Source organism: Nesoenas mayeri (assembly GCF_963082525.1).
Source record: "Nesoenas mayeri genome assembly, chromosome: W".
In the NCBI taxonomy this organism is placed as follows: domain Eukaryota; kingdom Metazoa; phylum Chordata; class Aves; order Columbiformes; family Columbidae; genus Nesoenas; species Nesoenas mayeri.
The window spans coordinates 10,934,538-11,222,895 of NC_137553.1; positions in this window are offsets into that span (position 1 = coordinate 10,934,538).

Genomic DNA, 288,358 nt, shown 5'->3' on the forward strand with positions numbered 1-288,358 from the left:
GTCTGGTTATTTTGAAACTATTAAAATAGTGTGTTAATAAGGTTGTCATAGTAGAATTAAGGTTTTAAGAATAGGCAGGTAGTTGTTTGATCTTATTAAGTAAGGTTTAACTGCATTATATGTAATTGTAATTATGTTGTTAATCACGTGTTCTATGTTGCAGTATATTTCAAAAATGATGCACCGTGCGGTTTAGGGGGCCTGACTAATTCAGGAAAAGAAAGGGGGAAGTGTGGATGGGTTTTGATAGATTAAGACCTGTTGCTGAATTAGTCAGGCTCAAAGGTATCTCAAGGCCACTTCGAGAACAGAGTCTGCTGTGAGAAAGAGGGGCGTTCCTCAATCACCAGGGTCCTGGCGTGGCGTGAATCATCGGACGTATCATCAGTGAGACTCCAGAGCACGGACAGCCCACGATACTCATTTAACGAATCCATGCTTGGAGCGTGGATGCGTGATTAGTATATAGTTACGTATATAAGGAGACTTGTTTCTGTAATAAATGGCTTAGCGTGATTCACATTGAATCGACTTGTTTTGCTTGGTCCTTATCTCGCTCTACACAAGCGCAATTACTTCTTACAACGATATGCATAATATGATTGAACCCTACTCGATTTGTTCAACAACCTTGACCATTATCTATTACAATTTCCCCCTTTCCTTTTGAGCATCTATTTGTTGATCAAATTGAGTTACCGCTTCTTGGGCTTGTAAGATCATTTCAGCTTCTTCATCAGTACCATATCTTTGTAGCAGCATAAGGTGTAAATGCTCTACATGGCTTTTAACTAGTCCAATAAGTCGATTTAGGATACAGGGTCCAAAGGTTAGGGTAAGTAATAATATTATCAAGGGTCCAGCTATTGTGGATAGCAATGTAGTTAGCCACGGGGACTGAGTAAACCAAGACTCGTACCACCCTTTTGCAGCTTCTCTTTCCCTTTTTCTCTGTTCCAGTCTCTCCCTTAATTTTGCCATCGAGTCTCGGACTACCCCTGTGTGATCTGCATAAAAACAACATTCTTCCTTCAAGGCTGCGCATAGTCCCCCTTGCTGTAAGAAAAGGAGATCCATCCCTCTCCTGTTTTGTAACACCACTTCAGATAGTGAGGTTAGAGATCTCTCTAAGGCGGTTATGGAGTTTTCAATTCTCTCTAGGTCCTCATCTATCGCAGTCTTCAAGGAATTGAATCCTTGATTTTGTTGAACAAGTGAAGCTATCCCTGTTCCTGCTCCAGCTACCCCTAACCCTAGCAACGTGGCTATAGTAATAACCGTAATGGGTTCTCGCTTGGTACGATGGAGCCCTGTATCCCAAATATCATACATCACATCTTCTTGATGATATAATATCCTTGGAATAATGGTAACTGACATGCAATACTCTCTGGAACTGTTAAACACCTTTAAAGACACACATGGAGTAAGTCCCGTCCTGGAACATATGCATTTTGTTCCATTTGGGGGAATAATATATCCTGTGGTTTCATTAAGGCTCGGTATGATCTTACCACAAAGTGACCTCTTGGAATTTGGTACTTTACCTATACAAGTCCCTATCCCAGTTACATGTTGCATAGTTATCCCTCTTTTCTGCTTTTCCCAAAGACACTGAATAGGCGCAGACTCCTTGCTTGTGGTATACAGACAATTATCCCCTATAGCTTCATAAAAGGGTGGATTAACATTATAACACAACCAGCAACCAGTGGTTAGGTTGGGTTGAGTATAGTTTAGGGTTTGATAAGTAGCCCGGATAATTTCCCATAGAGGATTCAAAGATTCTGAGGCTTCAGTATTCAGAGATTTCAAGGCTTCAGTGACAGTTTCCTCTCTTACTATTATATTCTCCTTCTCTACTGTCTTTGTCTCCTTACTCAGAGGGGGAGGAGATTTTACTACTGGATTGGGACCTATTGCTCGAAAGGTCGGTTTAACTTCTTCCTTCTTTATGATAAACATGCCTCCTCTGTCATTACCCGTCTCATAATACCGCATTCCCCAGGTTTTTCCAACAAGCCATCCATTATGTTCAGGATTTGTTATGTTCATGACTATGTATTTACAGTTGCCATCGGATTCTAGTTTCCCACGGCGAGCCAATTGCATCCCGCCCCCGAGTCACTTAGAGGAAATGCATCCTGGAGGTCTCCATTCAACCTTTAAAAACTTATCCACATTGGCCTGAGGAATCTGCCAATTTGAGGCAATTGTTTCACACCCCCAGTAAGCGCAATAATAGTGTCCTGGGGTATTACAAAATGAGGGCCCTGTGCTAGGGCACATATAAAACCCCATTTTGTTAAGGCATGGCTTAACCTGAACTAATTGGCATAAGGTTAGAGTAAAAGAGGGTGACCCTGATGTGGTTTGTTGTTGTATTATCGTTTGGTCCTCCCATCGATAGAGGGTCCATTTAAAAAGTTGATGGGAACTCCCTTGGTTTATTGCTATTATTACCGGTAAGGTAAGGAGGATTAGGGAGAGCGACTCAGACCCTGGTTGGCTGAAAATCAGCCAGTGGAGGTTCATTTTGTTGAGGGTTGTTCTGCTTAATGGAGCTGCTTTATTTTAGAAGTTTTCGGAGGCACTTGCCAATCCCCACAAGGATACCCCTCTGCCTTGCCCTGGGCCTACTCAGTTGCTTCAGAGTAGCCGGGTAAGTTATCTTCTCGGCAGCAGTTGTAGTCTTCAAGGAACTGCCTCCTGAATTCTCTTCTTGTTCTGCCACAACCCACTTTCTAATACTCAACCCAATAGGGCTATTTTCGAATACAAGGTTTTGGCCACTGTCCCGAATCCTCACAGGGTTTGGAACGCTTCCTGTATCTTTTCTTACCAAAACGCTTCTTACAATTCCTCTTGGTTATTTCCCAAATGTCTGGACTTACAGTCCAAACAGAGGGTACCTGAATAGTTTTATTACACCCTATATCCCTAAGTTCTTCCTCTAATTGTGCAACAGTTTTGTACCAATCTCTTCTACAGTATTTGTAACTAGGATCCGTGCTATGTTCTCGTCCAGTGATTATTAATATCCTAATGGTATCTAAGGTTTTTTCCCATCACACCATCGTTCAACATAAGGAAACTTTTTCCACTGCTGTATCCCGCACCCGTTACACACGCGACATACCCACGGATTGCATTGCTTACATACAGGACATGCGATGTGCGACTTCTATAATTCCTTACAATTGTCCATAAAAAGCCTGGTATCCAGGGCTATGCGTCACGTGTCTGTTTCCTCTTGAAGGTCAGCTTCAACTCATCCGGTTTCCCGGCGACTTCCCAGTCTGTGTGCAGGATAGGACCCTTTACTCGACTAGCATGTGTCCAACCTCTTTCCGCGGTGCGGACTGCGGTATCTGTGGTGAGTAAAACAAGGAAAGGTCCCTCCCAGCGAGGGGTTAACGATGATTCCTTCCATGTTTTTATGAGTACTTGATCTCCTGGTTTAATACTATGTATTGCTATATCTAAAGGTGGTCTTTGAACCACCAGGCCTCGCTTTAACAGTTCTTGCCTCCTTTTCATGAGCTCTATAAGGTATTCTTGTAACATCTTTTCTTCCACTTTAGGGTGTTCTATTGGTTTCTCCAAATCATAGGGCACTCCATATAACATTTCAAAGGAGGAAAGTCCTGTATCAGCCCTCGGTTGTGTCCTGATGTTCAAGAGGGCTAAGGGGAGGCACTTCACCCAGCTCATTTTGGTCTCTATCATTAATTTGGTTAGGTGCTTTTTAATTTCTCCGTTCATTCTTTCAACTTTCCCTGAACTCTGGGGGTGCCAAGGAGTGTGATACTCCCATTTGGTTCCCAGAGCTTCTAACGTTTCTCTAATTATTTTGGAAGTAAAATGGGGCCCTCTGTCCGAATCGATAACTGACATGATCCCATATCTAGGTATGATATGCTCTAATAATATTTTTACTACCGTCCTTGCAGTGGCCCGAGCTACCGGAAAGGCTTCGACAAAGTGAGTTAGGTGATCTACCAAAACTAGGAGATACTTATATCTGCCTACTTTCGGTAACTCCGTAAAGTCTACCTGAATCCTTTCGAATGGCTTCTTGGCTAGTTGCCTCCCCCCAGGGACTCTTTCCCTAAGGCGCTGTTTATTTATCTTTTGACATGTTAAACATTCTCCAACGATTCTTTTTGCTAGATCATACACTCCCAGGGCCATATATTTATTAGCGAATTGATCTACCAGAGCCTGTACTCCCCAATGGGTTTGTCTATGAAACTCTCTCAAGACTCGCCAAGCTACTCCTTTCGGGAGCATTTCCCTCTCGTCAGGTAGCCACCACTTTCCTTCTCATTCAGCTACTCCCATTTGCTCCAATTTTTCCTTTTCCTGATTTGTAAATCTCATAGCATACTTAGTTTGTACAGGATCCTGTTCGACTGCTTTTATTACCAGTAACGCAGCTTTCTTAGCTTCCTCGTCTGCTAAATTGTTCCCTCTTATTTGCGTGGAGGTTCCCTTTCGATGGCCCTTTACATAAACTACCGCAATTTGTTTGGGCCCTCTTAATGCCTCCAAAGTTTGCTTTATTAAGGTCTCATGTATTAATCCTTTACCTTGAGAATTCATTAGGCCCCTCTCTTCCCAAATTTTTCCGAACGTGTGAACTACCCCAAATGCATATTTAGAATCCGTAAATATTGTTCCTCTCTTATCTTTTAACAACTGTAATGCCCTCAATACTGCGAATAGTTCGCAGGCTTGTGCCGACCAACTTATGTTAAGGGGACCCGATTCTTTAATTGTCCAACTGTTCCCGTCTATTATCGCGTATCCTGACTTCCTCTTCCCGTCCACTACCCGCGATGATCCATCTACAAACAATTTTTCTCCACATAACAACTCCTCTTCCTCTAAATCCTCCCTTATCTTAGTTTGATATTCTATTACCCTGATACAATCATGGGAAGGAGATTCACTCGGTTCCCCATACAAAAATTGGGCTGGATTCTGTAAATTAGTGGTTTCAAGCTCTAACTTAGGAGAGTGCAATAGGATTCCTTCATATTTCAGTAACCTAGCATCCGTAATCCATTTGTCAGCTTTCTGCTGTAATACCCCTCGTATATTATGAGGTGTGTATACCTTTAATTCTCCTCCCATAGTTATTTTCCCGACTTCTTCGACTAAGAGAGCAGTAGCAACTATGGCCTGTAAACAGGTAGGCCAGCCGCGACTAACTGGATCTAATAATTTGGAATAATATCCTACGGGTTTCTTTTTACTTGCCAGTCTTCCAATTTTTCTAACTTCTTTCTAATATCCGGCCATGACTTCGCCACAAACTGAGTTTTTAAAAGAGCTTGCCCAACCGGTGTCGTAGGGTCTATCCCGGAGTAAAGCTGCAAGCTCTTTCTTAATCTTTCTAACCTTTCTGTGGGATTCTCATCTTTCTGTTGTTGTTCATTAAAGGCTTTATTTATGTTCTGCCCTCGAGGGACCGATTCCTTAATCCCTTGTACGATTATAGCGCGGAGATCTCCCATATGGCCCCTGTGTTCCGCGTTTTGATTATCCCAATTAGGGCGCTGCTGGTTTCCCCAGACATACATACAATAATATACCATTTTCTCTTTACTCTTGTTTCTCGTGCAAAATACACCTTCCCAATTTTTGCGCATAAGGCCCAATGGGGAATCTCGGGGAATATCCGGTGACCTCTCCTTGGGTCCCTTCCCCATGAGATCAGAGGGCTTGCTCTTCCTCTGTCCCATCTTCTGGAGTGCCTTCTTTCACACACACGCACCCCTCGTTCGTGGCTCACGCCCTCACGGGCAATGAGAACCGCACTACTAGAGACTCCCGCCCTGCCTTACGGCAGGGTCCACACTCGCTTCGCTTCCTCCCCAAAAAGGGGGGGGGGGGCGCATCTCGTTCAAGCACACTCCAGGAAACCCACCCCAACCGAACGGAATCGCTTTCTATACTTACCCTCCCTGGGGTCTTCATCCGGTTCTTCATGCATAAAGTTTTACGGGGCTTGATTCTTTTGCCTAATTACCTGAATTTAGGGTTCGGAGGTTAAGGTTTCGGGGCGATCCTTCGTCCACTCCAGGGCCGTCTGAAACTGGGACGGGACGCCTCCCTGAAGTTTAGAAGTTCCTCCGAGAAATCCTTAATCCGAGTCACGGCACCAAAATTTGTTATAAATGAAGACGAGTCTTTGAGCCAATTAATTAATTTTATTAAGCAAGCAAATTTAAAGCAAGCAGTAATTAGGCAAAACAGCGCTGGGTGACCGGGGGAAGCTCAGTTCCACCGACGGCACAAAACTCAACTTTTCGTATGTGCTTATATATGTTATACACTTGTTCACGTGCTGGGACACCCTGACGAGTTAGCTCCTGGTTGGCTAGTCGACAGTGAACAATGTTGCTGGGTGTCGCTTGGTGTTTCTGCCTCTGGAGTTCTGTTATCTGTTGCACCATCTGGGCGCTCTGTTATCTGTTGCACCATCCGGCCGCTCTGTTATCTGTTGCACCATCTGGCCATTGGCTTGGTTGGGGCCCGGCATCCGGCCATTGGCTTAACTACTATATTTTACAAAATATAATGAAACTTGCACAAACGCAATTACTTCTTACAACGATATGCATAATATGATTGAACCCTACTCGATTTGTTCAACAACCTTGACCATTATTTATTACACAAACACACCACACTCGTGTCTGTTTTCAGTCACATTCCCGTGCATATCTTGTGGGCTGTGTTCTGACTAACTCATTCACTTGCCCAGGCCCAACATTCACACATCATATGTATGGGGGTGGTTTTCTGACCCGAGATATTCTCACTGGCCTGGGATATCACTCCTTACACTCATAAAAACCATACTTCTGTATAACCTGTCCAAGGCCCTTCAGCTGGAACCACGCATCCTGCCATTCCCACATCTCCCACCTACTCTGGGCACCTCCTTTGTTAAGGACTCTGTCAACTGATTGAGGGTCCCACCCCTTCTGCCCCACCAGCAGTTAGAGGTGAAGTCACCCTGCCTCAGGCAGGGGAAGATGTGACTATCAGCACCTTGGTACCACCCTAGGTGTGTACATGGGGACAGGCACAGTGGGGTGCAAAGGGTGCTAAAGAGCCATCAACAGTCCCATTGAAGGTTCCAGATCTCAGGGGCATGTGCAACTGACCACAGTCGTGATCTGACAGGTTACTTTGGAGTAGTGCTGCAGTCACCTCTTGCCTCCATTCTGTTGCTGAGCTTTAATGCCCACTGTGGATCATCATACCTTATGTGTCATTTTCCTGTTATACATTATCATTACAAATCAACCTAGAATAGTGCAAATTACAACAATTACAGTTATTATCAAATATTGGAGGAGGCTGGTTAGCCATCCTGATAAGGAAAACAAATGCATCGAAAGTTTTTCCACCAGATAGTTCCCCAATCCAAATAACAGAAATCTGTACCATTCTGATATGCTGGTGCCTCTAATTTACAGGGGGCCCAGTAAAAGCTCGAAACATCTCCCGTGGTTACTTTAGATACCTTGCATGTTGGAACATCAGCAGGTGGTTTCAGAGCAGAATTGTGACTTATATCTTGGTGTTCAAAACCCAGAATGGAAATAAAAGTTAAATTGCCTCTATCCTCTCCTTGTTGATAAAACTTATCTGACGTCATTAAACAATTGTTAATTGGCTTGTTAGAAGCCCAATATACATGCTTTCCCTCTGCAGTTGGAATCATGCCAAAATTGATCATCGTGAAACAAAACCTTACTGCATTGTTGTGGGAGATGATAGCCAAATAGGCATTAATTGGAGTGAGGGGTTGCCTGTGGCTGCCATCGTAGTACTTGCATTTTGTTGTAACTTCTTCAGCTGCCCCAAGGGAACATCACTGGCTTCTTCCTTTGGTTTCTTCTGTTTCTTCATTGCCCTCTGATGCAGGGACAGATATTGCATCTCTGGCATTGGGTTCTGTGTCGCGTTTTTCCAACTTATAGTAAGGGTTAATGTATTTCGCAGGAAGCCACTTTGGTCCTGTTGAAAGAAGAACACACACATATCCCTTTCCCCAGGTGATTAATTCTACAGGCCCTTGCCATTGACTGTTGTGCAGGGTATCCTGATACAAAACCTTTGGTCTCTGAGACAGTGAATCTGGAGCACAGAAGTATTTTTCCACTTCTGTGATAGAGGAGGGAGGCATAGCACGATTCCGAAAGTTTAAAGTATGTGTTGCATTGTCTAATTGTTCCTGGAGCATCATATTCCCCCTTTTTTGTTTTAATAACATTTGTTTCAGTGTAGAATGTGCCTGTTCAATAATAGGCTGTCGAGTGGGAGAATGTGGAATACCTGTGTCATGCGAAACACCCCATCTATAAAAAATATAGTGTGGATCTGGCAGTGTAGCCAGGACCGTTGTCAGTTTAAATCTGTTGTGGCATGCCCATCATAGCAACGCAGCGAGTCCAGTGGCACTGAACATCCTTGCTTTTCTCACTAGTATAAACAGATGCACAAAGCATACCTGAAAACTTATATATAGAGATATGTACATATTTCAAATGACCAAAAGATGAGACATATGTAACATCAGCCTGCTAAATGGCATTAGCTGTGAGCCCGCCAGGGTTAACTCCAATGGAGCGTAAATTTGTAATAAGGCCTTGAGATTCCGAGCAAGAGCAAATTATGCATTGTTCGAGTGTCAGAGCAAACATCTTTTTTAAAGCAGCAGCATTTTGATGGAAGAAAGCGTGTGATGCCCTGGCAGACTGGAAGTGGACTGTAGCTACAGTGTAAGAGTCCACAACAGCATTTCCTTCTGTTATGGGATGTGGTAAAGTCATATGAGAGCATATACAAGTAACAAACCGTGGGTGTCTGCGATGCTGTAATGCCGTTTGCAATGATACAAACATTTCAAAGAGCTGCTCTTGTGAGATTTCTTTAAGAAAGGTGGAGGGGATGCTCTGTAGGACCTTGACTATGTACTCAGAATCACAAATCAAATTTAGAGGTTCCTCTTTAAAAAGCTCTAAGGCATGTGAAGCTGAGCCAAGTTCTACTATTTAGATTGAGCCATCAATAATTTTAACAGAATTTATGCCAATCATTATCTTCATGCCAGACCACTAAAGCTTTATAAGATTTCTCTGATTGTCACGGTTGAGACGAATAAACAACATAGACAAAGTTCTTAAGTACAAACAGCAGTCTACATTTATTGCCACAAACGCCTTTTTATATAGTCTTTACCAGTTCATGTGTCTTTTTGTTATTGGTTACAGGCTGCAATAGTAACATATCACTGGCTAATTTTGCTCTCATTAATGTTACTCTTTTACTCCCTTCTTTCTCACGGGTACACCTTAATATCTCCAGATACTCCTTTACTCCCATCTTTCTCAGGGGTAGCCCTTAATATCTTCAAGGCTAATTTCTGTTCCCATACCCTCTGTCAGGGAATCCACAGACCCACCGTAGTTTCCCACATCTGATCCATCAAAAAAACTGTGTGAGCATGTGGGATCGGATTAAATACAAGTATGGTCTGTGGCCTGATGTCAAAGACATGCAGATTCTACAGCAATTTACATTTAGGCATGTCAAAAGCTATGCTGTTCAGAAAACTGGCTAATGCAATTTGCAAGGATTGTGAAAAAAACTCAAAATCAGATTTCACAAATGGTACATATATGACAGATGGGCCATGGCCTCTTAAGACCTGAATCCGCTCTCTGCCTTTTTTTGATCAGAGTAACAATCAATTTTAGAAGCTGAGTAATAGGTTTATGGAAAGAACTGAACAAAAAATATCCATTCCAAGTATATCAGTCTGTTTGCTTTCTCATCATATTTTCCTACAATAGCCACAGGTTGTTTCTGTGTTGTAGCTATAAATAGACAAATCTGCAAGTTCAATCAAATGCACTCAGCCTGTAAGGTTGTCATAAACTTGTTCATCAAAGCCTCTAACCCCATTTTGGCTTTCATGTTTATTGGATATTGGTTTTCCTTATCAGATCCAAGTCTCCTGTTTCAGTTCTATCAGAGTAGTGTTGGCTTTACTGGTACTTTGGCTGCCCATACTAGTGGAAATACAGCATCCAAAATTTCCTTGGAGATTTCTTGCTTGCAGCAAACAGATCTGCACCTTCCAGGCACCTTCTTGTGGGACATGCAGCTGAACAGAATTCCCAGAAAACGTTATTTGAGCTTACAATTTCCTTAACAAATCTTGATCTAAGACAGGTATAGAGCTTTCTGGCAAATACAGGAATTCACGTGTTAAAACTTTGTTCCAAATTTGGCATTCCATTGGTTTCAAAAAATCGACCTTTCTTTCCCATGACCTCAGCAACTAGCACAGTGAATCTACTAAGAAGTCTCTTACAACTGGCTACCACAGAATATGTTTATTAAAAAAAAAATGGTTTAATTTCCCAGCTTCATTAGAATTGCGGATCCACTGGGGATGCCTTTAAATTTCACCCTCAGATTCCTTCATTCAGTATTACAGTTCTCCAGCAGCAACATCACTGTGTCGGGGGGGAATAAAGCCCCTCTTTTGCAGCTTTAGCAGCGGGCAGACAGGTTTTTGTATTTTTTTTTTTTTTCTTCTCACTGCAGTTTAGATACAGGCAAGGTCACACAGGTGGCATAATCACTGGTACCAAGTGGGAGCTGCCAGACTCTGGCAGACTCTTCGATTACAATGAGCTGAGTTTATCTTGTAGCTTGACACAGGCCTGAAATTTGTGCTCAAGTTGTACAGCACAGGCCTGGGATATTTTGCTTTTTTATTTTTCCATTTCATTCTAGCCATAATACACTTTATATGCAATTCCAATTAGCTGAGCAATAGTTACATTCCTCAGCCCCATTTACCTTTTGCAATTTCTTACAGATGTCAATAAACAGCATATTAACCATCAATCCATAGTTTTTATTTTTCTAGATCCAAATCAGGTCATATTCTAGCAACTTTTAAATACAACCTCTCCCAAGTTTACATCCATCATAGCATTTAGTTTTCTTTCCCATATCTCCAACTAGCACATAAATTCAATGCAAATCAGTTTAACAACTTAAATTCTTTTCTGGTCTCAAAATTATTAGGTAACAATAAGAGCTAATTAACTTACAGTACTGTACTTCATCCCATTTTTTTCAAAGTTCTGCAGAACAACATTAATTGCAATACAGCACTATAACCCAGAATCCCACATTCAAGCCACAATTGAATACAATATTGTTTCAAACTTTCTTTTATCAGAGGATTCCCCCACAAAGTTACACTAATGTGTAAGGATGCATTCTATGGGGGAGCAAGGTGGTACTTTAGTAGCAGAACTGGTTCCCATTTGGGATTTATCTCCCCAAACAAAATTCTTTTGGTACCAAATATATATATGTAAACTAAAATACAGAGCTCAGATATGCAAACCAAATACGAAGTTCAAATATGCAAATGAATCACAATTATTCTAGCGGCTTTTAAATACAACCTATCCCGAGTTCACATCCATCATAGCATTTAGCAAGTTAACATTTTAACAAGTTAACATACAGTACTGTACTTCACCTCATTTTCCAAAGTTCTGCAGAACAATATTAATTGCAATACAGCACTATAATCCAGAATCCTACATTCAAGCCACAATACTTTTATTAACAGTTCTCAATGTATAGGTTTACAGATATGGGCCTGGACCAAGAGGTTAGACAGGATGTTTTTTCAATAATTGCTATTCCAAACACACCACACTCATGTTGTGTCTGTTTTCAGTCACATTCCCATGCATATCTTGTGGGCTGCATTCTGACCCACTCATTCACACGCCCAGGCCCAACATTCACACAACATACATATGGGGGTGGTTTTCTGACCCGAGATATTCTCACTGGCCTGGGCTATCACTCCTTACACTCATAAAAACCATACTTCTGTATAACCTGTCCAAGACCCTTTAGCTGGAACCACACATCCTGCCGTTCCCACACTCAGGTGGCAGGTTTTGGTCCCAGTGGTGGATGGTGGAGTGGGTTCTCGAGTACCGCTAATCACTTCATTGGGGTTCCAGATGGCAAGTCCATAATACTGAATGATCCGTTGAGGGGTCCAGTCATCTTTCCCCACTTTTGGCTAGTGCGACCCCTTGACAACTATGGGAGCCCAGGGGTTTGAAAATAAGTGGTTACCTCTTCTTAGAGGATGATATGGCTCCCAGGTTTGGCATCTGTTGGGGTCTATAATGCTACAAAACTGGGCACCAGAGTTTCTTCTTTATGTACACAGAGTACTAATAGTGTACATCAAATTATAATTATCAATAAGATCTGATTTATGCCTAGAATGGAAGTTCCAACACAAAGATTCTCTGGTTGGTAGTTTGGAAATTGTCTCAGCACAATTGTTGGTACCTTTAGCAGGAACAATTCCCCTAGTTACCCATCCTCGCTGACAAAATACAAAAGATTAATTAGTGGAGTTGAACAATTCACAATATTTCCCTGGCTCTGATTGCAAAAGTAGCGGATTGTTTTAGGGTCATGAGCAATTAACAGGCTGGCAACTATCAGTGCCATATGTGTAGGACTAATTGCATTTACTAATTCCCATAAAGGCACCACCTTCTTGAGTTCTATTTAGACAATATTGACCTTGAGCTGGATATGCTGGTGGTGCACTTTTTGCAGTAGGTATCATTCTCAGCTTCACTGTAATTGCTCACTAGCCAGGAAAAATGGGGACAGAAGTCCATGGCCAGCTTTCCAAGTCAAATGGCCTTCCACACACCCAGCAATTGGTAAGATTAAATGTATGGGCCACAGAATAACTTAAAGTCACAAACTTGTTTGTTTGTTTCCCACCCTTGGCTAACACTTAGAGGGCTGAAGCCTCCCAAGGTACCAAGAGTGGAGAAAATGGTTGCCAGAAACAATGTTTGCGGTGATATATAATACATCTTTAAAATATTAGTAAAGCAATGAGTATCAATGCTGTACAGGGAATTTAAATTCACATGACGGTCCTCTGTTGTGACATTGTTTTCCATGGAGTTTACCAGCTCAGAGTTTTGTTTCAATTTTACCTTTTATTGGCCTAGTATTGGCTTTACCAGGTACTTCAGCTGCCTATACTAGTGGAAATACAGCATCAAAAATGTCCTTGGAGGTTTCTTGCTCACCTCGCTGTTCTGATCACAGCAACCAGATCTGCGTCTTCCAAGCATTTTCTTGTGGGATATGCAGCTGAACGGAGTTCTCAGAAGACATTATTTGAGTTTACAATTTACTGAACAAATCTCAACTTGAGAGAGGGACAGGGCATTCTGGCATATACAAGAAATCATGTGGTAAAGCTTCGTTTTTCATTTGGCATTCTGGCACAAGCAATTTATTAAGAGGCCTTTTGCAGCTAGTTATTTTAGAATAAGTTGCTGGAGTGGAAAGTCTCCACCCCCTCCCCCTGGTTACTGGTGTCTCCTTATCAACAGGCAGTGAGAAACTCCTGGCAGCTTTTCTGTTACAATGAGCTGCTGAGTTTATCTTCTGGCTGAGGAATTTATGCAGCACTACATAGGCTTGAAGTTTTAAGTTCCATCTATAGGCCTGGGCTTTTGATATCTAGACGTCTATTTTTCTTTTTTCTTTTTTTTTTTTTTTTTTGTTTTGTTTTGTTTTTGTTTTTGTTTTGGTTTGGGTTTTTTTCATTTAATTCTTGCTATTATACACTTTATATGCCAACTCAATTAATTGAGAAATAGTAATTTCTTTCGCTTTATTTACTTTTTGCAATATGACTGTCAATAAACAACACATTAAACATTAATTTATTGTCTTCATTTTCTGGATCTTAATTAGTCTATATTCTAGTAGCTTTTAATGCAACCTTACAAAACTTTTCCAATTTCACATCTATCACAGTATTTAGGGTTTTTTATATCTCTAGCTAGTGCATAAATTCCATGTGAATCAGAATTTAACAACTTACATTCTTTCCTGATCTCGAATTATCGTGTAAAAAAGAAGAACAAATTAACATACAGTACTGTACTTTACCCCATTTTTGCAGTGTAGTATTCTAATTTAGAATCCTGTATTCAGGTTATTCTTCATTATCTGATTTATACAAAGGCTACAATTGAGTACGATATTGTTTTATATTTTCTTTTATCGGGGATCCCCTCACAAATTTAATGTGTAAGGATACATCCTAAGGGAGGAACAAGGTGGTACTTTAGTAGAGGAACCGGTTCTCATTTTGTATTTATCTCCCCAAATGACTTTCTTTTGGTACCAAATTCAAATATGTGAATTAAATACTGAGCTCAAATATGCAAACTGATCACAATTACACTTATTCAAGACAATATCTCGATTTTAGCATTGCACCTTTGATCCGCTTACTGCTCAGCCAGGTAGAGGTACCACTGGATCTCTGACAAAATAGGTCAGTGTGCGCTGGAGCCCAAATCAGTACCCCTTATTCCCCACCGTTTTTTCAGTAAGCTAGACTGGGCAAGGATTTTATTAGTGTAAAAGAAAAGAAAAAAAATATTTCTCAGGAAAAAAAAAAAAAAAGTATTAGAAAATAACACTGCAGGGGAAGAGGACATTTTTCACTCACATACATACACACGTCCCCTAGCAGCATTACAAGATAAGATAGGTAGGGCAGGGGTATAGGGTGTTGCAGAGACTAGCTCTGCAGGAGCTTCAGTTGAATTTTTTTTATGGCTGCTGCAGCCACAATTCATTAATTAGGTAAAAAAGAACTTCTTCATGAGATCTTACTGATCTCTGTGGGTATTGTCTTTTTCAGTGTCCTTCTTTTTTACAAATTGCACACTGATTTGGTCTTAATTTTGCATGTGGTGTCTGCAGTGTCACGGGAGAGGGTGCATCTTGATTTAGTCTTTTTTTCCCTGTAACTTTTGTTATTGTTTTAGAATTACAGGAAGACATAAGGGCTTTGAAGGTCTTGCCTCTAAAATTTTTAATGGATTGTAATTCTTTTATCAGATTTTGTAAGGACTTAATTACTTCTTGCTTAATTTGTTTGTCTGAATACCTGGTCTTTTGAGCTGCCACTAAGGCTACTGCTAGCACAGCATACATGGACGCAGTGGCTTCTCCTGCATTCTTTTCCCTTTTCTCTTTAGTGAGTAATTTTTTTCTGCCACCACTTTTGGGTCATGCCATACCAATTATTATAAGCCCAAATTATGTCTGATAAGGAAGGAAGTGCATAGCACTCTTTGATTTTTTGATAAAGGGAGAACAGTCAAGCACTGGTGCCATGGTTCTCTGTTGGCTGGCTTAAAGCACTGATTCGGTCTGTCACACTCTGCAAATTATACCTATTTTTCTGTGCCCAGTCCATGTCTGGCACTGAGAGACAGGTATTGTTTTTTCAAAAGGTTGTTTAATGCATCTTTTCCCATAGGGCAGGTATGCTCATTGTTGTCACTCAATTAGTAGGGGCAACACAAAAAATATTACAAAGTATTACCCCTAAGTTCCACCTAAGCTCATACATACGAGCAAATGACAGGTAAGCATACAAGGGGCAATCATCTCAGGGAGGCAACATGTAAGTATTACAAAGTTTTGCCCCTGACTTCCCTGAGAGGCACACGCATACAAGCAAACTATGGGCTAAAAAGAACAGAAAAATGTGGCACTCTCACTTCAAGGAATCCTGTCCATGACACCAATAAAAATGTGGGATCCTGGTCCAATTTCAGACTCGGGAAGGTTCAATATGATCCCAAGAGTGAGATTAAGACACAAATGAGGTCAGATGCCAATAAACAATCTTATTTTATTTTCATGCCTAAAGTTAGAGCAACAGAGTAAAGGGGGAGAAATTAGGAGGAAAGTTAAGCAAGCATGCAAGAAGATAAGCAAGAGATAGTCACTGCCAGGAATCCATCCAAATGCCACCTTCTGTTGGGCAGCTTTCAGGTTTCAGGCCCCAGTAGTGCTGGCAGTCTGCAGGTCTCAGGTCCTGGTAACTGGCAGTTCACAGGTCTCAGGTCACGCCAGTATCAGAGTCCAGGTCCCGGTAGTGCTGGCAGCACTCGGGTCTCAGGTCCACTGGTCTCAGGTGACAGGTTTTGGTCCCAGTGGTGGATGGCCACCATCACAAGTCATAACCTGGGCATTTTATGGCAGTTGGTGGCGGGCATTGCCTGAGCAAACTGCAGGACTGGTTGCAGATGTTGGTGGCTGATATCGCTGGAGCTTCACTTGAACTTACATAAGCTTCAAGCATTTTTTGAGTTTTAGCAATTCACAGTGATCATGCATTTTTCACTTTAACTCACTATATTTAAGCATTTACAGCAGGCCTAATTAAGCAAGCAGTGTGAGCAAGCATTTTTCTGTAACAAGCAGGCCTTAAGCATATTATTTTAGCAAGCAAGCTGTGAGACAATAATTCACAATAACTCAGCCTTCCACACTTATGCCGTGTGTTAAGGACCACCATCTCTCATACACACTCAAACCATATGCTACCAATATGCTACCATATGCCACCATCTCTTACACTATGAAAAATAAAGTTTTCTAACTGCATGAAGAAAATTAACTCATTTTCAGCCAAACCAGTATGCTAATATTGCTTCAACATCTAATGGTTCTTAAATTCTCAGTATTTCTAGCAATAGGAAACACAAGTTGTAGTATGTGATCCAGGTTCTGAAAGTGACAGCATAGTCCTAGATACTATCATCACTCTCTGTCTCCATATAAATGTTTGCAGCATCATTTGTGATGTCATGGTATCAGTTTATCAGCTTACATCTCACTTTGCCTAAGAGTTTATATTCTGCTGTGCTGATAATCAAAGAAGAATGAAAAGTAGAAAATTGTACGTGGCAACCAAGTGGAAACCAGGCAGAAGCATTTCTAGGTTGGTGGGGGCTTAATAAAGAGTAGACCTGAACTGTTTTACATAGTGATATTCTTAAACACTCAAGAATTGCTTGCAAGTGTGTAATGTCTAGGTATATATCATTGTTAGAATGAAGGTGGGGGCAGATGGGGGTGTAGTGGCATTTTAGGTTATACTGTCCCTATATTTAAGTCCTCAAACTCTTCAGCCTCTAGTCATTTACGTCTCATGGTTTCTCATTAGATTAATTCTGAAAATGGGGTATTTGCTTTTGAAAGGAAACATGGCTCTGATAATTGCTTGATTTGGATATTAATGTGTGCCAATCAGTTAACATTGGCTTTTTTCTTAACTTACCTGAAGAGATGGTTGTCTCCATCATATGTAACTGCAGAATAAACATGGCTCTTTGGATAGACACCTCAGTACAGGTAGGATATTTTGAGAGGCAGAGGGTGGAAAGAAAATCTGATTTTTCATTTATGCGTGATGTGGTGAAGTAACTGTCATTTGAGGCTTTGATGCATTTATTCCTTTAAAATTAAAGTAGAGCTTTGTAACTTGCTTGGTCTCTGTACTCACGCTTGTTTGATGTCCCTGTGTAGAACTCGCTGCTGTGAGCTGGCCACAGTGCTGTGTTGGAAAGTCCTGATTTTAATCTTGCTGTTTCTGAGCCTGCCCTGGGACTGACTGGGGAATGAGATGCTGGGAAGCAGCTCCGTGGAGAAGGATCTGGGGGTTCTGGTCAACAGTAAGTTGAACATGAGTGTGTGCACAAGCACAGGCACGTCGCAAAAAGAGCCAGAGGCCACAAATGCAATTGCAAAGAGCAAGTTTTATTTTAGTTACCTCTCTACTGGGGGATCTCGGTAGCCTCACCTAAGCTCCCAGGCAGAGGCGGTGTAAGCAGGGACGCAGGCGCTGATAAGTTTAGCCCTGCTGGAAGATCGTTAGGCCGGCTACGCTCGCCTATATTTAAAGGCTTAGAGCAGATGCAGCCTCTTGCTGTGCTCTGCTCTTTCTCAAAACAAAGCAGGAATCTCAGACATATTAAGGTACTGGAGGGTTTCTCTCAGGCCTATGTTATCTCACACAGAGGTTCTACTTGTCAAGCACACAAGGTCAGTAAAACAATTAGTGTGATGTATGTGCTTTCTTTATACCCCAGCTGTGGGTCACTTGAGCGTGTTTACCTTTCTCCTCCTCGCTCAATCTTCCGCAAGTCCCAGACATTCCACTCCCTGGCCCAAGAGACCGTCTTTGCTGAGGCCAGAATAGCCATAGGTGTTCACGTGGGCGTGTAAAGTTCAGAATAGAGCAATTTACAGAGATACTCAACAAACACATAAAGAGAGAAAAGGAACAAATATATGTGTGCAATAATAGGTTGCATCTGGCATCCCGTCTATCTTCTGTCTATCTTCTCAGGGAATGAGATGAGTCTTTCAGCCAGGCACTGTCAGTGGATTGCTTCATTTGATGTGTCAGTCACACAAGTATTTAGATGTTATCTTCCATTCTGGCTAGTTCATTAGCTGCCTTGAAGTGGCACTTGCCTTAAAAAAGTCAGGGCAGCATCTTCAGCCACTACCTACCCAAGGGAATAAGAACAATGAGAAACATTAATGTTAAAAAACAAAAACAACCAAAAACCCTTGACATTATACATACCTGTAACAGGACTATTGCGTTAATAAATGACGGCAAGAGATCACAGTATCACAGTATCACAGTATGTTTGGGATTGGAAGGGACCTCAAAAGATCATCTAGTCCAATCCCCCTGCTGGAGCAGGAACGCCTAGGTGAGGTCGCACAGGAACATGTCCAGGTGGGTCTTGAATGTCTCCAGAGAAGGAGACTCCACAACCCCCCTGGGCAGCCTGTTCCAGTGCTCTGTCATCCTTACTGAGAAGAAGTTTTTTCTCAAATTTAAGTGGAACCTCTTGTGTTCCAGCTTGATCCCATTACCCCTTGTCCTATCATTGTTTGCCACCGAGAAGAGCCTGGCTCCATCCTCATGGCACTCACCCTTTATATATTTATAAACATTAATAAGGTCACCCCTCAGTCTCCTCTTCTCCAAACTAAAGAGACTCAGCTCCCTCAGCCTTTCCTCATAAGGGAGGTGCTCCACTCCCTTAATCATCTTTGTTGCCCTACGCTGGACCCTCTCCAGCAGTTCCCTGTCCTTCTTGAACTGAGGGGCCCAGAACTGGACACAATATTCCAGATGTGGTCTCACCAGGGCAGAGTAGAGGGGAAGGAGGACCTCTCTTGATCTACTAACCACCTCCCTTCTAATACACCCCAGGATGCCATTGGCCTTCCTGGCCACAAGGGCACAGTGCTGGCTCATGGTCATCCTGTTGTCCACCACGATCCCCAGGTCCCTTTCCCCTACACTGCTCTCTAATATGTAATTTCCCAACCTATACTGGAACCTGGGGTTGTTCCTGCCCAGATGCAGGACTCTACACTTTCCCTTGTTAAATTTCATTAGGTTATTCCCCGCCCAACTCTCCAGCCTGTCCAGGTCTCGCTGGATGGCAGCACAGCCTTCTGGCGTGTCAGCCACTCCTCCCAGCTTAGTGTCATCAGCAAACTTGCTGATAGTACACTCTATTCCCTTGTCTAAATCGTTAATGAATATATTGAATAATACTGGCCCCAGTACAGACCCCTGAGGTACTCCACTAGATACTGGCCTCCAACTAGACTCCGCACCATTGACTACCACTCTCTGGCTTCTCTCCTTAAGCCAGTTTGTAACCCACCTCACTACTCTATTGTCTAGAATCTAAATCTGCAGCTATTAGTCTTGTGAAGGTGTGTCCTGGATATTATACTTGTAACATATAATGTAGGGTTACAAGGCACGACGAGCCAATCTGTGATAAGGGAGGAAAACAGGGCCGTCTTCTCCTTCCAATAATACATACGCTGTTACTCCAGCTCCTTCAGCTAGTATTACTCCGGATTTGACAACCTGGTGTGGGGTAATTACCCATAAAGACTGGAAAGCCGTGGCCTGTGCTTTCTCAGATTGAACTTCAACACGATGTTGGGTCCGCGACACCAATAACACCATTCCAATGCTGTCTCCCCTAGACAAAGCACAAGTAGTCATTGAAGATGACTACATCTGAAATATAAGAACTCAAGAGTCCGCTATTAGCAAAGGATGCAACATAAGAGGAGAAGTTGGAGTACACAACCATATAGCATTCTCAGGAGTTATTATGTGGATTTTCACATCCAGATTAATAGGTTGCGGTCCCACTTCGCAATCCATTGGGGTGAATAATTCCATTTCCCCTGTAGTTAGCGTTTTGGGAGAAATACCATCTGGAAGGATTTCAATCCACACCATGTTTTGCACTGGGGGTGTTGTGATGCAATCATAGGGTGTTTGATTATGGATAATCCGAGTGTTAAGCAAAACAACTGCTTTAGTCAGATGTGGGTTCCAATGTTGCAAAGTTTTAGTACTGGTTAGTTTTTTCATTTGTTCCTTCAACATCCCATTCATCCTTTCAATTAAGCCATTGGCCTGGGGATGATATGCAATGTGAAACAACCAGTCTATCTCTAACCCTCAAGCCCAGTCTTGTACATTACGTCCACTAAAGTGTGTCCCTTGGTCACTCTGTATTTGATGGGGAGGTCCATAGTGATGGATGAGTTGTTCTAGCACCTCAATCGTATTATGCTGATTAGCATGTTTAGTGGACTTGGCAAATAATAGCCCTGACACTGTATCCACAGCAGTGAATACATATTGCCCTAGATGGGGGTAATGGGCCCACATAATCAACTTGCCAGGCATTCAAAGCCCACTGACCATGCTTTATCTGTCTCCACGGACTACATAGTGCTCTCAGGTGTAACCGTGTACAAGTAGCGCAATTACCCAACTATTAGTATATAAATAATATGCCTTCCCTTCCAGGATAGCAAGGGATGCTGCAATCAATTCAGCCCACTGACCAGAGGCCTGCACACCCGTTTGCCATAATATTATGCCTGGTAAAGGAGCATACGCAACTGCCGTCCATTGCCTTTGTCCAGTTGCAGTGTATGTTGCACTGCCATCAGTAAACCAGGCATCCTTCTTGTGCTCTTCTGTTAACTCATCGTAAGGGGGAGACTCCTCCACAGGAGAGGTAGGGATGTCTCCTAGAGGAAGAGTTTCCCCAAGTGCAGGCACATGATTAAATTATATTGTACCAAGAAGGGTGGCATGTGGGGTAGTCACGTGAGTTTCCTGGTAAAAATCGTTGCTGCAGATAGTGTTTCCACTTCAAGTGCGTAGCTGCCTGAGCTACTCCTGCATGGGCCCTAACAGAGTCATCTGCAACCCAGCCATGAATAGGTATGGGGGTGTGTACGGTTACACTATCTTGACCCATGATACGTTCAGTTTCCTGCAGTGCCCAAACAACAGCCAGAATCTGTTTTTCCATTGGGGTATAATGAGTAGCAGACCCTCGCAGTGCTTTAGACCAAAACCCTATGGGTTCCTTCTGATTTTTTGGTCCAGTCGTCTGCCACAATCCCCAAGAGACTACATCATCCAAAATTGTTACTTCTAGTTCAAAAGGATATCCTTGCCTGTGAGTATATAATCGTGCATGTTCAATCAAGGCACTTTGTTGGAGTGAATAAAGGACTCAGCATTCCGATTCAATGTGAATCACGCAAAGCCATTTAAAACCAGTATATTAAACATCAATCCATTATACCATTTTCCTAGATCCAAATCAGTTCATATTCTAGCATCTTTTAAATACAACCTCTTCCAAATTCGCATCTATCATTGCATTTAGTTTTAGTTCCCATACCTCCAACAAACACGTAAATTCAATGCGGATCAAAGTTTAACAACTTAAATTCTTTTCTAGTCTCAAAATTCTTAGATAACAATATAAACAATTACTCTAATGTGTAAGGATGCATCCTAAGGGGGAGTAAGGTGGTATTTTAGCAGTGGAACCGATTCCCATTTTGAAATTATCTCCCCAAACAAAATTGTTTTGGTACCAAATATATATATATGCAAACTAAAATACTAAGCTCAGATATGAAAACCAAATACCAAGTTCAAATATACAGATGGATCACAGTTACACTTATTCAAGACAGTATCTCAACTTTTGCATTGCACCTTTGAACCTCTTACTGCCCAGCCAGACAGAGGTACCGCTGGGTCTCCCTGACAAAACATGTCAGTGCGTGCTGGAGCCCAATCGGCACCCACCCCCCCGCCACCACAGTAAACTGGACTGGGCAAGGCTTTTATTAGTGTCTCATCTGGTGCGCTACAACTGTTATCCCAAAACCAGGATTCTTTACATGGTGTGCATACAAAAGAGCCAAATCAAGCACACTGAGATGAGACACAGCCTATCACAGAGTTGCGCAAGTCTGGATATTGGAATAAAGCTAGCACACTAGAAAGAAAAATAACAGCTACTATACACAAAAATTTTACCATCACATTCATGCAGTAAAGAACTAAATTACTCATGATCTTCTGTATTATCACAAAACGCACATTTTGAGGTAATGGATTCTCATGATTTAACAGTTTGTGAACTCATCGTACCATATAGCACAGACCTACCAAAACTGCAACATACTTAAACAGATACCCACAAAGAAAACAGGTTAATAAGGAAAGCATCTTGCAGACTTCAGCAAGTTTACTGTGACCTGTGTGTTATCAGTTAACTCTCTTTCAGCTTTTTTAAGTTCAAACCACCCCGCCTATAAAACTGTCTGAAACGATCTAATGATCTCTTGTAGAGTTTTATTTCTGTTCTGTTCTTCTCACCTTAAAAACAACATTAATTGCAACAAGGTGTTATACTTCAAGATTCTATTCTCCGGACACTTTTCCCAATCATTTAACTTATACAGCAGCCAACATTAATTTCAATATTTAACAAGATCGCATTTCCTCCTATTTCCAAGTGCTTTCCTATGTTCTAAAACACCTCCCAATACCAATTACTTAGGAACACGACTGAAAACAGTCATTTCTGACCCCATCTCATAAGTAAAAACCTTGAGAAGAGGGAGGGAGGGGGGGAAGCACAGGGCTGCTTGCAGCGTGAGTGGGAAAAATGGGGAGAAGGTTTTACAGCGCACTTAGTAACAACTAGTAAAACAATTAACTCACCTTCCTGACAAGCTGCTTGATTTTCAGAGAGGCAATACACAGGAGCATGTAACATGTACTGTAAAGCTCTCAGATAACACATTGATAGGAAACATTAGAATTCTCTACTGCTAATTTCAACACCAGTGCTTCCTTAGCTTCTAAGTTTTCAACCTGCTTATTGATAGCCTCTTGAAGGTGGTCAATAAATTGCTTGTAATTCTCACTGGGACCCTGATTAATAGTTGTAAATAATTTGGCTGCTTGGTTGTTTTCAGGCATCTCTATCATAGCTTGATATGCGAGGTCTGCTGACTGCCACAGGATTTCAGAAACTTATCGCGCCTGTAATTGTGATGTGCCAGTTAGTGTCTCTTCCAAGAGCTGGGGGATACCTGCCCCTTTCAACGAATCCCCATTGTTCTGTCCTAAATGATCTATAGCTGTTACATTGCATAGGTCAAATTTTGCTTGAGTGTTTCTTGGTTTTTATCTGATCTCAGGACAACATGTACACATACTCTTTTTTCCTGTTAACTTTTGAAGAAAATGCTGTAAACCCCCATCCTCATTCGAGTCATCAGATAACACGGACTTGAACGGTGCTGGTGAATCATTAGTAACAGGGGAGTTCGGAACAGTGCACATTCTCGCCAATATTTTCTATCATCATAATTATTTGTATAACCTGAGTCCCCAGGCACACCCTCTTTCCCGTCATGATCAGCATTGCTGAATGCTGGATTCACTCACTATTAGCTGATCTAATCCTTCACATAGTTTTTTTGCCTAGTTCTTATCCAACGACTCCTTCTGCTCTCTCGTGGAAGTTGAAGGGTTAAAAGGCGGTAAAGGCAGATACAAACTGGTGAAAGGACTAATAGTACACTTGTTTATGACTTTAGCATTCTCAGCTTTCACAGGTTCTTTAGGCAAGTTGTCTGACTCCAATCCTTTGGACTTGCTATTCTCATCAGGGTTGGGTAATAGTGTAGGAGGCCACCTGCTCGGCATTTTTCCTCCCCCCACCCCGGACTGCTGAACCATCGGGGGTGCCGAAGGCAGAGCAGGGGATGGAGTAGGGAGGGTATCAAAGACACGAACCAGGTAAGCTTCACAGTGACTTTCAGGTTTCTTATCAGGCTGCAAAGCTGCAAAAACTCCAGCAGCAGCAGATCGTTCAACCTTGAGATCTTTTAAGGTGGTAATTATAAGCTTCCATGTAGTTACTAACGATTTAGCTTCTTTATCTCCATTGCTGACCTTATCCCATAATTTCTGCCCTATATCGCCCCAAAGTTCACGTTTAAAAGCCTTCTCGGTTTCTGCTGGGTAGCCGTTAGTTCTACACCAAACTAACAGCCTATGTATGTTACTTTCTTCATATTTAAGATCTCTCACAGAGAGAATATCAGGAGGAGCATCACTCTTCCCTCCTCCTGCCCCAGCCGCTCACCTTTTCCGCTGATTTCTTTGACAAATTTGTCTGCGGAACGTCCGTATGCCTCCACCCGGTTCTCAGTCCAGCTGATCCTCCTCTGGCTGGGCCACTCCAGGCTTTTCCCAATCGTAGTATCATGTTGGGGTCACCATTTGTTGGACTGAATAAAGGACTCAGCATTCCGATTCAATGTGAATCACGCAAAGCCATTTATTACAGAAACAAGCCTCCTTATATATGCAACTAATCTCTGATCACGCGTCCATGCTCGAAGCATGCATTCACTAATTGGATATCATCTATGTTCACGAGCTGTCCACGTGCTGGAGTCTCACTGCTGAGAGGTCTGTTGATTTACATCATGTTGAGGCCTTGTTATTGTAGAAATGCCTCTCTCCCACAGCAGGTCCTGTTTTCAGCTTTCTAAGTTGTCCTTGAAATTCCTTTGAGCCTGACTGGTTCAACAACAAATCTCCATCTAACAGAAACCCATCCACAGCACTTTTACAGGCATCAAAAGCTTCTTGTTGTTGTTTGGTCCACTGCCAGATAGCTTTCTTTCTAGTTAGTTTCTGCAGAGGCCTCATTAAAATTGCCAAATGCGGGATAAAAGTCCTCCAATACCCCAGAAGTCCCAAAAAGGTCTGTAACTGCTTTACCGTGGTTGGTACAGGAGATTGCTGAACTGTCTGCTGCACTTTATTTGGTATTTCCTTAATCTGCCCAGATGACCCCCAAGAACTGTATAGTGGTACTAGGGCCTTGTATTTTCTTTGGATTGATTGTCCAGCCTCGGTTCTGCAAATGTGACTGCAATGACTCAGCAGCTGCTTCAATTTCTTGTTGTGACTCTGCCATAAACAAGAGATCATCAATATAATGGTATACAGTAAGAGTACCTGACCATGATGCTACATCAGCTGCTACCATTTGATGGCACATAGAGGGGCTGTGCTTCTATCCTTTGGGCAGTACCTGAAAGGTATATTGCTTTTGCTGCCAGGTAAAAGCAAACTGGTCTTGACTCTCTGGGGCAATGGCAATTGAAAAGAAAGCATTAGCAAGATCCAGTACCATTTTCCATGGCAATAAGTTCTTGCCAATTTTTCCTATGGATCCAGTACCATTTTCCATGGCAATAAGTTCTTGCCAATTTTTTCTATGAGTGTAACCATACCTGGCACCGTAACTGCAAGGGGGGGGGTGACTTTATTCAATTTTCTGTAGTCTACAGTCATTCTCCAAGTGCCACCTGTTTTTTGAACAGGCCAGATACGATTATTGAAAGCCGTCATGGTTTCTTTAATGATCCCCACTTGCTGGAGTGCCTGAATACTCTTGGTAATTTCTTCCTCCCCACCTGGGATGCGATATTGTTTTATAGTCACCACCTTGGCAGGTGCAGGCAGCACAACAGGATCCCATTTTGGGAATCCACGCAAGACAGTTACAGACCGGATAGCAAATCCAGTGCGCGGAGAGCCGAAAGAAAAACGACCATTTAAGGTTTCGACTGTCCGCCCTGCTAGGACATCAATACCCAGAATATATTCTTTAATTGGGGCAATCAACACTGTTGCAGTAAATGGCTTGGCATTTGCGATTGTGAGGGTAACAGTAGCTTGGCGAGCAGGGGTCGGATGTCCCCCCAAACCACAAATCTGTGATGTAGCATCTTTGTTCTTAATATCACTATGTAACACTGCGACCTCAGCCCCCATATCCACCAGAGCTAACACATTCAAAATCCCCCCAGACCGCCACTCTATGGTTAAAGGAACATAAGGGTGTCGGTCCCCCTCACGATAGGAAGCTACAGTGGCGGCAACCTCGGGGGACCTGCCAAACCTTCATTCCCGCTGTTTAGGCAACTGCCAAGCAGCGCCTTGCTTTGAAGCGGCAGGCGGGGTGGAGGGAGGGTGCGGGGGGGCCGACGGGGCTGGAGACATCTGGCTTTCTGACGTAGATATTAACTTTCGCCAGCGGCGAAACAGTTCTGCTGTTGACAGTCCACTTAGTTCCGATCGTGGGACGCCAGCCTGTAAAAGATGATGCCACATCTGTTTCCTCATCACCTGTGCTGTAGACCCTTTTGATTTTGCTGACTTTCCCTTGTTCACCATTCGGACAGAGGGTCCTGAGAGTATAGTCTCAAGATCTTTCATGGCAGTCACCAGAGCACCTACATTACCCGCGGCAGCTTGTGCTGTTGATATAAGGCAGGGTTTCACCGAGACAGGTGCTCCCTTCAACAACTCCATTCTGATACTTCTTGTGATCAGTATATCATCTGGACTAGTCCCTGTCAACAATGCATGAGCCATTCCTATTCGCCGTAGCAAAGTGGTACCATCTGATATTGTAGACCAGCTTCCGAGGGAAGACATTAACTCTCTAGGGTCTGTATGTGTTGCTAAAACTGCTGCACACAACCACTGATATACTGTAGGTGCAGTAATGTCTTGCCCATTTGCATTTCTAATATTCTGCAGCTGGACAAATTCTCTTCGTATCAAATCATTCTTAGATATAGGACATAACAGATCCTTTTCAGCCGCTAACAAGTGGATTGATGCAGCTCCATTATCCCAGCCTCGCAAAAGCCACTTGTCACAGAGGTTAGTTTAAGGGACAACAGGGTCCAAAACAACTTTTATTAAACCGGTGAGAAACAGGGTTTTAGCACTCCAAAAGTGACTTGAATACAGGTTTGGATATCAGTTGAGGAAAATTATTAAGGGGCAGCAACTAATAATTCAGGAGTTCCACAGTGTGCATACACGTGGCTTCACCAAAAACAATACCGGAGCCGTCCCTGAGTCCAGGAAGAGTACACACTTGCCTGAACACGGTGTGGGATTATTTTAAAGGGATACATGTATTCGTATTGAGTATGGAAAGTGTACACTCACGATTCTGCAAGGGTAAATTTATAATACACTCGCAATCCTGTGAGGAGAAATACACGTGCAAATGTGCATGGAAATTTACACATGCTTATGTGGAACCACGGGAGTAAAATACACTCGCAATTCTGTGAGGGTTAATTTTACTTACACACGTGGTGGCAAGGCGAGAGGAGTCTCCGTCCCGGGGAGAGGGGGGCAGTGGCTCCTGATGGCAGTGGCTAAGCTTGTAATTCCAAGAGATCGCGCGCAAGGCCGCACGTCTTGATGAGAATCCCGTTGAGAATCTTGTTTTTTATAGCCTGATCAGATCTGACTGTAGGCATTCCAGAAGCTTCTCTGCACCCCCACCCTGGCTTTGGGGTGCCCCTGAAACCTCCAAACATCCCCCATCCTCGGCAAACATCCTCGGCACTCCTTTCTCCTAAGGGCCCTGGCCAGGGTGCTCTGAGGCCAAACAAAAGAAGCTGTTAGCCTCAAACAGCAGAGAGAGGAGATGTGTCTACTCCTTCCATGATGAAGGAGGGAGGGGGAGAGAGGGGGGTTTTCATCCTGCCACAGATGATATCTTATGCCGCCCAATCAAATGGACTGCCATGGAGAAAGGTATTAGGTATCTGAAAGAAATGACTGTGCGAGAAATGACTGTGGGGGTTTGCATTCTGCCACACCACTCCAATATACCTTTCCCATTCTTTTGCTGCTAAAGCTCCAAAAATTCTCTTAACTCTTTTGGAGTATAAGTACGCATAAGCTGTACCCCCCCACCAGCCTGTTCCTGCTCTCCTGTCATCTGTAGGAGGGGTTGTGCCTGCATCACATCCCTTCAATTTGAATCTGAATCCAACTCAAATTCAACTTCAGAATCCAAGGATGCACTGCAAATATTTCCATCCCATTCGTTGGGATCCCAGGAATGTTTCATGGTGAGAGCATGAACCTCAGAAATCGAAACTCTACGTGACCCATGTTTATCTCGCAGTTTGTTAGCAATACATGCTACCAAATAGTCCACCTTGTCCTGCAACCCAGAGCAGCGCTCTGATTGAGATGCAATTACTTCATGTGCCATCACCTTTGCCTCTTGCAAAGTCTCAGTTGCCTCCTTTAAAGTCACAATTTCCTTCTCTAAATCCACGACTTTACTCCGTAATACAACAACTTCACGGTTAAGAGATCTAAGACCAGCAATAAATAGCCATCCCAATCTTCCCGCTAACTTGCAAGAAGCTTTACAAGCCGGTCTCCATGGAAACTTTAGTATGGCCACTTCAGTTCCCATGGGAGTAACCACCCCCCTTGCCTCAATCTCTGGCCATATCTCCGGTGGAGCCAATTCATATAGGAGAGCAGCCACGGGGGTACAGGGCTCCGTACTGGGCCATCCCGGAATATGGGGAGTCACCCGTCACGCCTCCCCTGTCCCCTGTGTTGTTTTTTTTTAAAAAGCCACGGCATGGCTGTTTCTAGCGACCACCAACTACGCCAAATGTGTGCACAAGCACAAGAGCCAGAGGCCATGAATGCAATTGCAAAGAGCAAGTTTTATTTTAGTTACCTCTCTACTGGGGGATCTCTGTAGCCTCACCTAAGCTCCCAGGCAGAGGCGGCGTAAGCAGGGACGCAGGCGCTGATAAGTTTAGCCCTGCTGGAAGATCGTTAGGCCGGCTACGCTCGCCTATATTTAAAGGCTTAGAGCAGATGCAGCCTCTTGCTGTGCTCTGCTCTTTCTCAAAACAAAGCAGGAATCTCAGACATGATAAGGTACTGGAGGGTTTCTCTCAGGCCTATGTTATCTCACACAGAGGTTCTACTTGTCAAGCACATAAGGTCAGTAAAACAATTAGTGTGATGTATGTGCTTTTTTTATACCCCAGCTGAGGGTCACTTGAGCGTGTTTACCTTTCTCCTCCTCGCCCAATCTTCCGCAATTCCCATACAATGAGGCAGTGTGCCCTGGCAGCCAAGAGGGCCAACCGTGTCCTGGGGTGCATCAAGCACAGTACTGACAGCCACTCGAAGGAGGTGATTGTCCCACTCTACTCTGCATAGGTGTGACCTCACCTGGAGTACTGTGTGCAGATCTGAGCGCCACAGTATAAAAATGATATTAAGCTGCTAGAGAGTGTCCAAAAGAGGGCTATGAAGTTGGTGAAGGATTTAGAGGGCAAGCCATATGAGGAGCGGCTAAAGTCAGTTGGTTTGTTCAGCCTGGAGAAGAGGAGACTAAGGGGAGACCTCATCATGGTCTACAGCTTCCTCACAAGGGGAGGAGGAAGGGTAGGAGCTGAACTCTTCTCTTTAGTGAACAATGACAGAACTCAAGGGAATGGCAGGAAGATGTGCCAGGGGAGGTTTAGATTGGATATTAGGAAAAAGTTATTTACCCAGAGGGTAGTGGAGCACTGGAACAGGCTCCCCAGGGAGGTAGTCACAGCCTCAAGCCTGAAAGTATTCAAGAAGAGACTGGACAACATGGTGTGAACTGTGGGGTTGTCCTGTGCAGGGACAAGAGTCGGACTCAGTGATCCTTGTGGGTCCCTGTGAGGGCGAAAAATCATGGACTCCACACAATCCAATATGAATTCAAGCGAAGCCGTTTATTACAGAAACAAGCCTCCTTATATATGCAGTTATTTCTTGATCACGCATCCACGCTCCAAGCATGCATTAGCTGATTGGATATTATCCAGGTTCACGAGCTGTCCACGCGCCCGAGTTTCATTGCTAATAGGTCTGTTGATTTACATCTTGTTGAGGCCCTCTTATTGTAGAACTGCCTCACTCCCACAGCAGGTCCTGTTTTCAGCTTTCAAGCTGGCCTTGAAATTCCTTTGGCTAGTTCAGAAATAAATCTCCATCTAAAAGAAACCCATCCACACAACAACCTCAAGAAAATCCCTCTAATCTCCCACATTTCCCCCTTTTTGTTTTTGAACCAGCCAGGCCTTGTTTACAACGCGCTGAATCATCTTTGAAATACACTGCAGTATACAACATATGATTAGTAACAGTGATTACAGTTACATATCATGCAGCTAAGCCTTACGTAATAAGATCAAACAACTGCCCACCTATTCCCAAGCTTTTAAACCATTTGTCAAAGCTTAATTCAACTATGACAATCTTATTAATGTGTTGATTTAGTTTGTCTAAAGTACTATGAATAAATTCAGAATGATTAAACAAGTTAATACAACATCTTTCTCTTAAATTCATCACAACCATGACCTTACAATAACAACAAAAATCTATAGCAACACGATTTTGAAGTGTAACATGCCTAATTAAATTTGTGTCTACTAAAAGCCCAAACAATGCTACAAAAAATAACGTTAGTCTATTTTACTAACCAGCGTCCTAATTTATTAAGCGTAGTCAAAGCCTGTGCTGCTGCAACTCCAGGTGCAAAAAATTCTGCGAAATTGTATATTATCCTTAGAGTTTTTGTTATAGGCATGGATGTTTTTCTTCTTCCTCTCTCCTTTTTTTTTTTTGACCAGGTATCTAATGAAACACCAACCAAACATGTTGAATAATAATAATAATAATAATAATAATAATAATAATAATAATAATAATAATAACAACAATAATAATTGCTTAGAGATGCAGTAGCTAAACAGATTGAGTGTTGACCTGTCATGTTGGCTAAAACTATTGAAATATTAGTCTTTGGCTGAGAAGGAAGCAAAAAAGCATTGCTTATGTTTAACACTATTAAACTAATGCCTACTACACATTGCAAACTCCAAAACCTTATTGAATTCTGTATGAATAATCAAAGTAGTTATATTATTCCAACAGGTTAGAACTGGTTAGTCTTTATTTTTCTCCTCTATATTATTGTCTAACTATATGTTAGGTATCTAATCAATTTCACCACTAGATGACACTGCTGCTGCTTCTCGAGTCTCGTTGCTGTTTCCAATTTCTGTACTTTGAGCAGTGTTTCCTAACCAGGGTTTGATCCACTTTGCCAGAACCCAGCGTGATCCTGATCCTGTAATGACACAGGCATATCCCTTTCCCCATGTTACCAGGTTCCATGGACCTTCCCATCGTCCTGTAACTCCATTTTTTACCAAAACTTTTGCTTGTCCCTTTTTGACTTATTCTAAACCTCCTGTTAAACCTGCACTGTGAGTCACCATGGGAGGAACCTTCTCTCCTTTGGGTAACCTAAGATAGTTCATAACATATATTGCTTTTTGTAATCGCTCTTGAGGTGCTAGACCAGTCTCCCCTTTTTTTTGTTTTTGTAAAAACAGTTTTAAGGTGTGATGTGTACGTTCCACCATAGCTTGCCCTGTTGGTTGATGCGGTGTCCCTGTTGTATGGATAACACCCCATAAGGATAAAAATTGATTGGTAGCCCGAGCAATATAGCCAAGACCATTATCTGTTTTGATTTCTTTTGGGATACCAAGAGCCGCAAAAGCTGCCCTCAAATGTTTTTGAACGTATTTGCTAGACTCTCCTGCCTGAGTAGTAGCCCAGACAACATGAGAAAAAGCATCAACCGAAACATGAACATACTTGAGATGTCTGAATTCTGCAAAATGTGTGACATCCATTTACCATACTTCTAAAGGCCCAAGACCTCGTGGGTTAACACCTCCTGAAAGCCCACCAGAGCAATTTTGACAATCAGCACAGGACAAAACAATGTTACATGCATCAATCTCAGAGATATGAAATTGTTTCTGTAAAACACTAGCTGATTGATGCAAAAAATCATGTGAGCGACGAGCTTGAGCAAACCTGTCAATAGAAGGACCTGTCCAAGCAGGTGCAACTAACTTATCTGCATGCTGATTACCTTCAGCTAAGCTACTAGTACTTCCTGTATGACTTCTGATATGAGTGATAAAGTAGCGATGTGTTTGCTGATTCAGTAAATCCCATAAAATTTTAAATAGTCTGTACTGTAATAAAGTGTCAACATTCTTCAAAGCTGCTCTTTCTAACCATAATACAGCCCCCACAACATACAGTGAATCGCATACTATGTTTACAGGTTGTTTGTTCCATATCTTAAAGACCTGAATTACTGCTTGTAGTTCTAAGAGTTAAACTGAGCCCTCTAGATCAGTTAGTACGAGATCCTTCCATTCTCCCTTTTCTTGCCATGTGCTTGCAGCTTTATGTGAACAACCTCCTGCATCTGTAGAAACAATGATACCCTTTACTGGAGTCAAAGATAAAAGAGGCATCTGTTCTATCTCAAATGTTGGTAACCACCCCATAAGCTTATGTGGAGGGTAATGCACTCTAATTGGTCCTGAATAATCTAATATTGCAGACTGTAGAGCCATAGAATTCTGTAGTGCCCATTGCAAATATTCAGCTGACAAAGGCATGACTACATAATCTGGTTCTTTTCCGCTTATTTCTACTATGCGGGACCGACCTTTTATTATTAATTGTGCAAATATTTCTATTCTGGTAACTACTGATCATTTGGGGTGAATTGAGAGAAACAGCCACTCCAAAATTCAAAGTGGGTCAGATTCTTTTGTCCACTGCATTATCAAAGCAAAAGGATGTGCAGAATTATTAATAATCATTAATCCAATTTCTTGTTCTGGATCCTATCTGTATGTATAGAGATTGGAAATTTTTTGCATAATGTTCACTAATGCTCGCTGTACTTCAGCATTTGTTGAGCGTGGAGCAATAATTTAGCAATTGGCAGTAAATCATCATTTGTAATACCACAACAGGTATGAATCCAATTCAAATCACCCATCATTTTTTGAACATCATTTAAGGTCTGAATGTCAGTCTTGATAGTCAGTTTTTGTGGATGAACTGTAGCCTTAGTAATTTCCCAGCCTAAGTATTTCCAAGGCTGTGTCTGTTGAATTTTTTCTGGTGCAATTTTTAAAGTCCTGGTCCCCAACTCTTTTTCTAGTTCTGCAACTATCAATTCTTTTTGTAACAATTTTCCAGCAATCAAAATATCATCCATATGATATATGATCAATTCTCTGTGTTTGTCACGGAGAGGTGCCAATGTCCAAGCGACATATAACTGACACACAGTAGGCGAATTTTTCATGCCCTGGGGTAAAAGAACCCAATGATATCTTTTCATAGGTTCTTGATTATTGACTGATGGTGCTAAGAAGGCAAATTTTTCGTAATCATCCTCATGTAATGGAATTGTAAAGAAACAATCCTTCAGGTCTATTACTAACACATCAAAGTTCTGTGGAATCATGTTAGGGGATGGTAAGCCAGGCTGTAGCATTCCCATGTTTTCCATTACTTCATTAACTTTTCTGAGGTCATGCAAAAGACGCCACTTTCCACTTTTTTTTTGAATTGTAAAAATCTGAGTGTTCCACAGACTCGTGGAAGGTTGAATGTGTCCTAACTGTAACTGTTCCAAAACTAAGTCATTAATTCGGACGATCTTTTCACTTGATAGTGGCCACTGATCAATCCACACTGGAGTCTCTATTTTCCATTTTAACTTTAGGATTGGTCACCTTTCAATGGCTGCTGTCAAAAATTTTTTGTCCCAGTTGTAATTATTGCTCCTGACTAAGAACATCCCTTCCTAACAGACAAATAGGAAGTGGCATGACATAGGGTCGCACATTGCAGTGACTGCCATCCTCTAACAACACCTGAATAGGCCTTGCACTCCTTTTTGTGGCTTGCACACCAGACACACCTGTGACTGGTAAGCTCGGAGTTTCTAACTGCCAGTTAGAAGGCCATTGTTCTAGGCTGACGATAGTAATATCTGCACCAGTATCTATAAGCATTGACAGACAAATTTTTCCTCCATCAGGATGTGACAATGTCACCTGTTGTGTAGGTTTTTTCTTTTGAATTTCTAATGCCAAATAAAGTTCAGGAGGTCCGGTAGAACCAAAACCTTCATCACCACGTTCCATGTGTTGAACCTTTGGAACTGCTGAATAGAAAGGAATTAACTTTCCAATTTTTGACCCTTTCAGAATATGAACTGGAGGAAAAAGTGTCCATACCATAATAGAAATCACACCAGTAAAATCAGCATCTATTATTCCCGGTAACACAAAAACTCCTTTTTCTGCATGTGGAAGATTTCCCAGTAGCAGCGCACTCAACCCCTGACCCAAAGGTCCGTGCATTTCCGTAGGTATGCAGCAAACCTCTGAGTCCACCAGGGTTGTCTCTACTGCTGTTGAGACATCCACTCCTGCACTCCCTGAGGTGGTGGCGGTGATGCTGTCCAAACAGCCTGCCTGCGAGGGTTGCTGTTTTGTGTCATCGCGCTGCCCCTCCCCATGCTCAGTGATTCGTTTCCCAAAGGCCTCCGATCTTTAGTAAACCTTGATTTGCAATCCACAGCCCTATGTCCAAAATTTTGACAATGAGTACAGACACCTGTGTTAGCACTACTTGATTTTCTTGTCAGTTGTCTCGGCTTTGCTTTACACTGCACCCTTACGTGACCTGATCTTCCACAATTATAACACAAAGGTCCTGATTCCTGTTTACCTTCTTGAATCAATGGCTTTATAGCTGCTGCAAAAGCACTAGCCATATAACTAACTTACTCTTCTGGTGTACCCACCCTTGAACATGCCTCCAGCATCTCAACTGAAGTCGAGTTCTTTGGCATCGCTTGTAAAATACGCTTACAAGCAGGATTAGCATTGTCCATGGCTAAAGTCATGAGCAGTGATTCACGAACTGGATCAGTTAACTGTGACCTTTCCAACACATCACACAAACGCTCTAAAAATGCCATGTAAGACTCATTTTGACCTTGTTTAACAGTAGTATATGGCGGTACAATTTTTCCATCCTCAGGCAGTGTTTTCAATGCTTCCCTAGCTAAGTGCATTGACTGATGCAATATCGGCGTAAGCAATCTAGCTTGTTTTTGTACATCAGCAAACTCTCCCTGACCTAAGAGCATATCAACTGTCGCTGTTCTTAAAGGATCTCCATTTTCCCTGTCTAGATTTTGTATTGCTGCTTGCTGTATCAAATCATACCAACGTATTCACCAGAGTAGCTGCTGAATTGGTGTTAGTATCATTTGCATCAACGTACGCGAATCTGAAGGAGTCATAAGATTAGTAGTAAAAATATTGTCAATAAATGCCTGAGTATAAGGTGACTGTAACCCATGTTCTTTTACTGATTTCCTCACCAATTATTTCTCAGGGAAAAGCAGCCCAGTGATTAGGTTTCTGTTTTCCGTCATTCCCTGTACCCCCCCAACATTACTGGATACAAAGATGGTAAAACTTCCTCCTCAAGCAATGGATTTTTTATAACACCCTGCCACCTCATGGTAGGATTGCCAACCGCAACACCTCCCGCAGCACCCCCCGAATGCTTATCAGAAATGTTCTGTTCCAGTCTCTGTATTATCACGTCTTCTCTGTTCATTTGATCTTCTAAACAAGCTTGTTGAATCTGTTGCTGTCTCTCCAAACCTTCTAGTTTCCGAATAAGCTCTTGGGCCCATTTAGGCTTATCCGGAAACCCAGGATAAGTCGGAGGTTCAGGAGTAGGCGCTGTAGATGGTGGCGAAGGAGGATAAAATAGTTTCTTCTTCCTTGAGTCAGTCGGTGCGTTTTGATCAATTTCCATATCCTCAGTGCACTGGCTCTGGTTTTTCGGTGATTCTTCTTCCAGGAGAGGTGCAGACGGTTCCACTATCAGCACTTCTTCTGGGAGTGAATACTTTGTTGGATCAGGAGCAAAAACTTGCAACTTAATTGGCATTTGAGCTGGAAATGCCTGTGTTGAGTCACTAATGCTCATAACAGTCTTTTGTTGGACTTAATGCCGCGAACACACCTTGTGTAAGAGTTTTTTGCAGCTTTTAATTGCTTCAGTGTAGTAATTATCAGTTGCCAGGCAGTTACAAGGCCAAGAATATCTTTTTCTTCGTGATTGATCGCCTCCCACAACAGAGTTCCTACTTTTTTCCAAGTCTCTATTTGAAAAGCTCCTGACGGATCGGCAGAAAACCCAAAGTCTCTGCACCGAATTAACAGTCTCCTGAGGTTACTCTCCTCATACTTCACTCCTTTCTTAGAGAGGATATGCGAGAGAAGATGCAGAATTGCCGCTGCTTCTTTAGATATATTCTGCCCCATCTCCTCTCGTCCCCAGCTGCTCACCTCTTTGGGTGTCCCTTGCAACGATATCGGATCCTCTGTTTCTCTTCCGTTGCTTCCGTAGTGATCAATCGGGAGATACTCAGCCCGCAGACCACGTCCTGGTCAGGGTCCAGCTGCGCTGCCTCCAGCTAGGGCTCGTTCCTCACCGCAGTCGTCCTCTCACCATAAATTCTCCTTGCGGATCACGTCAGAGTCACCACTTGCGAGGGCGAAAAATCTTGGACTCCATACAATCCAATAAGAATTCAAGCGAAACCATTTATTACAGAAACAAACCTCCTTATATATGCAGTTATTTCCTGATCATGCGTCCACGCTCCAAGCATGCATTAGCTGATTGGATATTGTCTATGTTCACAGGCTGTCCATGCGCCCGAGTCTCACTGCTAATAGGTCAGTTGATTAACGTTGTGTTGTTGTCTTGTAATTGCTGAACTGTTTTACTCCTACAGCAGATACTATTTTCAGCTTTCTGAGATGGCCTTGAAATTCCTTTGGGCCTGGCTAGTTCAATAATAAATCTCCATCTAATAGAAACCCATCCACATACCAACCTCAAGAAAATCCCTCAAATCTCCCACATTTTAGTATCAAATTTTAACATTTTCAAGCCCTATGTTGGGCACCACAAAAAGGCTGTCATGGTTTAACCCGAGCTAGCAGTATAACCACAATAGTTGCTTCCTCACCCCCTCCTCCACCCCCCCCCCCCCCCCCCAACAGGGGAGAGAATCAAAAGGGAAGGCAGAAACTCAATTTGAGATAAACACGGTTTAATAAAGTAACAAAATACTAATACACCACTAGTAAATATATATAACAGAAATAAAAGATACTTAAGGCAATTCCAACTGAACTCCGTCTACGACTGAGCAGCCAGTTCCAGCAAGCCACACCTGGTCCGAATGCCAACCCCAGAGAGAGAAAAAGAGAGGAAAAAGGCAGAAAAGCCCAGAGGCCTCTGCAGGATGGCAAAAGGCCAAGCTAAATGTCCTGACCTAATTCCCTCAGCTCATTAGCACGAGCAAGAGATAGCGAAGGAAGGGAGAAGGGACCAGAAAGTGGAAAGCCCCACTCTTAAATCTGAAGCATGTCTGGATATCAGTCAAGCTCTGCCTCCCTTCCTCACACCTGTGGGCAGAGCACTCAGAATGTCCTTGGCTCTCAGACCAGAGCAATTAAAAACATTATCTCTGTGCTGGTGTGTTATCTGCTTTTTCTCAAACTAAGTCAAAATAATGAGAATGCTAGCTATGAAAAATAAAGGTTTCTAACTGCATGAAGAAAATCAACCCATTTTCAGTCAAACCAGGACAAGTACTTAAAAGGGGCTTATAAGAAAGATGGGGACAGACTTTTTAGCAGGTCCTGTTGTGATAGGACAAGGGGTAATGGTTTTAAACTGAAGGAGGGAAGATTCAGGCTAGACATGAGGAAGAAATTTTTTGCAATGAGGGTGGTAAAATACTGGAACAGGTTGCCCAGAGAGTTGGTAGATGCCCCATCCCTGGAAACATTCAAGGCCAGGCTGGATGGGGCTCTGTGCAACCTGATCTAGTTGAAGATGTCCTTTTTCATTGCAGGGTGGTTGGGCTAGATGTCCTTTCCAACCCAAACTATTCATTGATTCTATGATTTTACCTATCTCTCCTTTTAGTTTTACCCTTCCAAATTTGTGCATGCAGTTGGAAAAACTTGTATCCTAGTTAGCTCAGCCATGCCATCTTCAGAGAACTTTACTGAGGATTTTACAAGATAAAGCTCTTCAAAAATGGTAGATGCAGCAGACAGCTGGTGTAACTCACCTAAGCACTGATAAGCTACCACCAGGTACCTAATTCTAGCAGGACTCAGAATTGCTAAGCAGGAGATTGCCATCTCCAAAAGGGTTCTAATGTTTCATGGAAAATGTGCCACTAATAGCCTCTTTTAGAGAGCAATCATCTAAATCTAGGTCTTGTTTTAAGAGAAATGCCTTTTTTTTAACTCAGCATATTTCTTGATTTCTTAGGGGAGTCAGCCCTCCTGCTTCTCTTTTTCTTGTGTTTCACTATATCAGTCAGCTTTACTCCAGTCTGCTTCCCACATTTCAAACATTGCTCTTAAAGTAAGAAGTCTTAGAAGAAAAAGCAAGGTGGCTGGTTATTCTAATGGAATTCAGTTAGGAATAAATAATGCAAAGGACTAAGTGAATATTCTAATATGTGTGCCTGAGGTTGCAAAAGGATCTGACTCGAGCAAGAAAGTTTGAGGCCACAGGTGTGGACTCCTTTAGACACACATACTCAACTTGTTTGGCTGCCATTCCCAAAACCTTGCAGGACAGTTTAGTTCTAAACTACTATGTTTAAAGACTGGGCTGTTTTTTGGGGGTTTTTTTGTTTGTTTGTTTTTTTTTTTCAAAATAGCTACAAGTTACATATCACCAAATTACATGCAGAAATTTAACATATACTGGGAGTCAATACTGCAGCCTCCCATGAAGCTAATAAAGACTAAGAACAAAGTTTCAGAGCCTATTGGAGTGTCAATGTGTTGGGTTGGCTGGAATAGGGTTAATTTTCATGGGAGGATGGGAGAGTACAGGGTCAGGACAGCTGACTCAAACTAGCCAAAGGGATATTCAATACCATATAAGGTCATGCTCAGTATAAGACTGGGAGGCTGGCCAGGAGGAGGAACTCTCTGCTGGGGGAGTGGCTGCTTTTTTTTTTTTTTTTTTTTTTTTTTTTTTTTTTTCCCCCTCCCCCCTTCTCTCTCCAAGATGGGCAGCCTGACATTGTGTTTGAGTGCAAGCTACTGTTCAGGTCTCTTTTGTTTTGTGATGGGGTTGTTTGTTCAGTGTGAGAGTGTTAGAGCATGAGCTGAGGACCAGTGTTGATGATCACTGCCAGGGAGTGTTGCTGTGTGGTGAGCGATTGCACTGTGTATCTCTCACTTTGTATATTCTTTCATTGTTATTATTTTTATTGTTTATCTTCTCTCTTTTGCTGTCCTGTTAAACTGGTTTTAGCTCAACCCACAGGTTTTGCCTTTTGTTTACCGATTCTCCTCTCTGTCCCACCAGGGAGAGGGGAACGGGTGAGTGAGTGGCATGTGGTTCTAGTTGCCAGCTGCAGCTAAACCACAATAGTCCTTTTTGGTGCCCAACATGAGGCAAGAAGGGTTGGGATAATGACAGATCTGACCTGAGCATGTTAAAACAAAATCAGTTGTATGCATTTATTGTATTAGTTAAGCAGTTGCTGGTCACAATGTTGTTTTGTTTGCCCACATGGCTGTGTTATGTAAATTCTTAAATGCCCTATGCATTCCCTGCAGTGCTGTTTATCACCTCAGGGAGAAGGATTAGTGTTATCGTATTGCTGTCCTGTGTAATATCTAAGTAATATAACTTATGACATAACAACACTGTCCACAATGCTAAGCTGGTATTTGTATGCAGCACTGTTGTCATTCCTGTACCTTGGATGCCATCTGATTAGTGTGGAATAATTACTGAGGGGGAAAATTATTGAAACTAATTATCAAGGATACACTTATCAAAAATAAAGCTATATCCACATCTTCAGCATATGAGGCAGCTGTGTGGCAGGAAGGAAATCTGCTCTATATGGTTTCGCCCCCCACACCTGTCCTGTATTCTTGGATGGTAGCACCTGGGGGAGCTCAGTGTAATACCAGTTAAGAAGATAGGGAGAGTGGAGTGATATGAAGATATTATGGCCAGGCCCTGTGTAACAAGGCAGGTACAGGAACCAGATGGTGTAGCTGCTGCCAATTTAAAAGATAAGGTATAGCTGCTGTCAATTAAAAAGGATAAACATTCACTTCCATCTGAAATGCTAGAAAAAAAGCCAGAAATTTGCCCGACGGATGAACTTGGCTCATTATAATACCAAAACATACCTCCATCTCAAAGGGTATACACCTCCAGCACACTTTCAAGCAAGTGCAGTGAAGCTTTTACCTTAAAAATCGAAGTGAGAATTTTTACACCAATCAATAACAAAGGTATGTATGACTAGAGCTCCACCTAAACATAGAAAATGGTATAAAATACCCTAACACTAGAGGAAGGGTGGGGGAAGACATCATCGCTGAGAAGGGAGCAGTATAAGACGACTTCTGGGACCAGTCAATGGACTGTGCCTATCTTCTTCCACTAAAGGGACACTTCTATGTAAGAGCTGCGCACTTAGTTATACCAAGTTTTCCCCAGGACCCTTAGACTTCAAGCTTGTATTTGTAATCACATTAATAGCACTATATAGTCATTTTGGAATTTTTATATATATATATATGGTACCCATACTTATTTCTTGCAACTAACATTAGTTTTACAACTAAAGCGTATTTTTGCAACTAAAGTGTGTTTTTGCAGACAGTGTATTTATCAACGGCATCTAAAAGAACTTGCACCCGTTGCTTTAATAAATCTCATTATTTGTGGATCTAGTCATGAGAATTTCTCATTGAATGCGCTCAGACTTACATATATATTATATTATTCGTGAATCTGTGCAAGTGCGTAAATTCAATGATTGTGACTGCCCCGCACTATTAGTGAATTTAGTTGTGCGAATTCAACGTTAATGCGCTCAGACTTCTAGTATATATTATACTATTTGTGAATCTGTGCCAGCGCGTATGCTGGACCGGCTGTTGAGTACAATCTGACTTATAGTGCTGACTTGAGGTTATTTGATGTAATTGGGCATCACTCAGAGGTTCACCTCAGCTGCACTGCAAGGGGGCTTAACTTATGCTAAATTAATCCTCTTAACGCAACATTTAGTAATCATGCCCAATCTATGGGGAAGATGGGGGGGATACTTTCCCCCACTCTTTCACCTCCCCTTTTCCCTTCAGGCTAGGTACAACAGTTTTTGAGAACTTTGAACACCCTGAGGATATTCAAGCTAGCATGTTCTTATTGCTATGCCTCCTGAATGTGGAGGAACACTTCTGGAACATTATCCTGAGCCTTGAAAAACAAGTCCTATGGCAACATGGCAGTCCAGAAAGAATTGAGTCTGACAACAGACTCATTTCCAAAACAGCCTCATAGACACTTGGGCCAAAGAGCATGGCATTGAGCGGGTATATCACATCCCCTATCATGCACCAGCCTTCAGGAAAATTGAAAGGTACAATGGTCTGTTAAAAACTACACTAAGGGCAATGGGTGATGGAACCTGCAGAAATTTGGGTTCACATTTAGCAAAGGCCACCTGGTTAGTTAACACTAGGGGATCTACCAGTCAAGTGTCCCTGCCCAATCAAAACTTCCTCATACTGTAGAAGGGGAATAAAGTCCCTGTAGTGTGCATGAAGAATGTGTTAGGGAAGACAGTCTAGGTTACTCCTGCCTCAGGCAAAGGCAAAAACCCATCCTTGGGATTGCTTTTGCTCAAGGACCTGGATGCACTTTGTGGGTAATGCGGAAGACTGGAGGAATCAGAAATTATTCTGGGTGAGAATACTCCATGATTTGAGCTGTGTGATGTTAATTGCTACTCTCAATTGCTACATAATACTGTATGCCATAGTAAAAGTGTTCATTAAGTACCTTTCAGATTAATGAAGAATGAACTTCAGGAAAACTGAATAAAGTGCAGCAGTGATGGAACCAGAGCTAACTTCAACAACTGGCATTCAGCAACCTCCTTGAGGTCAACATCTTTAATCTGCAGACCATGGGCGTGAACTGTACCAGATACACCAGCTACAAGTTCTGAATGCAGCATGCAACACTCTAATATCACACACCATCTTTCTTGACCGTTATGACAGATGGAACCCAAAGTCATGGACTAAATGGACTCAATGAACATTTTAGAGGGATGAGATTATGCCATGGACTAAGAGAATAATATTTGTGTGTATGTATGTATATAAAGACAGATAGGAAAAGTGGTAGCAATTCATTGGAATGCATTGGTAAGACCTGGGCATGACCTAAATGGTGTGGAATAAGGGGTGAAGCGTTAGGTTAATTTTCACAGTAGGCTGGGAGGGGACACAGCCAGGACAGCTAACCCAAGCTAGCCGAAGTGATATTCAATACAAGCATGTTCAAGCACAAGCTGCAGACCAATATTCATCATTGCTGCCAGGGGAATCACTACTCAGGAGCCATCTGTGCGTTGGTGGTGCCAGATGGTGAGCGACTGCATTGTGTATCCCTAGTTTTGTATATTCTTTCTTCGTTATTATTGTTATTGTTTATCTTCTCCCTTTTGCTGTTCTGTTAATTGTTTTTGTCCCAACCTACAAGTTTTGCCTTTTGTTTTTGGATTCTCCTCCCCATGTCGTTAAGGGTGGGGACAGGGGTGAGCAAGCGATACGTGGTTCTAGTTGGGCTAAACCACAACAGTCCATTTGTGCCACAGTCTGACAGTGCTATGTAAAGCTTCAAAGCAATCTGCCTTTTTTTTTGGTTTTTAATTTAATTTGAGATGTACAACAAAGCACCAAAATCTTGAAACTTTAAATTCTCAGAATCAGGAAACAAGTGAGACAACACTAAATTATGTCAATAGATCTGTTCAATCTGTGCATTCACATTTTAATAATTCTTTTGCTTTTGATGCTTATATTTGGATTCCAGCTGGCAAAGCTGGATGATGCAGGCAGAGGTATGCCAGGAAGATTTGTTCCACAAGGAATCATCTTGGACACCTGGTACTCAGTAACTGAAGCCAGCCATGCCGTAAGCAAATGGTACTCACTCTTTGTGGCAAATAAAACTTTACACTCTTGAACCTAACACAGTTCTGGTTCCTGGTTTTAGTTATCATCTCAATGAACATTTAAGTGTCAAATTAAGAGTTCTTTAAGATAAAAGTTCTGTCCCCAGATTCAGATTTTTTGAAATGTTTTTCCACATGACCCCCCTATTATGAAGAGATTAACCTTAAAACCTTAAACTATCTTAAAACGGTAGGTTGGGTGTTTTTAATTGTGTTTTGTGGCTACCTCGTTCCTCACAGGAATCATGATACTGCTTTTGATCACAACAGTGTCCTGAATATTACTTAATATTTGTGAAGCTCTATGAAGCTGTTATCAGGGTCACTGGATGAGCACAAGAGGCAATGAAGAAATCTGCTTCCAGAGTGGAGCCTGAATGCTGTGAAGAAAAGGTGGCTTAAGACCACAAACTAAACAACCAGAAAGAAGCAATTCTCATTCACTGAAGACCTCAACAATGAAAAAAGCAAGGATAAGCAGGAAAAATAGGACATGCAGCTATGTAATTAAAAACCATATCATACTGCATACACTAAAAGAAGGTATAACTACATGTATAAATACAAGTTTTAAATGCATAGTTTTGCAATCTTAATATTCTGATACTATATTATGTAATTCATTGTATATATGCAAATGGAAGGTAATAAAACTCTGTATTTATTGTTGTTACAATAACAGAATATACAGTTTAAACTGTCACCATATCATTTTCTCACATAAGAAAGTTACCCAAACAGGCAGCTCCAAGAAAAAAAAAGAAAACAGCCTTGACAAAGTATGTAGCAGCATGGAGAAAATTTTTCATGTGCATTAGTGAAGATGACAGAATACAATGGAAGAAAATAACTTGGTAAAAAAAATCTCTATATTGTAATCACCAAATACAATTAAATGTGTCCTCCCTCAAATTAAGACATTTCTACTACTAAATTTGAATTTCTTACTATGGCTAAAAAGTTAAATCATCTACATTAAGTATGTACTAAAGAGAGAAGTCTGGACTGATTAAAACATGCTTTAAATCATCTAGAAATTATGAGCTAGATATAGGAATTACCAAGTCAAATTCCATGTCCTGCTTTAGTGCAAGGGCTCAGACGAGATGATCGCAATGGTGTTTCCCTTCTGTGTTTTCAAAATCCATGAAAGGATGGTCAGATACCATTGTTCTTTACATCAGCGCTTATTGTGTAGTATTTCATGCACTCCATACTATATGCAGTTTGGTATACTGGAATCTCTTCAGAACAGAGCTAGCATAATTTTAGCATTTGTGCTCCAAACCCTAAAGGCAATGAGAGTTTTGCCTGAGAGAAATGAGAGTAAGAAATGTGAGATTTGTCCCAATGCTGCTAAACCTTGACTATAGGTCTGATCGTGTTCCTTCTGAAGTCAAAATGGCTTTTGCCACCAATTTATGAGAAAGTACAAAAGGAGCCTGCTGCTTCTTGTATGAACAAGTCTTTTAAGTAAAAAAGAAAAAACAAACACCTATGTATACATGTATAATATTTGCAAGAACATCCGTACTTTAAAATAATCTTATTTTTAGTTTGCATCCAAAGCTATAGTAAAGAAAACATTTTAATACCCTTTAGAAGAGAGAAGCTCACATTAACAAGCATGAGCATGTTCCATCTAAAGTAACGGTCAGTTTACCACAGTATTTGATTGACTGGTTATTTAGATCAAACAGACAACAAAAAGAAAAAAAACCAAACCAACAAACAAAAAACAAACAAAAAAAACCCCAACAACAACAACAAAAAAAAAAGCAAAAAAAAACCCCACACAACCCAATTTTCACCAGGGGCCACATCAGCCTCGCGGTTGCCTTCAAAGGGCCGAATGTAATTTTAGGACTGTATAAATAGAACTACTCCTACATTGTGTGGAGGGGTTTTGATAGATAAAGATCTGTTGCTGAATTAGTCAGGCTCAAAGGAATCTCAAGGCCGCTTCGAGAAGCTGAGAACAGAATCTGCTGTGAGAAAGAGGGGTGTTCCTCAATCAGCAGGGTCCTGGTGTGGCGTGAATCATCGGACATATCATCAGTGAGACTCCAGTGCATGGACAGCCCATGATACTCATTTAACGAATACATGCTTGTAGCGTGGATGCGTGATTAGAATATAGTTGCATATATAAGGAGACTTGTTTCTGTAATAAATGGCTCTGCGTGATTCACAATGAATCGGAATGCTGAGTCCTTTATCATTCCAACAACCAATGAGCATTAGATCCTTTAGCCCCAGGGTGAAACCTCTCAAGGGTCCCTCCGGAGTTTGCACCCAGGGGTGCCCTGTGGGGCTGCCAGCAGTGCTGCCCAGCACCCTCAGCCCCCAGCAGCTCACCCCACCCTGTACCCAACACCCTGAGCTTCTCTGTCGCCCAGAGGAGGATCCTGCCTAAGCCAATCAATCCAGCCCACTGTAAATCATATGCCAGCACTGATCAGCTGGCTGGTGAACAAGGGTGGTTTTGGCAGGCAGAGGTCGCTGTAGAGCAAACAGGCTGAGCAAGGGGACAGGCAGAGCCCAAGTGGGTGCCCACAGGCAGCTCTGCATGGACAAAGGCACCTCCACAGCTGCAGGTGGGAGCAGCCAAGAAAAAATAGCAGGGGTGAGGAGAGCCCTGTGGCACAGCCTTGCCGAGGCCCTGGACTGCCCCTTGCTGCCTGTAATGGCCTCCTGTGGAGACAGCCCTCCCTTACATCACAGGGAAGAGCTCCTCTTGTTTGCAGAGGTATTCAGAGGGACTATTTTGAGATGATTATGTTAGGATACACCTAACATTTACCCCAGGGGGTGGAAATTGAGGAAGTGGTAAATGATGAGGTCCTGACAGTGTCCCTGGCTGGAAATAAGGAAAAACTAAGCAGTTCTGCTTTCCCTGCATGGTCAGTACACAGGGGAGTGGGGTCAGACATGCTTCCAGTGAGATGTGGGTTGTACAAAGGGCACTAGGCTTTTCCTATTGCCTCTGAAACAGCAAAAAGCATTAACTGTGGGAGCTCTGCTCAAGACATGGTTCTGGTGTCTCTTTTTTATTTAATCCCTTTTATTTAATCCTCAAATACGCAGACTGCCCAAAATAGAAACTCCGTAGGGACTTTCTGGGTAAACAGATATCAATTAATCAGCCAGTATTCAAACTTTGGATAATCCTTGTGGGGACCAGCACTTTAACCTCTGAACAGCAATCAGATAACCAGAAACATCCTGACAATTCTTTGAAAAAGCAGGGGTTTAATCCATGGCTGTGCCAGACCATATTTCCTGCCAGAATGATATTACAAAAACACTTCTCTTTGCTCTGTTCTTTCCTGTATGAAGAAATTACCTTTGTATACCAAAAAAGGAGGAGTTTAGGCCACTGATTTAAACATGTGCAAATACTGGGAGAAGAAAAATTTAACAGGTAACACACAAAAGGATTTAAAATCTGCTGTCCTCAAATCTTTGAACAAACTATTGACAAAACCAGACATGAATATACTTAATTTAGATAATTATTTCATCATTTGTCTGGTATTTCAGACTTGTTAGAAGGCTGTAGCCTGTGAAGAAAGATAATGAATTCATACCTGAGAATATTTCTTCCTCTATAAGTGTTTATTTCCTACATGGTTTGCTTTCTTTTCCACAAATCTTGTGCTTGGTGTAAAACAAATGTTCTTTGAAGATTACTGGATTAATCCCTCTTCATTTTTTCTTTCACGTTGCAACCACCCATAGTACTTTGGTGGATTTGTCTATGGGGTGTTTAGGTGAAACAGCCATGCCAAGAGTCAACATTTAGTGACCTGCCTGCAGGGAAATGTGTGGTGGGTTTGTGTGACAGGGTGGTACATCACACCTGCATGTCCAGTACCCATGGCAGTGCTTCATACTGATGCTGGATTTCTTGCCTGTCACTGCACTCAGGGGAATAAGGCATAACCTTTACCTATCCAAAAGGTTGGAATAGCAACTCTTAGCAGCATGTATGTTGTGAGGCTGAATGGGAGTAAAGACCTGAAAGAACATGAAATGGAAATATGAGATGAATGCAAATCCAGCAGCTGTCAGAGCTGGAGCCAGCCATGCCATACCAGGGGGCAGAGGTGAAGGAAACAACCTCGCACCTCTCATTGCACCCTCTGGGCAGACTACACCATGCTGGGGCTGGAGTCACAAGGCTTTCACCTTCCGTGTGAAATCCATGCAGGATTATTATTCTGTAGGGTAAAGGCTGACACTTCAAAACAGCAACTGCTCACACAACTTGCAACTCTTCCCCGTTTCAGGAAGACAGTGAGGCTGAACGTTTTGAGGTGGGATTCATCTCACCTAATTTTGGGTCCAGCTGGATGTCATGTCCCACCCAGAGGTATGAGTGGGAGGAGAGGTGACTCAGGTTCTTGGGTCCCCTTGGTTGGAAAAGAGGATACAAGATACTTAAGGTCCTTAAACAAAAGACTTTTATTTTGCAGTTTGGCTCAATTGGCAAATGATTTGGTGGCAAAAGGAATTGCAATATTTAGGCTTGGTAAACATTAAAAGTTTGCAGCACATGTGGGGCTGTAAATCTTACGTTACTATATTACTTATAAGAAGGAAAGCAAAATAATATAAGTATAGGAAAGAAAGGGGAGAGAGAGAGATCACCATTCTTACGGCTCCGCTTTGTGTATTATGAGGTTCATAGTCTTGGATCCAGCGATGTGCAGCATCCTCTGGTGTCTTGTTCAGTTCCTGCAGTGAGACTGGTGGGCAGAGTGGTCCTCAGGATGGTGGGTGCACAATGCCAGTGCTTGTGCAGGTGGGTTCTTATACTCCTCTGGATTGCCTGCTTGCATAATCTTTGGTCCTTTGCACAGGTGTTACTGGGGGGTGATTGCAAAAGATGGAAACGTCACAAAGCCTCTTGGGCCACCTTAAAGGGTCTCGGCAGTCTTTTCCCTTAGTGCCATGCTGAGCCTATCAGGACACAGGGCTTCATGCCCTTCAACAAGTTCCCCACCTCCTGTATCTGCCAGCCAGCTTCTGTCTATGGCTTGTTGTTGATATGTAAATCGCAATTCACCTTATCATTAATGTCCCATCTCCTGCTACTAGAGATGTCCCATGTCTTACGGCTTGATGTTGTAGATCTGTTTTTGCCACAATGTTTTGAGACATTATCCTTTTCAGTCTCTGACACTGGGATGAAGTTAACTTTCCCAATAGCAGCCCTCATAGTGCTGTGCTTTGTATTGGTAGCTAGAAAAGTGTTGATAACACACCAGTGTTTTGACTACTACTGAGCAGTGCTGGCACATCATGGCTGTCTCTCCAAACCCCCACTCCAAAGGCCAGTAGGATGGTGGTGGGCAAGAGCTTGGGAGGGGACATAACCAGAACAGCTGACCCATACTGACCAAAGAGATCTTCCATACCATGACATTGTGCTCAGCAATAAAACATTAAGAGAAAGTAGGAGAGTGGGCATTCATTATTAGAACATTTGTCTTCTGGAACAATCACTACGCATACGGAAGCCCTACTCCCAGGGAGTGGCTGAACATTCCCTGCTGATAGGAAGCAGAGAATAAATATTTTTGTTTTCCTTTGCTTCCATGTGCGGCCTTTGCTTTTTCTCTATTAAACTGCCTTTATCTCAATTAATGAGGTTTTTTTCATCTTATTTTCTCCCCTCCTGTCCTGCTGAGAAGGGGGAGGGATAGAGCGGCTTGGTGGGCAAGCTGGCGGCCAGACAAGGTCAACCCATGACATCATTATGTCATCAAAGCCATCCGACAAAGCACTTTTCACAGAGAGAGACAGGCAATTCCCCAGGGTGATTCATCCTTCCTACCTCAGACACTATTCTTACCATGCCATGAATCATGCTCTAGAGTCACTCTATTGCCTGGAGTGGGGAGCCCAGGCAAATGGCTTATGCTAGATGACATGCAACTTTAAGTTGGCTAAGGTTAGATAAAATTAGTCTCTTCCCTGCTGATAGGCAGTTCAGTTTTAATCTTTCCAGTGACAGCTGTGATATCTTCTGCTCTTAGGCATAATGATAAGGGACAATTAATTTGAGGCAGGAAGTTCAGTTGGTTTACAGCATTTGAGAATTTCATCATAATTGTGAAGATGTCAGACAGGTTCGAAAACATGCTGGGCTGTATCCTCCTTGGAACTGTAGTGTGTAGAGCGAGATAAGGACTAAGCAAAACAAGTCGATTCAATGTGAATCACGCTAAGCCATTTATTACAGAAACAAGTCTCCTTATATATGTAACTATATTCTAATCACGCATCCACGCTCCAAGCATGGATTCGTTAAATGAGTATCGTGGGCTGTCCGTGCTCTGGAGTCTCACTGATGATATGTCCGATGATTCATGCCACGCCAGGACCCCGGTGATTGAGGAACACCCCTCTTTCTCATAGCAGACTCTGTTCTTGAAGCGGCCTTGAGATTCCTTTGAGCCTGACTAATTCAGCAACAAATCTTTATCTATCAAGACCCCTCCACACTTCCCCCTTTCTGTTCTTGAATTAGTCAGGCCCCTTAAACTGCACGGTGCATCATTTTTGAAATATACTGCAACATAGAACACGTGATTAACAACATAATTACAATTACATATAATGCAGTTAAACCTTACTTAATAAGATCAAACAACTACCTGCCTATTCTTAAAACCTTAATTCTACTATGACAACCTTATTAACACACTATTTTAATAGATTCAAAATAACCAGACAAGTTAATACAATATATTGTCTTAAATTCCTAAAAGATTTATAACTGCGCAGTTTATAGGATAACATACTTAATATCATCAGCATATATTAATAATTGAATTAATATCTTAAAAGTTATCTTAACCTATTTAAAAGATCAATAGCTTAACCTTAATATCCCTTCTAAAACTTTATCAGTTGCTGAACGTAGATTACTATGATAGAGATATCTCATAATTTTACCTTATCTATGCATTGACTATCTAATCATAATATCACCCTTTTGGATCTCCTGCTGATTGTTCAAATTGCCATTCTCCACAGAAGGTACACCACCTGCTTGCTAATAGGCTTCTAGACCACCAGGTATGCGAACATCTGTAACACTGAATTAGGATCCATGGTTTACATCTGAAACAGTCCTTACAACTTATCTCACTCCTGTCCATCTGCATCCGTTGAATCTTTGTTGAATCCACTTCAATCCTTGGCCTGTAATGACACAAACATAACCTTTTCCCCAGGTTATCAATTGATGTGGCCTTTTCCATTGACTAGTGATTTGACCATAACTAATGTAGGTTCTTTCTGATTTAGCATGGTTTTGGGTCATACTTGCAAAGTGTTTCATCACATACAATGCTTTTGACAATTGGTTTTGTGGTGCTTCCCCTACTTCCCCCCCTTTTTTTTAAAACAAACAAACAAAAACTTCAGAACCAGATACATGTGTTGGACCTTGACTACGTACTCAAAATCACAAATCAAATTTAGAGGTTCCTCCTTAAAAAGCTCTAAGTAATTTAAAGCTGTGCCAAGTTCTGCTAATTGGGTTGAACCTTCAATAATTTTTACAGAATGACGCCAATTGTTATCTTCACACCAAACCACTACAGCTTTATGAGACTGCCCAGAACCATCAACAAAAACTTTGCAAGTATGTAGGATCAGACCAAATGCAAGTATGGCCTATGACCTGATGTTAAAGACTTGCAGGTTCTGCAGCAATTTATATTTTACATTTAGGCATGCCAAAATTTGTGCTGTTAAGAAAACCAGCTAGTGCAATTTATAAAGACATAGATTACAAATAAAAAAAATCAGAATTAAATGTCACAAATGGTACATATATGACAAAAGGATCATGGCCTGTAGAGCGATAAGGACCAAGCAAAACAAGTCGATTCAATGTGAATCACGCTAAGCCATTTATTACAGAAACAAGTCTCCTTATATACGTAACTATATTCTAATCACGCGTCCACGCTCCAAGCATGGATTCTTTAAGTGAGCATCGTGGGCTGTCCATGCTCTGGAGTCTCACTGATGATACGTCCGATGATTCATGCCACGCCAGGACCCCGGTGATTGAGGAACGCCCCTCTTTCTCACAGCAGACTCCGCTCTCAGCTTCCCGGAGTGGCCTTGAGATTCCTCTGGGCCAGACTAATTCATCAACAAAGTCTCTATTTACCAAAACCCCCTCCACACTTCCCCCTTTCTGTTCTTGAATTAGTCAGGCCCCATCAACTGCATGGCGAATCATTTTTGAAACATACTGCAACATAGAACACGTGATTAACAACATAACCACAATTACATACAATACAGTTAAACCTTACTTACTAAAATCAAATGACTATCTGCCTATTCTTAAAACCTTAATTCCACTATAACAACCTTATCAACACATTATCTTAATACTATATTTTCTCTTAACTTCCCAAATATCTATAACTGCGCAGTTTATAGAGTAATGTATTTAATACCACCAACATATGCTAATTATTGACTTAATATCTTAAAACTTAAACTTATCTCTAAGTTGCAAACTTATAAACTTATAATTTTATATTTAAACTTATACTTAAAAGCTCTATAGCTTAATCTTAATATTTCCTTTAAGACCTTATCAGTTGCTAAATTAAGTTACCATGGTAGGAATATCTTATACTTTTACCTTATCTATGCAAAGATTATGTAATTGTAATATCACTCTTCTGGAACTCTTACTATCTATTCAACTTAGTATTTTCTATAGGAGATACCTAATTTATTTGCTTATAAGCTTTTAGATCACTGGATTTAGGAGCATCTATAATACTGAATTGGGATTCATGGTTTACACTTAAGAGTATTCTCACAACTAATCTCCCTCCTGCCCTTCTGCATCTGTTGAATCTTTGTTATCTTTAGTCAGCCATGGCTTGATCCATTTCGCAGGAATCCATTTTGATCCTTGGTCTGTAATGACACAAGCATAACCCTTTCCCCAAGTTATTAATTGGAAAGGACCCTCCCATTCACCAGTAACTCCATTGCGTATTTTGACCTGACATTGGTTTTCTCTAAGGTCTGTCAAATGTCCTTTTAAGCTCGTTCCATGACGAATCATAGGTGGACTGTCAAACCCTTGTGGAAGGCGTAAAAAGTTCAAGACATATAGTGCTTTGCTCAGTCTGTCATGTGGAGTAGTGCAGTCAGTTCCCCCTTTCTGTTTGTCAAGTTGGTGCTTGAGTGTTCGATTCATCCTTTCTACCAAGGCCTGACCGGTAGGAGAGTTTGGTATCCCTGTAATGTGCTTAATACCCCACAATTGTAAAAAGGTGGCAGTAGCTTTGGCGATATAACCAAGTGCGTTGTCTGTCTTAACCTGTGCAGGAACTCCTAAAGCTGCAAAAGCAGAGCGTAAATGTCGTTGCACGTGTGAACTAGTTTCACCAGTCTGAGCAGTGGCCCATGTAGCAAAGGAATATGTATCAACAGACACATGGACATACTTTAGCCTACCAAATTCAGGGACATGTGTGAAATCCATTTGCCACAATTCCAGGGCTCCTAGTCCTCTTGGATTGACTCCTGCACCCAACCCTGCCGAGATACGCTGACAATCTGCACAACTTCTAACAATACCATGGGCCTCACTTTCAGACAATGTAAATTGCCGCTGTAAAACCTGAGCAGACTGATGGAGGAAACTATGAGAACGTACTGCTTGCCCAAACCTATCTATTGGAGGTGGAACCCAGGCAGGAGATACAAGAAAGTCAGCTCGGCGGTTTCCTTCAGCTAAGTCGCCTTGAAATGTCAGATGACTACGAATATGTGTTATGAAGTAACGATGTTGTCTCTCTGCGACCAACAACCACAATTGCTTGAGCAATGACATGAGTTGTGCATCCTGAACCTCTTTGAGCAATGACCTTTCAATGCGAGCTACCACACCTACCACATACAAAGAATCACAAACAATATTTACTGGGCTATGAGCAAATCTGATAAACACTTCTATTACAGCCCTGAGTTCTAAATGCTGAGTTGATCCTTTCAGGTCCGTTAAAATCACATCATGCCATTTTCCATCTGTTTTCCATGTAATCGCTGCTTTCTGCATTTTACCTCCTGCATCAGTAAACACTGTGGGTCCTTTAACAGGAAATTCTGAGAGAAGAGGTGGACCCTCCTCCATCGACCCCATGTTCAAAGCTGACATCAACTTGTGTGGAGGGGAAACTGTCTTAATTAAAGCTTGAGAATCTAACAATGCAATCTGAAAAGGTAAAGAGTTCTGCAAGGCCCATTGTAAATACTCTGAAGCGAGGGGAACAATGATATACGCAGGCTCACCCCCTGAAATTTCAACTATTCTCTGCCTACCTTTCATTATAAGCTGAGCAAAGACCTCAACTCGAGTTGTAATGGTTCTTTTGAGTTGAAAAGGCAAAAACACCCACTCTAAGATCTTTAACAGCTCCTTACCAGTAGTCCATTGCATTATGAGAGCAAAAGGATAATTAGCATTGTTTACAATTAGTAGTCCGATTACATAATCTGGGTTCCACCTATGGCTGAAGGCTTTTGCAAGTTTGGACATAATCTTTTGCAGAGCGGTTTCTGCCTCAGCCGTAAGCGTCCTAGGAGACTTAATGTCACTATCCCCTTTTAGCAGTTGTACAATTGGAGCTAAATCCTCATTAGTGATCCCACAAATGGTCCGAACCCAATTCAGATCACCCACAAGTTTCTGCACATCGTTTAAAGATCGAATGACAGGCCGACATACTATTTTCTGAGGTTTCACTGTGGACTGAGAAATTTCCCAACCAAGATATTTCCATGCTGGTTGAATTTGTACCTTTTCTGGAGCAATTTGTAATCCCCTGCGCTGCAGTGTATCAGATACTTCATTTATCAACAGATCAGTCGAAAAAGTTTCCCCAGCTATTAATATGTCATCCATGTAGTGGTAAATCACTAACTCAGGATGAGATTTTCTAATCGATTGTAAGGCCCAAGCTACATAAATTTGACACATGGTTGGGGAATTTTTCATTCCCTGCGGCAAAACTACCCATTGATACCTCTTCGCAGGTTCAGCCTTATTCACAGAATGTATGGAAAATGCGAAGCGTTTACAGTCATCAGGATGCAAAGCAATGGTGAAAAAACAATCTTTCAAATCAATTATTAAGATCTGCCAGTTTTCTGGAATCATGACCGGGGATGGTAATCTCAGTTGTAATGCCCCCATGTCTTCCATGGTATCATTTATTTTTCGAAGATCATGTAACCACCTCCATTTATTTGATTTTTTCTGAATAGTAAACACAGGAGTATTCCAAGGACTTGTAGATGGCTCTAAATGCCCCTTTTCAAGTTGTGTTTGAACAAGATCTTCGACATGGGCGAGTTTTTCTTTACTGAGTGGCCATTGATTTACCCAGACCGGATCATCATTTTTCCATTGTAATTTCAGTACTGGTCGCACATCATCAATGGCCGCTTCTAGAAATGCTGTTGTTTTGTCACCAGAGTTGCTCCTAATTGTCCTAACACATCTCGTCCTAATAGAGAAACAGGGATAGACATCACATAAGGTCGTACAGAACATAATGAACCATCAGATAACTGCATTTGTAAGTGATGTTTGCTCACCTGGGTATTCCGCATACCCCCAACACCCATGACTGGTATGTGCAGGGATTCGAGAGGCCACCAAACTGGCCAGTCTTTTTTGCTGATAATAGTCACGTCAGCACCTGTGTCTACTAAAATTTTAAAAGTCTGTGACTGACCAGATTTATCTAAAAGAGTCACCTTTTCCATTGGCTTAGCCTTACCAATATCCAGAGCTAAATACAACTCTGCATTGTCAGTAAGATCAGGGCTTTCTTCTGTACACTCTTTAATTGAGACTTTTGGAACATTCGCTTTAAATGGAACCAATTGGCCTATCTTTGAGCCTTTGGGAATGTGGACCGGTGGACTAAGAGTCCATACCATAATTGAAATTGTGCCGACAAAATGTGCATCAATCACATCTGGAAGTATAAAAATGCCATTTCTAGTGGCAGATGATCTCCCTAGGAGCAAAGCACATAAATCATGCCCTAGTGGTCCAGTCATGTTTGTTGGTATGCATTGTACCTGAGTGTCAATTAATGTTACATCTTTCATAGTTTCTACATCCACTCTGGCACTCCCTGAGGTGGCAGCGGTGACTGTGTCCAAGCAGCCTGAGACCTTACTTGTGTCATCGCGCCGGGTCTCGGTGCGCTCGTTTCCCCGTTTCCCAAAGGCTGGCCATTTTTGTGAACGTTAGACCTACAATCTTTAGCCTTGTGTCCAAATTTTCCACAGCGGTAGCATACATTACTGTCTATAGGATCTGAGCCACTCTTATTTGATCTTCGATAAGTCTGACTGACATGACATTGGGATTTGTAATGCCCTGTTTTTCCACATTTGAAACAAAATCGGCCTGATCTATTTGGAGTGTGAGCTAACAGGGGCTTCATAGCAGCCGCGAATGCGGAAGCCATAAAACCAAATTTTTCTTCATCTGAGCCCACCCTGGCACAAGCATCCATCATCTCAGCTATTGAGCTATGCTTTGGTAAAGCAAGCAAGATTTTCTTACAAGCTGGGTTGGCATTATCCACTGCGAGTGTCATAAGCAAAGGTTCTTTTACATTAGTATCAATCGGAGCCCTATCCAAAGCTTCCCTTAGACGTTCAAGAAAAGCCATGTACGATTCATTGTCTTTTTGCTTTACCTGGGAGTACGGAGGGACTGATTTACCTTCTTCCGATAGAGTTCGGAGAATGTCTCTTGCAAGGGAGGAACTCTGCCGCAAGATGGCAGTGTCTAACTGTGCCTGCGCTTTAGGGTTAGCAAATTCTCCCTCCCCCAGTAGCTTCTCTCTCGAAGCAAGGCGCAACGGATCCCCGTCCTTGCGGTCTAGGTTATAAATAGCTGTTTCCTCACAAGCATCAATCCACCTACTTCTCCAGAGAACTTCTTGCATTGGTGTTAGTAGCAACGTAGCCAGCTGACGACAATCATAAGGAGTTAGTATCTGCCCGTCAAAAAGAGTATTAATAAAGCCTTGTGTATATTTTCCATGCAACCCATACTGTTGCACCGCTTTTCTAGCCTCTTTTACCTCCTCCCAACGCAATGCAGCCCACCCAGTTTTCTGATTACCCTATTCATCTTGCTGATAAAAGACTGGGTATGCACTTGTTATTTCACCTTCTATCATCGCATTTTTGATAATTCCTCGCCAATGTCTCTTAATATCATAATCATTCGTAGAGCCCGAACCCCCCGTTGCGCCCCCCGTTACACCTCCCGTTTCACCCCCCGTTGCACCTCCCGTTGCACCCCCCGTTTCACCCCCCGTTGTACCTCCCGTTGCACCCCCCGTTGCACTCCCGGTTGCACCCCCGGTTGCACCCCCCGTTTGGTCACCATGAAGACAATCGCCTTTTCGAGTACTGGATTCTTTCAGTTGTAGCCGATCTATCTTTTCACACAGTTCTTTAACCCAGTTTTTTTCCGGTGACTCCTTCTCCTCCGGCACTGGAGTTGGAGTGGTAGAAGGTGGTAATGGCGGACACGAATCAGCAGCAGGAGTGATATTACTCTTATTTACGACTTTAGCATTCTCAGCCTTCAACAGTTCTTTTGACAAATTATCTGACTCCAGTTCCTTGGACTGCTTGGTCTCCTTAGGGTCGTGTGATGGTATTGGAGGCCATCTGCTGAGTGATTTTTCTCCCCCAGCCCCAGATTGCCGTATTAGCGGGGGTGCTGATGGTACGATGGGGGTTGGGGTAGGGAGGGGGTCAAAAACACGAACTGCTGGATAAGCTTCACAGTTATTTTTAGAGTTCTTATCAGGCTGCAACGCCGTAAAAATACCAGTAGCCGCAGCCCGTTCTGCCTTAAGTTCTTTTAAGGTGGTAAATATAAGCTTCCAAGTAGTCGCTAGTGATTTAGCTTCTTTATCTCCGTCGCTAACCTTATCCCATAACTTCTGCCCTATATCATCCCAAAGTTCGATTTTTAAAGCTTTTTCAGCTTATGTCGGGTAGCCGTTAGTTCTACACCAAATCAACAATCTACGGATAGTGCTTTCTTCATACTTAAGTCCTCTCATAGAGAGAATATGCAGGAGGAGTTTAACCACGGCTTCTTCCTCAGAGGATATATTTTGCCCCATAACTTCACTCTTCCCTCCTCTCGCTCCCAGCCGCTCACCCTTTTACGGTGACTTCTTCAACAACGCGGAACGTCCGTACGCCTCCGCCCGGTTCTCAGTCCAGCTGATCCGCCTCCGGCTGGGCCGCTCTAGGCTTTTCCCCAACTTCAGTGGTACGCCATTCAGAGTATCACGTCGGGGTCACCAGATGTAGAGCGATAAGGACCAAGCAAAACAAGTCGATTCAATGTGAATCACGCTAAGCCATTTATTACAGAAACAAGTCTCCTTATATACGTAACTATATTCTAATCACGCGTCCACGCTCCAAGCATGGATTCGTTAAGTGAGCATCGTGGGCTGTCCGTGCACTGGAGTCTCACTGATGATATGTCCGATGATTCATGCCACGCCAGGACCCCGGTGATTGAGGAACGCCCCTCTTTCTCACAGCAGACTCCGCTCTCAGCTTCCCGGAGTGGCCTTGAGATTCCTCTGGGCCAGACTAATTCATCAACAAAGTCTCTATTTACCAAAACTCCCTCCACAATGGCCTATTAAGACTTAAATTCATTCCCTGCATTTTCTTGATCAGAGTGACAATTGGTATATAACAGTCAGTATATCAGTTTGCTAGCAATCTCATCATACTGTCCCACAATAGCCACAGGTTGTTTCTATGTTGTAGCTATAAATAGACAAATCTGCAAGTCCAATTGAATGCAGCCAGCCTGTAACGTTGTCATAAATTCATTCCTCAAAGTTTCTAACTCCATTTTGCCTATCATATTTATTGGATATTGTTTTCCCTTACCGGATCGAAGTCCTGTTTCAGATCAATCAGTGTAGTGTTTGCTTTATCGAAACATTGGCTGTTAATACTAGTAGAAATACAGCATCCAAAATTTCCTTGGAGATTTCGCACTTGCAGCAAGCAGATCTGCACCATCCCAGCAGCTTCTTGTAGGCCATGCAACTAAACAGAATTCTCAGAAAATGTTATTTGAGCTTACAATTTACTTAGCAAATCTCAACCTAAGAGAGGTATAGGACTTTATAACAACTATAAGAATTCATGTATTAAAACTTTGTTCCAAATTTGGCATTCCATTGGTCTCAAAAAATGGCCTTTCTTTCGTTCTCTCCCATGACCTCAAAAACTAGCATGGTGAATTTACTAAGAAGTCTCTTACAACTAATTACCACAGAATAAGTCTATCAACAAATTTTTGGTTTAATTTTCCAGTTTCATTAGAACTATGGGTCTGCTAAGGATGCCTTTAAACTTCACCCTCGGACTGCTCCATTCAGTATTACAGCGCTGCAGTGGGGGGGAGAGAGAACCCCCCCTTTCACTGCTTTAAATGCAGGCAGCCAGGTTTTTCTTTTTTTTTTTTTTCTCTTTTTTTTCTTTTTCTCTTTTTTTTCTTTTTTCTTTTTTTTTGTTTCTTTCTCTTCTTACTGCAGTTCAGATATAACCAAGGTCACGCAGCTGGCTTATCTCAGTTATAATGAGCTGCACACAGGCCTGGGATGTTTTGGTCTTTTGTTTTCCCATTTCATTCCAGTCATAATACACTTTATATGCAATTTCAAGTAGCTCAGCAATAGTTACATTCCTTAGCTCTATTTACCTTTTACAATTTAGAGATGTCAAAAAACAGTATAAACCAGTATAATAAACATAAATCCATTATTCTATTTTCGTAAATATAAATCAGTTAATATTCTAGCAACTTTTAAATACCTCTTCTAAATGCACATCTATCATAGCATTTTAACAATTTAAATGCTTTTATAACAATATAAGCAATTACTCTAATGTGTAAAGATGCATCCTAAGGGGGAGCAAGGTGGAATTTTAGCAGTGGAATCGGTTCCCATTTTGTAATTATCTCCCCAGACAAGATTCTTTTGGTACCAAATATGAATATGCAAACTAAAATACTGAGCTCAGATGTGAAAACCAAATACCCAGTTCAAATATGCAGATGGATCACAGTCACACTAATTTAAGACAATATCTCAATTTTTGCATTGCACCTTTGAACCACTTACTGCTCGGCCAGGTGGAGGTACCTCTGGGTCTCCCTGACATAAAAAGTCAGTTGCGCGCTGAAACCCCTCCGCACCCGCCGAGCCGGACTGAGCAATGCCTTTTTTTGTTTTGTTTTGTTTTGTTTTGTTTTTAGTGTCTCATCTGGTGCGCTACAGCTGCTATTCCAAAACCAGGATTCTTTACATGATTTGCATACGGAAAAACCAAATCCAGCACACCGAGAGGAGACACAGCCTGTCACAGAGTTGCGCAAGTCTGAATGCTGGAATAAAGCTAGCATGCTAGAGAAGAAAAAAAAATAACAGCTACTACACGCAAAATTTTACGATCACATTCACCCAGTAAAGGACTAAATTACTCATGATCTTCTGAATTATCACAAAATGCACATTTTGAGTCAGCGGATTTAACAGACTGTCAACTTATCATACCATATAGCACAGACCTACCAAAATTGCAACATGCTTAAACCGATACCCACAAAGAAAATAGGTTAATAAGGAAAGCATCTTGCAGACTTTAACAAGTTTTCTGTGACCTGTGTGTTATCAGTTAACTCTCTCTCAGCTTGTTGAAGTTCAAAGCACCTCGCCTGTAAAACTGTCTGAAATGATTTAATGATCTCTTGTAGGGATTTATTTTGTCCTGATCTTCTGGCCTCAAAAACAACATTAATTGCAACAAGATTCTATTGTCCGGACACTTTTCCCAATCATTTAAGTTATACCGCAGCCACCATTAATTACAATATTTTACAAGATCTTCCTTCCTTATAATTCCGAGTGCTTTCCTAAGTTTTAAAACACCTCCCAATACTGATTTTTTAGGAACACAACTGAAAACAATTATTCCTGACCCCATCTTGCAAGTAAAAACCTTGAGAAGCGGGGGGGAGGGAGGGGGAGGAAGGCACAGGGCTGCTTGCAGCGAGAATGGGAAAAGTGGGAGAAGGTTTTACAGCACACTTAAAAACAACTAGTAAAACAATTAACTCACATTCCTGACAAGCTGCTTGATTTTCAGAGAGGCAATAAACAGGAGCACATAATATGTACCGGAAAACTTGCAAATAACACGTTGATAGCAAACATTAGCATTCTCTACTGCTAATCTCAACACTAGTGCTTCCTTAGCTTCCAAGTTTTCGGCCTGCTTACTGATGGCGTCTTGAAGATGGTCAATAAATTGCATGTCATTCTCATTGGGAGCCTGATTAATAGTTGCAAATGATTTGGCACCTCTCTCATAGCTTGATATGCAAGATCTGTTGACTGCCTCAGGATTTCAGAAACTTATCGTGTCTGTAGTTGCGGTGTGTCAATTAGTGTCTCTTCCAAGGAGTTGTGGGACACCTGCCCCCCTCGACGAATCCCCATTGTTCTGTCCTAAATGATCTATAGCTGTTACATTTCACACAGTTCTTTTGACAAATTATCTGACTCCAGTTCCTTGGACTGCTTGGTCTCCTTAGGGTCGTGTGATGGTATGGGAGGCCATCCACTCGGTAATTTTCCTCCCCCCGCCCCAGACTGCTGAATCAGTGCCGCCGGCACAACAGGGGAGGGGGTCAAAAGACACGATCCGGGTAAACTTCACAGTCATTTTTAGGTTTGTTATCAGGCTGCAACGCTGGAAAAATTCTGGCAACGGTAGCCCGCTCAGCCTTAAAGTCTTTTAAGGTGGAAATTTTAAGCTTCCATTTAGTCGCTAGTGATTTAGTTTCTTTATCATCTCCATTGCTGACCTTATTCCATAATTTCTGCCTTTTATCGTCCCAAAGTTAACGTTTAAAAGCCTTCTCATTTTCTCCTGGGTAGCCTTTAATTCTACACCGAATTAATAGTCCACATATGTTACTTTCTTCTTATTTAAGTCCTCTCATAGAGAGAATAGGCAGGAGGAGTTTAACTACGGCTTCTTCCTCAAAGGATTTATTTTGCCCCATAACTTCACTCTTCCCTCCTCCCGCTCCCAGCCGCTCACCCTTTACGGTGACTTCTTCAACAAAATGCGGAACGTCCGTACGCCTCCGCCCGGTTCTCAGTCCAGCTGATCCGCCTCCGGCTGGGCCGCTCTAGGCTTTTCCCCATCTTCCGTGGTACGCCGGTCAGAGTATCACGTCGGGGCCACCAGATGTAGAGCGAGATAAGGACTAAGCAAAACAAGTCGATTCAATGTGAATCACGCTAAGCCATTTATTACAGAAACAAGTCTCCTTATATACGTAACTATATTCTAAACACGCGTCCACGCTCCAAGCATGGATTCGTTAAATGAGTAGCGTGGGCTGTCTGTGCTCTGGAGTCTCACTGATGATATGTCTGATGATTCATGCCACGCCAGGACCCCGGTGATTGAGGAACGCCCCTCTTTCTCATAGCAGACTCTGTTCTTGAAGCGGCCTTGAAATACCTTTGAGCCTGACTAATTCAGCAACAAATCTTTATCTATCAAGACCCATCCACAGCAGTGCTGGGCTCCACATGGAGGAACACAGAAGAGCAGTAATGCTGTCCTGCAGCCACTCCTGCAATTCCAGCCCCTGGGGCAGGCAACTTGCTGTGGCTACTCCAGGAGATTCAATATTGGTTTTGAATATTTTACATTATTTCTCTCAGTATTATTAATAAAGCTTTTTTAACTTTCCAACTTGTAAGTTTCTCTTCCTTCTTTTCCCGCTTTTCCCTTTCCTTGGGGTGGGGTGGAGGGGTGGTGGTGGTGTGGTGGGTTAACAGAGAGCACCTGCCACAATTTATTGTTGCCCTGAAAAAAAATGTTGACACTGGGATACTGCTGGCTTCTCTGTGTGCTCCAGGGCAAAACCTGACACTGCCTCAGGCCAGGCTTATAAGTGCCTTCCAATGGCCTGTCTATATGAAATCCGGAGACCTGTCTTTAGGGGAATAATTTGGTCTCTTGACAGCCAGCTGAAAAGACATGGATGAAGAAGATGCTGCTGTTTTTTTTCAGGTGAAATCAGTTTGTCAGTCATCACATCTGTGACTATCCAGGGGAAATTTATGGAGCTTGACTTTCTTTCCAGTTGTTTCATAAACAAGAACACAGGGTGGGATATTGTGGCAATAAAACTAAGATAGGAATTACTTCAGTCAAATTACTTCCCGGTCACACTGAGCTCTACCTCAGGACAGGAAAGCTGTGTGAAATTCCTCGTGCATCTACTACATGAAAAATTCAAGAAGGTTACAGGTGATATTTTTTGGGTGCAGCACTACATGCATACATACCTCAGTTAAACAAAACTTTTCAGTGGAGAATGCTCTGCCAAGAAAGGTCTGCAGGCTGCATGGCGAGTTTCCCAGTCCAGTGAAATGGAAGATCTGGCATTGCAGAGCCTCAGTGGCTTCAGCAGATGCAGTAACACATAGGTCTAAGGCAGGAACAACATTCTGAGGAGAAGCTTCAAGAGACTTGACATGGAAGAGGAGAAGCTGTTATGGAAGCAGCTGTTGCTCTACTATTAACAGGCAATGTAAACAAGAAAACCATGGACTGTGAAACAGCCCATGAGCATCAGGAGTCCTCAGGATATCTGAATAAGATCCTCAGAATGGGTTCACAGTATTGCACCCATTTATAGTAGGCACTCTAGGTTTCTGGACAAGAGAACAATCCTCCTAAGTGAAAACAGACTGACCTAGCAGGTGAATAAATGTGCACAATGACCCTCCCACAGGGCTGTATTTTGGGGAGGAGGAGAGGATAAACTGATTAAAAAAAAAAAAAAATGAAGAGAAGCTGCTAAATTAATGTATACTGTGATTAAGTTACAAAAGACGTACCCATCATTAACCAATTGACATGAGATAAATGCTTTCTGACCACCTGCAAAACGAGGGGATATTTTTCAAGTTTTAGATCTTTCTGCATGATGAGAGAGACAGAAAATTAATACATTGTTTACAAGCAGAGTGCTTAGCTTATATTTGACTGGTAATTAATATATTGATTATAAGTAAAAAACTAATCAATTACTTATTTGTGTACTAGTTGTGCTTCCGTGAAGAGCTACCAATGTGGAGAGGTCAATCAGTGGAAGCCCCTGTAAAAGGGCACTAGATGTTGGCAAAGACCGTGAAATAACTAACTTCATACTAACCTTATGTTTATGCAATTATTTCTTAGTATAGATGTATTGCATGTTAAAAATTTCAAAAAATTATAGTGAATATGCCATAATTGTGTGAATATAAGGAATGCGAGAGCATCCAGTGTTCCCCAATGCTGTTCAATAAAGAAAGCCTGCTTAATAGTATAATTGACTTTGCTGTTAAGTTTATTTCCTATGTTTAAAAAAAAAAAAAAAAAAAGCCAACCAATGTACAAAGACACACAATCAAATGTTGATGTTTCAAAATGTCTTGATCTTCTTTACCAATAACAGTGTTACTAAAACTGAAATCTTGTCATGGTCTATTTCCCACATTAATCTTGGCAGGTACAGATGAGCAAGGCCTCATCCTCAGTTCTCCAAAGGAGAAAATGCCTCTTATCTGCCTGGGCCACATGGGTCTCCAGAGATTGGACTCAAGATGTCTTTTATTAGCGCAAGTCACTTTTGCATTCTCCTGGCTGGCTGTTTGTTGCAGCTCCTGGGAAATGCCAGTTCAAAACAGCCATTTTCAGAGAAGGGGAGCAGAGGGGAAGGGAAAGGGATTGCTATTCAAGTCTTGGTAAGAACTTTTTTCACAAGAATGTTCCTTTTGGTGTCACATACAGAAGAGCACATCCTTTATTAGGACACTTCAAGAAAGCTCCTTTTACTGTGGAAGGTCATTAGCTGTGGCAATAAAAAAACCTACAGGTTTTCTCCCTTTTCAGATCATCTATAGCAATGTGAATGCACATGCTCCTTCAGCATGTCTGTACTGCAGATATTGTGACCACAGTACCTGCAGGCACACCTAGGCTCACCTGACATTTCTTACATGAATACAACCAGTAACATGGCCTCAGGTCTGAAGACAAGCTGACTAATTGAGAATGTATTTGGCTTCTTAGCCAGGCTGTGACAATGAATAGTTCTCATTTCAAAATGCCACCCTCCTCCCATTTTAAAAATTCATTTATCCCTTGAAAATGGTATAAAGTTGGTGAAAAGCATCTTGAGAAGCCTGAGAAATGCATGTCAATGCCTCAGTAACGAAGTAAGCATGCTGCACAAGTGAAACAAATTGCTGTAGGAGTTTTCCAGAAAAGATACCCTGGAGCCTGAAAAGTGAGTCTACTGCAGCTCCGTTCTTGTGTCCCATCCTAATTGTGGGTATCTATTATTTCTAGATCAGATATGCTGGGTTCATCTCCAGTCACATAATAAAGACTGAGGTCCTTTTGACTGTCTTTAAATCTTATTATTCCAGCCACTGACAGAGGAAGTAGCTGAAGCAGGCCAAAGCTGCCCCAACCAAACACCTGGGTTGTTTTCTGTGGCAATGGCACTGCAAGGGAAGGTGATGGTGGCTAGCTTATGCCCTGATATGAAATCAGGATGTACCTGAGGAACTTACCTGACCTCAGAAACTCAAAGTGCTCCCATATTGGGTAATACATATGTAGGCCTTGACTGATGCATGTTCATGTCCAGCTCAGCATGTATGTTTTCTTCTTTGAGCAGTCATCTTCAAAGCTTTTTAGCTCACAAAAAGCATCAGCACAAGATAGGTAGCTGGTTTTTTTGTTTGATTTTTTTTTTTTTGTTGTTTTTTGTTTTAAATCTCAGCTCTACAGTCTTGAAGCTGAAATAGGTGACTGTAGGCTCTCCACAAAAAAAAAATAATGGGTACCTGTGGGTATGAGTTCCAGCAGATACTTCACATCTGAAATCTCTCTACACTTTCACCTCTGTAGCTTCTGAAGCAAACCTGTCTCTGGAGCTTTGATAACTGGCTCCCAGTGACCATGCTAGTAGTCACTTAGCATATGTGAGATCTAGGAGAATCTCTGGTGAGCAGCAGCTGAAGTCAGAGATAAGACATCCTAGGTGAACGCTTTTTCCCACCAGATTAAAGAGTTATCTTCAATTCACTAGTAGTTTTACCCCATATAAATAAAAATATTCATTGAGATAAAGAAAACTGATTACAGTGCCAGTCGTGGCACTCACCAGAAACAGGGCATGACTGAATTCATATCCCTTCTTCAATGGTTACTCGATGTATACAGCATGAAGCCTCAAGCTTCTTGAAAAGTAAGCAGGCTTAGGCTGAGACAGGTAATCTTATAAAGATGGTGTTGTTTTTCTCTAAGCAGTCTGATTTCTTGGTTCTTTACTGACTATTACAGCTCAAGAAGTGACATCTAGATAAGAACTACTTTTAGACCAATATTCACATTTCAAGGCCTAATTGGTCTGCAATGTGAGTCTGGCTTTGGATTCTAAAGGAGGGACTCTAAAGAGTCTGGGAGGTTTTTCAGCTGTGAGAAACCACTGTAAAAACCATAAACCTTCTCCTTTGAACAGATATAACTTAAAAACAGAACAGGAAACTAAACCAAAGTAGATCTGAGTGTGACACAGAAACCAGACTAGACTGATGTTTTCATAACTGTACTTTATCCACCCATAAATAAAAGGTCCTCAATTTTGGTTTGGCTTATTTTTACTGAAAAGCTCAATACAGCCTAGTCTTTTGGATCAGAAATGTGAGCATTTGAACACAGCAGTAACTAAAAGGACAATGAATGTATTAGAAGCTTTTATGGCTCTAAAAATGTACCACAGCATAACTAACTCTTAACTGATCAGAAGCTACAAATCAGAAAAGACCCTTGGGTCTTCTGTTTCAAATCACTTCCCTCCAGACTACTCCAATGCCAGCACAAATTCATATGAACTAGAAATGGACAAATATACACGATGTATCTGTGTGTGCCAAAAAATCTCTCTAGGTTCATTGACTCCATCTAATCCTGGCACAAGAATCTCCCCAGAAATATCTTCAGTCCCTATAGACAGATTTGGCTGCCATTCAGATTACTATTTTTACTGTTAAATTAAAGTGATTAGCCCTGCCTACTTGATAAACTGAAATATTTTTAAATGGTTTCTGCTTTCTTTACCACGATTTTTAAATGTGAACAAACAGAAATCACTGGTCAGGCCTCCTAGCTTAAAGGCATGCATGGGCTGGTAAAGGAGAAAGTTTTCTCTTATCATTTACATGGAAGCAGAATCAAATTGCAAAAATCCTGAGTAGGTGATAGAATTACACCAAGGGTATTAATTAAAGTTCAGTGGAATAACAATCACATTAAAACTTCACTCAAATAAGCCCTTTTGGAGGGTATTGAAGGAAGATCTGTTCAAACACTGTTCAACCAACAAAATGGTGATTATATCCACTAGGCAATTTATGTGACAACTTTTCAATAATTTGTTTAGCACTGGTGATATTGCGTTTGTAAGTGAGAAAGTTCTCATGGAGTGCTTTTGCACTAGTGTCACAGAAAACTGTTCCTCTTGTGTGCCTGACTGCATGCACCCAGTGTATCTGAATGATATTTGCAATGGAAAATAGAACTTGCATTTCCCAGTTAGAGAGCTCAACTATTCTTACAGATGCCTGAGTTTCCTGAGCTCTTGAGGAGTATCAGGGTGTCTGAGAGAGAGACAGACTACTAGAATTGCACCCTACCTTCCCTGGGAAAGACCTGTCAGGCAGGCAGGACACATGGTACAGAAGATTCCCTATCCTGTCTCCATCAGGCTGAACGTGGTGATTTAAGAGATAAGGGGAAATGGCAACAAGTTCCTGCCTGGTGCAACAGGTGCATCTACGTGACTAACCCAACTTCCCAGGTACCCTTGCATAACAGGTATAAGGCTCTGCAAGCAGACCCAAACAGTGACGAGTATGATGGCTGATCTACATTGGAGGTGTCGCCAAGGTTAAGTTGTTCTATGCCTTGTGTCAAAACTGCTTCCATAAAGAAAAAAGGTCATTGTCATAGTAGACTCTCTTCTGAGGGGAACAGAAGGCTCAGTATGCCAACCAGACCAAATTTCTTGCTGTAAAAAGCAAAAAAAAAGTTTCTATAAATACATGAGCAACAAAAGGAGAGCTAAGGAGAATCTCCGCCATCTGGTGGAGGGCAATAAAGATGATTAAAGGAGTGGAACATCTTCCTTATGAGGAAAGGCTGAGGGAGCTGGGTCTCTTGAGCTTGGAGAAGAGGAGGGATAAACTCATTAATGTTTACAGATATATAAAGGCTGAGTGTCACAAGGATGGAGCCAGGCTCTTCTCGGTGACAACCAATGATAGGACAAGGGGTAATGGGTTCAAACTGGAACACAAAAGGTTCCACTTAAATTTGAGAAGGAACTTCTTCTCAGTAAGGGTGACAGAACACTGGAACAGGCTGCCCAGGGAGGTTGTGGAGTCTCCTACTCTAGAGACATTCAAAACTTGCCTGGACGCCTTCCTGTGTGTTAGGGAGTGGCTTAAAGATAAAGGACATGAATCCATGGAGCAGTTGCACGACCAGAGTTTGTTCTAATAAGAGTTTTGTTCTAATAAGTTAGCGGTTTGACATGACTTAGGGGCTTAGCATAACTAGGCCTCAATGCCTCAGTAGGCCTCAGCAGAAACTGCTGATCATGAGGGAACAGCAAGGACACTGCGACCTTGGCAGAGTTTCATAAATAACTTTAAGAAAACATGCATAGCTAGCGAGCCGCAAGTAGGAGGACCATGCAAATGTAATCGTTAGAGCTTAAGCCAATTAGTGAGTGACAAGTAGGCATAATTATTGTAGACTCTATAAGTATGCACTGTTTGAACTAATAAAGTGAACTATGCTTTATCACTCATATTGAGTCGGACTGCATGCTTCCTCAGCCGCCAACTCGCGAACACTCGGGAACACAGGGACCCTTGAAGGGGTGGCTGAAGCAGAGGGACACCAGGAAGCAGCGACCGGGGGCAAGTTGGTGTGTTGTCTCCGAGGACCTGAACTGAATTAGGAGTTCGCCGACTGCGTGGGCTACAGGGCAAGGGCTGCAGCTGGTGCCAGGTTTAAAAGGCACTAGTAGGATATAGGGTAAGGTGCCTTTCTTTTTGCTTACGGGCAGGTTATGAATAACGGGAATATGGATTTAGAAGTAGCCCTAAATTTATTACAGTGCTTTTTAGAAAAGTGGGGTGTAGCTGGGGGCGAGAGGAGATGGGGCAGAATATTTTTAAAGAAGAAGAAGAAATACTGCAGCTCCTCTCACGTATTCTCTCTAGGAGAGGGGTGAAGTATGAGGAGAGTAACCTCAAAAGACTATTAATTTGGTGCAGAGGCAATGGGTTTCCTGCTGACCTGTCAGGAGTTTTTTCAAATAGACACTTGGGAAAAAATGGGAACTGTGTTGTGGAAGGCAATCATTCGCAGTGAAAAAGATATTCTCGGCCTTGTAACCGCCTGGAAACTGATAATTACTACAGTGAAGCAATTAAAACCTGAAAAGACTGTTACGAGCATTAGTGACTCAAAACTTAAACTTGAACTTTGGGACAATATAGGGCAGAAATTATGGGATAAAGTCAGCAATGGAAATAAAGAAGCTAAATCATTAGTAACTACATGGAAGCTTATAATCACTACCTTAAAAGATCTTAAGGCTGAACGGTCTGCTGCTGCCGGAATTTTTGCAGCGTTGCAGCCTGATAAGTATCCTGAAAGTTGCTGTGAAGTTTACCCGGTTTGTGTCTGCGATACCCTCCCTATTCCATCCCCTGCTGTGCTTTCGGCATCCCCGATAGTTCAGCAGTCCGGGGCGGGGGGAGGAGAATGCCGAGCGGGTGGCCTCCTGTACCATCATCTAACCCTGGTGACAACAGCAAGTCCAGAGGATTGGAGTCAGACAACCTGTGAAAGCTGAGAATGCTAAAGTCGTAAACAAGTGTACTATCAGTCCTTTTAGCAATTTTACCAATCTCCTTTTACTGCCTTTTAACCCTCCAACTTCCATGAGAGAACAGAAGGACTCACTGAATAAGAACTGGACAACAGAACTGTGTGACAGATTAGATCAGCTAACAGCAAGTGAATCCAACAGTCGGCAATGCAGTCATGATAATCGTGACGGGAAAGGGGGATGCTCCTGGGGACTCAGGGTATAAAACTTAGAAGTTAAGGAAGCATTGGTGTTGAAATTAGCAGTAGAGAATGCTAATGTTTGCTATCAACGTGTTATTTGCGAGTTTTACAGTACATATTATGTGCTCCTGTGTATTGCCCCTCTGAAAATCAAGCAGCTTGTCAGGAATGTGAGTTAATTGTTTTACTGGTTGTTGTTAGAACTGTTTCTTTGTGGTATAAGTACACCGTAAAACTTTCTCCCCACTTTTCCCACTCACGCTGTAAGCAGCCCTGTGTTTCTCCCCCTCCCTCCCTCTTCTCATGGTTTTTACTTACGAGATTGGGTCAGAAATTACTGTTTTCAGTCATGTTCATAAAAAATTGGTATTGGGAGGTGTTTTAAAACATAGGAAAGCACTTGGAAATATGAGGAAGGAAGATCTTGTTAAATATTGTAATTAATGGTGGCTGCTATATAAGTTAAATGATTGGGAAAAGTGTCCGGGTAATAGAATCTTGAAGTATAACACCTTGTTGCAATTAATGTTGTTTTTAGGGCGAGAAGAGTAGGACAAAATAAATCCCTACAAGAGATCATTAAATCATTTCAGACAGCTGAGAGAGAGTTAACTGATAACACACAGTAAACTTGCTGAAGTCTGCACAATGTTTTTCTTATTAACCTGTTTTCTTTGTAGGTATCTGTTTAAGCATATTATAGTTTGGTAAGTCTTTGCCTGTTATATGGTACAGTAAGTTCACAGACTGTTAAATCATGAGAATTGGTTGACTCAAAAAGTGCGTTTTGTGATAGTACAGAAGATCATGAGTAATTTAATTCCTTACTGCGTGAACGTGATGGTAAAATTTTTGTGTGTAGTAGCTGTTATTTTTTTTCTAGCATGCTAGCTTTATTCCAATATCCAGACTTGCGTAACTCTGTGACAGGCCGTCTCTCATCTCGGTGCACTAAATTTGGCTTTTTTGTATGCACATCAAGTAAAGAATCCTGGTTTTGGAATAACAGTTGTAGCGCACCAGATGAGACACTAATAAAAGCCTTTCCCAGTCCAGCTTGCTGCGGCGGCAGGGGGGCAGGTGCCGGTTGGGCTCCAGCGCACACTGGCCTATTTTGTCAGGGAGACCTAGCAGTACCGCTACCTGGCCGAGCAGTTATCGGATCAAAGGTGCAATGCAAAAATTGAGATATTGTCTTGAATAAGTGTAATTGTGATCTATCTGCATATTTGACCTTGGTATTTGGTTTTCACATCTGAGCTCAGTATTTCAATTTGCATATTTATAATGGGAACCGGTTCCATTGCTAAAATTTCACCTTGCTTCCCCTTAGGATGCATCCTTACACATTAGAGTAATTGCTTATATTGTTATCTAGTAATTTTGAGACCAGAAAAGAATTTAAATTGTTAAACTCTGCTTAGAGAAAAAAAAAACAAAAAACAAAAAACAAACAAACAAACAAAAAAACCCCCACACCTAAATGCTATGATGGATGTGAACTTGGTATTGTATGAAGTTATGAAGATGTATTTAAAGGTTGCTGGAATGTGAACTGATTTGGATCGAGGAAAAGGGAATAATGGATTGATGTTTAATATACTGTATTTTGACATCTGTAAATTGTGAAAGGTAAATGGAGCTAAGGAATGTAACTATTGCTGAGGTACTTGGAATTACATATAAAGTGTATTATGGTTGGAATGAAACGGGAAAACAAATGAGCAAAATATCCCAGGCCGGTGTGCAGCTCATTGTAACTGAGGAGTTTGCCAGAGCCTCCCACTTCGTATCAGCGATTACGCCAGCTGCATGGTCTTGGCTATATCTGAACTGCGGCAAGAAGAGAAAGAAGAAGAAAGAAAAAAAAAAAAAAGGAAAAAACCTGCTGCCAAGCGGAGAAAGGGGGGCTTTACTTCCCCCGCTCTGTCTTTTTTTTCCCTGAAGTATTGTCATCCATCCTTGTTGTGGCACTGTGTTGCTTCTCAGCTTTGAATCAGGGGTTGTTGGTGTTGTTTATTTTTGCTTCTGTCTTGTTTCCTAGGTTTTGGCACATCTGGGGAAAGAGCTCATAATTTTACCTCCTTGCTGAAGTCAGTCTTTTCACACTGATCATCTTTGGGGAGTCACAGTGTTCAGTGCTTCTCTGGGTCAGAGTGGTACTAATTTGGGTGTGAAGTGGAGCCAGGTTGATTTAATGTGGAGTTTGAACTTATTTGTTTTCATGCTGGGCTGGAGATCCTGCCATCCCAGATGGGGGCAAGAGGGAGGTTTTATTCCCCCCCTTCCCAGCGATGTTACTGCTAGAGAACTGTATAGAACTGTATGAAGGAGTCTGAGGGTGAAATTTAAAGGTATTGCCAGTGGATCCATAGTTCTAATGAAGCTGGGAAATTAAACAAAAAAAAAAATTCTAATAGACTTATTCTGTGGTAACTATCTGTAAGACACTTCTTAGTAAACTCACCGTGATAGTTTTTGAGGATCTGGGAGAGAACGAAAGAAAAGCTGTTTTTTGAGACCAATACAATGCCAAATTTGGAACAAAGTTTTAATACATTAATTCTTGTATTTGCCAGAAAGTCCTATACCTCTCTTGGGTCAGCATTTGTTAAGTAAATTGTAAGCTCAAATAATGTTTTCTGAGAATTCTGTTTAGTTGCATGTCCTGCAAGAAGCTGCTTGGATGGTGCAGATCTGCTTGTGCAAGTGAGACATCTCCAAGGAAGTTTTGAATGCTGTATTTCCACTAGTATTAACAGCCAATGTTTTGATAAAGCAAATACTACACTGATAGATCTGAAACAGGACTTCGATCCGGTAAGGGAAAGCAATATCCAATAAACATTACAGCTAAAATGGAGTTGGAAATTTTGAGGAATAAATTTATGACAACCTTACAGGTTGACTGCATTCGATTGGACTTGCAGATTTGTCTGTTACATGTACCATTTGTGACATATAATTTTGATTTTTTATTTGCAATCTACATCCTTGTAAATTGCACTAGCTGATTTTCTTAACAGCACAGCTTTTGGCACGCATAAATGTAAATTGATGCAGAACCTGCAAGTTTTTAACATCAGGTCGCAGACCATACTTGTATCTGGTCTGATCCTACATACTTGCACAGTTTTTGTTGATGGTTCTGGGAAGTCTCATAAAGCTGTAGTGGTTTGGCATGAAGATAACGATTGGCATCATTGTGTGAAAATTATTGAAGGTTCAACCCAATTAGGAGAACTTGGCGCAGCTTTACATTACTTAGAGCTTTTTAACGAGGAACCTCTAAATTTGACTTGTGATTTTGAGTGCGTAGTCAAGATCCAAAGCATGTATCTGTTTCTGAATTTTGTTTGTTTGTTTGTTTTTTAAAACAAAAAGGGGGGAGAAGTAGGGAAAACACCACAAACCCAATTGTCAAAAGCATTGTATGTGATGAATCACTTATATCTAAGTGGTGCAGCCTAAATTTGCCCTGTGATGAAACACTTTGCAAGTATGACCCAAAAACATGCTAAATCAGAAAGAACCTGCATTAGTTACGGTCAAATCACTAGCAAACAGCAGGAAAGTCAAAAGGGTGATATTACACTTAGATAGTCAATGCAAAAATGAGGTAAAATTATGAGACATTCCTACCATAGTATCTACTGCACTCCTTCTCCCTAATCTAGCACCTGGTAAAGCTTTAGGAGACATGAAAGCTAAGCTATCAGTCTTTTAAACAGGCTAATCTAACTCCTGAGATACTAACTCAATAGTAGATGTTGATGGTATTAGGCATGTTATACTTCAAAATCGTGTTGCTATAGATTTTTGTTGTTCTCGTAGGGACATGGGTGTGAGGACTTTGATGGTATGTGCTGTATGGATCTAGAAGATAAGTCACGATCAATTCACAAAGAAATTAAGCAGTTAATGGATCACTCGCAGAAAATCAAAGAAGACATAGGGCTGTTTGGCCTGGAAGGCCTCACAAAGTGGCTGGGACTGGGAGGATGGATCAAAGGCCTCTTGCAAGGTTTGTTAGTTATTCTGATTGTTGTAGTTACTGGACTTTTGTGTCTAAGTTGTGCCTTATCTTCTATTAAAAGAATGTTTGAGGAGTGGCTTAAAGATAAAGGACATGAATCCATGGAGCAGTTGCACGACCAGAGTTTGTTCTAATAAGAGTTTTGTTCTAATAAGTTAGCGGTTTGACATGACTTAGGGGCTTAGCATAACTAGGCCTCAATGCCTCAATAGGCCTCAGCAGAAACTGCTGATCATGAGGGAACGGCAAGGACACTGCGACCTTGGCAGAGTTTCATAAATAACTTTAAGAAAACATGCATAGCTAGCGAGCCGCAAGTAGGAGGACCATGCAAATGTAATCGTTAGAGCTTAAGCCAATTAGTGAGTGACAAGTAGGCATAATCATTGTAGACTCTATAAGTATGCACTGTTTGAACTAATAAAGTGAACTATGCTTTATCACTCATATTGAGTCGGACTGCATGCTTCCTCAGCCGCCAACTCGCGAACACTCGCACCTGTGTAACTTCATCTAGGTGTTCCTGCTCTGGCAGGGGGATTGGACTAGATGATCTTCTGAGGTCCCTTCCAATCCCTAACATTCTGTGATTCTGTGGTGGATGCAAAGGGAAATATAGTGATAGAAGATGAGGGAAAGGCTGAGGTACTAAATGCCTTATTTGCCTCAGTCTTTAATTGTCAGAACAGTTGTGCTCCAAGCATAAAGCCCCCTGAGCCAGAAGACAGGGGTGGGGAGCAGAATGAAGCCCCGAAAATCCAAGGGGAAATGGTTAGTAACCTGCTACACCCCTTAGACACCCAGAAGTCTATGGGGCCAAATGGCATCCACCCAAGCGTTCTGAGAGAGCTGGTGGAAGAGCTCACCAAGCCATCTTCCATCATTTTTCATCAACCCTGGCTAACTGGGGAGGTCCCAGTTGACTGGAGGTTATCAAATGTGAAGCCCATCTACAAGAAGGGCTGGAAGGAGGATCCAGGAAACTACAGAACCGTCAGTCTGATCTTGGTGCCAGGAAAGGTTATGGAGCCGATCATCTTGAGTGCCATCACGTGGCTCTGTATGGGAATTTCGGAAGATTGGGCGAGGAGGAGAAAGGTAAACACGCTCAAGTGACCCGCAGCTGGGGTATAAAGAAAGCACATACATCACACTAATTGTTTTACTGACCTTGTGTGCTTGATGAGTAGAACCTCTGTGTGAGATAACATAGGCCTGAGAGAAACCCTACAGTACCTTATCATGTCTGAGATTCCTGCTTTGTTTTGAGAAAGAGCAGAGCACAGCAAGAAGCTGCATCTGCTCTAAGCCTTTAAATATAGGCGACTGTAGCCGGCCTAAAGATCTTCCAGCAGGGCTAAACTTATCAGCGCCTGCGTCCCCACTTACACCGCCTCTGCCTGGGAGCTTAGGTGCGGCTACGGAGATCCCCTAGTAGAGAGGTAACTAAAATAAAACTTGCTCTTTGCAATTACATTTGTGGCCTCTGGCCTCTCCTATATGAATTGGCTCCGCCGCAGATATGGCCAGAAATTGAGGAAGGGGAGATGGTTACTCCCCATGGAATTGAAGCGGCCATACTAAACTTTCCATGGAGAGCGGCTTGTAAATCTTCTCGCAAGTTAGTGGGAAGATTGGGATGGCTATTTATTACTGGTCTTAGATCTCTTAACCGTAAAGTTGTTGTATTATGGAGTAAAGTCGCGGATTTAGTGAAGGAAATTGGGACTTTGCAAGAGGCAAAGGTGATGGCACATGAAGTAATTGCATCTCAATCAGATCACTGTTCTGGGTTGCAGGACAAGGTGGACTATTTGGTAGCACGTATTGCTAATAAATGGCAAGATAAATATGGGTCACGTAGAGTTTCAATTTCTGAGGTTCATGCTCTCACCATGAAACATTCCTGGGATCCCAACGAATGGGATGGAAATATTTGCAGTGCATCCTCGGATTCCGAAGTTGAATTTGAGCTGGATTCAGATTCAAACGGAAGGGATGTGGTGCAGGCACAACCCCTCATACAGATGACGAGAGGCCAGGAACAGGCTGGTGGGGGGGTACAGCTTATGCGTACTTATACTCCGAAAGAGTTAAGAGAATTTTTGGAGCTTTACCAGCAAAAGAATGGGGAAGGTATATTGGAGTGGCTTTTGCCACGATAATGGAGCTGCCTCAATGAACTTGTTAGCGGCTGAAAAGGATCTGTTATGTCCTATATCTAAGAATGATTCGATACGAAGAGAATTTGTCCAGCTGCTGAATATTAGAAATGCAAATGGAGAAGACATTACCGCACCTACAGTATATCAGTGGTTGTGTGCAGCAGAATAACACATACAGACCCTAGGGAGTTAATGTCTTCCCTCAGAAGCTGGTCTACAATATCAGATGGTACCACTTTGCTACGGCAAATAGGAATGGCTCATGCATTGTTGACGGGGACTAGTCCAGATGATATACTGATCACAAGAAGTATCAGAATGGAGTTGTTGAAGGGAGCACCTGTCTCGGTGAAACCCTGCCTTATATCAACAGCACAAGCTGCCGCGGGTAATGTAGGTGCTCTGGTGACTGCCATGAAAGATCTTGAGACTATACTCTCAGGACCCTCTGTCCGAATGGTGAACAAGGGAAAGTCAGCAAAATCAAAAGGGTCTACAGCACAGGTGATGAGGAAACAGATGTGGCATCATCTTTTACAGGCTGGCGTCCCACGATCGGAACTAAGTGGACTGTCAACAGCAGAACTGTTTCGCCGCTGGCGAAAGTTAATATCTACGTCAAAAAGCCAGATGTCTCCAGCCCCGTCGGCCTCCCCGCACCCTCCCTCCACCCCGCCTGCCGCTTCAAAGCAAGGCGCTGCTTGGCAGTTGCCTAAACAGCGGGAATGAAGGTTTGGCAGGTCCCCCGAGGTTGCCGCCACTGTAGCTTCCTATCGTGAGGGGGACCGATGCCCTTATGTTCCTTTAACCATAGAGTGGCGGTCTGGGGGGATTTTGAATGTGTTAGCTCTGGTGGATATGGGGGCTGAGGTCGCAGTGTTACATAGTGATATTAAGAACAAAGATGCTACATCACAGATTTGTGGTTTGGGGGGACATCCGACCCCTGCTCGCCAAGCTACTGTTACCCTCACAATCGCAAATGCCAAGCCATTTACTGCAACAGTGTTGATTGCCCCAATTAAAGAATATATTCTGGATATTGATGTCCCAGCAGGGCGGACGGTCGAAACCTTAAATGGTCGTTTTTCTTTCAGCTCTCCGCGCACTGGATTTGCTATCCGGTCTGTAACTGTCTTGTGTGGATTCCCAAAATGGGATCCTGTTGTGCTGCCTGCACCTGCCAAGGTGGTGACTATAAAACAATATCGCATCCCAGGTGGGGAGGAAGAAATTACCAAGAGTATTCAGGCACTCCAGCAAGTGGGGATCATTAAAGAAACCATGAAGGCTTTCAATAATCGTATCTGGCCTGTTCAAAAAACAGATGGCACTTGGAGAATGACTGTCAACTATAGAGAATTGAATAAAGTCACCCCCCCCCCCCTTGCAGTTACGGTGCCAGATATGGTTACACTCATAGAAAAAATTGGCAAGAACTTATTGCCATGGAAAATGGTACTAGATCTTGCTAATGCTTTCCTTTCAATTGCCATTGCCCCAGAGAGTCAAGACCAGTTTGCTTTTACCTGGCAGCAAAAGCAATATACCTTTCAGGTACTGCCCAAAGGATACAAGCACAGCCCCTCTATGTGCCATCAAATGGTAGCAGCTGATGTAGCATCATGGTCAGGTACTCTTACTGTATACCATTATATTGATGATCTCTTGCTTATGGCAGAGTCACAACAAGAAACTGAAGCAGCTGCTGAGTCATTGCAGTCACATTTGCAGAACCGAGGCTGGACAATCAATCCAAAGAAAATACAAGGTCCTAGTACCACTGTACAGTTCTTGGGGGTTGTCTGGCATGGGCAGATTAAGGAAATACCAAATAAAGTGCAGCAGACAGTTCAGCAATTTCCTGTACCAACCACGGTAAAGCAGTTACAGACCTTTTTGGGACTTCTGGGGTATTGGAGGACTTTTATCCCGCATTTGGCAATTTTAATGAGGCCTCTGCAGAAACTAACTAGAAAGAAAGCTATCTGGCAGTGGACCAAACAACAACAAGAAGCTTTTGATGCCTGTAAAAGTGCCTTGATGGAACATGGACGATTATATACTCCCAGGCAAGGATATCCTTTTGAACTAGAAGTAACAATTTTGGATGATGTAGTAGTCTCTTGGGGATTGTGGCAGACGACTAGACCAAAAAATCAGAAGGAACCCGTAGAGTTTTGGTCTAAAGCACTGCGAGGGTCTGCTACTCATTATACCCCAATGGAAAACCAGATTCTGACTGTTGTTTGGGCACTGCAGGAAACTGAACGTATCATGGGTCAAGATAGTGTAACCGTACACACCCCCATACCTATTCATGGCTGGGTTGCAGATGACTCTGTTAGGGCCCATGCAGGAGTAGCTCAGGCAGCTACGCACTTGAAGTGGAAACACTATCTGCAGCAACGATTTTTACCAGGAAACTCACATGTGACTACCCTACATGCCACCCTTCTTGGTACAATATCATTCAAACATGTGCCTACACTTGGGGAAACTCTTCCTCTAGGAGACATCCCTACCTCTCCTGTGGAGGAGTCTCCCCCTTACGATGAGTTAACAGAAGAGCACAAGAAGGATGCCTGGTTTACTGATGGCAGTGCAACATACACTGCAACTGGACAAAGGCAATGGACGGCGGTTGCATATACTCCTTTACCAGGCATAATATTATGGCAAACGGGTGTGCAAGCCTCTAGTCAGTGGGCTGAACTGCTTGCAGCATCCCTTGCTATCCTGGAAGGGAAGGCATATTATTTATATACTGATAGTTGGGTAGTATATAAAAGTCTCACAATGTGGTTGCCCCGCTGGGCCCAGGACAATTGGCATGTACAAAGATATCCAATATGGGGGCAGATATATGGCAACAAATTTGGCAGCATGTACAGACATCTCCTTTGAAAGTGGGACATGTTTCAGCTCATCAAAAAGATGACTCACTTGAGTCACAGAACAACAGAGAGGTAGATGAGATGACCTCTGCCGACATACATGCTCAGGCTTTAAATGCACATATTGCTTGTGGTCATCACTCAGCTTCTACTGCACGTGCATGGGACATTGCTCATAACCAAGCCCCTTTGCCTCTACATGCTTATATGTCATGTGCACATAATTGCGCTACTTGTACACGGTTACACCTGAGAGCACTATGTAGTCCGTGGGGACAGATAAAGCGTGGTCAGTGGGCTTTGAATACCTGGCAAGTTGATTATGTGGGCCCATTACCCCCATCTAGGGGGTGGCAATATGTATTCACTGCTGTGGATACAGTGTCAGGGCTATTATTTGCCAAGTCCACTAAACATGCTAATCAGCATAATACGATTGAGGCGCTAGAACAACTCATCCATCACTATGGACCTCCCCATCAAATACAGAGTGACCAAGGGACACACTTTAGTGGACGTAATGTACAAGACTGGGCTCGAGGGTTAGAGATAGACTGGTTGTTTCACATTGCATATCATCCCCAGGCCAATGGCTTAATTGAAAGGATGAATGGGATGTTGAAGGAACAAATGAAAAAACTAACCAGTACTAAAACTTTGCAACATTGGAACCCACATCTGACTAAAGCAGTTGTTTTGCTTAACACTCGGATTATCCATAATCAAACACCCTATGATCGCATCACAACATCCCCAGTGCAAAACATGGTGTGGATTGAAATCCTTCCAGATGGTATTTCTCTCAAAATGCTAACTACAGGGGAAATGGAATTATTCACACCAATGGATTGCGAAGTGAGACCGCAACCTATTAATCTGGATGTGGAAGTCCACATAATAACTCCTGAGAATGCTGTGTGGTTGTATACTCCGACTTCTCCTCTTATGTTGCATCCTTTGCTAATATCAGACTCTCAAGTTCTTGTATTTCATATATCTTCAATGACTACTTGTGCTTTGTCTAGAGGAGACAGCATTGGAATGGTGTTATTGGTGTCGCGGACCCAACATCGTGTTGAAGTTCAATCTGAGAAAGCACAGGCCACGGCTTTCCAGTCTTTATGGGTAATTACCCCACACCAGGTTGTCAAACCCGGAGTAATACTAGCTGAAGGAGCTGGAGCAACAGTGTATGTATTATTGGAAGGAGAAGATGCCCCTGTTTTCCGCCCTTATCACAGATTGGCTCATCGTGCCTTGTAACCCTGCGTTACAAGTATAATACGCAGGACACACCTCCACAAGACTAATAGCTGCAGATCTCTTGCTGTCATTTATTACCGCAATAGTCCTGTTACAGATGTATATTATGCCAAGGGTTTTTGTTTTGGTTTGGTTTGGTTTTTTAAATTTTATTTTTTTTTTAATTATTTTAACATTAATGTTTCTCATTGTTCTTATTCCCTTGGGTAGGTAGTGGCTGAAGATGCTGCCCTGACTTTTTTAATGCAAGTGCGGCTTCAAGACAGATAATGAACTAGCCAGAGTAGAAGATAACATCTTGTGGGACTGACACATCAAATGAAGCAATCCACTGACAGCGCCTGGCTGAAAGACTCATCTCATTCCTTGAGAAGATAGACGGGATGCCAGATGCAACCTATTATTGCACACATATATTTGTTCCTTTTCTCTCTTTATAGATGTATACGTGTTTGTTGAGTATCTCTGTAAATTGCACTGTTCTGAACTTTACATGCCCACGTGAACACCTATGGCTATTCTGGCCCCAGCAAAGCTGGTCCCTTGGGTGAGGGGGTGGAATGTATGGGAATTGCGGAAGATTGGGCGAGGAGGAGAAAGGTAAACACGCTCAAGTGACCCGCAGCTGGGGTATAAAGAAAGCACATACATCACACTAATTGTTTTACTGACCTTGTGTGCTTGACAAGTAGAACCTCTGTGTGAGATAACATAGGCCTGAGAGAAACCCTACAGTACCTTAATATGTCTGAGATTCCTGCTTTGTTTTGAGAAAGAGCAGAGCACAGCAAGAAGCTGCATCTGCTCTAAGCCTTTAAATATAGGCGACTGTAGCCGGCCTAATGATCTTCCAGCAGAGCTAAACTTATCAGCGCCTGCATCCCCGCTTACGCCGCCTCTGCCTGGGAGCTTAGGTGCGGCTACGGAGATCCCCCAGTAGAGAGGTAACTAAAATAAAACTTGCTCTTTGCAATTACATTTGTGGTAAAGAAGCGGCTGGATGGCTGAGCCTAAAGAGTGGTGGTGAATGGAGTTAAATCCAGTTGGTGGCCAGTCACAAATGGTGTTCCCCGGGGCTCAGTGCTGGAGGCAGTTCTCTTTAATATATTTACCAGTGTTCTGTATGAGGAGATAGAGCGCACCCTCAGTAAGTTTGCAGATGACACCAAGTTGGGTGGGGGTGTTGATCTGCTTGAGGGTAGGAAGGCTCTAGAGAGGGATCTGGATAGGCTGGGGCAATGGTACTAGATCAATTGCATGAAGTTCAACAAGGCCAAGTGCCGGGTCCTGCACTTGGTTCATAACAAGTCAAGACAGCGCTACGGGCTTGGCGAAGAGTGGCTGGAAAGCTGCCTGGCAGAAAAGGATCTGGAGGTGTTTATCGACTGACAACTCAACATGAGTCAGCAGTGTGACCAGGTGGCCAAAAAGGCCAACAGCATCCTGGCTTGTATCAGAAATAGTTAAATGAGAAGGACTGGCACTAATGCTAGATAAAATTATTTGACATTGTTGAGGTCACAATTGCCTGTTTGTTTTGGAAAGATATTGCTATCAAATTCAAAAGACATAAAAGGTCAAATGTATCATTTTAGGAAATACAAGGATAAGTGGAGAACAAGAGAAGGCTATTTAACTGCATGCTCCTTAGGTTATGTTTTTTTAGATTATTCTTCCATTAACTCACAGAAGAGATGGGAATGAACAATACCTGTTTTTTTTCACCTTACACCTGGTTCTCTCTACTACATAGATTCTGTAGGCTATAATCCACCTTCAAGTAAAGGAACTTGGCATGCTTCTGGTGGGACTAGAATTTTAGAGACCTCTGTGGTGATGGGAAGCAAAGTTAAGAGATTTCTCCCTGGGAATGAGTCAGCTGTTAAAATCTTTTTCCCTAGACACCTGAGGCTTGGTTTGAACCATTATCAGAGAACAATACCAATGTCATATTTCATGTGCAAAACAGTGACTCATCTATCATCAGGGAATTACAACAGTTCCAAAAACAAGGAGACACCAAGTGAGACTGGAGTGCTTCTTATAAATAGAGAAACAGAAAATTATTATCTTGCATATTCCACAATGCTTACCTCCCATTCCTCATTCTCTGTTAATATAATCTGATCTGATATTCTTCATTTTATGAAACATTGTGGACCTAAATCCATCTAATAGCATGCAGAATTTAAAAAATGTTTTTCTTGGTGATTTTCCATAGGACTTCTAACTAAAGAAGAGGGAAACTGAACTATGCTCTAACTCCATCAGAAAATAATGGGAGAGTCCATAACCGAATTTGGAGATCACTGTTTTATTCCTAACTTCATATGTGCTCACAAGCAGAATCAGAGCATCTGGTTTTTGTACAAAGGAGAAACAGGACTGTAGCAAAGTAATTCACAGCACTGCATAGATGAGATGCAAATATACCCTTGTTTGCTTTTCCCTTTGTGACTGGATGAAAAAATGTTGTCAGATCTGGGACTGGTAGTACAGTCAAGAAGAATGGGAGAAAGACATGCTCTCAAAAATGAAGTGTGACATGGATGTTTTGCCTGCATGCTGATGAGTTAATAGTTTATTTATGCAACTGAATATCTTCAGGCAAAAGTTTATTTTCTGTAGTTGACAGGACATCTACTGAAGCACCAAGAAGTGCACAAAATCTGATAATTCATTTATTCTGGTGGTTCCAATCAATTAATGACTTGGATAAGAGACTACCAGGAAGCTTCAAAAACATGCTTATTTCAGACTGGTATGGTTTAACTTTCTGTCCTACATCCAAAACTACTGCCATCTCACTATTGATGTTATTACTGAACACAGTCCACTGTGATCAACAGGATCTAAAAACAGACAGAAAAAGTCATCTTGGTCCCTGTAAGCTTACAAAAATAATTTAAAATGTAGAAAGAACTAAAGAAGCATGATATGGGAAAAATAAGTAAAGTATTTGGGATTTCCAATGGCCATTACTGTTCCACAATAGATTGTGCTTTTATGTAAATATTTTTAACTGCTATGTTTCATGTCATAAGACAGTGTTCACTGGAGTTGGGGCAGGCTAGTGGAGGAGTAGGGGAGGAGGGGAACAGGCAGGGCAAGGAACACAAAGGCTGCTATAAGAAGATATAGGTGTGACCAAAAGCCAGTGCCTGCACAGCATGTAAGCAACCTCCTAGAATATAAGCAGTGCCAGCACACAAGGGTTAGTAAATTATGATGTCAGGAGGCTGCAAAGACTTCTCCTATTCCTGGAGACTGGGTCGCTGATCAAGAAGCCCTGGAAAATTAAACTGTGTTTGATACTGAGGGTCACAGAGATGAAAGCAGACAAAGGAAAGGGAGGGAACTCATGTCTGGGTAGGACTTAGAGGAACCTTTTGCACTGGTTCCCTCAGTTCAGAAGTCACAAGAAATGGGAACCTGTCAAAAATGGCCATAAGTACTCTCAACCCCCGATCACCCAAAAACTGTCATACAAAACAGATGTATTCTGAGAAAAATTACACTGGTGAATATGTAAACTTCTGAGAGGCTATTTGAAATGATAAAATTCTTCCAGAGCAAAATGTTTCCCAGCTCTCTTGATTGGTCCAATATCTGTTGCATCATCTATAAGAGTCTATTTAGAGAGTGCCTTTCAATGCCCTGAAAGCACTCAAAATTAACTATTCCACCAAAGGCAATGAAGACTTCTTTTGGGCCAAATCCTATATCCATGGTGCTGAATCCTTTCATTTTTCTGTAATATCACTGGAGTCAGGCTGGAAGTATGCTCAGGAATATCTGAAGATTACAAGCAGTCTGTCTGTAGGAGTTCAGCCCTGCATCTTCAGCCACATATGGCAGTCCTGCCCATAAAATCTGTAAAGTGGAGAAGTTTCACTACTGGAACTCTCTTTAGTGAGAATGTTCCCAGAAAATGCTGTCAGGTCTATGACCACTGCTGAAAATGTTTGGACAGGATTTGCTAGCAGTCTGGGGTTGAAGAGCTGAGACAACAGCTCTGATTCCTTTCACAGAGTCTGAGCAAGACTTTGAGAAGCTTTCTCAGTGACAATGAACAATGTGTCCACATTCTTCTTCAGAACAAACAAGCTTCACACCCCATCTAGATGATAAGGCAAAATAGTTCTGTAATTAGAGATAATGAGAAGGAATAAACACTCTGGGTCAAAACTAATAGGTGGATAGCATAAGCAGTTGGTGGTTTTGCTCTTTTCTCACTTTCTTCATGGTTTCCAAATCTCTCTTGATGTTTCTCTGTGTGCCCAAGCTTTGTAGTACTCTTTAGTGGATTTTTGAGGCAATTGGAGGAAAGGAACAAGGGCCTTTGTGTGTATTGGCTGAAGGACAACTGAGGACTTGTTCATTTAAAGCTGAGTCCTGTGTCAGCCAGTCTTTCTAAACCTGGGATGTCAATTTTGGGGCAGTGTTGTGGGCTTTTGAATGCAACAATTGCTCAGGGACTCAGGACATAGGCTTGCATCAACACATTAGAAAACACGTGAAGTCAGTTGAGAGTTGGACATAATCAGCTCACAGGATGGATACAGTCACCAGCCAGACAGGTGGACAAACCTAATTTAAAAGTTACTTGTAGACCAAGATAAAACTGATAAGTAGGGAGGAGCTGATAAAAGGTATCACTAGCCTGAGTTAGATTAATTAGATTAATGAGATAGGTAAACTGAAGCAGGTGTCAGGTAGTCTGTAAACCCTGCAGTACCTACCAATGGGGAACAGGGGAGGGAATTTGCAGACGGGATTCGGAGGGGGGGGGATGGATATAAACAGGGGCTTTTTGCCCTATTCTGTGTGTCTACCTTTATGTAGAACACCAGGTTTTGCAAAATCATTAATAAAATATGCTTTGCTGAGAGATCCTTCCTGAGCCTATTATATTGGCAAGGTAATAGTTTCCTACACATGGTTTCTAAAAGAGGAGTCAACCAAAAATATCTTCAGAGTTACCATATCTTACTCTGCTGTGTGCCTTCTTTACCATTTCGTTGTATTTATTTCAGATAATGGAAGAAAGCCATAGCTTGGGTTTGAGAATCTTCTAAGAAAGGGACCTATTGAAGAGAAGCTGACAAATTCATGTATATTGTGATTAAGTTACAAAACACATACCCATCATTAACCAACTGACATGAGAGAAATGCTTTCTGACCATCTGCAAAATGAGGGGATATTTTTTGATTTTTAGATTGTTCTGCGTGACAAGAGGGAGACAGAAGATTAAGTGATACATTGTTTAGAAGCAGAGTGCTTAGTTTATATTTAACTAATGATTAATAGATGTATTGTAAGTAAGAAACTAAAAATTATAACTAACACCATAAATTATTTCTTAGTATAGATGTATGTCAAAAACTGTAAGGCATATGTAATAATTATGTGAATATAAGCAATGCAAGAGCATCCAGTCTTTGGAGCACTTATGGAGGATGATCCCCTGTGTTCCCCAGTGCTGATAAAATAAAGAATGCTGCTTAACAGTATAATTGACTCTGCTGTTAAGTTTTTTTTCTCCGTTTCACTATCTCTGGCTCCCAAAACTGTGTGTAAGGCATGACTGCGAGGTTACCTAGTGGACCAAGAACAGCTTCACTCTGGGATACAGGACACTCATTCCCCACAGGACTGGCTCTGAACTGTACATGGCAAAGAAGTCCACATTCCCCTAAAACAGAGCAGAGGCATCAGTGTCCAGATCTGGAGGTAAGCATTGCCTCTATGTTTTAAGTAAGACTAAGAGGGAAGCAAGCTCCTAAGGGTAGACACCAGCATTCCTACCTGTGGTGCCTGGACCCCTGCACTCTCCTCACTCTCCTCCTAAAGCAGCTGGAAAGCAGGTGACCTTGAAAGAATCGCTAATCTAGGAACCAGAGAAGTGTTTAACAGGAAGATGGGCACAGAGCAAGGAGTGGGGAGTCTGGGAAGCAGAGGAGCTATCATCAGTCACCCATTTTCATCTCTCAGATGTGAAGAATCTTTGGTACCAGATCCAAAATATTATGCAAATTAAAAAACCTGTTGCTGTTGATGGTGGGACGGAACTACATTGTGAAGGAGCTGTTCTGTGTGGGCTATAGGAAAAAAGGAAACACATCTGAAACAGAGCCGTGATAACAGAGGGAGGCCTAACCTGAGTTATTGCAGCAGTTGCACACCTCCCCACCCCTCCTCGATGAGTTCCAACAGGGCAGTTGATGACTCTTGAGTCCCTGCCTAAATTGATTTCTGGGGTGCCTCTGTGACAGCTATGCAGGCTGCAAGGCTATGTGGAGAGACCCAAGCACACAAGGTACAGGCAGATGCAGCAGGCCTGAGGCAGATGACTATGGTGATCAGACCAAGAGCAGAGCTTTCCTCCCTCAGAATAAGCAAACTGCTCTGGGTCCCCTGGCTTACCGGCAAAAAGTCTGTCAGACTTGCTGTGATCTCACTTTACTGAAAAGTTAGGCGGGTGTAAGAGTCGGTCCGAAGAAGTATTTGCCTGAACATCACCATCAGGGATTTGGAGAACAGATGCCCTGATAGAGAGAATTGTACAATGACTTGGAGAGAGGCCTGAGGATGTGTTGTAGGTCTCTCTGACCTGGGGGCTACAGGTAACAGTAACTGCTGTCCAGAAGATGGATTTCACCTGCTGCCTCAGCCAAACTTGCCCCTACCTCCTCCCTGTTACTAAGGCAAATGAAGAAGAGCATACGCAGAGGCTCACCGAGGGTCTTGAGGTCACCCAGTGGTCAAGTAAGAGACCCGTGAACGTGCGGCAATGCAGGCGCAGACGGGTTCTGGCAAGCAAAGTGGGGGCTCTTCGAGCCTGTGCAGTTCAGCCTGGATTGCGAAACAAAGGCGGATATCGGCCTCAATCCATGGGAGCAAGGTGGGGTGAAGAAGCATAAAAGATGATTCCCGACTGGACATCGTTGAGATCTCCCCACCAAAGTATCATGGATCACGACACCCTGGCAGGACGCTGCTTACAGGACCGGAAACCATAGGGACGCCTTTGGGACTCGGTGGTGGTAGCCAACCCTTTTTCCCCCCTTTTCTTTTTCTTTCCCTTTTCTCTACTTTCTCTATCACATGCCGCTTTACGGGCAAAATAATAAAGTAACACTGTTTGATTGAATTATAACCCCTTGGCATCTTGGTTGCCTTCATTTTGCACTTCGAGATCAAAGTAAACGAACCATCACAAGTCCATCACCGAATGGACTGTGACAATAGGGCAGAAAGCAAAGCTTTCCTAAACAGTTCCAAGAGGAGCTGAATTTTAATCTGCACCTTTTTTTCTGACCAGGCATGCAATTCTCTTTCCATGCCATATCTGAAGATAAATTAGCCAGTGAGTAAGGCAGTTCCTGCTTTCCTTTGCTAGAGTAGAAAGTCATCATCATTTAACAGCTCTCTGCAATCAGATCAACCTTCCCAAAACATCTTAGCTCTACGGATAGATATATCTGCTTTACTTGGTTTAATCTCAGACTTTTCCAAGTAAAGTTCAAGGAGACTGTACTGGCTCTATTAATGCCAAAATGAAGTACAGGCTTTTTGATTGCACATGTAAACAATTAACAAAGGTTTCTAATAAAGGTTCAGTGTGAGTCATGGTTGTTTCAAAGTCACATCTGAATTACTGATTTGTGCAATGTAATCTGTGTCAAGTGCCCTTGGACAGGAAGCCATTGTAAGCATGACTAGTTTACTTTGTTCCTTTATCAAAACGCTTTACCCAAGTAACCAGTTCTGCATTTACCTGCAAGGTCTGTGAAGACAAAATGGGCTACAAGAATAAACAGGATTGCTAATAATCCAAGTGGAATGAATAATTTATGGTTAATAACTTATCCAATTAAGTCAGCCTTTTCATCTGCTTCCAGAATATCCATAAGTAGACCACAATCCCCCCTCATTTGCTATTTATTTGCATTTATTTGATTATACTCTATGACCTGCTCCCCCTGAGTCTTTTCCCCTCTCTTGTCCTCAGCGACGACTCTGCACGTTGAAATCCCTCAGTCTCCTTTTCTGAGTTCTGAGCTCCTTCAGGTGTTTTAACAAGAGCCTTCAGTAGCTGGCTTCTACTGGCCTCAGGGCATTTTTTTGTCCCATTTTTTGACTGGATGGTCCGTAATGAGGGCAGAGCAGAGTGTGAAGTAGCTCTGAAGCAGCTATAATGAAGAATTATGGCATCTTATAAAATTTTGTTCAAGGCTGAATGGACTTCTTCCTTAAAGAGTCTTTCTTGAGAGTGAGCTCTGTTTAACTGGGTGAAGTCCTGACAGTCAGCATCCCCCTCTTCCTTCTCTGTATGACTAGATGCTTTCCTGGAGGATATATCTCATTTAGGAGGGTGTTATTGGAAGTTTCCTGACTGATTTATCCTGCAAAATGACACCCATAGGTGAACTTCTGAGACCATACAGGTAGGCTATGCAGAAGTGTTGCCTCGTGCACATGCAGGATCACCTCCATTCCAGGATAACAGCAAAAGGCTCTGGAAAACTTTACCTTCCTTTTGTCCAATTGTTGATTTGATTCATTTAAAGTATTCCAGTTCTATATTACAGATTGCTTTGAAATTTCATTGCTCCTGTCATTGACACAAAATAAACAAGTGTGCGTGAACACATTATCACCACTTTGTCTCATCTCTCTGCCGAAGAAGAGAGGAAGTGGGGAGCTGCCTTCTGCTTCAGGAACCTACATCCCAAGCCTGCTGCTTCCCATGGACTTGTTGATGCACATACAAATTTTCATCAAAGTCAAATAAAACAAATACCCACAGGCAAAATGCTGTTGTGTTCCCATTAAGCCATAGTACTGTCCAGAAAGAAAAATATCATTCATTATAATGCTTATATCACCCCAGAAAGAAAAGAGAAGAGAAGAGAAGAGAAGAGAAGAGAAGAAAAAAAAAAGAGAAAAAAGTAAACTGTATGGCAGCTAGCATACAAAATTGGTGTGAAGAGAAGCTGCTAAATCAATGTATACTGTAATTGACTCTGCTGTTAAGTTTATTTCTTTGTTTCAGTTGGCGAGCAAGGCAGGAGAACTGATTCTATCCAGCTGCAGGACTCATTGAGTCAAGTACTCTCTGGAGAGACTCCTCGTCTCAATCAGATCACTGTGGGGACAGACAAGGACCTCTGGTAAGAAGGCATTATTTTCTGAAATTTGGGACTGGTCATGTGGTGTTGGGCTATCCATAAGTCATGATACAGAATTCTTATGCAGGATAGCATACACCGGGTTGCTAGCTCCTTAAAGGTATACTTTGGTTACTTGTTTTTCTGGAATCTGATGGTTTTGGTATTCTGTGGATTTGTGTGGAAAACTTCAGGTATTGGTTATTTTATGACTCTGTTGTGGTTTAAAGCCAGCTCTGTCTACAGCTGTAAAGCATACTGTAGTTTTGTTTAATTCTTAGATACACCTTGGTTTTGGTTATGCACTTTAATGCCTAAAGATATAGTAGAAGCTGCTGTGGCCTTAAATTGTGAGAAGTGTGGGTGTTGTGAAACAATCTATGTTGTAAAATGTCTTAATTGTAGTGCTGAGTGCTATATGGATTTGAGCTTTGTGCCTGATTTTTTTTTTTTGTCTTAATTGTAAGTTTTGGAGAAAGTAGGATAAACTTGGAGTACAAATTGTGACGATTGTATGTCATGGGTAGCTTTTATCTGTGGAGTATTGATATATGTATTAATACTCCTAACCTGTATTTATTATAAGATGAGCTGTGTTGTTCTGCACAAAGCATAATGGAAAGACAGCATAGTAGTGGTATTCTGAAAAAGAGCCAGTTAGGGTGTATTTTAGCTCACAGGAAAGAGACTGAGGAACCACCTGGTGATAATGTGAATAGAGAAACCTTGGTGAAATATTATAATCAGTGGCCATTGTATAAATTAGATGACGAAGTGTGGGAGATTTGAGGGATTTTCTTGAGGTTGTTGTGTGGATGGGTTTCTATTACATGGAGATTTATTTCTGAACTAGCCAAAGGAATCTCAAGGCCAGCTCGAAGGCTGAAAAACAGCACCCTGAAAAACAGCAGTGAGACTCGGGCGTGTGGACAGCTCGTGAACATGGACAATACCCAATCAGCTAATGCATGCTTGGAGCGTAGACGTGTGATCAGGAAATAACTGCATATATAAGGAGGCTTGTTTCTGTAATAAACGGCTTCGCTTAAATTCATATTGGATTGTGTGGAGTCCATGATTTTTTGCCCTCGCAAGTGGTGACTCCAACGTGATCCATAAGGAGTATTTACAGCAAAGGGACGACTCCTGCGGGGAGCGAGCCCCAGTTGGAATGGCTCGGCTGGACCGTGACCGGGACACAGTCTGCGGGCTGCGTGACTCCTGATTGATCGCTACAGAAGCGACAGAGGAGGGATAAAGGATCCGATATCGTTGCAACGGACACCCAAAGAGGTGAGCAGCTGGGGGCAAGAGGAGATGGGGCAGAATATTTTTAAAGAAGAAGAAATACTGCGGCTCCTCCCGCATATTCTCTCTAAGAGAGGGGTGAAGTATGAGGAGAGTAACCTCAAAAGACTATTAATTTGGTGTAGAGGCAATGGGTTTCCTGCTGACCTGTTAGATGCTTTTCAAATAGAGACTTGGGAAAAAGTGGGAACTGTGTTGTGGAAGGCAATCAGTCACAGTGAAAAATATATTCTTGGCCTTGTAACCACCTGGAAACTGATAATTACTACAGTGAAGCAATTAAAACCTGAAAAGACTGTTATGAGCATTAGTGACTCAAAACTTGAACTTTGGGACGACACAAGGCAGAAATTATGGGATAAAGTCAGCAATGGAAATAAAGAAGCTAAATCATTAGTAACTACATGGAAGCTTATAATCACTACCTTAAAAGATCTTTTCAGGCTGAATGGTCTGCTGCTGCCAGAATTTTTGCAGCTTTGCAGCCTGATAAGTATCCTGAAAGTCGCTGTGAAGTTTACCCTGTGAAGTTTACCCGGTTCGTGTCTTTGACACCCTCCCTACTCCATCCCCTGCTGTGCTTTCGGCACCCCCGATAGCTCAGCAGTCCGGGGTGGGGGGAGGAAAATGCTGAGCGGGTGGCCTCCTGTACCATTTTCCAACCCTGGTGAGAACAGCAAGTCCAGAGGACTGGAGTCAGACAACTTGCCCAAAGAACCCGTGAAAGCTGAGAATGCTAAGGTGGTAAACAAGTGTACTATCTGTCCCTTTACCAATTTGTATCTGCCTTTAACGCCTTTTAACCCTTCAACTTCCACGAGAGAGCAGAAGGAGTCACTGGATAAGAACTGGACAAAAGAACTGTGTGACAGATCAGATCAGCTAACAGCGAGTGAATCCAACAGTCGGCAATGCGGTCATGATGATTGTGACGGGAAAGGGGGTGCTCCTGGGGACTCAGGTTATATGAATAATTATGATGCTAGAAAATATTGGCGAGAATATGCACTGTTCCGAACCCCCCTGTTACGAACGATTCTCCAGCACCGCTCAAGTCCGCATTATTTGAGGACTCAGATGAGGATGAAGGTCTGCAGCATTTTTTTTTTGAGTTAAAAGGAAAAAGAGTATGTGTACATGTTGCTCCGAGATCGGATAAAAACCACGAAAGACTCAAGCAAAATTTGACCTGTGCAATGTAACAGCTATAGATCATTTAGGATGGAATGATGGGGACTCATTGAAAGGGGCAGGTATCCCCCAACTCTTGGAACAGACACTAATTGGCACACCACAATTACAGGTGCGATTAGTTTCTGAAATCCTGAGGCAGTCAACAGACCTTGCATATCAAGCTATAGTAGAGGTGTCTGAAACCAACAAAGCAGCCAAATCTTTTATAACTACTATCAGGGTCCCAGTGAGAATTACATGCAATTTATTGACAATCTTCAAGAGGCCATCAATAAACAGGTTGAAAACTTAGAAGTGAAGGAAGCACTGGTGTTGAGATAAGCAGTAGAGAATGCTAATGTTTGCTATCAACATGTTGTTTGCGAGTTTTACAGTACATATTACATGCTTCTGTGTATTGCCTCTCTGAAAATCAAGCAGCTTTTCAGGAATGTGAGTTAATTGTTTCACTGGTTGTTGTTAGAATTGTTTCTTTGTGGTATAAATACACCGTAAAACTTTCTCCCCGCTTTTCCCACTCGCGCTGCAAGCAGCCCTGTGCTTCCCCCCCTCCCTCCCTCTTCTCATGGTTTTTACTGATGGGATGGGGTCATAAATGACTGTTTTCAGTCGTGTTCCTAAGAAATTGGTATTGGGGGGTGTTTTAGAACATAGGAAAGCACGTGGAAATATGAGGAAAGAAGATCTTGTAAAATATTGTAATTAATGGTGGCTGCTGTATAAGTTAAATGATTGGGAAAAGTCTCCGGAGAATAGAAGCTTGAAGTATACCACTTTGTTGTAATTAATGTTGTTTTTAAGGCAAGAAGAGTAGGACAAAATAAATCTCTACAAGAGATCATTAAATCATTTCAGACAGTTTTACAGGTGGAACGGTTTGAACTTCAACAAGCTGAGAGAGAGTTAACTGATAACACACAGGTCACAGTAAACTTGCTGAAGTCTGCAAGATGCTTTCCTTATTAACCTGTTTTCTTTGTAGGTATCTGTTTAAGAATATTACAGTTTATCAGGTCTTTGTCTGTTATATGGTACAGTAAGTTCACAGACTGTTAAATCATGAGAATCCATGGACTCAAAATGTGCGTTTTGTGATAATACAGATGATCATGAGTAATTTAGTATGAGCACATGTAAGGATGAGTGTACCTGTTGGAGTGATAAAGGACTCAGCAAACAATTCGATTCAATGTGAATCACGCTAAAGCCATTTATTACAGAAACAAGCCTCCTTATATATGCAACTATATTCTAATCACGTGTCCACGCTCCAAGCATGGATTCGTTAAATGAGTATCGTGGGCTGTCTGTGCTCTGGAGTCTCACTGATGATACGTCCGATGATTCACGTCACGCCAGGACCCCGCTGATTGAGGAACGCCCCTCTTTCTCACAGCAGACTCTGTTCTTGAAGGGGCCTTGAGATTCCTTTGAGCCTGACTAATTCAGCAACAGATCTTTATCTATCAAGACCCCTCCACAGTGCAGGAAAAAGTGCAGACTGTGCCTCCTTAGAAATATTTAGGCTGGATTCTCAAGAACAATTAGACAATCTAACATATACTTTACACCTTTTGAATCATGCTATGCCTCCCTCCTCTATCACAGCAGTGGAAAAACACTTCCATGCTCCAGATTCACTGTCTCAGAGACCAAAGATTTTGTATCAGGATCCCCTGCACAACAGTCAATAGCAAGGGCGTGTAGAGTTAACCACGTGGGGAAGGGGTATGTGTGGGTTCCGAAGTGGTTTCCTGCAAAATATGTTAAACCTTACTATAAGCTGGAAAAATGGCAGTGTCTGTCCCTGTAGCAGAGGGCAACAAAGAAACAGAAGAGACCAAAGGAAGAGGCCAGTGATGTTACCTGGGGGCAGCTAAAGAAGTTACAACAAAATGCAAGTACTATGATGGCAGTAGCAGGCCCCTCACTCCAATTAATACCTTCTTAGCCTATTTGGCTATCATCTCCTGCAACAGTGCAGTAACAATGACACACACTGGGTAGGTGGTGTATGGATACCACCAGAAGGTCAATTGCTGGAAAACAAGGACTGTATTAAATTTAATCAAATGCAACAGTATTTTGTTGAGATCCCTCCTGTATGTATTTCTAAGAAACCAATCAACAATTTTTTGTCGGAGAAATTTCACTTGTTTTATCAGTGATGGGGAATGAAGGGGTGGTTCAGAGCAATTTGGATTTGGTTTCCATTCTGGGTCTTAACATGCAAGGTATCTAAAGTAACTACAGAAGATGTTTTGAGTTTGTACTGGGCCCCCTGTAACTTAGAGGCACCAGCATATCACAATGGTGCAGATTTACCTAAAATTGACTTTTGAGTGCCTCCGTAACACAGATAAAGGAGTCAAACTTCTTTCTGTAAAGACAGTTTCTGATGAGACTGGAGAGCAGTCATTTAAGGGGAAGAATAGAACTCGACAGCTCTTCATACCTCTGCAATAAATGTATGTGAACCAGCCCTGTTGTGGATAGGAGATGGACAGAACACTTTGGCTACCAGAATAAAACTGCATTGCGATTGGGAATATACCCAAAAGAATTTATGTGTAACACTGTTGAAATGGATTTATAGTGTTTATGAGTGTACTCAAGTGAAACAACATCTCCAGAGAGCATTTTCAGCTAATATACAAGGCCTGGTTCAGGATTTAGCTAGTGCCCTGCAAAAACATTTGCATGGTTTGCAAGAATTAACACTGCAAGACATAATGGATGACATTGTCTCATAGCGCAAAGTGGTTAGACCCAAACCCATGTTTTTCAGCTCTCAATCTGCATATATGGGTTTTTGTGGGAATTGGATGTGCTTGTGTAATATTTTTTCTTGTAGTCCTCCAAATCATCTGGAGAATGATACAGAATGTAAAGAAGAATAAAGCCAGGGTCCTTGCTGTGTTCACTGTGAACCAGATGTTCAAAAACAAAAAAGAGGGAGTTGTGGAATATATTACAGTCAGTCACCTTGAGTTACTGGAACAACCTTGACCAAAATAGAATGAGAAACCAGAATGTTTTTGTACAAGAAAACATATTTAGAATGTGTTAGCCAAACTGCCAGAAAAGCATTAAAGCTGTACTTGATAATGTGAGGCTGCGACCTCAAAAGCTCCTGTACGGTGTATTTTTGATTTGTGGAGATAGTGATGCGCGGAAACAACTTTACAACCTATAAAGTCATCAAACTTTACAACTCGCAAGGTTATAAAGTAGGTATGTTTATTCGACGTCGGGCACAAAGTGGATCAATCCACCATTCATGTGCACCTTCTAACAATAAGAGGTGTGTTTAAATACAGTAAGGTGTTACATATTCATAATAAGCCCAGGAACGCCTATACATATTCATAACCTTTCCCCGAGAAGGCGGTTCTTATTAAAATGAGTCCTAGGAAATAGTTTCCATAGTCTCCTCCTTGACCCCTCCCTGTTGCACCTGCACAGTTCCACCTGGTGGTCTTGAGAAGGGGTCTTTGGGGGTCTTTGGATGAAGGCTCCTTCAGCTTCGTCACTGTGAACTTTTTACCTTTGGCTCATTATGCTGAATTGGCTGGAACTCAAACTGCCAAGTCTGTTGAAATCAGATTGGTGTCCCCCTTTTGCTGAAAATCTTTGTTATCTCATCTCCTCAAGGATACAGCTGAGTGCTATAAAACTTCTTTGCATTCAATGAGGCCCTGTTTTTCTTAATATAATTGGTTACATAAAGCTCTAAACTAGGCACTCATTATGTGGTTCACCCTTAAAAATGTGAGTTCCCTCTATCAATAGGGCCTGGCCAGGAATTCCTTCTAATGCCGTTGAAGGACCATGCAGTTTAGGACAGTTGACCCTGCTAATGCCAAATACATCTATGATAATAGATCACAGAAAAGCAAGGTGAGAAAAACACTTTATGCATGCATATGAGTCACAATATGATGATAATGTAGAATTTTGCAGGCCAGGGTTGAGAGTCTTAGGATCTCTTATCCCCGCTATTGGCACAGCTAAAGCATTAACTACCTTGGAAAAATTAGGATGTTGGCTAGCTAAGCAAACTAATAGAGCCTCTGAAGTGTTGAGTGGGCTTCTGTTACATGTAGATTCAGTTAGACATGCTACGCTGCAAAATAGAGCAGCAATAGATTTCTTATTGTTAGCTCAAGGACATGGATTTGAAGATTTTGATGGCATGTGTTGTATGAATTTATCAGATTACTCTGAGTCAATTCATAAAAGTATACAATTACTGAAAGAGGGAGTACAGAAGTTGCAAATTGATGATGGATGGGGTTGGTTAAATAAACTGTTAAGTGGTTGGGGGCTTTCAGGGTGATTGTTGTCAATAGTGAAAACAGGACTGAGTATTTTAATGATTGTTGTGGTTGTGTTATTGATGTTGCCATGTATGATTTCTCTGCTGCAAAGGACCCTGCAGCGGACAATGAAGGCAATTTTTTTAACATAAATTCAAAAAGGGGGAATTGTGGGGGACTATAGTGGGTCCGTAGATTCCCTGACGGAGGGTATGGGAACAGAGATTGACCATGAAGATATTAAGGTGTACCCGTGAGAAAGAAGGGAGTAAAAGAGTATCTGGAGATATTAAGGTGTACACATGAGAAAGAAGGGAGTAAAAGAGTAACACTGACGACAGCAAAATTAGCCAATGATATGTAACTATTGCAGCCTGTAACTAATAGCAAAAAGACGTGCTGATAAAGAGTATATAAGAAAATGTCTGCTGTAATAAAGGAGACTGCTGTTTGTACATAAGAACTTTGCCTGTGTCGTCTGTCCATCTCAACCGTGACAGAGTGCAGGCTGCAGTTTGGTTTCACCTGAAGGGGCATACAGTAAACGTGGAATTGCTTGCCCCAAGGGTGGAAACACAGCCCTACCATCTGCCATGGACTGATTCAAACCACGCTGGAAGAAGGTAAAGCTCCAGAACACTTGCAATATATTGATGACATCATCGTATGGAGCAACACAGCAAAAGAAGTCTTCGAGAAAGGTGAGAGAATAATTCAGATTCTTTTGAATGCCTGTTTTGCCATTAAACAAAGTAAGGTCAAGGGACGTGCATGAGAGATCCAGTTTTTAAGAATAAAATAGCAAGATGGGCATCTTCAGATCCCAATAGATGTGATCAACAAAACTGCAGCTATGTCTCCACCTACTAATAAAAAGGAAACACAGACTTTCTTGGGCGTTGTTGGTTTTTAGAGAATGCATATTCCTGACTACAGCCAGATTGTGAGCCCTCTCTATTGAGTGATTCGGAAAAAGAATCATTCTGAGTGGGGCCCTGATAAATGAAAAGACTTTGAACAAATTAAGCCCCAGGTGCAGTCACTTGAGCATATTTACAATTCTCCTCCTCGCCAATCTTCTGTTATTGCCACACAGGTGTTTGGGTTTTTTTTTTACCTTTTATACATCTGGGCCATAAAACATCCCATGGCAGTGAGTTCTGCATTTTAATCATGTGCTGTGTGAAAAAGTACTGCCTTGCTATTAATTTTATTGGTTTGGTTTTGTTGTGGTTTTGTTGTTTGTTTTGTTGGTAGATTGTTTTTTTTTGTTTGTACCTCTGGGAAGTAGGTGCACACCAGCCTAGAGTTCTAGAAGCAAAATATCTAGACATACACTTTCTTATTCATTTTATTTGACCATGACTTTGGATTGCCTTTTCTAGTGTCATGTTCAGTGAAAGAACTGGCAGGTTTCCTCTACTCCTCTACTGTAGGTCCTGAGGCTGAGCTGCCCACCTTGTTGCAGGGACAGGAAAAGGAGGGAGAGGAAAAAAGCCTCCTGTATTAACTATAGTTTAGCCTGGTTAAGGAATTCATTCTATTGTGCCAGCCTAGAAGCACCCACCCCCCGCCTTTGCAAAACAAAGGACTCATTAAGGGTATATGTTATGCCTTAAACAGCTGTTTTTTGAAACTTTGGACAGGAAATGATAGGTGGCAGTGAAGGCAGACACTGTCTTTTTCCCCTCAAGGTCTCTGTAAAATGAAGGCATACATTTTTGAGATAAAGACAATTAACTGTGTTTATTCCATGAAGCTCACCAAGGTCTCAGTCCGCATTCCTGGTTAATTCATCTGAAATCAAAATGGGTCATCTAGTGGACAATCAACCACTAGAAGAAATAATGAACCCCCAGCTACCCCTAGCAGACAAAACAACTCACTTCTGGTCAGCACTGCAACCATTCCTTTATTTTTTTGACCACCAACTCATTACTGGAACAATCTTCTTAATTAGCATGAAGAGCAAGCAGAGGAAGGAGACGAGCCGCCTTCTCCTATCTCACATGCAAATGGCCTGAGTTATAAAGCTTCCTCACTTGGGACACCTGGTGTGTGTGTTTGTGTGTGTGTGCGTATGTGTGCTGCAAAGCATTAATGAAGTTTCACACCCACCACTAAGACAGCTACAGAGTGCAAAAGGAATTGCGATTTTTGCATTGTTGAAATTTGCCATTTGATATTGGAATACATTCTTAAATAAATGTGATTATGTTATACATCATTTTAATGCACATTTCTCACTTTATGGTTGGGTTTTTTTTGCTACTGACTTATTAGTAGATGTTTATTTTGTATTTATTTTAGGCTATGGAAATGATGTTAGACAAAAAGCAAATTCAAGTGATTTTCTTATTCGAGTTCAAAATGGATCATAAAGCAGAGCAGACAACTTGCAACATCAACAACACATTTTTCCTAGGAACTGCTAATGAATGTACAGTGCAGTGGTGAATCAAGAAGTTTCGCAAAGGAGACAAGAGCCTCAAGGATGAGGACCGCAGTGGCCAGCCTTTGGAAGTGGACAGCAACCAATTGATAGCAATCATTGAAGCTGATCCTCTCACAACTACACGAGAAGTTGCCAAAGAACTCAATGTCAACCATTCTATGGTCATTCAGCATTGAAAGCAAATTGGAAAGGTGAAAAAGCTCGATAAGTGGGTGCCTCATGAACTGACTGAAAATTTAAAAAATCATTGTTTGGAAATGTCATCTTCTCTTATTCTACACAACAACAACAAACCATTTCTCAATCGAATTGTGACATGTGATGAAAAGTGGATTTGATATGACAACTGGCGATGACCAGCTCAGTGGTTGGACCAAGACAAACCTCCAAAGCACTTCCCGAAGCCAAACTTGCACCAAAAAAAGGTCATGGTCACTGTTTGGTGGTCTGCTGCTGGTCTGATCCACTGCAGATTTCTGAATCCTGGTGAAATCATTACATCTGAGAAGGATGCTCAGCAAACTGATGAGATGCACCGACGCACTGGTCAACAGAAAGGGCCCAGTTCTTCTCCACAACAACGCCTGACTGCACGCCACACAACCAATGCTTCAAAAGCTGAACGAATTGGTCTACAAAGTTTTGCCTCATCCACCGTATTCACCTGACTTCTTGCCAACTGACTGTCACTTCTTCAAGCACCTCTGTGGAGGGGTCTTGATAGATGAAGATTTGTTGCTGAATTAGTCAGGCTCAAAGGAATCTCAAGGCTGCTTCGAGAAGCTGAGAACAGAATTTGCTGTGAGAAAGAGGGGCGTTCCTCAATCAGCGGGGTCCTGGCGTGGCGTGAATCATTGGACATATCATCAGTGAGACTCCAGTGCATGGACAGCCCATGATACTCATTTAGCGAATCCATGCTTGGAGCGTGGACGCGTGATTAGAATATAGTTGCATATATAAGGAGGCTTGTTTCTGTAATAAATGGCTTTGCATGATTCACATTGAATCAGAATGTTTGCTGAGTCCTTTATCGCTCCAGCAAATGGTGACCCTGACGTGATACTCTGAATGGCGTACCACTAAGATCGGGGAAAAGCCTGGAGCGGCCCAGCCGGAGGCGGATCAGCTGGACTGAGAACCCGGCGGAGGCATATGGATGTTCCGCAGATAAATTTTGTTGAAGAAGGCCCTGGAAAAGGTGAGCGGCTGGAAGCAGGAGGAGGGAAGAGTGAAGTTATGGGGCAAAGTATATCCTCGAGGAAGAAGCTATAGTTAAACTCCTCCTGCATATTCTCTGTATGAGAGGACTTAAATAGGAAGAAAGTAACATATGTAGACTATTAATTTGGTGTAGAATTAATGGCTACCCGGGAGAAAACGAGAAGGCTTTTAAACGTTAACTTTGGGACGATAAAGGGCAGAAATAATGGAATAAGGTCAGCAATGGAGATGATAAAGAAACTAAATCATTAGCGACTACATGGAAGCTTATAATTTCCACCTTAAAAGACTTTAAGGCTGAGCGGGCTGCCGTTGCCGGAATTTTTCCAGCGTTGCAGCCTGATAACAAACCTAAAAATGACTGTGAAGTTTACCCGGATCGTGTCTTTTGACCCCCTCCCCACTCCATCTCCTGTTGTGCTGTCGGCACCCCCAATGATACAGCAGTCTGGGGCGGAGGGAGGAAAACTACCGAGTGGATGGACTCCTATACCATTACCCGACACTAGAGAGATCAAGAAGTCTAAAGGACTGGAATCAGACAATTTTTCAAAAGAAATGGTGAAAGGTGAGAATGCTAAAGTCATAAATAAGTGTAATATCAGTCCTTTTACTGATTTGTGTCCGCCTTTACTGCCTTCTACCCCTCTAACTCCTACAAAAGAGCAGAAGGAGTCGCCGGATAAGAACTGGGCAAAAGAACTGTGTGAAAGATCAGATCAGCTATTAGCGAGTGAATCCAACAGTCAGCAATGCGGTCATGCTGATCGTGACGGGAAAGGGGATGCACTTGGGGACTCAGGTTATAAGAATAATTATGATGCTAGAAAATATTGGCGAGAATGTGCACTGTTCCGAACCCCCCTGTTACTAATGATTCTCCAGAATCGTTCAAGTCCGTGTTATCTGATGACTTGGAAGAGGATGAGTGTTTGAAGCATTTTTCTTGAAAAGTTAAGTATGTGTACAAGTTGCCCCGAGATCAGATAAGAACCATGAAAAAGTTAAGCAAAATTAGACCTATCCAATGTAACAGCTATAGATCATTTAGGACAGAACAATGGGGATTCGTTGAAAGGGGCAGGTATCCCACAACTCCTGGAAGAGACACTAATTGACACACCACAACTACAGACACGATAAGTTTCTGAAACCCTGAGGCAGTCAACAGACCTCGCATATCAAGCTATGAGAGAGGTGCCTGAAACCAACAAAGCAGCCAAATCATTTGCAACTATTAATCAGGGTGCCAATGAGAATTACATGCAATTTATTGACCACTTTCAAGAGGCCATCAGTAAGCAGGTTGAAAACTTAGAAGCTAAGGAAGCACTAGTGTTGAGATTAGCAGTAGAGAATGCTAATGTTTGCTATCAATGTGTTATTTGTGAGTTTTACAGTACATATTATGTGCTCCTGTGTATTGCCTGTCTGAAAATCAAGCAGATTGTTAGGAATGTGAGTTAATTGTTTTACTAGTTGTTTTTTAAGTGCGCCGTAAAACCTTCTCCCCGCTTTTCCCATTTGCGCTGCAAGCAGCCCTGTGCTTCCCCCCCTCCCTCCCTCTTCTAATGGTTTTTACTTGCAAGATGGGGTCAGGAATAATTGTTTTCAGTTGTGTTCCTAAAAAATCAGTATTGGGAGGTGTTTTAAAACTTAGGAAAGCACTCAGAATTATAAGGAAGGAAGATCTTGTTAAATATTGAAATCAGTGTTGGCTGCTGTATAAGTTAAACGATTGGGAAAAGTGTCCGGAGAATAGAATCTTGTTGCGATTAATGTTGTTTTTGAGGCCAGAAGAGGAGGACAAAATAAATCTCTACAAGAAATCATTAAATCATTTCAGACAATTTTACAGGCAGGGCGATTTAGTGGCTGGAGAGCAGTCAGACAGAAAGGGACCTGGGGGTACTAATTGATAGGAAGCTCAACATGAGCCATCAGTGTGCCCAGGTGGCCAAGAAGGCCAATGGTATCCTGTCCTGTATCAAAAATAGCGTGGTCAGCAGGACAAGGGAAGTGATCCTTCCCCTGTACTCTGCACTGGTGAGGCCACACTTGGAGTATTGTGTTCAGTTCTGGGCCCCTCAGTTCAGGAAAGACATTGAAGTGCTGGAGCGGGTCCAGAGAAGAGCAACAAAACTGGTGAAGGGACTTGAACATAAGACCTATGGGGAGAGGCTGAGGGAGCTGGGCTTGTTTAGTCTGGAGAAGAGGAGGCTTAGAGGTGACCTCATCACTCTCTATAACTACCTGAAGGGAAGTTATAGCCAGGTGGGGATTGATCTCTTCTCCTAGGCAGTCAGCAATAGGACAAGGGGGCATGGGCTTAAACTCTGCCAGGGGAAATTTAGTCTGGATATTAGAAAGAAATTCTTTACAGAGAGAGTGGTCAGGCATTGGAACGGCCTGCCCAGGGAGGTGGTGGACTCGCCGTCCCTGGAGGTTTTTAAAGTGAGGTTGGACATGGCACTTAGTGCCATGATCTAGTAAACAGACTAGAGTTGGACCAAGGGTTGGACTCGATGATCTCTGAGGTCTTTTCCAACCCAGTCGATTCTGCGATTCTGTGATTCTGTGATTCTGTGATTTGAACTTCAACAAGGTGAGAGAGAATTAGCTGATAACACACAGGTCAGAAAACTTGTTAAAGTCTGCAAGATGCTTTCCTTATTAACCTGTTTTCTTTGTGGGTATCGGTTTAAGCATGTTGCAATTTTGGTAGGTCTGTGCTATATGGTACGATAAGTTCACAGTCTGTTAAATCATGAGAATCTGTTGACTCAAAATGTGCATTTTGTGATAATTCAGAAGATCATGAGTAATTTAGTTCTTTACTGCGTGAATGTGATGGTAAAATTTCATGTGTAGTAACTGTTATTTTTCTCTCCAGCATGCTACCTTTATTCCAGCATTCAGACTTGTGCAACTCTGTGCCAGGCTGTGTCTCATCTCGGTGTGCTGGATTTGGCTTTTCCATATGAACACCATGTAAAGAATCCTGGTTGTGGAATAACAGCTGTAGCGCACCAGATGAGACACTAAAAAACCAAACCAAACCAAAACAAAACAAAAAAAGGCCTTGCCCAGTCCAACTCACTGCGGCGGTGAGGGGGCGGGTGCCGATGGGGCTCCAGCGCACACTGACATATTTTGTCAGGGAGACCCAGAGGTACCTCCACCTGGCTGAGCAGTAAGCGGCCCAAAGGTGCAATGCAAAAATTGAGATATTGTCTTAAATTAGTGTGACTGTGATCCATCTGCATATTTGAACTGGGTATTTGGTTTTCACATCTGAGCTCAGTATTTTAGTTTGCATATTCATATTTGGTACCAAAAGAATCTTGTTTGGGGAGATAATTACAAAATGGGAACCAGTTCCACTGCTAAAATTCCACCTTGCTCCCCCTTAGGATGCATCCTTACACATTAGAGTAATTGCTTATACTGTTAGAAAAGCATTTAAATTGTTAAAATGCTATGATAGATGTGAATTTGGAAGAGGTTGTATTTAAAAGTTGCTAGAATATTAACTGATTTGGATCTAGGAAAACAGAATAATGGATTTATGTTTATTATACTGGTTTATACTGTTTTTTGACATCTCTAAATTGTAAAAGGTAAATGGAGCTAAGGAATGTAACTATTGCTGAGCTACTTGAAATTGCATATAAAGTGTATTATGGTTGGAATGAAATGGGAAAACAAAAGAGCAAAATATCCCAGGCCTGTGTGCAGCTCATTGTAACTGAGGAGTTTCCCAGAGCCTCCTACTTCGTACCAGACAATATGCCAGCTGCGTGACCTTGGTTATATCTGAACTGCAGCAAGAAGAGAAAGAAAAAAAGAAATGGAAAAACCTGGCTGCCCGCTTTTAAAGCGGTGAAAGGGGGGTTCTCTCTCTCCCCCACTGCAGCGATGTAATACTGAATGGAGCAGTCCGAGGGTGAAGTTTAAAGGCATCTTTAGCAGACCCATAGTTCTAATGAAACTGGAAAATTAAACCAAAAATTTGTTGATAGACTTATTCTGTGGTAATTAGTTGTAAGAGACTTCTTAGTAAATTCACCATGCTAGTTTTTGAGGTCATGGGAGAGAACGAAAGAAAGGCCATTTTTTGAGACCAATGGAATGCCAAATTTGGAACAAAGTTTTAATACATGAATTCTTATATTTGCCAGAAAGTCCTATACCTCTCTTAGGTTAAGATTTGTTAAGTAAATTGTAAGCTCAAATAACATTTTCTGAGAATTCTGTTTAGTTGCATGGCCTACAAGAAGCTGCTGGGATGGCGCAGATCTGCTTGCTGCAAGTGAGAAATCTCCAAGGAAATTTCAAATGCTGTATTTCCACTGGTATTAACAGCCAATGTTTCGATAAAGCAAATACTACACTGATAGATCTGAAACAGGACTTCAATCTGGTAAGGGAAAACAATATCCAATAAATATGACAGCCAAAATGGAGTTGGAAACTTTGAGGAATACATTTATGACAACCTTACAGGCTGACTGCATTCGATTGGACTTGCAGATTTGTCTATTTATAGCTACAACATAGAAACAACCTGTGGCTATTTTGGGACAGTATGATGAGATTGCTAGCAAACTGATATACAGACTGTTTTATACCAATTGTCACTCTGATCAAGAAAATGCAGGGAATGAATTTAAGTCTTAATAGACCATGATCCTTTTGTCATATATGTACCATTTGTGAAATTTAATTCTGATTTTTTTTTTTTTATTTGTAATCTATGTCTTTATAAATTGCTCTAGCTGGTTTTCTTAACAGCACAGCTTTTGGCATGCCTAAATGTAAATTGCTGCAGAACCTGCAAGTCTTTAACATCAGGTCATAGGCCATACTTGTATTTGGTCTGATCCTACATACTTGCAAAGTTTTTGTTGATGGTTCTGGGAAGTCTCATAAAGCTGTAGTGGTTTGGTGTGAAGATAACAATTGGCATCATTCTGTAAAAATTATTGAAGGTTGAACCCAATTAGCAGAACTTGGCACAGCTTTAAATTACTTAGAGCTTTTTAAGGAGGAACCTCTAAATTTGATTTGTGATTCTGAGTACGTAGTCAAGATCCAACGCACATATCTGGTTCTGAACTTTTTTTGTTTATTTGTTTGTTTTTTAAAAAAAGGGGGGAAGTATGGGGAAACACCACAAAACCAATTGTCAAAAGCATTGTATGTGATGAAATACTTTGCAAGTATGACCCAAAACCATGCTAAATCAGAAAGAACCTACATTAGTTATGGTCAAATCACCAGTCAATTAAAAAGGCCACATCAATTGATAACCTGGGGAAAAGGTTGTGTTTGTGTCATCACAGGCCAAGGATTGAAGTGGATTCAACAAAGATTCAACGGATGCAGATGGACAGGAGGGAGATAAGTTGTGAGGACTGTTTCAGATGTAAACCATGGATCCCAATTCAGTGTTACAGATGCTCGCAGACCTGGTGGTCTAGAAGTCTATTAGCAAGCAGGTGGTGTACCTTCTGTGGAGAATGGCAATTTGAACAATCAGCAGGAGATCCAAAAGGGTGATATTATGATTAGATAGTCAATGCATAGATAAGGTAAAATTATGAGATATCTCTACCATAGTAATCTAAGTTTAGCAACTGATAAAGGTTTAGAAGGGATATTAAGGTTAAGCTATTGATCTTTTAAATAGGTTAAGATAACTTTTAAGATATTAATTCAATTATTAGTATATACTGATGGTATTAAGTATGTTACCCTATAAACTGCGCAGTTATAAATCTTTTAGGAATTTAAGACAATATATTGTATTAACTTGTCTGGTTATTTTGAATCTATTAAAATAGTGTGTTAATAAGGTTGTCATAGTAGAATTAAGGTTTTAAGAATAGGCAGGTAGTTGTTTGATCTTATTAAGTAAGGTTTAACTGCATTATATGTAATTGTAATTATGTTGTTAATCACGTGTTCTATGTTGCAGTATATTTCAAAAATGATTCACCGTGTGGTTAAAGGGGCCTGACTAATTCAAGAACAGAAAGGGGGAAGTGTGGAGGGGTCTTGATAGATAAAGATTTGTTGCTGAATTAGTCAGGCTCAAAGGAATCTCAAGGCCTCTTCAAGAAGCTGAGAACAGAATCTGCTGTGAGAAAGAGGGGCGTTCCTCAATCAGCGGGGTCCTGGTGTGGCATGATTCATCGGACAGCTTTTTGCAGGAAAAACGCTTCCACAACCAGCAGGGTGCAGAAAATGCTTTCCAAGAGTCCGTTAAATCCTGAAGCATGGATTTTTATGTTACAGGAATAAACAAACTTATTTCTTGTTGGTAAAAATCTGTTGACTCTAATGGTTCCTATTTTGATTAATAAAAATGTGTTTGAGTCTAGTTATAATGATTTAAAATTCATGGTCCAAAACTGCAATTACTTTTGCACCAACCTAATAGATGCAAGTTTGGTGAATACAAGCAGAACTTTACAACATACAGTTTAAGATTTCAGGAAATTTAGCATACTAAGTAACATGAAGCAGACAGTATATTAAAAATCACACAAATTTAGAATTATAAGTGATTTGTTCTATTTAATATGTATTTACTTAAGCTAAATGATCGATAGGAAACTTAAATTGGGCTCATCCAGTGATCTGTGAGTAGTAAAAGATCATTCCCATAAAGCCATGCTTGTCTAGCAGAGAGATCTCAAAGCAGTTTCACCCAGGCTGTCATATTTATGGAATAAAGTGGTTGGCTCATAGTCAAATTGCATACAGTGGGAAAATTATGCATGAGACTCCTTGCACCCACAACTTTTTGGTGTTCAGTGTGCTGTTCTGCTTCCTTGTGGGTTTCCAAAAAGGAGTTCTTGGCCTGGCTGCAGCTCAGGGCTTTACCTCCTTTGGAGTCTGTACTAAACTGCTGCTGGTTTGGTTGGGGCTGGGTCAAGTGCATCCATCACAGGACCATGCCTTTAAATGACCAGAGCTCAGATCTGACCAGGCTATAAAATGGGGCTCCCGCCGAAGTTCCTTTTTCAGTGGTCTTCTCAGTGCAGCGGGGACAGCATCCCTTCCCTTAAACAGAGATGCCCAGGATTGAGAGCCCTCACCTCCTCCTTGGTGAGTATATATTTTTTCTGGACATATCCTTGAGTGACCCCTTGCCCGCACCCTGTGCAAGCAATTATTTCTTCTAGGTCCTCTTGAGTGAGAAAGGCCTCTTCTGAGTAAGTGCACGCACACTCATTCTTGTATGGTTGTATGGTAATAATATCCCCAACTGGTACATCAAACCTGCAGTTTTTTAAATGCTATCAGAGTTCAGATTGATTTTGAATTACCCTCCCCACTTCCCATTGTTTTCTGTCATTTGGTTTCAGTCTGTCATTTGGTTTTGGTTCCGAATTTAAGTTGTTTTAAGCTTGTAATTTGCTTGGAGTCATTTTTGGGTACCTCTGTGACATGTGGCTAGCTCCAATCTTAGTCTCAGATTTGGACAACAGTTTATGTCTAATGGAATGATCTATATAAAGTTTATAATAATTAATATTGAGTAGCTAAATAGATTAGTAATGTTTCATTTGTGAGGTGCAGAAATGACCTTACAACCCTTGAGGTTGTAAGAAAGGTATGTATTTTACGACGTTGGACACAGAGGGAATTGCTTCACCCAAGATGTGTGTATTTTACAGTAGTTGTGAGCTTGGTTAAATACAGTAAAGTGTTACATATTCATGAAAGTTTTAGGAACGCCTATACATATTCATAACCTGTCCAGTTCTTATTATAATGAGTTCCAGGAGACCATTTCCATAGTCTCCACCTCTGGTTCCTCCTGGTTGCAGCTGCACAGTGATCGTGAACCCGGGTCCTCTTTCTCTGTACACAGTCACCTTTGGTCCAGTGTGATGAGTTGGTTAGGACTCAGACTGCTGAGTTGGTTAAAACTGGCGTATCTCCTGTCCTGTGCCCAAGTTTCTGTTATCTAGTTCATCCAAGGATTATTATCTTTGCAAGGCGTCAGTGAAGTCCTGTTTCTCATACAATAAGTTACACAAAGCTAAGCAAGGCTATATGGGTTAAAGGGTTAGCTCTCTGTTGGCTCTTTAGTGATGTGGGGTAGGGTTAGTTCTTTAAGTGTCAAGTGTTAGTTCTTTAAGTGTTAATTAGTTAATTGTCAATTCCCTGTATCATTAGTATTAATTCAGCATGTTATAAGTTACTTACTAAGGGTCTGTTGTAAGGGATTTCTCTGCTTTGGGCAAGGAAGGGTCTTTTAGTCTGAAGTAAGGAATTTCAAATCTTGAGAGGTATCCCTGCTCAAGGGAAGAGTTCCCTGGTGTGCAGTTCAGGGAGAACTCCAGTTGGGCTCATCCTGATAGCAATATTTATAGAGTGAAGTAGTTGACTACTAGTCAATAGTACAGGCAAGATAGATGCCTTTATTTTAGCTCTGATATCTTGTTCTGTACTTCAGTTATCTTTTATTTTTGGGCTTCTAAACCACCTTTTGAAATATTTTTCCAAGGCACCTTCACTTCCTTGTATGTGAGCCAGGAGCTTTCCAATTTGTGAGTTCACCACAGGGCATTAGACTTGTTTCTCCTTAGTCAGCCTCAACCAAAATATTGCTAGGGGTCAAGTGTATACTTCACAGTCCTGTGCTAAGAAAACCCAAGACTTGTTCCTGAAGTCTTTACATGCTGAGCTTTAAAGCCAGATATAGATACTGTCACCTAGTTCTCATTACCACCGCACCTAGAAATCCTGTAACTTTACTCTTGTAGAATGAAGATAACTCAGAGAGGGAGCCTGAGAAGCAGACAGAGGCTCAGACACATGCCTGGTGAGGAGTAACTCAGGGTTGCTGGATATTGCTTGCTTCTACCCTTTGGCTGTAGGGGGGACCTCTTGGAAAGGGAGAGTCACAGCAAGTACTAGGTTTTCTACTTAAATCTCTGAGCTCCTAGTTGTGATGCTGTTTGGGAGAAAGATTAAAGGAGTGGCTCATTGCAGGCCCAGGGAAGCATTTTCTGGAGGCTTGGATCAGGGTTGACACCAGGGCAGAAGTACCACCTCTTTAGGTGGGGAGGTGAGAAATACTGTGATCGTTATGTTTTTCAGCAATGATGAGTGAGAGAAACCTGAACTGTAACATATACTAGCATTCAGGAGCAAGGAGATAGAGAGCAGTGAATGCAAACAGGAAGAACTGTCTGTTTAGCAAAATTACCGAGACATAGTAAATGGTCAGAAAAGGATTCACAGGGGCTGGTAGAGAGGGGAGGGAAATCTCTTCAGTTGTATGGATTTAAATTATTGCTGCAATTACTTTCTTGATCAATGTCATGCTTTGACGTTTCCATTGCTATTGGAAATCTAACCCTAGGAAATCTTTAAAGGGTAAAGATCTTAAAATATATTGTTTCCTGGAGGGAAGGACTCTTTCTGACAGTGCCTTTGGTAAACCTGACCTTGTGCTTCTCCCAGAGAAAGGAGACCCTGTCCCTGCCCAAATGGATGTGGGTTTGGGCAGTGGGGTACACCCAGAAAAACAACCCTCAGACTGAAGCTCACTGCTTATTTATTGATTTGATGTTGAACAGAATTTGAAATTTCACCAAGGCACATCTGCTGATTCACCAGTTCCATGATGGGGGATCTACTGGCTGCGAAGAAGTGCCTTTGATAACATCCCCGAACCCCCACAGTGGGATTTGCTGCTCCAGGCTACTCCATTGCCCTCCACCTCAGCTGCAGAGCCCTAGGCAGCTCATGTGCCCCACACTGCTGGGCTGGGACCAAGGACAAATGCATGTGTTAAAACTGTCTGGCTATTGTCAGGAGAGAAGGCTCCCCTGTTGCCTCCCCATCAAATCCAGTGCAGCTCATCTGAAGTCTCTTGTCTCTCTCTCCCTTTCATTATTTTCCCCATTTTTCTTATTTCATGCTGCTGAAGTTCCCAGATAGATATCAGAAGAAAGGACCCACAGGCACTAAGTGCTTTGCAGATAACCCAGATGCTCTACCTTTAAGGGCACTGCAAAATGACAGGACAGATCCACAGAGGTTTGGGCCTAAACACGTTAAAACCTGATGTCCCCCTGTCCTGTAAGAGGACGTATTAGTAAGGTGTTGTCAGTCAAACTCTTCTGCATCTCATTCATAAGAAGGAAAAGGTTTTTGACCTGTTTCTTGAAGCTGTAATCTATGTGTCATTAACAAGAATGAGAGATGCAATACATTTAGGCATGCATAGAGTTAAACAGGCATCGGGCTTTAATAGGTTTCAGCAAGGAAGCATTACTGAAGAAGAGAGGATATTAATATGTATTGGTATATAAGCACTCACGAAGCTGATATAAATAGGGAATTCTGTGAATAGAAATATGAAAAGCATTGACTGGACCACTGACCACAGTGGGATTACGACAATATCCACTAAGTAAAGACCCACAACTCTCTGTTAGAAAGATCACAATTTCCTTCTCCAAATTATTTGCGGACCTCCTATTCCTAATGGCAATGATAATTCCTGCCCACAAGAATAATGCCAGCTAATAGGTTTTGTGGCTGGTCTGTTCTGAAAAATAATAATAACAATATCTTGAATTTACCACATCCTATTAATATTCAGAGGGAGCAAGGATCCCTTAATTATTAGAGCTATGTCAAAAGTAAGTGAGGAAAATAAAAACACAGTGTAGATTTCTTCAGTGACAGGCAGGGAGCAAAGATTCAAAGCTGAAAACTCTTTGCACGTTCTTTAAATGAGTCACAGAAATCCAAAATAACCAAGAAAGTAAAAAATAGCAAATTCATCTCTAGGAAACAATCTCAGTGAAATTATTACAGGAAAAAAATATGTTTACATATGGCACTGTATGTCACATGATCTAATTATAGGAATGAAAGCAACATAGGAATTGGATGGTCTTTTCAAGTCTGTAAGGAGTGTGAACAAAGAATATAAATACACATCGAGTCAGTTGATTAACCAATTACTAGTTAAAGCAGATTTAGACTTTAAACTGATTTGGTTCTGAATTCTGGGGATTTTGGGGCTAAGGTAAACAGTTTTTGAAGACTAGTTATCCTTCTCTAAAATGAAGGAACTCAATTTTGTTAGCATATTGAAAGACTCTGGCTGTTGCATGGGAGAGGGTGGGCTATAAATCTCAGAAGTATTAAACTGATTGATTAAAGTGAATTCTGAGACTTATAACCACTCTAATACTCACAAAAAGTGGTAATATTGCATTCAACATTGTGCCAGTCCAAATTAATATTTAAATGAAAAATAGACCAATGTTTACCTAGAGGAGAAAGTGCAGTGTCTCCAAAGGACCTGTGGTTGGTTAATTTTGGCTGGATGCCAGGTGCCCACCAAGCTGCTTTATAACTTCACCTCCTCAGCTGGACAGTGGAGAGAAAATATAACAAAAAGCCTGTGGGTTGAGATAAGGACAGGGGGATCACTCAGCAATTACCATCATGGGCAAAACAGACCCAACTTGGAGAAATTAATTTATGAGAAATCAAATCAGAGCAGGATAATGAGAAATAAAAACAAATCTTAAAACACCTCTCCCCCCACCCTTCCCTACTTCCAGGGCTGAACTTCACTCCCGATTTCTCTACCTCCTCCCCCCAACTGGTGCAGGGAGATGAGGACTGAGGGTTGCAGTCAGTTCATCATGCGTTGTCTCTGCTGCTCGTTCCTCCTCATACTCTTCACAGAATCACACAAAATCACAGAATGTTAGGAACTGGAAAGGACCTCAAAAGATCATCTAGTCCAATCCTCCTGCCATAGCAGGAACACCTAGATAGGATTACACAGGAATGCGTCCAGATGGGTGCTGAATGTCTCCAGAGAAGGAGACTCCACAACCTCCCTGGACAGCCTGTTCCAGTGTTCTGTCACCCTCACTGTGAAGAAGTTTCTTCTCATATTTAAGTGGAACCTCTTGTGTTCCAGTTTGTACCCATGGCCCATTGTCCTACCATTGGTTGTCACCGAGAAGAGCCTGGCTCCATCCTTGTGACACTCACCCTTTACATATTTATAAACATTAATAAGGTCACCCCTCAGTCTCCTCTTCTCCAAGCTAAAGAGACCCAGCTCCCTCAGCCTTTCCTCTTAAGGGAGATGCTCCACTCCATTAGTCATCTTTGTGGCTCTGCACTGGACTCTCTCAAGCAGTTCCCTGTCCTTTTTGAACTGAGGGGCCCAGAAATGGACACAATATTCCAGGTGTGGTCTCACCAGGGCAGAGTAGAGGGGGAGGAGAACCTCTCTCGACCTACTAACCACACCCCTTCTAATACACCCCAGGATGCCATTGGCCTTCTTGGCCACAAGGGCACAGTGCTGGCTCATGGTCATCCTGCTGTCCACCAGGACCCCCAGGTCCCTTTCCCCTACACTGCTCTCCAACAGGTCATTCCCCAACTTATACTGGTACCTGGTATTTATACCTGGTACCTCTTCCCCTGCTCTAGTGTGTGGTCCCATCCACAGGAGACAGTCCCCTTGAACTACTCCAATGTGAATCCTTTCCATGGGCTCCAGTTCTTCATGAACTGCTCCAGCATGGGTGCCTTCAACGGGGTGCAGTCCTTCAGGAACAGACTGCTCCAGCGTGGTTCCCCCACAGGGTCACAAGTCCTGCCAGCAAACCTGCTCCAGCATGGGCTCTTCTCTCTCCATGGGTCCACAGCTTCTGCCAGGAGCCTGCTCCAGCACGGGATCTCCAAGGATCACAGCTTTCTTAGGGCACATCCACCTGCTCCAGCATGATGTCATCCATGGGATGCAGGTGGATATCTGCTCCACTGTGGACCTCCATGGGCTACAGGGGGACAGCCTGCCTCATTGTGGTCTTCACCATGGGCTGCACCTCCTCCCCCTCCTCCTTCACTGACCTTGGCCTCTGCAGAGATGTTTCTCTCACATATTCTCACTCCTCTCTTCTGGCTGCTGGTGCACAGCAGTTTTGCCCCTTCTTAAATACGTTATTACGGAGGTGCCATCTTTGTTGCTGAGTGACTCAGCTTTGGCCAGTGGCAGGTCCATCTTGGAGCCAGCTGGTATTGGCTATGTTGGACATGGGGGAAGCTTCTAGCAGCTTCTCACAGAAGCCACCCCTGTAGCCCCTCTGCTACTAAAACCTTGCTACACAAATCCAGCACATTCCACCCCTTGCCTCTGTGAATCACATATTTAAGAATTATCATTAAAATACACATTCATCACACAATGTACAATCTTAATGAATTTCACTTAAATCAACAAAAATAATTCCCCACATCAAAATAACATCATAGCATTGTCAAAAGTGTACAATTTATATACACACCCCTCGACCCTTTGCCACAATTACAACAGAAATTCCTCACAATTATTCTGCTCTCTCTAACATTGTTCTGTCCATATTTTGCCTGTCACCTGTGCCAATTACTATTCTTATCTCAAATTCTTCATGTCCCACTTGGGTGCCAAAAGGACTATGGTAGGTTAACCTTGGCTGGCCGGTAGGTGCCCACCAAGCTGCGCTATCACTCGCCTTCCTCAGCTGGACAGAGGAGAGAAAATATAACAGAAGGCTCATGGGTCAAGATAAGGACAGGGAGGTCACTCAACAATTACTGTCACAGGCAAAACAGACTCAACTTGGGGAAAATAATTTAATTTATTACCAATCAAATCAGAGTAGGATAATGGGAAATAAAAATAAAATCTTAAAACACCTCTCCCCCCTTCCCTGGCTCAACTTCACTCCTGAATTCTATACCTCCTTCCACCGAGTGGCACAGGGGGATAGAATATGGTTTCTTTCCTTCAGCCAGTTCACAGTCCACCTCACTACCCAATCGTCCAGACCATACTTCCTCTGTTTAGCTATGAGGATGCTGTGGGAGGCTGTGTCAAGATAGACCACATCCACTGCTTTACCATCATCTATCCACCTGGTTATGTCCTCATAAAAGGCTATGAGTTTGGTTAAGCACGACTTCCTCTTGGTGAAGCCATGTTGATTGCCCCTAATGACCCTCTTATCCTTGGCACTGTCTCAAGGCATACCAAGGATAAGTTGTTCCATCACCTTTCCAGGGGTGGAGGTGAGGCTGACCAGTCTATAGTTACCTGGGTCCTCCTTCTTGCCCTTTTTGAAGACTGGAGTGACATTTGCTTTCCTCCAGTCCTATGGCACCTCTCCCATTCTCAACGACTTAGCAAAGATGATGGAGAGTGGCCTAGAAATGACTCTCAACTCGCTCCTCATGCACCCTTGGACATTACTCAATACATTGTAGTTGCTCTCTCACATAAAGAGCAACTCCACCACCTCGTCTTGCTGGCCTGTCTTTCCTGAGGACATAGCCATCCATGACCACATTCCAGTCATGTGAGCTGTCCCACCATGTCTCTGTAATTGCCACCAGATCATAATCTCCTGACTGAACACAGGTTTCTAACTCCTCCTGCTTATTCTCCATGCTGCATGCATTGGTGTACAGGCATTTCAGGGAGCAAGCTGGGCACACTGATTTCACCCTAGGGGGATGGGGGGCCTCCCAGTCTTCATCAATACTAGAGTGCTGCCCCACTTATTTTCCATCATCTGCTAGCTTAACAGAGATTATTCTCCACCAAATGACAGGTCACAATAGGAGGTAAGCTTCCCCCGTTGTTCTGTACCAATGCTATTGAAAGTCTCAGGGGTTATTCATAAATGCAAGTCACTTTTGCACAAGGCAAGATGTGTCACTCAGTGCTGTGTAACATAGCTGTTGAGATTAATTAGGTGCACAAAGCAATGGACTCACTGCTGACAGCAGGTTAGCAGGGTACAAGCACTAAATTGGCTGCACAGAAGTACATCTCTGTGACAAGAGATAGCAGGCTAGGTCTGTGTGCTGGCACTGTTTTGGTTGGAGTGGTAGCAATAACTGAAAAGATATGGGATGTGGGTCAACAGGCCAGCAGTATTACTGAATGCTCAAGGCTTCTGGGCATCCTGGGCTTGTTCATACTACATAAACACAGTTTTGTTACTCTCTGACTTTCTCTGTGCTGATTAGGAGATGTGATGTGCAATCCATTGCACTCAGTTTGCAGTTGTATATATATCATAAACTTGGTCCTGTACTTCTCTTTCCTCAACTCTTACCAAAACTAGGCCTGCATGGCTGACACTAGTAGGTATGGTTTTTTTCTGCATGGTTTCAGGACAACTGATGTCAGCAGTGAGGCAATTTTACAGTGCAGCTGGGTACTGGCTGCCATGGACTTAAATCACACAATGCCTCCTTTGCCAATGTAAACCTGGTTGCCAAGTTCAAATCAGCTGGGACAAGGTGAGTAGGTATCTAAGTATGCATAAAGGCAAATGAGAAAAGCCAAAATATCTTCTAAATGCTCCAGTCCTTATACAAAAATTAGTTTTCAGGGCACTTAGATTACTTAGCTCTGGAAGTATGAGAGCTCCCATGTTAGAAAATAGGTTAAATGACTTGCCCTAACAGTCACAGACAGCAGAGGCAAGGTCAGGAACACAGAACTGGATCCCCATCTCACCAGCAAGTATTTGCAAGGAGGGGCAAACAGAACAGGTGACCAAAATTGACCAACTAAGTATTCCATCCCATCCACCTGAAACACCCTCACAAGGGCCTCACTCTCTTTAACCATGGCTGGAATCTGAAGGGGATTCTGCCTGTCTTGCCTGTAATCCAAGGCCTGGTTCCAGACCCTGCGTCCCTGAATCCAGTTCTGGTTTGCTGTGGAGTCCAACCCAGGACTTTCAGGTGTTGCCCTGCAGCTGCCAGAGCAACACCAGCTCCACCGCAGCAGCATTGTGCTGCCCCAGGAATTTCAAGATTGGTTTTATATATTTTTGTATTGTTTTCTCTATTTATTAGTAGCATTAGTAAAGCATTTTTAACTTTTTTCCAACTTGCAAGTCTCTCTCCCTTTTTCTCCTGTTACCTTTCCTTAGAGGAGAGGGCAAGGGGTTAACAGAGAGCATCTGCCACAGTTTACACAGTTGCCCTGCAGTAAACAGTGACAACTGAAGTCCAGATAGATGACATCTGTAGCCCTTCCTTTGTCCACTGATGTAGGTAATCCATCATAGAAGGCCACTAGGTTAGTGAGGGAGGACTTGCCCTTGATGAAGCCATATCGGCTCTCTCGAATTACCTCCCTTAAAAGCTTTGTAATGGAAATTGACTCCAATTTTTGAGATACGCATTACATCAGAGTCTTCTTTTAGAGCATTATGTTATTCCTGCTGAGAAACATTATCTCTGCTTGGCCCAGCTTGTCCTAGTTTTGTTAAAAACAAGACCAGTTTCTCTTTCAGTGAATTTTCCTTTCAGCTAAGTTCTTCTAAGTAACTGCACTTTTCTGAATTTGGCTGCAGCTGCTGGGAGCAGTGGAACATTAAATGCCACCAGCTGTGACCTATTACTGTCCCTCCCAGTAGTCAGTGAAAGAATTGGAGTAATTAGAGTAGAGGGAGGGGCAGACAGAACAGGTGACTAAAATTGACCAACTAAGTATTCTATCCCATACATGTCATATACCTTATAAAAGTGGGAGATGATGGGGGTCTTGTTTTTTTTTAGCTATGGCTGGTGTCTGAAGAGAATATTGTTTGTTGTGTTTGTGATCCAAGGCCTGGTTCTAGACCCTGCAGCTCTGAATCCAGGTCCAGGTTACTGTGGAGTCCTGCCCAGGATTTTGGGAGCCTGCCCTGCAACTGCTGGAGCAATGCTAGCTCTGTTGTGGGCAATGCTGCAGTAGCTCGGGAAATTCACGAGTGGTTTTGTATATTTTGTATTGTTTTCTCTATTTATTAAAAGCATTAGTGAAACATTTTTAACTTTTCTGATTTGCAAGTCTCTCTCCCTTTTCCTCCTATTACCTTTCCTTTGTGAGGAGGGTGGGGGGGTTAACAGAGAGCATCTGCCATGGATTAGTTTTGCCCTGCAGTAAATGGTGGCAGATTTATTGGCACCCAATGTGGGGCAAGAGAAAGAAGGGTTAAGAGTTGTTTCTGACAATTTACCTAAACAGCTTTCTGGGTAGTGCAAGTGAGAGAGCATTGGACTCCAAATATAGATCTGTGTGCTTTACAGGTCATTTGGTGATGATAAAGTAGATTGCAGTTTGTTTTTGATTTGAAGGATGTTGTATCTTGTATTATTTTCTCACTTGGTTGAATTCAGTAATGCTTTTTTGGGGGTTGATGCTTCTTGTAAGTGTTTATGTGCAAAACATCATCTTGGGAAGTTGGGATAAAGTTGGTATAATAGCTTTGCTGGGTTGTGTAGCATTGCTCTATATGGTCACAGGCCCGAGTCACAGCTATTAAGTTGTCCTTCTGCAGGATCAGTTTAAGAGTAATGGAACACATCATGAGCCTCCCTATAAAAGTGGGAGATCATGAGTGTTTGGCTCTCTTTGACTGTGGCTGGCATCTGAAGAGGACTCTGCTTGTTGTGCTTGTGATGTGAGACTTGGGTTCCAGACCCTGCAGCTCTGAATCCAGGTCTGGTTTACTGTGGAGTCCAGCCCAGGACTTCAGGAGCCTGCCTTGCAACCACCAGAGCAACACCAGTTCTGCCATGGGCAACGCTGTGCTACCTTGGGAAATTCAAGAGTGGTTTTGTGTGTTTTCTATTATTTTCTCTATTTATTAGTAGTATTAGTAAAAGACTTTAACTTTTCCAATTTGTAAGTGTATGGGGATATAGTGGAAGATTTGGTGAGGAGATTAGTTAAATGTAAATAGGCTCAAGTGACTTGCACCTGTCTGTAGAAAAAGCACATACATCACACTAATTGTTTTACTGACCTTGTGTGCTTGATGAGTAGAACCTCTGTGTTAGATAACATAGGCCTGTGAGAAACTCTAGGCACCTTATCACTATGTCTGACATTCCTGCTTTGTTGTGAAAAAGAGCGGGCGGTTGCGCCTGCCTGAAGCCTTGAAATACAGGCGAGCTCAGCAGGCCCAGTCATCTTCCAGCAGGGCTAAACTTACCAGTGCCTGCGTCCCCGCTGGTGTCACCTCTGTCTGGGAGCTTAGGTGTGGCTTTGGAGATCCCCCAATAGAGAGGTAACTAAATTAAAACTTGCTCTTTGCAATGCATTTGTGGCCTCTGGCTCTTCTTGCAATGTGCATGCATATGTGTACACAGCAAGTCTCTCTCTCCCTTTTCTCGGGGGGTTAACAGAGAGCATCTGCCATGGTTTAGTTTGACCCTATGGTAAACAGTGATACAGCTTTAGAAATTTTTGTGGGCCTACTGCAGTGTTCCCAAAGCGCTGCTGGAACCACAGATTGAAGTTTGAAATGTTTGTCTTTTACAAAGCCAAAAAAGAGGAAAGGTGTTAACATCAGGCATTGCTGACTTCCTTAACCTTCTCCTGGCTATGCACTCTTCTAAAGTGTGGCACGGGCTGGGATCTACCTGGCTGGGAGCACCTCTGTGGAAAGGGACCTGGGGGTCTTGGTGGACAACAATGTCAACATGAACAGTGTGCTGCTGTAGCTGAGATGGCCATTATGATGCTGGGCTGCATTAGCAAGAACATCACCAGCAGGTAGAAATAAATCATTATCTCACTCTACTCAGCACTTGTCAGGCCACACCTGGAATACTGTGTTCAGTTTTGGTCCCTGCTATACAAAAATTATGTGGACATGTTGGAGAGGGTCCAGAGAAGGGCCACAAAGAAGATCAGAGGACTGGGAAGCCTGGTGTATGAGGAAAGACTGAGAGAACTGGGCTTGTTCAGCTTTGAGAAAAGAAAGCTTAGGGGAGACCTTCTCACCATGTTCCACTATTTAAAGGATGTCTACAAAGAAGATGGAGACTCCCTTTTTACATGGAGTTACATGGAAAAGACAAGGGGCAATGTGTACAAGTCCTCAGGTGTACTTGACACCTGCTGTTGCCATCTCCATGTTTGCAGGGTGACTTTGTGGCCCTAGCAGTCTCCTTTTGTAGGCAGAAATTTTATGGTTTGGGGGCCAAGTACTTTTAATACTTAACATTCCTAAAGGGATGTGCATGGCAGGTCCCATCCTGCTGCACTTTGCAGTTGTGATAAGGTTTTGCAGGTAACTCCTCTTTAGATGTAAAACTGCTACCTACAGGAGGGAGAAAAAACAGCCTAATTTGTTAATGAACCAGTCATGGGAGGTAGAAAAAAATGGGCTTCCAGATATTTTCACCAAAAATGTACCTGTGGGTTTGGGGTTTTTTTTGACAATAATTCCTTTCACCAAGAAGAGGTGATGATGTGCTGTAATAACTTATCCAAGGAAAACATGTGGCAAAAAGGGAGCCTGCAGGTAAGTGGAATTACTGGCTGTTGAGCCCTCAGAAAGGTTGGGGGCTAATGTCATATATAATGTGGTGGGAGCTGCTAGATTCACTGAGGTGAAGTGCTGTTACAGGCTGGTACTTTATGGGTCCTGCTTGGCTTGGGATGTTAGGCCATGACTCACAGGCAAAGGAGAATACATTGATCTGAGAGATCCATGCGTCTGAAAGATGCTTTGGTAAAGTACCACAGCAAAATGCACTTAAAATTCAGAGCAGGTAAATAAAAATACTTTTGCTCTGTAACCCTTATATGTCTGTACTAGTAAAACTGCAGTCACAGCATTATAAAATCACAGGAACGAATTCTGCTCCTAATCAGCATGGCATAAATCTTGATTATACCTCAATGTCCAGTGGAGCTGTTTGAGATTTATGCAGGTTTAAGAGAGAGCATAATTTGGCTAATGGTGCCAAGCGATGGAAAAAAAAAAAAGTGGCAAAAGTATACCAAAACTCAAGGTTGTTGTTTTTTTTTCACATTTGGGGATTTGTTTTTGTTGCAGATGAGTGATTTACGGTCCTGCTTGCCACAGAGCAATGTATAGAATGCTTAAAGAAAAGTACGACTCAGAATTCGATGGCAAGGTTCGCTCTATTACTTACTGCATGGAGGAAATATGCCAAAGAGGACTGGGTGACAGTGGTTTTAGAGTGATTTCTATGGAGACAGGAGATGTAAAAGGGTCATGAGGTTCAGAATGCTTTCTAAACTCCTTCTCAGAGGAGTCTAGATGTGGCTGGATCCAAAATTAGCCTCAGACTTTGTAACAAGCAGTTCTGAGGAATGTTTGTTCATTAAAGCTCCTGGAGACGTTTGTTTGAGTTCCGAGATGTGTTTGTATGCTTACTTGCTTTGTTCTGTTTGATGTAATTACCTAATAAGGAGATGTTTGTTTGAGTTCTGAGAAGTCTTTGTATGCTTGCTTGCTTTGTTCTGTTTGATGTATTTACCTAATAAGTAACCAAAGTAAGGCAACCGAAACTGGCTACACAAGAGTCAACCTCACATCATGCAAGGCACACCGTGAGTTGGAAAGTTACACCCAGAAGTTGTGGACTAGAGATGTTCTATAAAACCCAGAGGACTGAACTGGCTGGTGCGCGTGCCATGAGAGAGACTGAGGTCTCTAGGCCGCACCCAGCGCTGTCTTTGCTTATTGCCGGATTCTAAATAAATTCTTGTTATTTACAAGATCGAGTCAAAATTCATTACAATTTGGTGCCGTGACTCGGATGAAGGATATTCGGCGGCGATCCTTTTTTGAGGGAGGCGCCCCGCTTCTTTTTCTAGCAGCCCTTGGAGGATTTTGTCGCCACCCTTCACCGACGAACCTTCTAAATTGCAATAAGCAAAGTAAATGCCGGCAGCCCCTTAAACTTTGTGCACGAAGATCCGAGTGAAGACACAGGACGCGTGAGTATAGGCCGGATTTCCACTCGAATTGGGGCTGGGATTCCTGGGGTACGACGACTGAGACGTCCAATTGCGGACGAAGCGAGTGCGGACCCTCCAGTAGTGCAGTTCTCGTAGCCCGCGAGGGAGCGAGTCACGAACGAGGGGAGCGTGTGTGAGTGTGCGTGAGTGTACCCTGGAAGATGGGACAGAAGAAAAGTAGACCTTCTGGTCCCATGGGTGGGGATTCGCAAGCGATTCCTCAGGATAGTCTACTAGGATTAATGATCAAATATTGGAATGATTTACCCCTCTAGGCGGGGTAAGAGTAAAATAAAAATGATACACTATTGTATGGAAGTTTGGGGTGGTAAGGAAATCCGTAAGGACCACCTGTTTTGGCCAGTATTCGGATCCTCTGAGGACTGGATTTGCCAAGCCTCGAATCTTTATGTTAACTCAAAGGAACCATTTAGTCAAGAGGAGAGTGATCATGCGCGCTTATAGATAGGGTCAGAAACTAGGATCAATCTGTATCCCTTAAAAGAAAAGGGGGATGAGAAGTACGATAAACGAAGAAACAAGCGGCATGGGGAAGAAATTCCCGTAACACCCCCACCTTATGTGCCGCCGCCACCACCCCCGGTGCCGGCCCCTAGTCCAAATGTTCCACCACTAGCACCGAACCTGGAGGAAATGAATCTTAGTCAACCCACAGGGCCTGTCACACGTAGTAAAACTGGACAGCAGCAGTACCAGGCGATGGGACAATTATATCCGTTGTGAGAAATTGCGATGGGAGGTCCACAGGTGGGAATGGGGTATGTGGCGGTGCCCCTCAATTCCAGAGACGTTAGAGATTTTAAAAAGGAAATGGGGAGTCTTTTAGAGGACCCGCTAGGAGTAGCTGAGCGGGTTGATCAATTCTTAGGACCTAATACATATATGTGAGATGAACTGCAAGCGATCTTGACTGTGTGAATGTGGTAATGGAGTTTTGTGTGTGATAGCCAGTGCTTTTCTTTCTGGCATGCTGGCTTTGTTCTGGCATCTGGACTTGCACAGATCTGTGATAGGCTGTGTCACATCTCGGTGTGCTGGATTTGGCTCTTTTGTATGCACACCGGATGGGGGGTCCTGGTTTGGGGATGGTATAATTACAAAATGAGAACCTGTTCCATTATTAAAGTACCACCTTGCTCCCTGTTAAGATGCATTTGTACACATGAGAATAAATTAGTGGGGGAAGTGATTTGAATGTGAAATTCTGAGTTAGCTGTATTGAAGTTAGTGTTGTTCTGTGGATAGACTGATTTGGATCTAAAATTAATGTAAGGAATTGATGTTTAATATGTTGTTTTTCTGACGTCTGCAAAGGTAAATGAGACTGAGGAACGTAACTATCGCTGAGGTAATTAGAACTGCATATGAAGTATATTATGACTGGAATTAAATCAAAAAATAAGAAAGTGAAATATCCCAGGCCTGTGTTGTAACATAAATCACAAGCCTGTGCTAAGTTGTAAGATAAACTGAACCTCCCCTGTCCATGTGGCCTTACCTGTGTCTATTTACATAAAAAAAAAAAAAAAAAAAAAAAGGCCCTGCTAGAAGCGGCGGGGGGGGGAGGACAAGCCGTATGCCTCTCGGGGTAGTCTGACACCTGAAATGGTGCGAGCTCCCCTAGAGAAGTAATAGAAACTGAGGGCAACAGAAAGTAGAAATTTGGAAATGTTTTTACATGAACTATTGAGGGAAGCTCAGCAAGTGTATGTCAGGAGAGAGGATGAAAAAGAGCGGAGGACTGTACGAATGATGGTTGCAGCAGTCAGAGAAGATACAGCTCAGAAATCCAAAGATCGAAGGGCAGAGTATAAGGGGGCTAGTCCTAAGACAAGACCCCTTAATAGCGAGACTACAATGGAACGGGGTGAGCCGATAGAATGTTTTTACTGTGGAAAGAAAGGGCACATTAAGCGGAACTGTAGGAAGAAAGTGGCAGATGAGAAAATGTTCAAAGCGGAATAGGGGTGTCAGGGGCTCTTTTTGCTGGGGACCCAAAAAGGAACAGAGCCCTTGATAAAATTGAAAGTGTGCCCACAGCAGCAAGAAATTGAATTTCTTGTCGATTTTGGGGCAGAGCGATCTACCATACAAGCCTTGCTCAGGAGATGCAAAATATCCTCCGACACCATGCAAGTAATTGGGGCAAAAGGGGAGCCATTTCGTGTTCCCGTTATAAAGGGGGTGATTATCGAAACCAACTCCACAATAGGAGTGGGAAATTTACTTCTAGTTCCTGAAGCTGAATATAATCTCTTGGGGCGGGATTTAATAATCGAATTGGGTGTTAATTTAGAAGTAACGGAGAAAGAAATTTGGATAAGATTATGTCCCCTCAAAGTGGAAGACGAGAATAAAATTAATCCTGAAGTGTGGTATATGGAGGATTCAGTAGGGAAACTGAACATAACGCCCTTTAAAGTTAAAATCTCTAGCCCAGAAATACCCATTCGGGTAAGACAATATCCAATATCTGAAGAAGGTCGAAGAGGGTTGAAACCAGAAATAGAGAGATTGTTAGAAAAAGGCTTGCTTGAACCTTGCATGTCTCCTTTTAGCACCCCCATTTTACCAGTAAGAAAAAAAGATGGGAAATGGAGGCTGGTACATGACCTGAGGGAGATAAACAAAAGGACTGTGAGTTGATTTCCTGTAGTAGCTAACCCGTATACCCTCCTGAGTCATCTAAGCCCGGATGATAAGTGGTATAGTGTAATAGACTTAAAGGATGCCTTCTGAGCTTGCCCATTGGATGAGGAAAGTCGAAATTATTTTGCTTTTGAGTGGGAGGACCCAGATACTCATAGAAAACAACAGTTACGGTGGACTGTACTTCCCCAGGGGTTTACGGAGTCGCCTAACTTGTTTGGGCAAGCTTTAGAACAAATTTTACAGGAATACGAACGTAGCTCTGAAGTAGTGCTAATACAGTATGTGGACGATCTATTGTTGGCAGGGCAGGATGAGGAGAGGGTTAGACAAGAGAGTATAAGGTTATTAAATTTCCTTAGTTTACAGGGACTCAAGGTATCAAAAAGTAAACTTCAGTTTGTCGAACGAGAAGTAAAATATCTGGGGCACTATTTAAGCAGGGGGACCAAACATTTAGACCCGGAAAGAATAAAAGGGATCCTGTCATTACCGGCCCCAAAGTCTAAGAGGCAGATAAGACAAATATTAGGACTGACTGAGAGATAAAGAAACAACTCACAAAAATAATGATAGAAACTAAGATGTCATGGGTAAAGTGTTTGCCCTTAGCACTATTAAATATAAGAATGTAGCCGAGAACAGACCTCGGGATCTCACCTTTCGAGATGTTATATGGTATGCCCTATGATTTAGAAATACCACAGGACCACTCAGAAATAAAGGATTTCCAAATAAAGAATTATCTAATACAGTTATTAAAGCGAAGGAAATATCTTTGGGAAAAAGGGTTGGTGGTACAATGCCCGCCCTTAGACATAAAAATACATACTCTAGAACCCGGAGATAGAGTGCTTATAAAAACCTGGAAGGAGGCATCACTAACCCCTCGATGGGAGGGACCTTATGTTGTTTTACTCACTACAGAAACAGCTATTCGAACTGCCGAAAAAGGTTGGACACACGCCAGTCGAGTGAAAGGCCCGATCAAGACCGACGCGTGGACTGCAGAACCCACAGATGAACCTTTAAGAATTAAACTGAAGAAGCAATAAATGGACTTGGATTTACCAACCTGCATTGTGCAAGTACAGAAAAGCGATAAAGCTGATTATAAATACCCTCTTTGTAAGGATTATAGAGTTGTATGTGAAAACATAAATTGCAACTGTTATCCTTTTGTATGTTTTAGTTGTACAGTGTGCCAGGGAGATTGGTGGTTGCATTGCCTAGACGGTATTCCCCCTCGAGGGACTTGTTATTCAATTGAACGAGAAATTACTGAATTAGTATTAAAACTTAAAGTCTTACGAGGAGAAATCGAGACCGAAGATCCTAGTTGGTGGAACATATATGTCTATGGAATACGACCTGAACGGTTTTGTTTCCACCCTAATGAGCCAACTCCTCTGAAATTACACATAATACAAGTGTGCTGCCGAACCACTGTAAAAGAAATAACGTGCCATTCCCCCTTGGTAAGAAGCTGCAACTGGGAAGCTTACAAGCGACGGTGCAGTCGCCGGAAACATTCGGGGCCTCCTGAAGACTATTCTTGCTGCCGAGAAGATGGTTTACCCCGTGGCTCGAAGCAACCGAGTCGACGGGCGAGGCAGAGGAATAACACAAAGTGGGGGCAAAAACCCGAATGGAATTGTGCAGCAATGTTGGGGGAACTACCCCAGTGCTAGGCAGCACAACAAATTGCAAAATCAAAGCAAGCTGAATCTAGGCAAATGCAAACCCACCTGGTATGCTGTATTAATATTATTGCTAATAGCAGGTAATGGGGAAACAGCACATAGACCATACAAATGGACCTTAATTCAGGTAGAAGAGAGTCGGGTGATTAAAGAGAACACTACAGTAGGATCCCCTAGTTTTTCTGTTCCCCTTTGTCAGTTAGCACCTATACAACCATGTTTAGATCGAAAAGCCTATTATTTTTGTCCCTCGTCTAATCCAGGGAAGGGTTATTGCAACTATCCTAATCAGTATTATTGTGCTTATTGGGGTTGTGAAACTATTGCCTCTGCTTGGGCACCTTCTATGCAAGATAAGTTTTTAACCACAACTTGGAGACCTTTGGGATGTAAACCTCCCCAACATGATTCGACAGGGGGAATAATAGAAAGCAGTGCATACAGGTAGTAGTTATTCCTAAAATTACTTATCATGAATCTCAGCAGAGCTGGTATGAAAACTGGTTTAGACAATCACCCTGGCTTACAACCCTCTTATCCACTATAGCAGGACCACTGATTCTTTTAATCCTAGTATTAACCTTTGGGCCATGTATCTTAAATAAAGTAATAGCGATCGTGAAAGGCAGGCTAGAAGCCGCTCACTTGATGTTGATTAAAGCAAAATATGAGAAATTGCATGATCAAAATGACACCGAATTATTAGTATTAAGTGGTAAAGAGTTGCAACGCTTTAATGAACAAAATAAGTAAACAAATAGAAAAGGGGGAAATTGTAACAAGCAGTTCTGAGGAACGTTTGTTCATTAAAGCTCCTGGAGATGTTTGTTTGAGTTCCGAGATGTGTTTGTATGCTTACTTGCTTTGTTCTGTTTGATGTAATTACCTAATAAGGAGATGTTTGTTTGAGTTCTGAGAAGTCTTTGTATGCTTGCTTGCTTTGTTCTGTTTGATGTATTTACCTAATAAGTAACCAAAGTAAGGCGACCGAAACTGGCTACACAAGAGTCAACCTCACATCATGCAAGGCACACCGTGAGTTGGAAAGTTACACTCAGAAGTTGTGGACTAGAGATGTTCTATAAAACCCAGAGGACTGAATTGGCTGGTGCGCGTGCCGTGAGAGAGACTGAGGTCTCTAGGCCGCACCCAGCGCTGTCTTTGCTTATTGCCGGATTCTAAATAAATTCTTGTTATTTACAAGATCGAGTCAAAATTTATTACAGACTTGGTCAACAGTTCATGTCTAAGAGACATGGAGTGTAAGGGAAAACAGATAAATGATTATATAATTATTATGGCCAAAGGATTATATGTGCACACCTGATTCTTTATATCACTTGGCTAGGTTTTCAAAGTTTCAGCATTCTGCATCTCAACCTGCTCACCTTCCCTCTAGGGGTCTGCTGCCAGGTCACTCTGAAGTCTGGATCCTAAGTCTCTTGAAGTAAACTCTCAGACATCAAAGTTTGTAGAAATGAATAATTAAATGGACTAGTACAGCAGCAGGGTCAGCTTGAGCTGGATGCCTTCACAGAGATGCCGAGCTGAGCACAGAAGTCCCTGGGTAATTTTACCCTTACAGACTATTTACCTGCCCTTCATGTGATGATTCAGTCCAATAGTAATATTTGATTCTGGGGGCTTCTTCCTTCTCATCGGATTCTTTCCCTGTCTTTAGACAGGCCCTTGTTTTGTTTAGCTACAGACACTGTTGATAGTCTAAAACTGATTTGTGCTGGCCTTAAAAGTGTTGTTTTATCTGAATGAATCCTGTTTTGCTCAGTAAAGTGCAAAATAGTCCTTATCTTGCAGTTGGTGTTGATGGTTTATAGCTTCTTTGTTTTCATTTAGTAGATGCAAGTTTGGTGAATATGAGTAGAACTTTACAACATACAGTACAAGCACTGACCTCCCTCTCTCCTCACTTCAGCTCCCTCAGCCAGCAGCAGCTCACAAAAACAGCCCCCTGAAATACAGCCCAGCAGAATGAACAAGCTTGATTCAGGTTAGTCCCACAATCCCATTGTGCCCACCTCAACCAGCTGCCCTGGTGCAGCTGAGGAGCTGTATGAGGGCTGGGACCCTGCAGTGGGAGGAAGAAGGAATGGCCAGGACTGGCACTGACACAGGAAGCTGTAGCCTATATGTTAGGGAGGAATGACTTTTATTTCCCACTAGGAGTGATGGACAGATGGAGTGATACAGGCACATGGTTGTGCCTGCACCAGAGGGAGGTCACAGGCTCTCTGGGGGACTTGAACATTCATGGATGTTGCAAAATTGGAAATCAGTATGAGGAGGGTGACACATGGTGAGATCTGAAGGCTGGGATGTGTGAGCACACTTGCTGAAACACTCCCAGGTGATGGTGGTGGGAGGCTCTGTGCTCAGGTCTCTTCACCCCTGGGCACAGTCACTTCCCAAGTGCAGGGCTGGTGTGCCTAAATGAGCTCCCATGGCATGCCCTCTGTCCTGCCCCATCAGGCATCCAGGGCTGAGGCTCTGCTCCATTTCTCTGCCGGGAGGAGTTGTGTTTGTGAGCTGAATGTCAATTCCTTTGCATGGAAGCAGCTCCAGGACCTTTTGAACCTGAGGAGCGATTTTGAGCAAACAAATGGTCCCATTGTGTGGTATGAAGATATCAGATGATCCTGTATCGGTTACTTGCCTCTTTCAGGGGTAGTGCTTCAGGCCTCCAAAGCACCCCTTCTGGTTTGACCTCACAACCACATAGGTGCTGTTTCAGCCAGGTCTTTGTGTTCCTCACTCATCGTAACCCCTTTTGACTGAAGTTCCTTTGGGGAAGTCAGGAATGAGAGAGAAGAAGGATGCATGCTTTTCTTTTCCAGAAATTAAGAGAGTTTTTAATTTAAATGAAACACTAATATCCCTAATAGCTACTGTGAATTTGGAGGACATTTATACTGTTTCTTATTTCAGTAAAGAAAGCATTCTGAAGAATGAAAATAACTTCAGTTTAATGAATTAATCTAATCCAGTGGAATTTCAATCTTTCATGTTGGCATTAAAAGTTACCATTAAATTATATTCTAACCCAGCTATGTTTGATCTCTAACAGACTGATAGTTATTTTAAGGCAAATTAGCTAGTTGGGAAAAGAGAGAGGTAAATATATTTTCTGTGCAAAGAGATTTATAAAGTTGTGGCTAAATAATAGGTTCTGTGCATAGGAATATTTTTAACCCCAAAAACATTGGAGTTCTCCATGCTACCAGGTACAAGAATGTATAGGAAAATCTGAGCATATATATTCCATGACAAAAAATAGTCTGGTGCTCCAGTTATTCTTGTAAGAACACCAGACTATTTTGTGTTGTGGGTCTATGTCAGAGGCTCTTTGGTTGTTTGTGTTCAGTGTCCCTGCAGTAGGTTGTTGTTGGTAGCTGGGAAGGGAATACTATGCTGCCCTCCAGCCAGCTGATTGGGAGTCATAACACTGGTGGCTCTGGCTGCAGGGTAGAGCATGATAAACAAGTTATTAACTGACCAAAGCTCCTTGGTTTTAATTCTTAGGACTACAGACATAGAAATTATAACATTGTTTTTTTTTTAAAAAATAACTTTTTATAGTAAATATAATGTCTTTTACATCTCGTGTTAAAAACAATAACAGAAATGGTAGGTCAAGGAATGGGTGATTTACTGTCTACTTTTAACAAACATTCTTTAAAGAAGAAGAAATTGGATACTGCTAGGGGAGATCATGCAGCATTCAGAAAAGTTTGTGGATCACGCCATTTTTTGTATGACTTTCCAAGTTCACACAAAGGTTACATGCCTACCAAGACGAAAAGCAGTCTCATCTGTTGTTTTCTATCATCACAGCCTTTTTCCATTATGAAAAATGTGGACTATGATGAATCATGTCTTCAGCTGAACAGCAAACACAAGTTTGTAGTTTTCAGTGAGCATTAAACATAGATGTGAATATAAGTAGAGAAGAGGAGGTTATTATGTAGGAAAGAGTTGGCTATATAACATATGCTTTCTGTCCTCTTGGTATCCTACGTTCTTTTATCTCAGGAGAAGAGACCAATGGGTTATGTCATGGTTTTTTTTTTGAGGGAGCTGGGTCTCTTTAGTTTGGAGAAGAGGAGACTGAGGGGTGACCTCATTAATGTTTATAAATATGTAAAGGGTGAGTGTCACGAGGACGGAGCCAGACTCTTCTCGGTGACAACCAATGGTAAGAAAATGGGCAATGGGTACGAACAACAAAACTGTGGGAGATATATTGTTAACCCCCTCTCCCCCCCTTCAGCTCCTCCCTCTCCCCCCTTTCCACTAAGGACAGGCGATTGGGAGGGAAAGAAGGACAGAGAGAAGAGAGTTGGAAAAAATTAAAAATGTTTTACTAATGCTACTGATAAAATAGAGGAAAATAATACAAAATATACAAAACCAATCTTGAAAGTCCCGGCAACTGCTCTGTGATCACCCACTTTTATATGAAGTATGACATGAATGGGATGGAATACTTCAGTTGTTCAGTTTTTTGGTCACCTGTTTCTCATTGCCTCTCTCACAAGATGTGCATCCATCCTTGTAAGTCCAGTGACCTTGCATACCATTGCTATGTCTACCAAAACATGTATCTGGCTTTACAGGAAAATGCAGCTAATATGAAGGCTTTAGCTGACAGGCAAATTCACTAAAAGAGAAACTTGTTTTCAATAAAACCAGGACAGTGATCTTTTGAGGTCCCTTCCAATCCCTAACATTCTGTGATTCTGATACTCATTTTAACTTATTTTATTACTAATTGCTGAATTTAGGTAAGGGTCATAGATTTTAGGCACTTATTAAATTAATAAGAATAAGGTTCACAGATGTTAAGTTTTAGGCACTTATTAGGCATTAAGTCACAAGAATGGTATTTGTTAAGTTAACAAGGAGAAGGGTAGGAGACAATGCCCATGGTCTCAGAAGACAAGGTGGTGATACCAGCACAAGCAGGTTACAAGCTGAATAACAAAGGAATGTAATGCATATGCAAAGTATTTCTTGGAAATGTAATGAATATGTATGATCTGTGTGGCTATAACCTGTGTCTGGGAATTGTTCAGGGCCCTCACTAAGCGAATCTATCCCATGAGTGTGCCTGAGTGGCGCACATCAGTCAGTAAATGGAATGCTTCTTTTTAGAACCTTAAGCCCTGGTTTTAGAAGTTTCTGAAATTAATGGATTTTATGGTATCAACCCCAGCCAGCAACTAAGCACCACTCAGCTGCTCACTAACTCCCCCCAGCTGGCAAAGACTAACCCTTGATTTTAAGCCTAGTTGCAGAGACCCTGCATTTAAACCTGGTCTTCCCACCAGTGTCTCTGCTCAAGACCTCAAGGTCTGCTCTTCCCTCCAAGCCCAGTGCAAGCGACTACATGCAGCACTCTGCACTCCCTCATTTGACCCAGAGTGTGATCAGGTCCTGTCTTCTAATGCAGATTTGTTTAAGCGCATCTGTTTAATATGCTGCCACTACACTGCAGTGTTTGTCTTTCTGGGGGACTCCTAACTGTGTCTTGTTTGGAGACTGTGTCTCCAAAGGCCTCAGTGCTCAGCCCATGTTCTGGTGATGGATTTCAAGACTACCACCACAACCAAATTCCATGATTTCTGTTTCCATGTGTATTTTCTGGATATAAATGCTGAGATCACTATCTTGGTTGCCCCAGCTGCCTGGCATTTTACAGATCCTGGTGAAGGCAAAGGACTGTAATGGCACTCTTAGAATTTGGATCAGCTCCACTATCACTCCCAGTGTCACTTGTGGTTGTTGCACCACAAGGGATGCAGCACCCTGATCATGCACTGCCCTCTCTTCTCTATGTTCCCATAAGGCCTTTCCTACAGAGGACTTCAGATGGACAGGCCATCCAATGCATGGAGAGAATCCTACCACAGGCGGAAAATAGGATGGGCTGTTGATCCTGCATGTGTGGCTTAAGGGCAGAATTTGAGAGGTGTGTTAGAGAAGGTAAATGAAGACTTGCATGGTGCAGGCAACCATTTCCACCAGGTTTATGTCAGACCTATCACCAGCTAGCTTCCTTCGGGTAAGGAGATGCACGCGACCCATCTACTCTTAGATTCTGATGGGTCTTACTGTGTTTCGAATCTGTATCAAATCACAGCTATCATTCTAATGGGACATTTCAATCATCTTTCTTCTAGTGAGAAAATACCAAATGCCCTTGTTTATTAAATCATCCATGCTAGTCACCTTACTTTACAGATTACCAAAATCATATTGTACTGAAGTAGCAACACGCTTGTCCCTTTCAGAGATGGAGTTGGGACAGTCTTCCTTGTGACTTTGTGGAGTTCCTTTGATATAAAGTTTTAAAGATCTGATTAGTCTGGTTGTTCATAATTAGAAACTTAACAGTGAGATATAATGGATCAATCTTCAATGATTAGAAGTACTATGTAACTCTAGGTTAAGACATAAAACGTTTTCTAAAATGATTTAACACTTAGGAAAGAGAATTAAAAGTCATAATTCAGATACAGTCTCTTTAATTAATTAATCTAAAGATAAAAAAGGGTCCTCTGAGAAGTCTATGAGGATATTGCTAGCAGAAAACAAGTCATATCTACTTTTCCTATATGCCTTCCTTCAGTGGATGTCTTCAATGAGCGGAAGAGCCCTTAATTATTTGGCTTAATTGTTGCTCATCAACACCACTGCACCATCTGTCCTGAAATGGTAGTTTTCTGTGACAGCTATATAATACCACAACATCAGTGCTCTTCAAATATCAGGACAATGAATGAATCACGAAGGAGAGTTTTCACTAGTCCCAGAAAAAAAAAAAAAAAAAACAAACCTGCCCCAATTACAAATTCTTTCTTTAAAAAAATATCTGGTCAAGGATCATTTCAACCTTTCAAGGAAACTGAAATGCATGTGACAAATTCATCAAGGCTGCTGTGCCCTGTGCTGGTCTTGACCCCTTACGGGATACCCATCATCACTGTCTCTGGTCTTTCCCTGGAAATCCTTCTTGCTTTAAACTTCTAGTTTTCTCACATATTTAAGCCTTGTAGTAGGACACAGCATTCCCTCCAGACTCTTTGCTTAGCTCTAGCTGCTTATGAAGTCAAATATCAAGTATGTTCTGCCACAAAATGATTTTTGCTATGTACTTTCAAAAAACTTGCCACTTGATCTACTTTGATCATGACTACCAGTGCTTTTTGGCTTCTCATAAAAAAGAGATGCTGGTAGGGATTTGAGTTGTCCCTGTTAAGTTGTAGGGGAGTACAGGCCAAACACTCTGCCAGATATACCAAATAACAGCTTGTGTTGGGTTGACCTTGACTGGCTGCCAGGTGCCCACCAAACTGCTCTATCACTCAGGATGGGAAGGAGAAAATAAGATGAAAAAAACCTCATGGGACAAGATAAAAGCAGTTTAATAAAGCAAAAGCAAAGGCCACACACAGAAGCAAAGGAAAACAAAAATATTTATTCTCTACTTCCCATCACCAGGTGATGTCCAGCCACTTCCTGGGAAAGTAGAGCCTCAGTATGCATAGCGGTTGCTCCAAAAGATAAATGCATTAATAATGGATGTCCCCCTCATCCTTTCTCTTAGCTTTTGTTGCTGAGCATGACGTCATATGGTATGGAATATTTCTTTGGTCAGATTGGGTCAGCTGTTCTGGCTATGTCCCCTCCCAAGATCTTGCCCACCTCCAACCTATTGGCCTTTGGGGGTGGGTGGGTGGATGTTGGAGAGACAGCCTTGATGCTGTGCCAGCACTTCTCAGCAGTAGTCAAAACACCCAAAACATCAGTGTGGTATCAACACCTTTCTAGCTACCAATACAAAGTACAGCACTATGAGGGCTGCTATGGGGAAAATTAACTCCATATCAGACAGACCCAATATGCAGCCAAAGGTTTGAAGTTGCTTGCACTGGGGGTCCAAGCTAGCTGAAGCCTGTGTGGACACAGAAGAGCACAGAAGGAGAGACCTAGTAACTCCAGAGAAACTAGGGAAAAGGAGTATTTCAGTATATTGCTAGGAGGCAGAGGTACGGCACGGTCCTTCCAAGTGCGCAGATGTCTGAGATATGCTGAAGTCAATCACACACGTTCTGGGAAACTTCTCTGAAATGAGCTTTCTGTTTCTGATCTGACTTCAAGATGAAGTGTGTAACTATTAACATGGTATGACTCTAATATCTATATGGTTTTAATGTCTGTGAAACATGTGAAAACTTGCAAATCTGGAAAGACCCTCAAGAGCTCACCAAGTTCTGCTGTGACAAGATCGCTTACTTTTGTTACCATCCCTCTGTACAAGGCTCTCTGCAGGTAAGCCATTCCAGGGCTTCACTATCCTTATTCCTGGAGAGCTTCTCATGATTTCTAACTTGCATCCAGCTAGCTTGCTGCAGTATGCCCACTTTGCCTGGTCTGTTCCGCAGGCATGGGGTGTCATGGTCCATTTGGTGATGGACTTGCGATGGTTTGTTTACCTTGATCTCGAAGCGCAAAATTAAGGCAACCAAAATGCCAAGGGGTTATAATTCAATCAAACAGTGTTACTTTATTATTTTGCCCATAAAGTGGCACGCGATAGAGAGAGAGAGTAGAGAAAAGGGGAAAGGAAAAAGAAAAAGGTGGAAATGAGGATTTGGTTACCACCAGACAAGTTCCAAAGGCATCCCTCTGGTCTCTGGTCCTGTAGAGTCCTGCCGGTCTTGCGTCGTGATCTGGGATCCTCTGGTGGGAAGATCTTAACGGTGTCCATTTGGGAGTCACCTTTTATGCTTCTTCACCCCCCCTTGCTCCCATTGTTTGAGGGCAATCTCTGCCTTTTTTTTGCAATCTGGGCTTAACTGCGCAGGCCTGAAAAATCCTCGCTCTGCTTGCCAGGACTCATCTGCAACTGTGTGGCCTCGCATTCAGGAGTCTCTTTCTGGTCCTTTGGGTGACCTCAGGACCCTTGGTGAGCTTCTGGGCATGCTCTTCTTCGTTGGCCTTTGTTTCAGGGAGGAGATGGGGGACAGATGTGACTGAGGTAGCAGGTGAGAATCCATCTTCTGGACGGCAGTTATTGTCCCCAAGTTGGAGAGACCCATATAACAATCCCTTTTAGGAGGCGGGGACTAGTTTGGCTGAGGTAGCAGGCGAAGTCCGTACAGCAGCCGTTGTTATCGGTAGCCCTCCAGGTTGGAGAGACCTGTGCAACACAATTCTTCTCCTCAGGCCTCTCTCCAAATCATTGTCCATCTGTTCTTTCTGTCAGGGCCTCAGTTCTTCTAGTCCCTGATGACTGTGTTTCAGGCAAATACTGTTCCATCTTCGGACTGACTCTTACATGGGGACAGCCAGTTTTTCTCCTCTTTGCTGTAACTTTTAATGTATTTGACGTTGAATTCCCCACAGATGCATTCTTGATCAGCACTTGGGAGATAACATTCAGCACAAGTTTGGTGCTCCAAGACTTTCAGAAAGGCAGTGGAAAGCAACTAACTCTAAAGTCTAAACTCTTCCAACCACTGCTAATAAATTTCCCATTCTCTGCCCTGAACAGTCTCATGGTACATGCTGTGAAATGTCAAAGATGGAAAGCCCCTTTGGCACAGAGCCTGTCTTTTCCTTGGATGGGTGAGAACAGTCAATTGTGAATCTGTCTGGGCTGCTGTAATGATGCTAAGCATGGCTCTGCTTAGTACTTCTGTCCAACCAGTAGCCCACACAAGCTTGTGATTTTCCTCTTACCCATTATCTGAACACATGACCAAAATGGCTATTTATGGTCTATCACTCCCTGTTGGACTTTACTGTTACTATTGAGGGTCAGCTATCAGCATTTTTAATTCCAGTTTGCCCAGGAATTGTAATGCAGATTTTTTCTCTTGCATTATCTTTTCCTGCATACAGTGTAAGATGTAACTGTGATCTATACCCATGAGAAATCAGCACCATTACAAAGAGTGTGCTGAAAGTACAGTCATTCACCTTGTGTGTATTTATAAGCACCATGATGAAGTCTGAGCATCTTCAGCACACAAAATGACCTTATTACACTGATTCCTTATTTGAAGTCTTAATTTTTTGTCGCTGTTGAGATGGACAAACGACATGGACCAAGTTCTTTCAAGATGAAAGTAATAGATGCCATTTATTGCTACAAGTGCATTTTTATACAATTCTATCAGTTCATGTGTCTTTTCACTATTGGTTACAAGTTACAGCACTAACATCTCATTGGTTAATTTCTGCTATCATCCATGTTATTCTTCTATCCCCTTCTCTCTCACGGGTACATCTCTCCTCTCTCTCAATACTCCTTTACTCCCATACTTCTCAAGGGTAAATCTTAATATCTCAAGGCTGATCTCTACTCTCATATTTTCTGTCAAGAATTCCACAGACCCACTGCAGTTTCCCACAATTTTTAAATGTTCCTTTGTTCCATAGTTGAAAATGCTTACATTAACAGTAAGAGCTAATTGTTTCTGCCCTATGGATGAGACCTGTAGATGAACCCAAGAATAACTTCATGGATGGTGGGGTCACATGCTAACAGATTACGTAACAATTTTTGTGTTATATATGGGGAAGGTTATGGCATAAAAGGTATGTCTAACTGCATCCACTACCTAATTCTTGAAGTTCCTAAGAATGCAGAGTGGCTTCATACTTTTGCTGTAACTTTTCAGGTTGACTATCTATTGTTTTCCCAGGAAAAGCCCAAGAAAAGTGAGCCTGAGCTCTTATAGGCTCTAATAAGTATCATGGGGTTTGAAGGTGAGATCCAGGTACCATGAGTGTCTATGATTTTAGCAGGCTGAGGACTTTCCCTGGAAGATGTTTTTAAGGCTTATCAGAACCTGCTTTGGAATAACAGAGCCTGGGTATTTTGGAGTGCACTCATCATCACCTCCAGCACTTTCTCATGTTTTCTCACTTGGTACTGGGTTTACTTAGTGATATTTTTATAACTCTGTGTATCTTTCCTTTTTCTCTTAAATCTTTCCTGATATCAACAAGACTGACTTATCTGCAGGAACAAAGAGGCAAAGTGTATGCACCTAGGCTCTTGTATTTGACCTTATTTGAGGTTAATGAGCCAATTAATTTTATACAAGATACTGACACTTGGACTGTTTAATTTTTCTGTGTAAAGAGTGCAACTAGTACTACTCAGTTGCTCTCTGCACCTTTAAATTAGGCCTAAAAATTATTAATCAGGACTCCATGAAAGCATGAAGTATTATATTTTTCAGCAGGAGAGTCTCTCACTAACAAAAACTAAAAACTATTTGTTGCATATAAGTTCATCCCTTCCCTCTCCCTCCCCTCTCCACTTTTGTGTTATTGCACTGTTAAAAATGAGATTTAAAGCCATGCAAAATCAGGACCTACAGAATTATAATTTCCATGACAGTTGAAAATAGTGGGTTTTCACATATAACCTTCTTTATTTCAGCATGCTGTGGGGGACTACAGTGGGTCTCGCTTGCTGCAAGTGAGAAATCTCCAAGGAAATTTTGAATGCTGTATTTCCATTAGTATTGACAGCCAATGTTTCGGGAAAGCCAACACTACATTGATAGAACTGAAACAGGACTTAGATCCAGTAAGGGAAAACAATATCCAATAAATATGACAGCCAAAATGGACTTAGAGACTTCGATGAATAAATTTATGACAACCTTACAGGCTGACTGCATTCGATTGGACTTGCAGATTTGTCTATTTATAGCTACAACACATAAACAACCTGTGGCTATTGTGGGACAGTATGATGAGATTGCTAACAGACTGATATACCAATTGTTACTTTGATCAAGAAATGTAGGAAATGAATTTAAGTCTTAATAGGCCATGATCCTTTTGTCATATATGTACCATTTGTGAAATTTAGTTTTTTTAATTATTATTATTTTTTGTTTTGCCACCTATGTCCTTGTAAATTGCACTAACTGGTTTTCTTAACAGCACAGCTTTTGGCATGCATAAATGTAAAATGTAAATTGCTGCAGAACCTGCAAGTCTTTAACATCAGGTCACAGACCATACTTGTATCTGGTCTGATCCTACGTGCTTGCACAGTTTTTGTTGATGGTTCTGGGAAGTCTCAAAAAGCTGTAGTGGTCTGGCGTGAAGATAGCGATTGGCATCATTCAGTTAAAAGTTACTGAAGCTTCAACCCAATTAACAGAACTTGGCACAGCTTTACATTACTTCAAACTTTTTAAGGAGGAACCCCTAAATTTGATTTGTGATTCTGAGTATGTAGTCAAGGTCCAACGCACATATCTGATTCTGAACTGTTTTTATTTTGTTTTGTTTTTAAAAAAAACAAAAGTAAAAAGGGGGAGAAGAAGGGGAAACAGCACAAAACTGATTGTCAAAAGCATTGTATGTGATGAATCACTTATATCTAGGTGGTGCAGCCCAAATTTGCCCTGTGATGAAACACTTTGCAAGTATGACCCAAAAACATGCTAAATCAGAAAGAACCTACATTAGTTATGGTCAAATCACTAGTTAATGGTTAATGGATAAGGCCACATCAATTGATAACCTGGGGAAGAGGCTATGCTTGTGTCTTTACAGATCAAGGGCCACAATGGTTGCTGGCGTGAAATGTGAAACCTGTGTTATCTTCCTGACAATGATTGCTGCAACTGCTGGTTTTTGAATGCCTGCACAAAGACTAACATGTGGATTACTTTAGCCAACATGACTGACCAGTACTCCATATGCCTAGCTATGGCATCTCCAGAAAACCCGTTCCACACATGCTTGATTGGCATCCTCCTTGACGAATACAACAGCATCACATAACTGTTTCAAAATAGTGGTCCATGCAAAGGCACTGCAATGAACTGTATTAATACCAACATGGCACTTTGGATTAATTGCCTCCCGGAAGCAGATATTGAACCACAGGAACTGGAATTGCTGGGATCTATGCCCATGGACACTTGTATCCAGCTGGCTTGTGAAAAGTGTCAGAACAATATGCAAGAGGACGAATGGATAAAACTGCAAAATGTTAATGCTACCCTTGGTGACTATAGAAATGAAACTCAATGGTGTAATGCCTCGCAGAAGAATCCAAGGGGTGTCATTGATAATGTGGGACAGCGACCCAAAAACCTCCTGTATGGTGTATTCTTGATCTGCAGAGATAGAGCCTGGCCAGGAATTCCTTCTAATGCTGTTGGAGGACTGTGTATTTTGGGACTACTAACTCTCTTAATGCCCAATGTATCCATGATAATTGATCACAGAAGAACAACATGGGAAAAATGCTTTTTGCATATATATAAGTCAAAATGTGATGATAATGTAGATCTTTGGGGATCGGGATTAAGGGTTTTAGGATCTCTTGTACCTGGTGTTGGCACAGCTAAAGCTTTAAATACTTTAGAAAAATTAGGATGCTGGCTAGTTAAGCAAGCTAACAGAACTTCTAAGGCTTTAAGTGGGCTTTTGTTAGATGTAGATTCTGTAAGACATGCTGTACTGCAGAACAGAGCCACAATAGACTTTTTGTTACTAGCTCAAGGACGTGGGTGAGAAGATTTTGATGGGATTCATTAAATAAACTGTTTAGTGGTTGGGGGCTTTCAGGGTGGTTGTTATCAGTAGTGAAAATGGGACTGATTGTTTTGATGATTGCTGTGGTTGTGTTACTAATGTTGTCATGCATGATTTCTCTGCTGCAAAGGGCCCTGCAGCGGGCAATGAAGGCAATTTTGACGGAGGGCATGAGAACAGAAATTAGCCTTGAAGATATGAAGGCCTACCCGTGAGAAAGATGGGAGTAAAGGAGTATCCAGAGATATTAAGGTGTGCCCATGAGAGAGAAGGGAGTAGAAGAGTAACATTGATGATAGCAAAAATAGCCAATGAGATGTTACTGATGTAACTTGTAACCAATAGTGAAGAGACACATGAATAGGTAAAACTGTATAAAAATGCACTTGTGGCAATAAATGGCATCTACTGCTTTCATCCTGGAAGAATTTGTCTATGTCGTTTGTCCATCTCAACCACGACAGCATGCAATGATAAAAATAAGAGCTTAGCCTGTAGAGGGTTGTCTGCAAGATGCTCAGTTTCCAGTTGCTGAGGAAGCTGTTGTGGGAGATTTGAGGGATTTTCTTGAGGTTGTTGTGTGGATGGGTTTCTATTAGATGGAGATTTATTTCTGAACTAGCCAGGCTCAAAGGAATTTTAAGGCCAGCTCGAAAGCTGAAAACAGTACCTGCTGTGGGAGTGAGGCAGTTCTACAATAACAGGGACTCAACAAGATGTAAATCAACAGACCTATTAGCAGTGAGACTCGGGAGCATGGACAGCTCGTGAACATGGACAATATCCAATCAGTGAATGTGTGCTGGGAGCATGGACACGTGATCAGAGAATAGTTGCATATATAAGGCGGCTTGTTTCTGTAATAAATGGTTTCGCTTGAATTCATATTGGATTGTGTGGAGTCCATGAGTTTTTGCCCTCGCAAGTGGTGACCCCGATGTGAGGATAAGGAGAATTTACGGAAGGCAGACGACTGCTGCGGGGAGCGAGCCCCAGCTGGAACGGCTTGGCTGGACCGTGACTGGGACGCAGTCTGCGGGCTGCATGAGTCCTGATTGATCGCTACAGAAGCGACAGAGGAGGGATAAAGGACCTGATATAATTGCAACGGACACCCAAAGAGGTGAGCAGCTGGGGGTGAGAGGAGATGGGGCAGAGTATTTTTAAAGAAGAAGAAGAAGAAATACTGCGGCTCCTCTCCCATATTCTCTCTAAGAGAGGGGTGAAGTATGAGGAGAGTAACCTCAAAAGACTATTAATTTGGTGCGGAGGCAATGGGTTTCCTGCTGATCTGTTAGGAGCTTTTCAAATAGAGACTTGGGAAAAAGTGGGAACTGTGTTGTGGAAGGCAATCATTCGCAGTGAAAAAGATTTTCTCGGCCTTGTAACCGCCTGGAAACTGATAATTACTACAGTGAAGCAATTAAAACCTGAAAAGACTGTTATGAGCATTAGTGACTCAAAACTTGAACTTTGGGACAATATAGGGCAGAAATTATGAGATAAAGTCAGTAATGGAGATAAAGAAGCTAAATCATTAGTAACTACATGGAAGCTTATAATTACCACCTTAAAAGATCTTAAGGCTGAACGGTCTGCTGCTGCCAGAATTTTTGCAGCGTTGCAGCCTGATAAGTATCCTGAAAGTCACTGTGAAGTTTACCTGGTTCGTGTCTTTGATACCCTCCCTATTCCATCCCCTGCTGTGCTTTTGGCACCCCTGATGGTTCAGTAGTCCGGGGCAGGGGGAGGAAAAATGCTGAGCGGGTGGCCTCCTGTACCATTGCCCAACCCTGGTGACAACAACAAGTCCAAAGGATTGGAGTCAGATGATTTGCCCAAAGACCCTGTGAAAGCTGAGAATGCTAAGGTGGTAAACAAGTGTACTATCAGTCCTTTTACCAATTTGTATCTGCCTTTACAGCCTTTTAACCCTCCAACTTCCACGAGAGAGCAGGAGTCGTCACTGGATAAGAACTGGACAAAAGAACTGTGTGAAAGATTAGATCAGGTAATAGTGAGTGAATCCAACAGTCGGCAATGCAGTCATGCTGATCGTGACGGGAAAGGGGGTGCTCCTGGGGACTCAGAATATACGAATAATTATGATGCCAGAAAGTATTGGCGAGAATGTGCATGGTTCCAAACCCCCCTCTAACCAACAATTCTCCAGCACCGTTCAAGTCCGCGTTATCTGATGACTTGGATGAGGGTCTGCAGCATTTTATTTTTTTTTTTTTTAAAGTTAACAGGAAAAAGAATATGTGTACGTGTTGCCCCGAGATCAGATAAAAACCACGAAAGACTCAAGCAAAATTTGACCTGTGCAATGTAACAGCTGTAGATCATTTCAGGCGGAATGATGGGGACTCGTTGAAAGGGGCAGCTATCCCCCAACTCTTGGAAGAGACACTAATTGACACACCACAATTACAGGTGCTATTAGTTTCTGAAATCCTGAGGCAGTCAACAGACCTTGCATATCAAGCTATGATAGAGGTGCCTGAAAGCAACAAAGCAGCCGAAGCAAGCGTGGACAGCTCGTGAACATGGACAATATCCAATCAGCTAATGCATGCTTGAAGCGTGAACGCGTGATCAGGAAGTCACTGCATATATAAGGAGGCTTGTTTCTGTAATAAATGGCTTCGCTTGAATTCATATTGGATTGTGTGGAGTCCATGAGTTTTCGCCCTTGCAAACTGTAACACATTAGTGTTTGAGACTGACTTAGAAAAACCTTGGAGCATGGACATGTAACTCTCTCCTGGCCTGCAAGAGGGTTCTTCCCAACACCTTATTGAAAATACTTAACCAAGTGCAATGATGGACATATGCATTACATGTTGAAGTCCTTTTCCTGAAGTGCTACAGGTGAAGAGAAATCATGGGGTGAGGGCACAACTCACCCACTTCTCATCTGTATTATATAGGGTTTCTTTCCATTTCAGGAGCATCAAACAGGAGGCTACTTCCCCCAGAACATTCTCCTCTGCTGCTGTGGGGATGCACGGGAGCTTGTGTCACCTCCCCTGGATACATCTCCTGCTCCATCTGTGACAGGTACTCATACCAACAGTGAAGCCACATGGAAGATATTAGAAAAAGTCAGTTTATCTTGTGCTTTACTGGTCCGTGAAGTTCCACATAGACTTACAGTGCTGCATACAGGAGGAATAGCAAGGAATCTGCTTGCTCGTTAGTGGGACTTTGCTGCTGCTTTGTATCACTGGGAAATGTCTCTGGGGATGGGGTTTGGGGGAAACAAACAACTCATGTCTTGTTCTCAGAGGTTGTGACAAGGCAAGGAAATACAGAAAACATTATTCTTTTCAGAGTCTCTACCTATGCACCTGGTGTCAGTGAGAGCTCATGTTGATTCATTACCAGTGAAAGTCATAAAAAGGGAATAACAATGGAAAAACAGGAATGGAAAGAAAAATACGTGGAGAGCACCTGATTTCTGTCATCTCTTTTTTCCATGCTAATACATATTGACTGATGTTGGAACTAGTGCTCTCTAGAACAGGCATAGATCAGTTCACCCTCTTCCCTAGCATTTCTCATCCTACAGGAAAACACACAAAGTTGTATGGGGCAGGGAAACATGGGAGAAGGTATGCTGACTAGATGGCCTTGTTGGGAGGAGCTGTTGACACTCTCAAGGGCAGAGAGGCTCTGCAGAGGGATCTAGACAAACTGGAGAATTGGGCAATCACCAACTGCATGAAGTTTAACAAGGGCAAGTTCTGGATTTTGCACCTGGGACATGGCAACCCTGGCTGTACATACAGATTGGGGAACAAGAGGATGGAGAGCAGCTCCACAGAGAGGAATCTGAAGGTTCTGGTTGACAGGAAGTTGAACATGAGCCAACAACGTGCCCTGGCAGCCAAGAGGGCCAACCGTGTCCTGGGATACATCAAGCACAACATTGCCAGCTGGGTGAGGGAGATGATTCTCCCACTCTACTCTGCACTGGTGCAGCCTCACCTGGAGTACTGTGCGCAGTTCTGGGTGCCACAGTATAAAAAGGATATAAAGCTACTGGAGAGCATCCAGAAGAGGGATACAAATTTGGTGAAGGGTTTGGAGAGGAAAGCTGTATGAGGAGCAGCTAAAGTCACTTGGTTTGTTCACCCTGGAGAAGAGGATACTAAGGGGAGACCTCATCATGATCTACAGCTTCGTCACAAGGGAAGGAGGAAGGGTAGGTGCTGATCTCTTTATCAACCAATGACATAACCTGAGGGAATGGCAGGAAGATGTGCCAGGGGAGGTTTAGGTGAGACATTAGGAAAAGTTTTTTCACCCAGAGGGTAGTGGAGCACTGGAACAGGCTCCCCAGGGAGGTAGTCATGGCCCCAAGCCTGTCAGTATTCAAGAAGAGACGAGACAATGCCCTCAGACACATGGTGTGAACTATGGAGTTGTCATATGCATGAAAAAGAGTTGGACTCGATGATCCTTGTGGATCCCTTCCAACTCGGGACATTCTATGATTCTATGTAAGCAGCTACTGTATATACTGAAAGCCAATTTTCCCATATGTTTTAGTGTGCTGCTGGCGGAAAAATAAATCATGCATCTATTTTCAGTTTTATTACCCTTTATGTGATATTAATACAAAAGCATTCTTTAGCCTATTCTGCTTGTTTCTTAGATGAAAACTAGAATAAAGACAACTTCTCTTTATGCAAATTAGCAGTTAGCTGTTCATCAGTACAGAAGGGAACAGACATTTTCTACAGCAAGAGAATTTTGGAAAAAGGATATATCTATTGATTGTATGTTGTTTCACTTCCACGCATGGAATACACTGGGCTAAATTTTGCTGCCATTGACACCAGTATAACATCTCCAGAAAATCCCTAATGAATGCAGAATAATTTTTTTTTTTTCTTTTGAGCATGAACAACCATTTTAAAGAATCATGATGTAAATATACATATATATATTAGTCAACCACAGCTCCCTCTCATCCTCTCTATGAACAAGGTAATTTTAACAGATCAACAGAATTACAGTAGATCTCAGCATTGTGCTTACGCTGCATTGCTACAAATCAGGAATAACTTCATTAAAGTTCATCAAATTCTATTGATGCAACTCCAGTGTAAATGAGGTCGGAATCAGGCTTCATGACCTCTGGATCCTCTGCCCACTACATACACAGAACATAATGAACTAAGTAAATGTGATAAGCAAGATAATGCTACTCCTGTAGCATACAAAATACTAAAGGCAATATCACTGTTTACTGCAGGATGACAATAAACCGTGGCAGATGCTCTATGTTAACCCCCCTGCCCTCCCCATTAAGGAAAGGTAATAGGAGAAAAAGGGAGAGAGACTTGCAAGTTGGAAGAGTTTTAAATGCTTTATTAATGCTACTAATAAATAGAGAAAATAATACAAAATATACAAAACCAATCTTGAATTTCCCAAGGTAGCACAGCATTCCCACAGCGGAGTTGGTGTCACTCCAGTGGCTGCAGGGCAGGCACCCGAACGTCCTGGGCTGGACTCCACAGTAAACCGGAACTGGATTCAGGAATGCAGGGTCTGGAACCAGGTCTTGGATCACAGGCACGACAGCCAGGGTCCTCTTCAGATGCTGGCCATGGTCAAAGAGAACGAGACCCTTATAGGGTGTATGATGTGGATGGGATGGAATACTCGGTCAGTTTTAGTCACATGTTCTGTCCGCCCCTCCTTGCAAATACGCCCCTCTCACTTATGGGACATGCAAATTTTATCAGTAACCTTGGTTGCTATAGCAATAAATCTAAACCTGGGCCTCTTCTACATACCACTGCTCACCTTATCAGCTCTGGAGCGAACAACATCTCAAAAAACATGCAGCTAAATTCAGGAAAGTGCAGTTAATTAGAAGAACTTAGCTGAAAGGAAAAATCACTAAAAGAGAACTGGTCTTGTTTTTAACAAAACCAGGACAGGCAATTAACAACATCAACATTACTAGATGAGCATTATGAATGGCCAAGACTTAAGAGAAGTAAAAGAGGAGAATTGCTTCTTTGGAGACCTGGCACTAGGAGACAGAACCCATCGTAAGAGATCAGTGCTCCAAGCTTGTTCTGGTTTGGTAATTACTTAAAGTAGTTACTATCTGATTGCAATTAGGTGAACTAAGTGAAAGACTTCATGGTTTCGCTTCCATTCCTAAGCAACAAGACCAATACTCCAGTTGGTTCACATGGCTCTCTTGCATATTATGAGCCATACAAATACCAAATTGAGCTAATTATGGTTCATGTTAAACTTATACCATCCGATACATATCCCATTATCTGAATACAAAGATTTGCAAGGGGTTCCACATGGTTTGGATCTACAATGACAACTGCCAAGTTTGTGAAGTCAGTGGGGCTATTCTGATTTATGAGAGTCTGAGAGAAGAATTTAACCATTAGTGATTTGCACTGGAATAGTGTGCTTCCCATTTTATAGCAGCCCTAAAGATTTTTTTTTTTTTTTTCCAAAAAAAAAACCCTAATTATTTTTTCTTTCAACTGTAGCTATTCCATGTTCTCCTGATGGTTTTTCAGAGGTAAGATACCCCATTTAATAAGCTCATGGTTTCTTCTAGTAAAGATACTTGTTACAACCTATAATAGGGCAGGAAAGCTTTTAGTACAATGTAGCCTTTGAGTCAAATACAGCTCTTATATTTCAGTGGGATTCTGTTCTCACTTGACATCAATAATGTTGCCTAAGAAGTGAGAGAGGGGTTTGGTTAATTATACATGTATACGTTTTACAGAAACATCTTGAAAGTGACAGAAATAATCATTAATGAAGACTAATGGGAAGATTCAGGGGTACAGAAATAGCTATTTACTATTTCACTTTAAAGGCAAGGAGGACAAAAAAATGAATGATTGCAAGAGCCATGACCTGGTATGGAGCAGTGTATTTAGGAGTATATAGCTATTAATACCTTCATATGCCAGTATGAATAAGATCACAAAGCTTTATGCAGCTGCATAAATCATGAAATGATTGATAAGCCTTATTCCAAAGGCAGCCTTCAGTGCCACTCCGTTCTGCTTTGCTGAGAGATGCAACACCGCATTTGTGGGCCATGGTTGCAAAGGTGGCACAAAGATTCCCCTGTCAACCTCTCCGCACTGTCTGCAGGCCACGCTGGTCAGGGGCAGCCACCTCTAGGGCAGCCTGTGGAGGTGGCAAGCCTGCTCTGATGTTTTGCCTGGAGGCCTGGACAAGAGCCCTTGCATGTGCCCCATGGATGACCCTGCACTGCAGTGTACTAGTTACCACACATAGACCATTTCATTTCAGTGAAGGAAACGGGGATGCCCCAATCTATATATGGCATCAGAAACAATGTGCCAATAACTGCCCTGACTCTGAGCATGTTGGTCTTTGAATGCCTTGTCTTTACAAACCCAGAGAGTGTGCAGGAATGAATCTATTGGTTAAGGCAATTTCATATGCCTGGAGACCTCTTCAGTGCCCATTTGCAGTACCTGGTGGAAGGAGTGAGGAAAATATTAAGTGGACAGCAATCAGTCACTGGCAAAGCCAAATGCACCTCGGGAAGAAGACAGGACAGGATTTTGACCGGAAAGGTAAACAAGAGGGTAAAGCTGCCATACTAACAGATATTTAAATACCAAATCACAGTCCAGAACATCTGCCTGCACTGGACATCATTAAACTTCTGGGAAAGGGACATTTAAATGAATACTCTGAAAGAAACTTCTCACTAAGGAAAAATTATCTCAAGGAGAAAGATCTTTCAAGAGCACAGCAACATTCTCCTGGTGCTCAGGTCACACCTGTCACTGTCCACCGTCTTCTGACAAGGTAGCAGGGCAGATGCCTTGTCAGTGCTGAAGCCCTGACCAGTGCTCCCTGCAGCCACTGGAGCTGCAAGCCCTGCACCCTGTGAGCCTCCTGGATGGCTTTTACCCACTGTCACTCTGCTCTGCATGAAAACCTGGGTGCATTGCCAGCTTTGGACACAGCTCCAGATGACCAGCAGTGTCAGGCATAATTGCAAAAAGTAAACTACTTAGGTAAATACCAGACTGAAATTGTGTTGAATGATGTGTCTGTCTTATCTCTAGCTCCTGTCAAATATGGTGATATTTCCCTTGTTCTAGTCTCAGAAGTCAGTGTGGCTGCCATGTTGGCAGCTGTCCTCTCAGAGGGCAGTAAGTCTGTCAAGCATGCAGATGGAGCCGTCACACACACACGCATGGGGCGCAGCAATCAGCCTGTACTCACTTCTGACCAGAGACTCCATTCATGTTTCTAGCTTTTCCCTTCAGGAAGAGGTTTCTGGAGAGTCTCACTGATTGCTGGCTGATGGGCCTGCCTCTGCTGCATCACTTGATGGTGGAATATTTAAACCAGCTTCTTTTGTGACTGAATTGTTGCCCACAGTGTAAATTTTGTATGCATTGTCCACATGGGGATGTTTATTTATAAATGTTATTGTTTTTTACCCATCTGTGTATAAGTACAGGTGTAAAATAAATCTCTGATGTTACTTATGGATATGTTTCTTAGAAATAAAATAAGTTAGAGAAAGTGACCTAATATATGCAAATGTTAAGATAGGCTTCATTAAATCACAAACATAACAAGTTTAATTTATAAATTATATAATTATAAAGATACCAATGTTATTTCTAGATAAGGTTCCCTTCAAAGTTGGAAGAAGTGCAGTAGCCTCAGCAGACCAGCACGCCGAGCTGCCACCTGCGGGACACCTGTAGGACACCAAGCAGGGTGAAAGCATGGCTGCCTGCAGCTATCACATCTGGCAGAGGGGATGTTGGAGCAGCTGGTGAGGTGTTAATTGAGCCATCGTCCTTCAGAGGATGTTTCTGAGTAGGGCCAACCACAACTCAGTTTATAAAAATTGTTGCACCAATTTAACATGGACTATCCGCTCTATAGAGGATACTGGGCAGGATTCATTTAATTACCCGATGAGCCCCTGAGATCATCAAGGTAGGCAGATCCTCAGCCCTGAGAGCGTATGTTATCACACTTTGCTTTGCTGCCCCACAGAACAATTGCACCTGGCCAAAGAACAGCTGGCTTTGGTTTGACTGAGACATTTTGGAATGTCTGAGCATCCAGTCTTGATATGGAAACATCAGGAAACAGAAACTCAATCTCCTGCCTCTATGGTTTACTCCAGAAATACCCTCCCACCCAGCACTATGGCTACAGCCAGTTACACCTTTCTGCACTACATTACTCTTTTAATGGCTACTACTTTCTCCCCTGTCAGGGTTAAGATTGCGGGGTGACAATAAAACCCTGGCAGATGTATTATTAACCTCCTCTCCCCCCACTTCCCCCTTTTGCCCCTCCCTGTCCCCCCTTCCCACTAAGGACAGGCGATCGGGAGGGAAAGAAGGACAGAGAGAAGAGAGTTGGAAAAAATTAAAGATGTTTTACTAATGCTACTAATAAGAATAGAGAAAATAATACAAAATATACAAAACCAATCTTGAAAGTCTCAGCAACTGCAGAGCCGGCAACCAAAGTCCTGGATTGGACTCTGCAGCCAACCGGAGCTGGATTCAGTCTGTCACTAGGCCTCAGTTCGCAGGGACGACTAGCAAGGTCCTCTCCTAATGTCGGCCATAAGCAGAAGGGAAAAAGCAACGGCAAAAGGGCAAAAGGGATGAGATCCTCGTGGTCTCCCACTTTTATATGAAGTATTCACGTGAATGGAATGTTATACACAGTTGGTCAGTTTCTTGGTCACTTGTTTCTCGTCGCCCCTCTCGCGAGATGTCCATCCATGCTTATCAATAAGTTTGCATTCCATTGCTAGGTTTACCAAAACATGTATCTGGTTCTCCAGGAAAATGCAGTTAATATGAAGGCTTTATCTGACAGGCAAATTCACTAAAAGAGAAACTTGTTTTTAACAAAACCAAGACATCCCCATATAAGTGTTACTACAAGTAAATCACCTATCTGATACATAATAAAGACAGAAAATGCTTTAATACTGGATTCTGCAGGTGGTAAAGTGAGGTGAGCATGGCAAATGCAGCTTATCCATAACCTTCTTTTGAGAGGACAAAGCCCCTTAGGTGGGAGTCACTTCCTTGACTTTGCCCAGGTCAAAGCTGGTGTCTGAGGTGTCCCATTTGGTAAGAAAGGCCAGCAGGCCTCCTTCTTTGGTTTCTGAATTAGTTTTTCTGCACTGAAACATATTTGTTTTAAATGAGTGAACTTCTGAGTGTGCCATTATCAGCAGTAATTACCATTCCACCAATCCCTGTAGTGGCATAATATTTTGAACAGAAGCTATTTTACCTTTGGAAAAAAGGTTACCAATAACAGTGTTGAATAATATGAAGCTTAGTACAGATCTCAGCATTATAGTCATCCTAACTCCATAATACTCACAGAATCAAAGAATCACAGAATGGTTAGGGTTGGAAAGGACCTCTGGAGATCATCTAGTCCAATCTACCTGCTAAAGCAGCTTCACCTAGAGTAGATTGCACAGGAATGTGTCCAGGCAAACCCCACGGCCAAGCACTCTTCCAGACCTGTCAGTTCATTCCCAGTCCATGGGCTTTCCAAATATTAAAAAACAAAAGGGGGAGAGCAAATTAGAAGTCAACATGTGCTGCATCTTTGCAGCTAGGCCTTGCTGGTAAACTTGTCCTGTCATCCAAAGAGTGTCTCAGAAAATCATGGTAGAAGCTAAGTTTTCTGAAGCCAGCTCTGGAAATCAGATGATTGTGACCATTCAAATTGGTGTCAACTTCTGCTGTTTCCTGTCGAGAGAGGGGTGAACAAGCGCACCTTTGCTGCCAGAAAATATGATGCAATTCACAGAAAATGTCTAACGCCTATGTCTACAAATAGTCTAGCAAAAGTACACCAAAACTCTTGTTGCTGCTTTCTGCCTCCAACCACATTTCCTTAGGAACAGAAACATGGAGAAAATATTGATTTCCTTCCACAGTACGGCTCTGTTTGAAAAGCAAAGTTTCCAAAGAGAAAAGCATTCACACTTCCAGCTGGAAGCACCACCCAAGTGCTCTGCCAAAACACACGAGGCCCATAAGGCATTCATGTATTATCAGCCTGTTGATAAGACTGTCCCTTGCCAGTAGAAAGTATCTCTTTGCATGGTCTTGGAGGAAGGATGGTATAACTGCTACCATGATTTTCAGATTTAGCATTTTCTGGTCTGCAGTAGTTCTGTGATCCTCAGCAAGTCACTTAATATTTTCCTGGAAATTCTTCACTCTTTAAAAAAATCTAAGGATAAAAATTATTTTCTGTTCACAGCAGGTTGTTAGGATAAATGCAGCTCAGATGCTGTGATACCTAAGATCAAAAGTTAGTAATAAAAATAAGTTTCATAGATGTTATGTGTTAGGTTACAGGAATTGTATTTATTGCTAGAACAAGTTGGGAGGGGTGGGGAAGAACTGAAGGACAACACGCTCTGAGGGTAGTAGATAGGAAGACCAGCTAGTGCAGGAACCGTTTCAGGACTACTGTGTGGTTGCAACTCGAGTAACATAACAGCATGCCTAGGACTTGAGTTCATTGAAAGGACAACGTGATGAAGACTACTTACTTCCTCCTGAAGACTACTTACTTCCTCCTGCAACCCTTGAGAGACCACCAACTCACTGCTCTGCACATGGCTAAAAGACATTTGCATATGCTAAGTGGTTCTGAGAAATGTAATACATATGTAAAGGCCTTCCCAGAAATGTAATGAATATCTGTGTGAATGTAACCTTTGTCTGGAAACTACTCACTTGGTGGAGCTATCCCTGCAGGTGCCTGATGCCAATAACAGAGTGCTGCTTCTAAAATATTAAAAATCATCAGGCTTGGAGCCCTGACTACCTCCCTGGGGTGTGGAAATGGCAGAACATGCAGTTCCAGCTAAAGGACCTTGGACAGGTTATACAGAAGTATGTTTTTTACGAGTGTAAGGAGTGATAGCCCAGGCCAGTGAGAATGATATCTGGGGCCGGAAAACCACCCCCATATGTATGATGTGTGACTGTTAGGCCCGGGCGTGTGAATGAGTGGGTTGGAATGCCACCCACAAGATATGCATGGGAACGTGACAGTCACAACATGAGCGTGGTGTGTTTGGGATAACATTTTTTGAAAAAACATCCTGTCTAACCTCTTAGTCCAGGCCCATATCTCTAAACCTATAAATCGAGAATTGTTAATTAAAAGAGGGCTCAGCTCTGCCTAGAGGATATAACAGCTGGAACTCCGAACCTTGGTACTATTTCTTGTACTAACGTTTTAGTTACCTCCCGAGCTTTTGCTGTTCTGGTAGGGAATGCTTCTGGCCAACCTGAAAAGGTATCAGTTAGTACCAACAAATATCGGTACCCCACTTTTCTTGGCAGTTCCGAAAAATCAATTTGCCATTGTTGCCCAGGTCCATTTCCTTTCCCAATTTGACCCATTTCTGGCTTGGATGTATTCTTAGGATTAGTCTGGAGGCAAAGATAGCATTTCTGTGTCTTAAAGTAGTATACAAATTTCTAGCTACTATTTTTTGATCAAACGTTTATACAGTGCTTCTGCTCCCCAATGTCTCCTTCTGTGCTCTTCCCTTACTAAAGGCCGAACTAAATAGGAGGTAACAATAGGTTTTCCCTGTGGGGTGTGAGCCCACCCTTCCTAATTATATGATCCCTCTAGATCTATAATAAGTTTCTGGTCTTCCTTAGTATATTCTGGCTTACCTTCTAGAGTAACCTGCCTGTCAGGGACTAGGGCACTTTCTACTTCTACCTTTTGCTTAGCCATCCATTTTGCCTCTCTGAGTCTGCCAACTCATTTCCTTTTTCCAGTTCCGAGCTCACTTTCTGGTGTGCCTTGATATGCATGATTGACACCTTCTTAGGAAGTTGAACTGCCAATACTTCTTCTGCATGTTTGATATGTTTGCCTTGAGAATTCAAGAGTCCTCTTTCTTTCCAAATTGCTCCATGTGCATGCACGACCCCGAAAGCATACTTAGAGTCCGTATAAAAGTTCAGTTTTACCTTCAGCTAGTTCCAGAGCACAAGTAAGGATGAGTGTACCTGTTGGAGTGATAAAGGACTCAGCAAACAATTCGATTCAATGTGAATCATGCTAAAGCCATTTATTACAGAAACAAGCCTCCTTATATATGCAACTATATTCTAATCACGCGTCCACGCTCCAAGCATGGATTCGCTAAATGAGTATCATGGGCTGTCCATGCACTGGAGTCTCACTGATGATACGTCCGATGATTCACGCCACACCAGGACCCTGCTGATTGAGGAACGCCCCTCTTTCTCACAGCAGATTCTGTTCTCAGCTTCTTGAAGAGGCCTTGAGATTCCTTTGAGCCTGACTAATTCAGCAACAAATCTTTATCTATCAAGACCCCTCCACACTTCCCCCTTTCTGTTCTTGAATTAGTCAGGCCCCTTTAACCGCACAGGGAATCATTTTTGAAATATACTGCAACATAGAACACGTGATTAACAACATAATTACAATTATATATAATGCAGTTAAACCTTACTTAATAAGATCAAACAACTACCTGCCTATTCTTAAAACCTTAATTCTATTATGACAACCTTATTAACACACTATTTTAATAGATTCAAAATAACCAGACAAGTTAATACAATATATTCTCTTAAATTCCTAAAAGATTTATAACTGCGCAGTTTATAGGGTAACATACTTAATACCATCAGTATATACTAATAATTGAATTAATATCTTATAAGTTATCTTAACCTATTTAAAAGATCAATAGCTTAACCTTAATATCCCTTCTAAAACTTTATAAGTTGCTAAACTTAGATTACTATGGTAGAGATATCTCATAATTTTACCTTATCTATGCATTGACTATCTAATCATAATATCACCCTTTTGGATCTCCTGCTGATTGTTCAAATTGCCATTCTCCACAGAAGGTACACCACCTGCTTGCTAATAGGCTTCTAGACCACCAGGTCTGCGAGCATCTGTAACACTGAATTAGGATCCATGGTTTACATCTGAAACAGTCCTCACAACTTATCTCCCTCCTGTCCATCTGCATCAGTTGAATCTTTGTTGAATCTACTTCAATCCTCGGCCTGTAATGACACAAACATAATCTTTTCCCCAGGTTATCAATTGATGTGGCCTTTTTAATTGACTAGTGATTTGACCATAACTAATGTAGGTTCTTTCTGATTTAGCATGGTGTCGAGGGTTAAAATTGCGGGGTGACAATAAAACCCTGGCAGATGTATTGTTAACTCCCTCTCCACCCCCCCCCACTTCCCCCTTTTACCCCTCCCTCTCCCCCCTTCCACTCAGGAGAGGCGATCAGGAGAGAAAAAGAAGGACAGAGAGAAGAGAGTTGGAAAAAATTAAAGATGTTTTACTAATGCTACTAATAAGAAAAGAGAAAATAATACAAAATATACAAAACCAATCTTGAAAGTCTCAGCAACTGCAGAGCCAGTACCCAAAGTCCTGGATTAGACTCCACAGCCAACCAGAGCTGGATTCAGTCTCTCACTAGGCCTCAGTTCGCAGGGACGACTAGCAAGGTCCTCTCCTAATGTCGGCCATAAGCAGAAGAGGAAAAAAGGGACGAGATCCTCGTGATCTCCCATTTTATATGAAGTATTCATGTGAATGGAATGTTATACACAGTTGGTCAGTTGTTCCTCGTCGCCCCTCTCGCGAGATGTCCATCCATGCTTATCAATAAGTTTGCATTCCATTGCTAGGTTTTACCAAAACATGTGTCTGGTTCTCCAGGAAAAATGCAGTTAATATGAAGGCTTTAGCTGACAGGCAATATTCACTGAAAGAGAAACTTGTTTTTAACAAAACCAGGACACATGGTTTTGGGTCATACTTGCAAAGTATTTCATCACATACAATGGTTTTGACAATTGGTTTTGTGGTGCTTCCCCTACTTCCTGTCCTGTATCAAAAATAGCGTGGTCAGCAGGACAAGGGAAGTGATCCTTCCCCTGTGCTCTGCATTGATGAGGCCACACCTGGAGTACTGTGTTCAGTTCTGGGCCCCTCAGTTCAGGAAAGACATTGAAGTGCTGGAGCAGGTCCAGAGAAGAGCAACAAAACTGGTGAAGGGACTTGAACATAAGATCTACGGGGAGAGGCTGAGGGAGCTGGGCTTGTTTAGTCTGGAGAAGAGGAGGCTTAGAGGTGACCTCATCACTCTCTATAACTACCTGAAGGGAAGTTATAGCCAGGTGGGGATTGGTCTCTTCTCCCAGGCAGTTAGCAATAGGACAAAGGGGCATGGGCTTAAACTCTGCCAGGGGAAATTTAGTCTGGATATTAGAAAGAAATTCTTTACAGAGAGAGTGGTCAGGCATTGGAACGGCCTGCCCAGGGAGGTGGTGGACTCGCCGTCCCTGGAGGTTTTTAAAGTGAGGTTGGACATGGCACTTAGTGCCATGATCTAGTAAACAGACTAGAGTTGGACCAAGGGTTGGACTCGATGATCTCTGAGGTCTTTTCCAACCCAGTCGATTCTGTGATTCTGTGATTCTCCCTTTTTTAAATAAAAAAAAACAACCAACCAACCACACAAAAAAAGTTCAGAACCAGATATGTGCGTTGGATCTTGACTACGTACTCAAAATCACAAATCAAATTTAGAGGTTCCTCCTTAAAAAGCTCTAAGTAATTTAAAGCTGTGCCAAGTTCTGCTAATTGGGTTGAACCTTCAATAATTTTTACAGAATGATGCCAATTGTTATCTTCACAACAAACCACTACAGCTTTATGAGACTTCCCAGAACCATCAACAAAAACTTTGCAAGTATGTAGGATCAGACCAAATACAAGTATGGCCTATGGCCTGATGTTAAAGACTCCAGGTTCTGCAGCAATTTACATTTAGGCATGCCAAAAGCTGTGCTGTTTAGAAAGCCAGCTAATGCAATTTATAAAGACATAGATTACAAATAAAAAAAAGTCAGAATTAAATTTCACAAATGGTACATATATGACAAAAGGATCATGGTCTATTAAGACTTAAATTCATTCCCTGCATTTTCTTGATCAGAGTGACAATTGGTATAATAACAGTCGGTATATCAGTTTGCTAGCAATCTCATCATACTGTCCTACAATAGCCACAGGTTGTTTCTATGTTGTAGCTATAAATAGACAAATCTGCAAGTCCAATCGAATGCAGTCAGCCTGTAAGGTTATCATAAATTTATTCCTCAAAGTTTCCAACTCCATTTTGGCTGTCATATTTATTGGATATTGTTTTCCCTTACCGGATCAAAGTCCTGTTTCAGATCTATCAGTGTAGTATTTGCTTTATCAAAACATTGGCTGTTAATACCAGTGGAAATACAGCATTTGAAATTTCCTTGGAGATTTCTCACTTGCAGCAAGCACATCTGCGCCATCCCAGCAGCTTCTTGTGGGCCATGCAACTAAACAGAATTCTCAGAAAATGTTATTTGAGCTTACAATTTACTTAGCAAATCTTAACCTAAGAGAGGTATAGGACTTTCTGGCAAATATAAGAATTCATGTATTAAAACTTTGTTCCAAATTTGGCATTCCATTGGTCTCAAAAAATGGCCTTTCTTTCGTTCTCTCCCATGACCTCAAAAACTAGCATGGTGAATTTACTAAGAAGTCTCTTACAACTAATTACCACAAAATAAGTCTATCAACAAATTTTTGGTTTAATTTTCCAGTTTCATTAGAACTATGGGTCTGCTAAAGATGCCTTTAAACTTCACCCTCGGACTGCTCCATTCAGTATTACATCGCTGCAGTGGGGGGGGAGAGAGAACCCCCCTTTCACCGCTTTAAAAGCGGGCAGCCAGGTTTTTCCATTTCTTTTTTTCTTTCTCTTCTTGCTGCAGTTCAGATATAACCAAGGTCACGCAGCTGGCATATTGTCTGGTACGAAGTAGGAGGCTCTGGGAAACTCCTCAGTTACAATGAGCTGCACACAGGCCTGGGATATTTTGCTCTTTTGTTTTCCCATTTCATTCCAACCATAATACACTTTATATGCAATTTCAAGTAGCTCAGCAATAGTTACATTCCTTAGCTCCATTTACCTTTTACAATTTAGAGATGTCAAAAAACAGTATAAACCAGTATAATAAACATAAATCCGTTATTCTATTTTCCTAGATCCAAATCAGTTAATATTCTAGCAACTTTTAAATACAACCTCTTCCAAATTCACATCTATCATAGCATTTTAACAATTTAAATGCTTTTCTAACAGTATAAGCAATTACTCTAATGTGTAAGGATGCATCCTAAGGGGGAGCAAGGTGGAATTTTAGCAGTGGAACCGGTTCCCATTTTGTAATTATCTCCCCAAACAAGATTCTTTTGGTACCAAATATGAATATGCAAACTAAAATACTGAGCTCAGATATGAAAACCAAATACCCAGTTCAAATATGCAGATGGATCACAGTCACACTAATTTAAGACAGTATCTCAATTTTTGCATTGCACCTTTGGGCCGCTTACTGCTCAGCCAGGTGGAGTTACCTCTGGGTCTCCCTGAAAAAATAGGTCAGTGCGTTCTGGAGCCTCATCGGCACCTGCCCCCCCCGCCGCAGCGAGCCGGACTGGGCAAAGGCTTTTTGGTTTGGTTTGATTTTTTTTAGTGTCTCATCTGGTGCGCTACAGCTGTTATTCCAAAACCAGGATTCTTTACATGGTGTGCATATGGAAAAGTCAAATCCACCACACCGAGATGAGACACAGCCTGGCACAGAGTTGCACAAGTCTGAATGCTGGAATAAAGGTAGCATGCTGGAGAGAAAAATAACAGTTACTACACATGAAATTTTACCATCACATTCACGCAGTAAAGAACTAAATTACTCATGATCTTCTGTATTATCACAAAATGCACATTTTGAGTCAACAGATTCTCATGATTTAACAGACTGAACTTATCGTACCATATAGCACAGACCTATCAAAATTGCTACATGCTTAAACAGATACCCACAAAGAAAACAGATTAATAAGGAAAGCATCTTGCAGACTTTAACAAGTTTTCTGACCTGTATGTTATCAGCTAATTCTCTCTCAGCTTATTGAAGTTCAAATCGCCCCATCTATAAAACTGTCGGAAATGATTTAATGATTTCTTGTAGAGATTTGTTTTGTCCTGCTCTACTGGCCTGAAAAACAACATTAATCGCAACAAGATTCTATTCTCTGGACACTTTTCCCAATCATTTAACTTATACAGCAGCCAACACTGATTTCAATATTTAACAAGATCTTCCTTCCTTATAATTCCAAGTGCTTTCCTAAGTTTTAAAACACCTCCCAATACTGATTTTTTAGGAACACAACTGAAAACAATTATTCCTGACCCCATCTCGCAAGTAAAAACCTTGAGAAGAGGGAGGGAGGGAGGGAGGGGGAGGGCTGCTTGCAGCGTGAATGGGAAAAGCGGGGAGAAGGTTTTACGGCGCACTTAAAAACAACTTGTAAAACAATTAACTCACATTCCTGACAAGCTGCTTGATTTTCAGAGAGGCAATACACAGGAGCACATAATATGTACTGTAAAACTCGCAAATAACACGTTGATACCAAACATTAGCATTCTCTACTGCTAATCTCAACACTAGTGCTTCCTTCACTTCTAAGTTTTCGACCTGCTTACTGATGGCCTCTTGAAGGTGGTCAATAAATTGCATGGAATTCTCATTGGAAGCCTGATTAATAGTTGCAAATGATTTGGCTGCTTTGTTGGTTTCAGGCACCTCTCTCATAGCTTGATATGGAAGATGTGTTGGCTGCCACATGATTTCAGAAACTTATCTTGTCTGTAGTTGTGGTGTGTCAATTAGCGTCTCTTCCAGGAGTTGTGGGATACCTGCCCCTTTCAACGAATCCCCATTGTTCTGTCCTAAATGATCTATAGCTGTTACATTGGATAGGTCTAATTTTGCTTGAGTTTTTCATGGTTCTTATCTGATCGCGGGGCAATTTGTACACATACTTAACTTTTCAAGAAAAATACTTCAAACTCTCATCCTCTTCTGAGTCATCAGATAACACGGACTTGAACGGTGCTGGAGAATCATTAGTAACAGGGGGGTTCGGAACAGTGCACATTCTCGCCAATACTTTCTAGCATCATAATTATTCGTATAACCTGAGTCCCCAAGCGCATCCCCTTTCCCGTCACGATCAGCATGACTGCATTGCTGACTGTTGGATTCACTCGCTAATAGCTGATCTGATCTTTCACACAGTTCTTTTGCCCAGTTCTTATCCAGCGACTCCTTCTGCTCTTTTGTAGGAGTTAGAGGGGTAGAAGGCGGTAAAGGCGGACACGAATCAGTAAAAGGACTGATATTACACTTATTTACGACTTTAGCATTCTCAGCTTTCACCAGTTCTTTTGACAAATTATCTGACTCCAGTTCCTTGGACTGCTTGGTCTCTTTAGGGTCGTGTGATGGTATAGGAGGCCATCTACTGAGTGATTTTCCTCCCCCCACCCCAGACTGCTGTATCATCGGGGTGCCGACGGTACAATAGGGGTTGGGGCAGGAAGGGAATCAAAGACACGAACTGGGTAAGCTTCACAGTTATTTTTAGAGTTCTTATCAGGCTGCAACGCTGTAAAAATTCCAGTAACCGCAGCCCGTACAGCCTTAAGTTCTTTTAAGGTGGTAATTATAAGCTTCCATGTAGTCGATAGTGATTTAGCTTCTTTATCTCCATCGCTAATCTTATCCCATAATTTCTGCCCTATATCGTCCCAAAGTTCAATTTTTAAAGCTTTTTCAGCTTCTGTCAGGTAGCCGTTAGTTCTACACCAAACCAACAGTCTACGGATGTTACTTTCTTCATATTTAAGTCCTCTCATAGAGAGAATATGCAGGAGGAGTTTAACTATAGCTTCTTCCTCAGATGATATATTTTGCCCCATAACTTCACTTTTCCCTCCTCCTGCTCCCAGCCGCTCACCTTTTCCGGTGATTTCTTCAACAAAATTAATGCGGAACGTCCGTACGCCTCCGCCCGGTTCTCAGTCCAGCTGATCCGCCTCCAGCTGGGCTGCTCCAGGCTTTTGCCCGACCTCAGTGGTACGCCGTTCAGAGTATCACGTTGAGGTCACCATTTGTTGGAGCGATAAAGGACTCAGCAAACAATTTGATTCAGTGTGAATCATGCTAAAGCCATTTATTACAGAAACAAGCCTCCTTATATATGCAACTATATTCTAATCACGTCCACGCTCCAAGCATGGATTCGCTAAATGAGTATCATAGGCTGTCCGTGCTCTGGAGTATCACTGATGATACGTCCGATGATTCACGCCACGCCAGGACCCTGCTGATTGAGGAACGCCCCTCTTTCTCACAGCAGATTCTGTTCTCAGCTTCTCGAAGAGGCCTTGAGATTCCTTTGAGCCTGACTAATTCAGCAACAAATCTTTATCTATCAAGACCCCTCCACATGTACCCTCAGTAAGCTTGCAGACAACACTAAGTTCGGTGGGAGTGTTGATCTGCTTGAGGGTAAGAAGGCTCTACAGAGGGTCTGGACTAGCTGGATCAATGGGCTGAGGCCAGTTGTATGAGGCCAGTTGTATGAGGTTCAGCAAGGCCAAGTGCACTTGGGTGACAACAACCCCATGCAGTGCTAGAGACTTAGGGAAGAGTGTCTAGAAAGCTGCCTGTCGGAAAAAGACCTGAGGTTGACATCTGGCTGAATATGAACCAGCAGTGTGCCCAGGTGGCCAAAAAGGCCAACAGCATCTTGGCTTGTATCAAGAATAGTGTGGCCAGCAGGACTAGAGAAGTGATCATCCTCTTGTACTCAGCACTGTTGTGGCTGCACCTCGAATACTGTGTTCAGTTTTGGGCCCCTCACTATAGGAAAGACATTTAGGTACTGGAGAGTGTCCAGAGAAGGGCAAGGAGGCTGGTGAAGGGCTTAGAGAACAAGTCTTATGAGGATCAGCTGAGGGAGCTGGGCCTGTTTAGCCTGGAGAAAAGGAGGCTGAGGGGAGATCTTGTCGCTCCCTACAACTACTTGAAAGGAGGTTGTAGCATGGGGGGTGTTGGTCTCTTCTCCCGAGTAGCAAGCAATAGGACAAGAGTAAATGGCCTCAAGTTGCACCAGGGGTGGTTCAGGTTGGATATTAGGAAAAAAATCTTCACATAAAGGGTTGTCAGGCATTGGAACAGGCTGCCCAGGGTAGTGGTTGAATCACCATCCCTAGAGGTGTTTAAAAGACACATATATGACATTCTCAGGGACATGGAATAGTGCCAGTGTTAACAGTGTTAAGTTTAAGTTAACAGTTGGACTTGATGATCTTGAGGGTCTCTTTCAACCAAAATGATTCTGTAATAATTTAAAAATAGATTTGTCACCATCTTTTCCAGTTTCCATTAGGCTTTTTTCACTGTGAAACTATGGGGAATGCTCTGTCCTGTGTAAAGAAGGCACCTCGTGGGGACCCAGGCATAGCCACGTCTCTTGCCCACACCTCAAGCATATGGCTTCTGCTTACCAGAGCACTTCAAAAAAACACAGTCGTGGTTGTCTTTATCCATTAATTTTCAGAACAAAGGCTGATAAATGCAAAAAATGAATCCCAGTCCTCATTCACATGATGGTCTGTTTGTGCTTTTCTGGAATTTTCAAGAGACTTTCAAGGGGATTCATGTTTAACATTCACTGCCTTTTCAGCATACGCTGCTATCAGGAGCCTTGATTTAACAACTCATTTTTTTTTCCATTAAAAATATCTTTCTAAATGAGCTTTCTGATTCTCTTGTTTGTGTTTCTGATTCAAAGTGTAATGTCTCCAAACTGTCAGTGTAAAACATTACAGTTTAATTATCAAAACTGTTTTCCAAGTAATTTTTTGCTAAACAAGTCAAAGTGACAACTGAAGAAGACAGGGATTTTTAAAGACAGCTTGTACATACCCAGATAATATGGACAGCAAGTGCGTATGTAAGGTTTTTATTTCAGGAAGCTCTGCAGGATCAGATCACGTCCTTCATACTGGAACAGGCAAAACATGGTGCACAAACTCAAGCACCGCTCCTTTGTGTTCAGATGATTTTTCCAATATGGGACTAACAACATCTCGCTGAAACTGATCCATGTGATAAAACTCTCCTGTGGTTCCTCTGGTCATCCTTGGTGATCAGCTGGATGCAGAGCCTCCATCCATGTTTGGACTGATGATGACAAATCTAACACTGTATGTATGTTTTTCAAAAGGTAATTTGGCCCTGCAAGAAAGTCAACAGTTTGAATCTGTGACCTTGACAGCCTGAAGTGCTGAATCTCTTTGTTCAGTCAGTCCAAGGGCAAAAACATGTACATTTGCTAGAACTTCAAGAATATTTCCAGTTAATAGGCTGCATTAATGTCTAAAAATTAAATTACAGTCTTTACACTTTCTCTGCCTTTCCTTTGAATAGTCAGATTCATTTGTGCATGTATGGACAAGAGAGATTTTTAATTAATAAATGTGGTAATATGGCAGGATCCTTTAAGCAACCAATAGATGAAAGGCTGATTTTTGCTCTAATCCTAAGCACATTGACATCAGGGGTAAATTTGGAGCTTGATGAAAGGGATTCAGCTGTGCAACTGACATTAAAGCTAATAGAAGCCACAAGAAAATCAAAATTACATTCTCTTCCTTGGACAAGAAATTAAATACAGACTGCAACTTATTCAAAGTCAGTTACTTTTTTCCACTGAAATCAGTAGGAAGGACTTTCTATTTCATTTCATCAGAATTGCTGCCCACTGAGAAGAGTGACTTTATCTGGGATCTTTATCACCAGTCAGCGAGGCACACAGTGGCAGTAGCAGCTAGTTCCCATGGCTGAGCACTAGATCAGGGTGGACAGTGGGGCTCCCAGAGTTGGGGAAACCCAAGGAAGAGTCTGCTGCGGCACTTGTGCCAGGAAGCAGCAGATCTTGTGAGAGAGGCTAATGTGGCAGGGGCATTGCCAGGAGATATAAATGGCCCCTAGGGAGCGCAGATGATGAGGAATGCAGTGAACAGAGCAAGCAAACTGGGGCAGTTAGCGTGGCAATTCGCACAGAAGGACGTACTGGAAGGGCAAGGAAGCTCTGCCAGCTCAAGAGATTAGTTCAGTTAGTAGTTATCACCTTCGCAGACGGAGCCTGAACATGGTATCCACCCGGGGCAAAGGTAAGTCCCCTGCACTTGCCATGAAGGAGGCAGCAACCCAGACAGAGCTGCTATGGAAACATGCAGCCATCCAGACCTCAGGCTGCAAGGAATACCAGAGCCTCTCACCTGTATGGGATGGCAGGAGAGAGAACAGCTGTGTGAGGTGTGACCAAGTGGATGACCTGCTCAGCCTGGTGGTAGAGCTGAAAGAGGAGGTAGAAAGGTTGAGAAGCATCAGGGAGTCTGAGAAGGAAATAGACTGGTGGGATCAAGCTCTGGCCTCCCTAAGACAGGAAAGGCCACTAAGAAACCAATCCTTTCCCCGCCTGACCGAAGACAGCAGATCAAGGGAAAGGGGTGAATGGAAACAAGTCCACACCTGAGGTGGCAGGCGAAACAACCCCCTGCCCACCCAATCATCCCAGGTGCCTCTGTACAACAGATATGAGGCTCTGGATGTGGAATGGCTGAGGAAAACAAAGGTCCACAGGTACTGACAGGATCAGAAAGGCCTACCCTCATATTATGACCACCTCCACAAGGAAGAAAAGAAGGGATATAGTTGTAGGTGGCTCCCTTCTGGGGGGTAGAGAGGGTCCAATATGCCGGACAAACTCCCCTCTTAGGGATGTCTGTTGCCTTCCTGGGGCCCAGGTTAAGGACATCACCAGGAAACTACCTAGTCTGGTACAGCCCTCAGACTACCCATGACTGGTCTCCCATGTGGGTGGTGATGAAGTTGTGACAAATAGTCCAAGGGTCTTGGGACAGTTGGTGAGGGAATCAAGAGCACAGGCTATTTTCTCCTTTCTTCTTCCAGTTATGGGCAGTGACATTAGAAGAAACAGACGCAGTCTATTAATACATGGCTCCACAGGTGGTGTCACCACCACAATTTTGGCTTTATTGATAAAGAGGTGGCCTACACGGCACTGGGTTTGCTGGCAGCAGATGGGGTTCACCTTTCTCATGGGGGAATAGGGTCTTTGCACATGAGCTAGCGGGGCTCATCAACAGACCTTTAAACTACACAGGATAGGGGAAGAGGATGCTATAAGGCTCATCTGTGACATGCTGTGAGATGTGACATCAAGGGTAGAAGGGCAAGGTGAACCGGGATTTAAACTGAAGAGCTTAGGGGGTGGGGTCCAAAGCTGCAATGCTCACACCATCACGTCCAACTGGGGAATAAGCCTGGGTAGTTATCCTCCCCCACTACTCTGCCCTGGTGAGGCTGCATCTGGAGTATTGCATCTAGTTCTGGCTCCCCCAGTTTAAGAAGGACAAGAAATTACTGGAGAGAGTCCAGCGGAGAGCTACAAAGATGATTAGGGGTCTGGAGCGTCTTTCTTATGAGGAAAGACTGAGAGAGCTGGGTCTGTTCAGCCTGGAGAAGAGAAGGCTGAGAGGGGAATCTTATTTATGGTTATAAATATCTCAAGGGTGGGTGTCAAGGGGATGGAACCTGAGTCTTCTCAGTGGTGCCCAACGATAGGATGAGGGGCAATGGGCACAGACTGAAGCATAGAAGGTTCCATCTGGATATGTGGAGAAGGTTCTTTACTTTGAGGGTGACAGAACACTGGAACAGGCTGCCCAGAGAGGTTGTAGAGTCTCCTTCTCTGGAGACATTCAAAACCCACCTGGACGCATTCCTGTGCTCTAGGTGAACCTGCTTTAGCAGGTGGGTTGGACTAGATGATCTCCAAAGGATCCTTCCAACCCCAACCATTCTGTGTGATTCTGTGTTATACAGTTAATTTCATTGCTTGTCACATTTCAGAAACAAAAAAAATAAAGCATGGTTTTCCCCCTGAAATATCAATTTAATAAATTAAAATCCTGTTTGGTTCTACTCAGAAAACAGTTCTACATTGTTGCTTTTTCCATGCGAGAGATGGAACCTGACACACCAATGTGATGTTCACAGAGCTCACTTTATTGTCGGACCGGGCTAGCTTTATAGCAATGCTGCCCTGTCCACGCGCCTTGCAACAATGTGATTGGTTGTAACTTGTGCTATACAATAATGTGATAGGCTGCATGTACTGTCCACGCGCTCTGCATGCTGTGTCTGGTGATTGCTCATTCATTGTTACCTTCTAATGGGTCTCCTTTTGTTTCTTTTGTCTCTGGCTTCACCTCTCAGCCAGGCTGGCGACAGCCCCATCCCACCGGGGCAGGGGGGGACTCTGCCACTACATCTCCCCCTCTTTTATTTAATATAATATTAACAATACGCCATATCATGCTTTAAAGACAGTGCAAAATACAGGGTAAGAACATTAAGGCTAATACAATTACAATTAACAAGAAGAGACCTGTTTTCAATATTCCTTTTAACCAAACAAGGCATCCAACCCAAAAAACCCAACATCTTCTGTTATATTCATGTTCTGCAAATCTTTTATCTTTTTATCTTTTAAGTTCAAACAACAAATACAATCAAACTCTTCATAACTGTGACCATGGCCAATAACAAAAAATTAATTGCTGCTCTGTTTTACAAAGTGGTATTCTCAACATTGGCTACATCCGTTGCTAAAAGCGGTAACACCTCTGAGGTTAAGGGTTGTCATCATTGCAATCGGTCTCTTCTTTGTTAGCTAGCCAAGGTCTCACCCACTTTGCTGGGATCCACAAATTTTTACTTGTAGAAACACAAGCATATCGCCTTCCCCAGGTTATTAATGACATAGGACCTTCCCATTGTTGTGTTATCAGATTAAACACACTAACCTTAGGTACATTTTCGGAAAAATCTTTGACATTTTTTATATGGTGCATAACAACAGATTCCATTTCAGTCTCACTTTTAGGATTAAGCCAGTTCAGCACATACAATGCCTTCATCAATACCTCTTCTGGACTCACACCAATTCCCCCTTATTTTTTCAAAACAGACAAAAGATTTTTCAGGGTGCGGTGTGCACGCTCAATAATTGCCTGGCCAGTAGAATTATAAGGGACTCCGAACAGGTGTTGTACCTTCCACTGGACGAGGAAGGTTGCAAGTGTGTCAGAATGGTATGCGGGACCATTATCTGTTTTGATCTGTGTAGGAACACCCATGACAGCAAAAGCTTGTAATAAATGATGTTTTACTGCTTTTGCATTTGCTGAGGTCAAAGCTGTAGCCCACAGCAGTCCTGAACAGGTATCTATGGATGCATGAATGTACTTTTATCAGCCAAACGGTGCAAATGCAGTAATATCAGTTTGCCATAACTGACCTGGCTGCAAGCCCCGAGGATTCACTCCCTTTTGTTGCAGAGGCACTATGCGGGCACAATCAGGACAAGCTGCAATAATGGATCGAGCTTGTTCCTTGGTAAGGCCAAACTGTTTTCGGAGTGATACTGAGGACTGATGAAAGAATTCGTGAGCTTGTCTGGCTTGTTCAAAAGGAGATATATCTGTTACTGCCACAAATTTGTCTATAATGTTGTTTCCCTCAACTAGACCACCAGGTGGGTTAGAATGGCTTTTTATACGCATTATAAATACTGGCACTGTCCTATAATCTAACATGTTCCACAAATCTAACAATGCTTCAAACAACAAGGAATTGATAACTCGCTGCAAAAGCGCTCTATGTATTCTTTGTACAACTCCCACAACATGAAGAGAATCTGCTACCAGATTAATTGGGCAGTTATGCCATTTTTGTAATGCTGCTAAGTGTACTGAGGGCAGTTTCTTTTAATATGCCCTGTCTGTCCACAAGTAAAACATGCTAGGCCGCAAGAAGAAGGACTTCGGCCTTTCATTGCAGGCTTAAGTGCTGCAGCCAAGGCCACAGCGTGGGCCTGAGTATGTATTTTTGCCTTTTCTACCTCCTGTTGCAAAATTGGTACCCGTGTGCAAGCTTCCACCATCTCTGCCAGAGAAGCAGTTTTTCCCAAGCCGGATAGTATCTGTCGGCATTGGGTGTTTGCATTCATCATGTCCAAATCTTTCCCCACAGCAGCTTTTGCCTCTGGAGTCAGGTTAGGAGAAGCATCTATAGCTTCTTTTAAATGGTCCACAAACTTCGTATACGGTTCCCCAGGTTCCTGCTTTATTGTAGAATAGGGTGGCACAGGGTTACCTATATTTGGCAATTCTTTCACTGCCGCCAGAGCAAGCCCTTGCGTTTGCTGCAAAATCCTTGGATGAAGCGCTACCTGAGTGGCACCATCCGCATATTGCCCGCGACCCAGTAATTGGTCCATGTTAGCTAATCGCAATGGCCAATCAGCTGGTAAATGAACATTTTCTAATACTGCCAATTCCACCTTCCCCTGCCACTTGTCCAAGAACAGCAAATATCCCGTTGGGGGAAGCAATAACTCCATCAATCATAGAATCATAGAATGCTAGGGATTGGAAGGGACCTCGAAAGATCATCTAGTCCAATCCCCCTGCCGGAGCAGGAACACCACGATGAGGCTACATAGGAATGTGTCCAGGCGGATTTTGAATGCCTCCAGAGTAGGAGACTCCACAACCTCCCTGGGCAGCCTGTTCCAGTGCTCTGTCACCCTCACTGAGAAGACGTTTCTTCTCATATTTAAGTGGAACCTCTTATGTTCCAGCTTAAACCCATTACCCCTTGTCTTACCATTGTTTGTCACTGAGAAGAGTCTGGCTCCATCCTCGTGACACTCACTCTTTGTATATTTGTAAACATTAATAAGGTCACCCCTCAGTCTCCTCTTCTCCAAACTAAAGAGACCCAGCTCCCTCAGCCTTTCCTCATAAGGGAGGTGCTCCACTCCCTTAATCGTCTTGGTCGCCCTACGCTGGACTCTCTCCAGCAGTTCCCTGTCCTTCTTGAACTGAGGAGCCCAGAACTGGACACAATATTCCAGATGTGGTCTCACCAGGGTGGAGTAAATGGGAAGGAGAACCTCTCTCGACCTAATAACCACACCCCTTCTAATACACCCCAGGATGCCATTGGCCTTCTTGGCCACAAGGGCACAGTGCTGGCTCATGGTCATCCTGTTGTCCACCAGGATCCCCAGGTCCCTCTCCCCTACAATGCTCTCTAATGGATCATTCCCCAACTTATACTGGAACCTGGGGTTGTTCCTGCCCAGATGCAATGCTCTACATTTGCCGTTGTTATATTTCATTAAATTTTTCCCCGCCCAGCTCTCTAGCCTGGCCAGGTCATGCTGGATGGCAGCACAGCCTTCTGGCATGTCAGCCACTTCTCCCAGCTTGGTTTCATCAGCAAACTTGCTGATAGTACACTCTAGTCCTCCATCCAAGTCATTGATGAATATATTGAACAGTACTGGCCCCAGCACCAACCCTTGAGGCACTCCACTAGATACAGGCCTCCAACCGGACTCTGCCTCATTGACCACGACTCTCTGGCTTTTTTCCTTCAGCCAGTTTGCTACAGTAGATATGCTGTTGTACCAGTTCTATTAGGACACTATTATTACCTTTAAAAATGAAAATAAACCCAGTGGAAAACAGCCAGCCAATTAGATGTAGGTTGGCAGTGGTATGTGGTTGGAAGGCAATCAGTGTGGTTTCCCTCTGTGAGCAAGGAGGTATCACATCCCAGGGCAGGAAGGCAATCCTTCCTTCCCCATACAGCTTTATCATAACTGTCCCTGGGATTTTGCTGTCAGTCTTGACCATTCATTTATCCATGAGGTACAATACAGAAAGGAAAAAGCATGAAAAAACACAGGAGATGAGGAATACTACATTGCAGGTTGGTCTCTCTCAGATATTTCTATTATCTTTCTCCATCATAAAAGGAAAGTTTGGGATGTAAGTAAAATTGCTCATGTAGGCAGTCAATGGCAAGCGCTGAAAGGATGTTTTAAACACTTAATAAAAATTAACATCTCTGAGCAGCGTGTTGTAGCTGTCAGTGTTAGCATACTGTCAGCAGGAACCGCTTCCATCAGACCACACATCTCTGCAACACCACAAACTTCTATTTTTTTTTGAAAAATATGGTGCACTGGGTATGAATTTAGCAGTAGTTAACTTCTTTTTGCAGGAAGTGTACAAGATACTCAGTCCTTACTACAAAGAGTTGAGCCCCACTGTAGAGAGGGCAGGGCAAAAGTATCAGTGGACCCCAAACCACCCCATGTTATGAACATTTTTTGCCAACAGGACCCAGGCTGGGTACCTTTCCTGATCATCCTCTGCTGAGCACATCATCCCCTTTAGTGGATTTGCAAAGATGTCACAAAACCATCACAAATTGTCCCCTGACTGCCAGAAATCCTTGCCACAGGCAAACACACAGGTTTATTTTACCTTTCAAGTGGACTATTTCATATGTCCTGAGAATGCTTGCCACACCTGGCAGGACCTGCCCAGAAGGAAAAATATCAAGAGCTTTTTTTTATAGGTCTATATTGGGAGCCCAGAAATTAATGAAATCCATCTAAGCACCATTTACAGATAGTGGACTTTTTTTTTTTTAAGCAATCTTGTTCCAAGAATTGGAGTACAGACCTCAAAATGGATTTTATTTTTATTTTATTTATTAAAAATGTGAGATTTGCACTTAAAACAGAGAATGCTCTTCAGCTGTCAACTATTTTATGCCAATTCATTATTCATAACACTGATGTTAATTTTATAGATGTTAAACTATTGTTCAATAGCTAGTTGTGACATTTCAGGGGGAGTGGGGGGTGGAAATGAATGTTTTTGAAGTGGGTCAGACGTGCTGTACTAGAATTGCCCAAAGGACACAAAAACCACAGGCAGTACCCCTCGCTGCCCCACTGCCGACTTACTCCTCTTCTCCAAGGTGATTTCTTGAACCCAGTAACACGCTCTAACAACATCCTTTGCACCCGTTTGTCTGCCACTGCATGCAAAGGTGACACAAGTTACAAAAGCATTAGTTGGTCTCTGCTGTCTGTCACAGGGGAGTAATTTAGGGTTCTGCTTTCTGCAGAACAAAGTTTAGACTTCTTAAAGGGAAGCACAACTTGAAAGAGTTTGGTGGCAGGTTCACTCTATTATTTACTACATGGGGGAAATATGCCAAGCCGAATGCTGCTTGCCTTCTCTCCAGATGCCCGCACCCATTCACGAAGCAAACTTTCAGGTGTCTTCCCTCCCTGATAACCGTTCATTCCGGGGCTGTGTCTTGGAACTCTGGAGACAAACTTTCAGGAGAGGTTTGTATCCGTTGCGGTGCAAACTTTCAGGATTCTTCTCTCCCTGATAACCGTTCACTCCGGAGTCTGTATTTTAGAACTCCAGAGGCAAACTTTCAGGTGAGGAACCATATGCAGAGCAGACTTTCAGGAGACAAAATTCTTAGAAAATAAAAAATTTAATGGAGTAGAAAAGCAGAAGGGCTGGTTCAATCTGGGTACCTGTGCAGAGGTCCGCCCAAGCATAGAAAAATACAAACTTCTATATGTTTACAGACCATTCACACCGTGATTCAGTCCAACAGCAATATTTCATCACCATGTCCTTTTGCTCCCCATTGGACCTTTTTTCTCTGACTCCACATGGGCCTTTGTTTTGTTCAGTTGTAGACATTGTTTTTGGTCCATATCCTTGAAGATGTTGTTTTGTCTGGATAAATCCTTTCTTCTCAGCGAAGTGCAAAACAGGCCCCGCTTTGCAGATGTCTGTAATGTCTCCGTGTTAGCCTTGGATGGTTGTTTTCCCAGTCAGTTCCATCCTTCCCAGCAATATGCAAGCTAGACTTTATCTTGCAAGTGTTTAGTGTAGTCTGCAGTTGCCCTTGGTAAAATTTTAGCAAATCTAGTCTACCAAGTAACATGAATCAAAGAGTACATTAAAAATCATACCACTTTATATTTCTAAATAATCCATTACATTCAGTATGCATCTACTTAAGCTAAATGATTAATATTGAACTTAAATTGGGCTCATCCACTGACCTGTGAGTAGTAAAACGATTGCCACACAGCTCACTTAGCAGGGAGAGCTCAAAGTGGGCTCATTCAGGCTGTTTTATTTATAGAATGAAGTTGACTCACAGTCAAATTGCATACAAGTAGGAAAAGTATACACGACGCTTCCTGCACTCACAAGCCGCTGGCATTCAGCGTGCCGTTCTGCTTCCCTGTGGGTCTCCTGGAAGGAGTTCTTGGCCTGGCTGCAGCTCAAGCCCTTTTCTCCTCTGGAGCCTGGACCAAGCTGCTGCTGGTTTGGCTGGGGGGGGGATAGAGTGCATCCGCCACACTGTACCAAGTGGTACAAGGATGTGTCTGGTTTTGTTAAAAACAAGATCAGTTCTCTTTTAGTGATTTTTCTTTCAGCTAAGTTCTTCTAGGTGGCTGTAGCTTTCTGAGTTTTAGCCTGCATATTTTTCCTCAGATGCTGTACTTGGTGCTGATAAGAGACCAATGGAATGCTGAAGAAGCTCATGTTTAGATTTATTACTGTGGTAGCCAAGAAAGACTGATAAGTTTTCCCACGTTCCATCATGAGAGGGGCGTGTTTGAGGAGGGGTGGATGGAACAGGTGACTAGAACTGACGAACTGAAGTATTCCATCCCATAATCATCATACCCCCTATATAAGAGGGCGATCACGAGGGTCAAGCTCTCTTCAACCATGGCCGGCATCTAGAGAAGACCCTGTCTGTCTACCTGAGATCTATAGGCCTCAGGCCCTGTAATCCCTGCAACCAGTTTCCGGTTTGCTGTGAAGTCCTGCCCATGACTTCTGAGGGCCTGACCTGCACCTGCTGGAGCCATGCCAGCTCCGCACACCCAGCTCCGCTGCTGCTGGAGTGACGCCAACTCCACATTGAGCACTTGAGATTGGTTTTGTATATTTTGTATATATATATATATATAAAAATATATATATATACTCTATTTATTAGTAGCATTCTTAAAAGCCTTTAGAACCTTCCAACTTGAAGTCTAAGTTTCTCTTCCTTTTCCCTTATCTTTCCTATCATCTTTTTGATTTAAAGGAAAGGGATGGCAAGAGGTCAGGGGGTAACAGGGAGCATGTGCCACAGTTTGTTGCTGCCTTGCCTTAAACCATGACAGAATGGAATCAGGTACTTCCACAACCGCGGGAGAAGAACGGACTCCAACAGCTCTATGAGAGTTATAAACTGAAGCCATTTAATGCAAAGTTTGATTAGGTTATATAATCTTAAACTGCTGATTTTGTAGTTACATTATTTATACTTGGATAATTATAGTTAGATTACGTGCTGCTTACATTTCTCTAGCTAATACATGATTTGTTGCTATCTTAGATACTCATCAACTCCCATGTCTCGCCACAAACTACTTTAATTCCTCATTCTCTTTTTGCTTCATCAACTTTCTTCTCCATTCTGTGTGGTCAAGGACCTTTCAATGACCCTTCACTTGTGGCCTCGATCAGGTCGATGCAATCTTGTTCACTGCACGGATGTCCATTTTTTTCCAGAAACTATCCCACAGTTTCCCCTTTTGTTTTTTGAACCATCCAGGTACCTGCAAAAGTCTTCTCAACAGAGCATCTGATTAGATTCATTATACAAGGTACAATCATTAAGATCACAATTATTACAATTAAAATAGTTAGTCCATGCAAAAGCAAATCTTTTAGCTATCCGGTGATTCCTAACCCTTTAGGCCATTCATCTAACCCACTATTTAATATGGTGAATTTCTTAGTCATTTCTTGTAAATCTCGTATTTGCTTATGTATAGATGCAGAGTTACTTGATAAATTCATACAACACAGTCCTTTGAATTCTTCACATCCATGTCCTTGAACAAGCATTAAAAAATCTATAGCGGCTCTATTTTGCAAAGTTGCATGCCTAATGCTATCTGTATCAACTAACATCTCTGATAGGATTTTAGAAGTAAGATTTGTTTGCTTAGCTACCCAGCACCCGAGTTTCTTAATGTCACCTAATGCTTTACCTACCACTACATTTGGTGCAAAAAGCGAGGTTAGTACAATTAATAAATTATCCCAAAAATTAATCTCATCTTTGCAGTTTTCACTGAAATATAATAAGCCTCTTTTAAATCTCTTAGTTTTGATAAGCAAAGTATTATTTAGCAGATCTCAGTGTTGCGGAGCAAACACAGAGATTTTACCTAAATAACTAGGCCCACCTCAGGCATTAGAAGGTATTCCTGGCCAAGCTCAATCACCACAAATAAGAAAAATTCCTGGAGGTAACATTTTTGCTGTGGTGCTTGCATTGATATTATAATTTATATAACCATTACACTGAGTTATAGAACTTCTGTACCAGGGTGATATTGGTTCTACACGATTTTTTCCCATTGTGATTTTTGTCAACCATGGGTGTGCTATTGTTGGGTCTCCATACCTTATTGATATGTAGGCGAGTTTTGTCATCCGACTCCCGAATGCAATATGACTCTGGTTGGATGACACTGATCCTAACAAATCTAGTTCTTGTGGTTCCAAACCAGTGGTATTAAGAGCATTGTTTCTCATCTCAGCCCTAAGGGTTCCGACTTGCTGTCACAAGTAAGGTACATAATTAAATGTGCGAAAATACTCATTGAATTCTCGTGCACTTTTGGAATTATTGTTCATAGTGCGAAAGTATCTATTGAACTCTTGTTTAACTGCAGAGCCACTCATCATTATCCAGGTTTCATTTTTCACATAACCTTTGAATTCTTGGAAATCATATATCAATATCCCTATTAGACATGTTCTAAATGAATCTTTAGGTGTTGCCATAGATCACAGTATCACAGTATGTTTGGGACTGGAAGGGACCTCAAAAGATCATCCACTCCAATCCCCCTGCTGGAGCAGGAACGCCTAGGTGAGGTCACACAGGAACATGTCCAGGCGGGTTTTGAATGTCTCCAGAGAAGGAGACTCCACAACCTCCCTGGGCAGCCTGTTCCAGTGCTCTGTCACCCTTAATGAGAAGAAGTTTTTTATCAAATTTAAGTGGAACCTCTTGTGTTCCAGCTTGATCCCATTACCCCTTGTCCTATCATTGCTTGCCAACGAGAAGAGCCTGGCTCCATCCTCGTGGCACTCACCCTTTATATATTTATAAACATTAATAAGGTCACCCCTCAGTCTCCTCTTCTCCAAACTAAAGAGACCCAGCTCCCTCAGCCTTTCCTCATAAAGGAGGTGTTCCACTCCCTTAATCATCTTTGTTGCCCTACGCTGGACCCTCTCCAGCAGTTCTCTGTCCTTCTTGAACTGAGGGGCCCAGAACTGGACACAATATTCCAGATGTGGTCTCACCAGGGCAGAGTAGAGGGGAAGGAGAACCTCTCTCGATCTACTAACCACACCCCTTCTAATACACCCCTGGATGCCATTGGCCTTCCTGGCCACAAGGGTACAGTGCTGGCTCATGGTCATCCTGTTGTCCACCAGGACCCCCAGGTCCTTTTCCCCTACACTGCTCTCTAATATGTAATTTCCCAACCTATACTGGAACCTGGGGTTGTTCCTGCCCAGATGCAGGACTCTACACTTTGCCTTGTTAAATTTCATTAGGTTATTCCCCGCCCAACTCTCCAGTTTCTCCAGGTCTTGCTGGATGGCAGCACAGCCTTCTGGCGTGTCAGCCACTCCTCCCAGCTTAGTGTCATCAGCAAACTTGCTGATAGTACACTCTATTCCCTCGTCTAAATCGTTAATGAATATATTGAATAATACTGGCCCCAGTACTGACCCCTGAGGGACTCCACTAGATACCGGCCTCCAACTAGACTCCGTACCATTGACTACCACTCTCTGGCTTCTCTCCTTAAGCCAGTTTGTAACCCACCTCACTACTCTATTGTCCAGACCACACCTCCTCAACTTAGCAACTAGGATGCTGTGGGAGATTGTGTCAAAGGCTTTACTGAAGTCAAGGTAGACCACATCCACCGCTCTGCCATCATCCATCCACCTTGTTACATTCTCATAAAAGGCTATGAGGTTGGTCAAGCATGACTTACCCTTGGTAAAGCCATGCTGACTGCCCCTAATAACCCTCTTATCCCTGATATGCCTTGAGATGGCACCAAGGATAAGCTGTTCCATTACTTTCCCAGGGACAGAGGTGAGGCTGACCAGTCTATAGTTACCTGAGTCCTCCTTCTTGCCCTTTTTGAAGACTGGAGTGACATTTGCTTTCCTCCAGTCCTCGGGCACCTCTCCCGTTTCCCAAGACTTGGCAAAGATGTTGGAGAGTGGTCCAGCAATGACTTCAGCCAGCTCCCTCAGCACCCGCGGATGCATCCCATCTGGACCCATGGATTTATGGATGTCCAGACTATTTAATTGCTCCCTAACCCAGTCCTCATCGCCTAATGCAAACTCCTCCATTGACCTGGCTTCATCCGGGGTCTCAGGGGTACAGGGCTCCCCAGGACAGCCTCTGGCAGAGTAGACAAAGAAGGCATTCAGTAATTCTGCCTTCTCTGTATCTTCTGCCACCAGGGCACCCACCCCATTCCTCAGTGGGCCTACATTGCCTCTGGTATTAGTTTTATCCGCTATGTATTTGAAAAAGTTCTTTTTGCTGTCTTTGACCCCCTCTCGCCAGCTGTAATTCTAAGGAGGCCTTGGCTATCCTAGCTGCCTTCCTACATCCTCTAACAGCAGCCTTATATTCTTCCCAAGTGGCCAGCCCCTGCTTCCATGACCTGTAAACTCTCCTCTTCTGCTTGAGCATACCCAACAGATCCCTATTCAACCAGGCAGGCCTCCTGGCTCCCTTCCTTGACTTCCTACGTGTGGGGATGCTCTGATCCTGAGTGTGGAAGAAGCAATCTCTGAATGCAATCCAGCTCTCTTGGGCCCCTTTTCCTTCAAGCAGTCTTGCCCATGGGATTTCCCCCAGCAATTGCTTGAAAAGGCCAAAGTTAGCCCTACTAAAGTCCAGGGTTGCAATTCTACTTGCTATTCTGTTCCTGCCACACAAGATGCTGAACTCCACCATCTCGTGGTCACTGCAACCCAGGCAGCCCTCAACCTTTACTGCTTCGACCAGACCCTCCTTGTTAGTGAGGATGAGATCCAGCAGTGCACCTCTCCTAGTCGGCTTCTCCACCATCTGCATGAGGAAGTTATCATCAATGCACTGGAGGAACTTCCTGGACTGTGGCTGGCTGGCTGAATGGTCCTTCCAGCAAACATCAGGGAAGTGAAAATCCCCCACAACAACCAGGGCCTGTGACTGTGAGGCCACTCTCAGCTGCCCATAGAAGGCCTCATCAACTTCCTCAGCCTGATCTGGTGGCCTGTAACAGACGCCCACAACAGTGTCACCCCTGCCAGCCTGCCCCTTGATCCTGACCCATACACTCTCAACTCGCTCATCATCCACTCCTGGGCAGAATTTAGTACATTGTAGTTGCTCTCTCACATAGAGAGCTATTCCACCACCACGCCTGGCCGGCCTGTCTTTTCTGAAAAGGGCATAGCCATCCATGACCACATTCCCTTCATGTGAACTGTCCCACCATGTTTCTCTAATTGCCACCAGATCATAATCTCCCGACCGAACATAGGATTCTAACTCCTCCTGCTTATTCCCCATACTGTGCGCATTGGTGTAAAGGCATTTCAGGGAGCGAGCAGAGCACACCCATTTCTCCCTAGGGGCATAGGAGGCCACCCAGCCCTCATCAGTTTTAGAATGCTGCCCCACTGGGACAAGCCCAGCTACAACCCCATCCCCCTTCGAGCCTAGTTTAAAGCTCTCCAAATGAGCCCAGCTAATTCCTGCCCCAGCATCCTTTTGCCCCTACGAGATAAACCTTTCCTGCGTGACACTGTCCGGACTGGTGTCTTATAAAACCAACCATTATCAAAAAATCCAAAACCCTGCCTGTAGCACCACTCTTGGAGCCAACCATTTAGAGACTGAATTTTCCTATTTCATCCCACATCGTCACTTGAAGATGGAAGGAGTGAAGAGAAGATCACTTGAGCCCCTGAGTCTTTCACCATCCTTCCCAAGACCTTGAAATCGTTCTTCAGATAAACACAAAGAGTTTTGTATTGTCATGTTTGCAAGAGTTACCCAAACATTCTGTTGCGGGTTAACAGTCCAAGGTCTTGTTTGTGCTGGACACACATTCCATGCCAGCCACATCATGAGGATTTTAGCCAAGGCTTTATCCATTGTGCCAGAATCCATCCTGTTCCTGATATGATACAAGTATACCCTCGTCCCCAAGTTATAAGTTGAAAAGGTCCTTCCCATTGACCGGTATCAATATTCTTGACTTGAACTAATATTTCCTTATTTAAGTCAGTTAAATCACTCTCTAGCCCCTGCACATGTTTAACAATTGGAGACACTGTTTCCCCATTGGGTAAACGCAAATAATTTAATATGTATACTGCTTTTTGTAATTTCTCACGTGGTGTAGCCTTGAGGTCTCTCCCTTTTTGTTTTTGTAGTTGACATTTCAGGGTTTGATTCATGCGCTCTACGATAGCTTGTCCTGTGGGTGAACGAGGGATACCTGTGATGTGTGAAACCCTCCATGTTTGCAAAAACTCATGCGTGGACTTAGCTATATATCCAGGCTCGTTATCTGTTTTAATTGTTTGAGGAATACCTAGTACTGCAAATGCTGATCGCAAATATTTTTGAGCACGTTTACTTGTCTCACCTGATTGGGCTGTGGCCCAAATGGCTGCTGAGAAGCAATCTGCTGAGACAGGTACATATTTTAACTTCCCGAATTCTGGGACATGTGTCACATCCATTTGCCATAACTTCAATGAGTATAGTCCTCTAGGGTTCACTGCACTAGGAGAAATTATGCTAAGACCTTGACAATCTGGGCAAGTTTGAACTATAGATTTTGCATCTGCTAAATTTAGGTGAAATCGCCGTATTAATACTTTGGCAGATTGATGGAAGAATTCATGAGACCTTTTTGATTGACTCATTTTGTCAGGAATGGGTCTACCCAAGCTGGGGTTACAAGATGATCTGCTTCAGCATTACCTGCTGCTAATTCCCCAGGTAGCCCAGTATGACTGCGTATGTGTGCAATATAATACGGGTGCTGCCTTTCTTATAACAAATACCACAATGTCTGAAATTGCAAATACAGATCTTCCTGCTTGCAGTGTTTTAGGATAGCCCTTTCCATTCTCTGGACTACTCCTACAACATATAATGAATCAGATATTATGTTTAGTGGTTTGTCTTTCCAAAGCTTAAAGGCTTCTATAATAGCTTGTAGTTCAACTTGCTGTGCTGACCCATTAGCTTGTACTATATGTGAACACCACTGAGTTCCTTCTCTCCAGACTACTGCAGCTTTTCAGGATTTACTTCCTCCATCAGTGAACACTGTGAGTCCTTTTACTGGTTTCTGACTGTATAAAGGAAATCTTTCTACTCCTACATTGGTTAAACATCTTATGTGAAGAGTAATGTACTTTTATAATACCTCCGTACCCTTCTAGGGCTACCTGTAATGGTGTCCAGTGCTGTAAAGCACATTCAATATAATTCTGTTGTAAAGGCAGTAGTATCGTAGCTGGTTCTGTCCCTGCGATGTCAATTATTCTTTCTCTACCTTTCATTATTAGTGTGGCAAAGCTCTCAGTTCTGGTGATAATTGTCTTTTTTGGCTGAAAAGGTAAAAAGACCCATTCTAAAATTTTTAAAGGCTCTGTCTCGTTTAACCATTGCATTATAATAGCACACGGATACTGATCATGATTAATAATTGCCAAAATTATGTCTTCATCTACAGTTCTCCTGTCTCCATAGGCTTGTGAAATTTTTTATGATATGTAGTCTAGGGCGTACTGTGCTTCTGCTGTAAGATGTCTAGGAGAATTTAGATCTCCATCACCTCTTAGCAGTTCAAATAAGGGACTCAGGTCTTCATTAGTGATACCACAAATATTGCGTACCCAGTTCAGGTCTCCTACTAATTTTTGCACATCACTCATTGTAGCAATTTCTGTTCTTATCTTTAGCTTTTGTGGAGTGATTGTAGTTTTTGTGATTTCCCATCCCAGGTATTTCCAGGGTGCTTCTGTCTGGATTTTCTCTGGGGCAATTTGTAAACCACTGTTCTGGAAAACTGTAGTGAGTTCTTGAATCATTGATTCCTTATTGAGTTGTTGTCCAGCAATCAATATATCATCCATATAATGATAGATGATATACTGAGGCCATCTTTTTCTCACAGGTTTCAATGCCCATTCTACATAGATTTGACACATTGTGGGTGAATTTTTCATCCCTTGTAGTAAATCTACCCAATGATACCTCTGCATTGGACTAGCTTTGTTAGTGCTGGGAATAGAAAATGCAAATCGTGGTGCATCTCGACTATCAAGTGGTATTGTAAAAAAACAATCCTTAAGGTCTATAATCAATAATTCCCAATTGCGAGGGATCATGGCAGGAGATGGCAGTCCTAGTTGCAGGGCTCCCATGTTCTCCATTGCCTCATTGATTTTTCTCAGGTCAGGTAGTAGTCACCATTTACCACTTTTCTTTGGTATAACAAACACTGGAGTGTTCCAAGGACTGGTACTGGGGACAAAATGCCCCTTTTCTAATTGTTCTGCAACCAATTCTTGCAATTTAGCGACCTTTTTTGTGGTCAGTGGCCATTGATCAACCCATACTGGAGTGTCTGTTTTCCATTTCAATTTGAGTATTGGTCGCTCTTCAATGGCTGCTGTGAAAAATCCTGAAAACCTTGAGGATTGGTTTTAAGAACACAATTCATTTGACTGAGCACATCTCTACCAAGTAAGCTAATAGGTATGGGTGCTATGTATGGTCTCACATGACAAAAACCCCCATCCTCATCTGTACAAGTAATAGTCACCACACTTTGTTGAGTGGTGGCAATACCTCCCACCCTCATTAACCCATGAGATGGAGATATGACAGGCCAGGGTGGTGGCCAATTTTGTTGGCTGATAATGGTTACATCTGCACCGGTATCTATTAATATCTCAAGTGTGCAATCTTCAGGACGGTGGCAGTGAGGATGTGCAAAAGTCACTCTGATCGTAGCTTCTGTCTTGTAATGTCTAATGTTAGAAACACTTCAGGTTGTCCAGTAGAACTGAAGCTGCCGTCCCCTCTCTCTTGATTTAAGGCATGTGGAACCTGTGCTTTGAATGGTACCAGTTGAGCTATTCGGCTAGCAGCTGGAATATTGACTAGAGGAGACGGAGACCATACCATGATTTTTATCTGTCCTGTGAAGTCTGCATCAATAACTCCCGGTAAAACAAACAGTCCTTTCTTCGTTGTTGAAGATCGTCCTAGTAGAAGTGCACTTAGTCCATTTCCCAGAGGTCCATGTACATTTGTTGGCATGCACTGAACTTGAGTATCCCAAAGAATAATTTCTACTGCTGTTTCCAGGTCCACTCCGGCACTCCCTGAGGTTTGGGCACGGAGGCTTGCCAAGCTGCCTGATTCTGTTGTTCCGGATTGCTCGCTCTTACTTGTGTCGACACATGAGGCGGCGGTGCGCTCTGCTGGCCGTTTCCCAAATAGGCTCCGTTATGATGATACCTGGAACGGCATTTGCTAACGTGGTGGCCAAGCATTTGGCAGCGGCTACATAACATCCTGTTTTGAAGTCGATCTCGGGGTGCTTGAATTCTTCTTGGATCACGTCACTGTGCTTTGAAGTGGCCTGGTTTCCCGCAGCTAAAACATCTTATCTCTGGCTCCCAATGCTGGACGCAGGGCTGCTGCAAATGCTTATGCTAATGCACCCATTTGAAATGAGGTGGAGCCCACATGATTGCAAGCTTCAATCATGTCAACTAAGTTAGACCCTCGCGGTAAAGCCATCAGTATTTTTTTACAGTCAGGATTGGCATTTTCGACAGCAAGATTCATTAGTATTGCTAGTTTTGCATCTTCGTTGAATAAATGCCTATTTAAAGCTTCATGCATTCAATCTATAAATTGCATGTATGGTTTGCCATTTCCTTGTCTTATTTGAGTGTAAGAAGCTTGTACTTTGCCTTCCTCAGGGACTGAGTGAAAGGCATTCAATGCTAGGTTCGCAGTAAGCTGTAAGGCTTCTACAGGCAATTGTGCCTGCAGCTGTACTTGCCGAAATTCTCCCTGAGCAGTTATTTGATCAAAGGTGATGTTCTGCAATGGATCTCCCTCTTCCACTCTAAATTTTTCAAAGATTCCTCAGAGCATTGTCGGTGCCACCGATCTTGCCACAAAAGTTTTTGAGCTGGTGTCAATACAAGCTCAGCTATTTGCTGACAATCATATGGAACTAACATATCTATTGAAAAAATATTTCTCAGTAGTCCTTGCGTATAAGGTGATTGCAACCCATAATCATGAACTGCTTTGTGGAGGTCTTTAATTAAGTCCCATTGAAATGGCGTCCACTGATTAGGTTGGTTCAGTTGCGAAGCAATGACTACGGGGAACGCACTAGGGAGAAAGGTCCCTTCTTTCAGAGCGCACTCATAAACGTCTCTCCATCTAGCTCTTGGATCAAAGTTCCCTTTCGGTTTTTGCTTTTTGACTGTCTGTCTGACTTCCACCATGGCTTGTGGAGGTTTTGGCCACTCATCTTCACTACCGCTATCAGGCAAAGGTGGATACGGGTAAGCAGACGTTGGAATGGGAGGTGGTGGTAGTGTTATAGGTTTCTTGAACCGCGGAGGCTTTGGAGGAGGCGCAAGCTCACCACAGTCATTATTATTAGATTCCCGATGCAGAACACACGGGCAATTAGGAGTGCACTGAGGGCATTCGTTTGGACACTCTGTCTTGGTTATGGGTTCTGCCTGTGCGTCTGATACTGGTGTGTCATAGGGAGGCAGTTTTGGGGATTCTGGTGTTAAGGGTACTGGTGTTATTGCGGCTTCTGCCTCTTGAGCAGTCTTCTGCTCTGCTTTAAGCTCCCATAGTGTGGTTATAGTTTCCAAGTGGTTGCGAGCCCTGTAGCATTACTGTCGTCTTGCACAATTGCCTCCAACAACTTTTCCCCTATGCCTTCCCAAGTCTCTGTCTGAAATGCCACAGTAGCATCAGGAGAATACCCTTTAGTTCTGCACCATCTTAACAAACGCCGAACCACAGTTTAATCATATTTTATGCCTCTCCTAGAGAGTATACGCAGCAGGAGTCTGACTATCTCACCCTCCTCATGGGATGTGTTCTGCCCCATGCTGCCCCGGCTTGATCACTGTCCTGGTTTTGTTAAAAACAAGTTTCTCTTTCAGTGAATTTTTCCTGTCAGCTAAAGCCTTCATATTAACTGCATTTTCCTGGAGAACCAGACACATGTTTTGGTAAAACCTAGCAATGGAATGCAAACTTATTGATAAGCACGGATGGACATCTCGCAAGAGGGGCGACGAGAAACAAGTGACCAAGAAACTGACCAACTGTGTATAACATTCCATTCACGTGAATACTTCATATAAAATGGGAGATCATGAGGATCTCAGCCCTTTTTCCCTATGGCCGACATTAGGAGAGGACCTTGCGAGTCGTCCCTGCGAACTGAGGCCTAGTGAGAGACTGAATCCAGCTCTGGTTGGCTGTGGAGTCTAATCCAGGACTTTGGATGCCGGCTCTGCAGTTGCTGGGACTTTCAAGATTGGTTTTGTATATTTTGTATTATTTTCTCTATTCTTATTAGTAGCATTAGTAAAACATCTTTAATTTTTTCCAACTCTCTTCTCTCTGTTTTCTTTTCCTCCCAATCGCCTCTCCTTAGTGGAAAGGGGGGAGAGGGAGGGGTAAAAGGGGGAAGTGGGGGGGAAGAGGGGGCTAACAATACATCTGCCAGGGTTTTGTTGTCACCCCGCAATCTTAACCCTCGACAGATACTTGGCGCCCAACGTGGGGCCAGAGAAAAGGGGTAAATTTGGAGATTTTTGGCTTTTCTACTGCTCTGACGTACCTTTCCATTTTCTTGGCACGGTGCCAACTCATAGAGTTGTGATACTCGCGCGTCTGTTTGCTTTGGATATTATTTAGTGGTATTAAGGCAAAGTGAATTACATTGATTTAAAGATGTTATGGCTTAAGTTGTATCAGTTATTTTCTGCATTGTGATCACTGATTCCATATCTGTGTTGGGCTTTCTTTTTAAATCGAAGTATTCATTATATAACAACAAGGAACTGGACAATGCTCATGATGATACTGTGTGGTTTGTCACTGGTTTATTTCATTATACTGCAGCCGCTAATGAATTTCTACTCGCTTCTGCTTTACCTTGAAAAGCCTCCAGGAGAGATTAAAGAGCAGTACGGCTCTGTGTTTGCTAATTGGTCAAGTGAATCTTTAGAAAGGCTGACTAACAATACTTCTGTTTTTTCGCTAGGACAGTTCGCAAATGTTTTAGAGAGCTTTGAATACCCTTGGAGTTTTGATAGAACTGTGATGGTGTTATCTGGTTTGCTGAATGTGTGTCAGTTTGTGCTTCTGTTAAGAGAAATGGCGTTCAACAGAAGGTTTGCGTCTCTTTGTTGTCCTGAGATTTGTAGTGCGTCTTTGGAAGCTTTAGCAAAAAGCACTCCTGGCCGCTCGAGAAAGAGCAAAACAGCGAAAGCAGCCACTGCCCCCCCCCACCGGCGCCTTCGCAGGCTGAAGTTACAGCTCCTCCGCAGAGTTTCTCTGCCAAGGTCGCTGCAGATACTTCTCCAGCCTTAAAGGCAGCCCCCACTTCTTCACACACTGGGCACTGTTGCCGCTGTAAGCATAGTGATCACTGTGACAGTCATTCAGACTCTGGAAATGAATCAAATGATGGTAAACCCATATCAGCATCAGTTGCTGGTTGTAAGAAAGTCACTAGAAAGACTACCCGTGCAGCAGATGATGGCACAGGGCCAACATCAACCCAAGGGGCACCATCAGGACAGGGAGGAGATGAAGTGACAACCACTTGGTCCTTTTCTCCAGGTGAGCTGAGAGATCTGCGAAAAGACTTTAGTCGTCGTGAAGGCGAGAATATTTTAACCTGACTGTTCCGATGCTGGAACAATGGGGCAGATACAATTGAACTGGAAGGTGGTGAAGCCAGGCAGCTGGGATCTCTGTCAAGAGATTCCACCATTGATAGGGCAATTTCAAGAGATCCTAACGCCACTACTCTCTGGACCCGACTCCTGGCAGCTATGAAAGTAAGATTTACCTACAAGGAAGATTGTGTATCCAAGTTAGGGAAATGGAATACTATGGAGAAAGGTATTCAGTTCCTGAGAGAATTAGCTGTGCGAGAGATCATCTATTTTGGACCAAACAGACAAGAGGGAACAGACTCAGATAGAATCAATTGTTCACGACCTCTGTGGCGCAGATTTGTACAAAGTGCATCACCTGCTTATGCTAAGTCATTGGCAAGAATGCTCTGGTCATCTAGAGGTGGACAAGATATTACTGAAGTGATTGAGCAGCTCCATGAATTTGAGGACAGCCTTGCTGTTCTCTATGGGCTTGTGTCTCTGCTGTGGAGAAACTGTGTGAAAAATCTGATGACCGGTTTGAAAAGCTATTGCAAGAAATCAAAGAACTCAGAGAAGACACATACCATTCATGACCTGCACAAACCTATGTTTCAGCTGTTAGGAAAAGGCATTTCCAGTCTCGAGAGAGAGGACAGAGGCAACCCACAAAAAGAGGTTCACTGTGGTTCTTCCTACATGAGCAGGGAGAAAACATGAATAAGTGGCATGGGAGACCTACCTCAGAACTTCAAGAACGAGTACGTGAGATAAAAGGAAAAACTCCTAGGAAGGTGGCTGCTCCAGTTTACAAAAGGAGCAGAAGAGATTCTGATGCTCTTGAAGGAACCTCTAATTCACACCCAGAGAGTGTGCAAAACAGAAATTAGAGGTGCCCTGCCTCCAACCAGGTGGAGGAAAGGGATAACAGAGTTTATTGGACTGTACAAATACGATGGCCTGGTACAACACACCCCCAGGAGTACAAAGCTTTAGTGGACACTGGTGCACAGTGCACAATAATTCCTTCTAATTATAAAGGAACGCAATCCATCAATATTGTTGGAGTGATTGGGGGATCCCAGGAACTGACTGTTGTAGAGGCTGAAATGAGCCTAACTGGAAAAAACTGGCAAAAGCATCCCATTGTGACTGGTCCAGATGCTCCATGCATCCTTGGCATAGACTACCTCAAGAGAGGGTATTTTAAGGACCCAAAAGGGTATAGGTGGGCATTTGGTATAGCAGCTGTGGATACTGAGAAAATTGAACAGCTGTCTGATTTGCCTGGTCTTTCAGATGATCCTTCTGTTGTAGGACTGCTGATGGTTGACGATCAGCAGGTGCCAACTGCTACCACAACAGTGCATCGCCGGCAATATCGCACCAATCGATACTCTTTGATTCCTATTCAGAAGTTGATGTCATATCATGTCGGTGCTGCTCTCTTTTCAGAGAATCACGTCGGAGTCACCATTTGCGAGAGAAGAACGGACTCCAACAGCTCTATGAGAGTTATAAACTGAAGCCATTTAATGCAAAGTTTGATTAGGTTATATAATCTTAAACTGCTGATTTTGTAGTTACATTATTTATACTTGGATAATTATAGTTAGATTACGTGCTGCTTACATTTCTCTAGCTAATACATGATTGGTTGCTATCTTAGACACTCATCACCTCCCATGTCTCATCACAAACTACTTTAATTCCTCATTCTCCTCTTGCTTCATCAACTTTCTTCTCCATTCTGTGTGGTCAAGGACCTTTCAATGACCCTTCACTTGTGGCCTAGATCAGGTCGATGCAGTCTTGCTCACTGCACATATGTCCATTTTTTTCCAGAAACGATCCCACACACAACCTTTTAACAGTGCCCTGAGGCATCCAGTCATGAGAAAGTTGGTATTTTTATCATCTGATTGGCAGTCAGATCTCAGTAATGTGTGTGGAGTCAGCTGGACTGTGGTTTAACTATGTCCCAAGTGCTGAGAAACTGGGTGGGTTTCACACAAACTCTCTTGGAACCAGAAGCACTGCAGTCCTGTTCATATAGAGGATCACTGCACTGATTCATGTCTCCATCCCATAGCTTGGGGAACTCAGTGCTTTATGCAAACTGATGTCATCTGAGCTTTCTTTTTCTCCTTGCACCTTCACTGTATGGTCTTAGGCTTATTTTCTGTGTGGCTTGCTTTAGCCAGCTTGTTCCAAACTCTCCACTGCTCCAGGTGACCAAGAATGATCACTGAAATAACCATGCAAGAAACAGGGAGGAGATATTCAAAAACATAGATGAGAGCAGTAGCCTCATTTGTGTCTTCAAAAATTCCCCTCATTAGTATTACAAGCATATATTAAGAAGAATGTCTGTGACAGCCCATATGGTGAAAAGAAAGTCAATGTTCAAATAACAGGAGACCTATTTGATGAAAGCCAGTGCAGGAGTATCGCTGGATTACGTCCCAGGTGTTAGGTGCGTTCCTCTGGGCACTCACTTCTCATACACCTTCGCTATATGTCAGACCCTTACTCAGCACCTTCTTCAAGGAGAAGAAATAAAACCTTTTAGAGAGTCTGGTGAAACAACCAGAATCAGTGTTGTAATACAACACCCACTTTGCAATGTTTCCAAAACCACCCAGCGAATGCAGTATTCCTCTTACTTTCTTATTCCAATTTCTACTTGTTCCATGAAATTAAAATCTTGTCTCTACACAAGGTTTGTTCTGGGTTACCCTCCATGGTGTTTTCCAGGCTTTCTTCACTCTAGAATGATGAATCCAGGCATTCTGTTCTTTAATCTTGATAGCAGTGAAGGATGTCAGGAGGACTTGAAATGGACCTTCCTATTGTGGTTCCAAAGTCCTTTTCTGCAAGAGACTTCACATACACATAATCTCCCAATTGGATGTTATGTACTCGCCCATCCAGACCCCTACTCCAAGTTTCAAGCATGTTTCCCAATTTTGTTAAGTTGTTTACCCAATACTACCATATAACAAGTCCCCTTCTTGTGCAGACATCCCCTTCTGTACACTATAGGGTCTCCCATACAGGATTTCAAAAGGATTTAGCCCTTCCTTTGCCCTTGGCCTTGTTCATATGCAAGAGGGCCAAAGGTAAAGATTGAGACCAAGTCAAATTCACCTCCTGCCCCAATTTTACAATTTGTTGTTTAATTAGATGGTTCATTTCATTTTTTGTTTTTTTTCTTTCTACCTGGCCACTGGATTAAGAATGATAAGGGGTATGTAGTTGCCAGTCTATTCCCAAGTACTGACTGATTTGCTGTACAATTTTTGAAATACAATGTGGCCCTTCATCAGAGGATATATCAGCTGGAACACCAAACCTTGGTATTATTTCTTGTACTAATATTTTAGTTACCTCCCAAGCTTTTGCTGTTCTGGCAGGGAGTGCTTCTGGCCAACCTGAAAAGGTATCAGTTAGTACCAACCAATATCAGCACCCCCCTTTTCTTGGGAGTTCCAAAAAATCAATTTGCCATTATTGCCCAGGTGCATTTCCTTTCCCAATTTGACCCAATTCTGGCTTGAGTATATTCTTAGGATTAGTCTGGAGGCAAAGATCACATTGCTGTGTCACCTGTCTTACAGTAGTATACAAATTTCTAGCTACTATTTTTAATCAAATGTTTATATAATGCTTCTGCTACTAAAGGCCAAACTAAATAGGGGGTAACAATAAGCTTTCCCTTGTGGGGTGTGAACCCACCCTTCCTCATTACATGATTCATCTAAATCTATAATAAGTTTCTGGTCTTCCTTAGTATATTCTGGCTTACCTTCTAAAGTAACCTGCCCGTTGGAGACTAGGGCACTTTCCACTTTTACCTTTTGCTTAGGCACCAGTTTTGCTTCTCTGTCCACCAGCTCATTTCCTTTTTTTTTTTTCCAATTCCGAGCTCACTTTCTGGTGAGCCTTGATATGCATGATTGCCACCTTCTTAGGAAGCTGAGCTGCCAATATTTCTTCTGCATGTTTGACATGTTTGCCTTGAGAGTTCAAGAGTCCTTCTTCTTTCCAAATTGTTCCGTGTGCATGCACGACCCTGAAAGCAGACTTAGAGTCCATATAAATGTTCACAGTTTTACCTTCAGCTAGTTCCGGAGCACAAGTAAGGGCGATTATTTCTGCCTTTTGCGCTGAAGTACTTTTAGACAGAGGTCCAGATTCCATCACTTCATGGCTAGTAGTTATAGCATAACCAGCATGCTTTTCACCGTTCAGGATATTGCTGCTTTCGTCCATAAACCAGTTCTCAGTGTTCTCCATAGGATTGTCCTTTAGATCTGGTTGGCTGGAGTATGTTGTTTTGATGTTTTCCAGGGAATTATGATGAACTGGTTTTCCAATGTTATCACTGAGGAAAGAAGCTGGATTGACAATGTTAGTGACGATGATTTAGCTTGATATTTGAGAAATCTTTGTGGGGAAAGCCAATGTCCCCCTTTTTCTTTTAGAACTGTAGACACCGTGTAGGATACTAGCATGGTCATTTTCTGACCCATGGTAAATTTCCAGGCCTCCTGTATGTTCAGTACCACTGTTGCAACTACCCGCAGGCATCCAGGCCACCCTTTTGCAGTTGCATCTAATTGTTTGGAGAAATAGGCCGCTGCTCGTCGGTATGGGCCAATATCCTGTGCCAGTATACCCAAGACTATTCCCTGCTTCTTGTGAGAGAACAGAAAAAAATGGTTTACTCACATCTGGGAGTCCTAAAGCAGGCGCTGTCATCAAAGCCTTACCAAGTTCTTCAAAGGCTCATGTAGTTCCTTTATTCCATTGCAGGTGTTCCTGATCTGTGGCTGCTAGTACATACAATGGCTTGACAAACAATCCATGATCATAAATCCACAACCGGCACCACTCTGTCATGCCCAAAAAGGGTCCGTAATTCTTTTACAGTTTGAGGCTTTGGAGTTTGACAGACAGCCTCCTTTTGAGCCTGTCCCAGGGTCCTCTGCCCTGCACTAATTTCATAGCCCAAATAAGTTACTTGTTGCTGTATCATCTGGGCTTTCTTCTGGGATACCCAGTGTCCTTGGAGCCCCAAAAAGTTCAGTAAACTTACAGTTCAGGTTATGCACGTCTTCTGTGTCCTGGTAGTGATCATCCACATATTGTTGCATCTGTCCTTCATCAGATGGGGCTTCCCAAGATTCAAGATCTTTAGCAAACTGATTTCCAAATATTGTCGGGCTGTTTTTAAATCCTTGTGGCAACACTGTCCACGTGAGCTGGGTTTTACATAAATATTGTCTGGCTGGCTTCACGGAGAGAGAGGCAAAAAGGCATCTTTTAAATCTAAAACAGTAAACCAAATCAAATTAGAGTTAATACAGTCAGAAAAGTGTTTGCTACCACTGGGCAGAGGTCCTTTGTTATTCTGTTTATAACCTGATTTGTATTAATTTCTCTATTACCGGCCAAATTCCTTCCCTGTCCTCCCTTTTCTAAGGGTATTGTTTTATCCTTATCAGCTTTTCTCCTTCTTTGATTTTTACCTCGACGGGTACAGCATTTTTGCCCTTCCAGGTACATCAGTAGTCTATATCCCGGGATACACTTGGTTCACGACTTCTTCATTAATCCTGCCTTCTATGGGAACAGTTGCTAAAAGCAAGCCCATTATTTTCATATATTGCTGATCATTTACCTCCAGAGTAATTTCTCCTTTTTTGAATCTGATTACTGCACCCATTTGTTCCAACAAATTTCTCCTGAAAAGGTTTCAAGGAATTGGACATATATACTTGTTTACCCAATTTGTATTTCAAAGGTTCACAAAAATATGCCCTTTCACTTTGGCCAGTGACTCCCTTTACCTACTATGTAATTGTTACTTATTGTCTATCCATCAAAAATTCCACTTGTTTCTGTTCATTCCAGATTCCCATCAGTCTTTTTCAAAACTTGCTATTGTCCATCTCTCTCTCTGCCTACTTCCTCTGTACCTTCCCCAACATTCATTTTTTCAATATATATACTGACCTCTCTCTAAAGGCTTCCAAAGCCTTCCAACCTCTTCAGTTCCATACTTTCTTATCCTTTCAACAATCTTCCTTTTCCCTGTTACTGAATACTCTCCAAGCTTCATCTAACAACATTTCCAAATTTCTACTTTCTGTTGCCCTCTCTACTTTCTGTTGCCCTCAGTTTCTATAACTTCTCTAGGGGAGCTCTCACCATTTCAGGTGTCAGGCTACCCTGAGAGGCATATGGCTTGTCCTCCCCACCTCCTTCCCCCTCTGCCGCTTCTATCAGCGTTTTTTTTCTCTATATTTTTCTTTCTCTCCTTCCTTCAGTTTAGACACAGGCAAGGCCACATGGATGGGGGAGGTTAAGTTTATCTTAGAGCTTAGCACAGGCTTGTGATTTATGTTACAACACAGGCCTGGGATATTTCGCTTTCTTGTTTTTCCATTTAATTCCAGTCATAATACATTTCATATGCAATTCCAATTAGCTCAGTGATAGTTACATTCCTCAGTCCCATTTACCTTTTGCTCATGTCAGAAAAACAGCATATTAAACATAAGTCCATTATTTCTATTTTCCTAGATCCAATTCAGTTCATATTCTAGCCACTTACAAACCACTTTTAAATACAATCTCCCAAGCTCACATCCATCATAACATTTAGTTTGTTCTTTTTCCATATCTCCAACTAGCACATAAATTCAATACGGATCAGAGTTTAACAACTTAAATCCTTTCCTGGTCCCAAAATTATTAGATAACCATAAAAGCAAATTATGTTAAAGTACTGTATCTCATCCTATTTTCCAAGTTCTGCAGAACAACATTTAATTGCGACTAATTGATATAACACATTCAAACCACAAGTGAATACAATATTGTTTCAAACTTTCTTTTATCAGGTTTCCCCACTAAGTTACTCTAATGTGTAAGGATGCATTCTAAGAAGAGCAAGATGGTATTTTAGTATTTTAACGGAACCGGTTCCCGTTTTGTTATTATGTCCCTGATTTCAGAGGGTGAAAAACATATCTGCATATACTTTCTTACATCGTGCGCACTGTAATTTTAACTCATATGTCATGTGACTTAAATCAAGGTGTTTTAAGCTCATCTTCTGCTTTATACAGATCACATGCTAAAGCGTACCACCATAAACAGCAATTACTGTAAGGAGCACACACTCACACAGCTCACCCAAACACGGCTGGTTGGTCTTACGATTTACGAGTTACTTTACAATTTAGAATGGAATGCATGGAATGCCCGGGCACTTACAAAAGATAACACACAGTTATAGACCAATTATTCCTTTTTCACCATTACCTTTTTCAGCAGCTGAAAGAAAGATTTCTGCATTACCCTTCACTCTTGCTAAATTAGTCATTAGCAAACGTCCATCCTGGCTCTCGGAATCAAGACGCAGAAATCGCAGAGTTGCTCGATCTACCCCCAAGATCGCTAGCGGCTGTACCCCAAACAGACAGCAACCCCTGCATCAGGTACCTTATCCCACTGCGGAACTGTGGCCATGCGTGTGATGCCTCTCCATGCCTTACTGGCTTGCCGCCAAATGCAATTAAATGCATTTAAGTTAAATTTATTACAACATACCTTATCCGCTATCGTGGCCGGCGGTCTTTTGTCTGCTCCTGCAATGAACAACAGGGACTGGAGATCTTTCCGAAAAAAATCTTCGGGGTGCGCCTAAGACATCCCTTCCCAATTGTTCAAAAAGGCAAGCAGAACACCCTCCTGGCTGGCTCACCAAAATGAGACGCGGAATGACCTTACAAGCCTTGAAGTTATAAGGAAGGTATGCATTTATTTACAATGCCCGACACACGGGGAATCATTTCACCCAATGCGTGTGTAAAATTACAGTAGCTGTGAACTTGGTTAAATGCAGTAAATTGTTACATATTCATGAAAGATTTAGGAACGCCTATACATATTCATAACCTGTCCATGAGAAGGCGGTTCTTATTATAATGAGTTCCCGGAGACCGTTTCCATAGTTTCCACCTCCGGCTCCTCCTGGTTGCAGCTGTGCAGTGATGGTGAACCCGGGTCCTCTTTCTCTGTACACGGTCACCTTTGGTCCAGTGTGATGAGTTGGTTAGGTCTCAGACTGCTGAGTTGGTTAAAACTGGTGTATCTCCTGTCCTGTGCCCAAGTTTCTGTAATCTAGTTCACCCAAGGATGCATCAAGGATGCACCCAAGGATTATTATCCTTGCAAGGCATCAGTGAAGTCCTGTTTTTCGTACAATAAGTTACACAGAGCTAAGCAAGGCTAGGCAATAGTGATGTGGGTTACAGGGTTAGCTCTCTAAGTGTCTTTAGTTATGTGGGGTAGGGTTAGTTCTTTAAGTGTTAAGTGTTAGTTTTTTAAGTGTTAATTAGTTAATTGTTAATTCCCTGTATCAAGGGATCCAGCCCTGGATAGCTGTCCTGGGAGAGTGTTGCCAGCCTGGAGGTGCCTGGATCCTAGCCTCAACTCACACAGTTGCAAAGCTTCTTATGGACACAGGCCAATAGAAATGGAAAAAAATATGCTTTATCTCCTCCTCTGTGAAGTAAAATCACAAGGGCATTCTGCCCTTGCTGCAAAGTCATAGGACCTTGGTGACTGTAGGAAACACTGACTTGCCCCTGGGTCAGTGGTGGGAGCAAGCTGGCTCCAGCTCTGCCCGGCCCGGCACCAGCGTTTTTGGGCCCATTTAAACCATCTCCCCCAGGGGAGTGACTGCTCTCACCTCTCCAGAAATGCTATTATCTTCTTGGCAGACTCGGCATACTCATTTCTTGCCATAGTGGTATGTATTGGCACCTGCCCTAACACTTGACTAAATCTTGAGCACATTACTGATCCATTAAAGAGTAAAATTCTCTTTCCTGCTTGGCACAGTAATAGTCTGCAGGAGAGCCCTGCCATACACTGAATCAGACATGATCTATCACCATGTAGAGTAGTGCCCACACATTGTACAGGTATTTAAGTTAGATCAGTGGTAGAAACCAGCATCACCTCTTTCACCAAGATGAAATAAATGGTAGCAAGTCATGTGGGTATTGCAGAGACTGATCCCACCTTGTTTTTTGAGGAAGGCAGTGGCAATTATTCTGAGAAAGCAGAAAACAGCAACAGCTCCTCACCAGCTCATGCTTTTGCCCCAGGCAAAATAAAGAACATCAAGAGATGGTCTTTTCATTCTGAGCTCAGTCTTTGACAAGGAAGTATGCCCTAATACCAGGGCTTTGATCCCATGAGGATACATATGAAGCTAAGGGCCAGCATTCCTGGCTACCAAATCATTGGAGGAATGGTTTTGTGCAGAGGAAGAGAAAGCAAACTTTGTGTCTTTCCTTGGACTTTGCTGTTTTAAACCAGAACATCCCAAATTGACATATGACTACAGCATCTCAGATCAGGAGAGAACTCGGTTTTCCTCACAGATAGGGCTGCAGACAGCAAAATAAACAGAGATCAAAAAAATCTCACCTGCCATTAGGGCAATCTTTTTTTTTTGTTTTAAAAAAAAACCTCTTCTTTTCTCCTTGAGAGCAAATTCTCACTGGTGCTCATAGATATTCTTGCACTGAAATAACCTTATTAGCATTAGATAATTTAGTCTTTGATTACTCTCCTTAAATTATAGCTGTGACATAGCCTGAGGGGCACAGGCACAGACTGTAAATGTAAATGTACAGCTAAGTTCACTGGAGGTCTCACTTGGTGTCTTGTAGAAATCCTTGAAGAGACATCATCTACTGCTACCTCACTGCAAATGCCTGTCAATCAAGCCATGGCAATTCATTTTTAATCATGGGGGAGGGAGCTGGTTGAGATGGCATTATCTCAACTCTATTTTCATCCCAAGGTGAGCTTAACCCCTACCAGTGCTTGTCCTTAAACCTTTCCCCCTCCTGTCCAGTACCACCCTGACGTCGTAATCTGCTTCCACTCCTCCAATGTCCATGATCAAAAATGTCAGGGACATGCCTCAGAGATGTAAAAACATTTATCCTTCCCCTTGGAAATCCTTAGGGCAGCTGTACATTGCTGTGATACTCCCGTAAGAAAGGTAAAAAATATGTTCATATGATTCTGTATGTGATTCTGTAAGGGGAGAGCTCCAGTTCACAGACCTGCTGCTCTGAGAAGACCACTCAAAGGGGGTCTTTGGCGGGAACCCCGTTGTCGTGAGATGACGTGGAGAATGCAAAATTGCCGGCAGGACCTCTTTGAGCACGACGGGCGGGCCGCGAGAGTAAAGAGTCTAATTCAATATGAATTTAACATCAATACCCTTTAATGAACTCTTAACAACACTGAATATCAATGTCACCAAGACCACGTTTTTCCAACCCTTATATACTCCATACCCAAAAGGCCATGCGGCAAGCACAGGCTATGATTGGTTACACATGCAGTCATTCTTCCCATCCCACGATGGTGATTAGCTGCAGGGCACTGTCCACATGCGCAGCGACGACGACGGTGCCCTCCTGCAGCCTGGGTCGAGGGCAGACCAGCTTCTGTTTACTTCCACATGGTCCTAGTGCACCACAGCCACAACAAGCCCTGGCTTGTTCACAGCAGACAGCCCAAAACTCTCCACAAATTCCTCCTTTTTTTTTTTTTTGGACAAGCCAGGCTTGATTAGCTATGCATTCTAATTCCTCTTTGATACGTGATAAAAAACAACTTATACATAACATATCAATTACAACAACAATCAACATAAACAATGTACTTTGCAATAAACTCTTAATCCACCCCCCTAGGCCAAGCCAATTTGTTAAACTTTTTAAACAAAAAAATCCTACGTCTTTCTTTTTTCTTTTTATAAAAATACAATAAGAGGTGTTCAAGGAATGAATCAGTATGATTTCCTGTGGCTCTGGCCCTATGGGAAGGCGATCATTGCAATTGTCATGGTTGTCAAACCATGCGCTAATATTTTTCTTCTTAGTAATCTTGAGGTATTCCATTGCCATTTAAATATCGCAATGGATTGATTAAACAAATTCCAAGAACTTTTGGTTTAATGGTACTCCTACTTAACATGTAACAAACGATGTGCTGAGTGTTGATAAACTTACTAAACTATCTGCAATTTGATTTCCTTCACCTAGACCAAGATTCCATTGATGACTATGAATGTGAATCACACAGCAGGGTTCTTTTCTTTGATTTAAAATAGCTCTCAACTGTACAAACAATTTTCCTAATCGAGGATTATTTGATTGTCTTAGCAGAGCATTTTCCATTCTGGGTATTACACCTGCTACATACGAAGAATCTGTGACAACATTTAAAGCAGATTTCAGCCAATTATTTAAGGCCCATATTACTGCCGTGAGTTCTAAAGTCTGCAATGAATCCTCTTTCGAACCTTCAATTAAATGCTGTTTCCACTGACTATTCTCTTGCCAGACACATGCCGCCTGGTGTCTTCGTTTTCCTGCATCTGTATATACTGTAAGCCCTTCAACAGCTTTTGCTTTTACTTTGCTTCTCTCTAACCACTGATTTGTTCTAAGGAATTGCCATAGCTTCCCTTTTGTTTGTCGTGACTGTACCTTGCCTATAAATCCTAATAATGCATTCTGAATAGGCACCGAATTTCTCAGCCACCATTCTAAATCGGCTTCATTTATCAGAATATTGATGTCATCTGGTTCCTGACCGCTAATTTCTATTATTCGAGATCTACCTTTTCGAATCAATTCTCCAACTGCTTCTGATCTTGTTTTGAATGCTGAATTTTGGTTGGACACTAAGAAAAAGCCTTTCTAATAATCGTAAATAATTTTCTGTTTTCAATCTGACAGTGGCACAAAAGGAAGAATCTGTAGCAAGATCTATGGGGAATTCCCCGTCTTTGTTTTGCCACTGGCAGATGATTGCACATGGATGTTCTAAATTGCTAATAAGAAGGGAAATTGGTCCATCAGAAAGTCTTAGATCGCTGAACTGCTGCTACAACTCGTTGTATTGTAGATGAGACTTGCTGGCTAACTTGTCGAAGAGATCTCTGCATGACCCCTTCAAAAGCGGCAGCCATCACCTCCGCACTTTGGTGTTCTTCTGATCTGGCTACTCGCGTTAGCATTTGTTCTACTGAAGATCCTGGTGGCAGAGTTGCTAATATTTTTTTAGTCTTTGAATTTGCATTATCGAAAGCTAGCAACCGAAACATTTGATTTTTCATTTCTTCTGACAAGTCCGGGTTTTGCATTACTCCTTCATGTAGCCAGTCAATAAAATGCGAGACATTTTCTGTAGTGCCTTGGCGTATTCCACTGAATGAGGGAGCTAAGGGTCCTGGTAAGGTTAAGAAAGCATCTAGGGCAAGTTGTGCAGCTTTCCGGTGAACTCAGTTGGACTTCTATTGTAGCATACTGTCCACGACCCATATAGGCATCGGGTACCACATTGGTTAATGGGTCATTTGGACTGGTGTGTTTGGCTGTTTCTTGCTGCGCTCGTTGATACCAGGCCGATTCCCACAGGAGGAATTGTGCTGGAGTTGGTAATAAGCGCATTAAATTTTGGCAGTCCATGGGACACAATAAGTCAGCGGTAAAAATCCAATGCAGTATTTGTCTCGTCGCTTCTGAATGTATACCATAGTTGGTGATTGTTTGTTTTGCTTGCTGTAAAATTTTCCAATCATGTGGTTCCCATACCACTGTCTGGGTGTTCATATTCTGAATTACCGGTAGGGCTAATTTTGCTGGAGACCAATAACCTTCTAAGATGGCATCTTTGATGATCCCTGACCATCTGCCAGGTCGGGGCTGTGGTTGGTCAGTAGAATCTATAGGTACTCTCGGTTGCATTGTTTGTGGAAGGCAAGCTGGTTTTTGAAACTCTATTTGTCTCTTATTTTTCTCTACATCTGACATTCGCAAGTCAAGTTGTTCAAGCTTGCTGGTAATCTCTTGCAGTAACTGCTCTACTACTTGGGGTGAGCCCAATGATGTAGAAGGAGGCTCACAAGACTCTTCCACAGGTGTTTGTGGAGGCACGTCGTGGGGCGGCCCCGGCCCGCGCAGCCCGGCCGGGCCCGGCCCGGCTGATGCGATGGTCTTAGAGGGGGGCGTGTCTGGCTCGAGGCAGGGCAGAGGTGGGGCTGTAGGTAGAGGGCGGTACTCAGGGCCTCCTGCATCTGGACAGTCCCCTAGTTGCATTTCCGGTTTCTTGTCACATTGCCCCAGAGACTCAGAAAAGGAAACTTCCGGTTCTTTGTTTACGGACGGCAAAGTTTCCAACTCCCGCCGCAGATCGGATTGCGAGAGTATTGGCTGAGCCGGGACCCCTCGGCCACCCCGAACAGCAGGCAGACCCCACAGAGTAGCCCACAGGCGCTTCTTTTCTTTTGGCCGACAAGTTTTATCAGTCCAGGTTTGTTCTGGGACAAGCGCCCTCGCGGCTCTCAGGGCAGCGCTTTGTTCGGACTTCATTACTTCTAAAGATTCTAACACGTTTCTCCACAATTCTCTCAGAGCTTTAATTTCTTTCTCTTCTTCCCCTCTGATAGACTTATACCACATTGTGTCCCCCACTGATCTCCATTCCATTGGGGAAAACAAAAGTGGAATTTCTCCAAAGTGTCCCCACTTCTGAGCTAAAAAAATCAATGTGACTACGTTTTCCTGTGACGATTCGATACCTCTCTTAGAGAGTATAGTCGCTGACAGTGCCGCTATTGCCTCGAGCTCCAAATTTTGTGCTTTTAGGCAAACGGTCTTAAAGTAGAAGGCAAGTGGCCAGCTCGTCTGGTGCTTGTCTTTTACTTCCGGACAGAGCACGCTCTCCTACAACCCGGCTTGGCTCCGTCTTTAGGAATGCTGCTTACTGCAGTAAATTGTGCTCCGGAGATCCTGCTTTGCAAACCATCCTCTGCTGCCATTTGTCGTGAGACGACGTGGAGAATGCAAAATTGCCGGCAGGACCTCTTTGAGCACGACGGGCGGGCCGCGAGAGTAAAGAGTCTAATTCAATATGAATTTAACATCAATATCCTTTAATGAACTCTTAACAACACTGAATATCAATGTCACCAAGACCACGTTTTTCCAACCCTTATATACTCTATACCCAAAAGGCCATGCGGCAAGCACAGGCTATGATTGGTTACACATGCAGTCATTCTTCCCATCCCACGATGGTGATTAGCTGCAGGGCACTGTCCACATGCGCAGCGACGACGACGGTGCCCTCCTGCAGCCTGGATCGAGGGCAGACCAGCTTCTGTTTACTTCCGCATGGTCCTAGTGCACCACAGCCACAACAAGCCCTGGCTTGTTCACAGCAGACAGCCCAAAACTCTCCACACCCCGTTTCATTGTTTGGCCAGATGTGGCTGTGGGCATTAAAACATAGTCCAGAAGCTTCTCAGCTACTCTGGGCACCTCCTTTGTTAATAGCCCTGTCAATTGACTCAGGGTCCCGCCCCTCCTGCCCCATTGGAGAGAGGGAGCTGGCCGAGGTGAAGTCACACTGCCCAGGGGTAGGGGAGGATGTGACTGGCAGCACCTTGGTACCATCCTAGGTATGTACCTGAAGACAGGCACAGTGGGGCACAAAAGGTGCTAAAGAGCCATCAACTGCCCCATTGAGGGATCCAGATCTCAGGGGGATGTGCAACTGCCACAGCGCCAAACTCTTCTCTTCAGTGACCAATGACAGAACCTGAGGGAATGGCAGGAAGATGTGCCAGGGCAGGTTTAGGTTGAACATTAGGAAAAGGTTCTTCACCTGGAGGATAGTGGAGCACTAGAACAGGTTCCCCAGGGAAGTAGTCATGGCCCCAATCCTGTCAATATTCAAGAAGAGACTAGATAACACCCTCAGACACATGGTGTGAACTGTGGGGTTGTCATATTCAGGGACAGGAGTTGGACTCAGTGATCCTTGTGGGTCCCTTCCAAATCAGGATATTCTATGATTCTATCAATTCACACCTGTTTGTTTGTTTGTTTGTTTTTTTCTCGAAATCTGGCCACAGGGTATATGTAATAACACAAATTAGAAAAACTCTTGTTTGGGGAAATAAATTGTGCAACCTGAAAAACATCTGTTTCACATTGAAGACGTTTCTCTTATAAAACTGAAAAAATCCTTCTTGGATGTTAACTATTTTGTAGGCATCTTAGACATAATATTATTTGCATTAAGTAGGGGATGGCAGAACTTCTTGCAGGAACCTCACACAGATATTTCAAGGTGTCATGGAGGCATCCCTAAAGTCAGTTTAGGCAGATAACAAGCTCCAAAAGAGACTTTATTCTAGCCAGAAAAGTATAGCAAATAAACCAACTAGAAACAGGGTCATCTGAATTATTTAGCACTCTGACAACATAAAACACAGGTTCAGATACCAGTTGAGGAAGTGATTATTTTATGACTACATAAGGATAATGAGGATCCACAGTGTGCACACATTCACTCACAAGAAACAGAACTAGAGGCCTCTTTCACTCAAGGGTATCCAGCAGAGAATAATCACTTGCCCGGAGTGGGCAAGGGCTCACTCAAGGATATATCCAGAAGGGAAATACACTCACCAAAACAGGAGGCGAGGTGCACTCAGTCCCAGGAAGTTTCCTTAGATGGCATCCCAATCCTAGGGGAGGGCTCTGTTCATAGACTTGCTGCTCCAAGAAGACCACTCAAAGGGGGTCTTCGGCGGTGGCCCCCTTTTATAGCCTGGTCAGATCTGTCTGTGGTCATTACAACATGGTCCAGAAGCTTCACTGTTTCTCTGGGCACCTTCTTTGTTGAGGACCCTGTATGTTGACCGAGGGTGCCACCCCTCCTGCTCACAGCTGGATGGAGGTGAAGTCACCCTGCCCGGGAGTGGGGGAGGATGTGACTGTGGGCACCTTAGCACCACTCTAGGTGTGTTGTGGGGACAGGAACAGTGAGGCACAAAAGGTGCTAAAGAACCATCAACTGCCCTATTGAAGGTTCTAGATCTCATCAGGGGATGTGCAACTGCCACACAAGGGTTTCTTTTTTTTTTTTTTTTTTTTTTTCCAATTTTCTATGTGCAAAACCCAATGGCTTGGTTTTCTCTATTCTCAGAGAGAAAAATTTATATTGATTTAAAGCAGCACTGAAATACAAGGGTCTGCCAGATGTCACATAAACCATGATGTAATGCTGAAGTATTTCATTACACATGCAGCTATGTTGTTAAGCCCAGCAGTGATTTATTACAGTTTATCAATCCCATTTTATGTACCCACATCATTTTTGCATCATTTTTCTTCATGACATTGTTACATTCTCACAGAAGCACATAGAGATAACATCATAACAGTGCAGGCAATAAAGTTAGCCTTTTACAAATATTACTACTAGTAGATAAGAATACCAGCGAGGAGAAAATGGTCTGTCTAAGAGAGGGAAAAGCAAAATTACTTTTGATTAATCTGATGCAGGGAAGAGGCCATAGGTCCAGTAAGAAAACTGAGTTTGTATCTTCTTGGAGCATCTTCTGCCTTCATGCAGAAGTGAGAAAATGCTGTTCTTGCCTCTTTTCAGTTTAATCTCACATTCTCTTTGTTTTCCTAAGGTGACCTGTGTACTGCAAGGGCGAAAAATCATGGACTCCACACAATCCAATAAGAATTCAAGTGAAGCCATTTATTACAGAAACAAGCCTCCTTATATATGCAGTTATTTCCTGATCACGCGTCCACGCTCCAAGCATGCATTAGCTGATTGGATATTGTCTATGTTCACGAGCTGTCCACGTGCCCGAATCTCACTGCTAATAGGTCTGTTGATTTACGTCGTGTTTTCAGCTTTCCAAGGTGGCCTTGAAATTCTTTTGGGCCTGGCTAGTTCAGTAACAAATCTCTATCTAATAGAAACCCATCCACACATTAACTTCAAGAAAATCCCTCAAATCTCCCACAGTGTACTGCCAGCTAAATCTGATACATCAGCTGCTTGGTCAAACAGATTCATCAGCAAGTGCAAGAAGATCAATATTTAAAATCTGTTTTGACCCTGAAATTATCAAGCCATCAGATATATTAGCTTTTTTTTTTCCTGATCTTTCATCAAAGTTTGTTAGGAAAAGCACACCCGGCATCATCGCTTCTTGTCAAGAGAAAAAGTATTCCAGAAATTATGAGCTGAAAAGATATGAAAGTCATCTTTCCTAGCAGAAAACAGGCTTGCCACAATACACCTGTCAAGCCACTCTATCACTCTCCCTCCTCATCAGGACAGGAGGAGAAAATATGATGAAAGGCTCGGGGGTCAACATAAGGACAGGGAGATCGCTTAGCAATTACCATCACGGACAAAATGGACTCAACTCAGGGAAACTAATTTATTTCAAACCAGAGTAGGATAAAGAGAAATAAGAACAAATCTAAAAACACTTTCCCCTCACCCCTCCATTTTCCCAGGCTTAATTTCACTCCCAATTTGTCTGGCTCCTCCTTCCGAGTGGCACAGAAGGATGGGAAATGGGGGTTGTGGTCAGTTCATCACATGTTGTCTTTGCTGCTCCTTCTTACTCTCTTCCCCTGCTCCGGCGTGGGGTCCAACACTCAGAATCACAGGATGGTTAGAGTTGGAAGGGACCTCTGGAGATCATCTAGTCCAACCCACCTGCTAAAACAGGTATACCTAGAGCAGATCACACAGGAATGTGTCCAGGTGAGTCTTGAATGTCTCCAGAGAAGGAGACTCCATAACCTCTCTAGGCAGCCTGTTCCAGTGCTCTGTCACCCTCAAAGTAAAGAAGTTTAGCCTCGTATTCAGATGGAGCCTTCTATGCTTGTCTGTGCCTGTTGCCCCTCATCCTATTGTTGGGCACCACTGAAAGGAGTCTGGTCCCATCCTCTTGACATCCACCCTTAAGATATTTATAAACACTGATGAAATTGCCTCTCAGCCTTCTCTTCCCCAGGCTGAACAGACCCAGCTCTCTCAGTCTCTCTTCATAAGAAAGGTGCTCTAGGCCCCCAATCATCTTAGTAAGCTCACTGCTGGACTCCCTCCAGTAATTCCTTGTCCTTCTTAAACTGGGGAGCCCAGAAGTGGACACAGTACTCCAGATGTGGCTTCACCAGGGCAGAGTAGAGGGGGAGGACAACCTCCCTTGACCTGCTGATCACACTCTTCTTGATGCACCCCAGGATACTGTTGGCCTTCTTGGCCACAAGGGCACATTGCTGACTCATGGTCAACCTGTTGTCAACCAGAACTCCCAAGTCCTATGCAGTGCTGCTTTCAAGTAGGTCTGCCCCTAACCTTTACTGGTGCCTGGGGTTATTCCTCCCCAGCTGCATGACCCTACATTTGCCCTTGTTAAACTTCATCAGATTCTTCTCTGTCCAGTCCTCCAGCCTGTCCAGGTCTCACTGAATAGAAGCACAGCCTTCTGGTCTGTCAGCCCTTCCTCCCAGTTTGGTATCATCAGCAAACTTGGTGAGGGTGCACTCAGTCTCTTCATCCAGGATGCTGATCAACAGGTTGAACAGGACTGGACCTAACACTGACCCCTGGGGAACCCCACTAACTACAGGCCTCCAACCAGACTCTGCACCATTGATCACAACCCTCTGAGCTCTGCCATCCAGCCAGTTCACGATCTATCTCACCGTACATTCATCCACCCTGCACTTCTTGAACTTGCCTATGAGGCTGTTGTGAGAGATAGTGTCAAAAGCCTTGCTGAAATCAAGGTAGACAACATTCACTGCCCTCCCCTCGTCTACTCAGCCAGTCATACCATCACAGAAGGCTATCGGGTTGGTCAAACATGATTTCCCTTTGGTGAACCCATGCTGATTACTCCTGATGACCTTCTTTTCCTCCACATACTTGGAGATAATGTCCAGAACGAGCTGTTCCATCACCTTTCCAGGGATGGAGGTGAGGCTGACTGGCCTGTAGTTTCCTGGGTCCTCCTTGCCCTTTTTGAAGACTGGAGTGACGTTGGCTTTCCTCCAGTTCTCAGGCACCTCTCATATTCTCCAAAACTTTTCAAAGATAATGGAGAGTGGCTTTGCAAAAACATCTGCCAACTCAGCATTCATGGGTGCATCCCATCAGGGCCCATGGATTTGTGGATGTCCAGTTTGTGAAGACAATCTCTAACCTGATCTTCCTCAACCAAGGGAAAGTTAGCCTTTTGCCTGTCTTTCTCTTCTGTCTCTAGGGTCTGGGATTCCTGACGGTCAGTCTTAACAATAAAGATGGAAGCAAAGAAGGCATTCTGTAACTCTGCCTTCTCTGTATCATCCATCACCAGGGCACCTTCTTCATTCAGCAGCAGACCTACATTTTCCCTAACCTTCCTTTTGCTGCTGATATACTTGAAGAAGCCCTTCTTGTTGCCATTGACATTCCTGGCCAGATTTGCTTCCAAGTGGAGCTTGGCCTTCCTCACTGCATCCTTGTATACTCTAGCAGCTTGCTTATATTCCTCCCAGGTGGTCTGTCCCTTTTTCCACATTACATAAACACCATTCTCCCACCTGAGTTTGATAGGAGCTCCTTACTGGCTTCTTACTCCCTTTACTTGATATCTTCCTCATAGGGATGCATCAGTCTTGAGCTTAGAGGAAGTGATGTTTGAATATTAGCCAGCTCTCTTGGACCCCCCCTAACTTCTAGAGACCTAACCCCATGGGATTCTTCCAAGAGGGACCTTGAAGGCACTAAAGTTTGCCCTGCTGAAGTCCATGGTTCTCATGAGGGGTGCAGAAAGATCTACCGCAGCTGTTTATACCCTTGAGGTGGTTGGTCCTCTGGTTTTCATCCTGGGAGATGGCTAAGGAATATTTGTAACTTCTCTGATTGGTCTGGGATGTTTCCCAGTTGGATGTGATTGCATGAGCTTCACCACATTGGACCTCAACCCCCGAGCTCGTCAGTTTAGAGCCTGCTTCTCATCACCCCTCTGTGCTTGCTGTCTCATCCCACAGCATGTCACAGGCAAGCCGCATTACAGCCCCTTCCCGCATCATATCTAGTTTAAAGCCGTGTCAATGAACACTGCTACCTTCTGTGCAAAGACCTTCTTCCCCTTATGTGTAAGGTGAACTCCATCGAATCCAGTAAACCCAGTGCTATGTATCACAGAATCACAGAGTGTTAGGGATTGGAAAGGACCTCGAAAGATCATCTAGTCTAATCCCCCTGCCAGAACAGGAACACCTAGACGAGGTTACACAGGAAGGCGTCCAGGCAGGTTTTGAATGTCTCTAGAGAAGGAGACTCCACAACATCCCTGGGCAGCCTGTTCAAGCAAAGAAGTTTCTTCTCATATTTAAGTGGAACCTCCTTTATTCCAGTTTGTACCCATTGCCCTTTGTCTTATCATTGGTTGTCACCGAGAAGAGCCTGGCTCCATCCTCGTGACACTCACCCTTTATATATTTATGAACATTAATGAGGTCACCCCTCAGTCTCCGCCAAGCTAAAGAGACCCAACTCCTTCAGCCTTTCCTAACACGGGAGATGCTCCACTCCCTTAATCATTGTTGTGGCTCTGCACTGGACTCTCTCAAGCAGTTCCCCGTTCTTCTTGAACTGAGGGGCCCAGAAATGGACAAAATATTCCAGATGTGGTCTCACCAGGGCAGAGTAGAGGGGGAGGAGAACCTCTCTCAACCTACTAACCACCCCCCTTGTAATACACCCCAGGATGCCATTGGCCTTCCTGGCCACAAGGGCACAGTGCTGGCTCATGGTCATCCTGCTGTCCACCAGGACCCCCAGGTCCCTTTCCCCTACGCTACTCTCCAAAAGGTCGTTCTCCAACTTATACTGGAATTTGGGGTTGTTCCTGCCCAGACGTAATACTCTACACTTGCTCTTGTTATATTTCATTAAATTTTTCCCTGACCAACTCTCCAGCCTGTCCAGGTCTCGCAGGATGGCAGCACAGCCTTCTGGCATGTCAGCCACTCCTCCCAGTTTGGTGTCATCAGTAAACTTGCTGACAGTGCCCTCTATTCCCTCATCCAAATCATTGATGAATATATTGAATAATATAGGCCCCAGTACTGACCCCTGAGGCACTCCACTAGATACAGGACTACAACTGAACTCGGCCCCATTGACCATGACTCTCTGGCTTCTTCCCTTCAGCCAGTTCACAGTCCACCTCACTACTCGGTCATCCAGACCACACTCCCTCAGTTTAGCTATAAGTATGCTATGGGAGACTGTGACAAATGCCTTGCTGAAGTCAAGGTAGACCACATCCACTGCTCTGCCATCATCCATCCATCTTGTTATGTCCTCATAAAAGTCAATGAGGTTGGTCAAGCATGACTTCCCTTTGGTGAAGCCATGTTGACTGCCCCTAATGACTCTTTTATCCCCAATATGCCTTGAGATGGCACCAAGGATAAGTCGTTCCATCAGTTTCCCAGGGATGGAGGTGAGGCTGACTGGTCTATAGTTACCCGGGTCCTCCTTCTTGCCCTTTTTGAAGACCAGAGTGACATTTGCTTTCCTCCAGTCCTCAGGCATCTCTCCCGTTTCCCAGCACTTGGCAAAGATGATGGAGAGTGGTCCAGCAATGACCTCTGCCAGCTCCCTCAGCATCCATGGGTGCATCCCATCCGGCCCATTGATTTATGGATGTCCAGATTGCCTAACTGCTCCCTAACCCAGTCCTCATCAACTGAGGCCAACTCCTTCCTTGTCCTGCCTTCCTCTGGAGCCTCAGCGGTACAGGGCTCCTCAGGACAGCCTCTGGCAGAGTAGACAAAGACAAAGAAGGCATTCAGTAACTCTGTATCTTCTTCTCTGTATCTTCTGTCACCAGGGCACCCACCTCGTTCATCAGTGGGCCTGCATTGCCTCTGGTTTAGTTTTATCTGCCACGTATTGGAAAAAGCTCTTCCTGTTGTCCTTGACCGTTCTCACCAGGTTTACTTCTAAGGAAGCTTTAGCTTTCCTAGTTGCCTCCCCACACCCTCTGACAGCAGCCTTATATTCTCCCCAAGTGGCCAGCCCCTCCTTCCATGATCTATAAACTCTCCTCTTCCACTTGAGCATACCCAGCAGTTCCCTGTTTAACCATGCAGGTCTCCTGGCTCCCTTCCTTGACTTCCTACATGTTGGGATGCTCTGATCTTGTGCTCGGTAGAAGCAGTCCCTGAACACTAACCAACTGTCTTGGGCCCCTTTACCTTCAAGCAGCCTTGCCCATGGGATTTCCCCTAGCAATTGCCTGAAAAGGCCAAAGTTTGCCTTGCTGAAATCCAGGGTTGCAATTCTGCTTGCTATCCTGCTCCTGCCACATGAGATCCTGAACTCCACCATCTCATGGTCACTGCAACCAAGGCAGCCCTTAACCTTTACCGCTTCAAACAGATCCTCCTTGTTAGTGAGGATGAGGTCCAGCAGTGCACCTCTTCTAGTTGGCTCCTCCACCCTTTGCATCAGAATGTTATAGTCAAGGCACTGGAGGAACCTCCTAGACTGTGGCTGGCTGGCTGAGTAGTCCTTCCAGCAAACATCAGGGAAGTTAAAATCCCCCACCACAACCAGGGCCTGTGATTGTGAGGCTGCTCTCAGCTGTCTGTAGAAGGCCTCATCAACTTCCTCACCCTGATCTGGTGGCCTGTAATAGACGCCCACAATAGTATCACTCTTGCCAGCCTGCCTCTTAACTTTCACCCACAGACTCTCAACTCGCTCCTCATCTGTGCCTGGACAATACTCAATACATTGTAGTTGCCCTCTCACATAAAGAGCAACTCCACCACCACGCCTGGCTGGCCTGTCTTTCCTGAAAATCACATAGCCATCCATGACCACATTCCAGTCATGTGTGCTGTCCCACCATGTCTCTGTAATTGCCACTAGATCATAATCTCCTGCCCTAACACAGGTTTCTAACTGCTCCTGCTTATTCCCCATGCTGAACGCATTGGTGTACAGGCATTTCAGAGAGCGAGCTGAGCACACAGATTTCACCCTAGGGGGATGGGAGGCCTCCCAGCCTTCATGAACTCTAGAGTGATGCCCTACTGATGCAAGCCCAGCTACCACCCCATCCCCCTTCGAGTCTAGCTTAAAGCTCTCCAAATGAGCCCTGCTAATTCCTGTCCCAGCATCCTTTTGCCCCTGCGAGATAAACCTTCTGTGATTCTGTGATTCAGTACTGGCAGTACTGAGTACACCTGTGAGAGATGTGCCCAGGTAGAGGAACTCCTCCACTTAGCAGTAGAGCTCTGGAAGGAGGTGAGTAGGTTGAGGAGTATCACGGAGTCTGAGAGGAGACAGACTACTGGAACCACACCCTACCTTCCCTGGGACAGACCTGTCGGCAGGCAGGACACATGATACGGAGGATTCCCTATCCTCTCTCCACCTGGCAGAATGCAGTGACTTAAGGGGTGGGAGGAATGGAGATAAGTTCCTGCCTGGAAAAACAAGTGCATCTCCTCTGTGACTACCTCTCTTTCCCAGGTGCCCTTGGACAATAGATACAAGGCTCTGCAAATGGAATCAGTGATGAGGATGATGGTCCATCTAGGTTCGAGGTGTCACCAAGGTTAGGTCTGCCTACACCCCACATCAAAACCACTTCCATTAAGAAAAAAAGATGGGTTATTGTCATAGGCGAGGAACAGAAGATTCCCTATCCTCTCTCCACCTGGCTGAATGCAGTGATTTAAGAGATAAAGGGAAATGGCAACAAGTTTCTGCCTGGCACAGCAGGCACATCTACTCCGTGACTAACCCAACTTCCTAGGTATCCTTGCATAATAGGTATAAGACTCTGCAAGCAGACCCAAACAATGACAAGTATGATGGTTGATCTACATTGGAGGTGTCGCCAAGGTTAAGTTGTTCTATGCCTTGTGTCAAAACTGCTTCCATAAAGAAAAAACAGACAGGTCATTGTCATAGTAGACTCTCTTCTGAGGGGAACCAAAGGCCCAATATTCAGACTAGATCCAGTTCTTAGGGAAACCTGCTGCGTCCCTGGGGCACAGGCTGAAGATGTGACAAGGAAACGTCCTACCCAGGTACAGCCCTTGTATTATTATATGTTCTTGATTTTTTCAAGTGGGCAGAGATGAAGTTGCAAGAAGTCTAAGGATGATCAAGAGACACTTCAGGACTTTGGGACAACTGGTTAAGGGTTCAGGAGCACAAGTGTTTTTTTCCTCTATTCTTCCAGTTGCAGGGACTGATACTGGAAGAAACAGGAAGACCCAGCTGATCAATACTTGGCTCTGAGACTGGTGTCACTGTCAGAATTTTGGGGTTTTTGATCATGGGTCATTCTACACGACACCAGGCCTACTGGTGACAGACAGGGGAAAAGGATCTTTGCACAGGTGTTATCAGGGCTCATTGAAAGAGCTTTAAACTTTATTTGAAGGGGGAAAAGGATAAAATCAGGCTTGCTAGTGATAAGCCATAGGGTAGCACGTCAATGTTTGAGGGACGGTATGCTAACAAGGTCCTTCAGTCTGCTCCACTATGTGCTGAGTACACTGGAGCACATTTGAAATGTCTCTGTAGTAATGCATGCAGCACCTTAGCCATCTCTGTTGGAGTAGAGGAAGGAGATCCATGAGACAGCAAAAACACAAGAGTTGTTGATGTGTTAGAAACCACTTCCAATCCCTAACATTCTGTGATTCTGTGCTCTTCTCAGTGACAACCAATAATAGGACAAGAGGTAATGGGTTCAAACTGGAACACAAGAGGTTCCACTTAAATTTGAGAAGAAACTTCTTCTCAGTGAGGGTAACTGTCGCGGTTGAGACGGACAAACGACATGGACCAAGTTCTTTCAAGATGAAAGTAATAGATGCCATTTATTGCTACAAGTGCATTTTTACACAATTCTACCAGTTCATGTGTCTTTTCACTATTGGTTACAAGTTACAGCACTAACATCTCATTGGTTAATTTTTCTATCATCCATGTTATTCTTCTATCCTCTTCTCTCTCACGGGTACATCTCTCCTCTCTCCGGATACTCCTTTACTCCCATCCTTCTCAAGGGTAAATCTTAATATCTCAAGGCTGATCTCTACTCTCATATTTTCTGTCAAGGATTCCACAGACCCACTGCAGTTTCCCACAATTCCCCCTTTTTTCATTTGTGCTAAAAATGCTGCCCTCATTGTCCGCTGCAGGGCCCTTTGCAGCAGAGAAATCATGCATGGCAACATTAGTAACACAATCACAACAGTCATCAAAACGATCAGTCCTGTTTTCACTACTGACAACAACCACCCTGAAAGCCCCCAGCTACTAAACAATTTATTTAACCAATCCCATCCATCATCAACTTGTAACTTTTGTACCCCTTCTTTCAACAATTGTATGCTTTTATGAATTGACTCAGAATGATCTGACAAGTTCATACAGCACATACCATCAAAATCTTCACACCCGTGCCCTTGAGCTAATAACAAAAAATCTATTGCAGCTCTGTTCTGCAGTGTAGCATCTTACAGAATCTACATCTAACAAAAGTCCACTTAGAGCCTTAGAAGTTCTGTTAGTTTCCTTAGCTAGTCAACATCCTAATTTTTCTAAAGTATTTAGAGCTTTAGCTGTGCCAACACCAGGTACAAGAGATCCTAAAACCCTTAATCCTGATCCCCAAGAATCTACTCTGTCATCACATTTTGACTTATATTCATGCAAAAAACATTTTTCCCGTGTCGCTTTTCTGTGATCTACTATCATGGATACCTTGGGCATTAAGAGAGTTAATCATCACAAACTACATGGTCCTCCAACAGCATTCCTGGCCAGGCTCTATCTCCACAGATCAAGAATACACCATATGGGAGGTTTTGGGGTCGCTGTCCCACATTGTTAACAACACCCCTTGGATTCTTCTGCGAGGCATTGCACCAACGAGTTTCATTTCTGTAGTCATCAAGGGTAGCATTAACATTTTGCAGTCTTATCCATTCATGCTTTAGCATATTGTCCTGGCACTTTTCACAAACCAGCTGGATATAAGCATCCATGGGCACAGATCCCAGCAATTCCAGTTCCTGTGGTTCAATGTCTATTTCTGGGAGACAGATAATCCAAAGTGCCATGTTAGTATTATTACAGTTTGTTGCAATGCCTCTGCACCGACCACTATTTTGAAACAGTTGTGTGATGCTGCTGTAGTCATCAAGGGGGATGCCAACCAAGCATGTGTAATGGGTTTTCCAGAGATGCCATAGCTAGGCATATGGAGTCCTGGCCAGTCATGTTGGCTAAAGTAATCCACATGTTAGTTTTTGTCTGTGCAGGCATCCAAGATGAAGCAGCTGCAGCAATCATCATTAGGAAGGCAACACAGGTTTCACATTTCGCGCAGGCAACCATTGTGGTCCTTGATCTGTAGAGACACAAGCATAGCCTCTCCTCCAGGTGAATAATTCATGTGGACCCGTCCATTGTCCTGTGCGCAAATCCCACACCAACACTTTTGCCCCTGGACCCACCCTTTCTTGAGCCACTAAAGAGGAAAAGTGACGTAGAATGGGCGGCATCTGGGCATCATCAGAAACCTGCAAAAAGTTTAAAACATATGTGACTTTAGCCAAGCGTGCATCAGGTGGTTCACCCAACATTCCCCCTTTTTGTTTTAAAAGAAAACGCTTGAGCATGCCATGAGCACATTCCACAATACCTTGCCCTGTGGGAGAAGGAGGAATACCTGTAACATGAGATACTCTCCAGAGCTGTAGAAATGAAGCAACTTTTCGGGATACATATGCTGAACCATTTTCTGGTTTTACCTGTTGCGGAATGCCCAAGAAGGAAAATGCACGCTGCCAATGACGTATTGCATCTCGTGCAGATTCTGCAGTATGAGCAGTGGCAATGATAGCAGAAGAAAAGGTGTCTATAGAGACATGAACATACTTCAAGCGCCCAAATTCAGGTACATGTGTAACATCAGTTTGCCAAATTTGCAAGGCTCGAAGGCCACGGGGATTGGTACCATAATAAGTAGGAATATGCTGACCTTGACAATCAGGGCACGCAACAACAATAGCACGTGCCTCAGAATTTGAAATGCCAAAGTGTCGTCTCAAGGCACGATAGCCTTAATGATAGAAATGATGTGACGCTATTGCCTGTTGTTTAACATCAGGAACAGGTCCTAAAGTCACTGCTGAAACTAGAGAATCTGCTTTTGCATTTCCTTCTATTATGAAACCTGGTAACGTAGTATGACTTTTAACATACATGACATAATATTCATGATGACGCTTCTGAATTTCAAGCCATAACAGTTTTAAAATACCAAATAACTTTTCATTAGACACATGTCCCAATACAGCTTTATCCAACCGTTGTACAAGCCCAGCCACATAAGCAGAGTCTGTCACAATATTCACAGGGCCAGGAAAGGCCTGAAATGCCATGGTCATTGCTCTAAGTTCGACCACTTGTGGTGATCCTTCCTGATATTCTACTTGATGTTGCCACTGTGGCCCATCCTTCCAAACAATGGCTGCCTTGCCCGTCCTTCCTGATCCATCTGTAAATACTGTAGGTCCATTTACTGGGCTTGATTGATTCAATTGCTTCTGACCAAATCTTACCTGACTGCCTAATTTAATCACTGGATGTGAGGGCAAATGATAACTGATTTGACCCGTATAATTCATCATAGCTGCTTGTAGTGCAGAGCTATTACCCATACACCACTCAAAATAATCACTTTGCACAGGAAGCATGATCGTTTCTGGATCTCTTGCCATTAATTCTATGCAACGTCATCTGATTTTAATAATTGCCTGAGCCACCAGTTCAAAAAGACCTGGGGCTGTCTTTTTTGATTTGACTGGCAAAAAGACCCACTCTAAAATATGTAGAGGATCTCCCCACTTCTCATGCCAATGTGCGATCATAGCAAAAGGAATGCATTGATCAATCAAAACAATTGCTTGTACAGACACTGTCAAATCAGTTCTCCATACGTGTTTACTACTGATTGCTTGTTCAATTTTCGCAATTACCTGCTGTGCTTCTGTTGTCAAAGTGCGAGGGGCAGAAATATTAGTGTCTCCTCGCAAGAGATCAAACAATGGCTGCAATTGAGAAGAGGGGATTCCTACATAAGGCCTTACCCAATTGATCATTCCTGCCAATTTTTGCACATCATTCAGTGTTTTGATTTTTACTTGCAGTTTTATAGGTTGTGGTATCACTGTCTGATCCAAAATTTTCATGCCCAAATAAAGCCATGGCTGTTGTCGTTGCACCTTCTCAGGTGCAATAACCAGCCCATACTGATTTAATGACTCACGTGCTTTATTTTCCATTTCACTCAATTCTTGTGGCGTTGCTGCGGCCAACAAAATGCCATCCATATAGTGATAGCAATACCCTGATGGAAACAAAGCACGTACTCGACTCAGAGCTTTTGCCACATACCATTGACATATGGTAGGTGAATTTTTCATCCCTTGTGGCAGCACTTTCCAATGATATCTTTTCGCTGGCTCTCCATTATTTACAGATGGAACAGTAAAGGCAAACTTTTCCATGTCTTGTTCTGCTAAAGGAATAGTAAAGAAACAGTCCTTCAAATCTATTACAACAATTTCCCATTTGTCGAGGGTTAAGATTGCGGGGTGACAATAAAACCCTGGCAGATGTATTGTTAACCCCCTCTTCCCCCCTCACTTCCCTTTTTGCCCCTCCCTCTCCCCCCTTTCCACTAAGGAGAGGCGATTGGGAGGAAAAAGAAGAACAGAGAGAAGAGAGTTGGAAAAAATTAAAGATATTTTACTAATGCTACTAATAAGAATAGAGAAAATAATACAAAATATACAAAACCAATCTTGAAAGTCTCAGCAACTGCAGAGCCAGCACCCAAAGTCCTGGATTAGACTCCACAGCCAACCAGAGCTGGATTTAGTCTGTCACTAGGCCTCAGTTCGCAGGGACGACTAGCAAAGTCCTCTCCTAATGTCGGCCATAAGCAGAAGGAAAAAAGGGAAAAGGGCCGAGATCCTCGTGATCTCCCATTTTATATGAAGTATTCACGTGAATGGAATGTTATACACAGTTGGTCAGCTGTTTTTCTCGTCGCCCCTCTCGCGAGATGTCCATCCATGCTTATCAATAAGTTTGCATTCCATTGCTAAGTTTACCAAAATATGTGTCTGGTTCTCCAGGAACATGCAGTTAATATGAAGGCTTTAGCTGACAGGAAAAATTCACTGAAAGAGAAACTTGTTTTTAAAAAAACCAGGACATTCCACCCCTTATAATATGCCATTCACTGAATACTTAAACCTTATCAATACAATCTATCAACACAATCTAATTAATCCCTACTACTATATATATATATACATCTGTACATATATACGCAGGAGTAATTAATCAGTGGATCATCCTTTGAAAAGTTCATTAAGTTCATTTTGTCATAACAGTCTCCCAGGGCAGGAAAAATGGTACAAGTGCATTTCATGACCACTGTTTGTGGGTTAAAGACATCAACTTCGAAGAAGTTGTCAGGCGCCACTCAAAGAAGGCTAGCTCTTGTTTCATCATCACTGTCTTGACCTGAAAGACACTTATTAAATACTGTTAATATGGCAATTCACATCATGCAGTTCAATATTGAATATTTTCACCTAAACTCAAATCCCCTTGAGGTACACACTGAACTTCTCCATCCTTAAGCATCACCCACCAGGTGCTGCCAGGTCCCTGGGCAAAAACAATCCCACGAATGGGCTTGCCTTTGCCTGAGGCAGGAGTAACCCAGACTGCCTTTCCTAACATATTTTTCATGTGTACTACAGGGACTTTATCTCCTTCTACAGTCCGTAGAATTTCTGATTGAGCAGGCCCGGCTCGATTGCTTGATCCCCTGGTGTTGACCAACCAAGTGGCTTTTGCTAAATGTGAATCCCAGTTTTTAAAGGTTCCACCACCGAGTGCCTTTAGTGTAGGTTTTAGCAAACCATTGTACCTTTCAATTTTCCCAGAGGCTGGTGCATGATATGGAATATGATATACCCACTCAATACCATGTTCTTCGGCCCAATTGTCTATAAGACTGTTTTTGAAATGAGTACCATTGTCTGATTCAATTCTTTCTGGCGTACCGTGTCTCCAAAGGACTTGCTTTTCAAGGCCCAAGATAGTATTTCGGGCTGTAGCATGAGGTACGGCATATGTTTCCAACCATCCACTGGTTGCTTCCACCATTGTAAGTACATAACGCTTACCTTGACGTGTTTGTGGAAGTGTAATATAATCAATCTGCCAAGCTTCTCCATACTTATACTTTAACCATCGCCCCCCATACCATACAGGCTTTAACCGTTTCGCTTGTTTGATTTCGGCGCAAGTTTCACATTCATGAATAACCTGTGAAATAGTGTCCATAGTTAAATCCACCCCTCGATCGCGAGCCCATTTATATGTTGCATCTCTACCTTGATGCCCTGAAGCATCATGGGCCCACCGAGCTAGGAAAAGTTCACCTTTATGTTGCCAGTCCAAGTCCACCTCAGCTACTTTAATCTTAGCAGCTTGATCCGCTTGTTGGTTGTTTAGATGTTCCTCAGTGGCTCGACTTTTAGGCACATGAGCATCTACATGACGAACTTTCACAGGCAGGCTCTCTAGCCAAGCAGCAATGTCTTGCCACAGTGTGGCAGCCCAAATGGGTTTACCTCTGGCTGTCAGTTGTTTTTCTTCCATTGCTGTAGCCACCCCCACAAGGCATTTGCTACCATCCATGAGTCAGTATAGAGATAAAGTATTGGCCACTTTTCTTGTTCAGCAATGTCCAAAGCCAGCTGGATGGCTTTCACTTCTGCAAACTGGCTAGACTCACCTTGTCCTTCAGTGGCTTCTGTAACTTGTCGTGTGGGACTCCACACAGCAGCTTTCCACCTTCGATGTTTTCCTACAAGACGACAGGATCCATCTGTGAACAGTGCATACTGCTTATCAGTCTCTGAAAGAGTATTATACGGTGGTGCTTCTTCAGCACGTTTTACTTCCTCCTCATCTGGAGACATCCCAAAGTCTTTGCTTTCTGGCCAATCTGTAATCACTTCTAAGATTCCTGGGCGATTGGGACTTCCAATTTGAGCTCGTTGCGTGATCAATGCAATCCATTTACTCCATGTAACTTCGGTTGCATGATGTGGAGAGGGAACCGTCCCTTTGAACATCCAGCTCAGCACCGGCAGTCGAGGTGCTAGGAGGAGCTGTGCTTCAGTACCGATCACTTCTGAAGCAGCTCGAACTCCTTCATATGCTGCTAGTATCTCTTTTTCAGTTGGAGTATAGTTGGCCTCAGATCCTTTGTATCCTCGACTCCAAAAACCTAAGGGTCGACCTCGGGTTTCTCCTGGTGCTTTCTGCCAGAGGCTCCAGGTAAGTCCATTATCTCCGGCTGCAGTGTAGAGCACATTTTTAACATCTAGTCCAGTCCGAACTGGTCCAAGGGCCACTGCATGAGTTATCTCACGCTTAATTTGTTCAAACTCTTGTCGTTGTTCAGGGCCCCACTCAAATTGGTTCTTTTTACGAGTCACTCGATAGAGAGGGCTCACAATCTGGCTGTAGTCAGGAATATGCATTCTCCAAAAACCTACAACGCCCAAGAAAGTCTGTGTCTCCTTTTTATTAGTAGGTGGAGACATTGCTGCAATTTTGTTGATGACATCCATTGGGATCTGACGACGGCCATCTTGCCATTTTATTCCTAAAAACTGGATCTCTCGTGCAGGTCCCTTGACCTTGCTTCGTTTTATGGCAAAACCAGCATCCAAAAGAATCTGAATTATTCTCTCACCTTTCCCGAAGACTTCTTTTGCTGTGTCGCCCCATACGATGATGTCATCAATATACTGCAAGTGTTCTGGAGCTTTACCTTGCTCCAGCGTGGTCTGGATCAGTCCATGGCAGATGGTAGGACTGTGTTTCCACCCCTGGGACAAGCGATTCCACGTGTACTGGATGCCTCTCCAGGTGAAAGCAAACTGCGGCCTGCACTCTGCTGCTACAGGAATAGAGAAAAATGCATTAGCAATGTCAATTGTAGCATACCACTTAGCTGCCTTTGACTCCAGTTCAAATTGCAGTTCTAGCATGTCAGGCACAGCAGCACTCAGTGGTGGCGTAACTTCATTCAGGCCACCATAGTCCACAGTTAGTCTCCACTCATCACTAGACTTACGCACTGGCCAGATTGGGCTGTTAAAAGGTGAGCGAGTCTTACTGATCACACCCTGGCTTTCCAATTGACGGATCAACTTCTGGATAGGAATCAAAGAGTCTCGATTGGTGCGATATTGCCGGCGATGCACTGTTGTGGTAGCAATTGGCACCTGCTGATCGTCAACCATCAGCAGTCCTACAACAGAAGGATCATCTGAAAGACCAGGCAAATCAGACAGCTGTTCAATTTTCTCATTGTCCACAGCTGCTCTACCAAATGCCCACCTATACCCTTTTGGGTCCTTAAAATACCCTCTCTTGAGGTAGTCTATGCCAAGGATGCATGGAGCATCTGGGCCAGTCACAATGGGATGCTTTTGCCAGTTTTTTCCAGTTAGGCTCATTTCAGCCTCTACAACAGTCAGTTCCTGGGATCCCCCAGTCACTCCAACAATATTGATGGATTGCGTTCCTTTATAATTAGAAGGAATTATTGTGCACTGAGCACCAGTGTCCACTAAAGCTTTGTACTCCTGGGGGTGTGTTGTACCAGGCCATCGTATTTGTACAGTCCAATAAACTCTGTTATCCCTTTCCTCCACCTGGTTGGAGGCAGGGCACCTCTAATTTCTGTTTTGCACACTCTCTGGGTGTGAATTAGAGGTTCCTTCAAGAGCATCAGAATCTCTTCTGCTCCTTTTGTAAACTGGAGCAGCCACCTTCCTAGGAGTTTTTCCTTTTATCTCACGTACTCGTTCTTGAAGTTCTGAGGTAGGTCTCCCATGTCACTTATTCATGTTTTCTCCCTGCTCATGTAGGAAGAACCACAGTGAACCTCTTTTTGTGGGCTGCCTCTGTCCTCTCTCTCGAGATTGGAAACGCCTTTTCCTAACAGCTGAAACATAGGTTTGTGCAGGTCGTGAATGGTACGTGTCTTCTCTGAGTTCTTTGATTTCTTGCAATAGCTTTTCAAACCGGTCATCAGATTTTTCACACAGCCTCTCTACAGCAGAGACACAAGCCCATAGAGAAACAGCAAGGCTGTCCTCAAATTCACAGAGCTGCTCAATCACTTCAGTAATATCTTGTCCACCTCTAGATGACCAGAGCATTCCTGCCAATGACTTAGCATATGCAGGTGATGCACTTCGTACAAATCTGCACCACAGAGGTCGTGAACAATTGATTCTATCTGGATCTGTTCCCTCTTGGCTGTTTGGTCCAAAATAGATGATCTCTCGCACAGCTAATTCTCTCAGGAACTGAATACCTTTCTCCATAGTATTCCATTTCCCTAACTTGGATATACAATCTTCTTTGTAGGGAAATCTTATTTTCATAGCTGCCAGGAGTCGAGTCCAGAGAGTAGTGGCGTTAGACTCTCTGGAAATTGCCCTATCAATGGTGGAATCTCTTGACAGAGATCCCAGCTGCCTGGCTTCACCACCTTCCAGTTCAATTGTATCTGCCCCATTGTCCCAGCATCGGAGCAACCAGGTTAAAATATTCTCGCCTCCACGACGACTAAAGTCTTTTCGCAGATCTCTCAGCTCACCTGGAGAAAAGGACCGAGTGGTGGTCACTTCATCTCCTCCCTGTCCTGATGGTGCCCCTTGGGTTGATGTTGGCCCCGTGCCATCATCTGCTGCACGGGTAGTCTTTCTAGTGACTTTCTTACAACCAGCAACTGATGCTGATATGGGTTTACCATCATTTGATTCATTTCCAGAGTCTGAATGACTGTCACAGTGATCGCTATGGTTACAGCAGCAACAGTGCCCAGTGTGTGAAGAAGTGGGGGCTGCCTTTAAGGCTGCAGAATTAGTGTTATCAGAAGTGACCTTGGCACTCTGCGGAGGAGCTGTACCTTGAGCCTGCGAAGGCACCGTGGCGGGGGCAGCAGCTGCAACGGCAGCTTTCACTGTTTTGCTCTTTCTCGAGCGGCTCTGAGTGCTTTTTGCTGAAGCTTCCGAAGACGCACCACAAATTTCAGGACAACAAAGAGACGCAAACCTCCTGTTGAACGCCATTTCTCTTAATAGAAGCACAAACTGACACACATTCAGCAAATCAGATAACACCATCACAGTTCTATCAAAACTCCAAGGATATTCAAAGCTCTCTAAAACATTTGCGAACTGTACTAGCGAAAAAACGTAAGTATTGTTAGTCAGCCTTTCTAAAGGTTCGCTTGACCAATTAACAAACACAGAGCCGTACTGCTCTTTAATCTCTCCTGGAGGCTTTTCAAGGTAAAGCAGAAGCGAGTAGAAATTCATTAGCAGCTGCAGTATAATGAAATAAACCAGTGCCAAACCACACAGTATCATCATGAGCATTGTCCAGTTCCTTGTTGTTATATAATGAATACTTCGATTTAAAAAGAAAGCCCAACACAGATATGGAATCAGTGATCACAATGTAGAAAATAACTCATACAACTTAAGCCATAACATCTTTAAATCAGTGTAATTCACTTTGCCTTAATACCACTAAATAATATCCAAAGCAAACAGACGTGCGAGTATCACAACTCTATGAGTTGGCACTGTGCCAAGAAAATTGAAAGGTACGTCAGAGCAGTAGAATAGCCAAAAATCTCCAGATTTACCCCTTTCTCTTGCCCCACGTTGGGCGCCAATTATCTGTCGAGGGTTAAGATTGCGGGGTGACAATAAAACCCTGGCAGGTGTATTGTTAACCCCCTCTCCCCCCCACTTCCCCCTTTTTGCCCCTCCCTCTCCCCCCTTCCACTCAGGAGAGGCAATTGGGAGGAAAAAGAAGAACAGAGAGAAGAGAGTTGGGAAAAATTAAAGATGTTTTACTAATGCTACTAATAAGAATAGAGAAAATAATACAAAATATACAAAACCAATCTTGAAAGTCTCAGCAACTGCAGAGCCAGCACCCAAAGTCCTGGATTAGACTCCACAGCCAACCAGAGCTGGATTCAGTCTGTCACTAGGCCTCAGTTCGCAGGGATGACTAGCAAGGTCCTCTCCTAATGTCGGCCATAAGCAGAAGGGAAAAAAAAGGGCCGAGATCCTCGTGATCTCCCATTTTATATGAAGTATTCACGTGAATGGAATGTTATACACAGTTGGTCAGTTGTTCCTCGTCCCCCCTCTCGCGAGATGTCCATCCATGCTTATCAATAAGTTTGCATTCCATTGCTAGGTTTTACCAAAACATGTGTCTGGTTCTCCAGGAAAAATGCAGTTAATATGAAGGCTTTAGCTGACAGGCAAAATGCACTGAAAGAGAAACTTGTTAAAACAAAACCAGGACAAAGGGGAAGGAGGACCTCTCTCGATCTACTAACCACACTCCTTGTAATACACCCCAGGATGCCATTGGCCTTCATGGCCACAAGGGCACAGTGCTGGCTCATGGTCATCCTGTTGTCCACCAGGACTCCCAGGTCCCTCTCCCCTACACTGCTCTCTAATATGTAATTTCCCAACCTATACTGGAACCTGGGGTTGTTCCTGCCCAGATGCAGGACTCTACACTTTCCCTTGTTAAATTTCATCAGGTTATTCCCCACCCAACTCTCCAGCCTGTCCAGGTCCCGCTGGATGGCACCACAGCCTTCTGGCGTGTCAGCCACTCCTCCCAGCTTAGTGTCATCAGCAAACTTGCTGATAGTACACTCTATTCCCTCGTCCAAATCGTTAATGAATATATTGAATAATATAGGCCCCAGTACTGACCCCTGAGGCACTCCACTAGATACTGGCCTCCAACTAGACTCCACACCGTTGACTACCACTCTCTGGCTTCTCTCCTTAAGCCAGTTTGCAACCCACCTCACTACTCTATTGTCCAGACCACACCTGCTCAACTTAGCTGTGAGGATGCTATGGGAGACTGTGTCAAAGGCTTTACTGAAGTCAAGGTAGACCACATCCACCGCTCTGCCATCATCCATTCAACTTGTTACATTCTCATAAAAGGCTATGAGGTTGGTCAAGCATGACTTACCCTTGGTAAAGACATGCTGACCGCCCCTAATAACCCTCTTATCCCTGATATGCCTTGAGATGGCACCAAGGATAAGCTGTTCCATTACTTTCCCAGGGACAGAGGTGAGGCTAACCGGTCTTTAATTACCTGGGTCCTCCCTCCTGCCCTTTTTGAAGACTGGAGTGACATTTGCTTTCCTCCAATCCTCGGGCACCTCTCCCGTTTCCCAAGACTTGGCAAAGATGATGGAGAGTGGTCCAGCAATGACCTCAGCCAGCTGCCTCAGCACCCACGGGTCCATCCTATCTGGACCCATGGATTTATGGATGTCCAGACTATTTAATTGCTCCCTAACCCAGTCCTCACCAATAAAGCAAACTCCTCCATTGACCTGGCTTCATCCTGGGTCTCAGAGGTACAGGGCTCCCCAGGACAGCCTCTGGCAGAGTAGACAGAGACAAAGAAGGCATTCAGTAATTCTGCCTTCTCTATATCTTCTGCCACCAGGGCACCTACCCCATTCATCAGTGAGCCTACATTGCCTCTGGTATTAGTTTTATCTGCTATGTATTTGAAAAAGCTCTTCCTGTTGTCCTTGACCCCTCTCACCAGGTTTAATTCTAAGGAAGCCTTAGCTTTCCTAGTTGCCTCCCCACACCCTCTGACAGCAGCCTTATATTCTCCCCAAGTGGCCAGCCCCTCCTTCCATGATCTATAAACTCTCCTCTTCCACTTGAGCATACCCAGCAGTTCCCTGTTTAACCACGCAGGTCTCCTGACTCCCTTCCTTGACTTCCTACGTGTCGGGATGCTCTGATCTTGTGCCCGGTAGAAGCAGTCCCTGAACACTAACTAACTATCTTGGACCCCTTTACCTTCAAGCAGCCTTGCCCATGGGATTTCCCCTAGCAATTGCTTGAAAAGGCCAAAGTTAGCCCTGCTAAAGTCCAGAGTTGCAATTCTACTTGCTATTCTGTTCCTGCCACACAAGATGCTGAACTCTACCATCTCGTGGTCACTGCAACCCAGGCAGCCCTCAACCTTTACTGCTTCGACCAGATCCTCCTTGTTAGTGAGGATGAGATCCAGCAGTGCACCTCTCCTAGTCGGCTCCTCCACCATCTGCATGAGGAAGTTATCATCAATGCACTGGAGGAACTTCCTGGACTGTGACTGGCTGGCTGAATGGTCCTTCCAGCAAACATCAGGGAAGTTAAAATCACCCACAACAACCACAGCCTGTGACTGTGAGGCCACTCTCAGCTGCCCATAGAAGGCATAGAAGGCACACTGGCATAGTGTGGCCAGAGGGTCTAGAGAAGTGATTGTCCCCCTGTACTCGGCACTGGTGAGGCCACACCTCAAATCCTGTGTTCAGTTTTAGGCCTCTCACTACAAGAAAGACATTGAGGTGCTGGAGCATGTCCAAAGAAGAGCAGTGAAGCTGTTGAAGGGTCTGAAGCGCAAGTCCTATGAGGACATGGTTTAGTGGTGAACTTGGTAGTGTTAGGTTAATGCTTGGACTCTATGTTCTTAAGGGTCTTTTCTATCATAAATGATTCTATGATATCACAAAAGGGGCTGACCCTTGACTCTTAGCAGGACCAGTCTTCCACTGGTGTCAAGAGGAGATCACCACAATCATGACATGTAAAACAAAAGTTTCATACTTGCTGTCTGGATTCACTTTTAAAAAATATAACCAAATATATGTATATATAATATGTATGTATTTTAAAGATAAATGTATGCATACAATCATGTGTAGCTGTGGGTGCAATTGTGTGTACATACAAATGTGAGTCTAAGTATCCATTTGCACTACCAAGGTGGTGAAGAGACTGTAGTGTAAATGGGAAGCTGTCTCTGGGAATTTAGTCCGTGTTAAATAGTTACATGTACAATGGTAGGGTTCAGCACAACAGGTAACTCAATATTTCAGCATACCGAGTCCTGTGTTTTTATTTGCAGAACAACCAGTGGCCCAAGGCACAGTTCTGAAGTGTCCAAAGCTACCTGATTTAGAAAAGTGACATCACATACCTTTTCTTACAGGAAAGATTCTGAAAATTCCTCATTTTAGTCTGGCCAGAAATATAATAACACCAATCTTTCTCATAGCACTTGGCTTCTTCTGTGGTAATGTCTAAAACCAAGAAGTGTAAAGGGATGTAAAAAGGAGAACAAAAAGACTAGCTACAATTTTGCAAACCTCATGAAAAACACAAACTAATCACATTCACAATTAAAATGTTCCTGATCATTGCAAGACAGCCAAGAAAGCTCCTGGCTTTCTGTAACTGAGTATTATTTTTAATTTTCATATGAACTGTATTGACTCAGTCATTTTTAGCAAAAAGTTTCCACATGTTTACAGTAAAGAAATATGACTTCTTGCAGTACGAGGATACTTGTTTTTCTAGTTCATATCCCTTGTCATATGCCCTGAGGGCTTGGTCTCCATGAACCAACAAAACCTCGAAGAGCACCAATAAAATCTGATAATAACCAACAGTGTCAAAACATTTAGGCAAAAGGGACAGTGCCCTTCAGGGAGCTACATTTTATAGGAGCACTCCTAAAGAAGGAAACAAGTCAGTAAGATGGGATTGGCTCTTCCATGACTTCAGCAGCCAAACACGCTCCATCCCCCCAGGTGAAATCCTGGGCCCCATGTCTCTGAGCCCATCTCACAGCATGCCCTCAATGTGGTAGCATGCTACAAATGAGGCAAGCTTCTCCATTTGGTTCAGCTCCTTCGAATCAAACATGTCAGGATGCCTGAGCACTACCAGCCAAACCTGCTCACAGGTCTGCACATCCATTAAAGAGAGAGATGGGGGGAGAAGCAGCACCAGGAGCCACTGAACTACTGGAGTTTGGTTTCCTGCCGCATTGCCTCTCGGGCTTGGTCTTTCTAATTGGGCGCAAACTTAAGGTGGAGCTTTCTTTTGTAAGGAACATCCAAAATATCCCTTTCTCATGTGGATTTTCTATGGGGTTCAATAAAGGGTGAATGAAGACAGCTGCTGGCCCCCTCTCTGTCCAGGCTGCTGTTTTCATGAAAATTATTTGAAACCAATGCTTCTACAACAGCCCTCTTTTTGCAGGAAAAAGGAGCAAAAACAATGGATCTTAGCTATTATGGTACTGATGCCAAACTTCCTGACAGGAATACATACAGGCAAAGTCATGTTGCTCTCTTGTTGCTGCCCATATCAAGCTGTAAGATGCATTAGCTGTCCCAATTAAATCTACAGGCTTTCCTCCAGATCCTCATATGCAATGCGGCTCTGAACCCTGCCACTTTCCTTGCTCTGTTCCCTCTGTAGCTTTGGGTTTCTCCAGTGACAGCACCTCTCGAGGCTATATGGTCAGTATATCTCCTCAGTGAGGGTGGATCACTCCTCTGATATCCTCATCTGCACAGGGGAATCTGCAGCAGCTGCCAGGCTGAAGCCAGTTTTGCACCAGCATAATCCCAGACACATCAGACATGTCTATGGGGTCAATCAAAAGGAGGAACAGACCTACTTTGCCTCCCTGGCAGGACACAAGCCATGCCATCTTGGGAAGCTCATGACCACATTAGCCTGGTGCTGAGCTAAGCTAATAATCCTACATGCATGCAGAATGCACTTGCTCTGGCTACCTCTCACTACCGTATGCTCAGGCTGAGCTGCTTGGTGTCTGACCAGCTCTGATCACAGGCAGAGCTAGTCCTGATCCCTCCATCCTGCCTCATGGCTGTGTTTTAATGGTTGTAAGACTCAAGCTCTCCATGTCATAGCACATCAAATGCTTCCAGCTGCTCCAGACATGAGAAAAATGAGCCTCAGTAATAGGCTTCACTAGAAGGACTGAGACATCTCCCTCAGCCCATGATCCCAGTAATTGGTTATCATCGGGAGACAGGAAGCAGTTTGATCATCTCTAGTATGGACTAACTACTAAGCCCAGTCCTTTTTCCTGAATTCTGGTAATCTCATTCTTCCACATTCTTTACACTCACTACCAAATCCAGACCTAGCACAATAAGCACAATAGACTGATACAGGGAATTGAAAATTAACTAATTAACACTTAAAGAACTAACACTTGACACTTAAAGAACTAACCCTACCCCACATCACTAAAGACACTTAGAGAGCTAACCCTTTAACCCACATCACTATTGCCTAGCCTTGCTTAACTCTGTGTAACTTATTGTATGAAAAACCGGACTTCACTGACGCCTTGCAAGGATAATAATCCTTGGGTGCATCCTTGGGTGAACTAGATAACAGAAACTTGGGTACAGGGCAGGAGATACGCCAGTTTTAACCAACTCAGCAGTCTGAGACCTAACCAACTCATCACACTGGACCAAAGGTGACCATGTACAGAGAAAGAGGACCCGGGTTCACGATCACTGCGCAGCTGCAACCAAGAGGAGCCAGAGGTGGAGACTCTGGAAATGGTCTCCCGGAACTCATTGTAATAAGAACCACCTTCTCGGGGACAGGTTATGAATATGTACAGGCGTTCCTAAAACTTTCATGAATATGTAACACTTTACTCTATTTAACCAAGCTCACAACTACTGTAAAATACACACATCTTGGGTGAATTTATTCCCTGTGTGTCCAATGTTGTAATTGCACACCTTCCTTACAACCTCAAGGGTTGTAAGGTCATTTCCGTGCCTCAAGACCACTCCATTGATTTCAGTGGATCTGTGCTTGTGGATGCCAGAGTCAAATCTCGCCCTTCATTGTCCATGCTCCTACAGGGTTACCCATTGGCTGCTGCTGCTGTCAGTGCACACAAAGCAACTGTTCATGCAGGAGCATCTGCTTTGAGTGAGCTCAGTGATCTCAGGCTGTTCCAATAACCTTGACCAAATTCTTTCTCCTTTTCTTTGCTAAATCTACCTACTGAAAGAAAGGTCACTTCAAAGGGAGATTCTCACTCTGCCTGACATCATGGCATGTTGAGATAGAGCAGTTATGATAAATTTTCTGACTATTGGCTTCAAGAATCAAACAACAGACTCACAGCAACATAAGGTTAAACTTGTTTACACAATTATCTGGGGAATTGTCTTGCTGACCATGTCCTTTCTTGCTATTTTTTGCAGCCTGCAACAAACAGAGAGCCTTAGATGGTTGTGTGAAATATGTCTGCAGTGCTTTAGATTTCCCCCAAAAGGCAAGGAAGCTCTGCTATAAGAGGGTTTTTACTTGTCAGGTAAGAAAGGAAATGTTTGTAGCCTCTACACCACAGGCTCCTCTTGGTCCATTTGAGAGGAGGACTCGGGGGTGGGGTCCAAAGTGACAATGCTTATACCATCGAATCCAACTGGAGAATAAACCAGGCCAACCAGAACAGCAACAGATGTTCCTTAGCTGCCTCCCAAGATGAGAATCAGAAGGCCAACCACCTCAAGGGTGTGTGGCTATGGTGGATAATCATGCACCCCTCCTGGGAAACCTCTATGCTTGATTACCTCTCAAATGCCTGAACACCAATCCATGCAGCATGGGGAATAAACAGGAAGAATTAAAGATCTATGTGCAGCCACAGGGCCTCATTGCAATTACAGAGACATGGTAGGATAGCTCACATGACTGGAATGCTGTCATGGGAGGCTATGAACTTTTCAGGAAAGACAGGCCAGCAAGGTGAGATGGTGGAGCAACTGGAATGTATTGAGCTCTGCCTAGGGGTGGATGAACAATGAGTTAAGAGCTTATGGGTAAGAATTAAGGGGCAGGCTAATATGGGTGACACTGTTGTGGGTGTTTACTATAGGCCACCTGATCAGGAAGAAGTTGATGAGGTTTTCTACAGACAGCTGAAAGTAGCCTCATGATCACAGGCCCTGGTTATCATGGGGGACTTCAACTACCCTGATATCTTCTAGAAAGACAACACAGCTAGGCACACGCAGTCCGGGAGGTTCCTGCATATCAAGTGTGCTGCTGGACCTTGTCCTAACAAACCAAGAAGAACTGGTTGGAGATGTGAGGCTTGGGGGCAGCCCTGGCTGCAGTGACCATGAGATGGTGGAGTTCAGGATCCTGCATGGGGGAAGCAGGGGAATACGTAGGATTACAATCCTGGTGTCATGGTTTAACTTGAGATAGCAATATAACCACGATAGCCGTTTGCTCACTCCCCCCCTCTCACCTACAAAATACGGGAGAGAATCAAAAGGGAAGGGAGAAACTTGGATTGAGATAAAAACAGTTGAATAAAATAACAAAATACTAATACACTACTAGTAAATATGTATATATAGAAATAGAATATAAAATAAAAGTTACTCAATGCAATTCCTCATGAACTCTGTCTGCACTGAGTAGCCAGTCTCAGGAAACAGCACCTGGTCCCAACAGACAATCACAGAGAGTAAAAAGAGGAAAAAGGCAGAAAGGCCCAGAGGCCTCTGCAAAACATCAGGATGACAAAAGGCCAAAATAGAGACAATCCCAAACAGAACTCCCCTGAACAAGTCTCAGTCCCGGCTCTGAAAAAGAGAGTGAAGAGAGGACAAGAATGTGAGAGAGACTGGAAGGTCCCAACTCTCCTTAAATATGAAGCATGATTCTAATGAGATGGAATGCTCTTATTGATCAGTCTGGATGTCAGTCAAGGTCTACCCCATCCATGTCCCCTTCCCAGCTGCCTCACGCCTGTGGGCAGAGCTCAGAATGTCCTTGGCTCTCAGACCAGAGCAATTAAAAACTCTGTCATGGAGTATTATCTTGTTGTTCTCAAACTAAATTCAAGCAATGACCATGCTAGCTATGAAAAAGAAAGGTTTCTAACTGCATGAATACAATTAACACATTTTCAGTCAAACCAGCACAACTGGACTTCAAGAGAGCTCCCTTTGATGTCTTCAAGGTCTTACTTGGAGGAATTCCATGGGTTAGGGCTCTATAATGCAGGGTGGTCCAGGACATCTCAGTATTAAAGCATCACTTCCTCCAAGCTCAAGACCAATGCATCCCTATGAGCAAGAAATCAAGAAAAAGGAACAGGAGATCTGCACGGATGAGCAAGGAGCTCCTATCAAAACTGAAATGGAAGAAGGAAGTTTACAGAATGTTGTAAAAGGGACAGGCCACTTGGGAGGAATATAAGAATGTTGTTAGTGTATGCAGGCATGCAGTGAGGAAGGCTAAGCTCCACTTGGAATTAAATCTGGCCAGGGATGTCAAGGACAACAAGAAGGGCTTCTTCAAGTATGTCAGCAGCAAAAGGCAGATTAGGGAAAATGTAGGTCTGCTGCTGAATGAGATGGGTGATTTGGTGACATAGGATACAGAGAAGGCAGAGTTACTGAATGCCTTTTTTGCTTCTCATTACTGCTAAGGACGAACCTCAGGAATCCCAGACCCTAGAGGTAAGAGATAAAGTCTGCAGAAAGAAAGACTTTCCCTTGGTCGAGGAGGATTGGGTCAGAGACCGTTTCGGCAAACTGGACATCAACAAATCCATGGTCCCCAATGGGATGCACCCATGAGTGCTGAGAGATCTGGCAGATGTTGCAAAGTCACTCTCCATCATCTTTGAAAGGTCACACAGAACAGGAAAGGTGCCTGAGGACTGGAAGAAAGCCAACGTCACTCCAGTCTTCAAAAAGGGCAAGGAGGACACAGGAAACTACAGGCCAGACAGTCTCATTTCCATCCCTGGAAAGGTGATGGAACAGCTCATTCTGGATGTCATCTCCATGCATGTGGATGAAAAGAAGGTTATCAGGAGTAGTCAACATGGATTCACCAAGGGGAAATCACAGAAGCACAGAATGTTAGGAATCTGAAGGGACCTCAAAAGATCATCTAGTCCAATCCCTCTGCCAGAGCAGGAACACTTAGATGAGGCTACACAGGAATGTGTCCAGGCGAGTTTTGAATGTCTCCAGAGTAGGAGACTCCACACCCCCCAGGGCAGCCTGTTCTACTGTTCTGTTACCCTTACTGAGAAGACGTTTCTTCTCAAATTTAAGTGGAGCCTCTTGTGTTCCAGTTTGAACCCATTACCCCTTGTCCTATCGTTGACTGTCACTGAGAAGAGCGTGGCTCTATCCTCATAACATTCACCCTTGTCACGGTCCATTCGGTGATGGACTCATGGTGGTTCTTTTACCTTGACCTCGAAGCGCAAAATTAAGGCAACCAAAATGCCAAGGGGTTATAATTCAATCAGTGTAACTTTATTATTTTGCCCGTAAAGCGGCGTGTGATACCGAGAGAGTAAGAAAAAGGGAAAGGAAAAGAGAAACAGGGAAAGAAAAAGAGAAGATGGGAATGAGGATTGAGTTTACCACCAGATGAGTTCCAAAGGTGTCCCTCTGGTCTCCGGTCCCGTAGAGTCCTGCCAGTCCTCCGTCGTGGTTCGGGATCCTCTGGTGGGAAGATCTCAACGATGTCCAGTCAGCAACCATCTGTCCTGGTTTTGTTAAAAACAAGTTTCTCTTTTAGTAAATTTGCCTGTCAGCTAGAGCCTTCATATTAACCGCATTTTCCTGGAGAACCAGATACATGTTTTGGTAAACCTAACAATGGAATGCAAACTTATTGATAAGCATGGATGGACATCTCGCGAGAGGGGCGACGAGAAACAAGTGACCAAGAAACTGACCAACTGTGTATAACATTCCATTCACGTGAATACTTCATATAAAAGTGGGAGATCACGAGGATCTCGGCCCTTTTTGCCTTTTTGTCTTTTCCCTTCTGCTTATGGCCGACATTAGGAGAGGACCTTGCTAGTCGTCCCTGCGAACTGAGGCCTAGTGACAGACTGAATCCAGCTCCGGTTGGCTGCAGAGTCCAATCCAGGACTTTGGTTGCCGGCTCTGCAGTTGCTGAGACTTTCAAGATTGGGTTTGTATATTTTGTATTATTTTCTCTATTCTTATTAGTAGCATTAGTAAAACATCTTTAATTTTTTTTCCAACTCTCTTCTCTCTGTCCTTCTTTCCCTCCCGATTGCCTGTCCTGAGTGGGAAGGGGGGAGAGGGAGGGGCAAAAAGGGGGAAGTGGGGGGGAGAGGGGGTTAACAATACACCTGCCAGGGTTTTATTGTCACCCTGCAATCTTAACCCTCGACACCATCTTTTATGCTTCTTCACTCCCTTCGCTCCCACTGTTTGAGGCCAATCTCCACCTTGGTTTCACAACCCAAGCATAAACTGCGCAGGTTTGAAAGATCCTCGCTCCTTTTGCCAGTGCTTACGTGACCTGTATTCAGGGGTGTCTCTCTCTGGTTCATTGAGTGACCCTTGGTGTGCTTCTGGGCATGCTCTTTTTCGCTGGACATTGTTTGAGGGAGCAGGTGGGGGACAAGGTGTGACTGAGGCTGCAGGTGAGAATCCATCTTCTGGACGGCAGCTATTGTCCCTGGGTCAGAGAGACCCGCATAACAGTCCCTTTTAGGAGGTGGGGGCTAGCTTGGCTGAAGCAGCAGGCAAAGTCCATACAGCAGCCACTGTTAGCAGTAGTCCTCTGGGTTGGAGAGACCCGTGCAACATAATGCTTCTCTTCAGGCCTCTCTCCAAGTCATTGTCCATCTGTTCTTTCTGTCAGGGCCTCAGTTCTCTCAGTTCCTGATGTCAATGTTTCAGGAAAACAGTGTTCCACCTTCAGACCAACTCTTACACCACCCGGCGACTGAACATTGTTATCAGGAGCTTGTGGCAGCAACACAATCCTCAAAAGGAGACAGAAAGTGAAGAGGAAGAAAAAGGAAAGTGTTGATGGGTTTCTGTTAGATGGAGATTTGTTATTGAACTAGCCAGGCCCAAAGGAATTTCAAGGCCACCTTGGAAAGCTGAAAACAGGACCTGCTGTGGGAGAGAGGCATTTCTACAATAACAAGGCCTCAACATGACGTAAATCAATGGACCTATCAGCAGTGAGACTCCAGCATGCGGACAGCTCGTGAACATAGATGATATCCAATCAGTGAATGCATGCTGGGAGCGTGGACGTGTGATCAGAGAATAGTTGCATATATAAGTAGGCTTGTTTCTGTAATAAATGGCTTTGTGTGATTCACATTGAATTGGAATGCTGAGTCCTTTATCATTCCAACAAATGGTGACCCCGACGTGATACTCTGAATGGCGTCTCACTACGATTGGGGAAAAGCCTGGAGCAGCCCAGCCGGAGGCGGTTCAGCTGGACTGAAGACCGGACGGAGGTGTACGGACACCCCGGGGATAAATTCATCGATGGATCACTGGAAAAGGTGAGTGGCTGGGAACAGGAGGAGGGAAGAGTGAAGTTATGGGGCAAAACGTATCCTCTGAAGAAAAAGCCATAGTTAAGCTCCTCCTGCATATTGTCTCTGTGAGAGGACTTAAACATGAAGAAAGTAATGTACGTAGACTGTTAGTTTGGTGTAGAAATAACAGATACTTGGGAGAAACCAAGAAGGCTTTTAAATGTGAACTTTGGGACGATATAGGGTGGAAATTATGGGATAAGGTCAGCAATGGAGATAAAGAAGCTAAATCATTAGCAACTACATTGAAGCTTATAATTACTACCTATTCCATCCCCTGCTGTGCCTTCGGCACCCCTGATGGTTCAGCAGTCCAAGGCGGGGGGAGGAAAAATGCCAAGTGAGTGTCCTCCTACACTATTACCCAATCCTGATGAGAATAGCAAGTCTAAAGGACTGGAATCAGACAACTTGCCCAAGGAACCCGTGAAAGCTGAGAATGCTAAAGTCATACACAAGTGTACTATCAGTCCTTTTACCAATTTGTATCTGCCTTTATCGCGTTTTAACCCTCCAACTTCCACGAGAGAGCAGAAGGAGTCACTGGATAAGAACTGGACAAAAGAACTGTATGAAAGATTAGATCAGCTAATAGTGAGTGAATCCAGCAGTCGGAAATGCAGCCATGCTGATCGTGACGAGAAAGGGGGTGCTCCTGGGGACTCAGGTTATACAAATAATTATGATGCTAGAAAGTATTGGCGAGAATGTGCACTGTTCCAAACCCCCCTGTTACTAATGATTCTCCAGCACCATTCAAGTCCGTGTTATCTGATGACTCGGAAGAGGATGAGGGTTTGCAGCATTTTCTTGAAAAGTTAAAGGACTATGTGTACGAGTTACGCCAAGATCAGATAAAAACCATGAAAGACTCAAGCAAAATTAGACCTATGCAATGTAACAGCTATAGATCATTTAGGACAGAATGACTGGGATTCATAGAAAGGGGCGGGTATCCCCCAACTCTTGGAAGAGACACTAATTGGCACATCACAATTCCAGGCACGATTAGTTTCTGAAATCCTGAGGCAGTCAACAGACCTTGCATATCAAGCTATGATACAGGTGTCTGAAACCAACAAAGCAGCCAAATCATTTGCAACTATTAATCAGGGTCCCAATGAGAATTACATGCAATTTATTGACCATCTTCAAGAAGCCATCAATAAGCAGGTTGAAAACTTAGAAGCTAAGGAAGCACTGGTGTTGCAATTAGCAGTAGAGAATGCTAATGTTTGCTATCAATGTGTTATCTGCGAGTTTTACAGTACATATTATGTGCTTCTGTGTATTGCTTCTCTGAAAATCAAGCAGCTTGTCAGGAATGTGAGTTGTTTTACTAGTTGTTTTTAAGTGCGCCGTAAAACCTTCTCCCCATTTTTCCCACTCATGCTGCAAGCAGCCCTGTGCTTCCCCCTCTCCCTCCCTCTTCTCAAGGTTTTTACTTACAGGATGGGGTCAGGAATGATTGTTTTCAGTTGTGTTCCTAAGAAATTGGTATTGGGAGGTGTTTTAGAACATAGGAAAGCACTTGGAAATATGAGGAAGGAAGATCTTGTGAAATATTGTAATTAATGGTGGCTGCTGTATAAGTTAAATGATTGGGAAAAGCGTCTGGAGAACAGAATCTTGAAGTATAATACTTTGTTGCAATTAATGTTGTTTTTAAGGCCAGAAGAGCAGGACAAAAATAAAACTCTACAAGAGTTCATTAAATCATTTCAGACAGCTTTACAGGCAGGGCGATTTGAACTTCTACAAGCTGAGAGAGTTAACTGATAACACACAGGTCACAGTAAACTTGCTAAAGTCTGCAAGATGCTTTCCTCATTAACCTGTTTTCTTTGTGGGTATCGGTTTACGCATGTTGCAATTTTGGTAGGTCTTTGTTATATGGTACATTAAGTTCACAGTCTGTTAAATCATGAGAATTCATTGACTCAAAATGTGCGTTTTGTGATAATACAGAAGATCATAAGTAATTTAGTTCTTTACTGCGTGAATGTGATGGTAAAATTTTGTGTGTAGTAGCTGTTATTTTTTTTTTCTCTAGCATGCTAGCTTTATTCCGGCATTCAGACTTGCGCAACTCTGTGCCAGGCTGTGTCTCATCTTGGTGTACTAAATTTGGCTCTTTTGTATGCACACCAAGTAAAGAATCCTGGTTTTGGGATAAGAGTTGTAGCACACCAGATGAAACACTAATAGAAGCCTTGCCCAGTCCAGCTTGCTGCAGCGGCGGGGGGGCAGGTGCTGATTGGGCTCCAGCATGCACTGACCCGTTTTGTCAGGGAGACCCAGCGGTACCTCTGCCTGGCTGAGCAGTAAGCGGCCCCAAGGTGCAATGCAAAAATTGAGATATTGTCTTGAATAAGTGTAACTGATCCATCTGCATATTTGAACTTGGTATATGGTTTTCATATCTGAGCTCAGTATTTTAGTTTGCATATATGATGATTAAGGGAGTGGAACATCTCCCTTATGAGGAAAGGCTGAGGGAGCTGGGTCTCTTGAGCTTGGAGGAGACTGAGGGGTGACCTTATTAATGTTTACAAATATATAAAGGGTGATTGTCACGAGGATGGAGCCAGGCTCTTCTCGGTGACAACCAATGATAGGACACGTGGTAATGGGTTCAAACTGGAACACAAGAGGTTCCACTTAAATTTGAGAAGAAACTTCTTCTCAATGAGGGTATCAGAACACTGGAATAGGCTGCCCAGGGAGGTTGTGGAGTCTCCTTCTCTGGAGACATTCAAGACCCGCCTGGACACATTATTGTGTCGCCTCATCTGAGTGTTCCTGCTCTGGCAGGGGGATTGGACTAGATGATCTTTCGAGGTCTCTTCCAATCCCTAACATTCCGTGATTCTGTGTGAATTAATGATTTGGTGGCTGGAAAGTCACTCTGGACAGCCTGCATATAATTACTAGTTATGATTTTGGCAATAAAAATGTTCCTTTGTTCACAGTGCCTTTTATTTCTCTTCCTTTGTCTCCTCAGCTTACCTGATTTCATAAGAATATTTTTTTAAATTTAAAAAAAAAAGTCTTTTTTTCAACCCTGTATTCCAATATGGGAAAAAATGTATGCTCAGCATAAGTCCTGGTTCTCTAGGGACCAGGCCCTATTATACATCTTGTCAAAACAGAACCCGAGGAATACCAGAATGGTTGTTAACAAGTAATAGTATGGGGGAAAAAAGCCTGATAGATCCCAGGACAGCATAAAAGAAAACACCTGCCTATTTCAATCAGTACATATACATGCACACAACAGCTCTATAGTGGTCAGAAACCCTTCACTCTGCATCCTTATAGATTAGACCAGTTGTCCCCCAGGGACCTGCAGAAGAGGAGATGAATGTGTAATGTGAATTCTGCCTTTAATTTGTGGTTTAATTTTAAAATAACTGGAAATAAAACATGAAAAGGAATTTCACCCACAGATAGTAGTCTGAACTCTGCTTTCTATCACTTTCCTACAGCATCCATTTACCTCCATCAGCACAGAGAGCTTTCTGAATATGTCTGTATAATGAGTTAAGCATCAGGCCAGGCTTGTTTGTGAGGCTGGGTTTGCCCACCAACCACATCACTTCAAGTCTATATGTGTGGGAGTGGCAGGACGTACAGCTCCAGCCACCTGGATGATAAAAGAAGATCAATACTAACATGATAAAAGAGGACTAATGCTAACATGATTAAATCACAACAATCAGTCAAATACAAAGTGGTCTTGGACAGGTTACACACGGTTGTATGTTTGTGAGGAGTGAGAGATCCCAGGCTGGAAGACCGCCCAAAAAATGTGTAAGTTTGTGGATCTCGGGTCAGAAAACTGCCCAAGGAAAGCGTGAGAAAGAATGTGATTGAAAACAGTCACAAGATGAGTGTGGTGTGTCTGGAATAACATTTTTTGAAAAAAACATCCTGTTTGACCTCTTGGTCCAGACCCATATCTGTAAAGCTATAAATTGAGAAAGAGTTAGTTAGAGTTTTATTGCACAGCTCTGCTCTGCTCTGCTCTTGCTGCTAACAAGAACTCTGTGTGTGTCTCTGTGTGCATCATTCTCAGTCGTCGCACGTATGTCCGCAGTCCTCCAGTCAAGACCCTGAGTGCCTGAACATGGGTCCAAGTGCTTACTCATGGGCCATACAGATCTTATATCAGCACAAAGCCAGACAGAGTGAGACACAGTCTGCCAGAACATAGCCCAAATATAGGGGGTTTTAAGCACTTTTTTTTTAACACAGTATCTGAGGGGAAGCAGAAAGGTGGGGAAGCAGGTCACAGGCCTTAGACCAGGGGTGTGAAACTCTTTTTCACCAGGGGCCACATCAGCCTCGCAGTTGCCTTCAAAGGACCAAATGTAATTTTAGGAATGTGTTCAGTTTTGGGCCCCTCACTACAAGAAAGACATTGAGATGCTGGAGTATGTCCAAAGAAGAGCACCAAGGTTAGACTGATCAGTTATTTTGATTTCTGTCCAGCCCAGGACTTCCGTGTGCCTGCCCTGCAGCTGCTGGAACAATGCCAGCTCTGCCGTGGGCCACTGCTGCACTACACTGGGAAATTCAAGATTGGTTTTGTATATTTCATATTATTTTGTCTTTTTATTAGTAGCATTAGTAAAGCATGTTTAACTTTCCAACTTGTCTCTCTCCCTTTTCCTCCTATTACCTTTCCTTAGTGGGGAGGGCGGGGGTTAACAGAGAGCATCTGTCATGGTTTATTGTCACCCTGCAATAAACAGTGACAGCAGCTCAGAGTTAATCTAAGTCTAAATAAAAAAAATACCCCTATCCCAAATTGGAACTGAACTAACACTGTAATTTTTACATCTTCATTAAGAGCAGCTTCAGTTTCAGTTGAACCCAAACTGGGACTGAACTAAAGCACACAGCAAGTCAAACCATACGATATTCAACTTGTATAGCTTATAAGGACTTGGCTGTAATGTGAAGCCTAAAAAATCTCATTAAAATTATCATAAAGTACTCCATTTCATCAGTGTTCTCGGTGTTCATAATGCATTGCATACAAGCCATTTCTCGATCGCCTTTAGGGTCTATGTTTTGTTGTTGCTGATTTATCTTTCCCCATTTTTTCCTTTACATTAGACGCTGTTGCAGAATAATTTTAATCAAACTAACTTTTTAATTGTATTCTATTCTTTTAGCTGTATTCTTGTGTTTGAATAACCTGTTTCAGCATGAGTAGACAAACTTAATATGAGTGGCCAGGCCTACTGGAATTCCAGACTGCATACTGTGACCTTATCTTAACCTGGTTGCTTGGTGATGGAGGGAGGCCGTGAAGACTGGTACCAGGAGATAAAGAGGCAACACTGTCAGCAGAGAAGATGGAGAAAAGAGAATCCCTGGAAGACAAAGAGAATCCAATAAGAAACAAAGAAGCCCCAGACCCAGAGTTACCATTGGACTGAAAGGCACATGAAGGATGTGTGAAGAGGGAGTGCATAGATTGTGAGAAGCCCAAGCTTCTTTTGTCTCGGGGTCCCTCCCCTTGAGAGGCACCCAGTTGGGACTGTTCCTTTGCTGTAATTTTCATTTTTTTTTTTTATTTTTTGATTAAACTAATTTTTTAAGCACAGACATCTGAGACTATGCTATCGGAAACCTAGGGTCAAGAACATTTCTTTAACACCACTTGTATTTGAAGACACAGATTCCAATACTTCTGATACTTTAAGTAGTATAGTCCCATTATAATTGATGGGATGAATAACTGAATATTAAAACCTTACTGTATGGGATTGACCTGGCTGACTGACTTGTTTTGTTAGCTCAGTCTTGTTGCTAAAGTGGCTGCACTGGGAGGAGGGAGAGGAGATATCTGGAGCAGCTGAGAAAGTATTAATATCAAAATAAATCAAAATTTTGAGAGACTGGTTAACTGTTCACATAGTGTGATGTAAGGTAAATGGGATGTTGTGTGTGGAGTATCTTGTGATTCATTTGTAGAACAATTTTGAAGGAAAATATTGTGAAGAAATATGGTACATTGCAATTAAACGTAAGTGAATGAAAAGGCTGTGAAAGTATTATAGGCCAAGGTGACATGACACTTTGGGGGCTTATGTATGTGAGATGGGAAACTGAGTTTTGTGTGATTTTTCCTTTTCCCCATATGCTGTTTGCTGTCAATTTGCTGCTGTTGTATGCCAATTACCATTATTGAGAGTTGATGTTTTCTAGTTGTTGTTGTCTGAGAGCCAAGGACATTTCTGAGCTCTCTGCTCACAGGTGTGAGGCAGCTATGAAGGGGGCTAGACCTTGACTGACATCCAGACTGAACAATAATAATATTCCATGCCATTAGCTTCATGCTTCATATTTAAGGAAAGTCGGGATTTTTCAGATGGAGAGACAGAGACCTGTTTCAGTTTCTGCTTCATTTTGGTGGAATTCTGTTTGGGAGTTCTCTTTCGTTCAGCCTTTTGCCATCCTGCTGTTTTGCAGGGGGCCTCTGGACCTTTCTGCCTTTTTCTCTCTTTTTGGGATCAGTTGTTTGGGACCAGGGTGCTCTCTTCCTGGGATTGGCTGCTCGGTGCAGATGGATTTCATGAGGAATTGCACTGAGTATCATTTTTTTATATTCTATTTTATATATATTAGCATTAGTATATTAGTATTATTTTGTTATTTTATTAAACCGTGTTTATCTCAATCCATGAGTTTCTCCCTTCCCTTTCAATTCTCTCCCCTATTTGGGGATGGGGGAGGGGGAGTGAGAGAGCAGATATTGCGGTTTTGAATTGCTAGCTTGGGTTAAACTGCGACACCAGTAGATGCGAGGTTTTTTGGATTTTATCAAAGCTTTTGATACTGTCTCTCACAGTATCCTTCTGGACAAAATGTCCAGCATACAGCTAGACAAGTCCATAATAAGATGGGTGAACAATTGGCTGACAGATTGTGGCAGGTACACTACACACTCCCCCTCTCTAACCAATGGACCCCGCACAGTGACTGTAGTCATGTACACTCCTCCCCGATTAGGGGACAAGAAAGGCAAGGACCCATAGTTGGCCAGCAGGGCCCTTGGCCAATGAAACACCTCAGTTGAGAGGAGCTTCTGGACCACTGACCATATATGACTGTTGGAAAGTAAAATGTGGGAAAGCAAGATGTGTGGTTCCAGCCATCTGGATGATAAAGAAAGATCAATACTAACATGACCATTTGGACGGTCGAAGACATAATACTAACATAATAATATATAAAGGGCCTTGGACAGATTACTTTGAAGTATGGTTCTCATAACTGTAAAAAGTTATAGCCCAGACTAGTGAGAATGGTATCTCGGGCCGGATAACCGCCCCCAAGTGCATGGGATGTGTGAATGTCCTTGGGCCTGGTCTGTGAATGAGTGGAAAAACAAGTGAGACAAACATCACATGAGTTCAGTGTGTTTTTAATAACAATTAGTGGAAAAACGCCTTTTGTAAACATCTTAGTCCAGGCCTGTACCTGTAAATCCTATAAATTGTCAATGGTGAATAAAGAAGGCAGCCTAGGCCTAGGTCAGTTCTCTGCTTGGCCAGGCTCTGCGCTCCTTCCTGAACAAGATCTCTGCCTCTGCGTGAATTTCTGCCTGCGTCCTGGTATGCGTCGTTTCTAATCACCGCAATGACCACAGATCAGACTTCAACCTAAGGTTATAAATGGAGCCTACTGAGGTCAAGACATGAAATTATGCTCTCCGTGCTCTTGGAACTCCTGCTGTATGGGAAAAGATCCCTCTTCTACCTGGGAAAGGTAGTGACTGTCAGTCACTTTTGACAGTTTGGTACATCTGCTCCTGGGACTAAGCCCAAGTGAAATGGTACCAGAACTATATGATCTAGAGAGTTCTGGATACTGCCAAAATATTACCTCATCCTAAGACTGACTACAGTGGGAAATACTGACTAAAGTCAACAATCTCATGACTCTATAAATAGTGATCTTAAATTGAGGCCCTTTGAGCTCTCCTGGAGCACAGTGGGCTGTGACTCAGTATCTCCCTGCAAGGTGGGATGCCCCTCAGAGACATCTTGTGATGAACTGACACCATGAAGCTGTGGGTGAGGACAGATTTCTCAAGTTTCAATGAATCACCCACTGAGAAATGCAATGCATTAAAGTGAGTAATTCAGTTAACTTGAGAGGGAAATTTTATAGGCATACCACCATATATATTCCACATACATATGCACTAACATATAGCTTAGTGTGTCCGAATATATCCAAATATCCATGGATTAATGCACATGAGTATGTGTGGTATTTACAGATTTGTATATAAGCTTTTAATCATATACCTCTGTGTGTCTATATGCAAGTGATTTAATTTTCTCTTTTGTAAGTACAGTGTGACCCTTGACATCATCAAATCTCTAATCATCTCCGTTTTAATTATAACAAATCCCAGTGAATTATTTTAAATAATTTTGTTAATCAGCTGTTAATTAAGCATCATTAGAAATCATATATTAAACTTGTGATCTACTGTCGACATGGAAGTCACAGACTAGTCACACAATCAATATGATCAGATAGTAGTCACTTTATTAGCAGAATCATCAGACTTATATACGCTATTTGCTCCCTCATTATGCGATAGCTAAAATCTGATTGGTTGCATGCACTGTTAATGAGCTGTTCGCAAATCCTTAAACCATTTCTACTAGCTCAGTCCTCTTTGTCTGCAAGCACCAACTTCCCCCATGGCATCCTGTTTTTCCAGATGGCTGTGGCCACGTACACTTGCATTTCTTCCTCATTTTTCTGCTGCATAAGCTTGTATCAGCATTTCTTTAACCATGATTAACTTTGCTGCATCTTTGAGGCCTGCACTTTACAGGCTAATCAAGTTCATATCTAAAGTGTCTGAATTGCTCACTACATGTCCTTGGTCTTCTAAAAACTCCACAAATCCTGCTTTTTGTTTTAGAGCAAGCCAGACACCAGCAACCATCTTTTTAAACATCTTGATGATACAGCTTAATGCACATCCAAGAATCATTACAATAACCAACACTGTAATTAACATAGTTAACCCTTGTATAAGCAGATCTTTTAACCATCCTGTAATGCCCAATGATTCCAGCCAATCTGTTAAATTATCTTCTACTTTAATAGCTCTCAGATTGTCTCCTAACTCAGTTAATTGACAATGTATTGATTTTGAGTGATCTGATAAATTCATACAACACATTCCATCAAAATCTTCACAACCATGACCATGCGCTAAAAGCAAAAAATCTATCATAGCTCTATTTTGTAATACAACATGTCACAAACTATCTATATCTTGTGTTAATTCACTAATAATTTTCGAGGTTATATTCATTTCTTTAGCCATTAAGCAAGCTAATTTGCCAATATCTGTCAAAGCTTTAGCAGCTGCCCCCCAAGGTACAAAAAGCGAAAGCAATACTCGTTCTGCTCTACTATATAATGTCAGATTGCCATTACATTCAGGCATTAGCTGCTTTAATGCTCTTCGGTTTTGTGTATGATTTTTCAATACTGTCATTGGCGGAGCAAACATAATCAATTTTCCAAAGTAGCATGGACCTCCTATTGGCTTTCTTGGAATCCCTTTCCATGCTCTGTCACCACATATTAAGAAATACCCTGGAGGAATAGCTTTTGCTGAGTCATTTACCCGTAAAGACCATTTTGAACTCCGTGTTTCCAGTCCTATGGCTCCATTACAATAACCATCTTTATTCTTATAGTCATATGCTGGTGTTCCTTTTGCTAACAACTGTGAGCTACTTACATTGGTACACCCTGTCCAATTAAACTGTTTATAAAGATTTCCTCCTGTCAGCCCGCTGCCTCCAAAACTAAAGCATGATCTATTTCCTCTCATGGATCTGAGAAGGTCTAATTCTGGGGGATCCCATGGTAAAGAAGCATTCAAATATTCAATGACTAGTGCAGCTGCAACACCAATTTGCTTCACTCCTCCTTCGCAACACGGTGACTGGGCTTTCTTATTGCAATTATATTTCTTATCACATGTAGATTTTACCACTGTTTCGCCTAATACAGTAGTATTGTTTAACCAATCCTTCCAATCACTTGGATCCCAGTACAGTGTACCCACAAGACAGGTTCTAAATGTATCAGAGACTGATTGCATTGCAATACAAAATGATGATTGATTGGTTTGATTTGCAAATGTTAACCACATGTTGGGCCTAGGATCTATGCGATGTAATGTGTTTGCCTTATCTATAGCTCCTGAATGGGACCCAATCATCAATCCAAAAATTACCCCCACGATTACCTTCACTGGGTCCATTTTCAGCGGACCCACCATCGTTGTTTCTCTCTCTCCCAGTTTTCAGGACTGACGGTCCAAGAACGTAGAATGGGTATGTTACTCCCACACTCCTTCCCTATAATTTGATTATTGTTAATAATGTGATACTTATTATAAACTTTAATTATATCAAATAGCATAAAAGCAATAATTTTAGATTCCTGGCATTCAAGAAGTGTTAAAAAATTTGCAAAAGCTTGCTCGTGCCTAAAAATAGGCTCCTGCATAGCAGGTAGTGTTCCTTCTAATTCATCCAAAGGTCTGCCAACCCATTATTCAGCCCAGTCAGCATGCATTATTTGCAGTGCATGATCATAGCAATGCAAACACAACCAATGTCTCAATATTTCTTTTCTTTTGATCACCCTCCACCTTTCCACAATTATAACAATGCTTATCCTGTTTTCCCCCTTTTTGTAGTGTGACCAAAGGTCGCACTGTGGTTCCTACAACCGCAGCCATGACCGTAGCTTTCTCTTGCTCTAACATTCGGTCAGCGGCTTCAAGCAGCTGGCCCGCGTTAGACCCCCGTGGCAACACACTAAGAGCTCTTTTGGTTTTGCCATTTGCATTTCCAAATGCAAGCATATCTAAAAACCTCGCTTTCATGTCTTCAGACAAATCCGGATAGGCCATAATTGCAGTATGTAAACGATCTATAAATTTCACGTAAGGTTCACTTGGGCCTTGCTTAACATTTGTGAATGCAGGTTGTGTCCTCTCATCTTGCACAGAGGCCAGCGCCTTAAATGCTAGGTCTTGACTAAGTTGTAACACTTCTCTCGCAAGATTTGCTTGCCAGTCTGGTCTAGCAACAGGACCATATCCCAGCAACATCTGTGTTTGTACCCCATACAAGGGATCACCCTGTTGCCGAGGAATGGCAGCTGCATTGTCACAACCCTGTTGCCAGTATTGAAATAATTGTATCTGTTATGATGGAGATAACAACATTCTCATGGTCATACACGTATCGTGAGGTGTTAACAAATTGGCCGAAAAAATATGCTGCAATATTGACTGTGTATATGGTGATTTTAGCCCATATTGAGTTACTGCACTTTTAGCCTCTTTTAATATTCATTCAGTCAGCTGATTGGAGCCAGCCCAGCGAGAGCCGGAGCCGGCGGGGTGCAGCCGACCACGAGGTTCAGCCGAGATTAGGAAGCTCAGAGGGAAACGTACAGGGACAGCGTGATTCCCGGTGGGTCCCCATCCCCAAAGCCCCGGCAGCCATTGCGAGAGAGCGGCTGACGTGGCGGGGGGTGTTCCCACGGTGACGGTGACCACACCCCCTCCCATTGCCTTGAAAAGTCCTTTGGGAGGGCAGCCACTAGTCTCTGCCCACGAGGTGCAGGGAGGAGCAACCAGCTTGAGTAGCGGGTGAGTCCCACCCACACTGTGCTGCAGCAGTGGGTGTGGCAGCTTGTGCAACAGGGTGCAGAGAGCACTTGACGCTTGCTAGCCCCTCTAACTTATTGCCAGCATCCCAGACTACTGACGACCATGGTCACCTCCAGGAGGAGAGCTTTTCTCAAACAGACTGTGGCAACGCAGACTGAGGTTCTGTCCCGAACGGTGGCTGTTCAGGTCTCTGGCTGCAGGGAGTGCCAGAGCCTGCTGCTGCCAGGGGAGGGAGGCCAGCACTCCACCTGTGTGAGGTGTGAGCAGGTGCAAGATCTGCTCCACATGGTTGTGAAGCTTAAAGAGGAAATTGAGACGCTGAGGACCATCAGGGAGTGCGAAAGGGAGATCGACTGGTGGAGTAACACCCTGACGTGCCAGTCGGAAAGGTCCCAGGGAGGTACCCCCCAAAAAGAGATGGACCTCCTGTCCTCTCGGACAGAGGCGGAAGTCCTGAGACAGCCCCACCCTTGTTGCTGTCAGGCAGAGGTAGGGGACCTAAAAGACGACGAGGGTTGGAAGCGTATTCCGATTCGGCGTCACAGGCAGCCCCCCTCCCTGCCTGCTTTGTCTCCCCAGGTGCCCCTCCGTAATAGGTTTGAGGCCCTGGATCTTGAAGAAGAGGTAGGTGAGGAGGCAGTGCCAAGCCTGCCTATAAGATCACATAGGAAGAGGCGGTTGACTCCACAACTTAAGACTGCCTCTGATAAGAAAGAAAGAAGGGTGATAGTAATAGGAAATTCCCTTCTGAAAGGAACAGAGGGCCCAATATGTAGAGTTGACCCTCATCTTAGGGAAGTTTGTAGTCTACCTGGAGCCCGGATCAAGGATATCGCTAGAGAGCTCCCAAGACTGGTGCACCCGACAGACTACTACCCACTGCTGGTCTTCCAGACAGATGGGGAGGAAGCTGCTTCCCGTAGTCTGAGGGCAATGAAGAATGATTTCAAGGTCTTGGGAAGGATGGTGAAAGACTCAGGGGCTCAAGTGATCTTCTCTTCACTCCTTCCATCTTCAAGTGACGATGTGGGATGGAATAGGAAAATTCATTCTCTAAATGGTTGGCTCCAAGAGTGGTGCTACAGGCAGGGCTTTGGATTTTTTGATAATGGTTGGTTCTATAAGACACCAGTCTGGACAGTGTCACGTGGGAAAGGTTTATCTCGTAGGGGCAAAAGAATGCTGGGGCAGGAATTAGCTGGGCTCATTTGGAGAGCTTTAAACTAGGCTCGAAGGGGGATGGGGTTGTAGCTGGGCTTGTCCCAGTGGGGCAGCATTCTAAAACTGATGAGGACCAGGTGGCCTCCTATGCTCCTAGGGAGAAATGGGCGTGCTCTGCTCTCTCTCTGAAATGCCTCTACACCAATGCGCGCAGCATGGGGAATAAGCAGGAGGAGTTAGAATCCTAAGTTCGGCAGGGAGATTATGACCTGGTGGCAACTACAGAAACATGGTGGGACAGTTCACATGACTGGAATGTGGTCATGGATGGCTATGCCCTTTTCAGAAAAGACAGGCCAGCCAGGCGTGGTGGTGGAGTAGCTCTCTATGTGAGAGAGCAACTACCATGTACTAAATTCTGCCCAGGAGTGGATGATGAGCGAGTTGAGAGTGTATGGGTCAGGATCAAGGGGCAGGCTGGCAGGGGTGACACTGTTGTGGGTGTTTGTTACAGGCCACCAGATCAGGCTGAGGAAGTTGATGAGGCCTTCTATGGGCAGCTGAGAGTGGCCTCACAGTCACAGGCCCTGGTTGTTGTGGGGGATTTTCACTTCCCTGATGTTTGCTGGAAGGACCATTCAGCCAGCCAGCCACAGTCCAGGAGGTTCCTCCAGTGCATTGATGATAACTTCCTCATGCAGATGGTGGAGGAGCCGACTAGGAGAGGTGCACTGCTGGATCTCATCCTCACTAACAAGGAGGGTCTGGTCGAAGCAGTAAAGGTTGAGGGCTGCCTGGGTTGCAGTGACCACGAGATGGTGGAGTTCAGCATCTTGTGTGGCAGGAACAGAATAGCAAGTAGAATTGCAACCCTGGACTTTAGCAGGGCTAACTTTGGCCTTTTCAAGCAATTGCTGGGGGAAATCCCATGGGCAAGACTGCTTGAAGGAAAAGGGGCCCAAGAGAGCTGGATTGCATTCAGAGATTGCTTCTTCCATGCTCAGGATCAGAGCATCCCCACACGTAGGAAGTCAAGGAAGGGAGCCAGGAGGCCTGCCTGGTTGAATAGGAATCTATTGGGTATGCTCAAGCAGAAGAGGAGAGTTTACAGGTCATGGAAGCAGGGGCTGGCCACTTGGGAAGAATATAAGGCTGCTGTTAGAGGATGTAGGAAGGCAGCTAGGATAGCCAAGGCCTCCTTAGAATTACAGCTGGTGAGAGGGGTCAAGGACTGCAAAAAGAACTTTTTCAAATACATAGCGGATAAAACTAATACCAGAGGCAATGTAGGCCCACTGAGGAATGGGGTGGGTGCCCTGGTGGCAGAAGATACAGAGAAGGCAGAATTACTGAATGCCTTCTTTGTCTCTGTCTACTCTGCCGGAGGCTGTCCTGGGGAGCCCTGTACCCCTGAGACCCCAGATGAAGCCAAGTCAATGGAGGAGCTTGCTTTAGTTGATGAGGACTGGGTTAAGGAGCAATTAAATATACTGGACATCCATAAATCCATGGGTCCAGATGGGATGCATCCGCGGGTGCTGAGGGAGCTGGCTGAGATCATTGCTGGACCGCTCTCCATCATCTTTGCCAAGTCTTGGGAAACGGGAGAGGTGCCCGAAGATTGGAGGAAAGCAAATGTCACTCCAATCTTCAAAAAGGGCAAGAAGGAGGACCCGGGTAACTATAGACCGGTCAGCCTCATCTCTGTCCCTGGGAAAGTAATGGAACAACTTATCCTTGGTGCTATCTCAAGGCATATCAAGGACAAGAAGGTTATTAGGGGCAGTCAGCATGGCTTTACCAAGGGTAAGTCATGCTTGACCAACCTCATAGCCTTTTATGAGAATGTAACAAGGTGGATGGATGATGGCAGAGTGGTGGATGTGGTCTACCTTGACTTCAGTAAAGCCTTTGACACAGTCTCCCACAGCATCCTAGTTGCTAAGTTGCGGAGATGTGGTCTAGACAATAGAGTAGTGAGGTGGGTTGCAAACTGGCTTAAGGAGAGAAGCCAGAGAGTGGTAGTCAATGGTGCGGAGTCTAGTTGGAGACCAGTATCTAGTGGAGTACCTCAGGGGTCAGTACTGGGGCCAGTATTATTCAATATATTCATTAACGACTTAGACGAGGGAATAGAGTGTACTATCAGCAAGTTTGCTGATGACACTAAGCTGAGAGGAGTGGCTGACACGCCAGAAGGCTGTGCTGCCATCCAGCGAGACCTAGACAGGCTGGAGAGTTGGGCGGGGAATAACCTGATGAAATTTAACAAGGAAAAGTGTAGAGTCCTGCATCTGGGCAGGAACAACCCCAGGTTCCAGTATAGGTTGGGAAATTACATATTAGAGAGCAGTGTAGGGGAAAGGGACCTGGGGATCCTGGTGGACAACAGGATGACCATGAGCCAGCACTGTGCCCTTGTGGCCAGGAAGGCCAATGGCATCCTGGGATATATTAGAAGGGGGGTGGTTAGTAGATCAAGAGAGGTCCTCCTTCCCCTCTACTCTGCCCTGGTGAGACCCCATCTGGAATATTGTGTCCAGTTCTGGGCCCCTCAGTTCAAGAAGGACAGGGAACTGCTGGAGAGGGTCCAGCGTAGGGCAACCAAGATGATTAAGGGAGTGGAGCACCTCCCTTATGAGGAAAGGCTGAGGGAGCTGGGTCTCTTTAGTTTGGAGGAGACTGAGGGGTGACCTTATTAATGTTTATAAATATATAAAGGGTGAGTGCCATGAGGATGGAGCCAGGCTCTTCTCGGTGGCAAACAATGATAGGACAAGGGGCAATGAGATCAAGCTGGAACACAAGAGGTTCCACTTAAATTTGAGAAAAAACTTCTTCTCAGTAAGGGTGACAGAGCACTGGAACAGGCTGCCCAGGGGGGTTGTGGAGTCTCCTTCTCTGGAGACATTCAAGACCCGCCTGGACATGTTCCTGTGCGACCTCACCTAGGCGTTCCTGCTCCAGCAGGGGGATTGGACTAGATGATCTTTTGAGGTCCCTTCCAATCCCAAACATACTGTGATACTGTGATACTGTGAATATTTTCCAATCTAGAGCTTCCCACATATTCGTTCCTTGTGCATCTGTCACAACCGGATAAGCCACGGGCATGCACAATCCCCTTCTACTTAACCCCTGCCCCTCCCTCCACCCCCGACCCCGATCTCAAAGGCACTGCAGTGGGTGGAGCTGGGACAGGAAAGGAACCATATGGATTGGAAATTGGTGGTTCCGAAGAAGCACTAATTGGTGGCGGAGGCATGGGTGCCGATTTCTCGGGAGCATCTAGTTGTGCTTGTAGGTCTTCCAACTTCTGCAGCAGTTCCTTCAGCTGGGCGTCTCCTAAACCTTAATTCATCTCCTCTCGTTGTTCACAGCAGGTAACTGGAATCTGAGGACTTGGTGGTGTAGATGGTGGAAGCGGTGGACACAGCCGTGCCACTGGCTGCTGTGGTTCTGTGCTTGCATTTGATGATTCTGTAGCGGGTATCTCAGAACACAGCAGCGGTGGTGGCACACTGGGTGGCGGAGGGGGGAAGTCATCAGCAGGAGGGTTTTGCACCATGTCGCTACTTTGATCATGTTTTTCTTTATCTGTCTTCTGAGCTACGCCCTCTACTACTTCTGCTGATCACTGACTATGACTTCCTCCAGCCCTTGTAGGGGCTGCAGGGATATTCGGGACTGCAAAAAACATACTCGTCGCTGAGCAGGACCCCCCTCCCGGTGTTAAGGCGGCAAAAGCAGAAGTGGTTGCAGTCCTTTTGGCTTTCATTTCTTTCAAAGATTCGTTAATCAACCTCCACAAAGTGGAGAACTTACTCGCCTCCTTGGATCCCATACTAATTTCTTCCCACAGCTTTGCCCCTATATTGGACCATATGTGGACCTCAAAGGCAGCTTGCACTGAGGGGATTAAGTCTTTACCCCGTGCCCAAAGCAGCAGGGCCTTCAAGGCAGATGAGTCATAAGTAACCCCTCTCATAGAGAGTATAAGTTGGAGGAGCTTTACCACTGCCAACTTTTTCTTTGACAGTGTGATACCCATCTCCTCCCTGGCTGCCTGCTTGATCAGAGCAGGATTTCCTTAACTATAGGCTAGCGTTTTCCCAAGTGCCGGGGCAGCACTCACCTTCGGCCGGCTTCCGCCCCCCTCAGTTGTCGGAATCACTGGGTCGTCTTCATTCGTTGCCAATGCCGATCTGAGGGTCCCTGTTCGGGCGCCACTTGTCAACGCCGAAGTCACGGACTAGTCACACAATCAATATGATCAGACAGTAGTCACTTTATTAGCAGAATCATCAGACTTATATACGCTATTTGCTCCCTCATTATGCGATAGCTAAAATCTGATTGGTTGCATGCACTGTTAATGAGCTGTTCGCACATCCTTAAACCGTTTCTACTAGCTCAGTCCTCTTTGTCTGCAAGCACCAACTTCCCCCATGGCATCCTGTTTTTCCAGATGGCTGTGGCCACGTACACTTGCCTTTCTTCCTCATTTTTCTGCTGCATAAGCTTGTATCAGCATTTCTTTAACCATGATTAACTTTGCTGCATCTTTGAGGCCTGCACTTTACAGGCTAATCAAGTTCATATCTAAAGTGTCTGGATTTCTCACTACATGTCCTTGGTCTTCTAAAAACCCCACAATCTACCTTAATAAATCCTAAATTACTGCTAAATCAAAACTGTAACATTCCATTCTGTGACAGCAGTTTGGATTATTATTCTGGAGCTTTGAGAATTCCCTGTGTCCTGTGTGGGTTGTCTGCATATAATTAGTTCCCAACTGGTATTCTGAACCTGTGATTACAATGTTGTCGAAGTGCTGAGTGATTTCAATAAACCTTGCTTCTAGTTTGGTTTTCTGCTAAACTATTTTAGTTAGAATACAGTTTGCTTTCAGTTTGTTCTCTGTGTGGTTTGGCTTTCATGTGCCTCCATGACACGGGTCAGGCTCTGTGGCAGGTGAACCTCCCTCCCTGCCGAAAGCACTAGAAAATTCTAGACCAATAGACCACTATGATCATGCACCCAGCCCTTGCTTGACAGACAGGGCCCTTGATGAATGAAACACCTTGGCTGAGAAAAGTTTCTAGACCACTACCATAAGTGACCACAGCTCACATTCAACTTTGGGTATAAATGGAGCCTGCTGGAGGCCCCCATTGAGTCAGTGTTCCTTTGAGCAGTGGGTTTGCAGTCAAAGAGTCTCCTCCTTAGATCCATGATGCTGTCTAAGGAAATTTCCTTGAGGACCAAGACACCTTGCTTTATTGTCCTCACTTTGTATGAGTGCGAAGATGTGCTTTTTGAATCATCATTCTAGAGATTTGGGATCCCTTGAGTCTGAATCGACCGTGTAGTAATTGAACTCCTAACCATTACCTGAATCTGTGTTTTATAATGTTGTGGGAGTGCTGAAGCTGAATAATTTTGGATAAACTCCATTTCTAGTTGGTTCTCTGCTAAATTGTGTATGCATGTAGAGGGTTGTTGTCTTAGGTCTAAGGCTTTTGGGAGGATCAGTTAAAAAATGTCTCTTCATAGACTTGGAATGTGTATGGGAATGTAGCGAAAGATTTGGTGAGGAGGTTAGTTAAATGTAAATACGCTCAAGTGACTTGCACCTGTCTGTAGAAAAAGCACATACATCACACTAATTGTTTTACTGACCTTGTGTGCTTGATGAGTAGAACCTCTGTTAGATAACATAGGCCTGTGAGAAACTCTAGGCATCTTATCACTATGGCTGAGATTCCTGCTTTGTTGTGAGAAAGAGTGGGAGGCTGCGCCTGCCTGAAGCCTTGAAATACAGGTGAGCTCAGCAGGCCCAGTGATCTTCCAGCAGGGCTGAACTGCTGCAGTGCCTGCATCCCCGCTTGTGTCACCTCTGCCTGGGAGCTTAGGTGCGACTTCGGAGATACTCCAGTAGAGAGGTAACTAAAATAAAACTTGCTCTTTGCAATGCATTCATGGCCTCTGGCTCTTCTTGTGACATGCCTGCATATTTGTACACAGAATGTATTACTTATTTTTGTTTTCTTGGAGGAGAGAGAATGGTCTAGAAGTACTTTGAACAATACCTTTGAAAACTAGCAAGTGTCCTGTTAAAAGTTTCCTGCTAGCTACCAAGACATTAAATTACAATTTAATCTTTGAGTGTCACCATTTACTGCAGGGCAACAATAAACCATGGCAGATGCTCTCTGTTAACCCTCCGCCCTCCCCACTAAGGAAAGGGAATAGGAGGAAAAGGGAGAGAGACTTGCAAGTTGGAAAAGTTAAAAATGCTTTACTAATGCTACTAATAAATAGAGAAAATAATACAAAATATACAAAACCAATCTTGAATTTCCCCGGGTAGCCCAGTGTTGCCCGCAGCAGAGCTGGTGTTGCTCCAGCAGCTGCAGGGCAGGCACCCGGAAGTCCTGGGATGGACTCCCCAGTAAATCAGAACTGGATTCAGGGATGCAGGGTCTGGATCCAGGCCTCAGATCACAGGCACGACAGGCAGGGTCCTCTTCAGATGCCAGCCATGGTCGAAGAGAGCGAGACCCTTGTGATTTCCCACTTTTCACAGAATCACAGAATCGACTGGGTTGGAAAAGACCTCAGAGATCATTGAGTCCAACCCTTGGTCCAACTCTAGTCTGTTTACTAGATCATGGCACTAAGTGCCATGTCCAACCTCACTTTAAAAACCTCCAGGGACGGCGAGTCCACCACCTCCCTGGGCAGGCCGTTCCAATGCCTGACCACTCTCTCTGTAAAGAATTTCTTCCTAATATCCAGTCTAAATTTCCCCTGGCAGAGTTTAAGCCCATGCCCCCTTGTCCTATTGCTGACTGCCTGGGAGAAGAGACTAATCCCCACCTGGCTATAACTTCCCTTCAGATAGTTATAGAGAGTGATGAGGTCACCTCTGAGCCTCCTCCAGACTAAACAAGCCCAGCTCCCTCAGCCTCTCCCCATAGGTCTTGTGCTCAAGTCCCTTCACCAGTCTTGTTGCTCTTCTCTGGACCCGCTCCAGCACTTCAATGTCTTTCTTGAACTGAGGGGCCCAGAACTGAACACAATACTCCAGGTGTGGCCTCACCAATGCAGAGTACAGGGGAAGGATCACTTCCCTTGTCCTGCTGACCACGCTATTTTTGATACAGGACAGGATACTGAAAAAGGTTATTAGGAAGGCGCTGGAGAGAGACTCGAACTCTCGTGGGTTACTCTGAGCAGTATTTATTGTAGAAGATTCGCAGGAACAGCAGGGTTGGATCACCTCCTCAGAGAGTGACAATCATATAGCCATACAGCTAGTCATTATATAGGGTTCTAACAGGTATTATGCAACTAAGCAAAATTTATCACTGTCTATCACTGTCAATGTCTTCAGGTTCCTTCTGTCCCAGTGGTCTGCAGGTTTCACTTCTTTCTTCATGTTCCACTTGGCAAGTACCGAAGGAAAAGTCCTTCGGTTGCATGGCTAGCTTTGAAGTTCTACTTGTCTCATTTGTTATCCATAGTTCATCAGTCTAGCACAGAAATCAGCAAACCTAAGAATAGCATTTATCAATGTCTAAGGGTACAAAGCAAGCATAAGGTAACCACGCTTGTGGTTCTGGGCAAGGGCTATACAGGGGACAAGCTGAGGCTTGCAGCTTTAGCAGCACAGCTTATAACACTGATACAGGCCTAAAATCCAAATTCCCTATTTTCCTGCAACAGATACCGTTGGCCTTCTTGGCCACCTGGGCACACTGATGGCTCATGTTGAGCTTCCTGTCAATTAGTACCCCCAGGTCCCTTTCTGCCTGACTGCTCTCCAGCCACTCTGTGCCCAGCCTGGAGCGCTGCAGGGGGTTGTTGTGATCAAAGTGCACACCCGGCACTTGGCCTTATTGAACTTCATCCCATTGGAATCAGCCCACTTTTCCAGTCTATCCAGATCCCTCTGCAGAGCCCTCCTGCCTTCCAGCAGGTTGACACTCCCTCCCAACTTGGTGTCATCAGCAAATTTGCTGATGATGGTCTCAATCCCCTCATCTAAATTGTCAATAAAGATGTTAAACAGGACTGGACCCAACACTGACCCCTGGGGAACACCACTAGTGACTGGCCGCCAGCTAGATGCAGCCCCATTCACCAGCACTCTCTGGGCCCGGCCCTCCAGCCAGTTCTTAACCCAGCGTAGAGTGCACTTGTCCAAGCCACGGGCTACCAACTTTTGCAGGAGTATATTATGGGAGACAGTGTCAAAGGCCTTGCTGAAGTCCAGATAGACCACATCCACGGCTTTCCCCTCATCCACCAGCTGAGTCACCTGATCATAAAAGGAGATCAGGTTGGTCAGACAGGACCTGCCCCTCCTAAACCCATGCTGGCTGGGTCTGATCCCTTGTCCATCCTGAAGGTGCTGTGTGATTCCATTCAGGATGATCTGCTCCATAACCCTGCCAGGCACCGAGGTCAGGCTGACAGGCCTGTAGTTGCCAGGGTCAGCTTTGCAGCCCTTTTTGTGGACTGGGGTAACATTGGCCAATTTCCAATCATATGGGACCTCCCCAGTGAGCCAGGACTGTTGGAAGATGATGGAGAGCGGCTTGGCAAGTTCTTCTGCCAGCTCCCTCATCACCCTAGGATGAATCCCATCTGGTCCCATAGACTTGTGAGGATCCAGATGGCTCAGTAAATCACCAACTATTTCCTCCTGGAATACAAGGGGTCTATTTGGCTTCCTATCTCTGTCAACCACCTCCAGAGGCCAGTTGTCCTGAGGGCCACCTGTCTTTCTGGTGAAAACTGAGGCAAAGTAGGTATTAAGTACTTCAGCTTTCTCCTCATCTTTGTTAACTATATTTCCCTCAAAGTCCAACAGAGAATGGAGGTTTTCCTTGCCCCTTCTTTTGTTATTAACATATTTAAAGAAGGACTTTTTATTATCCCTGACAGAATTGGCCAAATTAACCTCAAATTGCACTTTTGTTTCCCTGTTTTTTTCCTGCATGATCTAGCTATTTCCATAAATTCTTCATAAGTAGCCAGCCCTTTTTTCCCACAGTTGGTAAAGTCTCTTTTTATTTCTGATTTCCTTCAGAATCTCCCTGTTTAGCCAAGCCGGTTGTCTTCCCCGTCGGCTAGCCTTTCGGCACACTGGTACAGCCTGTACCTGTGCACTCAAAACCTCCTGCTTGAAGCATGTCCACCCCTGGGCCCCCTTGTTTTTAAGCATTGTTTCCCAGGGTATGCTCTGAACTAGGCTTCTGAATAGGCAAAAGTCTGCCCTCCAGAAGTCCAGTGTAGAGGTTTTGTTAATGGTTCTCCCTGCATCTCTGAGTATTGAAAATTCTATTATTTCATGGTCGCTATGACCCAGGCGGCCTCCAACCACTACATCTCCCACCAGCCCTTCTCTGTTTGTAAACAGTAGGTCTAGTGGGGCCTTGCCCCTCGTAGGCTCATTTACCAGCTGATGAAGGAAATTGTCCTCTATACACTCTAGGAACTTCCTAGACTGCCTCTTCCATGCAGTATTGAGCTCCCAGCAGATATCCGGCAGGTTAAAGTCACCCACAAGAACAAGGGCTGTCGATTTTGAGACATCTGCCAGCTGCTTGTAGAATAATTCATCTCCTTCATCGTCCTGGTTGGGCGGTCTATAACAGACACCCACGAGGATGTCAGCCTTGTTGAACTTCCCTCTGATTCTGGTCCACAGGCACTCAACCTTGTCGCTGCTGACCTCAAGTTTAACAGAGTCGAGTGACTCTCTAACATATAAAGCCACCCCTCCACCTCTCCTACCCTGCCTATCTTTTCTGAAGAGCTTGTAGCCACACATAGCAGCACTCCAGTCATGAGAGTCATCCCACCATGTTTCTGTGATGGCAACTATGTCATAGCTTTCCTGCTGCACAATGGCTTCCAGCTCCTCTTGTTTGTTGCCCATACTGCGTGCATTAGTGTACATGCACTTCAGGTGGGCTGCTGATTTCACTCTTAATTCGGGCTTTCCATCCTTAGGCTGATCTTTGGAGAGCCCGGTTTCAATCCCTTCCCCCTTCAAACCTAGTTTAAAGCCCTCCTGATCAGCCCTGCCAACTTATGGGCTATAGTCCTCTTGCTCTCCCTAGAAGGATGAAGCCCATCTGATCTGAGGTGACTAGGTACCATGGAGTTTGCCCCATGGTCAAAAAACCCAAAATTTTGACGGTGACACCAATCCTTAAGCCACCTGTTGATGAGATGGGCTTTTCTACTTCTCTCTTTATTTAGCTCCTCATCCATCCCAGATAGCACAGGAACTGAGGCAAATATCACTTGTGCTCCCATCCCATGAACTGACCGACCCAGTTCTTTAAAGTCTTTTTTAATTATCTTAGTACTTCTTCTGTTGATGTCCTCGCTGCCAGCTTGGACTACTAACAGGGGATAGTAGTCTGAGGGCTGAATTAGCTTCGGAAGTCTTCTATTAATGTCCCTCACCCTGGCCCCAGGAAGGCAGCAGACCTCCCTGTGGGATGGGTCTGGGCGACATATAGGGCCCTCTGTTCCCCTCAGAAGGGAGTCGCTGACTACTACCACTCTTTTTTTTTTTCCTCTTACAGCTGCAGTTGTAATCCTTCTTGTGGATGAGGTCCACCCAGGGGGCTCTCCAGGTGGATCTTCTTGGCTGTCCTCTGCCTGATTTTCAGGGTCCAGGGCCTCATATCTATTTGTTAAGGGCTCTCTCTTTGCCTTCTCTTACCTCTGTAGCTTCGAGATTTCGCTCACGGCTCCGGCCGAGCTGGCTTCAGTCAGCTGATCCGAGGAACTGAGTGTATGATGTGTATGGGATGGAACACTTAGTTGGTCAATTTTAGTCACCTGTTCTTGTTTGCCCCTCTTTGCAAATATGCCCCTCTCACTTACGGGACATGCAAAATTTATCAGTAACCTTGGCTGCCATAGCAATAAGTCTAAACATGGGCTTCTTCTGCATACCATTGCTATCGTTATCAGCTCCGGAGCGAACAGTGTCCGAAAAACATGCAGCCAACTTCAGAAAAGTGTAGTTACTTAGAAGAACTTAGCTGAAAGGAAAATTCATTAAAAGAGGAACTTGTCTTGTTTTTAACAAAATCAGGACATTGAGGAAAAATTCAAACCCTCCTTTTAGGCTTTCACTTTTGTGGAGCTTTTTTATAGAGTATGGACCAATAGCCTTGTTCTTATTTCTGATGGATTTCACATGCTTTTTGATTGTTCTGCATTAGTGATGCAGCTTTTTGCAGCTCTGATGACAAGATGGAAAGCAACTCACATATTTCCAATGGGTATGTATATTTGATTGTTTAAGGACTATCTGAAAATGATTCTACTTTTTTTCAAAATGTTTTGCTATAAAGATACATTCAGGATGTTTTAATGGTGCATGTTTCTGTGGGGTTTTTTTATATGTCTCTTTTCTGTCCCATTTGTGTTCATGTTATTCCCCTCTTACCCCAGCCAAAAAGTGACTGAAATGTAATTTGTATTTATCTCTACAAATAAAACTTTATCACTGTGAATTTTATGTAGAAATTGCCTCACTCTATATATGTATGAATGTCGAACAAAATATATGCTGAAAGTCAGTGTTTACATGAGGATTTTACTTCTGCTGACATAATCAAAATTGTATGGTTAAACTTCATAGCAGTTTAACAGTTTGAAGACCTAAATGTGCAGTATGGACAATTGCAAACTGATCTGTTGGTCAGAAATAAATAACCCAGAAATTAAGGCATGATTTTTGTGTCATTGAAGAAAAAAATCAAAGCAATCTTAATAATATTAAATATATTATAACTTTATTTATTACAACTTTGACATTTGTTCAGAGTACCTGTTCTTCACTCTCAAAAGTAAATACACTTGCTTTCAGGTATGGATGTGTGGAAATTCTCTCTGGATTTATTAATGGCCTCTTTCTGGTGGTAATTGCTTCTTTGTCTTCATGAAATCAGTGGACAGATTGGTAGATCCTCTAGACATAGGTACAAATATGCACACTGTAAGTTTTTTCATACTGTTTGAATGCGTGTTTGTAGATAATGGTTCATTTATATTCATTTTAATAAAAAAAAAGTTAAGGAGACTAAATTGCATACTCAAGAGATCTAAACTGTGCCTTGACTTTTAACACATAATTCTAATTCTAAAATCCAAACCACATCTAGTTTTAAAATATGAAAATATATATGGGTGAATATAATTTAATTATAAAAGTTAAATCGATTTTTTTTCAAATATGTTACAGCTCTACTCTTTTTAGATGGTGGTCTTTCTGCAATAAAAGATACTAAGGAAGTAATATGTGCAAGACTAAAATTGGTTCTGCTGTTGTGTATACCAGTGTCAATTAATACAGAAAAGCTTTTGTACTAGTCTCTGAGAAACCTCAAAAATCAGCCAGAATTCATAACATTATACTAGGTGTGATACTATGACATTAACCATTATGAAGCTGTGAGTAGCTCATCTAACTGCACCTGTGTCTCATTACCTTTCACATCCTCTTCAGAGGCTCCCCAGTTAAATTTTCAGGCTTCCATTTTTTTTTTTTGCAAAAACGTAATAGTTTGTTCTCTTCAAACAATTTTTTTTTTTTTTTATTATAAAATTCTGCAAGTCCAAGCCTTCATTTATCATGTTTTTGGCTTTACTTGTTTTTTCACCCTCACGCACATGAATTTGTGCTCTCCTGCTCTCTTCAGTAACAAACAAATATTTTAATGTATGTAAAATTAGAGATGTGCATTGTGGAGTCAAGACCTGATATTTTCCCTCCTCTTTTAATTTTCAATATTTCCTCTGTTTTCACTACCGATTTTGTTTCATGTTGGGCGGAGGAGTTACCCCCTCTGCATGAGTACAGTCTGCATAGACAAGGAAAGATCTAATTTCAAAAAATAATAAACTATGGGAAGATATTATGTCTCTGGATTAAGTCCATGTGCTGGTTTGACTGAAAATGAGTTATTTTTCCATGCAGTTAAAATATTTTCTTCTTCATAACTAGCTGTCAATGTTTAATTGCAGGGAGACAATAAACCATGGCAGATGCTTTCTGTTAACCCCCTCCCTTCCCCCCCCCAGCCCTCCCCACCAAGGAAAGGCAATAGGAGGGCAAAGAGAGGCAAAGAGAGAGAGGACTTGTAAGTTGGAAAAAAATTAAAATGTTTTACTAATGCTGCTAATAAAATAGAGAAAATAATACAAAATATACAAAACTAATCTTGAATTTCCCGGCTCCACACTGCTCCAGCAGCTGCAGGGCAGGCACCTGGAAGTCCTGGGTTGGACTCTGTAGCAAACTGGAACTGGATTCAGGGATGCAGGATCTGTCACTAGGCCTCAGATCGCAGAGACGACTGGCAGGGTCCTCTCCAGATGCCGGCCACAGTCGAAGAGAGCGAGACTCTCGTGATCTCCCACTTTTATAAGGTGTTATGATGTGGATGGGATGGAATACGTAGTTGGTCAGGTTTAGTCACCTGTTCTGTTCACCCCTCCTTGCAAATACGCCCCTCTCACTTATGAGACATACATTTTATCAGCATTTTGCATTCCATTACTATGTTATCAGCTACTGTCTGCAAAAGCAAGCAGCCAAATTCAGAAAAGTGCAGTTACTTTGAGGAACTTAGATGAAAGGAAAATTCACTAAATTCACTAAATTCACACTAGCATAGTCCTTTGTTTTGGATTTAGTATAAGAATAATGAGATAACTCTGCTTTTCTCTGGGATAAAGTTAATGTTTTCCTTCCAGTAGCTTTCTAGTGTTTGGGATTTCTTATGAAAGGAATGTAAGAACTCACTGATATCTTGGCTGTTGTCAGGGAAACCAAGGACAACTTTGGCTGTTCAGCTTAGCTACAGGTGCAAATTGGTAGGAGAGACCCACAGACAAGACAGCACCTAGACTGACATTCCGACTGATCAATGAAACATTCCCTGCCTTAGACACCATCTAAGGAGACTTCCCATGACTGAGTGCGCCTCATCTCCTCTTTGGTGAGCGATTTTCCTTCTGGATATATCCTTGAGTGAGCCCTTGCCCACCCCGGGCAAGTGATTATTCTCTGCTTGATACCCCTGAGTGAAAGAGGCCTCTAGTTCTGGGTATTTTTTGTGAGTGAATGCATGCATGCTGTGGATCCTCATTATTCTTATGTGGCTGTACAACAATAATTTCCTCAACTGGTATCTGAACCTCTGTTTTATGTTGTCAGAGTGCTAAATAATTGGATAAGCCCCATTTCTAGTTGTTTTCTTTTCTGGACTGTTCTGGCTAGAATAAAGCCTGTTTGGATTTGTTTCCTGATTAAATTGACTTCTGGGGTGCCGCCATGACATTTTAATTGGCGTAATTGGTAGGATATCAGAAATGGAGGAATTATTGTGGAGGTACAGCTGCAATCCTTCCACGTCAACCTGTGCACATTGGGCAAAAACAAGGTAGTTTGGTCCTGGAATGGCCGTAGCCACATGTGCCGTTGTTGTTTGTGCTGCTGTTTGTACTGTTCTTTGTGCTATTCTGTGCACCTGCTTAAAGCAAGCATGGGACCAGTGCAAATGCTATAACCAGTTGGAGAGGTGTGACTCTGAAAAAGAACTGGCAATAGATTGTTTGAAAGTAAAGTTATGGCGAGAGAGAGCGGGCGTGTTTATTAGAACAAAAGATTGAGCTCATGTTAACCCAAGCGAATCCCCCACAGTGTTGCCCAAATTAGGTAATAGATTGTGGGCACGGACCCCGAGAACTGAGACAGGGATATCTGGGGAGATTTCGATGAAAATAGTGTTGATGAAGTGGAGGAGGTGGAGACAAAAGATGCAAGACCTCTTATTAAAACTGAGAGATGTACAGGTCCACGAGGAGGAAACCCCCAAACTGCCATCCATACCGCCCCATGGACAGAGCCCGAGCTCAGTGACTTGAAAGCTGAATTCTCACACAAGTCAGGCAAAACAGAAACTGAATATCTTTGAAATGTTTCACTTATGTGGGGTGATTGGATATTATTAAGTAATGATGAAGCTGTGAGCTTTTGGGGGGCTGGCATGTTTTTAAGTGATGGTCCACATGGTGATCAGCCCATAATATCTTGAGTGGCTTACTCAGCTGGTGGTGTGGATCCCAAGGAACATGGGGAGCCTGTCACCATTAAGAGAAAAGGCTTGCCAGAGTTGGCTGAGGGCATTCAAAAGGCTGCTTGCATTCAGACAATGTCTGAGAAAGGATGACAGAGAATCCCCATGGTTGTATTGGTAAATCCCATCCACCTTCAGCTGCTTATCAGAGGGCTGCCAGATGCTTTAAAGATGATACACAACCAGTCCCTTAGGGAGAGAATTGAGGGGGCCATAGACAGTAACAAACAAAACCCCTGAAATCCACCCATGCATGTATCAACCTGGGCTGAAATACTGCACAATATTGTCACCTATGGGTGCAAAATGGGATGGGCAGACCTAGGCAGTGGCACAGACAGGAGCAGGAGGGTCCAGCCAGCCAGGTGTGAGCCCTGCCTCGGATGGCCCCCTAGCTCTGGGAACCTGAACCCTTCCATGGCTGGTCAGACTGGACCAGTGGCCCAGAGCAGGGTGACCTGTGGCACAAGGCATTAGTATTGGGGGTACCCCTAGCACTGCTGCATGGACTCTCCACTGAGCATATGCAAAAGCTGGTGGAAATGTTAGAGGGGAAAACAGAGAAGACAAAGGGAGCACTGCAACTGCCCCCCCCCCCCCCCCCCCCCCCGCATTGAGGAGAAATGGAACTTTGACCCTTTTGTATCTTTGCAAGGGGAGTAGTTAAAGGAGTTAAAAAAACTAGTTCTGAGTTCTATTGTTTTGTTGTGTGTGTTTTGGGGTTTTGGTTGGTTGGTTGGTTGGTTGGTTGGTTTGGGTTTTTTTTTTTGTGGATCCTCATTATTCTTATGTGGTCGTACAACAATAATTTCCTCAACTGGTATCCAAACCTGTCTTTTATGTTGTCGGAGTGCTAAATAATTGGATAAACCCTGTTTCTAATTGCTTTATTTTCTGAACTGTTCTGGCTAGAATAAAGTCTGTTTGGATTTGTTGCCTGATGGGATGCCTCCGTGAAAAAAAGTAATAAGATGGACTTGAATAATTGTTGTATATATGAAAATAATGGAAATCTTAAATACTGTACTTGGTGTTTATTAAACAGATGTCTTGAAACTTGTGGTTACACTGCACAAGCATGTATACATTCCATACTTTCTCTTAAGTATGGAACATCATTATTATAATTTCATGTTAGCAGTGGCAAATGGAAATAGTTTATACTGAAAAATATAAAATCAGCTTTTAATATCTTTTTTGTATTTATTTTTGTATTTTTCTCTTAATAACTGCAAATGCAATGCTTTGAGCATCCTAGCACTCAGTTAAACTTCACCTCTTCAAGATAGATTATTCTTTCATTTACTTGGGTTTTTTCATACAGAATAATTAGTTGGATGGACTTAATATTTATATATGCTTTGTGATAATTAGCATTAAGTCATAAAATCATATAATATCTCAAGTTGGAAGGGACCCATAAGGGTCATTGAGTCCAACTCTTTGCTCCTCACAGGACTATCTAACACTAAACCATATGACTAAGAGCATCATCCAGGCACTCCTTGAACTCTTGCCAGACTTGGTGATGTGACCACTTCCCTGAGTAACCTGCTCCAGTGACTGACCATCCTCTCAGTGAAGAACCTTTTCCTAATGTCCAATCTGAACTTCCCCTGATGCAGGTTGATACCAGTATTCCACAGCTTTCAATTGTGCCAAAATCTATTTTACACTGGAAATGGGTTTTAAAATCTGTTTTGCATGGAGTGCAGCTGAGTGACCTGGCAACTGAAAGCTTTACTATTTGTGACTGACTCATTGCTAAAGTGCTATTCATTTGTCTTTTCTTCCTTGACTTTTGTTCAAGATAAGCTGTAATGACTGAATATCTAGCTAGGCAAAAGGAAGACAGACTTGCCATTCTGGATAGGTAATAGGGGGGCATACTCGAACTATTTGATTTTTAAAAAAATGTCAAACTATACCATAATGCAGCTGCATGTGTATTGTAGTTAACTATGCCATTTTGTATTACTCAAGGAAGCAGACCAGGTATAGAATGTTGAACTGTGCAAGCAGTCTAGCACTTGACAAGTTATTGAAACAAACTGTAAATCAAGACTTCCTGATTGAAAAGAGAAAGAATGTGTTTAAGAAAGAATTATGCGTGTTGGGGTCTTAGTACTGCAAAGAAAAATCTCTGTCTTTAGGGAAAAACTGTTAACAGGGTAAGACATATTTCTTTAGAGGCAGTTATCCTTACATCTGTTATGATATTCCTGTGCCTCCTTTTCTTCTTGTCTGAAGCTGTTAGATATTTTCCTTGAAATTCAGCAATCAATACAGTGGTTTGCAAGAATAAATACATCTTTCATCTTTCCATGTATCATGACAGTCTTGTTTTGTCATGTTGTTTTCTTGTTCTGGTATTTAAGATCAGTACCTGAGTATCATAATAAAGACCAGGATAGAGTGATAGAGGAATTATCTTATCAGATTAGATTCGCCAGCAATCCAGCTTGAAATTTCCTTGAGCAATTCTGCTTGTTATCGGACTGTTTATAAAACCGTATAGTTTCTTTTGTAACTTAAACAAGTTTGCATTCCATTCTCTTCCCCTAGTGCTGTGTTAAAATAGTATCTTCAGTGCAGGACTGACTTGAAAAACTATGGTCAGAAAGTTTCTTAAAGTTGCATTGCTTTTACATAGAGTGGTCAAGATTGACTATACAAATCCAAGTCCCTCATTTCTCAGGATAGCACTGCAGAACCAACAGAATTCTCAAAGCTTGAACCTGTTTTCTCTCAACTATGAACAGTGGCTTGATATATCAAAACTGCTTGCTTCTGTCCCTGAATTGATCTCAAAGACTTCTAATACCCCTGCAGATGCTAATAGAGGTAACAGATGAATGGTTATTGTCCATCTGCCAGTATGAATATCCTGCCATAGAACAAACTTTATACTGGCTATCTTGAAAAGCGGCATTCTGAGCCAAGTAGTGCAAATAAACAAAACTTTACTGCTTCTTACTAGAGGACAATACTCTTTTGAAGAAGATGTTGCAGCTGGTTGTTGTCACAGCTATGTTCATTGCCCGCAAATATGAAGAGAAAGATGTATCCCCCAGAAACTGGAGACTTTGCCTTTGTAACTGATCACACACAAAGTCCCTCACTAGAGCCAGGCTCAAAGATGTGAAAACTTCCTGTCCTGGTATGGCCCTCAGATGATTATTATCCATTACTGATTTTTCAGGTAGGCAGCAATGAGATTGCAATGGGAAATCCAAAGGCAATCAAGGGGGACTTCAGGGCCTTGGGACAACTGGTTAAGGGATCAGGAGCACAAGTAGTGTTCTCTTCTGTTTCCCCAGTAGCAGGGAACGATGAGGGAAGATACAGGAAGACCCAGCAGATCAATACCTGGTGGCAGGACTAGTGTCACCAGAAAAATTTTGGGTTTTTTTCATCATGGATTCATTTACACGACACCTGGCCTGCTGGTGATAAATGGGACACACTTGTCTCAAAGGGGAAAGAAGATCCTTGGACAGGAGTTAGCAGGGCTCATTGAAAGAGCTTTAAACTAGATTTGAAGGGGGAAGGGGAGAAAAACAGGCACAGCAGTGACAAACCCAAAGGCGGTATGCCAACATTTAAGGGATGGGATGCTAGTGAGGCCCTTCAGTTTGCTCTTGCAGTGGAGGTAGGGGATGGAGAGCCATATGGTAGCAAAGGCACAGGGGTTACAGATGTGTTAGAAACCATAGAAGCACGTGAGACTGGTCAGAAAGGAATTAGGGCTTCTCCTTGCAAAAAGGTGGCCCAAGCAAAGTACATCTATACCAATGCGTGCAGCAACAACACAGGAGGCAACAAACAGGAGGAGCTGGAAGCCATTGTGCAGCAGAAAAAGTACAATGTAGTTGCCATCACAGAAACATGGTGGGATGACTCCCACAACTGGAGTGCTGCATTGGATGGCTATAAAGTCTTCAGAAAGGATGGGCAAGGAAGGAGAGGAGGTGGGGTAGTCCTGTATGTTAGGGAGTGTTTTGATTGTCTAGAGCTTGATGTTAGTGACAAGAGAGTTGAGTATTTATGGGTAAGAATCAGGGGGAAGGCTAACAAGGCAAATATCCTGATGGACATCTGTTACAGACCACCCAACCAGGATGAAGAGGCAAAGGAAATGTTTTGCAGGCAGCTGGAAGAAATCTCATGATTGCTAGCCCTTGTTCTCATGGGGGACTTCAACTTACCAGATGTCTACTGGAAATACAACACAGCAGAGAGGAAACAGTCTAGGAGGCTCCTGGAGTGTATGCAAGACAACTTCCTGACAGTTGGTCAAGGAGCCAACTAGGGAAGGTGCCCCACTGGACCTGTTGTTTGTCAACAGAGAAGGACTCATGGTTGATATGACAGTTGGAGGTTGCCTTAGGCAAAGCAATCATGAAATGATCGAGTTTTCAATTCTTGGAGAAGTAAGGAGGAAGATAAGCAGAACTGCTACCTTGGACTTCTGAAGGGCAGACTTTGACCTGTTTAGGAGGCTGGTTGACAGTCCCTTGGGAGGCAGTCCTGAAGGACAAAGGAGTCCAGGAAGGCTGGTCGCTCTTCAGGAAGGCAGGCACAGGAGCAAGCTGCCCTTGTGTGCCAAAAGGCGAGCTGGCAGGGAAGACCAGCCCGGCTGAAAGGAAAGCTTTGGCTGGAACACAGTAACAAAATGAGAGTTTATGACCTTTGGAAGAATAGGGAGGCAACTCAAGTTATGCAGGAAGAAAATTAGAAGAACCAAAGCCCAACTAGAGCTACTGCTGTAAAAGCAAACAAAAAATGTTTATATCATTACATGACCAAAAAAATGAGGGCTAAGTAGAACATCCACCCTCTAGAAGATGTGGGGGGAAACATAGTGACAGAAGATGAGGGAAAGGCTGAGGTACTAAACACCTTCTTTGCCTCAGTCTTTAATACTAAGACCAGTTGTGCTCAAAGTGCACAGCCCCCTGAGATGGAAGACAGGGATGGGAAGCAAAATGAAGCCCAAATAATCCAAGTGGAAATGGTTAGTGACTTGCTACATCACTTAGACACCCACAAATCCATGGGGCCAGATAGGATCCACCTAAGGGTTCTGGGGGAGCTGGCAGAGGTGCTCACCAATCCACTTTTAATTATTTATCAAGATTCTTGGCTAACCAAGGAGGTCATAGTTGACTGCAGGTTACCAAATGTGATTCCCATCTACAGGAAGGGCTGGAAGGAATATCTGGGGAACTACAGGCCTGTCAGTCTGACCTTGGTGCTGGGGAAGGTTATGGAATAGATCATCTTGGGTGCCATCACACAGCACATACAGGATAACCAGGCAATCAGGCCCAGTCAGCATGGGTTTGTGAAAGGTAGGTCCTGCCTAACTAACCTGATCTCCTATGACAAGATGTCCCACTTAGTGGATGAGGGAAAGGCTGTGGATGTTGTGAACCTAGACTTGAGTAAAGCCTTTGATGCTCTTTCCCACAGAATTCTCCTGGAAAAGCTGTCTGCTCATGGCTTGGACGAGCATACTCTTTGCTGAGTGAAGAACTGGCTGGATGACCAGGCCCAAAGTGTGGTGGTGAATGGAGTGAAATCCAGTTGGCAGCCGGTCACAAGTGTTTTTTCCCAGGGCTCAGTACCAAGGCCAGTTCTGTTTAATATCTTTATCAATGATTTGGACAAGGGGATTGAGTGCACCCTCAGTAAGTTTGCAGATGACATCATGTTGGGTGGGACTGTTGATCTGATGGAGAGTAGGAAGGCCATACAGAGGGATATGGACTGTCTGGATCAATGGGCTGAGGCCAACTGTATGAGGTTCAACAAGGCTAATTGCCGGGTCCTGCCCTTGGATCACAACAACCCCATGCCATGCTACAGGCTCAGAGAAGTGTGGCTGGAAAACTGCCTGGCAGAAAAGGCCCTGGGGGTGCTGGTCGACAGCCGACTGAACATGAGCCAGCAGTGTGCACAGGTGGCCAAAAAGGCCAACGGCATCCTGGCTTGTATTAAGAATAGTGTGGCCAGCAGAACCAGGGAAGTGATCATCCCCCTGTATTCAGCACTCATGAGGCCACACCTTGAATATTCTGTTCAGTTTTGGGCCCCTCGCTACAAGAAAGACATTGAGGTACTGTAGAGTGTTCAGAGAAGGACAACAAAGCTCATGAAGGGCATGTGTAACTTACTGTAAGAGCGAGATAAGGACTCAGCAAAACAAGTCGATTCAATGTGAATCACGCTAAGCCATTTATTACAGAAACAAGCCTCCTTATATATGTAACTATATTCTAATCACGCGTCCACGCTCCAAGCATGGATTCGTTAAATGAGTATCGTGGGCTGTCCGTGCTCTGGAGTCTCACTGATGATACGTCCGATGATTCATGCCACGCAAGGACCCCGGTGATTGAGGAATGCCCCTCTTTCTCACAGCAGACTCCGCACTCAGCTTCTCGAAGCGGCCTTGAGATACCTTTGAGCCTGACTAATTCAGCAACAGATCTTTATCTATCAAGACCCATCCACACTTCCCCCTTTCTTCTCCTGAATTAGTCAGGCCCCCTAAACCACACGGTGCATCATTTTTGAAATATACTGCAACATAGAACACGTGATTAACAACATAATTACAATTACATATAATGCAGTTAAACCTTACTTAATAAGATCAAACAACTGCCTGCCTATTCTTAAAACCTTAATTCTACTATGACAACCTTATTAACACACTATTTTAATAGATTCAAAATAACCAGACAAGTTAATACAATATCTTCTCTTAAATTTCTAAAACATCTATAACTGCGCAGTTTATAGGGTAACATACTTAATACCATCAGTATATACTAATAATTGAATTAATATCTTAAAAGTTATCTTAACCTATTTAAAAGATCAATAGCTTAACCTTAATATCCCTTCTACAACTTGATCAGTTGCTGAACTTAGATTACTATGGTAGAGATATCTCATAATTTTACCTTATCTATGCATTAACTATCTAATCATAATATCACCCTTTTGGATCTCCTGCTGATTGTTCAAATTGCCATTCTCCACAGAAGGTACACCACCTGCTTGCTAATAGGCTTCTAGACCACCAGGTCTGCGAACATCTGTAACACTGAATTAGGATCCGTGGTTTACATCTGAAATAGTCCTCACAACTTATCTCCCTCCTGTCCATCTGCATCCGTTGAATCTTTGTTGAATCCACTTCAATCCTCGGCCTGTGATGACACAAACATAACCTTTTCCCCAGGTTATCAATTGATGTGGCCTTTTGAATTGACTAGTGATTTGACCATAACTAATGTAGGTTCTTTCTGATTTAACATGGTTTTGGGTCATACTTGCAAAGTATTTCATCACATACAATGCTTTTGACAATTGGTTTTGTGGTTTTTCCCCTAACTCCCCCCTCCCTTTTTTTTTTTTCTTTTAAAAACAAACAAACAAACTAAGAAAAACTTCAGAACCAGATACATGTGTTGGACCTTGACTACGTACTCAGAATCACAAATCAAATTTAGAGGTTCCTCCTTAAAAAGCTCTAAGTAATGTAAAGCTGTGCCAAGTTCTGCTAATTGGATTGAACCTTCAATAATTTTTACAGAATGATGCCAATTGTTATCTTCACACCAAACCACTACAGCTTTATGAGACTTCCCAGAACCATCAACAAAAACTTTGCAAGTATGTAGGATCAGACCAAATACAAGTATGGTCTATGACCTGATGTTAAAGGCTTGCAGGTTCTGTATCAATTTACATTTAGGCATGCCAAAAGCTGTGCTGTTAAGAAAACCAGCTAGTGCAATTTATAAAGACATAGATTACAAATAAAAAAAAAAAATCAGAATTAAATTTCACAAATGGTACATATATGACAAAAAGATCATGGCCTATTAAGACTTAAATTAATTCCCTGCATTTTCTTGATCAGAGTGACAATTGGTATATAACAGTCTGTATATCAGTTTGCTAGCAATCACATCATACTGTCCCACAATAGCCACAGGTTGTTTCTATGTTGTAGCTATAGACAAATCTGCAAGTCCAATCGAATGCAGTCAGCCTGTAAGGTTGTCATAAATTTATTCCTCAAAGTTTCTAACTCCATTTTGGCTGTCATATTTATTGGATATTGTTTTCCCTTACCGGATCGAAGTCCTGTTTCAGATCAATCAGTGTAGTATTTGCTTTATCGAAACATTGGCTGTTAATACTAGTGGAAATACAGCATTTGAAATTTCCTTGGAGATTTCTCACTTGGAGCAAGCAGATCTGCACCATCCCAGCAGCTTCTTGTAGGCCATGCAACTAAACAGAATTCTCAGAAAACGTTATTTGAGCTTACAATTTACTTAACAAATCTTAACCTAAGAGAGGTATAGGAGTTTCTAACAACTATAAGAATTCATGTATTTAAAACTTTGTTCCAAATTTGGCATTCCATTCGTCTCAAAAAACGGCCTTTCTTTCGTTCTCTCTCATGACCTCAAAAACTAGCATGGTGAATTTACTAAGAAGTCACTTACAACTAATTACCACAGAATAAGTCTATTAACAAATTTTTTGGTTTAATTTTCCAGTTTCATTAGAACTATGGATCCACTGGTGATGCCTTTAAATTTCACCCTCAGACTCCTTCATGCAGTATTACAGCTCTCTAGCAGTAACATTGCTTGGGGGAGGGGCGTGGGGGGGAATAAAACTTCCCTCTCGCCCTCATCTGAGATGGCAAGACGTACAGCCCAGCATGAAAACACATCAGTTTGAACTCCACATCAAACCAATCTGGCTCCACTCCACACTCAAATCAGTACCAGTCTGACCCAGAGAAGCACTGAACACTGTGACCCCCTCAAAGCTGACCAGTGTGAAAAGACTGACTTCAGCAAGGAGGTAAAATTATGAGCTCTTTTCCCCAGATGTGCCAAAACCTAGGAAACAAGACAGAAGCAAAAATAAACAACACCAACAACCCCTGATTCAAAGTCGAAAAACAACACAGTGCCACAACAAAAGTGGATGACAATACTTCAGGGAAAAAAAAAGGACAGAGCGGGGGGAGTAAAGCCCCCCTTTCTCTGCTTAGCAGCGGGAAAACAGGAACAGGTTTTTTCCTTTTTTTTTTTTTCTTTCTTCTTCTTTCTCTTCTCTCCGCAGTTCAGATATAGCCAAGGCCATGCAGCTGGTATAATCACTGGTACGAAGTGGGAGGCTCTGGCAAACTCCTCAGTTACAATGAGCTGCACACAGGTCTGGAATATTTTGCTCTTTGTTTTCACATTTCATTCCAACCATAATACACCTTATATGCAATTTCAAGTAGCTCAGAAATAGTTACATTCCTTAGCTCCATTTACCTTTTACAATTTAGAGATGTCAAAAAATAGTATAAACCAGTATAATAAACATCAATCCATTATTCTATTTTCCTAAATCTAAATCAGTTACTATTCTAGCAACTTTTAAATACAACCTCTTCCAAATTCACAGCTATCATATCATTTTAACAATTTAAATGCTTTTCTAACAATATAAGCAATTACTCTAATGTGTAAGGATGCATCCTAAGGGGGAGCAAGGTGGAATTTTAGCAGTGGAACCGGTTCCCATTTTGGAATTATCTCCTCAAACAAGATTCTTTTGGTACCAAATATGAATATGCAAACTAAAATACTGAGCTCAGATGCGAAAACCAAATACCCAGTTTGAATATGCAGATGGATCACAGTCACACTAATTTAAGACAATATCTCAATTTTTGCATTGCACCTTTGGGCCGCTTACTACTCAGCCAGGTGGAGGTACCTCTGGGTCTCCCTGACAAAAAAAGTCAGTGCGCGCTGGAGTCCATTGGCCCTCGCCCCCTCACAGCGAGCTGAACTGGGAAAGGCCCTTTTTTTGTTGTTGTTGTTGTTGTTTGGTTGGTTTGGTTTGTTTTGGTTTGGTTTTTTTAGTGTCTCATCTGGTGCGCTACAGCTGTTATTCCAAAACCAGGATTCTTTACATGATGTGCATACAAGAAAGCCAAATTTAGTGTACCGACATGAGAGACAGCCTGTCACAGAGTTGCGCAAGTCTGAATGCTGGAATAAAGCTAGCATGCTGGAGAGAAAAATAGCAGCTACCACACGCAAAATTTTTATGATCACATTCACGCAGTAAAGAACTAAATTACTCATTATCTTCTGAATTATCACAAAATGCACATTTTGAGTCAACGGATTCTCATGATTTAACAGACTGTGAACTTATCGTACCATATAGCACAGACCTACTAAAATTGCAACATACTTAAACAGATACCCACAAAGAAAACAGGTTAATAAGGAAAGCATCTTGCAGACTTCAACAAGTTTTCTGTGACCTGTGACCTCCGCCCGGTTCTCAGTCCAGCTGATCCGCCTCCGGCTGGGCCGCTCTAGGCTTTTCCCCAACTTCAGTGGTACGCCATTCAGAGTATCACGTCGGGGTCACCATATGTTAGAGCGAGATAAGGACTCAGCAAAACAAGTCGATTCAATGTGAATCACGCTAAGCCATTTATTACAGAAACAAGCCTCCTTATATATGTAACTATATTCTAATCACGCGTCCATGCTCCAAGCATGGATTCGTTAAATGAGTATCGTGGGCTGTCCGTGCGCTGGAGTCTCACTGATGATACGTCCGATGATTCATGCCACGCCAGGACCCTGGTGATTGAGGAATGCCCCTCTTTCTCACAGCAGACTCTGCACTCAGCTTCTCGAAGTGGCCTTGAGATACCTTTGAGCCTGACTAATTCAGTAACAGATCTTTATCTATCAAAAACCCCTCCACAACTTTCCGTGCTCAATACGAGCATGTGTATAAATTATTTCCTTGCACAATCGCGAGTTTATTTTCCTCGTGTAATATTCTGTGCACATTTGCATTTGTATTTCTCCTCGCAGGATTGCGAGTGTATTATAAATTTAACCTCACAGAATCGCGAGTGTACACTTTCCATACTCACTACGAGTACGTGTATCTCTTTAAAATAATCCCACACTGTGTACAGGCAAGTGTGTACTCATCCCAGACTCAGAGACGCCTCTGGAATTGTTTTGGGTGAAGCCATGTGCATGCACTCTGTGGACCGCCTGTTGTATTAGTTGCTGCCCTTTAACAATTTTCCTCAACTGATATCCGAACCTGTATTTAAGTCACTTTTGGAGTGCTAAAACCCTGTTTCTCACCGGTTTAATAAAAGTTGTTTTGGACCCTGTTGTCCCTTAAACTAACCTCAGGGTGCCTCCATGACATTGAGGTACTGTAGAGTTTTCAGAAAAGGGCAACAAATCTCCTGAAGGGTCTAGAGAACAAGTCTTATGAGGAGCAGCTGAGGGAACTGGAGCTCTTTAGCAGGGAGAAAAAAGGCTGAGGGGAGAACTTATCACTCTACAGTTGTCTGAAATGAGGTCATACCATGTGGGTGTTGATCTCTTCTCCCAAGTATCAAATGATAGGATGAAAGAAAATGGGTTCAAGTTGCACAAGGAGATGTTTAGATTGGATATAAGGAAAAAATCCTTCACAGAAAGGGTTGTTAGCCCAGACAGGCAGCCCCAGGAAGTGGTGCAGTCGCCATCCCTGGAGGTGTTTAAATTATGTGTAGATGAGGATCTTCAGGCATGGTTTAATGCCAGTGTTAAACTAACTGTTGGACACAATGATCTTGAGGGTCTTTTTCAACCAAAATGATTCTATGGTTTGATGATGCCATCTGCCTGATAAAGTTCTTTTGAGCACTGAACTTTGATCTGGATCGCCCTCTCCCTCTACATTCCCTAAGGAGGGCTTCAAATATTGCAGAGGTTATGCTGAAAATGGGTTTTATTGTAATCAGTATCTGGAAGATGCAACACCTCACTATGGCAGCTTGTTAAAATGGTTCAAAACTTTTAAGTATTGCAACTGTTTAGCAACTGAGAAGTTCAGCTTGGTAAGATGTGTTTCCTATGTAGAAAAAGGCATGTTTCTCAGTTTTCAGAAAAGTCACATGAACTTTACCCAGCCAAATCTGGAGTTACAATGCCTGCCTAGTACTGCAGGTGATTGCTAGACTGACATTAAAAGGAGTAGTACTACACTATGACCAGCCTAATACAGCTCAGAACTGCTCTGTGATCAAGTAACTTGAATTTCAAGCTTATAGCTCTGAAAATGTTTGCTAAGGAAGTATTTCTTCCTTCTTGACTAAACAAAGGCTTGACAGGATGCTTTTAAGAGTTGGTCTGAAGATGGAACAGTATTTGCCTGAAACATTTGCCATCAGGAACTGAGAGAACTGAGGCCCTGACAGAAAGAACAGATGGACAGTGACTTGGAGACAGGTCTGAGGAGAAGCATTGAGTTGCACAGGTCTCTCCGACCCGGAGGGCTGCTGCTTACAATGGCTGCTGTGTGGACTTCGTCTGCTGTTTCAGCCAAACTAGCCCCTGCCTCCTGAAAGTTATTATGAGGGTCTCTTCAACCCAGGGACAATAGCTGCCATCCAGAAGATACATTGTCACCTGCAGCCTCAGTCACACGTGTCCCCCACCTGCTCCCTCAAACAATGGCCAACGAAAAGGAGCATGCCCAGATGCTCACCAAGGGTCCTGAGGTCACTCAGTGGACCAGAGAAAGACCCCTGAATGCTGGACACGTAAGCGCTGGCAAAAGAAAGCGTGAATCTTTCGAGCCTGTGCAGTACAAGCCTGGGTTGCGAAATCAAGGTGGAGACTGGCCTCAAGCAATGGGAGCGAGGGAGGGTGAAGAAGCATAAGAGATGACTCCTGAATGGACACCGTTGAAGATCTTCCCACCAGAGGATCCTGAACCACGACAGAGGACCGGCAGGACTCTACAGGACCAGAAAACAGAGGAACACTTCTGGAACTCGACTGGTGATAAACGCAACCTCATCTCTTATCTTTACCTTTACTTTTTTCCCCATTTCTTTTCCCTTTTCTTTTTCTTTCTCTCTCTATCGCGTGCCGCTTTACAGGTAAATTAATAAAGTAACACTGCTTGATTGAATTATAACCCCTTGGCATTTTGGTTGCCTTAATTTTGCGCTTCAAGATCAAGGTAAAAAAACCATCATGAGTCCATCATCGAGTGGACTGTGACATAGGCGAAGCAAAGATATCTTCGAGCCTGCGCAGTACAAGCCTTGATTATGAAACAAAGGCAGAGATTGGCCTCAAACAACGGGAGCGGGGGGGGTGAAAAGGCAAAAAAGATGGATGCTGACTGGACATCGTTAAGATCTTCCAACCACAGAATCACAGAATCACAGAATCACAGAATCACAGAATCACAGAATGTTAGGGATTGGAAGGGACCTCGAAAGATCATCTAGTCCAATCCCCTTGCCGGAGCAGGAACACCTAGATGAGGTTACACAGGAAGGCGTCCAGGCAGGTCTTGAATGCCTCCAGAGTAGGAGACTCCACAACCTCCCTGGGCAGCCTGTTCCAGTGTTCTGATACCTGTGGGAAACCTCAGTGGGTCTGTGGAATCCTTGACAGAAAATATGAGAGTAGACATCAGCCTTGAGATATTAAGATTTACCCTTGAGAAGGATGGGAGTAAAGGAGTATCCGGAGAGAGGAGAGATGTACCCGTGAGAGAGAAGGGGATAGAAGAATAACATGGATGATAGAAAAATTAACCAACGAGATGTTACTGCTGTAACTTGTAACCAATAGTGAAAAGACACATGAACTGGCAGAATTGTATAAAAATGCACTTGTAGCAATAAATGGCACTCTATTACTTCCATCTTGAAAGAACTTGGTCCATGTCGTTTGTCCGTCTCAGCCGCGACATATGGTGACCCCGACGTGATCCTGCCTGAAGAGGATCTCGCATAACAAGGTGACAGCGTAAAGCTGTGAACAGCCGAAGAAGAGCTGTGGAGATGGAGCCCGGTACAGCTGATGAGAGCAGTTGAAGGAGCTGCCGATGATCCGGATCGATTTGAAAAGACACCTCGTTAAGGAGTAGGTGAGCTACCGGGAACAGGGGGGGTGAAACTTATCTAAAGAAGAGGGTACTATATTATCCACATGGAAGCTGCTTCTGAAGAAGCAGGGTGTTAGCCTTCTGGAACTGACTTTAAGAAAAATGTTACTATGGGGCAAAGCACAAGGTTTAGAGGTTAATCCTGTGACAGCATTTAGTGTGTCACAATGGATGGACTTGGGAGATAAATTGTTTGATAGTGCTACTCAAGGGTCCATGGAAGCAACTGAACTGTTAACGACGTGGCGCTTGTTATTAGATACTCTGAAAGAGTTAAAACAGCAACAGGCAGAGGCGGCCGAGGGGGATGGTCTTTCTGGCTCTCCTGGGCCAGATTCGGAGAAAAAAGCAAGATTAAGTACTACTCCGACCCCCCCCGTTACTAAAGATTCGTCAAAACCGCCCAAGTCCATATTATCTGACACAAATAAGGATCCGCGGCACTTTTTTGGAAAGTTAAAAGGAATAAAGGAGGAGCATACCTATGTGTGGCCCCGAGATCAGAAAAAAATTACGAAAGAGTCGTATACATATGTGTGGCCCCGAGATCAGATAAAAGCTATGAAAGACTCACATGAAAAAACAGCGTTGGGTTATGTGCACGGTCTCGGGAGGGGCCCTCGGAGCACCGGTTGGAGCACCGGTCAGAGCAGTGCGTTTGGCCGATTGCTCCGCCATCATCAATCACGGCTCGAACCTCTCCTCTACCATCATCAGCCGCGGATCCGCCATCTGCGTCACCGCCATTAATCACAGTTCAACCCTCTGCCCCGCCGCTATCAATTGCGGAAGAAAAAAATAGACTTTTTTTTTTTTCCTATTCCCCCTTGCCTGGAGATTTAGGTGGGGAGGACCCCCCCGTGGTGAGCCAGACCGAGCCAAATAACGTAATTCCCACAGATTTGGGTCCCCCCAACCTGCCCCCACCTCTCTCCCACGCTGCTGCAAAGCAAATTCCTGAGGGTGGGGGAAGAGTTCCAGAGCGTAAACCGAACTTACCAAAAAGCTGGGATTTACCCCCAGCTTCGATTGCAGTTAAACCACGGGACCCTGTGCGTTTCTGGAAGAGACACTAATTGGCACACCACAGCTACAGGCACGATAAGTTTCTGAAATCCTGAGGCAGTCAACAGACCTCGCATATCAAGCTATGATAAAGGTGCCTGAAACCAACAAAGCAGCCAAATCATTTGCAACTATTAATCAGGGTCCCAATGAGAATTACATGCAATTTATTGATCATCTTCAAGAAGCCATCAATAAGCAGGTTGAAAACTTAGAAGCTAAGGAAGCACTGGTGTTGCAATTAGCAGTAGAGAATGCTAATGTTTGCTATCAATGTGTTATCTGCGAGTTTTACAGTACATATTATGTGCTTCTGTGTATTGCTTCTCTGAAAATCAAGCAGCTTGTCAGGAATGTGAGTTGTTTTACTAGTTGTTTTTAAGTGCGCCGTAAAACCTTCTCCCCATTTTTCCCACTCATGCTGCAAGCAGCCCTGTGCTTCTCCCTCTCCCTCCCTCTTCTCAAGGTTTTTACTTACAGGATGGGGTCAGGAATGATTGTTTTCAGTTGTGTTCCTAAGAAATTGGTATTGGGAGGTGTTTTAGAACATAGGAAAGCACTTGGAAATATGAGGAAGGAAGATCTTGTGAAATATTGTAATTAATGGTGGCTTCTGTATAAGTTAAATGATTGGGAAAAGCGTCTGGAGAACAGAATCTTGAAGTATAATACTTTGTTGCAATTAATGTTGTTTTTAAGGCCAGAAGAGCAGGACAAAAATAAAACTCTACAAGAGTTCATTAAATCATTTCAGACAGCTTTACAGGCAGGGCGATTTGAACTTCTACAAGCTGAGAGAGTTAACTGATAACACACAGGTCACAGTAAACTTGCTGAAGTCTGCAAGATGCTTTCCTCATTAACCTGTTTTCTTTGTGGGTATCGGTTTAAGCATGTTGCAAGTTTGGTAGGTCTTTGTTATATGGTACATTAAGTTCACAGTCTGTTAAATCATGAGAATTCATTGACTCAAAATGTGCGTTTTGTGATAATACAGAAGATCATAAGTAATTTAGTTCTTTACTGCGTGAATGTGATGGTAAAATTTTGTGTGTAGTAGCTGTTATTTTTTTTTTCTCTAGCATGCTAGCTTTATTCCGGCATTCAGACTTGCGCAACTCTGTGCCAGGCTGTGTCTTACCTCGTTGTGCTGGATTTGGTTTTTCCGTATGCACATCATGTAAAGAATCCTGGTTTTGGAATAACAGCTGTAGTGCACCAGATGAGACACTAAAAAAACCAAACCAAAACAAAACAAAAAAAGGCCTTGCCCAGTCCAGCTCGCTGTGGCAGCAGGGGGGCGGGTGCCGAGGGCTCCAGCCCGCACTGACCTATTTTGTCAGGGAGACCCAGAGGTACCTCCACCTGGCTGAGCAGTAGGCGGCCCAAAGGTGCAATGCAAAAATTGAGATATTGTCTTAAATTGGTGTAACTGTGATCCATCTGCATATTTGAACTTGTTATATGGTTTTCATATCTGAGCTCAGTATTTTAGTTTGTATATTCATATTTGGTACCAAAAGAATCTTGTCTGGGGAGATAATTCCAAAATGGGAACCGTTTCCACTGCTAAAATTCCACCTTGCTCCCCCTTAGGATGCATCCTTACACATTAGAGTAATTGCTTATATTGTTAGAAAAGCATTTAAATTGTTAAAATGATATGATAGCTGTGAATTTGGAAGAGGTTGTATTTAAAAGTTGCTAGAATAGTAACTGATTTAGATTTAGGAAAATAGAATAATGGATTGATGTTTATTATACTGGTTTATACTATTTTTTGACATCTCTAAATTGTAAAAGGTAAATGGAGCTAAGGAATGTAACTATTTCTGAGCTACTTGAAATTGCATATAAGGTGTATTATGGTTGGAATGAAATGTGAAAACAAAGAGCAAAATATTCCAGGCCTGTGTGCAGCTCATTGTAACTGAGGAGTTTGCCAGAGCCTCCCACTTCGTACCAGTGATTATACCAGCTGCATGGCCTTGGCTATATCTGAACTGCGGAGAGAAGAGAAAGAAGAAGAAAGAAAAAAAAAAAAAGGAAAAAACCTGTTCCTGTTTTCCTGCTGCTAAGCAGAGAAAGGGAGGCTTTACTCCCCTCGCTCTGTCCTTTTTTTTCCCTGAAGTATTGTCATCCACTTTTGTTGTGGCACTGTGTTGTTTTTCGACTTTGAATCAGGGGTTGTTGGTGTTGTTTATTTTTGCTTCTGTCTTGTTTCCTAGGTTTTGGCACATCTGGGGAAAAGAGCTCATAATTTTACCTCCTTGCTGAAGTCAGTCTTTTCACACTGGTCAGCTTTGGGGGGGTCACAGTGTTCAGTGCTTCTCTGGGTCAGACTGGTACTGATTTGAGTGTGGAGTGGAGCCAGATTGGTTTGATGTGGAGTTCAAACTGATGTGTTTTCATGCTGGGCTGTACGTCTTGCCATCTCAGATGGGGGCGAGAGGGAAGTTTTATTCCCCCCCACGCCCCTCCCCCAAGCAATGTTACCGCTAGAGAGTTGTAATACTGCATGAAGGAGTCTGAGGGTGAAATTTAAAGGCATCACCAGTGGATCCATAGTTCTAATGAAACTGGAAAATTAAACCAAAAAATTTGTTAATAGACTTATTCTGTGGTAATTAGTTGTAAGTGACTTCTTAGTAAATTCACCATGCTAGTTTTTGAGGTCATGAGAGAGAACGAAAGAAAGGCCGTTTTTTGAGACGAATGGAATGCCAAATTTGGAACAAAGTTTTAAATACATGAATTCTTATAGTTGTTAGAAACTCCTATACCTCTCTTAGGTTAAGATTTGTTAAGTAAATTGTAAGCTCAAATAACGTTTTCTGAGAATTCTGTTTAGTTGCATGGCCTACAAGAAGCTGCTGGGATGGTGCAGATCTGCTTGCTCCAAGTGAGAAATCTCCAAGGAAATTTCAAATGCTGTATTTCCACTAGTATTAACAGCCAATGTTTCGATAAAGCAAATACTACACTGATTGATCTGAAACAGGACTTCGATCCGGTAAGGGAAAACAACATCCAATAAATATGACAGCCAAAATGGAGTTAGAAACTTTGAGGAATAAATTTATGACAACCTTACAGGCTGACTGCATTCGATTGGACTTGCAGATTTGTCTATTTATAGCTACAACATAGAAACAACCTGTGGCTATTGTGGGACAGTATGATGAGATTGCTAGCAGACTGATATACGGCTTGTTACTCTGATCAAGAAAATACAGGGAATGAATTTAAGTTTCAATAGGCCATGATCCTTTTGTCATATATGTACCATTTGTGAAATTTAATTCTGATTTTTTAGTTTTATTTGTAATCTATGTCTTTATAAATTGCACTAGCTGGTTTTCTTAATAACACAGCTTTTGGCACGCATAAATGTAAATTGTTGCAGAACCTGCAAGTCTTTCACATCAGGTCATAGGCCATACTTGTATTTGGTCTGATCCTACATACTTGCAAAGTTTTTGTTGATGGTTCTGGGAAGTCTCATAAAGCTGTAGTGGTTTGGTGTGAAGATAACAATTGGCGTCATTCTGTAAAAATTATTGAAGGTTCAACCCAATTAGCAGAACTTGGCACAGCTTTACATTACTTAGAGCTTTTTAAGGAGGAACCTCTAAATTTGATTTGTGATTCTGAGTACGTAGTCAAGGTCCAACGCACGCATCTGATTCTGAACTGTGTTTTTTGTTTTGGTTTTGTTCTTTTTTAAAACAAAAAGGGGGGACAAGTAGGGAAAACACCACAAAATCAATTGTCAAAAGCATTGTATGTGATGAAATACTTTGCAAGTATGACCCAAAACCATGCTAAATCAGAAAGAACCTACATTAGTTATGGCCAGATCACTAGCTAATGGTCAGTGGAAAAGGCCACATCAATTGATAACCTGGGGGAGAGGTTATGCTTGTGTCTTTACAGATCAAGGGCCGCAATGGTTGCTGGCACGAAACGTGAAACCTGTGTTATCTTCCTGACAATGATTGTTGCAGCTGCTGTGTTTTGGATGCCCGCACAGACAAAGACTAACATGTGGAGTACTTTAGCCAACATGACTGACCAGGACTCCATATGCCTAGCTATGGCATCTCCGGAAAACCCGTTCCACACATGCTTGGCCGGCATCCCCCTTGATGACTACAGCAGCATCACACAATTGTTTCAAATAGTGGTTGATGCAGAGGCATTGCAACAAACTGTAGTAATACTAACATGGCACTTTGGATTAACTGTCTCCCGGAAATAGACATTGAACCATAGGAACTGGAATTGCTGGGATCTGTGCCCATGGATGCTTGTATCCAGCTGGTTTGTGTAAAGTGCCAGGACAATATGCTAAAGCATGAATGGATAAGACTGCAAAATGTTAATGCTACCATTGGTGACTATATAAATGAAACTCGATGGTGTAATGCCTCACAGAAGAATCCAAGGGATGTCATTGATAATGTGGGACAATGACCCCAAAACCTCCTGTATGGTGTATTCTTGATCTGTGGAGATAGAGCCTGACCAGGAATTCCTTCTAATGCTGTTGGAGGACTGTGTATTTTGGGACTATTAACTCTCTTAACGCCCAATGTATCTATGATAATAGATCACAGGAGAAGAAGACGAGAAAAACACTTTTTGCGTGTATATGAGTCAAAATGTGATGATAATGTAGATTTTTGGGGATCAAGGTTAAGGGTTTTAGGATCTCTTGTATCTGGTGTTGACACAGCTAAAAGCTTTAAATATTTTAGAAAATTAGTATGCTGGCTAGTTAAGCAAACTAACAGAACTTAAAAGGCTTTAAGTGGACTTTTTTTTAGATGTAGATTCTGTAAGACATGCCAGATAGCAGAGTAGAGCTGCGATAGATTTTTTTGTTATTAGCTCAAGGACATGGGTGTGAAGATTTTGATGAGATTTATTAAATAAATTACTTAGTGGTTGAGGATTTTTAGGATGGTTGTTATCAGTAGTGAAAACAGGACTGATCGTTTTGATGACTGTTGTGGTTGTGTTACTAATGTTGCCATGCATGATTTCTCTGCTGCAAAGGGCCCTGCAGCGGACAATGAGGGCAGCATTTTTAGCACAAATGAAAAAAGGGGGAATTGTGGGAAACTGCAGCGGGTCTGTGGAATCCTTGACAGAAAATATGAGAGTAGAGATCAGCCTTGAGATATTAAGATTTACCCTTGAGAAGGATGGGAGTAAAGGAGTATCCGGAGAGAGGAGAGATGTACCCGTGAGAGAGAAGGGGATAGAAGAATAACATGGATGATAGAAAAATTAACCAATGAGATGTTAGTGCTGTAACTTGTAACCAATAGTGAAAAGACACATGAACTGGTAGAATTGTATAAAAATGCACTTGTAGCAATAAATGGCATCTATTACTTTCATCTTGAAAGAATTTGGTCCATGTCGTTTGTCCGTCTCAACCGCGACAGATACCCTCACTGAGAAGAAGTTTCTTCTCAAATTTAAGTGGAAACGCTTTTGTTCCAGTTTGAACCCATTACCACGTGTCCTATCATTGGTTGTCACCAAGAAGAGCCTGGCTCCATTCTCCTGACACTCACCCTTTATATATCTGTAAACATTAAGGAGGTCACCCCTCAGTCTCCTCTTCTCCAAGCTAAAGAGACCCAGCTCCCTCAGCCTTTCCTCATAAGGGAGATGCTCCACTCCCTTAATCATCTTCGTTGCCCTACACTGGACTCTCTCAATCATTTCCCTGTCCTTCTTGAACTGAGGGGCCCACAACTGGACGCAATATGCCAGATGTGGTCTCGCCAGGGCAGCGTAGAGGGGGAGGAGAACATATCTCAACCTACTAACCACCCCCCTTCTAATACACCCCAGGATGACATTGGCCTTCCTGGCCACAAGGGCACAGTGCTAGCTCATGGTCATCCTGCTGTCCACCAGGACCCCCAGATCCCTTTCCCCTACACTGCTCTCTAGTGGATCATTCCCCAACTTATACTGGAACCTGGGGTTGTTCCTACCCTGATGCAAGACTCTACACTTTCCCTTATTATATTTCATTAAATTTTTCCCTGCCAAACTCTCCAGCCTGTCCAGGTCTCGCTGGATGGTGGCACAGCCTTCTGGCATATCAGCCACTCCTCCCAGCTTGGTGTCATCAGCAAACTTGCTGATAGTACATTCTATTCCCTCATCCAAATCATTGATGAATATATTGAATAATATAGGCCCCAGTACTGATCCTTGAGGCACTCCACTAGGTACAGGCCTCCAACTAGATTCTGCCCCATTGACCACAACTCTCTGGCTTCTTCCCTTCAGCCAGTTTGCAGTCCACCTCACTACTCGATCATCCAGACCACACTCCCTCAATTTAGCTGTGAGGATGCTGTGGGAGACTGTATGAAATGCCTTACTCAAGTCAAGGTAGGCCACGTCCACCGCTCTGCCATCATCCATCCATCTTGTTATGTCCTCATAAAAGTCAATGAGGTTGGTCAAGCATGACTTCCCTTTGGTGAAGCCATGTTGACTGCCCCTAATGACCCTCTTATCCCTGATATGCCTTGAGATGCCACCAAGTATAATTTCTTCCATCAGTTTCCCAGGGATGGAGGTCAGGCTGACAGGTCTATAGTTACCCGGGTCCTCCTTCTTGCCCTTTTTGAAAACTGGAGTGACATTTGCTTTCCTCCAGTCCTCAGGCACCTCTCCCATTTCCCAAGACTTGGCAAAGATGATGGAGACTGGTCCAGCAATGACCTCAGCCAGCTCCCTCAGCACTCGCGGGTGCATCCTATCTGGACCCATTGATTTATGGATGTTCAGATTGCCTAATTGCTCCCTAAGCCAGTCCTCATCAACCGAGGCAAATTGCTCCATTGTCCTGCCTTCCTCTGGGGCCTCAGCGGTACGGGGCTCCTCAGGACAGCCTCCAGCAGAGTAGACAGAGACAAAGAAGGCATTCAGTAACTGCCTTATCTGTATCTTCTGTCACCAGGGCACCCACCTCATTCATCAGTGGGCCTACATTGCCTCTGGTGTTAGTTTTATCTGCCACATATTTAAAAAAGCTTTTCCTGTTGTCCTTGACCCCTCTCACCAGGTTTACTTCTAAGGAGGCCTTAGCTTTCCTAGTTGCCTTCCTACACCCTCTGACAACAGTCTTATATTCTCCCCAAGTGGCCGGCCCCTCCTTCCATGATATATAAACTCTTCCACTTGAGCTTACCCAGCAGCTCCCTGTTTAATCATGCAGGTCTCCTGGCTCCCTTCCTTGACTTCCTACGTGTCGGGATGCTCTGATCTTGTGCCCGGTAGAAACAGTCCCTGAACACTAACCAACTATCTTGGGCCCCTTTACCTTCAAGCAGCCTTGCCCATGGGATTTCCCCTAGCAATTGCCTGAAAAGGCCAAAGTTTGCCTTGCTGAAATCCAGGGTTGCAGTTCTGCTTGCTATCCTGCTCCTGCCACATGAGATCCTGAACTCCATCATCTCATGGTCGCTGCAACCAAAGCAGCCCTCAACCTTTATCACTTCGACCAGACCCTCCTTATTAGTGAGGATGAGGTCCAGCAGTGCACTTCTTCTAGTTGGCTCCTCGACCCTTTACATTACAGAAGTACATCCAATTCCCACAAAAACCCATATATGCAGATTGAGGCCTGAAAACCAAGTTTTTGGGTCTAACCACTTTATGCTATTAGATAATATTAGTCTTTATGTCTTACAGTGCTAATTCTTACAAATTATGCAATTGATTTGCAGGGCACTGGCTAAATCCTAAATCAGGCCTTGCACATTATCTGAGACTGCTCTCTGGAGCTGTTGTTTTACTTGATTTCACTTATAAACACTATAATTCAATTTCATTGGTGTTTGTTACACATATTTACACTCTGACAACATAAGATACAGGTTTGGATATCAGTTGAGGAGATTATTTGAACACAGTAACATAAGAATAATGAGGATCCACAATGTGCATGTAGTCACTCACAAGAAACAAAACTAGAGGCCTCTTTACTTCAGGGTACTCACAAGAAATAATCACTTGCCTGGGTTAGACGAAGACTCATTCAAGAATATATTCAGTAAATAATCACTCACCCAAATGAAGAGGTGAGGTGTTCTCAATTCCAGGAAATCTCCTTAGATGGTGTTCCTGTCTAAGGAAAGGGCTCCAGTTCACAGACCCGCAGCTCTGAGAAGACCACTCAAAAGGTGTCTTCAGCGGGAACCCCGTTTTATAGTCTGGTCAGATGTGGCTGTCGGCATTACAACATAGTCCAGAAGCTTTGCAGCTAGTTTGGGTACCTCCTTTGTTGAGGACCCTGTCAATTGATTGAGGGTCCCACCCCCTCCTGCCCCACCAGCTGGTAGAGGTGAAGCTGACTGACAATACCTTGGGGTATATGCATACACCCTATGTGTATATGTGGGGACAGGCACAGTGGGGCACAAAAGGTGCTAAAGAGCCATCAACGTCCTCATTTAAGGCTCCAGATCTCAGGGGAATGTGCAATTGCCACACAATCCACCCTGTGACAGCAGTCATCTGACGGGCTACTTTGGAGTGGTAGCGCAGCCACCTCTTGCCTCCAAAGTCAAAAGGGGGCATTCTGTTGGTGAGTTTGAATGCCCACTGTGAATCATCATACCTTTTGTGTCATTTTCCTGTTATACATTATCATTACAAATCAACCTACAATAGAATAGAATAATACAAATTACAACAATTACAGTTATTAACAAATATTGGAGAAGGCTGGTTAGTCATCCTAATAAGGAAAACAAATGCATTCAAAATTCTTTTTTTTTTTTTTTTTTACCAGTTAGTAATCTGTACAGTTCTGATATGCTAGTGCCTCTAATTTACAGGGGGCCCAGTACAAACTCAAAATATCTTCTGTGGTTACTTTATATACCTTACGCGTTGTATGGGAATATAGCACAAGATTAGGCAAGGAGGTTAGTTAAATGTAAATAAGCTCAAGTGACTTGCACCTATCCGTAGAAAAAGCACATACATCACACTAATTGTTTTACTGACCTTGTGTGCTTGATGAGTGGAGCCTCTGTGTTGGATGGCATAGGCCTGTGAGAAACTCTAGGCACCTTATCACTATGTCTGAGATTCCTGCTTTGTTGTGAGAAAGAGTGGGAGGCTACTCCTGCTTGAAGCCTTAAAATACAGACAAGCTCATCAGGCCCAGTGATCTTCCAGCAGGGCTGAACTGCTGCAGCGCCTGCATCCCCGCTTGTGTCACCTCTGCCTGGGAGCTTAGGTGCTACTTCGGAGATCCCCCAGTAGAGAGGTAACTAAAATAAAACTTGCTCTTTGCAATGCATTCGTGGCCTCTGGCTCCTCTTGCGATGTGCCTGCATATGTGTATACACACGTTAAGATCCCGAATAGAAACAAAAGCCAGATTGCTCTGAACCACATCTCCATCCCCACATCACTGATAAAACAGACAAAACTTCTCTGACAAACAGTTGTTAATAGGTTTCTTAAAAATACATACAGGAGGAATCTTAACAAAATACTGTTGTGTTTGATTAAATTTAATCCAATCCTTGTTTACCATCAACTGATCTTCTGGTGGTATCCATGCCCCACCTACCCAGTGTGTGTCATTGTTACTGCACTGTTGTAGGAGGTGATAGCCAAATAGATTAGGAAGGTGTTAACTGGAGTGCGGGGCCTGCTGCTGCCATCACAGTACTTGCATTTTGCTGTAACTTCTTAGCTGCTCCCAGGTAATATCACTGGCCTTGACTATGCACTCAGAATCACAAACCAGATTTAGAGGTTCCTCCCTAAAAAGCTCTAAGGCATGTAAAGCTGAGCCAAGTTCTACTAATTGGGTCGAACCTTTAATAACTTTAACAGAATGATGCCAATTGTTATCTTCGCGCCAAACCACTACAGCTTTATGAGACTTCCCTGATCCATCAACAAAAACTGTGCAAGCATGTGAGATAGGACCAAGTAAAAGTATGGTCTGTGGCCTGATGTCAAAGACATACAGATTCTGCAGCAATTTACATTTAGGCATGTGTCATGGTTTTGTTAAAAAAAAAGTTTCTCTTTTACTGAATTTGCCTGTCAGCTAAAGCCTTCATTTCATATTAGCTGCATTTTCCTGGAAAACCAGATACATGTTTTGGTAAACATAGCAATGGAATGCGAAGTTGTTGATAAGGATGGATGTACATCTCACAAGAGGGGCAATGAGAAACAGGTGACCAAGAAACTGACCAATGTAGTATAAGACCCCATTCACGTGAATACTTCATATAAAAGTGGGAGATCACGAGGATCTCGGCCCTTTTTCCTTATGGCCGACATTAGGAGAGGACCTTGCTAGTCATCCCTGCGAACTGAGGCCTAGAGAGAGACTGAATCCAGCTCCAGTTGACTGCAGAGTCCAATCCAGGACTTTGGGTGCCGGCTCTGCAGTTGCTGAGACTTTCAAGATTGATTTTGTATATTTTGTATTATTTTCTCTATTGTTATTAGTAGCATTAATAAAATATTTTTAATTTTTCCAACTCTCTTCTCTCTGTCCTTCTTTCCCTCCCAATTACCTGTCCTTAGTGGGAAGGGGGGAGAGGGAGGGGCTAAAGGGGGAAGGGGGGCGAGAGGGGGTTAACAATACATCTGCCAGGGTTTTATTGTCACCCCGTAATCAAACCCTCGACAGCATGCCAAAAGCTATGCTGTTAAGAAAATCAGCTAGTGCAATTTGCAAGGACATAGCTTGCGAATAAAAAAAATCAAAATCAGATTTCACAAATGGTACATATATGGCAGATGGGTCATGGCCCACTAAGACCTGAATCTGTTCTCTGCCTTTTTTGATCAGAGTAATGATCAATTCCAGGGGCTGAGTAATAGTTTTACTGAAAGAATTGGGCAAAAAAATCAATTTCAAGTATATCAGTGTGTTTGAATTCTCATCATACTGTCTCACATTAGCCACAGGTTGTTTCTGTGTTGTAACTATAAATAGACAAATCTGCAAGTCCAATCAAATGCGGTCAGACTGTAAGTTTGTAATTTTGTGTGCTACCAGCTCTAATTCTCTCTATGCTTGTGTGTAGGAGCGAGATAATGACTCAGCAAAACAAGTCGATTCAATGTGAATCACGCTAAGCCATTTATTACAGAAACAAGTCTCCTTATATATGTAACTATATTCTAATCACGCATCCACGCTCCAAGTATGGATTCGTTAAATGAGTATCGTGGGCTGTCCGTGCGCTGGAGTCTTACTGATGATACGTCCGATGATTCACGCCATGCCAGGACCCCGGTGATTGTGGAACGCCCCTCTTTCTCACAGCAGATTCTGTTCTCAGCTTCTCGGAGTTACAGTGTGAGGAAATGTTAAATCTGAATCTACTTTTAGCAAATTAAACAGATGCTGGAGTTCATGGTTAGAAATTCCAAGTATAGGTCGCACTCAGTTAATTGTACCCATTGGCTTCTGCAAATCATTCAGTGTCTTAATGTCATTATTAATTTTCAGAGGCTGAGGTTTGATCATAGTTTCTGTTAAAATCTAGCCTAAATATTTCCAAGGAGGCACAGTCTGCACTTTTTCCCGTGCAACTTGTAAGTCATTGTCCCGATTTTGTTAAAAACAAGACCAGTTCTCTTTTAATGATTTTTCTTTCAGCTGAGTTCTTCTAGGTGGCTGTACTTTTTTGAGTTTTAGCCTGCATATTTTTCCTCAGATGCTGTACTCGGTGCTGATAAGAGACCAACAGAATGCTGAAGAAGCTCATGTTTAGATTTATTACTATGGTAGCCAAGAAAGACTGATAAGTTTTCCCACGTTCTGTTGTGAGAGGGGCGTTTGAGGAGGGGTGGATGGAACAGGTGACTAGAACTGACCAATGGAAGTATTCCATCCCATAATCGTCACACCCCCTATATAAGAGGGTGATCACAAGGGTCACGTTCTCTTCCACCATGGCCGGCATCTAGAGAGGACCCTGTCTGTCTGCCTGTGATCTACAGGCCTCAGGCTCTGCATCCCTGCAACCAGTTTCCGGTTTGCTGTGAAGTCCCGCCCATGACTTCTGGGGACCTGGCCTCCACCTGCTGGAGACACACCAGCTCCACACACCCAGCTCCGCTGCTGCTGGAGTGATATCAACTCCACAGCGAGCATTCGAGATTGATTTTGTATATTTTGTATATATTCTCTATTTATTAGTAGCATTAGTAAAAGCCTTTAGAACCTTCCAACTTGAAGTCTAAGTCTCTCTTCCTTTATCCTTATCTTTCCTATCATCTTTCCAATCTAAAGGAAAGGGATGGTGGGAGGTAAGGCGGTAACAGGGAGCGTCTGCCACAGTTTATTGCTGCCTTGCCTTAAACTGTAACAGATTTAATTGGTGACCTGTACAGGGAGCAACGAGACCGTACGGGGACAAACGAGACCGTACGGGGAAAACAAGACCATATAGGGATAGAGAATGTACAGGAATCGAGATCATACAGAGAGAGCGAGCATACAGGGATGAGATAAGAGAAACCATGACAGGTTCTACTGGTGCCGTGACTCAGATTTGCATGAGAAATCATGACAGATTTTATTGTGCTGAAGCAGGGATGGGGTTTTGACTGAGCTGGGTTAAGAGCAGTATCTGATAATTAATGTAAACAGCTTACCGGGTAGTGTAAGTCATAGAGCATCAGGCTTTGATGTGCTTGGTCTGTGTTTGAATCCTCTGGTGGGAGGAAACTTGGGGAGGCAATAAATCTGTGCGCTTTATGGGTAATAAAGCAGACAGTGATTTGAGTTAGTTTTTAATTCTAAAGGATGTTGTTTCAAATCTATTTAGATTTAATAATGCCTTTTTGGGGGTTAATTCTTCTTTTTTATGTTTTTGTGCAGAACATTACTTTCAGAAGTAGAGATAAACTTGTTATACTAGCTGTGGTCCTGGGTTGTGTATCACTGATTTATGTGATTTTAATTAAGTTCGTGATATATTTCTACTCATTGTTATCATACTTTAGGAGTATGCATTTTTTTGAATTCTCCAGTAGAAGCAGAAGAAATTAAAGAGACCTGTGCCTTTTGTTTTCTCAGTTTCAGGAGTGAGATTTTAGGAGAGCTATTTAACTATTTTCTGCCTGTGTCATTAGAGCAAATTACAGATGCTTTTGGGAATTTTTAATATCCCTGGACCTTCGAGTGAAGCCTGTTGGTGTTATTGGGTCTCTGGAATGTGTGTCGGTCTTTGCTAGTGATAAAACTGTTTAGGAGGGCTGTAGCAATTCTGACTCCTGCGGCAGGAGCTGCCGCTTTTAAAGCTACAAGCACCGCAGTCAATGAAATGCCTGTGACAGCTACTGCACCCCCCTCGACAGACTTTGCAGCAGCTCCAGTTCCTGACTCGGATACAGCAGCCACTACAACTGCAACGTCAGTTTCTGCATCTACTCAGACCCCCACAACATGTAATGTGGCCATTCAGACTTGAGCAGTATTGGTTGCCCCAACAAAGAGGAAGCAAAAGAAAGCACAATTGGAATCCATTGTGAAGGAAGATGAGGAAGAGGAAGCAGAGGGTCCTTCTACCACAGAGCAGGGAGGGGTTGTTTCTGGAATAGAACAAGGTGATGATGAAGAAGAATCGGAGGAGAAAGAAGAGGGTCCTTCTACAGCTCCTCCCACAGCCCTTTCTAAACTCCTTCCACTGCTATCCCGGGCTACTACAGCAAAGCAACCAGTGGGTCTTTCTAAAACAAAGCGACCGGCAAAGAATGAGCTAATAAAACGCTCCTTATCTCTGAAGGAGCTGAGGACTGTGAAACAAGACTTTAGCTGTCGTGAAGGCAAGCCAATTGTCACTTGGCTCATTCGATGCTGGGACAATGAGGCTAATAGTTTGGACTTAGATGGCAGTGAAGCCAGTCAGTTGGGATCCCTGGCCAGAGATGGTGGCATTGATAAGGCAATTGCAAAGAAGAAACAAAATCAAAGCCTCTGGAGAAGAATTTTGTCAGCAGTGAAAATCAGGTACCCTTTAAAAGATGATATCATATGCCACCCAAACAAATGGACTATTATGGAGAGAGGTATTACATATCTGAGAGAACTGACTGTGCGAGAGATAATTTACAGTGACCCACAGACAATAATAGATCCCGATGAAGTGCCATGTACCCGAGGTATAATGCGGAAGTTTGTGCAGAGCACACCACCATCTTATGCCCGCACTTTAGGATTACTCACCCTTTCAAAGGATGATCTATTAACTGCGGGTGAAGTAGCAGACGTTGCGGCAGTATGAAGACTCTTTCTTCTCCCCTACAAGCCTGTGTCGCAGCTGTGGAAAAACTGTGTGACAAACTGTCCAAGAGGGAGGACAGATCCTACTCATCACATACACAGGCCTGAGTCACAGCTATTAGGAAGAGATGCCCTTTTGCAGCATCAGCCCAAGAGAAATGCAACATGTCACGAGGTGAATTATGGTTTCTTCTGCGTGACCAGGGAGAAGATATGAGTAATTGGCACGGAAAGCCCACTGCTGATGTACAAGAACAAATACGTGAGTTGAAAAAGAAAGCTCCCAAGAGAAAAGCTGCTCCAGTTTCCAGTGGGAGGCTTTCCAGACAGAGTAGGAGGGATTCCTGTGTCTCCCTACCAGAAACTGTGCAAAGCACCAATTAGTGGGGCCCTGCCTCCAGTCAGGTGGAGGAGAGGGACAATGACAACAGAGTTTATTGGACTGTGTGGATTCAGTGGCCTGGTATGTCAGAACCACGTGAGTATAAAGACCTGGTAGACGCTGGTGCACAGTGTACAATGATGTCATCAAATCATAAAGGGTCAAAATCCGTCAGTATTGAAGGAGTGACTGGAGGATCTAAGGAATTGACTGTATTAGAGGCTAAAGTGAGCCTAACTGGAAATGAGTGGGAAAGGCACACTGTTTTGACTGGTCCAGATGCTCCGTGTATCCTTGGTATAGATTACCTAAGGAGTGGGTATTTTAAGGACCCAAAAGGGTATCAATGGGCCTTTGGTATAGCAGCTGTAGAGACTGAGAACATTAAACAGCTGTCTAATTTGCCTGGTCTTTCTGATGACCCTTCTGTTGTAGGACTGCTGATGGTTGAAGAGCAACAGGTGCCGACTGCTACCATGACGGTGCACAGACGACGATATCGCACCAACCGAGATTTCCTGATCCCCATTCATAAACTGATCCAACAACTGGAGAGTCAAGGAGTGATCAGTAAGATTCGCTCACCTTTCAACAGTCCTATATGGCCTGTTCCAAAGCCTAATGGAGAATGGAGACTGACTGTAGATTATCGTGGCCTAAATGAAGTTACGCCACCATTAAGTGCTGCTGTGCTGGACATGTTAGAACTGCAGTACAAACTGGAGTCACAGGCAGCCAAGTGGTATGCCACAATTGACATCGCTAATGCATTTTTCTCTATTCCTTTAGTAGCAGAGTGCAGGCCACAGTTTGCCTTTACCTGGAGGGGTATCCAGTACACCTGGAATCGACTGCCCCAGGGGTGGTAGCAATTGGCATCTACTGATCATCACCCATCAGCAGTGCTACAACAGAAGGGTCCTCTGAAAGACCAGGCAAATCAGACAGTTGTTCAGTTTCCTCAGTGTCCACAGGTGCTATACCAAATGCCCACCTATACCCTTTTGGGTCCTTAAAATACCCTCTCCCGAGGTAGTTGTGGCAGGATGCAAACCCCCCTCTCTCCCCCTCCCTCCTTCATCATGGAAGGAGTAGACACATCTCCCTCTCTCCCTGCTACAGCTTCTTTTGTTTGGCCCCAGAACACCCTGGCCAGGGCCATTAGGAGAAGGGAGTGCCGAGGTGCCAGGGAGCCGCTGGGCGCCAGTGGCCAGTGTGGGAGATGTTTGGAGGCTTCAGGGGCACCCCCACAGCCAGGGTGGGGGTGCAGAGAAGCTTCTGGAATGCCTACAGTCAGATCTGA